The sequence below is a fragment of the Myotis nattereri genome, assembly GCF_964212035.1.
Source record: "Myotis nattereri genome assembly, chromosome: 16".
NCBI lineage: Eukaryota > Metazoa > Chordata > Mammalia > Chiroptera > Vespertilionidae > Myotis > Myotis nattereri.
The window spans coordinates 42,358,488-42,596,686 of record NC_138091.1 but is presented as its reverse complement, the minus strand read 5'-3'; the positions used below and the strand labels follow the sequence as shown (position 1 = coordinate 42,596,686).

Here is a 238,199-nt window from a genome sequence, read left to right as displayed (position 1 = left end):
ATTCTTTCTTCTGGGATGCTATTATGTATGCATTAGTTTGGTGTTTATGATCATTGGTGTTTGGCTGCATTGCCAGTCCTTTAGTTGTTTGCTAGCTCATATCTGCTCTTTTAAAGTGGTATGGCACAAGCCCGTTTAGGCCATGGCATGTTGTTCTTTGGGTTCTTTGTGTGGAGTTAAGCAGAAGCTTCCATGGTTTTTGATTAGAGCCCCAGGGCTGGCAATTTTTGGAACCCGTTAATGTCTTTTGGCTCAATGTATGTTAAGTGTACACTTGAACTAATGTTTAAACAGAAAAAAAAAGATCAGCTCATTAGGCTTATTTATTTTTTTTAGTTCATTAGGCTTTAAGTTTATTCATTTAACTCAAGTGCTAACAATCCTTTCCATCTAAAATGTTCAATATTGCAAAAGACAAATTTTAAACAATATCACATGGTATGATTGATACTTTAAAGCCACATTTGGGATTTCAGTAATAATTCCCATTCAAATGGGAAAAACACTGATATAATTCAAGGTAGTTTTCACTCACTTTTATAAAAAGTACTTTTCCTATTTTTAAAAAATCTTTATTGTTGAAAATATTCATAGGTCCCCCCTTTTCCCTCATTGACCTCTTCTAGCTTATCCCTATCCCCTACCCCAGGCCTTTACCACCCTATTGTCTGTGTCCATGGGTTATGCATCTATGCATACAAGTTCTTTGGTTGATCTCTTCCCACCCACCTACCCTTCCTCACCTTCCCTCTGAGGTTCAACAGTCTGTTCCATGCTTCTATGTCACTTTTTCTAATTTTTAAAAAATTTTGAGTATATGCCAAATTCTTTTCGATTAGAAATGATGGGAGCATCAATTTTACCAGTTTCACTACAAGTCTTGTGTGATATTAAGTTTATAAAGTTTTCATAGGTTGTAATTCAGAAATACAATACATAAGAGCCATCCATTAGCAGGTATACCATAGAAAGGGACAACCAACTAATTTGAGAATTATCTACAGGGTGACATGATTAATGAAATTTCAAAGAATTTTTATGTTTGGTTTTTGTTAATGGACTAATGTTTCATTTTGACCACTATCATGTCAAAGCTTCCCCAGAATTTTTACCCTAGTTTGCCTGGATCAGCATAAAGTGGGAGCAGAAGTTTCATCTTGAAGGAGGTAAGGTTAGATTAAAAGATAATCTGAATGATATTGGTTTGTCTACCAACATTTTTAAAAAATACATTTTATTGATTTTTTAGAGGAAGGGAGAGGGATAGAGAGTTAGAAGCATCGATGAGAGAAACATCGATCAACTGCCTCCTGCACACCCCTTACTGGGGATGTGCCTGAAACCAAGGTACATGCCCTTGACTGGAATCGAACCTGGGACCCTTGAGTCCGCAGGCCGACGCCTTATCCACTGAGCCAAACAGGTTAGGGAGTCTACCAACATTTTTACTTATGTGTTAATTGTAATGAAATTGAAAACTTAAAACCAGTTTTTATCAGTTAAATGAAATTTGGTGTTTTTTTAAAAAAAATATTTTTATTGATTTCATAGAGGAAGGGAGTGGAAAAGAGAGATAGAAACATCAATGATGAGAATCATTGATTGGCTGCCTCCTGGAGGGCCCCTACTGGGGATTGAGCACGAAACCCAGACATGTGCCCTTGACTGGAATCGAACCCGGGACCCTTCAGTCTGCAGGTGGATGCTCTATCCACTGAGCCAAACCAGCCAGGGCTGAAATTTGGTATTCTAACATGAGTGACTCTTCGTTATAAACTAATACAAATGTAAAAAATGAAACCAAATATTTTCAACAAAATAATTTATTTTCTTTTCCTGAGAGACTAAATTAGTACAATATTTGTTATAACATCCAACATGTCTTATGTCAAACTTAACCACTTTCTATGCAGTGACTGTGGTGGGGTGATCTATTTTATTTGACTACCTTCAATGTAATTAATTTGGTAGTTCTAAGGCATATCAGTGATCAAAATGTTTCTCCCCACAGTTACTCCTGAATTCTCTCAATCAGTTTCTTCCGCACATCATCTAAAGAAAATTTATGTGGTGTGATTACACTCTTTTTATACCAGGATTTCTAAAACTAGGAAAAACACCAACATTTAAAACATCAGTGTTTCTAGTCAAGGATAGTTCAATTAAATTTCATCAGTACATTATATCATAGTTTAACTCATGCTAGAAATGTTAAAACCCAAGATCTGAGTCACATAATATCAACATTTCATATTAATGAATAAATTACTTGGGTTCCATACAAAGATATTAAGTGATGAGAAACAGAAAAAGCCAAGCTTTCTAGAGCTCTTAAAAAATACAGAAGCAAACTAATGAACACAACTACACAAAATAGACACTAACCAATTGCAAACTAAACTAGTTAAAGGCTAACCTTAAAAAATACATTTTAAAACTTCGTGATACCCTCATAAAAGGCAGCAACTAAGGGTATTAAAACAATAGTCATTATTTTAGTTACTGTGCATCAAATCTAAAAGATCCAGATAAAGGAACTGTTTTGTTTCGATTCAATGTAAATACTTTAAAATTGGAAATATTTAATAATTGATAGTATAATTATATTTTAAGAATATACACAAATGATTTGAACAGATTTTATATTCAGTAACTTGCATGGTTTTTACACTGGCACTTTTATCACTAATTTAGGAGAATCAGATGCATTTCCCTCCATATACTTAGGCACTAAGATTTCAAATTATAAATATGGTAGTAGTTTAAATATTAAAAATTTACATGAATATTGGGTTGATTCTTGTTTTCCTTTGTTTCCTAGGTATTATCCAGTTTTGTAAGGAAAACACTTTTAAATCACAATCAAAACTTGTCTTGGTTACTAGACTGTAGCCATAATTGGGTTACAGTCATTTAGATTCATTATTTGGAATTATACTTACTAAGGCAGACCTAAATGAAACTTATCTTCTAGAAGAATTTCACATTTGCATTTACCTGCACTGCAGAATAGGTTTAAGCAATACTTTAGCTGTTAGGAAATATTTAATTTGCTTAAACTTATCTTCGACTACTCAGAACTCTGAGTAGTCCAACGTTCCCTTTGAGTTCACTTTAAACTATATCTGATTCATTCCAAATAGATTTTTAAATTGAAGCTAGACTTCATTAAGGTATTAAACTCTAAATCTGAAAAAATGCATTGAAATTTTCAAGTTTGACAAGTTCATTACAATTGTTGAGCATGTCTTGATACATTTACTTATCAGCTTTTTATTCTTTCTGCTGGCATTTCCTTAATGTTTGTTTGCGTCACCTCTCTGATTCATTGGATTGCTACTATTTATGCTTTCATGGACTTTATCTTCACAGTTTACTATATCTTGTAAAGCCTTTTCCACATCTGTTTGGCCAGTTGTATTGGCTGTTTTAGGCAAGGTCATCTGCAGTGCACACCACAGTGTAGTGCGTGCCTTCCGAGTAGCCACACACATCTCTTTAATTGCTGCAGCAAGGGCAAAAACATCTGTAAAAGAAACATTTAGAGTCAGTTCACATTAGCTACCATTTAAGTTTCCCTTACCTCTTAAAGCCCAGCGCTGAGCTACTAAATGATCAAACATCATCTATATATATTTAAAAGGCTAATATGCAAAGGATCCCCTAGGGAGGTCAACCATGAGTTCGATCGCTTGCTATGACTTGCACTGACCATCAGGGGTGATGGTGCAGAATGAAGGACAGCCCCAGCCAGCAGCTGGAAGGCCCCAATTGGCCCTGATCACCGGCCAGGCCTAGGGACCCTACCCATGCATGAATTTTATGCACTGGGCCTCTATTAATTTTTATAAAAGAAGGGTGGGTAGGTGTTGACTAAATTAATCAAAGTTCTTGACTTAATATGTACTTAAAAGTGTTGACATTTTATTCTGCCTTGTATGATGACTATGCTTTGGGTGGAACACAGACTTTGATGGAATTATAAGTGGATCAAGTTAACAAAACAGATCAAGGTACTTTTGGAGTAGATTATATGGGCACCTTTACCAATTTATTCTTAGATAAGTGTAAATTTTAGAATTCTGACGTTTTAACCTTAGAATCTGATTTTATTAACATTCAAACTATCTCACTGCCTTATCAAAATAATATGCATTAATATTTGTACCTCTGTCATCTTGGCATCTAGGAACTCCTTGCTTTTGACGATTTGAAGCATTAACAATTTCATCCTTTCTACGTGACTGTACAATGTGAATGGATTCCAAGTGTCTATCAAGAGCAGTAGAGATATTGGCATGAAGGGGAGAGCTTCGAAGACGTTCCATCTTGCCTAGTAAAGTTACAACCTGAGGGAAAGATTTTAAATTTTGATAAGGCATGTAATCACATTGCCTGTCATTAACTTAAGTAAAAACAAATCTTCAAAAAAGCAGAATAGACATGAGAGTAATAATATTCATTCAATAAATAATTGAATGCCTATTGTGTCCTGATACCATGTTGGGGGTAACAAAGATGGAAAGTCTGTCTTTTGTACCTACTTGTATTTGTTAATTCTAAAAGCTTTTAGGTAATCAATTGATGGGAATAAACAACAATGGAAAAGTCAAACATTCAAATGTTCCCATGTCATGAACAGTAAAGTGCAAATATAAGATCCAACACTGTTTTTGGCAAATAGTGTTATTAGGAGATACTATAATCTAAAGGGGGGAAAAATAAGCTAATAGGGAGAAATCCTAGACTGATTAATCCTCACTTCAGCAAGTCCTTTGTGGGCCTCTAGTGTTCTCCTTTTGGAAATCAGAAACATTCAGATAATGATACTGAGCTAGTGAGAGTTTTAAAGAATCCATAATCCAGAAAATGTTGACTTAAATTATATTGAAATAATAAAAAAATAAATCCTATAATTATCAGAACTGCTAAGAAAAAATAGGAAATCTCTCAATCTTCCGGTTAATTACACTTTTAAAAGGGCACTGGTATATTAGATCAGTAAGGGGAGTATGTTCCTAACTTGTTTCCCAAATTCTAACCTTGGAAGGTGTAAGGAAAGAGAACTTTTTGAGTAATTGCCCTTGGGAACTAAATGATTTAAAATTGCCCTGACCAGTGTGGCTTAGTTGGTTGGGTGTTGTCCTTTGTACCCAAAGATTACAGGTTTGTTTTCCAGTCAGGGCACAAGCCCAGGATTGCAGGTTTGATCCCGGTGGGGGGCGTGCAGGAGGCAGCTAGTCGATGTTTCTCTCCCTCTCCCTTCCTCTTTCCAAAAATCAATTTAAAAACTCTTTAAAATTCACATAAGCACTTGGTGTTCAGTGATTGGAAAGAGTAGTAAAATACCTCTCAAGAAGCTGAAGGCATCTGAATCAATGCCTCTACACTCACATTCATATCAAGTTTGAAATAGGAGTTTAGGCCCATAGAGAAAGTGTACAGGTACTAAATATTTTCCTCCCAATTGTACAACCAGCTAGATCCTTGAAGGGATGATAACAGGAAAAAAACCATTATCAAATATTCCAATGAACTTTCAATTACATATTTTTCAAACAAGACAATCATTTTGAATAAGTGATAAGTGTAAAAAAGAAATTTGCACCGGTGATTTTTAATAAACTTTTAAAAGATTTCTTTTCAGAATTTTATAAAACTAGCATACTAGAAAATAGTACATGTGAAAATATTTTCCCCTTTATATATTATTGACCTAATATTGCTAAATATAGATTAAAAAAATTATGGCAGCTATAGACATAACCTTCTAACTTATTGTGACACATAACCAAAGCTGGTAAGTCTTAGCTGGTTTGGCTTAGTGGATGGAGCATCAGCCTGGGGGAAGGGTCCTGGGTTCAATTGCGGTCAAGGGCATATGCCTGGGTTGCGGGCTCAATCCCCTGTGGGGCCGTGCAGGAGGCAGCCAATCAATGATTCTCTCTCATTATTGATGTTTCTCTCTCTCCCTCTCCCTTCCTCTCTGAAATCAATAAAAAAATTTTTTTAAAAAAACTAGTAAAAGTACATTTCCTAACATCCACAGTTTGCAATCCTTTGATTTATTGCTGAGACATGTATTCTGAGAAAAAGGAGTCTTAACTTGGAATGGTATTAAGAAAATATAATAAGAGACTGAAGTTTTCATTAATATAACATCTGGCTGTAATCCATCTCAGTATTTGACTATACACATTGATAAATTCCATTGTACAAATTTACAAATTTGATGAATCTCAACTGACCCAGGCTGAAAGCTAGGTAAAGTCAATATTTTCCACTGAAATAGTTCATATCTATATTTTTAAGACAGCATGGTACAAAGTAAGAAACTGATGTTCAATAAAACAGACTTATGTTAATTTTTCTAATTCCTAAAGTGGCTTTCACTCAATCATAAAAGCACCCTATTTCACTGCATGCTTTTTCTCAGGAATCTTCATCAGATTTTACTTAGAAAGCTATGACTTTTTAAGAGAGGAATATAAAGAAAAAATTTTACCTTACTCTATTAAAATTGATTAGAAAATCCTGAAATTACAAAAGAGATAATAGGAACAATAATTTCTTTTTTTTAAAAAAAAACACATATTTTATTGATTTTTTTTTTACAGAGAGAAAGGGAGAGGGATAGAGAGTTAGAAACATCGATGAGAGAGAAACATCAATCAGCTGCTTCCTGCACACTCCCTACTGGGTATGTGCCTGCAACCAAGGTACATGCCCTTGACCAGAATTGAACCTGCAACCCTTGAGTCTGCAGGCCGACGCTCTATCCACTGAGCCAAACCGGTTAGTTAGGGCAGGAACAATAATTTCTTAAATTACAAAAGGACTTAATATCAGTATTTTATACAACATTTTATTGTTTTGTTTTTAATTTATTGATATTTTATAGAGAGGAAGGTTGAGGGATAGAGATCTAGAAACATCGACGAGAGAGAAACATTGATCAGTTGCCTCCTGCACACCCCCCACTGAGGATGTGCCTTCAACTAACAAACATGCCCTTGACTGGAATCGAACCTGGGACCCTTCAGTCCACAGGCCGATGCTCTATCCACTGAGCCAAAGTGGTTAGGGCTACAACATTTTATTTGAAGTGACATACTACTTTCCACAAACAAGGCTGTTTTATAAAAGTATGCATACCTACATACATCAGTTTATCAGTATTTAATACACTGCTGTGCATACTTATTTGTTGAATAACAAGAATACAGGGTTAAGAAATGAAATATGGTAATTCCCTATTTACCATCCTGTATAATGCAAGCACAGCTTGCTCATCACACTAGAAAACAAATGTTTGTGACCAAGAAATGGGACTTTCCCTATAAATATTCAAAATGGTTTTGCTTTAAAAAAATTCTTTCTGTTGATTAGCTCCACTGCCAATTTGGGTTTGAAGAGGAACCATTTAAGTTATTAAACCTAGCTTTAAATAATTGGGTGGGGCTATTTCCCCTTTTCTAAATATTAATCAGTTCTAGGACCAAACATGGAAAAGAATATACTTCAAAGAGTTACACATAAGTGTGATTTAAAAATCCTTTAGAATTCTAACTTACTGAAATGTTTTAAGAATTTATCCAGCAATTTAAAAGTCCACTATTGGGAAGTTTTTATAGCTTACCCTGGCTTGTTCTCGAAGTTCATCCACAATTAAGCGATCAACTCTAGATGGGTTGGAAGTCAGCCTTGGAATTGGAGTATTGTTAGTACTGGATACTTTTTTCCCTGGGTAATTCTTGGCAAGGGCCAATTCAGTCTGTAAAAAAATTATGTCATTTTTAGATGAAGAATTTTCCAAATATGATTCAATGGTAATATTTTTCTTAGGCCTAAGCAATAGATTGAAAATTACTCCTTTAAATAACTGTTTTGGTATCAAAAGGCAGCAAATACAAACCACAGTATTTTTCTGTCATACTTAATACAAATAAAATACCTGGACACTCCGACAGTTTAATACTTTAAAAATTAAAAGAAATTAACTTTCAACCCATTAGGGAAAAAGTCTACTTCATTGGCAAAATAAACTTTACATAAGTAACAATTCTTTTTAACCCCAAACTTTTTTTAGTTTTTTATTCTTTACATATTTATTTTAAACTTTATTTTTATTGGTGACACTATTACAGATGTCTCCATTCCTTCCAACACCAGCTTTTTGACTTTAAATCACTTAATTCCTTATAGTCATGGATTTAACAAATATTGCCCATTAGAGAAGAATTCAGCTTAGAAATAAAGCAAGTACTCAAAGCACACTAAGGTAAACAAAAGATGATGTAGGGGACATATTATGTTACTCCTAACTGGATAGCTTTGTGTTACCTTTTTTCTCTCTTTTTCTAGTGCTCTCCATTGTTCATAGCATTCTTCTAGACGAATATGAAGTTCACTGGCTGGTCCACTACGGGTTTTAATTGGTCTTTGAAATCCGAAAGTTGGCACAAAACCAGAAAAGGAATTATCACCATACATCATATCATTAAAATAAGGGTATAAATGGCTTAAGTCATCATAAGAAAACAAATCATAGGAATCCAAGAGTGGAACAACTGAATGGCCAAATGGGTGGGTGGATCTTAGGGGAAACCCATTTGAACCAAGTTGTTGAAAACTCTGATTATGCCTTACATCTCCCATCATATAATTAGAAAAACAGGATGCCTGTGTGCGATTCACACGGCTATTAATATTGTTGTCTCCACTTCCCTGTCTGTGGCTATTAAAATGACTCTGTGCCTCCAACAAATCTTGATAAGTATTTTGAGATAATGCATCTAAATGCTTTGGACCTTCCTCAGAATCATAATGTCCACTCTGAGGCTTAGTTTGAAAATTATGTTTGTTTACATTTTCAATGATCCCATACTGCTGAACTGAGTAATTATCACAAAATCCATTTGGCTGCTTTATTTTTTTATCGGTAACCAATTCAAAGAGATTTTCTTCCGCAGTCTTTGTCGGTCCTTCCATGTGATTGACAGGTTGAATTCTTTCTGCACTATTATAATTGAAATCAAAACTAGAAAATGCTGAAGGGTTTTCTTGGGAATACTTCTGAAACATATTGCTATTTGGAGTTAAATTTGTGGATGATAGTTGGGGAAAATCTGAAGAATGGTTAGAACCTTTTGAAGCTGCACTTAAATGACTATTTAATTTCATCAAGTTACCTTGATTTCGATAAGGAATAGGAGCATTACTTTTTGTGTGGACATTCATCCAAGTTGGCCTATTTAAGTTGATACCTCCTGAAGATGTTGCTGAGTTTGACAATAAAGTCACTGATTTAAAATACTCAGAATTTGGGGCGTCAGCTTTAGCAAACTGTTGCTTTTCTGAGACATTAGTGAAATCATTATTAGCTGGACAAACTGTATGAGGTTTTAGTCCATATTCTGATTTTAAGCCAAAGTCAGCAGTGAATGCTGCTTCCTTTGCAAACTGTTTTTCTGTCAGGTGTGGTGTAGTTTTTGGAAATGTGAAATTCTGCTGGTCAGGTATTGTCTCTTCCATTTTTTTCTGATTTGTTGGTTTAACCTGAAATAACTTTGTGTAGCTGTCTGCTTCTACAGTTGGTGTTTCAGGTGTGCCATTGGCTAATTTTTTACTATCTTGGACACTAAAATTTGAACACTTAGTAAGTTTAGCCTTATTAGGATGAGCATATTCTGGATATCTACAATAATCTGCATTTTCATTGTATCTATTAAACTGGGAAAGAAATATCTCTGCCCTTTTCTGCTGTAATGGCGCTTCAAGACTTTTAACACACATTTTCTCTCTTCCATAAGGGTAAGTATCAAGTCCTGATTCTTTCATGACCTCAGAGAGGCCAGCTTGTGATGTAAAACAGTTTTTGACAAATGGATATTCTTGGAATGTTGTCTTAGCTGTATCATTTGTCTGAATATTATAACAATTAGAATGATCACTTCGTGAGAGGTACATCCATTGTTCTTCAAGGTCTAAACCAGTAAATCCATGATAAAGTTCATCTATTTTTTGTTGTGGTGTGAGATTACTATTATGCAGGTATTGCTTTTCCACTGCTGACACAGATTCACCAGAATAAAAAGCTTGCTGAGAGATGGCTGTATCTATTGGCCTTTTGGTTTCTGTTAACAGGTCATGGTGATCTGCAAATCTGCTTGTGTTCACTGGCCAAACTGACTTTAAATTGGAGGAGCAGGTCCTAGAACAAGTAAATATATTTAATTACAACTTAGGCTTTAAAATATTTTATGTCCTTAGTAGAAAAGGTAGGAAAGGTTTTCAATAACATTTATCTCACCCACCTCCCCGTTCTCTAATCCTTTTCAACTTTGTCTTATACGCTACCATTACATTTAAATAATTCTCTTATGTGTTCATTATACTTTTCAAAGAGGCATTAACTAAGGCCTGAGGCTGATGACTGCATAGTCTTACATAATATTTTATCTACAGTAAACAGAAAACAAAGTTAAGTTTTTCCTTAACTTTGGTAGGAAAAAAAGGAGACATATGTAATACTCTTTGTAATACTTTAAGCAACAAGACAATTTAAAAAAAGTTAAGTTTTTCCTTTAATTAGGTTATTACATAATACAAAAAGTGTTGTTGACCACAATTTTTTCAACAAAAAAAGATGTGTTTTGTTGAAACTATTATTGAAATTAAAGTATTTTATTTGGTTACATATGTGCTGCATACTTCCCTATTTATGAAATAAAGCATTTAGGTAATATGGCTTTTACACCCAAATAAAACACTGTATATTTAAAAAATTTTTACCAAATGAATAAAACCCATATGTATTTCTGCACAGGAGAAACGCTAGCTTTATTCTCTCTCTCTCTATATATATATATATATTCTCCTTGGAATTTATACTCTTTAAGCTACACTTTAGTTCATGAACTCAAGGGAAATAGCTCTGAATTATGCAAGAATTTTCCAAATGAAAGTTCTTAATAGCAAATTAAACCTTAGATTGAAACTTTTAATTGTATGCAACGATCTCAGCAAAATCAAGACTTCTAAAAACAAGTATTTGAATTAAGATGTCTACTCTCAGATGATCCTCTATTAACTAAAAATAAAAGTTAATAGGATAATCTAGTATACAGGTTTACAGTTGTTTGCATGGAAAATAATACAATAATTAATAATAGCAAGAATAAACCATGTTTCATGTACTCACAACTGTAAATCTACTTTTGCACCATCCTGTATATGAATGTAAAAGCTCACTATATAATGTATAGCTTATATGATATACTAACCCATCAGCAAAATATGGCTGTGACTTATCTTGTTCTTCCAAAATGTTAGATACAAGTCCATATAAGTCTGTTTCACTGCCATAGTCATTTCTTTCTGTTTGAATCCTGAAAAAAAATTACATGACAAATTATTTTACTCACACTGAAATACAATATATTGATTTCTATTTCTAGATTTATCTTACCATTATTTTCTATAAAATATTTGGATTGAATCTATACCGTAATTTCAAATAAAGAAGGAACAAGAACTCAAGAATAATTTCCACTTTAGCTTACTATGTTACATAAATATCTCTCCTTCATTTCAAATCCTGTCTAGTTACAATGTATGCTTACCTTTTATTTCTCCAAAACACAATTCATTTTAGGTGACCAAAATATAAATCTCTGACTTATGATGCTTGATACTATACTGTGGCTTCTCCTGAAAGCATATCCAATCCTATTATACATCCTCCCATCAACACTCAGATTCTTCATTTGTAATTTGAAAAGCATGTGAACCTGTTGCTTGATTTTTGTCTTTTTATACTAGAGGCCTGGTGCACAAAATTTGTACATGGCGCACGCGCGTGTGTGTGTGTGTGTGTGTGTGTGTGTGTGTGTGTGTGTGTCCCTCAGCCCGGCCTGCACCCTCAGGGGATGTCTGACTGCCAGTTTGCGGGTTTGCAGGTTTGCCGGAGGTGACTGGTGGGGTACCCACCAGCCAGCCCTGCCCCCCGATCACCGCCGCTGCCGCCTGTTGGTTGCCTCCCTCTTGGAGGACAGATGTTTGCCCCTTGGTGGTCAGTGTGCATCGTAGTGACCAGTCGTTCCGCTGTTTGGTCAATTTGCATATTAGGGTTTTATTATATAGGATTGGATTATAAAGTAAAATGTGATATGATCATCCTAGATACCACAGCACTATTGCAGTTGTCCCTTAAATGTAACAGACTTGTGGGCTATCTCTAAGTCCTTACCAAAGAGGTGAATGGAGTTCCATGTACCTGAAATGCTACCTGGTGACTAACATTGTCTAAATAATACAAAAATGTAAAAACTGTAAGTAGATGAAAAATTTGTGCCTTTTTACCCTCTATGGATTTTGGGTAATTTGTTCCTAGAAGTAATATGTTTTTTTTTTAAAATTGTAACTTCTTGTTTTCTCATATTTTGTTTCTAACATTTAATAGTGTTAGGGCATTTTAGAAATAAAAATACCTTATATTTGCATAACACTCAAAACATTTTATTCATCTTCATAACATAAGATGGGCAAGTACTAGTAATCATTCAGCTGTTTAATGAATGATCATTTGAGATATTAAGAAACTTGTATTGCCCTAACCGGTTTGGCTCAGTGGATAGAGCATCGGCCTGCGGACTGAAGGGTCACAGGTTCGATTCCGGCCAAGGGCATGTACCTTAGTTGTGGGCGATTCCCCGGTGGGGGGTGTGCAGGAGGCAGCTGATCGATGTTTCTCTCTCATCAATGTTTCTAACTCTCTATCCCCTCTCCCTTCCTCTCCATAAAAAATCAGTGAAATATATTTAAAAAAAGAAAAGAAAAAGAAAAGAAAAGAAACTTGTATTAGCCCTAGCTGGTTTGGCTCAGTGGATAGAGCCTCAGCCTGCGGACTGAGTTGCTATCCCCAGTAGGGGGCATGCAGGAGGTGGCCAATCAGTGATTCTCTCTCATCATTGATGTTTCTATCTCTCCCTCTCCCTTCCTCTCTGAAATAAACAAAAATATATTTAAGAAAAGAAACTTGTATTAGAGGTCACTGGTTTGATTCCCAGTCAGGGCTTAATTCCCAGTAGGGGGAGTGAAGGAGGAAGCAGATGATGTTTCTATCTCTCTATCCCTCTCCCTTCCTCTCTATCTCAAATCAATAAAAATATTTTTTAAAATATATTTTATTGATTTTTTACACAGAGGAAGGGAGAGGGATAGAGTTAGAAACATGGATGAGAGAGAAACATTGATCAGCTGCCTCCTGCACACCCCCTACTGGGGATCTGTTCGCAACCAAGGTACATACCCTTGACTGGAATCAAACCTGGGACCCTTCAGTCCGCAGGCCGACGCTCTATCCACTGAGCCAAACCAGTTAGGGCTAAAAATATATTTTTTTAAAAAGAAACAGCCCTAGCCGGTTTGGCTCAGTGGATAGAGCGTCGGCCTGTGGATCGAAGGATCCTGGGTTCAATTCTGGTCAAGGGCTCAATCCCCAGTGTGAGGTGTGCAGGAGGCAGCCGATCCAGGATTCTCTCTTATCAATAAAAATATATTTAAAAAAAAAGAAAAAAATACCTATTTTGCAAGAATTTATGACTTGCCGAACTTTTACTTGCTAAACAAATGGTCTTTTCCCCCTATATCATGTTGTTTCACAAATATTCAATATAAAGCTAATGAATTAGTATATATCTAAAAATATTCAATGTAATATACAATAAAATATTAATAGTTGTAGTTGGGAGGTGTGAAGGCAGGGTTAAGGTGGATTTCTGATTTTCTTTATATATTTTTGTAAAGTTTTAAGTTTTTAAATGAACATATCAAGTTAAAAATATTTGTTTTGATAGAATTATACATTATATAATCTTTCTAATAAAATCACTATTTTATAGAGAACTTACCACAAATTTAAAAAGTTTAATAATTGTTTAATTATTAAGATTTAAAAAGTAATTATTTTCTGCTTAAACTAAAGATGCATCATCTTCTATCAACTGCTCCCCTATATGTAATTAAAATAAAGGTAGATGTCACTCCCCCTAGGCTTCTTTTTGCATTAGGCTCCTAAAATGTCCTATGCTTTCTCTTTTTAACCTCACTACACTTGCAGTGCCTGGCAAGTTATCATTGTCATCAGTATTGTAAAATGTATAAAGGCAGGGATAAATATTTGCCATGTTAATGCTAATATCTCCACTAGGAAAGAATCAGGCACAGAGTAGGCCCTTATTTGTGGAATTGCATAGAAAAATAATTAAGCTCCGGCAAGGTGGCTCAGTGACTGGAGCATCATCTCATAAATCAAAAGGTTGAGGGTTTTATTCCTGGGTAAGGCACATACTTAGGTTTTGGGTTTAATTCCCGGTCAGGGTGCATTGATAGGAATCCCATGGATGTTTCTCTCTCTGTCTTTCCTTCCTCTCTAAAATAAATAAACATATCCTCGGGTGAGGATAAAAAAAATTTAAAAGTCTCTTATGTTGGATAAAAATCTTGTTTATTGAGTACTTGTGAAGGAAGAAATTACTGAACATTTAGAATGGATAAAAAGCATCTAAAAATTGTAATTCATGTATATATCTTTCAAAAGAGGAACTTAAGATCTAGTCACTAAAGATTGCCTCTAATCAATAAAAAACAGCAATAAGCTAAAATTATATATAAATAACTGCCCAGTTTAGGGTTTCCTAAAAGTTTTATAAACATAAAATTATGCCATAACAAAAATTAATAACATAAAATTAAATGCTGATATAGGGAACAAAGAACTAATACAATTGGGTTCCCATGTAATCAAACTTAAAAACACTTCATTTAGCCTGAAAAGTACAATTTATTAATTTACCTGTTCTTTACATTAATCTGAGAATTAGAAGGCTGCTTAATATCATCTCCATAAGTAGACCATGGTGCATAGAAAATTGAAGAATCTACAGAACTTGCATATTCAGTTGATGAAGAAAGTGGAGTATAGGTCTGCCTTAGGTCAACATTGTCTTCACTCTGAAATTTTAAAGAAATGCTTATGTATCAGACACATTAAAACTATATTACAGCCCTAACTGGTTTGGCTCAGTGGATAGAGCATCAGCCTGCGGACTCAAGGGTCTCAGGTTCGATTCCGGTCAGGGGCATGTACCTTGGTTGCGGGCACATACCCAGTAGGGAGTGTGCAGGAGGCAGCTGATCTATGTTTCTCTCTCATCGATGTTTTTAGCTCTCTATCCCTCTCCCTTCCTCTCTGTAAAAAACCAATAAAATATATTAAAAAAAATAAAACTACATTACAGAATATTAGTGGTATAATAAGAAATAGGAGGAAATAACATGTGTAAGAGTTGGGAGACAAAATCAAATCTAGACTTAGCTATTTAAGCTTACTTTATACTAAGGATTGGCAAATTTTTTTCTGTAAAGAGCCAGATAACAAATACTAGGGTTTGCTGACTGTTAAGGTCTCTTTAAGCAACCATAAATAGCTCTGGCTGGTTTGCAGGTTCAATTCCTGGTCAAGGACAGGTACCTGGATTGCAGGTTTGATCCCAGGGCTGTCTGTCTGTCTCTCGCTCTCCCCCTCCCAATCTCTCTAAAAATCAATGGGGAAAAACAATATCTGTGGATGAGAGTTACAAAAAAAGAAAAAAGGAAACAACCATAGACAGACAACATGGAAACAAATGGACACAGCTGTATTCCAATAAATGTTTTTTTTTTAAAAAAACAAAACAAAACACACACACACACACACACACACACACACACACACACACACACAATAGGCACTTGGCAGATCTAATCTGACCCCTGGGTGTACTTGTTGCTTATACCTAGTCTAAAACACCTATAATTATTACAGTTTTAATTTGTTGAACATAATGTGGACACTAGCAATGTTATATTTCACATATCATTTATAAATGTCTTAATGTTCCCAATCTGTTAAAAAAAGTTAATGTACATTTACATAGAATTTCAAACAAACTTCATATACATTCTTGTATTCAGTCAGCCCTGTGACATGGGTATTCTATTAAAATAGAAAAATGAGAAAACTAAGGCTACAAGTTACTGAGCCCAAGGTGACAAAACTAAAACCCAAACTCCAGGCCTTCTTACTCTTACTCTAGGGCACTTTCTTTATTTTATTTTATTTTTGGTTAATCTCACCCAAGCATATTTTCCCAGTGGTTTTTAGAGAGAGTGGAAGGGAGGGATAGAGACAGACAGAAAAACATAGATGTGAGAGACACACATCAATTGGTTGCCTCCTGAACACGGAATTGAACCCAGGACCCTTCAGTCCACAGACCAAAGCTCTACCCATTGAGCAACTGGCTCTAGGGCATTTTAAAACAGTATCTTTAATTTTCAGTCTCGTTTTTATTTCTAAGAGATATTATAAAAATGAGATGATATATAAAATGTTATGATCTCTTCAGAAAATTTAAAGATATTATTACAATTAGGAGAAAAAATGCCAGTTAATTTTTCTTTTTTGCATGAAGACTTCTATAATGAACTCTGAGTAAATAAGGTGAAAGTTTGAATTTTAAGATTTTAATTATTTAAAATCCTGTCTCCTTCCAAAAACGATTGAGGAGCAGTAAAAATAATTTAAAATACTTAAAATAGTATTATAGAATGAATATAATAATAAATAAAAGATTAAACATTATATATATATTAATCCTCACCTGAGGATATTTTTCCATTGATTTTTAGAGAGAGTGGAAGAGAGAGGAAAAGACAGAGAAATAACGATGTGAGAGAAACATTTTGATTGGTTGTCTCCTGCACAAGCCCAGAGGAGCCTGCAACCGAGGTACATGCCCTTGACTGGAATCAAACCCGGACCTTTTGGTCCACAGGCCGAGGCTCTACCCACTGAACCTAACTGGCTAGGGCAAAGATTAAACACTTAGATGCATTTTATTCTAGAAAATGCTTCTTTAAAGAAGTCTCAAAGTATAGGTTCACAATTTTTAACTCTCCAAATAAGGAATAAAACCTGAGTATAATGACTACAAATATCCAGGTATAACACAGTAGAAATGATTTTTTTTATACAAGCTGGGGTAAATGTAGGTTTACTGTTGTGAGTATGCGAAACAGAGTTTATTCTTGTATTATTATTATTATTATTATTTATTATTTTCCATATAAACAATTGTAAACCTTTTGTTCACTCTGTACTTATAAATAGAGAATAATATAATCCTGACTAAAATTTTTTTCTAATTGCTTTTATTCCCCTTTTTTTTTAATCCTCACCCACGGATATATTTTAGGATATTTTCCCCTTTGATTTCTAGAGAGAGTGGGAGGGAGGAGGAGGAGGAGAGAGAGAAAAAGAAACACAGATTAGATGTCTCCTCCATGTGCCCCTACTGGGGCTGGGGAACCTGCAACTGAGGTACTGCCCTTGACTGGAAATCGAACCCGTGACCCTTCAGTCCAAAGGGATGGTCTAATCACTGAGCAACTGGCAAGGGGAACCAGGGCTGCTTTTATTCTCTTAATCAAAATTTACATTGCTCTGGCCAGTGTGGCTCAGTTGGTTGAGTATGCCCCATGAGCCCAGAGGTCACCAGTAGGGCTTGTTGCAGGAGGCCAATTAATGGTTTTCTCATCATTTTTCTGTCTCTCCTTTCTCCCTTCCTCTCTCTCTCTAAAATCAATAAAAACCCATTTGAAAAAAATTTACATAAAAAGAGAAGACATAAAGTATTCCTATATTCCTAAATTTTTATTTTTTTAGACATAATTGAAAACATTTTAAACATACAATACTGAGTTTATACTTTAATAATAAAATATGAAAATACCTTCCAATTATCCATCTTCAAGAATCTCCAATATTTTACAATCATTTTGCTAAGAGTGCCACTAAAAACTATCTTTTTAGATGTTAGTAACTTTTATCTTTAGAACCTTTCATAACTTTATTCCTTTAGATCTGAAGTTTTTGTTATAGGCCCACCTTAACTCTCTTTTAGGTGTGAAGTATCCAAAGTGCCCTAAGTAACTGTCCATCTTTTAAATCCTTACCCGTGGAGGATATTTTTCCATTGATACAGAGAGTGAAAGGGAGGGGGGAGGGCAAGAGACATGATGTGAGAGAGACGCACGGATTGGTTGTCTCCAGCACAAGGGGTAGGGATCAAACCTGCAACCCAGGTACATGCCCTTGACTGGCAATCAAACCGCAGAACCCGCAAGCCCCCGAACTTATGGTGCACAAGCTGTTGCTCTAATCACTGTGCGCATGGGCCAGGGCTGTTCATTTTTAAATAGTTGCTTAAACAAAAAGAGCATTTTCATATTCAAATATCTAATGAGGTAAAGAGCACTGGAAACGAAATACATTTTGGGAATTCTTTCAAGTACATTTCACATTTTAAAATAAGTTTTGAGTATTAGAAAAATTAAATCTTTTAAAGATTGATTTAAATTTTATATTACAGGATAAAACAAGCAACTAAAGTAATGTGGTGAATTCAAACATAACTATACTTTAAATATATGGGTTCTTTCAGTTAAAACATTTACAGAAATTAAATATGCAAATACTTGGGGTTGGCATATTAATTAGATCCAGGTAACTGCAAAATTTACCACTTATATCCTTGATAGACTTAAAGTAACTAAAAATAAATTCAAGTACATTTTAGTAGCGATGTAAACATTATAGAGAGCAGTGGAATGCTGGTCTCGGCAGTGAAAAGACCTGGGTTCCACTTGGGCTTTGTCACTGTGGACACAAATTAAGCTTTCTGAGCCTCAGTTTCTCAATCTGTACAGTGGGCATAACACTTTGTAAGGCTATGTGTGGATTAAATAACTTATTTCAGGATATTGTTATAATTCAAAGTAAAACAATATCAACACTGGTGTCCTGGTTAAATAATTTCAAATGAAAATGACTTACATTAGCCTAAGACCAATGTAATATGACTAACAAAATGTAAATGTTTTAGGTGAGGTAAAAGGTAGTATATAATGTAAGAAGGTCATCGTGAAAGCCAGAGAATAAGGAAGTGACAAAAATTTCATCTTTAAATTATCAAAAGTATGCTTGTACGGATTTACAACAAATGCTTGAGGGGAAAAGTATTTTTAAGGTCTTACTAAGTAAATATGTATTTTCGTACATTTCTGACACCACTGAAGACGAACGAAAAGAACGATCAGTTAAAAATCTTATTCGTTAACTCGTTTTCAAAGCAAAGCATGTGTTCTGCAAACGCCGTCTGTGAAATGTCGTCATGGCTTTCTGGTCTTAGGCTTGGGGCAGTTTAAACACCGGAATGAATCGGCTCAGGGCATGAATCTGATTAGAATACGTCCTCTAACACCGGGCGGAGCGGAGGAATGCACCTGCGCTTTGTAGCAATCATAGAAGGAAGAGGAGCCGGACATCACGCCGCTGAACACATCCGTTAGTCGGCCGCTGGTGTCGGCACTGAGGTTCCAGCAGCGATTCGCACCTCCGCGGAACGCCACCTTGGGCTGCGCGAGCAGGGATAGGAAACCAGAGAGAGACATCACGCAAGGCGAAGCCAGGGCTGAAAGGGCTCATTACGGTTCACCTCGGCCGCTCCCCGAACAGCCTCACTTAATCCCGAATCCCCGGCGAGGACACTATAACTCGGGGCCGGGCTTGCGTCCCGGGGGTTCCCTCCCAGTCCTCCGGCCGTCGATGGAGCGGCAGTCGCCCGCCCGCCACCGCCTCAGCCCCGCCGCCGCCCGAGGTGGAGGCGGCAGCGGCAGCCCGGGCGTCGCGGCCTCCCGGCCAGTCCTGTCAGCCGCGCCGCGAACCCCACGCCCCACCCGCTCGATCTGTCGCCGCGCCCTCAGCCCGTTCCCGCGGCGCGGCCCGGGCGCCCCGTCGAGGTTCCTCAAAAGCGACCTGCCCTCTCCTGCCCTGAGGCGACCTCCTCAGAGAACAGCGTCTATGGACGCGCCCTCTCCTCAGCCTCTTCTCACCGTCGCCATCCTCCAAGTCCGGTCGCCACCCAGGCCCTGACCATCCCCACCGGTTACCTCAAGTCCCTCCCTTAGGCCTGGAGGGTGAGGGAGCTGCCAGGGATGTCCGCCTCTCACCTCCATGGGACCCCCAGCCGCTTTGGGACTCGGTACAGCTCCTGGGGCACCGGGGTGAGGGGGGGCGTCGAGGCCCGGCTCCCTCAGCCCGCACCCCGCCGCTGCCGCCGCCGCCGCCCCCGGCGCTGCCTGGAGCGGGTCCGTGGGTGGGTGGGGGGGTCGGAGCGGGGAAGGAGGGAGTGGGGGGGGGGAGAGGCCGTTATATTGCCGACCTCCGGCTCGCGACCCGGCACCGGCCCGCCCCCTTCTGTGAGACCCGCCCCCCGCTTTGCACCCCCTCATTGGCCCGCTTCCTAGCCAATAGGCAACTGCCTCTAGGACCCGTTACCTTCCACCCCCCAGAGACAAGGCTGAGAGCGGGCGGTTAGCCGACCTCGTTCTCTCGTAGCTTCTGAGCTTTTCCCGCTCAGAGTAAACGGGTTCGGGATTGGCCCGGACGGGCAAGCACCAGCCCGATGATTGGCTAATAGCGTAGTTGAGGGGCGGGGCGTGGAAGGGAAAGAACGCGAGCTTACCGGGTGAGACAAGTGAGGGAACTGGTCGAAAGGTTTGAGAAGTCGATCAGCAACTGGCTGATAATCATAAACCTATCTTGTGCCGACATTTGATTTTTTGTCCCTGAGCCCCCTCCCCCAACTCCCAGAAGCCTTTGGAGCCGCCCGGAGAATAATAGACCTGTGGCCGTTGACAGACGGTGAGAAAACTCCTATGGAATTGGGTGTTGTTGGGAAACTCCCGAGGGAGAACCGCCCTCTGTCCTAGGTCCCAGGAAGCGAGGGGTGAAGGCATTTTGGTGTTAACCTTTGAACAAAGTTCATTTCTATATGCCCCGGACAAGCCATTGGCAGGCCCATTTAGAGATGTGGTATCTCAGAGAAAAATAAGTTTTTGTTCCGAGACAATGCTGAAAAAAATGTGTGTGCGTTGAAATATTGAAGATGATAAAAGTAAACACAGTAAGCACCTTTTAGGGTGTTTATATTTAAAACGAAAAGTCGAACGCTGGCCGGATCGCTCAACTTGGTTAGAACACGGACCCCATACGCCAGGGTTGCGGGTTCAATCCCTGGTCAGGGCACACGCAAGAACCAACTAATTGCCCTGGCCGGTTTTGCTCAGTGGATAGACCGTCAGCCTGGAGACTGAAGGGTCCCAGGTTCGATTCCGGTCAAGGGCACATGCCGGGTTGCGTGCTGGATCTCCAGTAGAGGGCGTGCAGGAGGCCGCTGATCAATGATTCCCATCATTGATGTTTCTATCTCTCGCTCTCCCTTCCTCTCTGAAATCAATAAAAATAACAAAATTTAAAAAGAACCAATCAATTAATGCATAAAAGAGTGGAATAACAAATCAGTCTCTCTCTGTTTCTCTCTCTCTCTTAAAAAAATCAATAAATAAGAAATAAATTAAGAAAAAACAACCAAAAAACCAAAAAACTTGAGAAGCAGTTAAGTGGAAGATGTTCTTTTAACTCAGGCACAAAATAAATATAGAAAAGGGGGCAAGTTTCATTGGCTCATATTGACCTGATAGTTTGGATCTCTACTCAGTTTTGATTTTAGAAAGTGGACCAGGTGACCTGGCTTTTCCTACCTCACCCTTAAAATTACTAATGTGAAACTCATTTCCCCTCCTTGCATTGAGAAATTACTGTTCTCTCTGCCTCTCTCTCTCTCTCTCTCTCTCTCTCTCTCTCTCTCTCTCTCCCTCTCTCTCTCTCTCTCTCATAGTACCCACAAAAGTTTGAAAAACTATGAATCTTTTAATGTATTTTTACTGTAATAAGATATACATATGATTTACCATTGTAACCCTTTTCAAGTATACAATTCATTGGCACTTAGTACATTCACAATGTTGTGCAACTATTACCACTATTTCCATAAAAATTTAAAAATATATTTTTCTTTATTTCAGAGAGAGGAAGGAAGAGGGTGAAAGAGATAGAAACATCAATGATGAGAAAGAGTCATTGATCAGCTACCTCCTGCATGCCCCCTTACTGGGGATGGAGCAGGAAACCCTGGCATGTGTCCTGACTCAGAATCTAACTATGATCTCCTGGTTCATGGGTCAATGCTCAATCATGGAGCCATACTGACTGGGCATCCATAAATTTTTTTTATTATCCCAAGCAGGAACTATGTAGCCAATAAACAATAATTCCCCAATTCCTCTATCCCTAACCCCTGGTAACCTCTAGTCACTATGAACTTGCCTATTCTATGTACCTCATATAAGTGGAATCAAACAATATTTGTCCTTTTGTGACTGTCTTATTTCATTTGCATAATATCAAGGCTCATGCATGTGTCAGAACTTCATTCCTTTTTATGGTTGAATAATATTCCACTATCTGTGTATAACATATTTTGTTTATTCTTCATCAGTTGATGGACATTTGGATTGTTTTCACTATTGTGATTAATGATGCTATAAACATTAGTGTTCAAATATTTGTTTGATTTTCTCTTTTTTTTTCAATTATTTTGGACATATAGCTAAGAGTGGAATTGCTGGGTCATATGGTAATTCTGTTTAACATTTTGAGGAGTGCCTAATTGTTTTTTAACAGCATCTGAATAATTTTACATTACCATCAGCAATGCTCCAGTGTTCCAATTTCTCCATATCCTCACCAACACTTACTTTCATTAAAAAAAAAAAAGTCAGCCTGGCCGGTGTGGCTGTTGGTTGAGCATCATCCCATGTACCTCAGTGGGAGGTTGCCCATTTGATTCCCTGTCAGGGCACATGCCCAAGTTTTTGGCTTGCTCCTCAGTAGGGGATGTGCAGGAAGCAGCTAATTGATATAATGATGTTTCTATCTATCTCTTCCTCTCCCTTCCTCTGTCTGAAATAAATAAATAAAAACCCAACCTAACATGCTAAATAAAAAAGCCATTCAAGAGGGTGTGATGCAGTATCTCTGTGATTTTGATTTGCATTTCCCTATAGCTAATGATGTTGAGCATCTTTTTATGTGCTTATTGGCCATTTGTATATCATCTTGGAGAACTATTCAAGTCCTTGTTCATTTATACTGTCTTGTTTAGTGTTGGTATGGTTTGTTTTGGAAATGAAGATTATAGGACAATTTAACAAAATATTGAACTCATGTGACTACATTAGTAAAGGGAATATTTTTGTTATGGAGCAAGTATTTAGTATATAGTTAGCTTTTCCTTTCAGTTCTTATATATTTTTTTTTGGAAGTTCTCTATTGTTGAACATGTATTTTGAGAAGTGATTGGAATTGGTTTCACAATCTTACCCAAAGATATAGACAAATCTCAGATTAAAGTGAGAAGGCATTAGAAATACTCAAATAGCCCTGACCAGTAATGCTCAGTGATGAGAGCGTCAGCCCACACACCAAAGGGTCTCTGGTTCAATTCTTAGTCAAGGGTATGTACCTGGGTTGCAGGTCAAGGTGTGTGTGTGTGGCAACCAATCAATGTGTCTCTCTCACATAGATCTCTCTCTCTCCCTCTTCCTTCCTCCCTCCCTCCCTCCCTCTCTCCCTCCCTCCTTCCCTCCCTTTCACTTTTTCTAAAAATCTATGGAAAAAATATCCTCGGGTGAGGATTAACAACAACAAAACACACATACACACACAAAAAAAAACCCCCTCAAATAACTGTTTTATATCTTCCTTGCCGCCATCAGAATTTAAAGTTCTTTCTCCATTTCTTGAATGTCCCTATATAGGAACAATTATGAAAGATTTTTATATATAACTAGAGGCCCGATGCATGAAATTTGTTTAAGGGGCTCGTTCCTTGCAGCCCCGGCTTCGTCTGGAAGGTAGTTTGGCTGTCTGGTCTAATTAGCATATTATGCTTTTATTATTATAGATAAGGTAGATCACATTTCAGTAACCTTGACTCAACTCAGAATGATGGTGTCCTCTAGTAACAAACCCATTTTTTTCTTGCTATTTTGGGGATAATTAAATGAATCTGAATTTATGATTGGATTTTTAAAAAATATATATGTATTTAAGAACATTCTTTGATAGAACTGGGAACAATTTAAACCTATCTCATCCTGAAAACTTAGTGCAGAAGGCAGACTTTCACCTCCAAAATATATTTAAAGGTTGCCTTCTTCCCCTCCCCCTCCTCCTCCTCCTCCTCCTTTTGCAACTCTGGAAGACAATGTACAGTGTGGTACTTCTTCAGTTACATTAATGAATCCTTTTTATATTTTTACAGTTTTGAGTGATAAAATAAATATAATTTAATTATTCTCCCAAGTAAAACTTTGAATTTAAATAAAGCACTTATTTTTGAAAGGTTAAAGTATATTGTGGGCATAATCTCAGTGCCAAAGAAAGAACTGAATTAATCCTCCATAGAAAGCAATCATATCATTCCAAGGCAGTATCCAACTAAATCTCTGCAGGATTATTATACATGTTCACATCTGTATTTTAAAAAAGTTTTTTCCTGTTTCCTAAAGGACTAGTGGTCCAATGACTTAAATGGGCTGCAAACCTGCTGTGATTCAAACTTACAGTTCTTCTCAGACTTCTCTGACTCAAGGGACTAAATTCCTTTAATTATTCTTTATGACATTAACTGGGTTGCCAGACATGGTTTCTCAACCTCCAATAGTTTGTTGGGAGATTTACAAAATACTCCTTTTAGAGTTATTTGCAACTACTTCTCCCTTTTTAGATACTCAAATTAGTGTTTTTCTGGTCCTCTTGCATTATTTTTATAGTTTCTTCCTTTGTAGGAAGTAAGCTTGTTTCTACTTTTTTCCCTTCTGGTTGGATGGGGTTCCAGATTACTGTCTCAATCTGTGTTCCAGGAAACTTGTAGGTTTCTACATAGTTTGAGATGAGATCCTGAAAGATTTATGCATTTACCTTAGCTGAGTAAGTGTTTCTGCTTGGAGTGGGGGAAGATACTTAAGCTGATTAATATTTATCAGAGATAATATTATTGTGTTTTTCCTATGACAAAATCATCTCTCTTCAAAGGCCAGAATTAATGTTCTTTCTTATCTCTTTATATTTTGATATTTTTCTTTTAAAAATATATTTTTATTGATTTCAGAGAGGAAGGGGGAGGGGGGGGAGAGAGAGAGAGAGAGAGAGAGAGAGAGACATCAATGAGAGAGAATCACTGATAGGCTACCTCCTTCACACCCCCTACTGGAGATGGAGCCTACACCCATGTGCCCTGACCAGGAATCAAACTATGACCTCTTTCTTGGTTCATAGATCGATGCTCAACCATTGAGCCACGCCGGTTGGGCGATATTTTTCTAAATATAGCATTTCTTGAATTGATTTTTATGAGATTGTATTTGATATTTAAACAAAGAATTAGACCTTGAACTAGGGTTTTCTTTGTAAATTACAAGTTCTGAAATCTCTGTTTCATTGCCCTCCAAAACTGAGTTTCTAGTTCTCAGTGTTTGATTGGAACCAGATGTTAGAAAAGGTTCATAGTAGTGCCACCAGAAAAAGACACCACAGGGGGGAGGGGGAGGTTAGGGGTTAATGGGGGGGATGAGGACACATTTGTAATACCTTAACTAATAATAAAAAAAGAAAAAAGAAAGAAAAGAAAAAGACACCATAGAAAAATGTCTACAAATTTTCTTTAGGCCTTTAACTTTATCCTGAATTTGAGAGATCCCCAAACTATATTTGGGTCTTCTGATATCAGTGGACCAGAAAACAGCTTCTTTAAAAGATTTAAAAAGTTAATAAAGATATACCTGTATAGAGATTAAAGTGCTTAATAATTTTAGTCAACTACTATGAATATTTTACCAATTTAAAAATTAAAGCTGAAACCGGTTTGGCTCAGTGGATAGAGCGTCGGCCTGCGGACTGAAAGGTCCTAGGTTCGATTCCGGTCAAGGGCATGTACCTTGGTTGCGGGCACATCCCCAGTGGGGGGTATGCAGGAGGCAGCTGATCGATGTTTCTCTCTCATCGATGTTTCTAACTCTCTATCTCTCTCCTTTCCTCTCTGTAAAAACTCAATAAAATATATTTTTAAAAAAATAAAAATAAAAATAAAAATTATGATCCAGAATTTTAATTTAGGTCACAAAGTTCAAGGACTTACGAGGAGACCTATTTTTAAAGGTCCATTAAAGCTTTGCACATTGCAATATACCACAGCAAGCAAGCTTTCTACCAAAGGGTAATCAAAGGACATACATGAAAGATATGGTTTCCAAATTGGATGATTATATACTCTTACAGTGCAAAATAGATTCTGGATTTATAGAATCTCCCTGAAAATGCATATCCCACCTAATAATTGCAGTTTTTGAGCAGCCCCAATTTCTATATTATTTTAAGTCTCACATTTTTTTACACTTTTTCAACAAGTATTTATTTATTAATTTATTATATTTCTTTATTGATTTCAGAGTGGATAGGAGAGGGAGAGAGAGATAGAAACATCAATGGTGAGAGAATCATTGATGGGCTACCTCTTGCATGCTTCCTACTGGGGATCGAGCCTGCAACCTGGGCATGCGCCCTTTGCTGGAATTGAACCCGGGACCTTCAGTTCCCAAGCCAATGCTCTTGCCACTGAGCAAAACCGGCTAGGGCCCAACAAGTATTTATTATTAGTTAAACTATGATTCAGGACCCTAGTGTGGGATATACCCAGGTCCCCCTTTACCTACATGGGAGAAGGATGGAGGACAGAAAACAAGTGGAATGCAGCCAGTTCAGATCTTCCCAGGAAACATGCCTTCTGCCCAATGGTCATCCCAGGCTGACATCCAGGATATGGGGCAAAGGGACTTATTTGTACACATGCTGTTACCATTTGCACATGGAGACATCACCCCATTTAGCAGTCGTTGCCTTCTCATAGTGATGGAAGTCCAGGTAGTTCTGCCAATAGTTCCTGGTCTGGTTCTGGTTGGGGAAGAGGCTGTCAAAAGGGGCAGTCTGGTAGTTCTTGATTTTGGTCTTGATGCCTTCTGCCATATTGCTGACTCCTAAAGACACCCCTGAAGCTGCCTGTCTCACTTTCTATTTTAGCAGTCTAAGGTACTGTGACAGGACCTACTTACAGGTTCATTCTGGAAGTTGGTTTGTTTTGTAAATCACTGTGTTAAATAAGAAGAGGCTTGAGTATCTTTATTGGAGTTTGTCAGAGCTAGGAAATAGTTGTTTCATTGTAAATGCTTCTAAAAATGGCTCACATTCTGAGCTGGCCCCTAATTAGGCAGGTTTCTCCAGCCCTGTCCTTTCTCAGGACACCTACAAAATTGAAATCTGGAGAAGCTACTTCTTTGATTCCTGCTTTGGAGGCAGAGTAGGGAGGTTTCCCCAGTTGTAAGGCCCAACCTCTGTTTCAAGGTCTTTTACCACTGGAGTCCTAATGTTTTTCTGACTTAATAATCTGGTTCTCTGTTCTCTGTCTCTTTCTCTCTCTCTCTCTCTTTTTTAATATATATTTTATTGATTTTTTACAGAGAGGAAGGGAGAGAGATAGAGAGTCAGAAACATCGATGAGAGAGAATCATTGATCAGCTGCCTCCTGCACATCTCCCACTGGAGATGTGCCCGCAACCCAGGTACATGCCCTTGACCGGAATCGAACCCAGGACCCTTCAGTCCGCAGGCCGACGCTCCATCCACTGAGCCAAACTGGTTTCAGCGTGTCTCTTTCTCTTTAATAAACTATTTTTTAGAGCAGTTTTATGTTCCCAACAAAATTAAATGTAAAATGCAGGGTTCCTCTTATTCATATATGTACAGCCTACCTACCCCAATGTCAGCATCTTGCACCAGATGGTATATTTGTTACAATCAATGAACCTGCTGCATTCAGACATCATTATCACCCAAAGTCTATAGTTTACATGAGGGTTCACTCTTGGTGGTGCACATTCTATGGGTTTTGACAAATATATAATGACATGTATCAACCACTATAATATCATACAGTATAATTTCACTGCCCTAAGAAATCCCCTGTGTTCCACCAATTCATTCCTCCCTCACCTCCTAACCCCTGGTAACCACTGGTCTTTTTACTATCTGCATATTTTACCTTTTCATATTGGCATCTTTCACTTAGTAATATGCACTTAAGGTCCCTCCATGTCTTTTCATGGTTTGATAGCTCACTTATTTTTAGGATTGAATAATCTTACATGTCTGGCTGTACCACAATTTATTTATCAATTCACCTACTGAAGGACATCTTGGTTGCTCCTAACTTTTGGCAATTATGAATAAAGCTGCTATGAATGCCCATATGCAGCTTTTTGTACTCATTTGGGTAAATACCAAGGAGTGCTGAATTGTATGATAAAACTATGTTTAGTTTTATAGGAAACTGCCAACCTGTCTTCCAAAGTGCCTATATTATTTTGCATTCCCACCAGCAGTGAATGAGAATCCCTGTTGCTTCACATTCAGCATTTAGTGTCATCAGTGTTTTTAATTTTGGCTATTCTATTAGGTGTATAATGGTATCTAATTGTCCAGTATTCATTTTTTACCTCTTGTTTTTATGCATCCCTGGCTCCTAATTGCTTCTCTGCTTTTCTTTCTACCCCATCTTATAGATAAGTGGTTCTCAGAGCATGGTCCCCAGACCAACAGCATCAAAACCACCTAGGAACTTTTTAGAAATGCAAGTTTTGGGACCTTGCCCAAACCTACTAAATGAGAAATTCTGGGGGTGGGGCCCAATAATCTGTATTTTAACAGCCCTCCAAGTGATTCTGATGCAAGCTGAAGTTTGAAAATAGTGTTCTAGACCTGCACTGTCCAACATGGTAGCCTCCAGCCATATATAACTATTGAGTTCCTGGAATATGGCTGGAATGCATTGAGATATGCTATAAGTGTAAAATACACTCTAGATTTTAAAGACTGTAAAAAAAAAGAGTGTAAAATATCTCATTAGTAATTTTAATATTGATTATATATTGAAATTATAATATTTTGAATATACTGGGTTAAATAAAATATATTATTGAAATTAATTTTACCTGTTTCTTTTTAATAGTTACAAGAGGTTACTAGAAAATGGTAAGTCACATATGTGGCTCTCATTGTATTTCTAGTAGACAGCATTATTCTAGACCATGAGTCTGCAAACTACAGTCTGTAGGCCAGGTTTTTGTTTTGTTGGTTTTTTAAAAATATTTTTTATTGATTTCAGAGAGGAGGAGAGAGGGAGAGATAGAAACATCCATGATAAGAGAGAACCATGGATCAGCTGCCTCCTGCACGCCCCCACCTGGGGATTGAGCCCGCAACCTGGGCATGTGCCCTTTCCGGGAATTGAACCTGTGACATCCTGGTTCATAGGTCGATCCTCAACCACTGAGCCATGCCGGCTGGGCCCTACTGACTGTTTTTAAAAAAAATATGTTTTTCCCAGCTGGCATGGCTCAGTGGTTGAGCATCAACCTATGAACCAGGAGGTCATGGTTTGATTCCCGGTCAAGGCACATGCCCAACTTGCAGGTTCCATCCCCAGTAGAGAGGGGGGTGTACAGGAGGCAACCAATCAATGATTCTCTCTCATCATTGATATTTCTATCTCTTTCTCCCTCTCCCTTCCTCTCTGAAATCAATAAAAAATATTTTAAAAAATATACACGTTTTTATTGAGTTTTAGAGAGAGAGAAACATCAATCAATCTGTTGCCTCCCAAGAAACATTGTTCGGTTGCCTCCCATATGCATCCCAACAAGGGGCCAAATCTGAAACCTGGGCATGTGCTCTGACTAGGAATTGAGCTGGTGACCTTTTGGTGCACTGGACAATGCTCAACCAACTGAGCCACACTAGCTAGGGCTGGCCTACTAACTATTTTTATATGGTCCATGAGCTAAGAATGGTTTAATTTTTTAAATGGTTGAAAATATTTTTTTACAAAAGAATGATATTCCATTATATGTGAAAATTATATGAAATTTAAGTTTCATTGTCCATAAATAAGCTTTTATTGAAATATGAGCAAACTCATTTATTTGTGTATTGTCTATGGTTGCTTTTGCTCTATAATGGCAGAAAAGTATCTGTGACAAGGACCCCATGGTCTACAGTCTAAAATATTTACTATCTGGCCCTTTGCAAAAAAAGTTCCAGACTGCCAGCTGCCACATACTCCCTGTGAGAGGATCCTACTTTTTTTTTTTTTTAAATATATTTTATTGAACTTTTACAGAGAGGAAGGGAGAGAGATAGAGAGCTAGAAACATCGATGAGAGAGAAACATCAATCAGCTGCCTCCTGCACATCTCCTACTGGGGATGTGCCCGCAACCCAGGTACATGCCCTTGACCGGAATCGAACCCGGGACCCTTCAGTCCGCAGGCTGACGCTCTATCCACTGAGCCAAACCGGTTTCGGCTACTTTTTATATATATATATATATATATATATATATATATATTTTATTGATTTCAGAGAGGAAGGAAGAGGGAGAGAAAGTTAGAAACATCAATGAGAGAGAATCATTGATTGGCTGCCTCCTGCACGCCCCCTACTGGGAATTGAGTCCGTAAGTGCCCTGACTGGGAATCGAAACATGACCTGGTTCATAGGTTGACACTCAACCACTGAGCCACCCCGGCAGGGCAAGGACCCTACTTTTAACTTGCTCCTAACCTTTGCTTAGCTTTTAGGCACAACTGCTTGCCCAAATATTAGTAGTATTTTGGGGTTACAGAATTTGACCTAATGCATTATTTAACCTACAAAGAGGTGAGCCCAAAATGTTCTTGTTTTCCTAGAACTGCACAAGGAACTTATGGATCCAGCAAAAGGAAACAGAGATGCTCAATAGCTTCTTTCTCCAAAGGTAGGGCCTTCCTTCTCAGAGGACAAGAGAACCCAGGACTGGCATTTCCATCAGATTGAGAGGTGAGCCTATGATTTAGAGCTGGCTGTTCTATGACTTACGGCTGGCTGTTTCTTTCCAACTCAGCAACACGCCTTGAATTAAAACACTCTCTCTCTCTCTCTCTCTCTCTCTCTCTCTCTCTCTCTCTCTCTCTCTCTCTCTCTCTCCACACCTTATGCCTACTCTCAGCTAGTTTAGTTGGCTTCTGAGCAACTTGTCCTGCCACATATTATGGTTTTTCCACTCCAGTGAAGCAGACGTCTGGATTCCTTTGTGAGCCTCTTGATCCTTATTCCCTGCCACCCTCAGCCACAGCCTTGTTGGCTCAATGAATCTTTATGGTCTCATTTTATAGGATCCCAAAGAAGGGAAGTATGGCTGTGGTTTCCAGAATGTTAATTGATAACAGTTCTTGGCAATAGTGTTCTTTATGACTTTCCCTCCTTAACATGCTCCTTCTACCCATGATATCATTTCTTAATAGATTGCACCAGTCTGGAGTTCTCAATCCCCCCACCCTATCCCATCCCCACTCCCAGTCCCACTCTATGCACATCACCTTCTTCATTCCTTTCTTCCTTGCTCTACTGGTTATATTTAGGACTGTATAAGTTTCTAATATGAACTACTTTGTAAGCAAGCTCCTTGAACACTATTAAGATGTAAATATCAATGATTAAAAGGGACTCACAGAGTTATTGCTCTCCATTTCAACCACACTTCATTGTCAAAGTTAAGGAAAGGTCTTGCCTCTCTATTCATTTAAGAACTCTTTCCTTAGTTTCTATAGTTGAGTTGAATTTAGGCCCTAGCCTGGGGTTGGGAAGAGACAGGAACCACCTATCACATAGGTAAGCCCTAAACAAGCCTGGCTTTTCATATGTAGCGCATCGCAAAATATTGGGCACCAAGAGGGAAATCTGTTGGGAGGTTCCCATTGGAAAATAAGCTGAGGATCAAGTGGCCTAATGTTTTATTCCAGCTCTTGTCCAGACAATCTCCAAATTTCTGGCCTTTGTCTTCTCTGGGTTTTACTTTTCACATCTGTAAATAAAGGGTTTGATTTGTCAACCTTTAAAGTTCCAACTCTAAAGTGTTCTGATTCCACATCCCCATCTATCACCTAAAGACGATAAACTCTAGCCTCATCATTCAAAGATTGAGTAATGTTAATGAACTGCCAAAAATAAAAACTTGTTGAATTCCTCAGACGAGAGAGAGAGAGTCATTGAACTCCCTCTTAATCAGAATGATCAAGAAATAAAGTATTCCAATGTATTCCATATGTTGGTTAAATGGAAGTTGTTATATACCATATACATATTAGCAAATATTTATGTAATTAGAAAAGAATAAAATACCTAATAGTAGAATTATGATAACCATAACATAAGTGGTTTTTAAATTGATTTTTAGAGAGAGAGGAAGGCAGAGGGATAGATAGAAATAGTGATGAGAAACATTATCAATTGGCTGCCCCCTATTGGGGATCGAGCCCACAGTCCAGGGATGTACACTGACAGGGAGTCGACCTCTTGGTACATGGGACAATACTCAATCTATTGAGCCGCACTGGCCAAGATAAACCTTTTTTGATTCAGCCTCTTACAGTGCCCTCAGGATAGATTCTGAACTCTTATAATAATTGTAGGCACTGGGGCTACAGATGAGATGAGACTGGACTCAGTTAACAATATGTATTTAAAATTGCTTCCTGAAAGCTTTGTGTATCATTTTTCTTTCTCACAAAATAGAATACAGCAAAATTCAAATTACTAGAACCACAGAATTATGTAATTTTAGATCTGGAAGGGCCCTTGAGGATCATTTGACCCAATCCTCAAATGTACACATGAAGAACCTCAGAGAAGTCCAGACCACAGAGCTGGGGGTGCCAGGGCTGACTCTAGAACTTGTTGCCTCTTGGAGAAATGGACGTTTATAACATCACAGTCACTTTTTGTTGTTGTTGTTGTTTTTAAATATTTTTATTGATTTCAGAAAGGAAAGGAGAGGGATAGAGAGATAGAAACATCAATAATGAGAGAGAAACATTGATTGGATGCCTCCCGCACACCCCCCACTGGGGACCGAGCCCACAACCCAGGCATGTGCCCTTGACCAGAATCAACCAAGGACCCTTCAGTCCGCAGGCTCTATCCACTGAGCCAAACCAGCCAGGGCGTCACTTTGTTTTTAAGTCTGTAGTAAGGCATCATATTCTTTTCACAATTATCTGCTCATGTAACCACTATCATAATCATCCATCATTGAGATAATTTCCTGCTAGCCAGAATAGTACTGATGTCTTTTGAAAATGATCAGTAAAATGTGAGGCATGTGGGACTACATTAATACTGTGGGTTTTTTTTTAAAGAGATAAAATATAAGTTTTCAAAAGTAACATTTTTAAGTTTACATAGCACCAAATATTTTATTTGCAAAAATTTTCAGTTTTTGGCCCTAACTGGTTTGGCTCAGTGGATGGAGCGTCAGCCTGCGGACTGAAGGGTCCTGGGTTCGATTCCGGTCAAGGGCATGTACCTTGGTTGCGGGCACATCCCCATTGGGGGGTGTGCAGGAGGCAGCTGATTGATGTTTCTCTCTCATCGATGTTTCTAACTGTCTATCCCTCTCCCTTTCTCTCTGTAAAAAATCAATAAAATATATTTTAAAAAAAATTTTCAGTTTTTATCTAGATGGTTTTGGCATCATGTAGATCAGACTTCTTGACAAATAATTAGATATTTATCCATAAATTTAGAAACTACTGTCCTGGGTTTACATTAGTTTTTTAATAGGAAAGAGAGCATAATATATAAGAATACATTTTCTCAATGTCTTTCATTCTCTCTCTCTCTTTCTAACATATACACACACATATATATCTTCTGGTCAAATAGATTTGGGGTGTGGCCCCAGAATTTGCATGTTTAACAAGTTCAAGGATGATGTTATAATAGAGATGGGAGACACATTGTGAAATAGATAATATTTCACCAGACAATATTTTATGTAGATCTAGGTCTATCTATCTATATTTATTTGAAGTATTTTCTTATGCAAATGTTCTATAACTTAATAATAAATTCTAATATTTTATTTGATTATAAAAGTAATACATGCTTGGTTTAAAACACTATAGAAATAGACAAACTAAAATTTTTCTTCCCCTAATCTTCCCACTCCATTCTAGGAATATCTACTATTAATAGTTTGATATGAATCCTTCCAGACTTTTTTACTTATAATACAAAAAAAAAATCAACTGTAGCTTTTAATTTTTTATAAAATGAGGTAATAGTATAGTGTAATATGATTCTACAACTTACTTTTTTCAACCAACAATATATCTTGTTATATCTATCAAAGTATACACTATTTTAAATGACTACATAGTATTCCAGTAGTATGAATCAATCCTCTATTGATTAACATTTATGTCCCCCCCCCCCAATTTTCACCCATTATTTTTTGTTCACTTCTCTTATTAACTCTTAAGGATAAAGTCATTATAGTGGGATTTCTGTATTGAAGAGTAAGTCCATTTAATATGTTGATCCATGAGACAAAAATGCCTTTCAGAAAAGTTATACCATTTTATACCTTTACCAGAGGTGTAAGAGGATCTATTTTCTGGGTATCATAATTTTTTTCTTTATTAATTTAGTAATCAATAAATACTATCTCCTTGTTGGCTTTATTTGTATTTCTTTGATTACTAATGAGGTTAAACATATTCTCATATGTCTATTGACCATTCAGTTTTTCTTTTATAAATTATCCATTCTTATTTCCAAGAAGTGATTAGCTTTCTCTTATTAACTTGTGAAAGTTCTTTGTCTATTGAATAAGTTAGTTATTTATCATGAGTTGCAAGTATTTTCCCAATTTGTTAATTGTCTTTCAACCTTGGTTATAGAAATTTTTGCCATGCAGAACATACAGAAGTTGCTTTCATTTGTGTGTTTTGTATGTATGGTCAAACCTATCAGTCTTTTCCTTTTGGGTTCCAGGGATTCATGTCAAGCCTATAAAAATCTCCCATTACCCCAGGATTATAAAATGTGCTATCGTATTTTCCTTCTAGAACTCTCATGGTTCCATTCTTCTGCATTTAATTCTTTAATCCATCTGGAATTCATTTTGGTATTAACCGAGAGGTATGGGTCTAGCTTTATTTTTTTCTAAATAGTTGGCCATTTGTTCCAATAGCATTTATTGAACAATTCATCTTTTCCCCACTAATTTTAACTGTCTTATTTAGCTAATTTCCCAAATACTCTTGACTCTACTTTTGGACTCCATTCTGTTCCCTTGGTCTATTGTCTATCCCTGTCCCAGTAACACATTGTTTTAATTTCTGTAGCTTAAAATATTTTCTAATAATTGGGAAGCCTACTTCTTTAAAAAAGTTCCATGAGTTTTATTTTTTTAAATAATTCTTTATTGTCAAAAGTATTACATATGTCCCCTTTTTCCTCCCATTGGCCCCTCCAGCCCGACCCTGTCCCCGCCCCGCCCCCCCCCCCCCGCCCCCGCCTTCAGCATCCTATTGTCTGTGTCCATGGGTTATGCATATGTGCATACCATGAGTTTTAAAATTGAGTTGAGCCCAGCTGGCATGGCTCAGTGGTTGAGTGTCGACCTATGAACCAGGAGGTCATGGTTCGATTCCCTGTCAGGGCACATGCCCGGGTTGTGGGCTCACATCTCAGTGTGGGGTGTGCAGGAGGCAGCCAATCAATGATTCTCTATCATTGTTGATGTTTCTTTTTTTAAAAAAATATATTTTATTGGTTTTTTACAGAGAGAAAGGGAGAGGGATAGAGAGTTAGAAACATCAATGAGAGAGAAACATAGATCAGCTGCCTCCTGCACACTTCCTACTGGGGATGTACCCCGCAACCAAGGTACACGCCCTTGACCAGAATTGAACCTGGGACCCTTCAGTTCACAGGCCGATGCTCTATCCACTGAGCCAAACTGGTCAGGGCATCGTTGATGTTTCTATCTCTCTCCCCCTCTCCCTTCCTCTCTGAATTAAATAAAAATATTTTTTAAAAAATAAAATAAAATTGAGTTGAAATTCATGTAACATAGTTAACTATTTTTATTTATTTTATTTTATTGGTTGATTTGAGAGAGAGAGAGAGAGAGAGAGAGAGAGAGAGAAACATTAATTTGTTGTTCCACTTATTTATGCACTCATTAGTTGAATCTTTTATGTGTCCTGACCCAGGATTGAAGGCACAACCTTGTGTATCAGGATGATGCTCTAACCTGTGGGAAACTGTTTATTGCCTTCACTATCTGATAAGCATAGACAGAGAACTCCCCGAATCCCCCCCCCCCCCCAAGGCTGGGTGCCTTTGAAGCCCTAGCAAAGGTCTGAGCTAGGCGCCACCACTGTTTGTCCAGACAGTGGTAGCTGAAACTACTCCCCCATTTATGATTATGTAAATCCTTGCTGAGGGGCTAGTCTGCTTGTTACTAGGGGGTCACCTGCCTAAGGGCTATGCTATGGATGCATCCCAGATCAATAAAAGCTTGGTGAGGCCTGAGCACGGAGGAAGTCCTTCCGGACTTGCCGCCTGGTCCCCTAATATTGCAAAATTATCTCGTGTCTTTTTCTCTCATTTGTTGTGCGGCTCCTCTTTCAGATACCGAACCCTACTCCACGCAGAACGTGGAGGGAGTCTTACTCGACACTAACCAACTGAGCTACTAGGCCAGGTCCTAAAGTTAACCATTTTAAAGTGAACAATTTAGTACATTCACATTGTCATGCAACCACCTCTTCTTTCTGGTTCAAAAACATTTTTATCACGCTAAAAGTAAACCCCATACTCACTAAGCAATTTTCCCCATTCCACCCTCTCCACAAATTTTTAACACATACAGAAAAGTTGAATTTTTATTATAAAATCTCAGGCTTCAGGTCCACTGTGTATTAAGGAAACTTAACATTCAAGTTCAAAATCAGAGAAACTTTACCTGATTAAGGCCATCTTCCATCATGCCACTGTATCCCCCACGGTTGTTTCTGCATCCCCAGTAGCCCAAGGCTCAACTTGGATTCTGTTAATCTGCTGCTAAATTGCTTTGTGATTTTTCTCAAGCATCTGCTACTTGTGTTATTGCTCTTCAACAACTTTGTAAACCTGCTACTTTTTTTCTTTTCTCCAGTCCACCCTCATAGCATCTGGCACTGGCTTTACACCGTCACATTCTCATTAAATTATTTTTGATTGATTGTTACCAAAACTTCTGTATTGGACTCAGCAGGGTGTCAGGAGACTGCCTAGAGCGTGATTTAAATGGGAATAAAGAGGGAATTCAACATATGGCATATTACTTTCTGATAATATAATACTACTAGCTGCCATTTATTCAGTGCCTATTAATTGCCCTGTCATACACATTGTCTTGTTTAATTCTTTTTCTTTTAAAGCCTCACCCGAGGACATGTTCATTGATTTAGAAAGAGAGAGAGAGATGTGAGAGAGAAACATTGATCGGCTGACTCCGCACATGCCCGGGGGATAGAACCCACAATCTGGGTATGTGTCCTGACCTGCAATAGAACCCTTGACCCTTTGGTGCATGGGCCAATGCTCCAACCAATTGAGACATACTGGTAAGGGTTTTCACAGCACTTTCTACCATGCTGTGTTTCCTCCATATATTCTTGCCATCAAGGGCTACCCATTTGTTACTCCAGTTCAGGTTTCTACTTTCATTGTTACAGTCAGATTTACTTAAAGGAAACAGCTAAGCCCTCCTGCTGAGGTGTATTATTAGGATAGTTATGAAGCACCAAAGAATCATGGCTTCTCTCACACACGCCCTCATGCCATGCCCTGGGTAAGCTATCAAGTTCATTCTTTGCTTTATTATGTCCTATGTTCTGGATGGAGTCCCATGATGGCTGGCCCAGGTGTTACAACTGTCATCTTGGCTGGAGCTGGAGTTCATAAATAAAGTGGAAGCCAGGCGCAGCAAGCTCCACTGTGAAGATGGGAGACGTCATTTTCCTAAGCAGGAGAATCCCAGTGGGTACCGGAGAGCTCCACCTCCTCCTAATCGACCCACACTTGGCATCTCCCTATTTCCTGTCTTCTAGAAAATGTGTGAAACTCAGGGATGTCAGAGAGATCCAAGTCGGTTGCCATACCCAGCCCAGTTGCAGAAAGACAGGCCACCTCTGGGATGGTCTAGTCCTGGGTCTGTGTTCTCAGAGGACAGAGGCCCTGGATATGGAAGTACAAGGCATGGGTTTATGATGCAGCTATGCCGATTAGCAGCTCTTGTGACCTTTGTGAATGGAAAAGACACTTAGTCCTAATAAATTCCCCTATCTGTTAAAAAGTGTTTTTTTAAGGAAAATAATAGCATCTTTCCTACCTGCTTATAAAGTTTTTGTGATGTCATAGTTCTAGTTTGCTGTAAACGATTAAGCCATTATCATCATTTAACTGCTTAATAAAGACTTTGAAGAGGTAATAAGTGATGATAATGACCAAATTAGGTCAAATGGGCTGACACTTTATAAAATGTCTATAAGACCTTTACTTCAAGGGAATATTAAATAAGAGCTAACATCAATAACTATTTTTATTAGATGATCCTTTAACAGCCCAACCTCTTAGATGACATAGTAATTCAGTCAATAATAACAGAAACCCAGATAAGAAAGGTACTATGATTATCCCAAGTACTATGTATGAATGTTCTTTGGTGTGTGTGTGTGTGTGTGTGTGTGTGTGTGTGTGTGTGTGAGTGGGGGTGTTGTGTTACATGCTATTGAGTCAGCTATGACTCCTGGCGATCCTGTGAATGAGTGATGTCCACAATATACTATCCTCAACAGTTCTGCTTAGCTCCTGTAGACTCATGCCCGTGGCTTCTTTTGTGGAGTCAATCTCATAGTTTCTTCCTCTTTTCCTGCTGCCTTCTCTTCCCCCAGCATTATTGTCTTTTCCAAAGAACCCTGCCTTCTCATGATGTGCCCAAACTAGGCCAGCTTCAGTTTGGTCATGTTTGCCTCCAGGGATGTTCCAGGTTTAATTTGCTCCAGGACCCACTTGTTTATCTTTCTGGTGGGTCAGGGTATCATAGTACTCTCTTCAGGCACCATATTTCAAGTGAGTCAATTTTTTTCCTATCAGTCGTCTTCACTGTCCAACTTTGTATCCATAACATAGTAGTTGGGAATATGAGGGTGTAGATGATCTTAGCCTTCGTTTCTAATGACACGTCTTTGCTTTTGGTGATCTTTCCCAATTCTTAAAAATAAAGATCTTAATGCTATAAGTTTAGGCATCATTAAATCCAATTTCCTCATTTTCCAGATTTTAAAAAAATGAAGCCCAGTGAGACAAAGTAATTTTGCCTGAGGCCACACAGCTAATGACTGAGCTGGGGCTCAAACCTAGCTTTTAGTCCTTATGCCTTTCACACACTCATTACCAGTTTTTCACACTGCAAATTGTAACCCATTAGTGAGTTGTGAAATCAACTAGTGAGATATAACCAGTATTAAAAAAAGAACAGAATGGAATAGAAAAGATCAGAGTGCATGGCTGGTGGGAAGGGTTAGTATAGTCTTGAGAAACTTTTGTTTCACTTATATACTTACTAGAGGCCCGGTGCACAAAAATTTGTGCACTCGGGGGGCGGGGAGGGGGGTCCCTCAGCCCAGCCTGTGCCCTCTCGCAGTCTGGGACCCCCCGGGAGATAACGACCTGCTGGCTTAGGCCTGCTCCCGGGTGGCAGAGGGCAGGCCCAATCCCTAGGTGCAGCCCCTGGTCGGGCTCAGAGCAGGGCCGATTGGGGAGTTGGGGCGCCGCCCCCTGTCATGCACAGAGCAGGGCGGATCGGGAAGTTGCGATGCCACCCTCAGTCACGCTCAGGGTAGGGCCAATTGGGGGGTTGGGGCACTGCTCCCTGTCACACTCAAGGCAGGGTCGATGGGGAGGTTGCGGCGCCACCCCCTGTCACACACAGAGCAGGGCCCATCAGGGGGGTTGGGGCTCTGCCCCCTGTCACGCACAGAGCAGGGCCCATCAGGGGGGTTGGCGCTCCGTACCCTGTCACGCACAGAGCAGGGGCCATCAGGGGGTTGGGGAGCTCCCCCCATCACACACAGAGCAGGGCGGATCAGGGGGTTGGGGCGCCGCCCTCTATCACCCACAGAGCAGGGCCGATCAGGGGGTTGGGGCGCCGCCACTGTCACACTCAGGGCAGGGCTGACGGGGAGGTTATGGCTCTACCCCATCACACACAGAGCAGGGCCCGTGGAGGGGGGGTTGGGGCACCGCACCCTGTCATACACAGAGCAGGGCCAATCAGGGGGTTGAGGCGCCGCACCCTGTCACACACAGAGCTGCAGGGTGATCAGGGGGTTGGGGAGCTCCCCCCTATCAGTCACAGAGCAGGGCTGATCAGGGGGTTGGGGCGCCTTCCCCTGTCACTAACAGAGCAGGGCGGATAGGGAGGTTGTGGCCCCACCCCCTGTCACACACAGAGCCGCAGAGCGATCAGGGGATTTGGGCGCTGCCCCCTGTCACACTGATCCCGGTGCCAGGAGGCCTCTCAGCTCCACTGATCCCGGTGCTGGGAGGCATATTACCCTTTTACTATATAGGATAGAGGCCTGGTGCATGGGTGGGGGCCAGCTGGTTTGCCCTGAAGGGTGTCCTGGATCAGGGTGGGGGTCCCCACTGGGGTGCCTGGCCAGCCTGGGTGAGGGGATGATGGCTGTTTGCAGCTGGTCACACACCCTTCAGGGTGGGGTCCCCACTGGGGTGCCTGGCCAGTCTGGGTGAGGGGCTGAGGGCTGTTTTCAGGCTGGCGGGTGACTGACGCTCCCAACTGCTCCTTTTTTTTCTTTTTTCTTTTATTCTGGGCCAGCTTTAGCTCTGGCTCCAGCTCTGAGGCCTCTGCTGCTGAAAGCAGGTATCTGGTTTGTTTGGGTTCTATAGTCGAAACACTGTATCAACTCCAGCTCTGAGATCCTGGCCGGGCTGAAAGCAGGTTTCTGGGGTTTTGTTTAGCTTCTATATTTGTAACTATGTTTCAAACTGCAAGCTCAGAAGCCGGCAAGGCAGGCGGGGAACGTTGGTTTCCTCTGTCACTGAAGCAAGCAAGCCTTCATGTTAGCTTCAAGCTGCTGGCCACCATCTTGGCTGGCAGTTAATTTGCATATCTCGCTGATTAGCCAATGGGAAGGGTAGCGGATGTATGCTAATTACCATGTTTCTCTTTTATTAGATAGGATATAAGTACTAGAGGCCCGGTGCATGAAATTTGTGCATGGGGGTGGGGGAGTCCCCTCAGCCCAGCCTGCACCCTCTGCAATCTGGGACCCCTCGGGGGATGTCCGACTGCCGGTTTAGGCCCTGGGGATCGGGCCTAAACCGGCAGTCGGACATCCCTCTCACAATCCGGGACCACTGGCTTCTAACTGCTTACCTGCCTGCCTGCTGATCGCCCCTAACTGCTCCCCCTTCTGATCTGGTCACCCCCAACTGTCCCCCCTGCCATCCTGGTCACCCCTAACTGCCTCCCCCACTGGCCAGGTCGCCTCTTACTGCCCCCCTGCCAGCCTGGTTGCCCCCAACTGCCCCCCCCCACCAGCCTGGTCGCCCCTCACTACCCTGCCAGCCTGGTCACCCCCAATTGCCCCCCCTGCCGGCCAGGTCGCCCCACGCAGCCCGCTGCTCGGTCATTTGGTTGGCTCTGACTAACCCCCCTGCTGGCCTGGTCGCCCCACGCAGCCTGTTCGGTCCTTTGTTCAGTTGTTTCGGTTGCGATGGTCACTTAGGCTTTCATATATATAGATATGTTACCTGACTCATATTTAAAATGTATTTCTTGCTATGGGTTATGATTTTTAAAAGTCTAAAAATGGCTACTCTAAAAGGACATGTACTCTGTCCTCGGATTCTTTTTTTAAAAAATCTTTATTGTTGAGACTATTACAGATGTCCCCTTTTTCTCCCCTCATTGCCCCCCTCCACCTGGTTCCTGCCTTACCCCAGGCCTTCACCACCCTATTGTCTGTGTCCATAGGTAATGCATATATGCTTATAAGTTCTTTGGTTAATCTCTTCCCACCCCCTCTTCCCGCTTCCCTCTGAGATTTGTCAGTCTGTTCCATGTTTTCATGCCTCTGGTTCTATTTTATTCATCAGTTTATTTTGTTCATTAAATTCCTTGTTTGTTTATTTTGATTTTTAGATTCAGTTGTTGATGGATATGTATTTATTGCCATTTTATTGTTCGTATTTCTCCTCCTTCAAGAACACCTTTCAACATTTCATGTAATACTGGTTTGGTGGTGATGAACTCCTTTAGCTTTTTCTTGTCTGTGAAGATCTTTATTATTATTATTATTGATTTCAGAGAGGAAGGGAGATGAAGAGAGGGATAGAAACATCACTGATGAAAGAGAATCATTGATTGGCTGCCTCCTGCATGCCCCTTACTGGGGTTGGAGCCCACAACCGAGGCATATGCCCTTGATTCGAATTGAACCCAGACCCTTCAGTCTGCAGGCTGATGCTCTCTCCACTGAGCAAACTGGCCAGGGCTATGAAGATCTTTATATGATCTTCAATTCTAAATGATAGCTTTGCTGGGTAGAGTAATCTTGGTTGTAGGTCCTTGCTTTCATCACTTTGAATATTTCTTGCCACTCCCTTATGACCTGCAAAGTTTCTGTTGAGAAATCATCTGATAGTCTTATGGGCGCTCCCTGTAGGTAACTAACTGCTTTTCTCTTGCTGCCTGTAAGATTCTTTCTTTGTCTTTAACCTTTGGCATTTTAATTATGAGGTGTCTTGGTGTGGGCCTCTTAAGGTTCCTCTTGTTTGTATTCTGTGTACTTCCTGGACTTATATTAGTAATTCTATTTCTTTCACTAGGTAGGGAAAGTTTTTTGTCATTATTTCTTCAAATAAGTTTTCAATATCTTGCTCTCTCTCTTCTCCTTGTGGCACCCCAGGATGCAAATGTTGGTATGCCAGTTTCATTCTGGGTCAGAGCACCTACCCAGATTGCGGGTTTGATTCCTGGTTGGGCCTGTATGGGAGGGAACCGATTGATGTTTCTCTCTCACATCGATATCTCTTCTCTCTCCCCTACCTCTTCCTTTCTCTCTCTCTCTCAAAAATAAATAGAAGCTGTATCTTTAAAAAACAACAATACAACTTTGGATATGATCCTATGCTCAATGAAAAACCAATGAAGGGTTTTTAAGAAGGGAAGTGACATGATCCAACTGATGTCTGAGAAAGATTATTCTGGGATGCTGTAATGGAACAGGATTGATGTAGCAAAGAGTGGAGGTGATAGCAAATTGCAGTCATCCCAGGAGGTTGATGATGGCTTGGAAGTAAGTACAGGTTTACAGTTATGAGTACGAGAGGAAGGGAGAGAGAGAGTGAAACATTGATTTGTTGTTCCACTTATTTATTATTATTGATTTCAGAGAGGAAGAGAGATGAAGAGATTGGTTGATTTGTTGGTTGATTCTTGTATGTGTCCTGACTGGGATCAAACCCACAACCTTGTATATCAGGACAGTGCTCTAACCAAGTGAGCTACTGTTCCAGGGCTCCTTAGCCTGATATTTCTAATGTTAGTACCTTTATGCGGATTTTATGGTCAAAGTTCTGGGTTTGGGAATTTTGATTCTTCCATTTGCTAAGTGTGACCATTAGCAAGTTTATTTTACCTCTTTTATTCTCAACATTTCTTACTTTGTTTTGTTTTGAAATCTTTCACATTCATTATTGCCTAAGTTAATTTTCCGTGAGAATTCTGTCAGGGAAGTAATACTATGCCTGTTGTGAAGACAGAGGCAGAAGGTTTAGTAATCTAAGAGTACCAAGTTAGTAAATGGCAGTCTTTTTTTTTTTTAATCTTCACCCAAGGATATGTGTGTGTGTTTTTGTTGTTGTATTTTTTTTTTGTTTTTAGAGTAGTTTATTGGTTTTTAGAGAGAGAGGAAGAAAGAAGAGAGAAATATCGATGTGAAAGTGAGAGTACAACATTGATCAGCTGCCTCCTGCACGCCTCCCACCTGAAACTGGGCATGTGCCCTGACAGGGAATCGATCTGGCAAACTTTCAGTGCATGGGACTACACCCAACCAACTAAGCCACACTGGCCAGAGCCAAATAGCAGTCTTTTGACTGTTTGGCTTATGCCTGGCACATAGTAAATGCTCAATAAATACTTATTAGTGTTCTTTCCACTACATTATATTGTCTTTCTTCAGAAATATTTATACACAGTGAGGATGATAATTATCATCTTCTTCTCAGTTCTTATCTCCCCAGGACTTAGCTGAAAATCCCTCATCCTTGATTCTCTTCCCTAAAGTTCTTCCAGTGTCAATAAATAAATAAAGTTCTAGTGTCCTATACCCCTAATTCCCACTCAGTTTCCTATTAGTGCCACATCTCGTTGCTAAATTCTCATAGACCCTGACACAGCACACCCCTTCATCTACCCACAAGCCCTGTTTTCTCCATGTCTTCCTCCCGCTAAAGCTTTTCTTCCTCATGGCTCTCCTTCCTTGCTTCCCCATCTAGTCCACATTTAATTCAGATAGCAGGAATGAAGAACTACACCCCTACCTGGGAATTTCCTCTACACTAGAGTGCTTATGTCCAGGAGGTGCCTACGCTTCTTAGGGGGTGGAATTATTACTACTCATTTGTTGGGTGGCTTGGGCAGGTCACATCCCTCTCGAAGCCTCAATTTATTCACCTATAGCAGTGATGGTGAACCTATGACACGTGTCAGAGGTGACACGCAAACTCATTTTTTTGGTTGATTTTTCTTTGTTAAATGGCATTTAAATATATAAAATAAATATCAAAAATATAAGTCTTTGTTTTAATATGGTTGAAAATATAAAAAAATTTCTATATGTGACACGGCACCAGAGTTAAGTTAGGGTTTTTCAAAATGCTGACACGCCGAGCTCAAAAGGTTCGCCATCACTGACCTATGGAGTGGTAAGACGTTATCATTTATCAAGCATTTACATAGGTACATAAGCATTACATATATTATAAGAAATAAATAATGGCAGATGCTTACAAAGCACTTATTGTGTGCCAGTCACTATACCAAATGCTTTGCATGTATTTATTCACTTAATCGTCAGACCATCTTATGAAAATGTTAACGTATTTCACAGATGAAAAAAACAGAGTTCTCCAAATTAAGTAATTTACTCTAGGTCACCCCAGCCAGTAGGTGGTGGAGCTGGGCTTCAAACTCTGGTGTTCTGGCTGTGGAGTCCCTAGCTTAACCACTGCCCTATTCTACCTCTTATTACCTCATAAAATGAGGGGGGGCTAGTTAAAAATAATCCCCTAGCATTTTTATAGCACTTTTTCAACTCTAAAGCACTGTTCACATTTTGTATTCTATTTGATCTTCATAACAACCCTAAGGGTACACATTATTAGTCCAATTTATGGGGCAAGAACTGAGACTTAAGAGGGTCATGTGTCCAAGGGAATACAGCTGGCAACGGCAGAGTGGGGACTCAAATCCCGACTGCCCGTTCCCGGTGCCACAGGCCCCATCCTGTCCTTTCTAAGTCTCCTCCAGCTCTAACACCGGCTATTCTTTCTTCTCTTCAAGTGTTCAGTGAATCCCCTCCTTTGTCAGCTAGCACCCACTTTGTGCAGTACGTGCTCACAAACAGCAGGGGGTGCTGCAGACCGTCACACCAGTACCGCACTGCCCTGCCTCAGGAGCCCGCTTGGAGGAAACAGCCATAGATAGGCCTGACATTCTCTTCTTTTTAAATTTCTTTATATTAAAGTCTTAGTCAATAGTACTTGTACATGGTATAAAATTTTAAAGCTACCCAGTTTGCTAACCTAGGGGCAAACCCCAAATTTTTCTAATGTTTAATTCTAGAGATAGTCTATGTTTATATAAGCAAATATGTATTTCCCCACACACAAATGGTAGCATACAGACACGCACACATTGTTTTTATTGTTCACACAAATGGCACCATACTACATGCTATTCTTTTTTTTCTAGTTTTTTGAGGTAATTTATCTTGCTGGTCAGTCCATATCATAACTCATAATATTTTTTTAAATATATATTTTGTTGATTTTTTTACAGGGAGGAGGGGAGAGGGGCAGAGAGTTAGAAACATCGATGAGAGAGAAACATCGATCAGCTGCCTCCTGCACACTCCCCACTGGGGATGTGCCCGCAACCAAGGTACATGTCCTTGACCGGAATCGAACCCGGGACCCTTCAGTCCGCAGGCCGACGCTCTATCCACTGAGCCAAACAGGGCATAGCTCATAATATTTAATTGAATGGATAACTCATAATCAACTTACTAGTCCCCTATTCTTCTCTATAGTGTACAGTTACGAACAAATCTTCAAATTAAAACACTGTACATAGGCCACTGTGCACATGTGCGTTTCTGCAAAATAAATTTTCAGAAGGGAAATCATTTGCCTGCAAATTACACAGATTTGTAATGTCGATCAATATTGCTAAATCGCTTTGCACAGAAGCTACCCACTTATGGCTGTATCAGCAGGATATTTAAGGGTCTGTTTCCTACACCCTCACAGACACGGCATCTTATCAAGCTTATTCATCTTTGCCTATCTCATAGGTGAAAGATGCCTCCTTGTCACAGTTTTTATTGCATTTTTCTTAAAATGAGTGTCCCCTGACCTCTGAGATTCATTCATGCAATCTGTAAGTAATTAGCAGGTGCCTCCTGGGTGCCAGGCACCAGGTTGGGGTATCCTCCTCTAGCTGTTCCTGGGCTGACTTTCACTGTCTTCCTGCCTGCCCGGTACTAGCCTTATCATACCCCCCAATAAGCCATTTTCCTTGCTCGGCCATCCTCACCAGGTCAGGCGGGGTGACCTCGCTTGACCTCTTCTTTAGAGGCTTAGGAGTGAGGAGAATGTAGTTTCTTGCCTTTTCTCTGTTTCTCAAGACTAATTCCTGTAACCCAATTAGGCAAAGCTGAGGGCTAAGGGACATGTGCCTTGAGGTCAGAATTAGCCCAAGTCTTTGGGCTTCTCAGACACACCGAGTCCAATGGGTCAGTCAGTGCTTCAGTTTTCTCATCCTAACCCCTCTAGGTTGTTAGGAAGGTGGACAAAGAGCAGGAACCTGAGCACTTGTCTGTGTTCAGTGGATGTTGTTTGCTTCACGCCTGGCTGATTGAAACTTCCTCAGATGAGGTGCCAGCTAAATGAAAAATGCAGTACTATTTAGATTAAATAGGGAAGACATGAGGTTAGGATATCTTCTATGTAGGAGGCTTCTGAACTGTTTCTCAAACCCCCCTTCTTTTGCAGTCCCAGAGTCCTTGGCCCCATTGCAGAGTAAAAGCTTTTTCACCTGCCTCCTCCCAAGGCTATGAATCAGTTGGTCTACAGCTCACGTCTTTCATCCTTGTTCATCTTTGTATCTCTCCTCAGAATAAAGGGGGGACCAACACATGGAAATTTTGAATATCTTCCTGCCTAATAGTTCCCAAGACAGCATCCCTGTGAAGGCCTGCATTATTCTATAGTAGCTTATAATGGGACCTCCAGTGTATCCCGTGCACGGCTGCTGGAGTTTTCCTCCTAAAGCACACTTCTAATCCAGTCACTTGCGGAGGTTCCCTGTGGCCTACTAAATGAAGTGCAAATTCCTTAGCTTGGAATTTAAGGGCCTCTGTGGTGATATGGCTCCCGTCTACCTTTTCAGTTCTTTCTTCCACTACCTCATGCTCTGAATTACTCAACGCTTCTCAACTGTGCCCACACTCCACCCTGTGCCTTTGTCCGTGCTGGGCCTCCTGTGCCTAGAACACCTTCCTCTCTGCTCCCCTTCCATCACCCCTTTCATCACTGATTCTCTCTCTCTTCCCACCTCATCCTTTATTTAAAAACTGGGGTAATCAGCTCGGTGGATTGAGCATCATTTCATGCACAAGAGGTCGCTGGTTCAATTCCCGGTAAAGGGGTTCAGGAGACAGCTGATTGATATTTCTGTTTCTCTCTTCCTCTCCCTTTCTCTCTCTCTAAAAAAAGAAGAATTAAAATTTTAAGAAAAACATATTTACGAAAATAAAATAAAAATTAGGCTAAACAGTTTTTCAAAAAGAAGAAAGAAAATAAAATTTACATATCTTTCTGGATCCTTCTAAAATAAAATGACCCCCAAAGACTCCTGTTCAGATCCCCCAGCAGAATATAATCTTTCCTTGCTTAGCTCTCATCAGACTTTGCTTTTGCTTCTCTCTTGACACAGGTCTTCTCTATCTTGCTCTGTCATTCCCATCCCCCTCCCACACCAAGCTCTGGAAAGTAGAACTGGGGGAGACCCATTTTTGTGTCCCCTACAGTTGGTCAATGTTTATTGATGAGGCGTTCTTAAGTCAGAGGAGCCTTTGAGTATGAGAAAGAGTTTGGGACTTGTCACTGCCATGGCTGTAGCCATCCCTTCAGACCCTCCTCTAAGAGGGGTCTTCTATCAACTCAGAGCCGCCCCCCCACGCCACTAAAGTCAGGAGATAATGTCAACCTGTACTGCACCCTCTCTCCCCCTATACAAACCCTATAGAGAACAGTGGGAACCTGTGCCTCAGGCTTGGGAGAAAAGTGTCCTGTTTGCTCCTTTTCTGAGGGAAGGTAACATGGTGATGAATGTAAGGGACTGAAAGGAGGAGTGTTTGTTAGCTTTGAGCTCTTGGAAGGAGAAATGGAAAGCCACCTCTTGCTCTAACTGGTTTGGCTCAATGGATAGAGTGTCAGCCTGCGGACTGAAGGGTCTCAGGTTCGATTCCAGTCAAGGGCATGTACCTTGGTTGGGGGCACATCCCCAGTAGGGAGTGTGCAGGAGTCAGCTGATCAATGTTTCTAACTCTCTATCCTCTCCCTGCCTCTCTGTAAAAAATCAATAAAATATGTTAAAAAAAAAAAAAAAGAAAAAGAAAAGAAAGCCACCTCTTTCCTTTCCTGCGGCCCTGGTCTCCCCTGCTCCAGCAGATGGGCACAGACACTTATTTGTTAAAAGGCCTGTCTGCATTATTAGGTGGTGATATGTGCACTGACAAGACTGGAGGAAGACAGCCTGGTCCTTCTCCAGGGCTTTCTTCTGTGCCTTCTGCAGAGGCAAGATCGGTGCCTTGGAGTTCAAATACCCGAGTTTTAGTTCTTACTCTGCCATTCAAAAGCCAGATGACCTTGACCAAGTCCCTTAATCTCTCAGCCTAAAAATAGAAATAGCTTCATTGTTTCAACCTTCCACATGGGCTGTTCTGAGCACCAAAAGAAAAAATGTACATGAGAGTGTTTTACAAATTATATTTTTTAAAATGTTATTTTTATCCTGCCTGTTGTGCAATGGATTTACAGAGACTTAAAAGATACACAAGATATAAAAGATGGCATAAATTAAAAGTGAGAGTAAAAGCAGAAGAAAAAAAGAGTGAAGACAACGAGCCCAAAATGAGGTTAAATGCATACCCTGTTTGCTATGGGTGGATCTCAAGGTTGTTTACAGATAACACTGCAAAGTTTTATCTGAATTGGTGAAAGGGGTCACTTGAGTGGTGGTGTTTCAGGGTGTCCAGCGTAGAGATTGAAGGCTCATAGTAGGGCTGACAAATTCAGATCCACTTGAACTTGGAGGCAGTTAGTCCTTCTAACCATCTTATCCATCCCCCCATCCACCCTACACAGCCAGCATTATTTCCCTCTGGGGATGGACTCACCTACCTCCCACTTAGGCACTCATTAAAACACAGCAAACCAGCTTTATTATATACTAGAGGCCAGTGCATGAATTCGGGCACCAGTGGGGTCCCTCGGCCTGGCCTGCAGAATTGGGGTGAAACCGGCTCTCCAATATCCCCTGAGGGGTCCCAGATTATGAGAGGGCGCAGGCCAGGCTGAGGAACCCCACTAGTGCACGATCAGGGCTGGGGAGGGACGTGGGAGGTTGGCCAGCCAGTTAGGGACCGTGGGAGGGCTCCAGGGCATGTCCAGCCCGTCTCGCTCAGTCCCAATCGGGGGGACCCTAGCAGTAAGCTAACCTACGGGTCAGAGCATCTGCCCCCTGGTGGTCAGTGCACATCATAGCGAGCGGTTGAGGAGCCTTAGCATATCATTAGCATATTACACTTTGATTGGTTGAACAGCCGACCGGACACTTAGCATGTTAGGCTTTTATTATATAGGATAACCCATACCATAAAGTTCACTCTTTTAAAGTTTACCATTCATGGTTTTTAGTATATACTCTTAATCTTTTGTACTGAACACCATACCCATGCAGCCTTCTTTGCCACACAGACCCTCTTTGCTCTCCCCCTGCCCCAATTCTTAACTGCCTAAAAGTCTGGACTCAAATTCTGGACAAGTTGCCCCTTATTTCTGGCATTTTCCACATCTGACCCATCTCTTTGGCTAGGCGCCCCCATTGAATCAGTTACACTGGAAGTAATAACTGGGGACGGTGGGGAATGCACAGCAAAGTCACCAGCGTGATCTCCACATTTTGTAGAGGAACGCCCAGTGAGAATCCAGGCAGCGGGAGGCTGTGGGCAGGACCAGCCCAGGGAGCTGCAGTACTTGACAGATCACATTGTTAGACCGTGACTCACTCCCCTCGGCAGTCTGGAAAGCCGAACCTCTCAGTCTGGCCTTCAAAGGAGGGCCGCTTGGGCTGTGGGTGGACCCTCCGAGCAATCCTCCAAGGGCCAGGTTGGGCAAGCAGAGCTGGGACCTCTTAATTGCTGAGCTGGACTGTTTCATGCCCCTTGACCCCACAAGAGAATCCCACATGTCAAAAGGCCATGTGTTGGGAGCCTGAAGGGAGAAGAAAAGGTATCCTCTTTGTGCTTTCCAAGAGAGAAGAGGGAGGTGTCTCAGCTCCTGACCCTGCCAGAGACCAGGGCTCTGCTGACTCTTTGTGGGGACCCAGACCCCAGCTCTGGAGTCAGTGACAATCAAGCAGGCCCCCTCCAAGGGACCCTCTCATTATTTTCTTCCCCCGTTCAAGGCTGTTCCTTGGCTTTGTGACACTCACATACCTCTTTCTTCTCACTCCCCTCTCCTCCTACCCCCTCTGGTTTCTCTCCATCATTCTGTTTCCCATTCAGCACATCAGCCCATCAGATCTTTCATAATATAAGGAAGAAAGTAGGGTGGGGATGGAATCTTCCTTTTCCATCTTACTCAGTTGGCTTCAGATTCCTTCTATTTTGAGTCCTCCTTGAAGTACAGATCTCTGACAGAATTGTCTCAGTCCAAAAGCCCGAGGGGCTGTTGAATGTTACCTTGTGCAACTTCAGGCCATCACGCTGTCCGGCTCGCCTTTCGTGCTTGGGCCAGGGCCTGATTGGAGTGTTGAGAGGGTGACCCAAAACTCCTTGTCTGATGGGGGAGGCAGAGTTTGGTCTCTGGAACGCCCAGTCTTGGGGAGGAACTTAGATTAACATAATGAAAGACTATTTCACAGAGCAGTATGTTCCCAACTGCACATCCTACAAAGTGCTGAAGCACTTTGAGATTGATTGGGATGGTGGCAAGAGTCCCTCAAAAGCTCATGAAAGCCCTGGTGGGGACCATCACATGAATATGGTCACAATTTCTAACACTCCCCTAACAAAGCCAAGTGGAGAGTGCCCATTGTCTAGGGAAGTTAATGCTGGGCTGCATTAAGGTAAGCTGCCCTGGGTTAGGTGTCTTTAAAAACAAGAAAGACGGCCAAATCCAGTAGTCTTTTCACTACCCGAGCCATTTGAACTGTCTTCAGATAACATGAGGAACATGGAGAGTGGGTATGGTGGTGAGTGGGCTGTGCAGTCAAGTGGGAAAACCACAAGATGGTGAGACCTGCTCCATCTAATAAGGGAAGAGGGATGAAGGAGCAGATCCATGTTTCTCAAAATAGTCTTTTCTCTTCTGTGAGAATAGCCAGGTGCATCTGGAGGAGAGAGAAGAGGTTCCTATTTTGTGGGGAGGTCAGCCATTTACACAGCTTGGGATACCATTCCATAGCCAATAATGACACCTGTGTGGTTATTTCTCCCAGTTACATAAGTACTTGGACCAGCTCACTACTCACAACCATCCTATAAGGCGTGTCACTGTTATTACTCCCATTTTCTAAGTAAGGTTCTTTCTGAGAAGTGAAATCACTGGCAGCTGGTTTACTGCAGATTTGGGACTCAAGCCCAGGTCTTCTGATTGTAAGTCTGGGGGTTGTTCCACTATGCTGTGTTGTCACTCCAGGAGGCTGGTGTCTAGGGTCAGTATTGATTCTGAGGTCCTCAGTGTAAGCCCCTGTCCTTGACCCAAGGAACTGCCCTGTTCAGTGTATGGGGGAAAGTTGGAAAGGCACATGCTCAGGGCGCAGAGACCTCTGGCCCCTTTCCCAGGCTCAGCAAGCAGTTCTTAGGCTCAGTTTTACACCGCCTCCCACCCCCACTCACACCCTCCTAGCCCCAGCTGACTTGGAAGTGGGGAGAAGGAGGCAAGGCCAGAAGGCTTTTGTTTTCCAATGATGGAGAAATGGCTGAAATCCTGGCATCTCCCCCAGAAGACAGAGGCAGCTCTGGATTTCCTGTTGCTCCCAACACAGGCCAGATAATTGGAGACAGATTTTTGGGCTTGGGTTGGGAGGTGAAGCTTGAAGTACAGTCATCGGGCCTCCTGTGAGTCTGTGCGCGCCTGCTTTCTTTGTTAATACTGAATGTGTGTGTGTGTGAGTGTGTGTGTGTGTGTGTGTGTGTGTGTGGTACGCCATGTTCCTTGTACTTCTTTGTTAGTGTATAGGACTCTGTGCGTGTGTATGTGTGTGTGTGTGTGTGTGTGTGTGTGTGTGTGTTAAGAAAATGTGTAAGCACGTGTCCGGGCCTCCGGGAGTGGCTCCCTTGTTTTGTTTTCTGGTTTGTTCCTTTGTGAGAGTCAGTCCAGCCGGGGAGACCTCACTAACTCTTTCAGGATCTTATTACTCAAGATCCTTAGTGATTAAATGTAAAACAATAATTAAGATTCAAAATAAAAGACAGGAAGGCAGATGGCCTTCAGGGAGAGGATATGAGGGATAGAAACAGCCAGAGTACAGTCAGAGGGAAGAGCAAAGGGGAACCTTCTTATAGGGCAGAGGGTCTCTTTTAGGGGGTCCCCCACTCTCTAATGGACAAAGGCACCACGCACTTCCAGAGGGTTCAGCTCTCTCCACTCTCCTGAGGTTGGGCAGGGGAGGGAGCTGCTGTTGCCTTCCTGCCTGAATGGCTACCCTGAGAGGAGAGTCAGGCCCCTTTCTCCTAAGCTCCTCTGTGCACATTTACAAATGTAGGGTCTTTTAAAATATGTGTGTGTGTGTGTGTATGTATATATATACTGTTTATTTTAAGTAGTTAAGGAACATTATAACATTAATTCTATAAAGTATGCTCTAGAGAGCTCCCCAAGCCTGAATTAAAAAAAATTATTTGCCTCTTGTATGTGATCTGACCGGGGATCAAACCTGTAACCTTGGTGTATCTGGATGTTGCTCTAAACAACTGAGCTACCTGGCCAGGGCCTGTAGTGTCTTATTTTGCTACAAATGAGATACAGACCAATTGGGAAGAAGCCTAAATCATAACACTTAACCCAGCATTGCGTACCTGCTGCATATCTGACCCTGGGCTTGGGCACTCACTTTACATACATTTTGTATCAACATATGCACTTACGTATGTATGTATATGTGTGTGTATAAAACCACTTATGAGCTTGGTATTAGCTTTCTGCAGAGGAAACTGAGGCTTATGATAAAGTAAGGACTTTAACCCTCCACGATTCCCCCAAGTGATAATTCATTTGTTCATTCAACAAACATATACTGATACCTATCTTCATCAAGCACTATGCTAGATAAAAAGATGAACAAGACACAGTTCCTGCCCTCACAGAGGCCACCCTCTAGGGAGGGAATTTTTTTTTTTAAATATATTTTATTGATTTTTCACAGAGAGGAAGGGAGAGCGATAGAAAGTTAGAAACATCGATGAGAGAGAAACATCGATCAGCTGCCTCCTGCACATCTCCCACTGGGGATGTGCCCGCAACCCAGGTACATGCCCTTGACCGGAATGGAACCTGGGACCTTTCAGTCCGCAGGCCGACACTCTATCCACTGAGCCAACCCGGTTTTGGCGAACTTCTCACTCTTAACACTAGAGAGAGGTGGTTGTTGTGGGGCTGAGAACATTTCAGACTGGGGCAAGATTTATTCCCAGAATTAGTTCTTCATAAAGACATTTGAAATAAGGACTGGCTGGGGAGGAGAAGACATGGTAGAAGTAGAGGGCAATGAATGTGTGCTCCGCCCACCCATCTGCTTCATAGCCCAGCATTCTCTGGATGGACATGGCGTCCTTAGATGGCCGTCCCTCTGGCAGGAGAAAGAAGGGAAGCAGGGAGATGCCCACACCCTCTCCTCTCTGGCCTGGTCTCTGTGATCCCAGGGTGGCTGGTTGAGGGGTGGGGAGGATAGAGTCCCCTACTAGCTCCTGGCGGCCTGACTCAATTCCCTAGTGCAGCCGACTCAGCGCGCTGCCGCCAGCATTCTCTGGCCTAAATCGCTTCCAGTTTGTTTAGTCAAAACCCTTGGCCCCAACATCAAAGCCCTTTTGGAGTTTCTGGGGGTTGTTGTTCTTATATGGTGTTTATTTCAGAGACGGTTCTGCTGTCACCGGCTGTGCCTGTGTGGGGTGGGGCAAGAGGGGCTGCTGGGGCCCTTGTGTTTCAGAGACATGAAGTGGGCCTGGGGGGAAGGTGACGGCTGCCCCCAGGACATTATCTCCCCCAAGCCTCCCTCTACCTGGCACATAGGGGCACAAAAAAGGAGACTGCCTTCTCCTTTGCCCAGGGCCCCCAGATGAGCCTCCATTCCCCTCAAATTTATACCAGACATTTTAGTTTGGGCTTCCAGGGCCAAGCCTTTGCCACATCTCCCTTCCCCCACACCAGCCTTCATCTTAGAGCCATGGGCTCACTCTAGGTAAACAGCTTTCCACTCTCCAGCTCCCAATCTTTGGCCCTCTGCGCTTCGCCTGGATCCCAGCTCCTTCTACACCCCCATGTCCCTTTTTCAGGAGAGCCTTTCCCTGCCTTCTGAAATCTGATTCACTGAATGTGTACTCAACTATTTGTACTCACATTTGGCTCCAGTTACCTCTGGAACCTGAACTTTTCTTAGTTCTGATCCTGCAAGTTCTAGCAGGTCCACTTCTTCCTGTGACGCGTTCTCCAGTGCCTAGCATGGAGTATGTACACTGAGGATTGCTCTGTCCAGGTGAGGCAGATGGAGAAGCTGCTTTGATGGGGGCAGATAATATAGATGCAGAGTTGGAGGCCTGGGTGGAGGAAGAGCTCCTAGGAGTCTCCCCAGGGAAAAAGTCTGCATTGGGTGAAGAGAAAGCCAACTCCAGGCCTTAGCCATTTGCTAGAACATAAAACAAAGAAAGAAAAAGACACAGGGAAGGGGAGAAAGAGAGAGAAGTAGAGAGAGATAAGTAACGAAGAGAAAGAGAAAGCATAGTAGTAGAGCCAGATCTTTGGTAGTCAGTTGTTGAACGCAGCAGGCTCTAACAATGCTCTACAAAGACAGTCTTCTCTGGGCTGAAGACCTTCTTTCCCAGGGTGTTCCTAGGAACCAGAGGGATCTCCACACCTTCCTTAACCTTTCTCCTCTCCCTGGGCAACCTCATCTGATGCTGTTTTTCTCTCCTATCATCTTCCTGGGCTATGCCCTTCTGCCTTCTTAACTGTCCCTGCTCTCTCAATGTTCCCAGACAAAGGGCACCTGAAGGCACCAATGGCCATCTTGTAGCCTGAGTCATTGGATGATGCTTTACAGCTGCTTGCTGAGAGTGGGACCCCAGCTGCGAGAGATGGAGGTAAAACTAGAAGTGGACTTAGACATCATCCCTTCCATGAGACAATGGGCAAGCTCTGAATCAGAATCTCCTTCACTTTTGCACACAATTGGAGCCAAGAGCTAGGTCTTTACAGGGGCCTTCAGTCTAGAAACTTCGCCAGGCACAGGTGAGTTCCCTGCTCTGTGGACTCTCCCAAAGGGAGCTTAACTGAGGGTTCCCCCAAGATGTGCTAATTCAGAATGCCTGGACATAGGCTCCCCATCTTCAAACTAGTGTCTTCAATGTCCTAAGAAGCTAGTCTCCTAATTAAGGAGGATGTAGTTTTAAGTCACTCTTTCCCAGGGTGGCCCCTTGACTCAGTCTTATAGCAGGTGCCTCCCTCTCCACCCTAACCCCTCACCCAATGTCCACTCTGCCTTAGCAGACTGCTCATTAGTTAGTAATGTTAATGTGGCTGCATCTAGTGATTAAAACCGTTGGTTGGATGAGGGTTAGTAATCAACATCCCTGGCATAGTTGCTAATCCCTTGGAAATATGTTTTTAATAATCATAGGGGAGGAGGTCAGGGTGGGTGGTCCTGGGAGCTGGGATCCAGTGTCTCCTGTTCTCCCAGCCCTCCGTTCTCGCGGTTTCTCCTAGGCAGGCACTGTGGCATATGCTGGGGTAGGGGAACCACTAGGGAAGACTGGCCAACTCTGCAGCAGATGGAAGTGATGCTTGGTATACAGCTGCTTCTGCTAGTGGGGCAGGGACAGGGATGTGCCAAGGGTGTGGCTAGTATGGCTAAATGAAGTGCTCAGGGTCAAGAGGCTTTAGCCACGTGGAAGGATTAAATCTGAGCCCTGTATTGCTCACTCCTGTGCCAAATGCTCAGGGAGGAACCACAGGTTCCAAGGATCCCCTTACCAAAGCAGTCCAGTTCCAGGCCTCTTCAGTCTCTACCAGTCAGAAAAGCCTCGAATCAGAAGGGCTCCATTTCCTTTCCCTCAGGTTTCTTGAGCCTCCTGATCGTCCTATTCAATTGTTTAATTTATGTAATGCCTTTAAAAATACATAATTATAACTGTTATATTAACAATATAATAGCAGGCACAGAATAAATGTAAACTCTATATTAATATATTATGTGTAATAATATAATTATTATGGTTAACGTTTTATTGACTGCTTACTTTGTCAGGCCCTTTATATATATTACCTCTTATGTTCATAACACCCTGCCAAGCAGGCCTTATTATCCTGTTTTATATATGAGAAATCTGAGACTCAGAGAGGTTAGCTTGCTCAAGATCATATAACTAATAAGGGGTGGGGCCAGCATAAACCCTAGGTCTCTAGCTAATTTCAAACCCATTCTTTTCCAAGCCTAACATTGTAGGAAACTTGAAGAATAAAATAATACATCGTCAGTGCTATTAAAACATTGATAATCCAGCTCCCTGGATATGGAGGTGTGCACGTGCATGCGCGCGCGCACACATACACACACACACACACAAGTTAGATAACAGCATAAATAGTTTTTGGATGGCTGATACCAGGCAGTGTGGGTGAGGACCCAGCGAGTGGTACTGGCAGTAAATGTCACAGTTTGGAGGAAGGCGAGGCCATCAAGGGCAGCAGGGATCACTGAAGACTTTATGCAGGGAGGAGAGGGACGTAACGGTTAGGTAGGAGTTGGTGATGGGAAAAGCCAGAGCAAAGGTACGCAGTAGAGAATTCAGTGGCAGTGAGTAGATTAGACAGGTCTACTTCCTCCTGATAACTTCTGTCCTTTCATTCACCATCCCTGTGAGCAGGCCTGCCCTTCACATTTGTGGGGCTTGAGGCAAGAATACAAATAAAAGGCCACAAACAAAATTTCTAAATACTTACAAGTTACAAATCAAGTGAAAAATGTTAAATAAGATATATCCTAGCCTCTTACCTTGACAAATCTACTTTCATAATGACTTCAGAGTGTTGCCCTAGAATGAGGTGGTGCTACCCCATCCTCACACCTACCTACCTTCTCTCTCTCTCTCTCTTTTTCAGATATATTTTTATTATTGATTTAAGAGAGGGAGAGAGAGATAGAAAAATCAATGATGAGAGAGAATCATTGATCAGCTGCCTCCTGCACACCACCCACTGGGGATCAAGCCCACAACCCGGACATGTGCCCTGACCTGGAATCGAACCGTGACATCCTGGTTAATAGGTCGATGCTCAACCGCTGAGCCACGCCGGCCAGGCTACCCACCTTCTCTTGCCAACAACAGTTCCTTTCTACTCTGCTCTGGTGAGGCCAGCTCCCTAGCCCATGTGTGCAAGCTCTGCCTACCCCCAAACATGGTCTTTACAGGCGACTTGACCACCCCTGAGCACTGAGGGTATGCACACTTGCACTTGGCCTGCCCTTGGGAAGATGGATGGGGGAAGAGCTCTGCAGTCCTTGAAGCAGTGTGGGGTCACTTAGGTAGGAAATTCTGGAGATCAGTGAGGCCCTCAGCTCGGGTGTAAAGCTTAAGGCAGTGATGGCAAACCTTTTGAGCTCGGCGTGTCAGCATTTTGAAAAACCCTAACTTAACTCTGGTGCCGTATCACATATAGACATTTTTTGATATTTGCAACCATAGTAAAACAAAGATTTATACTTTTGATATTTATTTTATACATTTAAATGCCATTTAACAAAGAAAAATCAACCAAAAAATTGAGTTCGCGTGTCACCTCTGACACGCATGTCATAGGTTTGCCATTACTGGCTTAAGGGATACCAAAAAACTCAGAAATAAAGATAAATCATATTTAATGCAATATTTTAAAAATAAAAGTTAATGCAAAAGATCCATAATAAGCAAAATATCAAACTTTTTAAACAAACAAAGACAGGATTTGTATCACTGATTTCTTTTTTCCTCAGACTTCAATATGATCTATTTCACCCTGGGCCAGGAACCTAGAGCATGGTATTAGAAAGGAGAGTGGAGGGGACCATGTAGGCTCTGGGTAGGCACATCCCATGAACTCTTTGCTGTGTGGGTGGGGAGCTACTGGAGACCCCCAGAACAGGGAACCCCTTGCCTAGAGCCTAAGGGTGATACTTAGGAACTGTGGGCTCCAGGAAGGTGTCCAGCATCTAGCAGAGGATCTGGCATTTGTAGGCCCTCAGTAAATACCTCTTGAATAAGCAAATGAATAGCACTAACTTTTCCAAAATCTTCACAGTCCTATTCATTACAAGGTTGCTGGGACAGTGATTCTCAGTGCAGCCCCAGCATCCCTGTCATCATGTTGACTGTGTCAGGGCCATGAGTCAGGAACGGAGGCAGGGAACCTATCAAGACCTTTAGAAGCGCTGAAACCGGTTTGGCTCAGTGGATAGAGCGTTGGCCTGCGGACTGAAGGGTCCCAGGTTTGATTCCAGTCAAGGGCATGTACCTGGGTTGCGGGCATATCCCCAGTGGGAGATGTGCAAGAGGCAGCCGATCGATGTTTCTCTCTCATTGATGTTTTTAACTCTTTATCTCTCTCCCTTCCTCTCTGTAAAAAATCAATAAAATATATTAAAAAAAAAAAAGACCTTTAGAAGAGCCCTGGCCGGCTTGGCTCAGTGGATAGAGCATCAGCCTGTGGACTGAGGGGTCCCAGGTTCGATTCCAGCCAAGGGCACATGCCTGGGTTGCGGGCTCGATCCCGGGTGGGGGGTGTGCGGGAGGCAGCCAATCAATGATTCTCTTTCATCATTGATGTTTCTATCTCTCCTTCTCCCTTCCTCTCTGAAATCAAGAAAGAAATATATATATATATTTTTTAAAAAAAGACCTTTAGAAGAGACTGAGGGAATCTTGAACGGTTTTGGGAGAAGGAGGCAAGGACAAGGCTGAAGGAGGACCAGAGAGATGGCTGCTAGGAGTCTTATAGGCTCAAAAAGGACAGGGTTTGGAAGGGGGCGAGGGCTTATAATTGAGGGTGGGGGGAGGGAAAAGCTGGCTCTAGGAGGACTGAGGGGCAGGCTAAGGAATGAGCAGGAGTGGGAAACAGGGAAGGGAACTGTGGAGCCTGGCAGGAAGAGCACAGCGTCTGGAAGGAGTGACGGGGGCAGGGAGGGGGGGTGTTTCTGCAAAGTGAATAGGGGCCTGGAGAAGGGGAGTCAAAGCCTCTGAGTGGGGATCCCAGAAGCCAAGAACAGGTCAGTTCCTCAAGAAAGGTTCTGGGCAGCCCCCTCTCCACCGACTCAGATTACACACTGGTGTTTCCTATTTCAGGCCCTTGCCAATTGCCCAGCCTCCACCCTGTCCTCCCTCCCCCTTGCCCCACCTTCCCCAGGGAGGGACAAACACACTTGATATATGAAGTGTTTCCACCTCCACGCTTGGGAGTCCCACAAAGGCTTCAGTGTGTGGCGGTCCCTCCTCCCCTTCTACCCTGCCCCTCCCCTTCCTCCTTCTGTCTGGGAGTCTGGGAATGCCTCCTTTTTCCCGGGGGTGTCAGAGAGGAGGAGGACAAGCAGTAGGTGGGGAGTTTCCTTGTCCTCTCCAACCTCATCACCCCGATAGTGGGTGGGTTGATGTGGGTGAGTGTTGGGGGTTGGGATGATCACTGTTTCTTTGGTTTCCCATTAGGACCAAAGTGGTGGTAGTTGGAGCAGAGGGGGGGAGGAATGCCTCTTTGCTTACCCTGCCCACCTCACTCCTTGCTGCCGAAACCTCCACCCACTGGTCAGGAGAGTGCTGCATGTCCCCCTTTTCTCCATACAGGAACCCAAAGAAGAAAAAAAAAACCTGAGTTTTCAAACGCTCCCTGTGTTCCAGGCACTGTGCTAGGCCATGCTACAAAAATCATCGCAATTTCTCCCCAGAAAGCTTTTGAGGTGGGTGTTTTTACAGCAAGCGAAGTTAGGGTGGTATGGCACAGTGTTTAAGACCATGGACTTGGGCGACAGATAGACCTCGGACCCAATTCCAGCTCTTGACATCATTAGCTCTATGAATGGAGCAAGTTTCTTTACTGCGCCCCGCCCCCCCCCCAACCCCCCCAAGTCTCAATTTCCCCATCTCTAAGAGAAGGGTATAAGGCTCTTCAAAGGTTTGGTGGAGGTATTAAATAAGACAATGTGCATGAAATACCTGGCAAAAGGTATGTAGTAGAGGCTAGCATTATCATTGCACAGGCCCATTACTGGGGAGAGGGCAGGGAAGTTCGTGAACTTTCCACTGCTTGACAAGGCTGGTCTCAGAGGGCAGGAACCCTGGGCCCAGCAGAGTGGATTAGACGCCAGATAATGAGGGTAGGCAGAGGAAGTATGTGTACAGAAGAGAACTCCCTTCCAATTCCCAGGAGCCCTCTATGAAAGTACAGATGGGGGGCCCTGAGGGACACAAACATCCAATCTCCCACCCACAGGCAGGGGTGGACCCAACACAGCACAGTGGGTGGTCTCTCTGGCCAGCTCCTCCTCTGACTCAGGAGAAGCTGCAGCTGGTCCTGGGCCACACCAGCCACTTACACTGCCAGTCACACCACACATGTCCATCACTCTAACTCTTCTTGCCACCAATAGTACAGTGGAGAGTGGAAATGGGCACAGTTGAGTGTTTGAAATAATGTTTCATGTGTGAACGAGTGAGGCTATGTGCTGAGCATGCATGCACAGGTACCATGTGCTCATGTGGGGGTATGCGCCTTACATCTTATCTACATGTGAGGGGTGCCTGTATATAGACCCATTTGTGGTCACAAATCCCAGACTCACCCTGAGGCCCCAGGGTGCATGTGTGTGCCATGTGCCAGAATATGTGCTTGTGTCCACGTGTGTGACTGCGTGTCAGACAAACTCCCTGGAGCTGGGGCTCTGCAGGAAAGGTCAGACAGCAGTCTGAGACACTTTTCATGTGTCAGGAAAACCAGGCTCCCCTTTCAGGAAGCCTGCCCAAGGAAAATAAACTAGCCCAGTTCCTGGGGCAGAGGGGGCGGGAGCTGGGGATGGGGAAAGAGAAGAAGGTGGCTGAGCTGCTGGAGGAGGTCACAAGCAAGGCAGTCAAATTACACCCTTTGACCCCACCCTATGACCCCATCCTGATCTCTGGAAATTCTCTTCCTTTCACTTTGTCCTAAGGGTGCTTTGTCCTCTTTCTCCTCTTCAGATCCTTTTTTCCCCTCTCCATCTCTTCTCTCTCCCTGCTTTCTTCTATCCCTTCTCTTTCATCTGCCCTTCTCCCTCCAATTTTCTGTCTTTCTCCCCACTCCTATGACTCTTGCTGCCTGTAAGTCACTTATGCTTCTCTCTCACCTCCACTGCAGGAGCCAAAGCCATGAGAACAGGTGGTCAGGAATCCCAATAAGCAGCTGTCCATGTGTACAGGTTGTTTTTAACTGTTGTGTTTTGGTGCCAGATTGGCTGCAAGCCCGTGGATCTTTTATATGCCCTTTGGCTAATTGACTGCATCGATTATCACATGTTTATTAAACACCTGGTCTGTGCCAGGCACTGTGGTTGGCTCTAGAGCTATAAAGATGGACAATAAATGGGAAAAACAAATTGGTTCTGCCTCATAGAAATTTCAAACTGATGGGGGAATCAGAAATTGATCAATTTACACATAATGTAAAATTAAAACAACATTGAGGGTGGCAGAGAGCTTCTAGTGGGGGGATTAACATGGTCAAGAGAATAGGAAAGATTCGCTAAGGACGTGATTAGCCCAGGTTTGAGGGAAAAGTAAGAGCTAACCAGGCCAAGGAGTAGAGGGGGTGGGTGTGAAGAGAAATAGATTACTGTATTATTGTAGGCAGAGAAAACAGCATGTGCAAAGGCCCTGAGGCCAGAGATCCATTTGTGTACTTGAAATAAGGCCTCTGTGGTGAGGACAGAGAGGGAGCCTAGATGAGGCTGCTGGAGCAGTAGGTTAGACCAAGTCATCACACACTGTAAAGGATCATTCATTTGGACAAAAGTCAGATTGACAAAAATGTCAATATATTTTATAATTTTTTATGTAAAGAAAGTATAAATTTATTAAGATGTTTAAAGGATTTTATGTTTTTTCACCACAACACCATCCACACATATTTGAAGAACAATAGCATGTAAACCTGGATGACATTGGAAACTGTGTGCTCTACAGATGATGCTTGGTCACTGATGAATTCCCAGGGCCCCCACAGGTTGAAGATCACTGCATTGGGGAAGAGAGGAAATAGAGAATCACCTTGGTATGTTGCCAGGGCTTGGGTCAGACAAAAGAAGCCAGGCTTTGCCCTGACCAGTTTGGCTCAGTGGACAGAGCGTCGGCCTGCAGACTGGAGGGTCCGGGGTTCGATTCCCGTCGAGGGCATGTACCTTGGTTGCGGGCGCATCCCCCGTGGGGAGTGTGCAGGAGGCAGCTGATAGATGTTTCTCTCTCATCGATGTTTCTACCTCTCTATCCCTCTTTTTCTCCCTTCCTCTCTGTAAAAAATCAATAAAATACATTAAAAAAAAATAAAGAAGAATCCAGGCTGAGCCCAGCCCTGTCTTCCTGGAGACTCTGACCCTGGCCCTCTGTCCCCAGCCATGTGCTCAGACCTTAACAGCTGGGGTGGCTTGTGCTGTGGGTTGGGGGGACAGGCAGGGGCTTGGAGAGAATGAGACAGCTGAGCAAGAAGAGAAGAAAGAATGGGTAGGGTGCTACTCAAAGTGTAGCCTGTGGACCAGGAGCTCTGCATCATGTAGGAACTTGTTGGAAATTCAAGTTCTCAGCCCTCACCCTGGACCTACTGAATCAAAATCTCTGAAGTGAGGTGGCCTTTGTGGCAATATGTTTTAACAAGCCCACCAGGTGACTCTCAGGCACTGCTAAAGTTTCAGAACCAGTGGCATGGAGGGCAAAAGGTTAGTGGGAAGTGCTCTAGGGTGAATCAGTGAAAATAGGAATTGAGTCCTCTATTCACCCAATTATTCAGTCATCCAGCCGTCATCTATTGCTGGATGACCCAAGTGTTTTCCATGTAAGCCTTTCTGATGAAATAACACGGCTCCTTAGGCCCAACCCCCTCTCTCATCTCTTCCCAGTCTCTGTCTGGCCTCTTATTCTGGATGGGTGGAGAGTACCCCCTCCCCCCATCTCAGCCCATGTGTGTGGGGTGGAGGAGGGGAAGTGTCTCAGGAGGGGTGTCAGGCAAGGCTTCCTGGCAGACCCAGCTGTCCTTTCCAATCCACACTGTCTCCCAGCTCTCTCACAGCAAGCACACCCAGCAGCTGCAGGAACCATCCAGCCTGGCCCACCTCTAGCCCCAGTATCCCCTAGCTCAGGGGAAGTAGAGTTCAACCCGTTCTTCCCTGATGGCTCCTCCCAGACCTCCACAAGGGACCCAGACCCACCACAGCCTGAACCCAGGACATCCACTGAACCCTTCTCTCCTTCCTCACAAATCTCTCTGTCTTGAGGGTATTGGGGAAGGCTGCCACAAGCCATGTTCTCACCCCACTGCCCCTAGCCTGAGCCCAAACTCAGCTGTCAGCTCCTCAGGTCACAGCCCATCCCCACTGAACACCATCCCACACTGTGGGTGGGATCTCATCTCTACCGAGGCCAAGCAGCTGGCTGGACCACCTGCCCCAGGAGAGACCAAATGGAAGGCTGAAAGGAAGGGCAGGGGTGGGGGAGGCTCTGAGGGAGAGGAAGCAGGGGTGAGAGGGCTGGGGCCAGGAAGTCTAGGCAGTTAGAGCTGGAAGGGATCTTAGTGATCCACTAGTGCAGTCTGGACGTTTTACAAACCTTCCCCGGAGGGGGAGAGTCAGGGCATCTGTGGAAAGTGCTCTCCCCCACCGACTGTAGTCCCCTTCATAATGGGTCTTCTCCCAGGAGCTTTCTTTAATGAACTCTGCATTTCTTCTCCCCTGTCACTCATTCTACTATTGATCCTCAGTTCATTAGGTCATCTCACATTCACTCCATGCTTATACTTTGTGTGTGTCTTAGGAGTGTGTGTATGTCCATGTCCTGCCTCCACCATCAGACTGAGGTTTTCCCCAGGATAGAAGCTATGTCTCTACCATCAAACTAGGTGTTTCTAGAGGACAAATGATGTCTCCCTTCCATGTAAGAATAGAAGCTCCCTGAGGGCAAGGCCATCCCCCTTATTAGACTGGGGCTCCATAAAAGCAGAAACTGAGCCTCCAGAATTCCTGTGGGCCTCCTCCTCACCTCCACAATTCTCGTTAACAGAGACAGCCCTGGTGTTAGTCTCTGAGCCATGTAGCCTAGGACCTAAGAGCAGTGAGGCCCTTGGACAAGGAGTACCCTTTTAGAGACTTTGCCTGAAATGGCTAGTGGCACTTGGGGACATGACTTGGGAATTCTCAGACAGCTGTTCTCATTCCTTGCCCATCCCAAGATTCCAATTTTTTTTCTCTCACAGTAATTACCAGCCTTGGTGTTCTGTGGTTCCTGTCCCCCGGGGAAATTCTCAGAAGTGTTGAAAGGAGCTCACCACACCTAAGCTGGAGACCCTGTGAAGGAAGGGAGTCTTGTGGGGAATGAGGATGAGAGGAGAGGCCCTTCTTCCTTCCCTTGGCCAAGGCCTCTGGGAATGGCTGAGGCAGATGACCCCTCTCCAGGGCTCCTCAGGCCCCTGCCTCTCACTGACCTTCCCTCTCTCATTTGCCGTAGCCTCTCCTCAGAATCTCCCTGAAGAGTTGAGACTGTAGTTCGGCAAAGGCATCAAAGCTATCCCTCTCTAAGGAAATGGTCATAGTCTCCCTCCCTGTTCCTCAGAGAGGGCATTGGGATTTTTGTCACAGTTCCCAAGCTACCAAAGTCCTAGTAGAGTTCATTCAGGAACCTTTTTGATATTATTACCCTGAGCATTCAATAGCCCCAACCCCCAGCCTGAGCTAGGTCTGAGTGAATGCTTAAGAACAAGGGAGCCTCGCCCTGGCTGGTGTGGCTCAGTGGATGGAGCATTGGACTGCGGACTGGAAGGTCCCAGGTTCAATTCCAGTCAAGGGCACATGCTCGGGTTGCGGGCTCGATCCCCAATGGGTGGCGTGCAGGAGGCAGTCGGTCAGTGATTCGCTCACATCATTGATGTTTCTATCTCTCTCTCCCTTCCTCTCTGGAATCAATAAAATATATCTTAAAAAAAAAAAAAGAACAAGGGAACCTCAGCTCTGTCCCAGAGGATCCTCCCACAGCCTCATCTCACACTGTGCTGGACCTTACAGTATACAGGGCACCTTTGCAGGTGTCATCCTAAGGACACATACGTAACAGGATAGCCAGCAGGGCTTCCTCCTCCACTCTCCATGACACCGAGTGAGAGCACTTTCCACATTTATAGTGTATTTTCACATGTGGCTAACCTCACCCCTTACTATTAAGGATGACATCTAGCCCTAACTGGTTTGGCTCAGTGGATAGAGCGTTGGCCTGCGGACTGAAAGGTACCAGGTTCGATTCCGGTCAAGGGCATGTACCTTAGTTGCGGGCGCATCCCCGGTGGGGGATGTGCAGGAGGCAGCTGATCGATGTTTCTCTCTCATTGATGTTTCTAACTCTCTATCCCTCTCCCTTCCTCTCTGTAAAAAATCAATAAAATATATATATATTTAAAAAAGGATGACATCTAATGGTCAGGGTCCTTATTTGCTTTTGTGGACCCAGCAGAGTTTATGGCATATGGTAGCTATTCAAGTTTGTGGGGGGGATGGATGGATACACAAATAGACAAAGGAACGTGAATCAGTACAATGGCCCTATAAGGTACATAGGACAGACCCTATCCCAATTTGTGGCTGTTGTGGATAAAGGAAGGCTCAGAGAGGTTAAGAAATGTGTCCAAGGCCCCACAGCTAGTCAGTAGAGCTGGAACACCATGCCAGGCTTTTTTTGGATTCATTGTACCACTCTTTGTACCATATCCTATGGCAGTGCTAGCTTGGAACCAACTCAGGCTCCCAGGCTCTCTACACCCAGGGCCCTGTGTGTGGTTGAACAGGTTGTACACTGTGCTACCATAGGGGGTGCTCCTCTCATTGGAGTCTCTGTTAACGGCGTCCCTTGGTGTTGCTGCAGGATATGACCTCTGTGGTGGCCTCCACACTCACTCCTCAGCCCTCTTTGTGCACATATTCAAACACTTGAGGCAACAGGAACTCATCTCCTCCCCTTTTCCTATGAGCTAGGGTGCCAGCGGGAATGTGTGTGTGATGGTGGTGGTGGGGTGGGGTGGGGGGGAGGTGAGGATCCCTGAGGAGTACACAGTACCCCCTCCCAGATCCACTGTGTGCCTCCTGCCTCCCCAGGTAGGAGCACTTCTGTCAAATTTCACTATGTCCCCTATGTGCCCAAACCCCCAACTCCCCACACACTTTCCCACACACATGTGCACCATGCAAGCGAGGTGCAGGGCCCCAAGATCTCCAGGCTTCTGTCTGAGACTCAACCAAGCAGGGGGCTGAGGGCTGGGAGCTGGCCTCCTGTAGTGGAGTTCCGTCCCCCTCCACTCGTGTGCAGGGCCCTGGCCCCTCCCGGGGAACAAGGCTGGGATTAATAAGCGGCCCGGCTCCCTCCCCTAATGGGCTCCAGCTGCACAAACATTCCCAGAATTCAGAGCCGGCTCTGTCTGGGGCGGCCCAGGCCTCAGCCCCAGCATTCCTGGGCCCCTCCCCCCTCAGCCTGGGACAGCTGCTCCGGAACTCGGACAACTGGCTGGGGATCGAATCCCAATTCAGCTTTTCCAGAGGTGGGGGACATTAGAATGGCTGGGGGTAGCGTGGGGTGAGGAGGAAAGTAGAAGGGAAAAGGTAAGCAACTCTGGCAGGACATCTCAGTTCCTGCCCTACCTGCCCCTCCCCCTCCCGCTCTGCCACCCAGCCTCCCCCAACACTGCTCACACTCTTAGCAGTAGGTACCAGGGGCCCAGTTCAGTCTTACCTAATTTGTCTCACTAGGCAGTGCCCTTGGCTGGCAATGCCCAGGAGGGGGTGACAGGACAGAACTGGGGGGAAAGATAAACATCTCCCCTTGTGTTTTAAGAGGTCCAGCTGTGTCTCAGATGGAATCCATGGCCTGTCAGGAGCTTCATTCATACGGATTCTTATACAAGAAGGGGGAGAGGGGTGGCAATAGAGCAGGAAAAAGGTAAGTGGGGTCCTCACCTTCCCATTATCCACGCAGGGAGGGACATTTAGGGACCCGGTGGCAGAAGTCCTAAGTGGACAAAGACGTGCTGTGGTGATGACAGCTCTGAGCCTGTCTGTCTTTTCTTTCCCACCTCTGGATCAAGGGCCAGGACGGGTCATTCCGCTGTCCTTGCCCAGTTGCCACCCGTTAGGCTAGTTTGTGGGATACTGAGGGCTTCGGCCAGGTGAGGAGTCCTGTGGCTTGTGTTTGTGCAGGGTCCATCTGAGTGGGGGGACTAATGGATAGCATAGGGAGGTGTGTGTGTGACTTTCCCTGTGTGCATATGCCTCAGACCCCAAGCACAGCACGAGCAATTGTGTTAAGTGTGGAAGTGGATAAGTAGGTGTGCACACACACACATCAGCCTCTGGTATTCAGAAATGCTGAAAGTCCCACACTCACGAGGAAAGGCTGCCTGCTGATCACCCCCACCCCCAGTTGGAAGTGCCCCTACCATGGGCATGTGTTAGAGAGAAGGTGAGAAGAGAAGGAATGGTAAAAGAAAAGAGAGGGCCCTGGCCAGGTACCTCAGTTGGTTAGAGCATCGTCCTGATGCACCAAGGTTGTGGGTTTGATCCCCCATGAGGGATCAACCAGTGAATGCATAAATGAGTAGAACAAAAAAATCGATGTTTCTCTCTCTCTCTCTCTTTCTCTCTTAAATCAATTTTTAAAAAAGAAAATAATACAAAAGGGAGGTGGGTGAGGGTGAGCCCTGCAATAGGCTGTGAAGGCAGCAGAGGGCATCCACTTGGGAGCTTAGAAATGTGGGGGTCCTGGCCTCATGAACCAGCTGGAGACTTTGGACAAGTGACTTCTCTGACGTGGGCCTTGCTTTCTTTATCTTGAATATGAGAAGGCTGAACTAGTCTCCCCTGAGTCCCTTCTTAGGTTCCATTGTGACTAGAGCTGGGTTTGGGGGCACAGGGGAGAAATGGGCTCTGAGCAGGTCACAAGGAGCAGTCAGCAGGAACTGTGAGGAGGGTCCCTGGGTCTTCTGGCCCTGGAGGGGCAATTCTGAGGAAGGCGGATTGTCCCTGCCCTGGGGAACGCCAATTTGTGGGTAGGCTGAGTACACTAGACATGGAGCCATATAACAGCAGATTTTCCCAACTGACCGAGTTCTTGGTGGCATCCCTCTGTTAGAGGAAAAGAGGGCCATTGAGACAGCAAGCATGGGGTCAGTCACCCCCTTTCCTTCATGTACGCATGGCAAAGACACACCCTCCCTCCCCAGGCCTCTGCTGAGAAATACAGACAGACCTCTCTGGTCTTTGTTCCCATCAATCCCCTCTAAATCAATCTCTCTCTAAAATCAATTTTAAAAAAAGAATAGCAAAGGAAGGTGGGTGAGGGTGAGCCCTTCAATAGGCTGTGTAGGCAGCAGAGGGCCCATGTCACATCACCCACTTCCTCTTGGGCCCTGCCATTTCTCCATGGAGGTCCAGAGGGGATGGCTGACTGATGGTGTCTGAGCCCTTTAACTCATCATTACCATACATCTCTACCCGAAGCTATAGGACCAGTTCTTGAGATTCAGAGAGAAGGTGAAGTGAGGCCTTCTCCTTGCATAAGTTGAGCAACTGAAGCGTTTTGGTTAGTCACTAAACGTTAGTGGCAGGAACTCAGGAATTGGACCCAAATGAGTCTCATTAGTCATTCATTTAGCACTTAGCAAACAGCTACTTTATCTTTAAAGATAAAGGAGTTCAAAGAAATAACATTTCCCCCAAGGGTATGAGTCAGAAATTTTTTTAAAAAATTCCTTCCTAAGAGCGAAGGTGGAATTGGAACCTACCCTGGGCTAACCCAAGGAAACAGTAACTAACCTGCAATTGGATTTCAGAGCAGTTGATGTGGGCACTGGGCAAACAATAGACAAAGACACCTGAGCCTCCTAGATAGAAGAAGTTCCAATCATAAAGATGCAGGTGTTTAGCAGATACATACATACATATATATATGAAAAACAGAAAAGCAACAGACCATGGTATGGAACTCTAAGGTAGAGGTGGGCAAGAAACAACTCCTAGCCTCTCTCCCTTACCCCTCCCTATCGCTTTTGGTTAACTGTTGAGTAACAACCCACCCCAAAACTGAGTGGCCTAAAATAAGAACAATCTTTTATTTGCTCATGATTCTGCAATTTGGGCAGGGTTTGGTGTGGACAGCTTGCCTCCACTCCCTGTGGTGTTGGCTGAAGCCTGGGCAGCTCCACTGGTCCTGGAGCATCCAAGAGGCTTTACTAATGTGTCTGGCGCCTCTGCTGGCATGGTTGGAGAGCTGGGGCTGGCTGGGCCTCTCTCTTTCCCTTCAGATTCTCTCATCTTCCAAGGCTGTCTCTCTTCCTCTCTTTCTATGTAGCCTCTCCCTCTCCTGCAGGGTAGTTGGACTTCTTTACATTGTGGCTAGCTTCCAAGAGACCAAAAACTGGAAGCTGTTCCAGGCCTCTTAAGACCTAGACCTGAAGTGTCAGGGTATCAGTTTTGTTACATCCTCTTGGTTAAAGCAAGTCACAAGGACCCTAATTCAAAAAGAGAAAAAAGCAGATGAAAGTACAGGGAAGGCATTATTGGTGGCCAGTTTTGCAAACCATCTACCACATTCCTTCAACTGTGCTTCTCTTTGGTTCCCCTTGGCTCACCAAAGGGCACTGTCCTTCCTGGGTATCATCCTTAACCCATTCCTCTTTCATACCCCACATCTAATTAGTGCCCAACTTCTACTGTTTCTGCTCCCTTGATGACTCTCAAATCATCCCCACAGTTGCTACCATCTTCTCTTACCTGGAATGCTCAGTGGCTTCCTAAAAGGCTTCCAGTCTCCACGCTTGCTTCATTGCCATGTTGTTTTCCACCCTGCAGCCATAGTGCTCACTCTGTGTGCCAATTGTTTTTTGCCTCTGTGCTGCTGAAGCAAGCATCAGCATGCCCATTCCAAAGCCACACCCATGGGAAGCTGGTGGGCAGGGACAGGAGAGCCAGGGAGATGGCAATTCATTATGTGCCCTTTTGTACCATGTGTGCACCTTAGCTAAGACTAAAACACCTCTTAAAATTGGACTCAAGCCCAGCCGGAGTGGCTCAGTGGTTGAGCATCGACCTATGAACCAGGAGGTCAGGGTTCGATTCCCATTCAGGGCACATGCCTGGTTACGGGTTTGATCCCCAGTGTTGGGCGTGCAGGAGGCAGCCGGTAAATGATTCCTTTTTATTATTGATGTTTCTATCTCTCTCTCCCTCTTCCTTCCTCTCTCTGAAATCAATAAATATATACATATATATTTTAAATGAACTCATAATTAAATTTAGCCTGGCCAGCATGGCCCAGTGGTTGAGCATTGACCTATAAACCAGGAGGTCAGGGTTTGATTCCTGGTCAGGACACATGCTTGGGTAGCAGGCTTGATCTTTTTTTTTTTAAATATATTTTACAGAGAGGAAGGGAGAGGGACAGAGAGCCAGAAACATCGATGAGAGAGAAACATCAATCAGCTGCCTCCCGCACACTCCCCACTGGGGACATGCCCGCAACCAAGGCACATGCCCCCGATCAGAATCGAACCGGGACCCCTCAGTCCGCAGGCTGATGCTCCATCTACTGAGCCAAACCGGTCAGGCTGCAGGCTTGATCTTGATGTTTCTATCTCTCTCTTCCTCTTCCTTCCTCTCTGAAATAAATAAAACAACATTTTAAATCAAATTTAATAGTATATAAAATAAACCAAATTCTCATTGAGTCACTTTTCTACTAAAAACCCCTCTATGATGGCCCACGCTCCTAGGATAAAGTTTGAACACCTTAATGGAGCTTACAGAGTCCTTCACCACCTGCCCTGCCTGGCCCTGCAGGCTCATCTCTTCCCACTTTGCATTCTATGCTCCAGCGGAGCAGAACTTCTTCAAACTTCTTGCAGTTCCTTGAAAGCACCATTTTCTCTCTTGCCTTGCAGGTTTTGCACAGGTGACTGCTCACAACACTCTATTGTTCAGGTCTCAGATTAGATGTTTCCTCCAGGAAGTCTTCAATAGTCCATAAAGTTGAGGTTTGATGCTTCTTCTGTGAATTCCCATAGCACCCTGGACTCGATGAGCACTTTGCTCATCATGCTCTATTGTAATTACCTAGTGCTTCACCTTGTTCCTCCCTCTAACACACACTTCCAGTGGGGCAGGAACCAAGCCTACCTTGCTCACTGCTCTTTGCTGAGCACTTTTGCCTGGTGAAGGAAAGAAAGGGAGAGAGGAAGAGAAGAAAGGTAAGTTGGTTTAAAAGTGGCGCAGCTCAGGATGTGGTAAGGATTCAACCATGTGGATGGATCTCATAGACATTAGATACAAGAGAGAGCATATTATATTATTCTATTTCTAGAAGATTTAGAACAGACGAAATTAATAGGAATGATAGAAGTCCAAATAGTGGTTACCTGTAGGGCAGTATTTACTGGGAGATGGCAGAAAGAAAATGTCCTATTTCTTGATTTAAGTAGTGTTTACATGAATGTAGACACATGTAAAAACTCATTAATCTGTACTTAAAATGAATTTTATTCTATGGTATATCTCAATAATAGAGTAGAAAGAAGAAAAAAAGAAAGTAGAAAGGAAAGGAAGTGAGGAAGAGAGAAGAAAGAAAGGAAGGAATTATGTGTAGTCAGAAATTCAGTTAACTTGCCTAATTGGTAACAGTGGTAAATTAGTTATAATCTAGGACTGAGGTATAGAATTAGGATCTGAGCAGAAAAAGTATGTGTGTGTGTGTGTGTGTGTGTGTGTGTGTGTGTGTGTGTGTGTGGTGTGTATACATAAATGTGCATGGAATATGGTAGGAAAGTAATGAGAACAGTTTTACCCATATATTCATCACCCGTCTACCTGTCCCTCCACTGGTTTTCCATACTACAGCATAAAGCCTGGCTTCCTTGATCTGACATTAAAAACATTCCACTGCCCTGACCGGTTTGGCTCAGTGGATAGAGCGTCGGCCTGTGGACTGAAGGGTCCCAGATTCGATTCCGGTCAAGGGCATGTACCTTGGTTGCGGGTACATCCCCAGTAGGGGGTGTGCAGGAGGCAGCTGTTTGATGTTTCTCTCTCATTGATGTTTCTAACTTTTTATCCCTCTCCCTTCCTCTCTGTAAAAAATCAATAAAATATAAAAAAATAAATAAAGTGGTAAGTTACTGGAAAAACTTATTTTAAAAAAAAGAATAAAATAAATTAATAAATAAAAGCATTCCACTACCTGCCCCCTGCCCACCTGCCCTTCTAGTATGTTTGGGGACTTACAGGTCATCCCATGTGGCTGGATCTCAGAGTACTAAGTTGTAGGGGAGGCTGTCAAGTTTGACCAGGCAGTCAAGGTACTTTTGGCTTTTATCCTACATAAAGAGAAAATTAGGTAGTTTTTAAGCCAATGAGTGTGTGATGAGATTTGTGTTTTAGAAAGAGAATTCTGGAGGCAGTATGTACATGCAGCTTTTACCAACTGGAATGCCCTTCCTCCCATTGTCTATCTGGCAAACTTCTACTCATTCTTCAAAACCCAAATTAAATGTCCTCTCTATGAAGCTTTATTCATATCTCCAGGCAGAATTATTTTATCCCTCTTTTGTGTTGCCCAGGTACCTTGAACCTTCCTCTATTAGCATTTTTCACTAAAATTTTAATAATTCATTTACAAGTTTGCCTCTCCCACTAGACTAAAAGCTCCTCACTGACAGAAATGGTATCATTCATCTTTGTACCCAGAGGGGTGAAGCAGATAAAAGCACATTGAAAGAACAAGTGAACAAATGGATAGATGGATCGAGAAAAGGGTTTTCTTATATCTGTTTCGTACTTAATGTATACATTGTTTGTACCCCCAAATTCCCTCAATGTGCAGTTATTGGTTATCTATTACTATGCAAAAAATTACCCTAAACTTAGTAGTTTTAAATAGCAAACACTTATTATCTTATAGTTTCTGTGGGTCATGAGATTGGGCACAGCTTAGTACCTTTGGCCCATCATATCCCATGAGGTTGCAGTTAAGCTGCTGGCTGGGGTTGGGGTCCCATCCAAAGACTTGACTAGGATAAGATGGAGAAAAGGAGTCTGCTCCCAATCTCACTCACATGGTGTTGGCAGGCCTTAGGCCCTCACCATGCAGGAAAGAGATTACACAAGGACATGAACAGTAGGAAGCAGAGATCATTGGGCACCAACTTAGAAGGTGCTGACCACATGTAGTCATATAGTTTTCTACTATAAATGACATGAGGAAAGAATGGAAAAGAAGGACAAGAGAAATTCCTAGTGTAGGACCTTGAGCCAGGTTAATACCTTTGAAAGCAAAAATCCTGATCTCTGAGATGGTATCAACAGAAATTTTACCTAGCTCTGATGGAAATGAATGTGTGTGTGTGTATGTGTGTGTGTGTGTGTACACACCCAGAAGTCCTGAGAAGGAGCTAGTCATTTGTGTACATCTACAGTGAATGGCAGAGATTGAAAGAGATTTTTAGTACAGTGGCCTAGGAGGGGGGCAGATATGGTGGTCCAGAGGAAAGGGGTGTTGAGAGAGAAGAATGTTTCATTCTTTTTTTTTCCCTCTAGACTGAGAGTCTGCAAATTGGGGATCTGGTCCTGACTTAGCACAAAGACACTGTGGGGACCTGGGGTTATTCATTTAATCATTCTGGTTCTCCATTTCTTTATCTGTAAAATAAGATTTCAGTCCTGTGATCTTTAAGATAATTTTAATCTCTGTTTTCTACAGTGTAAGATAGGGATTTAGGGCATGGGCTCTGGTGTCAAATTGCCTGGGTTCAAGTTCAAGTGACCACATTTTTAAGTTGTTTCCTAGAAAAAATTACTTAACTGCTCTAGTTTCTGCATTGTCTTCTTTGGAATAAATGAGTTAATACACATCAAAAACTTAGAACAGTGCCAGATACATAGTATTTAATAAACTTAATTATTATTAGTTCCATTTGTTTCAGTTGCCTATTGCTAATAACAAAGTGCCCTAAAACTTAGTAGCTTAAGCCCTAGCTGGTTTGGATCAGTGGATAGAGCATCGACCTGCAGACTAAAGGGTCTCAGGTTCGATTCTGGTCAAGGGCACATGCCTGGGTTGTGGGCTCTATCCCCAGTAGGGGGCGTGATATTCTCTCTCTCTCTCTCTCTCTCTCTCTCTCTCTCTCTCTCTCTCTCCTCTCTAAAATCAATAAAAATATTTTTAAAAATAAATAAATAAAACTTAGTAGCTTAAAACAACAACCATCATATTATACTTCACAATTTTATGGATCAAGAATTTGGGTAGGGCTTACTTGTTCCACAGGTGAGATTAAGGATACCTGAGGATATTCAGCTGGTGAATGGCCTGGTCTGGAGGATTCAGGATGGTTTCACCCACCTGTCTGGTGTGTTAATAGAGATGGCTGAAAGGCTGGACTCAGCTAAGACTATTAACCAGAGTGTTTTCATGTGGTCTCTCTAGCATGGTGGTCTCAGGACAGTCTGACTTCTTACATGGCAGCTCAGGCAGCTTGAAAGGCAAGGGTTCCAATGAACAGGTTGAAGTTGCATGGGCTTTCGTGACCCAGGCATGGAAGTCACAGAGCATCACTTCCACCATATTCAATTGGACAAAGTAGCCCAGATTCTAGGTGAGGTGACATAGACCCCACCTCTCAACAGGAAGTGTCAAAGAATTTGAAGTTATGCCTACTGGTGTGGCTCAGTGGTTGAGCATTGACCTCCATAGGTCGACCAGGAGTCACTGTTCGATTCCTGGTCAAGGCACATGCCCAGGTTGCAGGTTCAATCCCCAGTGGGGGTGTACAGGAGGCAACTGATCAATGTTTCTCTTGCATCGATGTTTCTATCTCTGTATCTTACTCCCTTCTCTCTCTAAAATAAATAAAAATATATCTTAAAAAAGAATTTGAAATTATGTTTTAAATACCTTAAAAGACCTTACTTTTGACCCTCCAGGAAGTGTCTCATGTGAATCCCAAAGGTTATAAATGAGATAGTCTACCCTCTTTCTCTGACAAGTCTCAGGGATTATATTTCCTGGGACTTCAAGGCAACCAATTCACACACCTTTCTGGAGGTGTGCATGTGTACACTCACATATGCATCCATCCATACACACACACAGAGACACTGTCACATGGTCAGATCTGGCACATACATATAGCCAAGCCTGTCCTTATCTCTAGCCATGTCTCAGGTCAGGGAGACCCAAAGTCCTGCCCTAGAATTATTTCCCAGGAAGTTAAACTTCACTGACCATTCCTGTTGGTGTGAGAAGGGGAAGGGAATGTTGATAGGGATGGAATCTAGTCAGTTGTTGATTGGAGAGAGGGCATAGATCCAAAACCTACTAACATTTGGCTTTAACAAGTCCTTTGGGGTGTGTGTGTGTGTGTGTGTGTGTGTGTGTGTGTGTGTGTAAATGTCTCCTTATTCTGATTGGCTCAAGTCACCAAAGAAATGAGATCTGGTGTTGAAAGCAGGCGGGGTTGGCTCAGACATGTACTTCAGGACCAAGCCAGCGTGAGATTTAATTTTTGCTGGGGATCAGCCCAAATCCTCACTTAGATCAGCCCTGCCACTCTCCTTCACATTCGTTCTGTGTCCGCACACTCACCTTCTCACTGTTCTCTGATCATGCCATGTTCTTCCATGGCTTTGCCCATGTTGTTTCCTCTGCATAGAATGCCCTTGTCTTTTTTCCGGACAATCTCAGTGTCTGCCTCTTTTATCACATGATACTGCAATTATCTGCTTACATGTCCCCTTTCTTCAAGAGTATATAGACCATACTCTATTCATTGCTGTATCTCCAGTGCCTAGCACGGAATAGTTCTCAATACTACCGGTTGAACCAATGATTAAATGAGCAGCTATTGCTCTCAGAGTCAACACTATTTCCCCTTCACATCTCTGCACTGCCCAACTCCACCCTAATCCACCCAAACTCCCTGAGCTCCTATGAGAAGGGGCAAAGGTACCAAAGGCTAGGGTGGATGGTTTGGGCTGGATTCCTGAGGCCCTAGGGAGACTCAGAAAACAGGAAAAGACGTGGTGTTGAGCTATAAGTGGTGTGGCCAGCAGCCCCAGAGGCACTCATATTCGTAGTGGGAAAAGTCAGAGAATCCTGCAAGGTTTTATCAGTGTGGGAGAGGATGTCTTTTTTAAATATATTTTTATTGATTTCAGAGAGGAAGGGAGGATAGAAAGATAGAAACATCAATGATGAGAGAGAATCATCGATGGGCTGCTTCCTGCATGCCCCCCACTGGGGATCAAGCCCACAACCCAGGCATGTGCCCTTGGCCGGAATCGAACCTAGGACCCTTCAGTCCGCAGGCTCTATCCACTGAGCCAAACCAGCTAGGGCGAGGATGTCTTTTTAAAAAAAATAAATCTTTATTGTTCAGATTATTACAGTTCCTCTTTTTCCCCCACCTAGCTCCCCTCTACCCGGTTCCCACCCAACCCCCTGCCCTTACCCCCACCCCCACTGTCCTCTTCCATAACTGTAGGATTTTTGTCCAGTCTCTTCCCACACCCCCAACACCCCCTTTCCCCTGAGAATTGTCAGTCCACTCCCTTTCTATGCCCCTGATTGTATTCTATTCACCAGTTTATTCTGTTCATCAAATTTTTTATTCACTTGGTTTTTAGATTCACTTGTTGATAGATATGTATTTGTTGTCACTTTGTTGTTCATAATTTTTATCTTTATCTTGTTCTTCTTCTTGCTCTTCTTAAAGTATAGCCTTCAGCATTTCATATAATACTGGTTTGGCAGTGATGAACTCCTTTAGCTTTTCCTTATCTGTGAAGCTCTTTATCTGACCTTCAATTCTAAATGATAGCTTTGCTGGGTAGAGTAATCTTGGTTGTAGGTTCTTGCTATTCATCACTTTGAATATTGCTTGCCACTCCCTTCTGGCCTGCATGGTTTCTGTTGAGAAATCAGCTGACAGTCGTATGGGTAATCCCTTGTAGGTAACTAACTGTTTTTCTCTCGCTGCTTTTAAGATTCTCTCTTTGTCTTTTGCCCTTGGCATTTTGATTATGATGTGTCTTGGTGTGGTCCTCTTTGGATTCCTCCTGTTTGGGGTTCTCTGCACTTCCTGGACTTGTAAGTCTATTTCTTTCTCCAGGTAGAGGAAGTTTTCTGTCATTATTTCTTCAAATAGGTTTTCAATATCTTGCTCTCTCTCTTCTTCTGGTACCCCCATAATTTGGATGTTGGTACGCTTGAAGTTGTCCCAGAGGCTCCTTGCACTATCTTCATATTTTTGAATTATTTTTTCCTTTCACTTTTTCAGTTGGGTGTTTTTTGCTTCTTCGTATTTCAAATCTTTGACTTGATTCTTGGGATCCTCTAGTCTGCTGTTGGATCTCTGTATATTATTCTTTATTTCAGTCAGTGTATGCTTAATTTCTAATTGGTCCTTTTTCATATCCTTGAGGGTCTCACTATATTTCTCAGAGGTTTCTAGAAGATTCGTGAGTAACCTTATAACCGGTTTTGAAGTCTATATCCAGTAGTTTGCTTTACTCCATTTCTTTCATTTGTGACCTGTTTCTTTGTCTGCTTCCCTGTGTTGATAGAGTGGCTTTGTGTGCTAGGTGTCATATAGGGCCCAGTGGCTCAGCCTCCCTAATTGCCTGAGGTGGACACTCTTGGTGCACCCCTTTGTGGACTGTTGCACAATCTTGTTGTAGTTAAGCCTTGATTGCTGTTGGTATCACTGGGAGGAATTGACCACCAGGCCAATTGGCTGTGAGGACCAATTGTGTCTACAATGCGAGAACTTCTGTGCTGGAGACACCCTTATGGGGCAGGACTTGCTTCAGTGGGGCTTTGGTGCTCACTGAGTCTGCCCCCTGAGTGTGTGTCTTATGGATGTGAAGAGTTGTAATCTGGATGGTCTCACTCTGACCACTGGGTAGACTGGCTCTTGGATCTCCAAGGAGGTGCAAAGTCAGCGACTGCCTAAGGCCACCCAGCAGGAGCTACAGAGAGATCTGCAGATTCCTCCTCTTTGTTTAGGGTTTGGAAGTGCCCAGATGAGGCACAGCTGTGAAGCAATGCAGGCTGCTGACAAGCTGTAGGCCTTCTTTTGGAAGCTCTGGGGTTCTCTGACCCAGCTACAGTTTGACAGGTTTTTAGGTGGAGAAAGGCCAGGCCATTCATATGCAAAAGCCTCTGCACACAGCTTGGGTGGGGTTATAAATTGGGTGGGGCGGAGTCTCAGGGAATCACCAGTGTGGAGCAAACCGCAATGGCTGCCAGCCTGCTCTGCCTCGGAGAGGTCCCTGGGGTCTGTGTCCTGCAGCCCCGTGCAGGAATAATGAACACTGCAAGCACCTCTATGAGAAAGCCGCCCTCACGTTCTGGGCCGATGCCAGACAGTACAGTTTCTCTCCGTTTGAGTCTGGGTCCCCAAATTCTCGCCTGGAACTGGAGTTCTGAGTAGTCAGGAGCTTGTATCTCCCTCCCAATTGAAAAAGACAACAGTGTACCCCGCTGCCAGCCCCTTTCGCTCACGCCTCCGTACCTCCACACTTCCACACCTCTGCACCTCCTACCGGACTCAGTGTGCTTTTCTCTTTCCTTCTGGTGGTAGAATTTCCACTCAGCCAACCTTCCTGTGGTTCTGGATGATATTTGTTTTGTCTGTTAGTTGTAGTTTTAATGTGGTTGTTCGCGGTAACAAGTTCAGGTGTTTACCTATGCCGCCATCTTGGTTTGGTCCGGGGGAGGATGTCTTAAAGTCTTCATGCCTCAATTGAAATAGTCTGTAAACCCACCTGGTCCTGTTGGGTTAAGTGGTAGGTCCTATTGGGAATATTCAGACCTGGGCCTGAACCAGCACCTTCTTGGAAGAAGATGATTCTGGCTGCTGAGGTGGGGAAGGTGCAATTGAGATGGAAGTCCCCTGGATGCACAGTGTCTAGCACATAGCATCTTAACTTCCCTGCCCACCCTCTGACTCACACTTGAATGTATAAACAGATGCTCTGGGAATCTTGTTAAAATGCAGCTTCTGATCCAGTAGGTATGAGGTCAGACTCAAGATTCTGTTTTTTTAACAAGCACAGTGATGGGACTGTTGGGGAGTGGGAGAGGGCCAGGCAGAAAGCAGATGGAACCACACTTTGAATAGCAAAATCCTATAAAATTGGCAATAAGATCTAAACACTGAGGGCTCAGGGCTCAGTCAGGCCTTAATGGGAGAGGCTGCTATCAGGAATGTAAAAAAATACAGTCCAGGGGATGATGCAGTTGACAATATAAAATAAAGCCAGCCTGACAAATATCTAGTCTGCTTGCCAACCTTTACACTCTTTTTGATTCTGTGACCATGACAGACATCACTAGTGGATTTCAGCACTATCTCCCACTAAACCAGAATTGAATCCAACTCAGAATCCAACTGAACACAATACACCAGGAAACCACTACCAATTATTACAGTTGGCATGTGAACCAACCCCATTTGTAGTTCTGGTATTGTGGTTAAGAGTCTGATTGCCTTTGCTCTGCTCTGGCTAGCTAGCTAGATGCCTTTGGAACAGCTGCTTCCATGAACTTCAGTTACTTTAATATGCTATAATTTGAGGTAAAGATAGAACTCATTTCATAGTTCTTTTGAACATTAAATGCTATTATGAATATACAGTGCTTAGCACAGAGTCTAGCACATAGAAAGTATTCAATAAACGGTAATTATGCCCTAGCCTATTTGGCCCAGTGGTTAGAGCGTCGGCTCTCGGGCTGGATTGAAGGGTCCTGGGTTCTATTGCAGTCAAGGGCACATACCTTGATTGCAGGCTTCATGCGGGAGGCAACCAATCAATGTGTCTCTCTCACATGGATGTTTCTCTCTGTCCCCCTCCTTTCCACTTTTTCTAATAATCAATGGTGAAAGAAATATCCTCGAGTGAGGATTAAATAAATAAATAGTAATTACCACATAGCGGGTGAATGGATTGGCTGTGCAATTAGAGGGGATGTGAGTGGTGGGATGGAAAAGAGGAAGGCAAGGGAGAGAAGAGAGAGGAACAAGGGTTGGGAAGAATGGTGGACAAAGGCTGTGCCAACATGGGGAAGGCTGAAAGACATCCAGCTCTCTCTGGATGGAAAGAAGCTTCCTACTGGCACTAAAGCTCATAGGTTGGAAGGGGTGCATAGCACTTATCATCTTCAGGTATCTGAGTTTAGAACTTCTTATTAAGGAAAACTGTTAACTTAAAAATGGTAAAAAAGAAGACTGTGTCCTTACAGGTTATCCCTGAGTTTTATTATTGTACAGTTATTTTACAACCCAGACAATTGATAATGAAAATGATTTTTGTCCATAAAAATATAAATTGTGTCTGGTGGAGATGCAATTGATTATTGCCCAGTGGATATTACCTGCTTTTACATTAAGCCAATTTATTTCAGTATTCTTTTTTTGTTAATATATTTTATTGATTTTTTACAGAGAGGAAGGGAGAGGGATAGAAAGTTAGAAACATCGATGAGAGAGAAACATCGATCAGCTGCCTCCTGCACACTCCCTACTGGGGATGTGCCCGCAACCAAGGTACATGCCCTTGACCGGAATCGAACCTGGAACCCTTGAGTCTGCAGGTCGACGCTCTATCCACTGAGCCAAACCGGCTAGGGCATATTTCAGTATTCTTGATGGCCTAGCTATGTTTCTGTTCTTTGAGTTCTCCTTTGAACATCTCACTGGTTCCTTCATTAATGAATGAGTTAAATAAAAATTTTGATGTATTCAGTGTATATTTGTATGAGAATAATTATTCTGCCTTGTAGGGAAAAAAAGTCTTTAACATTCTCATTAGCAGTGAAGATTAAACAGAAGACTTCCAGAACCCTCTGTCCTGGACAATTTCCCCACATGCTCCAAACACTAGATTACATATGTCAAGTTTATAAGGGATCATCCTCAATTTCATTCCTTGTTTTACACTATCCAAATAGATACATCATGATTCCATGTTTGAGCCTGGACACACTTTCAAACACTTACATAGACAGCAAGCTTTTTTTTTTTTTTTTTTAACAAAACACATACCAAACAGCTCTGGCTGGTTAACTCAGTTGGTTAGAGTGTCGTCCTCATAGGCCAAGGTTGCAGGTTCCATCCTCAGTCAGGGCACATACAAGAATCAACCGATGAATGCATAAATAAGTGGAACAACAAATCGATGTTTCACTCTCTCTCCCTTCCTCTCCCTCTCTCTCTCTCAAAAAAAAAAAAATTAAAAATGTTAAGAATTTAAACAAACAGCCTGGCCAGCCGGTGTGGCTCAGTTGATTGAGCATTGTCCCATGCACCAAGAAGTCATTGGTTCAATTCCCAGTCAGGGCACATGTCCGGGTTGCAGGCTTGATCCCCAGTAGGGCGTGTGCAGGAAGCAGCCTATCGATGTTTCTCTCTCATCTATGTTTCTCATCGGTGTTTCTACCTCTCCCTCTTCCTTCCTCTCTCTAAAGATCAATAAAAACATTTTTTTAAAGGCTCTAACGTTCATGGGCCCTGAGCAAGGGTACAAATGAAGGCTTGCACATTAAAAACCAACAACTTAAACAAACAAACAAAAGACACATATCAAACAAACTCAGAAGCACTACACCTAATACTTATCCATTCATTCATCCCACAAACTAGATGGCAGTCTCCATGCCGGCAGGGGTTGAATTTGTGCATCTCTAGAGCTTAGCAAGTTCCTGACTTGTGGTTAGCAGTAAGTACACATCTACAAAGCCAAACAATAAATGAATAAGCTTAACTAGCATTTATTAAGCACTTACTATGTGCCAGGCACTGCTTTAAACATTTTACTTGAATTTGCTTAATCTCATACCAGTCTAAGCCAGGTAAGTATACTTTCCCTGTTTATAGACAATGCACAGAGAGGTTAATTAGCTTGCCCAAAGTCAATAGCTAGCAAGGGGCTGAAGCAGGATTTAAGCCCAGGTAGTCTGGCACCAGAGCCTGTGATCTTGGGTACCTGCTATGTGCCAGGCATATTGCTAGGCCTAGGGAAATAGAGATAAAAGAGCAAACACAGACTCCCTCAAGGAGGTCACAGTTAAGAAAGGAGACGAGCCCTAGCTGGGTTGGCTCAGTGGATAGAGCATTGGCCTACGGACAGAAGGGTCCCAGGTTCAATTCCAGTCAAGGGCACATGCCTGGGTTGTGGGCTCAGTCCCCAGTGGGGGGCGTGCGGGAGACAGCTGATCAATGAATGATTCTGTCTCATCATTGATGTTTCTGTGTCTCTCTCCCTCTTCCTCTCTGAAAGCAATAAAAATATATTTTTTAGAAAAGAAAAGAAAGGGGATGAATAACAATAAGGGGATGTGTTGTCATAAGCAAGAACACAATGTGGGGACAGGATTGACCTAGGATAATGGCTATCTACAGAGGGGCCACCTGACCTCATGTAAGTTCTGAGCACCAGTAGCTAATAGCCAGGCTAGGGAAAGGGAAGGGCATTAGGGCCACAGGAACAGTATGTGCAAAGTCATGGAGCATGGTTGGCCTGGGAACATAAGAGTTCCAGAGGCTGGCACTTACAAGTGTAGGGAAAGACATGGGACATTAGTCTAGAAAAGTAGAAGCCAGATCCAGATCTTGGAAAGCTTTTTGTTCTGAGCGAGGGAGGGGCGGAGCGAGGGAGGGAGTTGGAACACTTCTTGGAGGCCTTGTAGGATTTTAAGCAGTGTTAGAAGCTCAAACCCCACAGTCTGCCCCCTCCCCACCCACATGACACTAAACCCAATACTCAGAATTCCCTAAAAGCCACATTCATCCCCAGAGAGTTCCCTGGGAGGCCTAGACCTAGAGGGAAATTCACTTTGAGTCTGGGACACACCCAGTGCCACCTGGGAGCAGTGGCTGAGAATCCTCTCACCCTCCCACCCCCACCATTCCTGTTGTCACCTCCCACCCCCACCCCAGCATGGCCACTTCAGGCCCACTCCCTCCTCTCACATTTCTCCAGAGATGAGAATTAAGCATCTTTACTTCCCTGCCCACCCTCTGACTCCACCATCTTAATCAGCTTCAGAGCCTGGCACATCCTAGGCCCCAGTCAGCGGAAAAAGAATAGGGACACCGAAGCTTCCTGGGGGAGCTGTGGCTCTGGGCTCTCCCCTCCCCTCCACCAGGCTGAGGCTGGTGATTAGCTGGGTTAATTACATCCAAGCCATTTCCGATTGGCACAAGCCCACCCACCCACTGAGCCTGTCCAGAAGGCATGCAGCCCAGGCCAGGGTCAGGATGCCAGGGCACCAGCTACCCTGGAAGGGGTACTGACCCCTGCAGTGGTCAAATGGAGAGTGGTTTTCCTGCCCTCACCCTCACCAGGACCTCTGCCCCTCCCCTCACCCCAGGTTTTTCTCATCCCCATCCTCCTTTTTGCAAGTCCCCACACAAATCCCTTCCCCTCCCCTCTCCCCCCAGGTTTGGAATGAAATCATGGGGCTCTGAGTTCCGCACGAGGCCCCGACATAAACATTCTGATTGGGGCTAATTACAAGGGCCAGGTTGGGAGGCTGGAGCCTTCAGAAAGCTTGGCTTTCAAACAAAGAACCCAGGGCTCAGCCCCCAGCCCAGGCCGGCTCCTCTCCAGGCTTCATTAGGAATAAGGAGGGGGCCTGGGGCCATAGGCGGTCCTCTCTAAACCCAGTCAAGGGTCTCTGAGCTGGTTCCATGTCCCAAGTCCCATCTTGTCCTTTCTCCAGGCCTCAAATCTTGGCCTTTCCCATATATCCTGGAAGAGCAGCACGTCTGCATTAGAAGGCAAGGCAGCCCAGGGAGGGGCGCTCAGGCTGTGAGTCTGGGGATGGGGCAGAGGAGGGGATGGGGGTGGGGGGGCAACGGGGAAGCCAGCTGTGACAGTCCTAGCCCTAATTAGCCAGCTTCAAAGCCAGCTGGAGAGAGAGCCCGCCCACCTTCGTGCCCTGCTCACTCAGGTGGGTAAGACATTTCTGTCCTAATCAGAGGAGAGGGGGAGAAAAACACTGCCCACTACCGCCCCAAGGAGCCTCCGGACGGACTGTGAGCGGGCACCCTGAGTCAGGTAGAAAAACTGGGAGCACAGAAAGTCATTCTATTCTATTAAAACTGCCAGTAACAATAGGTTAAAAAGTCCTCAGGAAATGCACACCCTTTGATCCAGGGATTCTCCTGTATTTTTAGCAGCTTATCTTAGATTGGAAGAGTGCTACAATTTGTTGAGCTTCTACTATGTACTGGCTTCTGTAAATACACCATCTGATCTAATCCTTGCAACAACCTTGCTGGGACAGTTACTATGGCCTTTTTACAGATGAGGGCTGCGACTCAGAGCTAGGCACTTTCTCATGTCAAAGCCTGTACTCTACACATGGCTGGTCTGTGTGTTTGTCTTTCTCCTGTTTCTTTTCTCTCGACTACACATATTACACATTCATTCCACTGCTGCATCTAGATAACTTGTTCCCTGTGAGAGAAACGGGATTGATGAATAATCCAGTTTGTGGTGTTCCTGGTTTTGTAGGCCTGATGGTTTTCCCTTCTACACACCTTTCCACAGCAGAGGTGATTAGAGACTGGGGACAGGAGTCTGAGAAGATAAAAGCTGCCCCTTGGAGAACTGGAGATACCCAGTAATCAGGACTAGGAAATGTCTAAACTAGGAATGGAAAACTACCTTTGGGGCAGGGCATGGGTGTGTGTGTGTGTGTGTGTGTGTGTGTGTGTGTGTGTGTGTACAGCTAGAAGGTCCATAAACTCTCTAAAGTTAAATGCAAAATTGTGTGTTCATGGGGGGTCTGACCATTTTCCCCCAGGAGGCCCAAAGATTTTTCAGGTTCTCAGAGAGGTTAGTGGCCCCCAGTTTAAAATCCATTTAGAGGAGAGGAGGGTAGGTCTAGAAAAGGAAGGGACCCTACTACAGTGAGCAGTGAAATTATCAAAGGACAATGACTAGGAAGTGGCAGGAGCTTGGACTGGGCTCCCCTAGCCAGACATGTGCCCCATGCACCCTGGGACGGCATCTCCCCACTTCTAGAATCCATCCCAGATCTGAGGTCCCCAACACCTCTTGGAGAGGCTTTTGAAATAATCCAGAGGTCAGCAGCTCCAGATCTTACTGATCTTCATTCTTTGGGGATGTTCAGAAGAATTTTGTTTTGGAAAATTTTACTGTCCTTTTCTGGGGCTGGCTCTTAAAGGACAAAGAGTTTGTAGCTAATGGAACTATTTTTTTCAGGAGGGGAGTTTGGGGAAGGGGAAGAAAAAGCCAAAGTCTGATCAATGAGGGAGGAGTCCGGAGACGAGATGCCCTGAATCTTGAAAACGAGCAGCCTTGCTGCTTTGTGGGATGGGAGGGCAGGTAGAAAGCAGCTGTGGTCTGAGATCTGCCCCAGGCCTGGGGCCTCAGGTGAAATGTTTTCCTTCTGGGGTTGAGAAGAACAATCTTTACCAAAATTCTCTCCCTCTCACCCCTACTCAGGGAAGGAAGAGGTCAGTGTTGCTCATCTGCCATCTCCTGCCACGCTGATAGCATGGGTGTCCACTGACAAATGAACCCAAAGCACACAGAGCTGGGATGCTGAGGCCTTAGAAGTGGGAGGCGTTCCTCCCCAAATCTTCAACAGAGACCAGCGCTCCTCTTCCCACTGGGTTCCATCCAGTCACTGGAAAATCAACCCCCCCCCCCACACACACACACACTCACACCGTCCCCCCCACCCCCCATTCACAGGCTTTCACCATTCTTTCCAGGAGGGGCACTAACAATTTGTTTGTAATTTAACTCTTTCCTGCAGGCCTTGTGGGGTCCTTTAGAATCCGGCAACAAATGGAGCTACAGCCCGGTGACACCCTACCCACTTATTTCTTTGATAGCTCAGGGAATCTTATGTTGGAACTTCACATACGCCATTAGGGGAAAAGCTGGTTTTAACGTAGGATTTCGGTCACTGGCACAAACGATTTGGGAGAAGGTTATATATTTTGGGAAAGGGGCTCTGCTGAAATCCTCAGACTTCATACAATTCCAAACAAAGCCCCACATACGACTTCAATTACCACCAAACATTTCCAGACCCCCTCCCCCAACATAAACTAACACTGGGAAGTAGGGGTTCTAACTTACTTTCTCCCCTGTCCCAAACACTCCACAAAGGGTAGCAAGGCACCATTTTCCCCATCGGCATTTAGCTAAAAGAGCAAAATCCTGAGCAGGGAGCCTCTTTTCTACCCCATCCCCAACAGAGTAGTTGTGGGTAGAGGGAAGGAGGAAGTGTGGTTTGGTTAAACTAATAAAATGTTACAACCCTGTTAAATACAATTAAAGGGCTAGATCGCTAGAAGATAATTAAATGCACTTTATTATTATGATTATTAGCTTTTAATTTGCACTATTATCAAGAAACAGGAGATGGTGAAAAATTGAGTTCTGTGGCATACCTGTCCCACCCACCCCCTTGGTCCTCAAATCAATCCTTTAGAATTAAAATTCTAAAATAATCCAAATAGTTGAGGGAGAGGATGTGTATTGGAACCTGCAATGCTCATACCAGTGTCAAAGATACTTTAAGAAAGAGTCTTGACTTTTATTTGTGGGGGGTAGGGGGAAGATAAGAAACATCTGTTATAAACATTCTATCAATCTTGTGATATAGAATGTCATGTAAACACTCAACCCCACCCCCACAGTCACAAAGAGCCTGCCCAGAGCCTTCTTCCAAAGCAAAGATACCCACCTCCCTCCCCCCCTTTCTGGACAAGTTTGAAAAGAAACCAGTCTTTTGTCAAAAGAAAACTAAAAATCCCACCAGCCCATCTCAGCCCATCTGTCCCCTCCCTCCAACCCAACCCATTTTTTATTGCTTTTAGAAAAAAATAACCCTAAACAACAAAAACCCACACATAACACCCAAACCACCCCGCAAACCTGAAGCTTGAGAAGATACTCGGTTGAGAGAGTGGGGTTGAGGCACAGTCTGCTGGGGAAATTAGGGGAGAGATGCAAGGACATCACCAAACCCCAACATTTGTGAGCTAATGCTCCCCCTAAAAACGTAAGGGTTCAGGATGGGTACTCAAGGTAGTGTATGTGTGTGTGTGTGGGGGGGGGGGTTGTTTCAAAACACACTTCACAAAGCACTTTGGGCCCACTCCAAGGGCTTGGGGCATCAAGTTGAAAAGAAGAAAAGTTAAGGAGGAGACAGATCTTCCTGCCTGCAGGGGAGTGGGCCAGCGGGTGGAGGCCATTCCACACACGCTCTCCGCCCTCTCCCCACCACCCCACCCGTTGGGTTTTTTTTCCACATCTTCATCTCGGTTGGGAGGGTTCCAAAGATCTAGTGAAGGAAGCAGGACAAGTGAGGAGAGAAAGAGGGAGGGGGAGGGAAATAAAACAAGAATCCAAGTCTTGTTAAAAAAAAAAAAAAAAATCCACCATGTTCCCCAGACCCAGCTTCAGTGAGAAGGCTCACCAATTTGGCTTTAGAAGTTGAATGTAACAAACTAGCCAAACCTCTTCCAGCAGGCTCAGCCCTGCCAAATCACCAAAAACTCTGAACCAAAGTGCGGTGTAGTTTTGAAAGGCGAGAACCCCTTCAACTCCCCTTCCCTTCAGTCCTCAGCCCTGGCGCCCATTGCTGTTCCTTTTTTTTTTTCTTCTTTTTTTCTTTTAAATAGAAAATATATAATTAAATTTACAAAGACTATTTACAGTTTTAATTACAAACCTGGTGGGGGTGGTGGGCAGAGTTATCTTTAAAAAGCGACCTAAAAAATAAATGGTTTCGATTGTTCTTTATTTAAAAAAATAAAATAAGGAGTCTGTAGGAGCCCCCCGGAGAGGAGGAAAGCGCGGTGTGGCCCCGGCCCCTGGGACACCCCCTCACACGGTGGTCTCGCCGTGCCGGCTGTTGGTGAGACGTGTATAGAACTTCCTCCACGAGTGCAGCGTCTTGCCGGACCAGATCCAGAAGCCCGACGTGATGCCCACGATGAGCGTCATGAGGTATTTGATCATGTAGACGGTGAAGTCGGGCGACATGCGCGGCGTGTAGTGCGCTGGGCACGGGATGGCCAGGCTCTTGCAGTGCTGGCTCACCCAAGAGCGCTCCCAGTGCTCTCGGAAGGCCTGCTCGTAGAAGTAGCAGGCGATGACGATGGTGGCGGGCACCGTGTAGAGCACCGAGAAGACGCCGATGCGCACCATGAGCCGCTCCAGCTTCTCGGTCTTGGTGCCGTCATGCTTCATGATGGTACGGATGCGGAAGAGGGATACGAAACCGGCCAGGAGGAAGGACGTGCCTATGAACAGGTACACGAAGAGCGGCGCCAGCACGAAACCCCGCAGCGGGTCCAGGCTATTGAGGCCCACGAAGCACACGCCGCTCAGCAGGTCGCCGTCAATCTGGCCCATGGCCAGGATAGTGATTGTCTTGACCGCCGGCACGGCCCATGCGGCCAAGTGAAAATACTGCGAGTTGGCCTCGATGGCCTCGTGGCCCCACTTCATGCCCGCCGCCAGGAACCAGGTGAGCGACAGGATGACCCACCAGATGGAACTGGCCATGCTGAAGAAGTAGAGCATCATGAAGAGGATGGTGCAGCCCTCCTTCTTGGTGCCCTGCACCACCGTGCGGTAGCCGTCCTCGGAGAAGCGCTCGTTGCACACCACGCGCTCCTGGAGCACGAAACCTGCGATATAGGCCACCGATACCATAGTGTAGCAGCCGGACAGAAAGATGATGGGCCGCTCGGGGTAGCGGAAGCGCTGCATGTCCACCAGGTACGTAGTGACGGTGAAGAAAGTGGAGGCACAGCACAGCACCGACCAGGTGAGGATCCAGAGGCGCGCAAAACGCGTCTCCTCCTGCGAGAAGAACATGGAGCCATCGGGTCTCGCCGGCTCACAGGGCGCCGCGCAGTCGCGCTCGCCCAGGAACTTGTAGCTGAGATAGGACGGCACCTTGAGGACACGCGGGCAGTGAAACGGGTGTTCCAGCGTGGCGTAGCGCGGGGGCGAGCCGCCACCGCCCGGGCCGCCTGGGGTGCCCCCAGCACCCGGCTGCAGGCCCGGCGGCGGCGCAGTGGTGAGCAGCGCGGGCGAGCCGTCTTCGGAGTGGTTCTGGCCCACGCAGATCTGCTCCGCACCGTGGCGCGGGAAGTGCTCGCAACGCAGACGCTCGGGCCACTGGAAACCAAACTTGTTCATGAGCGCCTCGCAGCCCTGACGTGCGCGCTCGCAAATGGAACGGCACGGCGGTATGGCCTGCTCCAGCACGGTACACACCGGCGCGTACATGGAGCACAAGAAGAAGCGCAGTTCGGGCGAACATTGCACTTTCACCAACGGGTAGAACTGGTGCACCTCCAGGCCCGCGTCCTCCTGGTTCGTATGGCCCAGAAGGTTGGGCATGATGGTCTGGTTGTAGGCGATGTCCGTGCACAGCGGGATGGAGATGGGCTGGCAGAAGCCGTGGTCCGGGATGGAGATACCCTTCTCTCCGTGGAACTGGGCCGGCCCCGCGGCGGGCAGCAGCAGCAGCGGCAGCAGCAGGCGGGGCAGGGCGCTGCGGGGCCGCATGCTGGCCGCCGCCCCCCACCCGGCTCCGGGGCGGCCCCCCGCCCCCCGCCCCTAGCCCGGAGACCGCGCGCCTTCCCCGCCGCCGCCTCGCCCCAGCCGCCGCCTCCCGCGCCTCTTTGCAAACTTTGCTCGGGGCCTCAGAGTTGGGGAGGCCGGGCGGGGGAGGGGGCGGCGCGCCTGCCCGCTAGCTCGCCGCAGTCTAACTGAGCAGCTGGAGACACCGCGCACTGCTTGGCTCTCTCCTCTTTTTCCTCCTCCTCTCGCCTCTCCCCTCCCTTCTCCGCCCAGCGACTCCTTTGTGCCTTCCTCCGGCCCTCACCTCGGCCTCTCGGATCCCAATTAGTCGGTTTCAAGGGGTCCCCGGCCGGCGGCCCCGCCCTCTCCTCAGCCCCCCAAAAAAGGGAACCTTGAAACCGCCCCGTCGAGCTCTAAGCACCATCCCAAAATGTGCTCTTGGCCAATCAGATTTAAACCCGGGGACCAGCCCCGAGGGCTGGATTGGTCGATCACAACATAATGAGATCAGAAACCAGATGCCAACAAAACTTTCCCCCCCTCCTTTTGCTTTTTAAAGAGACATGGTATTATTATATTAAGGGCTGTTTGCCCAGCACGGGATTTATGCTGGCTCGCGGAGGCGAGATCCGTGGACACGCATTCCCCAGCACTGCCGCGGACCCAAGCCCCTCGAGCTTGGATCACTTTTCTTCCGGGGGCCAAGGCGCTCTCCAGGGTAGGGCCTCTTTAAATCCTTGCCTCCGCCCCTGCTTCTCAACCCCACCTATTCCAGTCCAATTTTACAGATCAAGTGAAAAAATCTCAAGTTAAAGATTTTTTTTAAAAGAGAGACTTTTAAAAAACTAACAGTTAATAAATACTTTACTCTCAGCCCCTTCTCATGGAGTCCAGGCAAAAGTTTCACTTCACCCAATATGTAGACCCCTAGGAGTTTTCCTCGCCCCGCCCCTACACACACCCTAAATAACCCTCTGAAAAAACGAGAGCCTGTCTCTTTAAGAGGCTCTTAAAGGGGCCTGGACTCCGGGGCGTAATTGCCCCGTAGCGAGCACAAAGAAGCCCATTATGGTTCTTTGTGTTCGGTGGCACCTCAAAGTGAGAAAACTTAGGAACTTAGAGGCCCAGAGCTGGAGGGTTGGGGCGGGGGTGGGAGGAGGTGAGGTGAAAGAGAATGGCCGGGAGCTGCGGCTTCTCCCTCCCCCTTCTTCCGAGGCAAATCTTAATTATGCAAAGTAAAGTTTAGTTGCCATAACGAGGAGGTCTTAATCGAAAGTTAATGGTGGGAGGTGGGGGGTGACGGGCAGTTTTAAGTGAAGAGATGACTTTCTTAGGCCGTTTGGGGGAGTTTTACTCCTCTCTCCCGGCTCTGCCTCCGCCCCCTAAAAGCTTCCAGATATCGTCTCCTGGGAAGAGAGTTTTACCCAAATCTTAAGTGATTCCACACCAGAAAGGGATGGTGTGAGTGGGGAGGGAGGAGGCTGGGGTTGTTGTGGATTATCACCCCCTCCTAACTCTCACCTGGTTTGGGGTGGGTGGCGGTGGCCAGCAGGGTTCCTGCTAGTTAAAGGGTTTTCTTCTTTTTTTCCCTTCTACGATTTTAAATTTAAAGGGGGAGGGGATCTGAGGAGGAGAGGAAGGATTTGCATGTAAATCTCCTGGGCCTGGTACTGGATGATGGATCAATTATTTCTATTGTCTCTCCTGAGGGAAGGGGGGTCACTTAAAAAGAAGAAAGACAATTGAGTTTAGAAAACGCCTTTGCTTCTTAGTATGGGCGAAATCCTCCCAGCCTGGTGAGCTATTGCTCCAGTCTAGAAAATGGTTGCTTTAAAAACAAAAGAACAAAACGAAACAACAACAAAAAGAAATGTAAGGAAAGAATAAGAGTGAGGAGAAGGAAAGACATTGTAGTGGATCCAGGTTTGACAGGATTTGATTTTTTTTTTCTTGATTGAATGATATACAGTACAGATTTTCCAGGTTCTTCACAATATGACAAGGATCCTTATTGTATCCTTGAGAAGTTGCCTTTTTGGTCCTTTAAGTAAAATGTTTTCCTTCAAAACCAGGATAGTCCACTTTTGTCTCCAAGCCATCTGGGAATGGGAAAGTTGTGCTCTCCTGCCCTACCTGGCCCAAACTTAGCCTGAGGAGCTGGTCCTTCAGCTCTCCCCTCCTACCCTACCTCCTCCAGGGCATGTTGAGAGCTGGTGCCAAGCCTCAGAGCTGAGCAGTGAAAACAAGAATGAATAAGATAGGCTCCTAGACTCCACCTAGGAAACTGAGAACAAATCTCCCATGGAAGTGCAGCATCTTCAATTTCCTTCCATGACAAACTTGTTTTCCTGCCCTAAGGCCAGGCTTGAGTGACAGTTATCCTTCCCCAGCCATCCCCAACACACAGGGGAAGCTGGGGAATAGAGAAATAAAAGACATTCTTTCATTCACTCAGTCTACCTTTCATTCCTTCACACTTTTATTGAGTTTCCTGACTTCGAACCATGGTGGTAGATTATGGGGAATATAGAGAAAAATGGCAGCATCCTTGCCCTTCAGGAGTTTGTAGCATCCCAGAAGAAAGTGATTCTATGAAGATCTCCCATTTACCTAGCATTTTTACATGAAATAAGAAACCATGGCATTTCATGATTACTCTTTCCTTTCCTGTGAGGGATTTGAGCGTGAACAGGACCAGAACCTGCATCTTCAGACTACAGGCCTACCCACAGCACTTTCCATTTCACCAACTTGCCTTTTGATTAAAGCAGGTCTGTAACTAAAGGAAATTAATAGACTCTCCATTTAAACGTTTCATGATGTCATTTGATAAATATGGCACTTATTTCTCATTTTTCTTTTTAAAATATGTTTTTATGGGTTTTTTGAGAGAGAGAGAAACATCAGTGTGAGAGAGAAACATTGATTGGTTGCCTCCTGCACACACCCCAACCAGGATTGAGCCCCAAAGCGAGGTTTGTGCCCTGACTGGGAATTGAACCCAACAGATTTTTTAAATATGAAACTACACAGCCAAAATAATTTCTGAATGACAAAGATAAATGTCATAATAGTGGAAAAGTACCTTTCAAAACAAGAAGTTACATGAATTACTATTCAATCAGCAAGTTTCCTTGGGTACCTAAGGTAATTGCTACCATTTATTGAATGCCTACTGAGCACTGCACATACATTATGTGTATGCCTACAAAGTAGGTGTTACATTTTGTTTATGGATGAAGAACTTGACCTTAAGTGAAATTTGGCCACTTTCTCAAGGTCATATAGTAAGTAATAGAACTAAGATTTAAACCCAGGCCTGCTTGGCTCTTAAAGCTGTGCTCTGCCCGGCCGGTGTGATTCAGAGATTGAGCATCCACACATGAACCAGGAGATTGAGGTTCATTTCCCAGTCAGAGCACATGCCCGGTTTGCAGGCTTGATCCTCATTAGGGAGCATGCAGGCAGCAGATCGATTATTTTCTCTCATCGTTGATGTTTCTATCTATCCCTTCCTCTATCTGAAATCAAATAAAACAATTTTTTTAAATAGCTGTGTTCTGTCTCCTAATGTCTATAAGAATTGTGTGCTTTTATGCACTTAACAAATGTATGCTGACTGCCAGACCCACCTCTGTTGTATGGAGCTTATATTTTAGTGGGAGAGACATTCATCATACAGTCACTTAAACGGATGTAAAATTGCCCCAGGTTTCAGTGCTTTGAAGGGAAAGTCCATGGGGCTGGAAAAGCATAATAGGAGAGGGACTCTGAGTGGGGGAGGGCAGCAGAGGCCTGTGTGGTTGGAATAAGGAGTAAAGCAGGATGAGGGAAAGAAAGGCCGGCAGGTATGAGACCCATAGGGCCTTGCAGACCTCATGTGTAAGGTGCTAGGTGCAGAAATATGAACCTCATCTCAAGGCAGGGAAAGGCATTCCAAACAGAGGGAACAGCATGTGCAAGGGCATGGTGGGTGAAATAAATGCAATGAGAAGGGAGCACAAGTATATAAGTATTTTGGCCCTGTTAGAGCCCTATGTACATCAGGAGAGTGAAGGCAGAGGAGGTTTTAAATAAGCAGGGACCTGCCCTGACCAGTTTGGCTCAGTGGCTAGAGTGTCGGCCTGTGGACTGAAGAGTCTCAGGTTCGATTCTGGTCAAGGGCATGTACCTTGATTGCGGGCACATCCCCAGTAGGGGGTGTGCTGGAGGCAGCTGATCGATGTTTCTAACTCTCTATCCTTCTCCCTTCCTCTCTGTAAAAAATCAATAACATATATATTTAAATAAGCAGGGACCTTATATACCATGTTCACAATCTGGACTCTTGGAGATAGAGATACATACACTAGAATGTTTAGGGAAGGGAATTGGTTACACTTAAGTTTTAGACAGTGCATTTGGGCAGCTGTGAGGAGACACCGGTTAGGAATAGATAGCAAGACTCCAGGTAAGAGATGGCAAAGGCATGATCTGAGCTGTGGCAGTGTACATGGAGAAGAGAGAGAGAAGGGAGGAAGCCCAACAAGGTTTCTGACCAGATGACCTGATATCATTAACCAGGCTAGGAAACACAGGGGCAGGGTGAATAGTGAACGTAGTCAAGCCAGTCCAAACCTATGGTATGTCCAAGGGCAGGTGTCCAGAACACAGGTAGATTTTCTAATCCAGTGCCCAGGAGGGAGCTCTGAGCTAGATTTAGATCTGGTACCTCTAGCCTATGGTTGGAGCTGTCAGAATGGCTAGGATCACCTAGGAACTGGGTGGAAAGACCAAAGCTTTGGGGATGCCAACATTTAAGGACCATGAGCCTGATGAGGAAGGAGAGGGGAAAGGAGTGGTAGGGCCAGAAGAGAATGTCACAAGGCTTGTTACTCCTGGTCTGGAGCCTCAAATCAGAATTCTTATTTACCTTGTTTCAGTTGTGAGCATTAAGTGATATAGTGTATAGCACTCACTTGACCTGATCGAAAGCTAAAAGTTCGGTAAATAACAACTATCATTTTTATCCAGTAAATTATTGAGCAGATAAAGTCTGCAGAGACCCAGGCTACAGCTTCTGGAAGCTTACAGTCTAGGGGGAGCAACAGTTTGATGGCAAATCTGGGCCACTATTCTTCCCCGAGAAGCATTTCTGGTGGGTCCTGGGCTCCTGCTGTGGGCTGGGAACCTAGGCGTCTCCAGTACACAGTGCCAATGCCACTTCTCCCCCAAATCCTGGGCCACTACTGTCAATCATATCTCGGCTTACAAATCTCATATCTGGGATAATTGTTGAGTGCCCACAGTAAAGATGCTACATACTCCATTCCATGGGAGACACCAGTTAGGAATAGATTGCAGGAGCAGAAATATCAACCTAACAGGAGAGCAGACCAAATGGAAACCTGATCTGGGGCTCAGAATACCCAGGCTGCCGGCTTGGCTCCACCCCATATCTGCTGAGTGGCCTTAGGCAAGTCGTTTTTCCTTCCTTAGTTTCCACTTCCTCATCTGTATAGGAAGATCATAAAATCGTTGATTTCTACCTTTGGGCCAGATGTAGGGGGCTATGGAAATAATATATACGGGCCATTGAAACTGTTCTTGCTTGATGTCACCTGAATAAGGTGAAAGGCCAGTGTGTTACAGATGAATAAAATGACAGCCTGTCAGTAATATCCAGCACACCACAGGCATGCTCAGAGACCACAGGGAACTTCTCCCAACTAAGGAAATCTGGGAGCTCTGCCCAAGGCTCTCCACTCTTATGCAAAAATCCTCTTGTCTCTGGCCTTTCACTTTGTCAAGGGGATGAGATCTGTTTAGGATGGGGAGCGGTGAGGAAGAGAACATAATTTCAGATACTTTGAGATCCTCAAATATTTATTCTTCGAGTAGCAAAATACTCTACTTTGAATGGGGTAGGACCTAGACACACTGTGGAACGTAGGTTTGAGCCTTCCCCAGCCCACAAGGCATTCCTCTCCTCTGTGAGAACCTTCCCTTTCCTGCTCTCTCCCTGATCCTGGCCACCAGGAGCTGGAATCTACCTTCAAGTGAGACTCCAAATTCCCTCTCCCCGAACGCCATCCTCCTTTTAAGCTCTCAGGGAACAGGCCCTTAGAATGGGCCACAGAATAATCAGGTCTAGGAATCCTGGAACCCCTACTTCCTGCTCACTGTAGCCCCTTCAGTGCCCCTCATCCCACCCTCTGCCAAGTTCCAAGGCTGCTCCAGGTTCTGGGGACAGAGGGAAGGGGGAGTTAGCAGAGTATAGTTTTGATCCCCTTTATCTCTTCAGCACCCTCCCCCAAGGCCTCTGGATGGCAAAATGAGTCATAAAAGGATTAAACTGATAGAACAGATTATCTCTTAATTAAGGACTTTAATTAGCCCAGGCCTAGGTCAAGCAAAAGCAAAATGTGGGCTGCTCAGAGCAGACTGGAGAAAACAAAGCTGAAAAATGAATACTGAGTTTGGTTAGTGAGGTTCTTAGGGGTGACTATGCCTTGTTGGCCCCCAAAATAAGCATCTCTGGGAATGTATGAGTCAAATATTTTGTCTCATGGAAACTTCTAGAGCCTAAGGCCAAGAGAAGAGGAATGGGAGAGCTTGAATGTTAGACTTGTAGATGTGGAGAGATCCTCAGGTGTGATGAGTGTCGGGGTGCTCACTGGGGAAGGAGGGCTGAGACAGGTTTGCTTTCCAGTTGGGGCCCCCTCCTGCTCCAGCACAGCACAGGATTTCATTCCTGGCTCTCTGCACCCCATCTCCTTCCTTCCTTCCTTCCTTCCTTCCTTCCTTCCTTCCTTCCTTCCTTCCTTCCTTCCTTTCTCTCTCTCTTCTCTCTCTCTCTCTCTCTCTCTCTCTCTCTCTCTCTCTCTCTCTCTCTCTCTTCCTAGTCCCCTTTCCTTCTCCCAGAATTTCTCTCCTTTTCCTCCAAGCTGGGCCACCTCACCCCCTCCCCTTTCTCTTTCCTGTAACTTAAGCTGTTGTTGGGAGTTGGAGGAACTGGGCTGGTTTGAAAGGAGGCCCCACTGCTTTTCAGGGAGGAATTGAAACCATGGAGCTGGGGGTGAGGGGAGGCAGAGGGGGAGGGGGGCGACTTGAGAAATCAAAGCGGCTGCAGCTCCATCTGGGAAACCAACTTTGATTTACTAGCAAGGACCTGGCTCTCTAACCACCATCCTCCCCCCCACTCCCCGCCCCCCACCCAGTCTTGCCCACTCCCCCTTCTTCCCTGGACTTTGCTTTGTGGTGTTAACTGGGGGGTTGGGGGGGCGCTGACTCCCTCCCCCAGCCTGAAAGCCTGTTTTTGTCCTGGGAGAATCAGCCGGGAGAAGCAAGGCCTGGGGGACCCTGGCTAAGCTGGGCTGCAGATGCTTCTAAAGGGGGCCCTGGGTTTCAGGAGCTGGGTGTGGGAAGGGACCCTGGGGAGGAGGAAAGCCCCTGCACTCAAGCGGCCTGGCCCCACAGCCTCAGCCCTGCTCTGACTTGAGGCGACCCACTTCCCCAGATATATGGGGCTGGGGTATCCAGAGGAAGCCAGGACTTCTTCATCTGTCTATGGCCTACCCCTCAGAACTGGAGGCTTGGGACCAGGAGTAGAGAGAGAAAAAGCCAAGAACAGAAAATTACTGATAAAAAAAATGAAATTCTATTTTAATAGATTTTTTTTTTTTTTTTTTTTTTTTTTTTTTAGAGAGAGAGAGAGAGAGGAAGGGAGAGAAAGAGAGCAGAACATCGATATGAGAGAGAAACACAGTGCGCCCCAACCAGGATTCGAACCCCCCAGGGCTTCATAGATTCTTTTGTGTTGCAATTCAGTGTGGGCTATGGACGACACTGGGTTCCAGTGGGACTAAGGCCATTTTGGATGTGCCACCTCTATCCTCCGTTCCTCTACTGTCCCGTTTCTGTTTCACCTTGCTCCTTCTCTGTCAAATCCTTAAGCTCCTCAAGGTTTAAGGTGGTCTCTAATGGGAACTCTGCAATCAAAATAGGGCCCTGAATGTCAGTGCCAGGGCTGGAATAGAGAAGAAAGGGGGCCATGACTGAAGGCAATGCTTGTGCATGTTGTTGACTAACCACCTAGTGCTCCTCAGTGGAAGGGTGATGGCTTATAAATCCCTGAACTCATGGGTTCCAGGCACAGCCTCTTCCGCCCACTTCACTGGGTATTTTTCAGGGTTCAAGCATTCAACCTTCAGGACTAGCTTTGAGGAAGGGATCAATTAGGCGTGTGCCCTCCACAAATCAAACCTTTTTAGAGCTCACAGCTCTATGTGAGCTCCTACCCTACGACAATGTTCTTGAGAGCTTAGGGTCCATGCAGTAGAATCATGGAAAAAGGGGTGCTAGGATAGGGTTTGCCTATTAGGAATTCAGATTTCTGAGTCCTCCCAATGATCTGAATTTATAATCCCCAAGTGATTCTTATACACTATGACTATCTGCTTTCCAGACCACTCATTTAATTTTCAGAGCCCTGGTTAATCCTGGCAGCTGCCCAGTCCCGCTCTGTCCCCTACTCCAAACTCATTCAACCACCCTTCAAAATCAAACCCCAATGTATCTGCCCAGCATGCGCTTCTGCACTCGCCCTACAGTAGTGGACAAGATGAACTGCATCCATCCCACTTCCTTCTAGGTAAATTCCTGTAAAGCAGAGGTTGGGAAGCCAAAAATCTCATCTCAGCCTCTCTAGCAGCTAGAGTTCTAGATGCAAAGGCATTCATTTGAGACTTGGAAGGTGGAAGGGAGATGAAGCCATGTTCTTGCTGTTCTGGCTATTTCTGCTGGGAGAGAAGGTCCTGGAATGGGGTTTTCCTGGCAGCAGCACCCAGTGTTCAGTCTCCGTGACAGCAGGAGCAGCATGGCACTGATTCCTATGGGGCTCTGGGGTTACAGCCTTGATCTTAGTTCCAGTGGCAGCCTCCTGATTCTCCCTGCCTGGAGGGAGCTCCTACTGGAGGGTCATTTCTGTGGCTTCATTATAAAGTCTATTCCTCCAGTTCACCCAACGTTTTTGCAAGCACCTAATTCCGTGTTGGCTTAGTCTACTCAGGCTGCCGCAACAAAATACCATAGGCTGAGTGGCTTACACAATAGGCATTTATCACCTCAGTTCTGGAGGCTAAAAGTCCAAGATCAAGGTGAAGGCCTTCCTGGCTTAGAGAAAGCAGCCTTCTCGCTGTGTGCTCACATGACCTTTCCTTGGTGTGTGAGTATAGCAAGAGAAATATCTTTCTCTTTTTCTTCTTATAAAGCCATCAGACTAGGATTAGGACTCCACCTTTATGGCCTCATTTAACCTTAATTACGTCCTAAGAGCCATATCTCCAAATACATTCCAATTGAGGATTAGAGCTTCAACATATGAATTGAGGGGTGCACAGTTTAGTCCTTAGCACCTGCGCTAAATAGCCTTCTGCATAAAGCACCTAGAATGGTTTCTGTTTCTTGTACCAAAACCCGACTTTACCCATGAACTAGACAGAGCAGAACACTTGGTACTTACATACTCCCTGTCCATGCCCCAGCGGGCTGTTTTTAGGATGCCCTTCTACCATTGTAAACCCTTTAAGGCTCCTTCTTTGTGGTGCTTACCTGATCCTATTCCCCACACCTCCTTTCTCTGGATTCATGCTTATGGCATTTAGCATTTGGTATTTGTTATTTATATATGTCTAACAAGCCCCACTCTCAACAAGATACTCTTGAGGGCAGAGGCTCTCTTAGTTTTTGTGCACACCCTAGTGTCTATAATAGGTGATATATAGTAGGTGCTCAGTAAACATTTGTTAAGTGAATCAATGTTCTCTACAGGTAAGGCAGGGCCTGAAGAACTCCCTACGTTGGATAGTCTAGAGCAGCGGTTCTCAACCTGTGGGTTGCGACCCCTTTGGGGGTCGAACGACCCTTTCACAGGGGTCGCCTAAGACCATCGGAAAACACATATATAATTACATATTGTTTTGTGATTAATCACTATGCTTTAATTATGTTCAATTTGTAACAATGAAATTGGGGGTCACCACCACATGAGGAACTGTATTAAAGGGTCGCGGCATTAGGAAGGTTGAGAACCACTGGTCTAGAGACTCAAACATCCTGCCTTTGACAGCCAGCCTGACTCCCTGACTGCTTTGTCCACCTCTGGAACCCACGCTTAGGAAGGGGAGAAGCTAAACTCTCAGGAGGAGAAATGAGCAATCCAGGTTTCTAGAGTTCAGGTTTCAAGCTTCTAGTTTGACAAGATTATCCAGTTCCTTAAAGCCATATTAAATTCCAATCTGAGAAGGTGTGAAGGAAAAATCAAATTTAACATCATGGGGAGATCCCATGAAGTGGACCAAGGAGATCTGAGTGCTTGGGCCCTGGCTTTGGTACTTACTGGCCCTCTGACCTTCAGTGAGTCATTTCGCTTCTCCTTCTCTGAGTATGGGCTCCCTACTTCCTTACTGCATCCCCTGGACAGGTCACTCAAGCTCTTCGAAGGTCAGACCCTTCATCTCTAAATTGCAGATGTTAATCTTCCCTCTCACAGGGTTTGGAGAATCAGATGAAGTGGTAAGTGAGCAGTCACTTTGATTAATGGACACTCAAGTCTTTGTATTTGTTTTTCCTCCTCTCCCTAGAACAGGTAGAGGCAGTGGGAGAGGAGGTTTCCCAGGGAAATTGGGGCAGATGACAGACTTCTCAGACCGGAGAGCTTCAGGAAGCTTTCCCCCGCAGGGCTTGGTCACTCTGGTTAACCCCTAAGGAATTCTGTGGCCTGAGAGCTGGCAGAATAGAGGGATAAATATGCTAATATTTTGGTTAAATTCAAAATCTACAGGTGAATTCAGTTTTGGGGACAGCAACACAAAGTCTCTTTGAAGCTGGGGCTGACCCAAGTCACTCTCCAGGCATCTCTCTTTCGACACCTTCCCCAACTCTTCCAAGCATCTCTCAGCATCCCTAAAGGAGAGAGGCTGACTCATTAGGAAGCAAAGAGATGAACACTTTAGCTGATCCTTCTGAATATCTGCTTTTGTTGGGAGGGAACTTAATGTTGAGGACAGAAGTGGGAGAAGCAGGTCCTACCTTGTGGACGGGAGTCATTGAGAGGAGAAAGCACTTCTCTCCTCTCTCCAGGAAGCTTTCCTTCCCTGCAGCTGGTGCCCCAAGGATTCCGCCCCCCCCCCCCCCCCCCCTCATCCCAAGCCCTTTCCTTAGAGAGAGCCTGCTGAGCCTGGAATGAGAAGAATCTGAACTACAAACAGACCTCCCAGAGGCACCCCCAACTCTCCTCTAACCACTCCAAGCCAGCAAAAGGCTGGCTTCCTGGAGCGGAGACTAAGAGGCAGGGCTGGGGTTTGGGCTGCGGAGAAGGGGCCTAGGTGGGGGTACTCCTTTCCTGGAGAGGGAGGGGAGGAAAGAAAGGACTGAGGCCCTAGCTGGTCTGGCTCAGTGGATGGAGCGTCGGCTTGCAGACTGAAGGGTCCCGGGTTTGATTCCGGTCAAGGGCTCATGCCCGGGTTGCAGGTTTGGTCCCCGGTGGGGGGCGTGCAGGAAGGAGGCAGCTGATCAATGATTCTCTCATCACTGATGTTTCTATCTCTCTCTCCCTTTTCCTTCCTTTCTGAAATCAATAAAAATATATTTTAAAAGGGAGTGGGGGGAGAAAAGAAAGAAAGGAACTAGGCCATATGAGGACCATATTTTCTAAGCCAAAAATCATAACCAGTAAAAGTATACTTGCAGGGACCATGGGTCTTGGGAGATGAAGTCAAGCCTGTCCTAAAATAATCTAAACTGTGTTCCCCACCCTAGGAGTGACAAGCAGTCACCCAACTATAACCCAGAAGGAGAGAAAGAACCCCATCAGTTCCCTCCGCCTCTCAGCCCCTCTTTGGCCGCTCTGCTTGGCTTCTCTCTGCCTATCTCTCAGTGGTGATGGGCCAGGGAGGGGCTCCCAGTCGCTGCAGGAGCCAGGCTCCTCTGGTCCTCAGTCTGGACTGCATAAGTGAGTCTGAGAAGGCTGTGAGTGAGCTCTGAGGAGCTGGGGGCAGGGCCTGGAATCAGGGGAAAGATGGAGAGACCAGCCAGAAGGACTGAAGGCACAGAGCCAGAGGGGGCCCCCTCCTGCCTGCCACACTTCCCCAGACCCTGGACTCATGCCCGCTGTCCCCTGCTATCCCCCCACCTGGACCCAGCCTGGGGCTTTGATCTGAGTAAGCCAGGGCTGTTCGTGCCCACGGATGGCCAGGCAGTGTAGTAGCGGGGGAAGCCCTGGGGAGGTGACCAGGGAGGAAAGGCTGCTGGAGCTGGAAGCTGCCTTAGGCAGGATGACCTCTTTGCGGGGGCTGCTCTCTCCAGCTTGTATAACACAGCTCCTGCCAAGGGTGGTATAGAAAGGCACAGAGCCCTCAGCAGGCTGGGGAAGGCCGCTGAAAAGGCAGCTTACTGGCTTCCTGCTGGGTGAGATGGATTAGGGGCCAGTGGGGAGAGAGCCAAGCAGGGAGAAAGGCACTGGCCCAAAGCCAGAGCCCCTTGGCCGAAGGCCCTCTGGGATCAGGAGCCCCTGGGTGTCTGGCGGGGAGGCAGGTGGGGTGGGGGGTAGCTCTCTCCACCTGGCCAAGGAGCCCAGCCAGGGCGACATACTGGAATGAGGAGATACTATGGAGTCCCCAAAAAAGAAGGAAGCAGGAAGGGGAGAAGACATTCCTGGATGAACCAGCAAACTGCTAGTAGGAAAAGGAGGAGGAAATGGAACGAACTGACTAACCCAGCTGTTTCACCTGGGTCTTCCTCCCCGCTGCCCCCCAGAGAGAAGGTTTCATCTCAGAGGTTCCCAGGGTGGGCAGGACTGGACAACCCTTCCTACTCTCCAGCCAGCCCTCTGCTTCTCAGGGACCCCGATGTGGAACAGAATGACGGGGAGCCAAGATAAACGGTGTAACAGAAACACTGGGTGGTGTCTGGACTGTGACAGCCAGGGCTGGTTTCACTCTGGCCTTGGGCTCCATTGTTTAATCTGAGAGATGGGGTCTCTGAGTCCACACGGTGGAGTGGGATGAGCACTGGGGGAGGGGCCATGGGGATCTGACTTCCCCTCTAAATTTTGATGTCGCCAAAAGAAAAAAATCTATTCCATGTAGCGTATTGTCAAGAGCTGACGTGCATTCTGGAAACTGTAAAGCGCTATAGGAATGTGAAGTACCAAGATGTCATTATCCCTGGAGAGAGAGAGAGAGAGAGAGAGAGAGAGAGAGAGAGAGAGAGAGAGAGAAAGAAAGAGAGAGAGAGAATATGGATGTTCCCAGAAAGTGAGAGCACACTGAGAACCAGGGACTGCTATGTGGGGTGCTTTCCATTTCTTTCAAGGACTTTGAGAGCATGGTATCATTGCCCCTCCCCCCCTCATTTTATAGATGAGAAAAGTAGGATGCAATAGATTGTGTAATTTCTTGCCCAAGTTTATAGAAACTCATAAAAGGGGCATCCAAATTAGAAGGCAAGACTCTCTGGCCCTAGCGGTTTGGCTCAGTGGATAGAGCGTCAGCCTGTGGACTCAAGGGTCTGGGTTCGATTCCAGTGAAGGGCACATGCCAGGTTGTGGGCTCGATCCCCAATAGGGGGCGTGCAGGAGGCAACCAATTAATGATTCTCTTTCATCACTGATGTTTCTATCTCTCTCTCCCTCTCCCTTCTTCTCTGAAATCACTAAAAATAAAAAGAAGGCAAAACTCTCTGGTCTTTAAAGGTTATGTAGCCCCAGGCTCTGCATTATTCCTACGTTTAGAGGATTTCTCCTGAAGTTTGATTTCTTCTCCTCCCTGGCTGGGCTCAGGCAGGAAGCTGACTTGACTTGGATCCTCAAGACCCTTCCCACTCCCCATAGTACAAAATGCTCTAAGGGTGGGCAGAGTGGATGAGGAAGACTGAAAGGGAGCCTAGCTGACCAGATAAGGTACACGTGGCCACTGCGGCCATTCTCTGGGGACAAAGGGCTCTGCGACGGGTACTGTTAGTTCTGGGCATCGCCGGATCAGAGCTGCCCTGTCTCCCAGCTCAGCTGAGCCAGCCCCCTTCTTTGTGCTCAGCTTTTTCCCACAGCCTGGCAAGGGGGGTGCTGGGATCCCAGGCCCACCCCCTCCTGCTGGGAAGCACCCCATCACGCCCCACCATAAAAAGCTTGAGAGTGGAGGAGGAGGAGGCCTCAGCACCCTTCTCCCTTGCTGGGGAACAAGAAGCTTGCTAATGGGTTGGGCCCCTTCTCCAGCCCCTGGCCCCAGCCCTGGCTCCCCCAGACAAAAAGCTGCTTTACATGAGAAGAGCAGGCTGGCCTGGCCTTACCCGGGCACTCAAAGAGGCGGTAGCCCCTGACAGCCGAGAGACTGCCCCTTCCCCCACACCGAGGCCTCATTTAGTTGCAATTAGCAATTCTTTGCAACCCACGGGGCTGAGGGGGCCAGCGCCCTCACCTCCCAAACCTGGCCTCTGGGCCTCAGTTCCCTGTCCCCCTCCTCTCCCTCCCTCCCTTCAGCCCCCTTCTCACTGCCCCACCCCCAGCTCTTGGATGAGTATGTTGGCTTCCTTGGAGTTGTCCAAGGATTGAAGCACCCAGAGGGGCCAAACCAACAGTGGGGGTGGGGTGAGGCTGAGCTGCCTAGGCTGCGGGACCCCCTCTTCAACCCACACTGTCCTTTCCCTCTGCTCTTCCCACTTGCCACCGCCTCTCAAAATCAGGCTCAGTGGAGGGGACAGATGGAAGGAAGAGACGTTTTTTAGAGATCTGAGGATAAGAGAGTGGTATAGGGCATGGGGGGTAAGGGGGAGGAGACTCTGTCTCAGATAAAGTCAGGACTCACCTCTTTTTCTTCTTCCCTGGCTGGCCTGACCCTTGATGCTGCAATTTGGGCTCCCCCTTTATTCAGGGGGTCTTAGAGTAGGGCTGGGGGCCTGGAGCCTTGATGCAACAGCAGCCAGGCAGCTTGGAAAATGAGAAAGTAGAGATAGAATCCCAGGGCCCCTTTTAGGCTCCCACAAATCCACTCCTTGGTGTCTGGTCTCCACAGAGAAGGGGTGGGGGTACAAGTGAGGGAAGGAGAGGGGAGAGGTCTCCAAGGCACTTATCCCCCTTTTTTATTGTTTAAAGTATTACACATGTCTCTTTTTTCCCCATTGAGCATCCTCCCCCCCCACCTCCCCCCCCCCACCCTCCCCAAACCAAGGCCCACCATACCCATTAGTACTTTCCAAAGTCTCTGGTGGGCTTTTTCTGTCACCACCAGGGGGAGTCCTAGGTACAGAGGGGGCTCTCAGGTCCAGTGGGGATATCCTGCCAGGTCTGCACACTTCCCTACACCCACTGGACTTCCTTTCCCCATGGAGGAGCGTGAGCATCCCTGGCTGCAAAGAGCCCATACTCGAAGGGGATTCTGTCCCAGCTTTAAACGGTATGTGGGGGTGAGATGAGATATCCAACATGTGGTTCAGCTGGTGATCGAGGGACAAGGCAAAGTTAAGGGACTACGACTCCCCTGGAATCACCTTAGCACCCCCTTCCCTGGGGGCTCTTTTGGGAAGAGTTAGGGATTCCTGGTTGGAATGGTGGTGGTGGGGGCATCTCCTAGGGGTCTCCGGGATTTATGAAAGGAATAGGACAAGGGTGACTTAGAGGCAGAGAAGAGGTTCATGGTTGAGTTGAGATGAGCTGGGCTGTTTTGGGTGGTCCTCTCCCCATTTTCAGTATTGATATTACACTACCCAGGTAAATGTGGAGGGGGGCATAGCTGAAGCTTGAAGAGTAAGAAAGAAATGTCTGGCCCCTTTACCAACCTCCAGTGGGCTCTCAAAACTCACCTCCTTAGACCCTCACCTCGGAACCAGGGAGGAAACTGAGATTAGATGGAGACCCCAGGTGGTTCTAGGGAAGGAATCACTTAGTGTTGTTTCTTGTGGAATTTGCACATAAGCCCCCCTTTTCCTTCAGAAACCCCCCAACCTCTGGGAAGAAAAAGTGCCCCCCCAATGAAGAAGGGATGTGAGTTCCCACCCAGAGCGTAAACAGGCCAAAAGGAAAGTGAGGTCCTTGCCCCGGGGGAGGGAGGCGGAGTTGGACTCCTCTCCCCTCCACAATCTGTCCAAGAGGAGTTTCACTGTCCGCCTGGACTCCAGGCCCTCAGAAGGGCCAGGGGAGGCTAGGTACCCGGACACCTGGGATCCTGTCTTCTTCAGCTGCTGAAATGCTTGGGTCTCCAGACCTACAAAGCTTGGGAGGCCCTCATGGCACCTACCTCCCCTGGGAGGAAAGAATTTAATGGGGGTCAAGTGCTGGAGCTCCGAGCAGGAAGCAGTTGTGAGCCAAAGGCAGGAAATACTCCTCAAGAGCCATCCTCCCACAGCCAGCCGCCTTTGAGTAGTTTGTTCACTGCACGCCCCTCCTGGAGCAGCGAGGAGGGAGGACCTGGGAAGGGGAAAGAAATTGGGGTGGAGAAAGAAGGAAGCAGGGCCTGCCACTCACTGCCCCACTGCCCGCCCCTCCCTGCTAGAGCCTCTTGCTGGCAATTTCCCCTGTGCCTCCAGGCCCTTCTCAATCTTGGGTGTCTGAAGTTCCATCCTGCAGTCAAAGCCCTCCCCCCCCCCCCCCCCCCCACACACACACACACACGTCAGAGGTCTACCCCCTTGGCTCCCTCTACTTACCCTGGGAGCACTAGATGCCCCATCCTCCCTGGTTGACTGGCGGGGGTGGGGGTGGGGTTCCTCCATGGTGAAACTTCCCTGGTTTCCTATGCCACTTCGTCCTCACTTCTCAGGACACAAACCACACTTTCCCTTGCTTTAGAATTATCTGAGATCCTGTCTGTCTTTCCACTGCGCTGAGGGCTCCTAGAACCCGACCCCACAGAAATAGAAGGTGAGTCACTTATGCCATTTAAAATATTCTAGTAGCCACATTTTAAAAAGTAAAAAGAAGCAGGTAAGATTAATTCTAATAACACTAAGTCTTTGGAGTTTAGCGTGTATTTTACACTTATAAGCACAACTCAGTTTGGCTTAGTCCTGTGCTCAACAGTCATGTAACTAGTAGTTACCATATGGGACAACACTGTATTGAGCTCAGGAATGGAGGCCCAGGTCTACACTAAAAGTCCAGGTAGCATCTGTTTAAAAAGCCCAGTTGTTGGAACAAGATAGTTTGAGCTTGAGTACTAGTTCAACCACTGTGTGACCTTAGATAGGTCCCTTAACCACTCTGTGCCTTAACTGCCTCATCTATAACATAGGTCTAACGAGCACCATAGAGTTGTTGTGAAGGTTATGTGCATACAACAACAGCTGGCACACAATAGGTACTTAATAAAGGTTGCGTTGTCTTCATCTGTGTATGCTGCTAACATTGGCCCCAAACAGTGAACTGGAAGACTAAATGAAACAATTAGTCCTTTGCTCTGCAGCAGATTGAGGCAAAGTCAGCTGGGTGGGGTGAGATTTGTCTGGAGAAGTTGGAACAGGACTGAGAAGGAAAAGGCTGTGGGTGGCTGGCAGAAAGCTCCTTAGAGGGCCAGGTTTACAGATGTGCTGCCATGGAATTTGGAAACAGTAACAGAGCAACATAAGGCTGGGATGATTCATTGCTGAAATGAAGCTTCTGGGGTTCAAAGTAGGGAGGTCTGGAGCCCTGGAGCCGTCACAAAAGGCCTCACAGAACAGGGTGAAGTTTGGAAAACCAGCCGGCAGCGGGTGATCGGAGTTTGCAGAGTGCGGGGAGGAAGGGACTAGTTGAGACAAACGGTTTGATTGGAGTCAGGCCCACCCCCTTGCCAGTATTCTCCCTCCCTCCCTTAGAAGAGGATTTCCTCGAGGGAAGGGTCTGAGGGCTGCATTTTGAGGCTACAGCGCCCTCTGCTGGATTTGGAGACCTGGGCAGCAGCAAAAATGAGTGGTGCTGTAGATTAGGGGAGGAGGGTGACAAAATTCTGTGCAGGGAAAATTCTGTGTCAGATACAGACCTTCCTCATCGCCAGACAGTCCTGAGAAGTTCACACAATCAAAATCCCTTAATAAAAATGTGGGAAATTTATGCAAAATGAGCAGTCCCTGAAGGTAATTACCCATCGGATCATCATTATTTGCTCAGTTGTTGAAGATAAATGTGTACTATATTAATTTTACCTCATAATCCTTTGGAGTTATAGTGCTATGAGTTTGAGGCAAATAATAATAATAATAGTAATAATAATAACAATAATAGTAGCAAATGCTTATATAGCCCTACTTTGTGCCAGGTACTATGCTTTTATTATTTTATAGATGATGAACTAAGGCACAGAGAGGTTTACATCACCTGCCTAATGTGACACAGCTGACAGATGACCAAGCCAGACTGCACACTCTGGCTCCAGAGTGTGTGCACGGAAACACCATCCCTACTACTTCTCTGAGATAATCGAGACCATTTCCTCCCTTATGTGAGAGATGGTGCGTCTGGGTCAGTGATGGCGAACCTATGACACGCGTGTCAGAGGTGACACACGAACTCATTTTTTGGTTGATTTTTCTTTGTTAAATGGCATTTAAATATATAAAATAAATGTCAAAAATATAAGTCTTTGTTTTACTATGGTTGCAAATATTTAAAAAAGTCTATATGTGACACGGCACCAGAGTTAAGTTAGGGTTTTTCAAAATGCTGACACGCCGAGCTCAAAAGGTTCGCCATCACTGGTCTAGGTGCTCCATGAATCTAGACCTTTCCAGTTCTGATTCTGATTCTCTGAACACTGCTCAGTAGTGTTTTTTTTAAATCAGGGCTAACATTTGTTGGTTTTTGTGTGCACTAAATACATGCCAGACACTGTGCTAAGCACGCTGTTGGGTGGCCCCATTGAAGCTCCGTTATGGCCCTATGAGATGATCATCTTTTACAAATGGGCAGGTGTGTTTGTTTTCTAGAGCTACATAACAAATGACCACAGATTTAAAGGCTTAAAGCAACACACATTTATTATCTCATAGTTTCTTCTTCTTTTTTTTTTTTTTCCTAATTGATTTCAAAGAGGAAGGGAGAGGGAGAGGGATGGAAACATCAATGATGAGAGAGAATCATTGATTGGCTGCCTCCTGCACACCCCCTACTGGGGATAGAGCCGGCAACCCAGGCATGTGCCCTTGACTGGAATCAAACCTGGGACCCTTCAGTCCGTAGGCTGACACTCGAGCCACTGAGCCAGACCAGCTGAGGCTATTATCTCATAGTTTCTATGGATTAGAAGTCCAGACATTCTCATCGCAAGGAGAATTCTTTTTTCATTTTTTTCTTTCTTTCCTTCATATTGCATCTGTATGAGAAGATGGATGCTAGCTGAAACTTTTGTGGTAATCATTTCACAATATATGTAAACTAAACCATCATGGTGTATGGCTTAAACTTATACATTTATGTATGTCAATTATTTCTCGATAAAACTGGGAAAGAAAAAGGAAGTCCAGGCATGGCTTATCACAGTGGTCGGCAAACTCATTAGTCAACAGAGCCAAATATCAACAGTACAACGACTGAAATTTCTTTTGAGAGCCAAATTTTTTAAACTTAAACTATATAGGTAGGTACATTGTTATTAACTTCATTAGGGTACTCCTAAGCTGGCCTTTGCTAAAATAATAATAAAGCCACCAACACAAAATAATTACAATTCTTAAATTGATGACAAAAATACCTGTAGGATTTGCAGCTGGTTGGAAAAATACAGGTAATTTTATGCTTCGAGTAGGTACTTTTGTCACCCGCACGCGATTTGCAGACGCGACTAGCACTAACCACTGCACAATGAGACTGCTGCCTGACTGGCTCACTCAACTCCTGCATGAATCGTGCGCGCCTCCCCCACACTGCCTATCCCAGGCCCGCCTGCGCCCCGTCTCCCGCAGACTCGCCCAGGCCGAAAACCGACTTCTGCGCATGGGCCACGAAGTTTCAATCGCACTGTATGTGCGCGCCCGCACGTGGTATTTTGTGGAAGAGCCACACTCAAGGGGCCAAATAGCCGCATGTGGCTCGCGAGCCACGGTTTGCCGACCACTGGCTTAGCGGGTCCTCTGCTCAAGGTCTCACAGGTGCAATCTAGGTGTTCTTATCTGGAGGTTTGACTGGAGAAGAAATGTTTCCAAATTTAATCAGATTATTGGCAGAATTTTTCCTCCAGGGCATAGGACTGAGGATCCTGGCTTCTTGCTGGCTGTCGGCTGAAGGCAGTTCCTTTCTACCTGGAGAAAAATCACCAGTAGAGTGTGTGTGTGTGTGTGTGTGTGTGTGTGTGTGTGTGTAAAGATATTTATTCCAAGGAATTGGCTTTGGGAGCTGGCAAGTATGAAGTCCACCCGCATTACCAAAAATAATCTCCTTTACAAAATATCTCCACAGCAACACCTAAGTAAGGGTATGATTAAATAATTGGGTACTATGGATTAGCCAAGTTGACACATAAACTCCTAACATAGCTGCTTGCATCACCAAGCCAGCAACTCACTCTGGAGTTGGGAGTGACATCCCACCCCCTTTGCCACTGCTGCATTAAAACCTTCTAGCCCCAGAGGACCTCCTTCCCAGAGCTGGAAGCTGTTGGGAGAGGGAGCTTCTAGTCAGGAAACCCCATTTCTGAGATATCCTGGGAGCAGGTGAGGAGTCCCCAAGGCCTTTGCATTGCCTCGGTACGACGGTAGGTGGCAGCACACACATTCTCGTTGCAGCCCTGGGAGCTGTGCGCGCACTTCCGGGTTGGGCCAGGACCTAACAAGGCACAAAGGAATGCGGTTGCCTCAAGTTGGACCTCCATTCAGTCCCCAGTGCCCGAAATAGAGTTCGGTAAACAACCTCCCCTCCAACCCTCTCCCTGTCTCTCTTCCTCTGGTCATAGTGCTAGGCAATCCCCAACGAATTCCAGTTTTAGGTCCGGTACTGCTTTCTTGCCTGCTTAATCTTTGCCCTTTCGGTACCACCTATTGAAATGCTCTCCCTTTCATTCCACTCTCCTAACCATTATCAGCTCAAATTTTTGTTGTTGTTCTTGTTTTTTGAATTGGTTACCAGGATCTTAAACTTTATATATGACAATGAGTGCCAAGAAAGTATGACAAAGAAAGTGAGCATTAACACAAGCATAGCTTTAGCCAGGTTGCCCAATGGTTAGTGCATAGGCCTGCATACTGAAGGGTTGCGGGTTCAGTTCTGGTTGGGCGTTTGAGGAAGGCAATCAGTGGATGTGTCTCTCTCACATCGATGTTTCTCTCTCTGTGTCTCTCTCCCTCCCTTCCATTCTCTCTAAAAAAAAAATCCATGGAAAAAATATCCTCTGGTGAGGATTAACAAAACAAAACAAAAAAACAAGCGTAGAATTCTGAGTTCAGAGCCCTGTTTGACAGGCCTGTGCCTCTGCCTGGAACTGTCTGCCCCAGTTTACAATACCCTGCTCTCAGCTCAAATGTCACCTCTTTTAGAGGTGTCATATGATTGTAGCTGAATTTAAAGTAGCCTCACCCAGTTCCTCTCTATTGCATCACCCTCTATCGCATCATCTTCCCAGTACCTGGCTGTATCTGAAATAATCTCAGTTATTTGTGTATTGTCTGTCGTCCCCCAGCCCCCTTGATGAAGGACCTTCCTGTCATGCTCACCTCAGTATCTCCAGCATTCAGAGCAGGGCTGTTTCAGGCTGGGCACATAATAAATATTTAATGAATAAAGGAATGAATATGCTGAAGAATGCACTCCAAGAAGCTGGTCTAGCATATTGGACACCTCCCACATGGCCAGCAAGTTTTCTTTTTTCGCCTCTGAATTATATTTTCATGCCTTTGGGCATCCTGAATACCATAGGCTCCTTTATTCTCACTGCCTTAATTCGATCCCAATTCACACACTTAAGTTCCTGTCTTTCCTCTGGGTGAGCAGGGATGGACAGGCCATGTTTGAATCTGATTATCTGTGTGACTGTAAAGAATTTATTAGACCTCTCTGAGCCTTGCTGCTTCATCTGCTCTATGAGGATAATTATGCTACCAGCTATTTGGATTATTTTCAGATTAAATAAAATGACACCCACAAACTGCATGTAAATACTAAAATGTTTAAGAAATGTCACTATTACTAGCTTAAGAGAGGCAGTGATGAATGGGAAGGCTACAGGGTCTGGTCCCAGCTCTTCACATTACTATCTGTGTGACCTTGGCCAAGTGACTCTACCAGCCTGGACTCCCTGTCCGTTCCCACAAAATGGTTGTGATAACAGTGACAGCTATTGCACAGCATTGGGATTATCAGGGAAAGTTCGAGATGAAAATATGAGGTGTTCTTACTTTTCCCTGACGGAGCATGGGGAGGGGATCATAGTAGGAGCCCAGGGACAGCCCCTCGTGTGGCATGTGGTCACTAGGGGCCTGTTCTCCTTTGCATTGTATCCCGGGCTCCCCAGGAGACAGAGCTAGTTCCACCCGGCCCAAACAGAGACAGCTCTTGGTTTCACCATCTAAACTGCCTCTCTCTCTAATGAGAAAGGAACAAAAGTCTGATTTCACAGATAAGCAAGTTACCTCCCCACCCCTGACCATGTGGTTTTGTTGTTGTTGTTGTTTTTAAAGCTACCCTTTGTGACTTCCAAGACGTGCAGGTTCCAGCTGATAGGGTTCAGAATATGTTATCTCCAAATGTGGCAGTGTGACATCTTGCATATTTCAAGCTGAAGGAATTTAAGAAATGGCATGTGCAGGACTTTCTGACCTTCCCCTGAAGCAGGTCATAAGACCTTCATGTGAGAAGTGCCTTCGCTATACCAGGAAGAAAGGAGCATCCTTATTCTGAAACTAAGGGACACTGAGAGCAATCTGAATGAACAGATCTTGCTTGCTAGCTTTCTCCCAGTTTACTATACTTACCTCATATTCTCTGTCCTGTTATATCTTTCTACAACGTTCATATCTTTCTACAATGTTTCAACCTAGCTTAAAACCACTCAGGTTTAAGCATTTCTTTAGGTTCTCATTTCCCTATGAAGGCTCCCCTATCACTTAAAACTTATATTATGTAAATATGTATGTTTTTCTTTTGTTCATCTGTCTTTTGTTACAGGGGTCCCAGTCAAGAATTTAAAAGGGTAGAGGAAAAAGATAGTTTTCATCTCTGGCCCAGCCCTCTACCCATGCTTATTGATCCTACACATTTTTAGGCTGGAGGTTCATAGAGTCAGTCCCACTCTTGCCATTTGGCTACCAAGAGTCTGACCTTGGGTGAGGGTGAGGGTGAGGGGTGGGGATGTCTGGAAGAAAAATGGCAATTCTATATTCTTTCCTTAGTTCTTCTTACCACCGATTCTTGTTATTTGGAGCCAATGACTTTCAACTTTTTCTTAGCTCTTTTTTTTCTTCCTTATTTTAATCATGCTTATTTCCAGATATTTCTTATTTCTAAATAATAGGCTCATACCAATATTTCTTGATTTTTTTTAAAATGTAGACATTATCTATTGAATTCCTATTATGGAAGATTTAGATCTCTCGAATTATTGTTCCTTTGCCACACCCCCACAATATACTTTTATCAAACATTTCTATTAGATCAATATTTAGTCCTTATATTATTGTGATTGTAAATATTATTCACAGTTAAATCATGTTGTATAGTAGGCTTACTATGATCACATTTTTTTCATATAATTTCCACTCATGAACTTAATGGCCTCTCCCATTTGTTTAGTTTTGTATATTCTTTTTTTAAAATATATTTTTATTTATTTCAGAGAGGAAGGGAGAGGGAGGGACTGTTAGAAACATCAATGATGAGAAAGAATCACTGATCCGCTGCCTCCTGCATGCCCCACACTGGGGATTGAACCCTAAATCTGGGGATGTGCCCTGACGAGGAATAGAACTGTGACCTCCTGGTTCATAGGTCCATGCTCAACCACTGGAGCCACACCAGCTGGGCAAGTTTTCTATATTTTGATTCCTCTAGAAATATTCTATTTCTATCACTGATTCCTCTCCCCCCCCCCCGCCCCCCCCACACACACACATTCTAGAGAGGTGTAAATCTCTCTTTCAAACCCACTAGATATTCCATCAGATTTCTTTTTGCCAACACCCTTCCTAGGGCCTCTGTCCTCCCGTGTCCTCCTGTTCTCATCCGGACTGGATTTTTTTTTCTTTTAGGCCTGCTCTACAGTTCTTATCCTGCAATGTCTCTACACTGTCACCCTGGGAATTCTCTTTGCCTTTCTGTCAGGTTATATCTCTGCTTTCTGGGTCTCAAGTCTCCCCTTTTCTTATCTTACTCCTTTGTTTTGCTGTAGAACTTTCTCTAGTGGCTTCCAAAGAACGAGTACGTGGGAAATACTCTTTTTGAGTGCTTGCAGGTCAAAAATATCTTTTTCCTCTTTCAAGTTGAATAGTTGACTGGATATAGATTTCTAGGTTGGAAACCTTCCCCTCTTAGAATTTTCAGGCCATTACTCCATACTCTCCTTCCCTCTGGTGTTTTAGAGACGTCCAACATCATTTCAACTCCCAGTCCTTTATTTGTGACCTATTTTTCCTGTTTGGAAACCTTCAGGAGCTTCTCTTTGACCTGAAATTTCACAACACTGTACCTAGCAGCAAGTTATTTTTAATTCATTGTGTTGGGCCTTCTCAATTTGGAAACTCAGGCCCTTAGTACTAGAAAATGTTTATATGTTATATATATATATATTAGTGACCTGGTACACAGATTCCTGCACATTGAAAGAAAATTAATTAAAAGGTGGCCAGCAGGGTGGGACTGGGCGAGATGGACCAGACACGCCCTGGAGCCAACCTCCCCTGTCCCTCCCCGACCGGCCTCACCTGGGGTGGCACAGTGGCTCAGAAGGTATCTGCAGAGTGAGTGGGGCACTTCCAGCAGGTGGGGTCCCTCGGCCTGGCCTGGATCGGGCCAAAACTGGCTCTCCTACATCCCCCAAAGGGTCCCGGAGTACAAGAATGCACTCTGAAAAGTTGCTGTTGTACAGGGTGTGGGATGCAAGTGTGCAGTAAACCAGATTCGGGCTGACAATGCCCCAGCAACAACATAACTCATGGCCAAAGGTGGAATTGTGTGGCCCTGCAAGGAATGGGGCTCCTTCCTCTCTAGTTTCGGGGTGCATCACCTGAGAACCACCACTGCCAAGTCACTGCAGTTCGACAGCTCCTGCATTGAGCGTCTGCCCCCTGATGGTCAGTGCATGTCATAGCGACCAGTTGAATGGTCAGACACTTAGCATATTAGTCTTTTATATATAGATATATTTTTTAATTGTTTAAAGTATTACATATGTCTCCTTTTCCCCGATTGACCTCCCTGCCACTCCCACCCCCCTATATGTTATATCTTTAATATTCTCTTCCTTCCATTTCCCCTGTTCGTTCTGGAAATTCTATTATTCAGATATTGAATCAACCCTCTTATCTGTTATTTCCCATTTCCCCTCTTATCCTTATTTGGTGACCACTATGTGCCGTTCATTATTCTAAGTGCTGGGGATCTAAAAGGGAACAAAACTGAGAAAAACCCCTGCTCTCATGGAGTCTAAATTACATTTTAGAAAGCAATAAGTATTATGGAGAAAAATAAAATTAGGGAAAGCCCAGCTGGTGTGGCTCAGTGATTGAATGTCAACCCATGAACCAAGAGGTCACTGGTTCGATTCCAGGCCAGGACGGCACATGCTGGGTTGCAGGCTGGATGCTCAGTAGGGAGCATGCAGGAGGCAACTGATTGATGTTTCTATCTCTCTGTTTCTTTCTCTCTCTCTCTCTCTCTCTCCTCTCTCTCTGTCTATCTTTATTTCTCTCTCTATCTCTCTAACCTTCTTCCTTTCTCTCCCTCTAAAATCAATAAGAACATATTAAAAAATAAAATTAGGGAATGATAGGCAGAAAGAACAGCATATACTAGTACCTAAGCCAGTAAGTGGAGCAGGCTGATGCAGGAACAGGCCCATGGGATGAAGGTAAAGCCTGGAGGTCAGTGTGTCCAAAGAGGTGGGAAGCAGGATGCAGAGAGGAAATGAAGTCTGAAAGGGGAGGTGGAGGTAGGTGGCCTTTACACTGTGAATGATAGGGAAAGCCACTGAGGTTTGGAGCAGGGGACTGATATGATCTGACTGACCTTTTTACAGGATCACTGTAGCTCCTTTCTGAGTGTAGGAGGTCAAGATGGAAGCAGAGCACTTAGTAGCTATTGAAATAAAGAGAAAGTAAAGGTGACGTGGTCCACCTTCTTACTGTTTTCTGGGAGATTTCCACAACTTTATTTCTATTCTTCTATTGAATTTTTTATTTCTGCTTGAGAAATTTGAACTTCCAAAACTTACTTTTTTTCCTTCTTATTGAATTTATTGGGGTGACACTGGTTAACAGAATTATACAGGTTTTAGGTGCACAATTCTACAACACATGACCTGTACACTGTATTGTGTGTTCACCACCCCAAGTCAAGTCTCCATCCGTCCATCACCATTTACCCCCCTATAACCTCCTCCACCCCCCACCCCCCATTTCTGGGCCATCAACACACTGCTGTCTGTGTCCATGAGTTTTTTTTCTCTTTTGCTCTATCCCTCCTTTTAATCCTCACCCAAGGATTTTTTTTTTTTTATTTGAGAGAGAGAGAGAGGAAGGGAGAAGGAAGGAGAGAGAAACAGCGAGGTGAGAGAGAAACATTGATCAGTTGCCTCCTGCATGCACCCTCACCAGGGATTGAATCCTCAGCCTGGGTATGTGCCCTGACCAGGAATAAAACCTGCAATCTTTTGGTGTAGTGGATGATGCTCCAACCAACTGAGCCATACCAGCCAGGGACCCAAAGTTACTTATTCTTTTTTTGCATCCCTTGTTCCCTGATGTGATCTTATAGTTTCGAGAATACTGATTATAATTCTTTTAAAAAGATCTTTCATTGTTTTTTTTGTGTGTGTTTTTTGAGAGAGAGAGAGAGAGAAACATTCATGTGAGAGCAAAACATCTATCAGTTGTCTCCTGCATGCCCACTCCTGGGGATTGAGCCCACAACCCAGGCATTGGCATGTGCCCTGGCTGGGAATGGGACTGAAGTGCACAGGAGGATATGCAACTGACTGAGCCACACTGGCCAGGGCTGATTATAATATTTTTGTGGTTTCTTTTTATGCTTCCATTATCTCTGACTCCTCTGAATTCCTTTTCCTGTTTGCTTTTGGGGTGGGGGTGTCTTTATCTTTCTTGTTACAGGTTTCCTTCAAATGTCTGATAATCCTTGGCTACCCATTCTTTTTATTTCTTATTTTTAAATATATTTTTATTGATTTCAGAGAGGAAGGGAAAGGGAGAGAGAGAGATAGAAACATCAATAATGAGAATCATAGATCAACTGCCTCCTGCACACCCCCTAGTGGGGGTCCAGCCCACAACCCTAGGCATATGACCTTGACCAGAATTGAACCTGGGACCCTTTAGTCCGCAGGCCGATGCTCTATCCATTGAGCCAAACCAGCCAGGGATTGGCTATCCATTCTTACATAACAAACAACTGAGTGGAAGCTCTGTGTAAATGGGGTACTTGAATGATGGGCTCTTCTGTGGACTATTTGGGCAGGAACATGACCTTTATGTTGAGGAGACCCTACCCCTCACTCCATTTTTTTGGTACATGTTTTTTCTCTGTAAGCCAATTTCCTTAGAGGGACTTTATGGCCTTTTGCTGGGAGAAACACCACTCTCTGACCATAATGTTGGCTGTTACCGAATCTTCCCATTTTCAGCATGGTCTCTCCTTCCTTAGCTGTGCCAGATATGTTAAAGTCTCTCTGGGTTAGCTTTTCCCAGCAAAGGAGAGCCCTCCAGTTTGCTGGGCAAGGGATTTAGATTCTAACTGCCCTCCAAACTGCCTTGTAACCAATCCTGTTTTCAGTCCCACCTACACCCTCACGGTACCTGGTGATTCCAATTCCTGAGCATTTCTAGTACTCCTCAGCATTAATCAACTTGTTTCCTGGTTTCCCCACTCCAGAACTTCCGCTTTCTCTATTCTATTAAAGCCATTTCCATTTACCTATGCTTTTCAGCTTCTAAAATGTTGACATCTCTTGTCTGCTATTGTCCCTTCTTCAGGTCTCCGTCTATGTGAATTTATGCTCTTTTCATCCTTTACTGTCATTTTAGTGGGGTTGGTAAAGGGAAATGGGTAATTGTGTCATGCCTCATCAATCTGCCACATTTACCCTCAAGTCTCTTTACAATATATAAATTGTGTGTTCTGCCTCTCCTAGGTAGAGAGCTCTTTTCACCACTTAGAACTGTATTCTGCTTGGACTGGGGTAGGATGAGGCAGAGGGTAACAAAAGAAGATACACACCCTTCCTCCAAAAAATTACATTTCATTTGATTCTCTCAGGGTGGGTAAGGGCCATTTTTCCATTGTGTGATTTCTCTCAACTACTTTTTTCAAAAGCAGGGAAGTCCTGCTACCCATCCTGTGTTTTATGTATTTTGGCTAAGAGAGCAAGAGGGCTGGGTGGGGTCCTCAGGAAGGTCATAAAATAGGAAAAATTGATTCATAACCCATACAAAATTAGTGCTGGGCATGGGCAGTAGAGATTACCAAATCCGATTTCCTTACTTTATAAAAAGGAAACTGAAGCCCAGACAGCTTTAGTTCATTTGGATCAACTTTGGTCACTCAAGAAGTAACTCTACTCAAATGATCGCTTGAAAAATGCCAAGTTCTTAACAGTCATTGGGTCTTTGGTTTCCTCTGCCCTAAGGCGTGGACCCATTGCTGTTCCTCAGGGAAAAAGGTCGTTTCAGAGGTCGTCCCGCTCCTCACTGTACCTAGTTTTACTGCATGTAGCACTCGTTAATACCTGAAATTATGTAATTATTGTATTATTTATCTGATAGTCCTCACTGGAATGTAAGCCCTATGAAAGAAGTTATCGTTCCTGTTTCGTTCACAGTTTAATCCTCAGGAGAACTGGGATTTGAAACTAAGAAGTCTGGCTCTAAAATCCGCGCTTTCAGCCACTATATTATGCTGCTAAGCAAGCAAAGGCGGCCCTAACCGGTTTGGCTCAGTGGCCAGCGCGTCAGCCTGTGGACTGAAGGGTCCCAGGTTCGATTCCGGTCAAGGGCATGTACTTTGGTTGGGGGCACATCCCCAGTGAGGAGTGTGCAGGAGGCAGCTGATCGATGTTTCTAACTCTCTATCCCTCTCCCTTCCTCTCTGTAAAAAATCAATAAGATAGATATATATTTTATTTTATTTTATTTTTTTTTTTAAAGAAAGAAAGCAAAGGCGGAGCTTCTGCAAACACAGGGAAGCAGGAGGTTAATGAAAGATACACACAGGAAAATCAGCAGGTGGAAAACATCCGGAGGCGTGCATACCGCACCCCCTATGACCTTTCTCTCCGGAAGCACTTGCCCTCCCCGGCGCGAGTGCGCACGCGTTGTACCCGCGGTCGCCCCGGGAGGTGCGCTGAGCGGACCACGAAAGGGAAAAGTTCCGCCTCTCGGGCTGAAAGGCGCATGCGTCTCGGGGGCTCCGATTAGGACCCACCTTCTCGCTTCCTCCCTCCCTATCCGGCGCGCGCAGGGTGGGCGTGGGAGGAGGCGGGGAACAGGGGAGGGGAGCGAGGGGGCGGGTGTCGCGGGAGAGAAGGAGCGAACCGGAGAGCGTCGTTCTGAGAGCAGTGAAGGCGGCAAGATGGCGGACCGCTTCTCCCGCTTCAACGAGGACCGAGACTTTCAGGTAAACACGGGCGTCGCCGAAGATCCGGGGGAGGCGCTGGCCGAGCTGAAACCTTCTTCTCCTCCGCTCCTGGCTCTCTTTCCGTCCAGGTTCCGCTCCGGCTTGCCAGGCGGCTCGCTCTTCTCCGCCTCCGATTCCTCCGGGGGCCTCCAAGCTTGAGTCGAGGCCGCATCTAACCCCGAATTCTCCTGCCTCTTAGACTCAGGTCGCCGGGTTTGCGGCTTCGGCCTATTTGGGCTTCGGAAGCCCGGCCTGACCGCTGGCGGGGTCCGTGCTTCCCCGGGTCTCCCCTGCCTGCCGAGGCACAGGGCTGGCTCCCCGGGGACAAGAGGGTTGGGTCGGAGGGTTTGGGAGAATATTACTAGACCAGAGCTTCCGAACCCCTGGGTTTTGCTTGCACGGCTTTTTTTGGGGGGGGGAGGGGGGAGGGGCGGACGGAGGGGGACCTCCCCTCTTTAATAAATAAATTACTTTCATTGTGTTTCCGATTCCTCACCCGCAAAAGGGTGCTTTAGTTGTTAGACGCCTTCTTAGTCAAAAATTGAGATTTCCCGGGCCTAACTGTTTTATTATTCTTAGGCCGTTATTTGGGCCTGAAAAACAGTAAGTTATAGGACTTGAGTTTCGCCCCAAATTTTACCTCGAAAGAAGATTCATAAGAAGCAGAATGATAATGGACTTTGCAAGCGTGTGATAACTAGTGCCCAAGCTTGATTTTTCTTTTCATTTGCAAATACCGTATAGAAAAATGCCCTTGTGCTGGCAGGCATTATTGAGAAAAAAAAATAAAGGCAGATTAGAATAACTCATCTTTCGGCTGTTTAAAATACCTTCCTGGTGAGCATTACCACAGAAATCTCGGCAGTTAAAAGGGATTTAGTAGAGATGGGCTATTTCTAGGATAAAATACATCCTCAGAGTCTCAAAGAGACCACTGCATTACTACCGCATATCCTGGCAACAGCAATTTGAGTCGGGATGAGCCTCTCAAGTTCTTTTCCTGCTGCAAATCTTCCTCCAAGTAATACAGGGAATATTCCGGATAGGTTTCAGAAGGCAGTTTGAAGGGTTTGGATTCCCTGAGGTAATTGGGTTGGTAAGTAAGCAGGTTAAACCAACACTGGACAGTTTAGTGCCTTGGACGCTTAAGAAGTTTTGCAGCAGTGAGGGACCTGGGCTGTCGGGAAGCCTGCGATCATGCGCCTGCTGTACCGCTCGCTGCAGCACACACAGCACAGGAGCTCAGCGTGTCTGAGGATGTGTAATGCGGGCCGTTTGGTCCCCGGGAAAGGCGGTTCTTTAGCAAGCACCGGGACACAGGAGTAGGCTGCAAGATGTGTGGGCTTTATTGGTAATTTTTAAAGGGACATGTCGATACCGAACACCCTCAAGTGCTTTTCAGAGGAGAAAATTTCAAGGTGACCTAATAAAATTTTAAATAGATAACATGAACAATTGAGCTTTGAGGGAAAATGGCTGTCAACCACATAATTTCAGCAGACTTAAACAAACAAAAACAGGATTTCCAGGGCCTTGAAAGATTTTGAAAACTGGATAGCCTAGTACGAATGCTGTCACCTGAAAAAAAATTGAGAAAGCCTCTACCTTTTCAAGTGAGATGACTTTCTTTTTTTCTTGATGCTGAGGATACTACATGTATTTTAAGTATATTTTCTCGTATATTGGAATAACCAATTCGTGCTGTATTGAGTCAGCCAGGAAAATGTTGGGGTTTTTTTTAATCCTCGCCCAAGGATAGTTATTCCATTGCTTTTTAGAGAGTGGAAGGGAGGGATGAAGGGGGAAGGAGTGAGAGACACATCGAATGTCACCCCCCCCACCTGTGTGTCCCCTGACCCGGGCAGGTATCTAACCTAAGTGTGTGCCCTTGACTGGTACTCAAACCTGGGACCCTTCGCTGCAGGGGCCGACTCTCTAACCACTGAGTAACACTGGGCAGGGGTTGGTTTTTTTTAAAGTCAGATATCCTAGTATTATGGGTGGGTAAATAGGGCATTGGGAATGAAACCTTTTAGACAATTACAAGATGTTAAAAATTTTGTAAGTTATTGTGCTAACATTCCAAAACATTCATTTAAAAATAAAGTAGTATTTTTTACTAAAGGGAAAAGTATAGATAGATTTTCATTAATGATGTCCTTTGATTAAAGTTATTGGAGAGAAAATGTAATAGGGCACTCCTGCATATAATATAGTATACCAAACATTTTGAAGGTCAAGTTATTCAAAATTAAATATGGCCTCCTTTTAAGATTTTAAGTGATAAATAAGGTGAAGCCACTGAATACACTTGAAAACAAATCCAAAGTAGGTTTCCAAACACAGTACACAGATCCTGTTGCTTTAAACAGATCTTATAGTAATGGAAAATTTTTCTGTGCATCTTCTCTGGTAAGTTCTAGATGGCTATCATTTTCTTTGCCAATTTACCATCAAGTGCAAATTTTGAAGACAACATCAAGTTGTCTTTTGAACTTAGTATGGAGTCCGAGGTGGGCTCACTATTAGATTTTGTGAACACCTAAAGTTTCAAAGGTGTGTCAAGTATAGTGAGGAGCATAACTGTGGTATGCCACTTGAAGTACTTATGAATATAAAGAGTAATTATTATTAGGGATATACAGTTAAAAGTTTTCTAAATTAAATTTATTGGGGTGACATTGATTTATAAGATTATAGTGGTTTTAAAAGGCTTTGATAGCTTTATAATAATAAACAGGTACTACTCCACAGACTACATGTATTATCTCAATCTTCACTATAACCCTATGAGATAGCTACTATTACATTTTCAAATGAGGCAGGTGAGGCAGAGTTTTAAATACTTTGGCCAAGTACTGGTACACAGCTGGTTTGGCAGACTGTGGATTTAGACTCTGGCTTTTTAACTCTTGAACCTGTGCTCGGGACCCTTATCTCTACTGCCAATTATATGTTTTGTTTTTTGTTTTTTTTTTAAATATATTTTATTGATTTTTTACAGAGAGGAAGGGAGAGAGACAGAGAGTTAGAAACATCGATGATGAGAGAAACATCGATCAGCTGCCTCCTGCACATCTCCCACTGGGGATATGCCAGCAACCCAAGGTACATGCCCTTGACCGGAATCAAACCTGGGACCCTTCAGTCCGCAGGCCGACGCTCTATCCACTGAGCCAAACCGGTTTCGGCAATTATATGTTTTATATAACTAATTGAGTCATCAACTGTGGAGGATAAATTTATAGGTCACAAAGAACAAATGAGCTTTTAGAGAGGTGATTCAATTAATTTTACTCTGTTCTAGTTTGTTCAGATCTGTTGATTTCCCAAGGACTTCTAGGGGGACTTCTGTTGCACTGTTATAGAGGATATATTAACTGTTGTTTTAGTTTAGACTTTCTTTTGTGTAGCCTTTTTGAGTGGTATTTTATCTTTGGAAATCTTTATGATCTATGCTGATTTTTTTTAATGCTGTAAGAGTTTTAACTACTTTAAGAATCTGTCCTGTTTCTGAATGAGACATGCCTACTGCCTACATTTATCAGATTAAGGCATATTTATTCACAGATTGAAATGTATGCAAACTAAGGGAAAATACATACTAAAACTTAGAATATAGATGTATTCAACACTTTGACTAATAGGTTCACTAAAGAAAGTTTTATTTGTACAGTGACTTACAGCAGTAACGTGTTAAACATAGCTTAGCATTTAGTGGTTGCACAGCTATTAATGGTAATGCAGCTCAGTACTAGTGAGGAACTGTTCTTCAATTTGTATACCTAGAAACATCAATAATGAGACAATCATTGATCTGCTGCCTCCTGCCCGCCCTCTACTGGGGATCCAGCCCATAACTGGGGCATGTGCCCTGACCAGGAATCCAACTGTGACCTGACCTCCTGGTTCATGGGTCGATGTTCAACCACTGCACAACACTGGCCGGGCTGCACTAGATTTCTACTGAAAAGGAGCTATGATAATAGTGAGTGGTAAAGTAATGAGAGAAATACATATTATCTTAAAGGTCATAATTAAACTATAAAAATTACCCAAGAACTTTATATACTCTGTATAAGTAATCATGGTGATAAGTAGCAATAAGTCATGTATTACTTTTATGTAAAAGTTCATAGGATTCCTCCTTGTGTTTCATATATGATATCAGGATGTGACCTTTAGATAATTATTTGAGACCATTAAATGAGGGTGTTTACAGTTTAACAATACTTAGGTCACAAAAGTGTATCAGAATATTTTCTTTGTGGTACTATAGAGTTGGCACTCTGATTAATGTAGGCATGCTAGAGATGATACATGGGCAAGTGCTTTAATCTCTGTTTTCTGGGTCTCTCTCCCATCATCTGAGAGAGAGAGATGCCACTAGCAGTGAAAATCAATGTTAGCTTTGCTTGAGATACTAAAACTGAAGCAAAATCATAACTATTCTCTTTCTTGTGCATGGTAGGTGGAAAGAATTGGAACAAAGGCCATACAGATTTCAAAATACTGATGATGAATCAGCATGATTATAAACAAATTCAGAATTATTGGTTATTATATTCTCAGGGGATCAATAGTGACCAGCATAAGGAAAGGCTCCCTGGTGATGATTTGAAGGGTAAAGGATATATACATTTAAGATAGAAGGCACTTAAAAACATGGAACATATCAAGGAATAACATCAGAGAGAAAGATATAAGTTGTACTGTTGGGAGAATGGGATTGACAAGAACTGTGCTTATGGGGCTTCATGTGATGGTGTGCTTGCTTGTTTTCAAGGTAGGCATGAGAGACCAGGAAGAAACAGATCTAGACAGATACACTTACTATTAGGCTGATTATTATAGGGGCTGTTCTAATGCCATCAACATTATAGAAAAAATAGCTGTCATGTTGTATTCTTTACTTGTATTCTATATTTGTCACACAATTCTCATTAGAGTACTGCAGTGATACTTTTTTTAAATCACATTTTCTTATCTCTTTAGAAGTTATATAACCAGAACTAAAATTTGTGACTTACATTTATAAAAACAACACATATATAATTAACTATTCTGATTTTGCTGCTTCATGGCTGAGATAAATTTCCATATAATTTCTCTCCATTTGGGTACATGATAAAATGAAACAAAAAGTTTTCTGGAGGTGGTCAAAATTACCATTTTCTGAAAAGGAATAGCAGAAGTTCATGAGATCTTGAATTATGGATTTGAAATCCATGTAGAGGTTTCATCTTTGTTCTTGTGATTTAATAAGTTTCTAATATTTTATTAATGAAAATTGATTCCAGCTTGAGGTAGACATCCAGTTCTTGAATTCTATTAAAATTCCTTCCCTGAAACAACTCGGTACTTTTGATTGTTTGTATGTCTGGCATTAATTCTCTTTTCACATTAGCATTGCCATTTAGTATTAAGTGAAAGCTGACTCATGGTAATTACCAAAGGAATTACAAATGACCACCACAAATACTGAAAGAAGTCATTGATTTGCTATTGCAGTGAATACCAGAAGATGTTGTAATGGTTTTTCCCATTTATAAAAAGTGAATTGTCCATTTAATTAAGGAAGTCTAATCAGATATGCTTAATGCATATTGCATTAGTCAATACAAAAATTTAAATATGCTCAGGCTGAAAGACAAAATACTGTATTATCTTGCTTATACAAAATAATTTCCTTGGGATTTAACAAATACATTTAGTATTTTATACCTAATTTAGGAATGTATTGAAGAAAAGGTAGTTAAAATTGCTTTGGCATTGTACATAGGTTAATAGCACATAGTGTTTTAGTAAGTGCTATAGATAGGAAGAAATTACAATTAGGGCCAAAACACAAGTTTCCTGTTAATTTGCTTTAATTCTTTCTTCTTCTTCTTCTTCTTCTTTTTTTTTTTTTTTTATTGACAATGTTGAGGTCAAATAAATCTTGCATTGTGTGTCACTCAAGCAACCAGAAACTATCTTTGTAATAGTACATTTGATGTCATCTCACAAGGTATCAATTATTTATTGTCATCCTTGCTTTTGGCAATTGCATTGCTTTAAAAGAATTTCAGTTTATCTCTGTGCTTTATAGAAGTGAAATACAAAAGTTTTAAAAGTTGAAATAGAAAAAAGTCATTGATCATGTTTGTGGCTGACATTTTAAATAATGATTGTTAGAAAAGCCAGTACTCATATCTCACGTAACATTATTTTTCCAGAGTTGATGAGGGAACAGAAGCCTCATTTTTCACCCTTTTTGTAGGCAGTACTGATCAAAAACCAAGAAATGAATTTCATACTCTAGGTCTTGACTAGAGATGAAATTGAGGCTGATGCTTGTGAATTATATGCTGTACTATCAGTAATTTCCCTTGTTGCTATGAGTAATATGAGATATCTTAATAGAAAGAATGAAAGTGGTTGGAAATTTAGATGGCTTAAAAGTATTAGGGTATCATCTGCACAAGAGATACCAAGGATATATTTACCTCGAGATTATTTTCTAGAATATAAAATAATTTTTGAAAAGATTGTTAAAACTATTTTAATAGTAGTTGTACAGAGAAGTATGTGTACGTCTGGGGGAGTTCATTAAATGGTGTTTTTCAAGGAGCTTTTGTTATAAATGGAGAGAGAACAAAAATAACAATAATACTTAGTTTATTAAGACCAACATGATTATCAGATGAATAGTGTAATGCAGAACTCTAAGGCAGGGGTCCTCAAACTTTTTAAACAGGGGGCCAGTTCACTGTCCCTCAGACCGTTGGAGGGCCGGACTATAGTTTAAAAAAAAAACTATGAACAAATTCCTATGCACACTGCACATATCTTATTTTGAAGTAAAAAAACAAAACGGGAACAAATACAATATTTGTATTTGCATGTGGCCCGCGGGCCGTAGTTTGAGGACCCCTGCTCTAAGGAATGGAGAGAACCCTTAAAGTCGGATGATTGGGCATGCCTTTATGAAGAGATTAGCATTTAAGCTGGTCTTGAAATATGATGGGAGTGTATCCTTGCAAAGGAAAAGAACGGGAGGCATTCAGTTGGAGAAAATAGCCAGGGCAAAAGTACAGAAGTGGAACAAGCAGAATTGGTGTGTTTTTTTAGGACAGTGAATAAACTATTGGACATAGGGGAAAAGTGAAAGTTAGGGCTACAAAAGTAAGTTTAATTTTAATGCTTTCAGCAGGAATGTACTAGCTATTAGGCTATTTAAATGGGGATAGACTTCAAAGCAATTTTTCTTCAGGGAATATTAATTCAGGTATAATTGTGTTAGATGTTGCTATACATACAGTTAAAGCTGTGATAACCAGTTTCCATTAGTCAGAGTAAGGGCAAGGGAAGAGGGTGTATACAAGTTAGTGATTATAATAATGAACTGTCTGATTTTAAGCTTGGCAGGGAGATAGGTGAGGATTTTGGTGTTGAGGGGTAGGGGCGGAGTGAAAAGTTGGATTAATGGATTGTAGGTTCTGATGGGGTTTAAGAATTGGAGTGGAGGTATTAGAGCAGCGGTTCTCAACCTGTGGGTTGCGACCCCTTTGGCGGTCGAACGACCCTTTCACAGGGGTCGCCTAAGACCATCCTGCATATCAGATATTTACATTATGATTCATAACAGTAGCAACATTACAGTTGTGAAGTAGCAACAAAAATAATTTTATGGTTGGGTCACAACATGAGGAACTGTATTTAAAGGGCCAGAAGATTGAGAACCACTGTATTAGAGGAGAACACAATGTTTGAAATGGAGATTATGGAAAGGTTGAGAATATTGGTAATGACATTGAGAGTGAAATGGCTACATTAGAATGGACAACAGGATTTTTCATTATAAGAAAGGAAAATAAGGAACTGAGGCACCAGGATATTGTAAAATCATCTAACCTGGATATTAGAATGGTAATGCAGAGGAACCTCGTTTCTCAAACCTAATTCGTTCTGGAAGGCTGTTCAAAACCGAATCATTTTTTCTCATTAGAAATCATGTAAATTGAATTATTCCAAACCCCCAAATGATTCCCTATTTTAACTTTTCTTACGTACAGTACACGTCTATTGTACTGTTTAATCTTTAAATGAACACTTTAAAAACAAAAAGGACATGAAATGTAAATGAAAATTTAACAAAAATGAAAATGTTACAATAATTATAAACAGCAACAAAAGCAAAAAAAAAACAAAAACCAACACAGCACAATATCCTGAGATTTTAACAGTGGTAAATTGACTCATATTTGCGCATTCTCTCTTTTGTCACCTGAGAGATGCGTGACTCATCATACAGGTAACAGCATGAAGGGTTGTCAGGTTGAGAAGTAAATTGTTCGCGATGGGAGATGTTCGAGAAACGAGGTTCCACTGTATTGTATAGCTGTATACTGTTACGGTTTACTAAGTGCCCTCATATACATTCTTGTCTAATTTTTCCAGTAACTCAGTAAGATAAATGGAATAGAAGTAACTCCAGCCCAGATAAGTTATTTTGCCTACTATAGAGCTGGGTTTTGTACTTTAATATTCTGATTTCTTTTGTAGTGTCCTTTCTGATTTGGTATATACTTCAGCCTCTTTTCAAGGAGATGAGTGCTGGTATTGTCTACAGAATATAAAGCATTGTTTCTCTTTAATACATAGCAGTATTTTCTACCAGTTAACTAATTGGTAGGACATAGTTGGTATGCTTATCATTAAATATATAGTTTTTCCAGAAACATTTCAGTGTTATAAGTTTAATTGATTGTTTAAATCAGTTAATTTTGTTCATCTGTTCCAGTACAAAGTAGCCAGAAGAGGAGAATGGTACTTCCTAGAGACTGTCAAATTAGGGTACTATAAATTTATTCTTGACCATTATTAGAATCAAAATTTTTTTTGTTGTTTTTTTGGTGTTTATTTTTAGAATCAAAAGTTTTAACTGCTGTGATATCTAGTGATGAGAACATCAGCTACTATTTGTTGAGTATATATTACATGCTAGGCTCCGTGCCATGGCATTTTGGATATATTTAACCTAAGTAACCATCTAAACCAGGTGGTGTCATTTTAGAAATGAGAAAATAGGCTTAGAGAAATGGAGGCCACACAGTTAGTAAACTCAGATTTGAACTTTGATCTCTCATAAGCTGTGACTTTTCCTGTGGTTCCTGGTTGTTTCAAGAATAAGATCCAAACTCACTAACTTGGTTTATAAGACTTTTAAGCATTCTGAATCTCTTGTAATAGGTATATCTCTTTTCCCCTCATCTTTCCATCCAACAGTTTCTGTTATCTGGATCAGCTAGGCTTTTCCGTTATTCTTGTTTTTGCGTATGTTCCTACCTGTCTGGAATTTCTACTATTCATTCTTCAAGACTCAATTTGATGTTATCACTGACATCTTTCCTAGGCAGAGTTAGTTGTTTCATTTTCTGTGCTTGCACAACACTTTGGCCATATTTCAGTAATAGCACTTTCATTAGTAAACAATACAGGGTGCTTACTCTATTAGGAACTATGTTACGTATTTTCTCATATAACCCCCTAGTAAGTTAAGTTCTATTGTTCCCGTTTTACAAATAAAAAACATATCCCCATTCACATAGCTAGTTGAAGAGATAGCTTTCAGGTAGTTTGGAACTGGTCTCAGCCTTTAACCACTGTGATGTTTTAACTTTTCTACTATATACTTTCTTATAATTTAACTCATCTCACTGAACTTGAAACTTCTTGAATGAGAAGCTTTTTTGTTGTTGTTGTTTTTCATTTTTTCCAGCATTGAGTTGGGGTCTGGCACCTGGAAGTTGCTCAGATATTTGAGTTAATGGTTAAGTAAAGGCAAGTATATATGTAGGCTTAGTAGAGGCTGAGAAGAATGTCCAGACTGGAGACTCAGCTTCCTGCTGTGCTGTGGATTATTTCTGTGATATCCTATAAAACCAATTGAGGGATATATCAGGTATGGAGGTTGTGTTATAAGTAGTTACAGTCTCACTGTATTATGTATTATATATAACTAGAGGCCCGGTGCATAAAAATTTGTGCACTCGGGGAGGAAGGGGGGGGTCCCTCAGCCCGGCCTGTGCTCTCTCGCAGTCTGGGACCCCTCAGGGGATGACTACCTTCTGGCGTAGGCCCGCTCCCCGGGGGGATTGGGCCTAAGATGGCAATCAGACATCCCTCTGGCAGCCCGGCAGCCCTCGGGGGATGTCTACTTGCCAGCGGGGAGCAAGCCTAAATTGCAATCGGACATCCTTAGCGCTGCTGAGGAGGCAGGAGAGGCTCCCACCACCACCATTGTACTGGCAGCCATCAGCCTGGCTTATGGCTGAGCAGAGCTCCTCCCATGTGAGAGCGACCTGACTACCAGACTACCTGACTACTCTCCTGCATTGAGAGTCTGCCCCCTGGTGGTCAGTGTGTGTCATAGTGACCAGTCATTCCCAGTCTTTCTGCTGTTAGGGTCAGTTTTCATATTACCCTTTTACTATATAGGATAGAGGCCTGGTGCATGGTTGGGGACCGGCTGGTTTGCCCTGAAGGGTGTCCCGGATCAAGGGGTCCTGCTTGGGTGCCTGGCCAGCCTGGATGAGGGGATGATGGCTGTTTGCAGCTGGTCACACCCCTTTCAGGGTGGGGGGTCCCGCTTGGGTGCCTGGCCAGCCTGAATGAGGGGCTGATGCCCGTTTTCAGGCTGGCGGGTGACTGAAGCTCCCAACCTCTCCTTTTTTTTCTTTTTTTTTTATTCTGGGATTTATTTACCTTCTATGGCTGTCACTGGAGCTGAGAGCCGGCTTTAGCTCTCAGGCTCAGCTCCAGCTCGACTGCTGAAAGCAGGTCTCTGGGTTTGTTTGGGTTCTATAATTGTAACACTGTTGTGGTCCTGCTCATTCCAGCTCTGAAGGCTGAAAGCAGGTTTCTGGGTTTTGTTTAACTTCTATAATTGCAACCTAGTTGCTTAGAGTGCAAGCTCAGAGGCCGGCAGCGGCAGGCGGGGAACCTTGGCTTCCTCCTTCACTGGAGCAAGCAAGCCTCCTGTTCGCTTCAGCTGCCTGGCTGCTGGCCACCATCTTGGTTGGCAGTTAATTTGCATATCTCGCTGATTAGCCAATGGGAAGGGTAGTGAAGTTACGGTTAATTACCATGTTTCTCTATTATTATATAGGACTGGAGGCCTGGTGCATGGGATTCGTGCACTGGTGGGGGGTGTGGCCTGTGGGGATTGGCCCCACTGTGGGAGCACCACTTATCCCGGTCAGCCAAGTGGCTGTGGACCCACCCTCTGAGCGGCTGCTCCCTGGTCTGGCATCTTCCGTGGAGCCGGAGCACTCACCTCTTCAGGGGATTCGGTTGGGGCCGGGCCCAGGGACAATAGCACTGAGGAGCGGTGGAGTAGGCCTCAGTCCCACAGCGGCCACGAGCCTGCTTCCCAGCTTCCAGGGTCAGCTCTGCGAGCCTGGCGGCTGCAGAGTTACACAGCCTGCAGGCATCTGGAGGAGGCAACAAGGAGCAGAGGAGGAGGAGCCTGGGGTGAGAAGGCAATAATCGAAGCCTGGGTTCCTGCCCGTCGGCCCAGGGTTTGCAGTGGGAGCAGCTGCGCATCCTGGTCAGCCGAGCGGCGCTCCCACTGTGGTAGTGCATTGACCACCAGGGGGGAGCTCCTGCGTTGAATGTCTGCCCCCCTGGTGGTCAGTAGACATCATAGCGACTAATCGGTCGTTCTGTTGTTTGGTCATTGGGCTTTTATTATATAGGACTAGAGGCCTGGTGCACAAAAATTTGTGCACTCGGGGGGGACGGGGTCCCTCAGCCCAGCCTGTGCCCTCTCGCAGTCTGGGACCCCTTGGGGGATGACCACCTGCTGGCTTAGGCCCGCTCCCCGGGGGGATTGGGCCTAAGATGGCAATCAGACATCCCTCTGGCAGCCTAGGAGCCCTCGGGGGATATCCACTTGCCAGCGGGGAGCAGGCCTAAGCTGCAGTCGGACATCCTTAGCGCTGCTGAAGAGGCGGGAGAGGCTCCCACCACCACCACTGTACTGGCAGCTGGCAGCCTGGCTTGTAGCTGAGCAGAGCTCCCCCTGTGGGAGTGCACTGACCACCAGGGGGCAGCTCCTGCATTGAGCGTCTGCCCCCTGGTGGTCAGTGTGTGTCATAGTGATCAGTCATTCCGAGTTGTTCTGCTGTTAGGGTCATTACCCTTTTATTATATAGGATAGAGGCCTGGCGCATGGGTGGGAGCCGGCTGGTTTGCCCTGAAGGGTGTCCTGGATCAGGGTGGGGGTCCCACTTGGGTGCCTGGCCAGCCTGGGTGAGGGGCTGATGGCTGTTTTCAGGCTGGCCACACCCCCTTTAAGGTGGGGAGGTCCCCACTGCGGTGTCTGGCCAGCCTGGGTGAGGGGCTGAGGGCCATTTTCAGGCTGGCCAAGCCCCCCGGCGATGGAAGCTCCCAGCCTCTCCTTTTTTTCTTTCTTTTTTTATTCTGAGATTTATTTACCTTCTATAATTGAAACTTTGTAGCCTTGAGTGGAGCTCAGAGCCGGCCAGGGCAGGCGGGAAGCTTGGCTTCCTCCATCGCCAGGGGCAACCAAGCCTCCTGCTCGCTCCAGCTCTGTGGCCACAGCCGCCTGAAAGCAGGTATCTGGGGTTTATTTATCTTCTATAATTGAAACTTTGTTGCCTTGAGTGGAACTCAGAGCCAGCCGTGGCAGGCGGGAAGCTTGGCTTCCTCCATCACTGTAGCAACCAAGCCTCCTGCTCGCTCCAGCTCCGTGGCTGCCGACCGCCATCTTGGTTGGGTTAATTTGCATGTAGTTGCTCTGACTGGCTGGTGGGCGTGGCTTAAGGCGCAGTGAAGGTACGGTCAATTTGCATGTTTGTCTTTTATTAGATTAGATAGGATTAGCACAATCATCTTTTAGTTGTGAATTTCCTTTTGTGTGTTACATTGTACATACACTTGCTTTTCTATGCAAAGTTTGTTAAACCTCTACATAGAGATCTATCATGTCAGCCAATGGTAAAAGAAATAATATGCATTGCTATGGTTCCCAGAGGAATTCTTAACTGTTGTCTCCCTACCTTTTTTAATGCTTCAAGAATTGTTCGCTCTATCTTGCATGCATTTCTGAAAAAGGTTGATTTCTCTGTGGTGTTTTTAAAAATTACTAATTTTTTAAATCTAGTGCTCTTTTGGAAACCAGTCCTTTCTTCTAGTCAAATTATCCATGTCAAGTAGATATATTTTCATACATATGTGTGATATGCTCATACCCATGATCCAATGTAATATGTTTTCATTTTCTTTTTTTTAAAACAATAGTTTATTGATTTTTAGAGAGAAACATTGATGAAATCTCCTGCACGCCCCCTACCAGAGATGGAGTCTGCAACCTGGGCATGTGCCTTGATGAATCAGCAACTTTTTGATACATGGGGTGATGCCCAACCATCTGAGCCACATTGGCAAGGGTTGGCTGGCTGGCTTATTTATTTGTTTGTTTATTTTAGAGAGGATTGGAGGGGAGAAACATCAATTTGTTATTTCACTTATTTATGCATTCATTGGTTGCTTCTTGTATATACCCTGGTGGGGCATTAGACCCGCAACCTTGGCGTTTCAGGACAGTGGTCTAACCAACTGAGTTACCAGGCCAGGGTTCCAATGTAATATGTTTTCAAGTTCTTAAGTTATTTGCTGAGATTGCTAGCCAATTATTTTTCCTACCAATTTACATACAATTAAATTTCATGACTGGATTTATTCCGGGTTATTGACTGGCCTCAACAGTGTTTTTTAAAATACATAATTCAAAACTAAAATGAAATAATTCATTACTTTGTACCTTTTTAAACCTCACAGCCTATGCAGTAAAACTATAGTGTAATTATCTGGGTTTTACAGCAGAGGAAACAGGCCTAGACCTAGAGAGAGGTTTGGTAATTTGCCCAAGGTTATACAGCTGACAGATAGTAATTATGATTTCTGGTGTCTTCAGCTTCAGAGATCTTTGGTTTTTATAATAATATACTGGAAGTTGTTGTAAATCAGACTATATCGTTATGAAAACAGTAGTGAAGAATTGGGGTTTTTGAGGAATTGACCACAGTGGTGGTCTGTCCATTTTCTAAATTGAAATAAATTTTAACTATACAAATAAAATGTCACCAATAATCCACTAGAATGTCCATTTCTTTTTAGATAGTTTTTCCTACAGAGACATTTTTCTGAATTGTTTAGGATAATAGAACAATTAGTTTATTTGGAATGAGTAAGGGAAAGGAGAACAGAGATGGAGTCTCTCATTTATTTGATGTCATGGAGGATTGGTTTTGTTCATAGATGGAAGCTATCCTCCAGTTTAGCTCTATCTGCAAAATATACCTTTTTTTTTTTTTGGTCCATGCCAGATGAGATCAGCATCATATGTTTGGAATTTAGAAAGTCCAGATTATAAGCAAGTATGTTACTTGAATTGTGAGGTAGGGCTATGACTAATAGATCCACCTTGTGCCCACCCAGGATGCTCAGTGGTTGAACATTGACCCAAGAACTAAGAGATCACCGGTTCAATTCCTGGTCAGGGCATATGCCCATGTTGTGTGCTCTATCCCTAGTGGGAAGCATGCAGGAGGCAGCCAATCGATGTTTCTGTCTTTCGATCCGTCTCGTCTCCCTTCCCCTCTCTCTAAATTCAGTAAAAACATATTTTAAAAAATAGATCCACTTAGTGACATTAGACCATGTCTAAAGGAATAACGGTAAATACAGTACAACAGGTAAATGTTGGTGGAGAGATTTGGAGTGGAGAGAGAGAGGAACATCTATAAGATGCAGTTTAATAGAGCCAGGTGTGAAAAAATAGGGTTAGAATGAGTAGTAAAATATACTGCCAACGAACCTAGTTGGTTAGAGCATTGTTCCAGTACACCAAAGTTTCAGGTTCAATCCATGTTCAGGGCACATACAAGAAGCAACAAGTGCATTAAACAAGTGGAACAGCAAATCATTGTTTCTCTCTTTCTAAAATCAGTTAAAGTGTGTGTGTGTGTGTGTGTGTGTGTGTGTGTGTGTGTGTGTACGTACACTGCCAAAGATAAAACTACTTTGAACTTTGATGATACCTAGTCTAATGGGAAAAATCAGACCGGATTTAAAACCTTAGTTTGTATAAGCCTTGTGTTAATAATTGATTTATTCATCAGAAACTTTGGATCCGCTGACGTTGACTATGAGTAATATTTTTCATTAAATTTTTAAAATAAATTGTATTAAATTTTAATAGCCATAGGAAGATGGAAGAGATTATCACCTCTTTTATGGTCTTAAATATTGTGTTTTGCTATTTGAGGTAGTGAGTGGGCTGTTGATTGTGATTTTTAAAGAATTGCGGTGATAATTTCCTCTTCTCTAGCTTTTATTTTCCTTGTTAGTTACCATGTAGTTAATCAATGGAAAAGGTCTGGCTGTGGGATTATATGGATTTCCAAATCAGCACATACATGGATAAATTTAGGGCAATCTCTGTCTCTTTATATTTAAATGATCACCACAGCTAAATTTGAAGTACAGAAGTTTCCACATTTGTCCTGTGCTTGGAAACAGAATCCTTGACCTGTAAGAAACTAGAGCTACTGTGTATTTTAATGATGTGCATGTCAGCTAGGTTCTATTCATTTGTAATTAGACCTGCTAGGAATTGAAGCTTTTTTTTTTTTTTTTTTCTTTTTAAGAGAAGAGGCAGTTGAAGGGAATTCAGCTGGCTGTATGTATAGTGTGTGCATTTTTAAATCTTTAATGCATTTTTTTAGAAAAGTGAATTTACTTCTTGTTTGATCCCTTTGAATTTAAATTTCTGATCAGCATAAATGAAAAGCTATTTCAATTCTGAAAGCAGGTAGTGTTTAGAAAGGGAAGAGTTCATTTAGACAATGGAAAAAGTGTTCCAAGGAATCATCATTAAAACTAAATTTTAGGAATGCTCTAACATAGAATCTGTGAATTTTCACTAGAATGACCATGTCCCAATTTATGCCTTTTGTCCTGATATAATTACTACTAACACTCCCTCTTACTCTCAAAGTGCCCTGGTCTTTCCGATACATTATCTATATGATCATCTTAGCTCTAAATGGAAGTTGAGAGATCTAAATGAGGTTTTGAAAGCAGGGTAACGAAAAATAAATAAATAAAAAACTTCAAATCCCTGTTGAGGCCTTTAGATCAGATGCAGTACTGACTATTTTTGGAAGGAATGATCTTATTAAGCCTTAGTTGATTAGAATGACTTGAAAAAATTTGTGAGGAAGGGAGAAAGGCAAAAAATGAAGTATTTATCACTACCACCACTGCTTCTATACTTTGTGCCCTTGGGGTTGAAATCACATTTTATATTTATTTTTTCTCTTTTAAATTTTGTTTTATGTTTTGCTTTTTTAGTACAGCATTTAAAAAGGACAGATGAATAAAAGGATTCAGAGCAAAAAGTAAACCATTTAACCTTCTCAAAAACAACCACTGTTTCTAATTACTTGTTTGTTCTTTCAGAGATATATAATACATATACAAGCATTTTTACCTTACATTTCCAAAGAGTAGCATGCAAACGTATTTTTCAGCACTTTGATTTTTCTCTGAATAATATGAGTGGGGATTATCCCATCACAAAAAGTCTTTTGTTTTTATTTTAAACTCATTTTAGATTTATAGTTGCAAAAATAGTATATAGTTTTGGTTTACCACTCACCCAACTTTCCCTGCAGCAATATCTATACAATAACCTTAGTATAATGATCAAAACAAGGAAATTAAGTTTGGTACAATAATATTAACTAAACCATACATCTTATTTTTTAATTTTACCACTTTTTCCTCTAATGCCCCTTTTGTGTTCTAAGATCCCATCTAAGAAAATCACTGCCATAGGCTAATTGATATGAACAAGAGTTAAGTTCTTATGGCATCTCATCAATGTTATAATGAAATGACTGAACAAAATGATGTTATTTGAGGATCTGATGTATTGAGTTATCTAGCAAGCTTGTTAGGATACGGTTTCTGAAAGTATTTTATAAGGCTAAAAGAAGCTGTACATGTATATGGAGTGGTAGTGACCCTTCCTGAAACTTTTTATTTTTTTAATAAACTTTTTATTTTAGGACAGTTTTAGATTTACAGAAAGATTGCTAAGATAGTACAGAGTTTCTATATATATATATATACCTCATATACTCTGTATCCAGTTTTCCCTCTTATTAACATCTTAAATTAGTATGGCACATTTGTTACCATACTAATATACCAGTATTGATACATTATTATTCTTCCACTAGAGGCCCGATGCACAAAATTAGAAATTCATGTGGGGTGGGGGAGTCCCTGAGCCCAGCCTGCGCCCTCTTGCAATCCGGGACCCCTCGCTCCTAACCGTCCACCTGCTCATTCCTTAGCACTGCTGCGGAGGCAGAAGAGGCTCCCCCCGCTGCCCTGCACTTGCCAGCCCGCCGTGAGCCTGGCATCTCGTTGATTGGTGCTCCAGCTGTAGGAGTGCACTGACCTCCAGGAGGCAGCTCCTGTGGGTCATAGTGACCAATTGTTCTGGTCGGTCCACTATAAGGGTCACTGGGCTTTTATTTTATAGATGCCTTTATTCAGATAGTCTTAGTATTCCCCTAATGTTTTTTTTCTATTCCAGGATTTCATACAGGATACTACATTAAATTTAGTTGTTATGTCTCTTTAGACCAGCCGTGGGCAAACTACGGCCCGCGGGCCGGATCCGGCCCGTTTGAAATGAATAAAACTGTTGAAAAAAAAGACCGTACCCTTTTATGTAATGATGTTTACTTTGAATTTATATTAGTTCACACAAACACTCCATCCATGCTTTTGTTCCGGCCCTCCGGTCCAGTTTAAGAACCCATTGTGTCCCTCGATTCAAAAAGTTTGCCCACCCCTGCTTTAGACTCCTCTTAGCTCTGACAGTTTCTAAAAACTACTAGAGGGCAAGAATATTTTTATTTACCATAAGTGCCTGTATATACTCTGTAGCACAGTAGAACCCTGTTTCTAGTTTTTATTGTATATTTAATCTTTTAAAGTAAACACTTTGATTTGTTTATTTGTGTTTGTTAGGTATACTTAAAATTTTTGATATAAAAGCTTTCATTAGGAGCATGGATCTAAAATTTAACATTGTTCCTATAGGAAAAAAAATTGGCTTTAAATGATCTGGTTCAAGGAAAACCAAAGATGCTTAATTCTTTTCTTTTTTTAAATATATTTTTATTTATTTCAGAGAGGAAGGGAGAGGGAGAGAGATGGAAACATCAGTGATGAGAGAATGATGGATTGGCTGCCTCCTGCACGCCCCCTACTGGGGATCGAGCCCACATCCCAGGCATGTGCCCTTGACTGGAATCGAACCCTGGACCCTTCAGTTCTCAGGCCGACACTCTATCCACTGAGCCAGACCAGCTAGGGCAAGATGCTTAATTCTTATGGTTAAAGAAAGAGACAGTGTTTTTGACCACCTTAATGACCAACAGATATAGTCTTTCTTAACTTACCTTTCTTTGAGGAAGAAGCTATCTAATCTTTATGGCAATTCCCTCCAAATTTCCATTATCTTTTACCTTCTCCATGAATTTCCCCTTTGTTTTCTGTATAATTCAGTACCTCCTACTTTTTATTTATTTATTTATTTATTTTATTTTATTTTTTTAAAATATATTTTATTGATTTTTTACAGAGAGGAAGGGAGAGGGATAGAGAGTTAGAAACATCGATGAGAGAGAAACATCAATCAGCTGCCTCCTGCACTCCCCCCACTGGGGATGTGCCCACAACCAAGGTACATGCCCTTTGACTGGAATCGAACCTGGGACCCTTGAGTCCGAAGGCTGACGCTCTATCCACTGAGCCAAACCGGTCAGGGCACCTCCTACTTTTTAAAAAAATCCTAATAAACAGTTTTTTAAAACAAATCTTAACACCACTCTACTAGTTGCACACAGTAAATGATAGATCAGAGATTAAATCCTTGTGCCTTATAAAACCAGCCTTGTACCCTTCCACCCACACTCCTCCCTGGCTAAGATCCAGCTCACATCCACTTTGAAGTCTTGCCTGACACTTCTAGTCTGCTCCCCCAGCTTTTTATCTACACCTCTGTCATGGCTCTTATATTGTAAGTAGGGGCCCAGTGCACGAATTCGTGCACCTTGAAAGGAACTGTGGGTCTCATGGCTGTGGTGGGCACAGGGGCAGGTCTTGGCCCATCCTCCGCACTACTACCCAGCCCCTCCCACCATGGCCCTTGTCCCCTGTCTGCCAGCAGCTCCACTCCCGCCACTGCCACTCCCACGCATTGATGACGCCGGCTTCCCTTGCACCTGCTGATGGTAAGGAGTGATTGGGGCTGGTGCCACCAGCGGGTGCAAGTGGTGGCTGCTGCCCTGATTGCCCCTCAGGAGCAGGGAGAGGTGGAGGAGCCCTCGGGCGATCAGGGCCAGCAGCTGCCACTCGCACCTACTGACAGCATCAAGTGATCGGGACCGGCGCCGGGTGCCGGCAGCGAGTGTGAGCAGCAGCTCTGGTGGCAGCTCCTGTGCTGGCAGTGGGTGCGAGCACTCGGCGGGACCACAAAGTGTGGGAGCAAAGAATTTTCAGTTACCACCAGAGGCTCGCCCCGATGACAGTCACCAGCGCCCCACCTTGTTCTGGCGCCCCCCGCTCACCTGCTCCACCATCCCGCCATGGCCGACGCCCGCCTGCTATCGACACCCGCCATGTTCTGCGTGCCACCCCCCCACCCCCCTGTGGTCAGCACACGTCATAGTGACCGGTTGTTCAGTTCCACCGTTCGGTCTATTTGCATATTAGCCTTTTATTATATAGGATTACCAAAAATGTACTTACACAGTATAATATCACAAAAGTTGTAGGAAATATTAAAAATATGCAAATAACAGGATTACTTCTGTTATATTTTTTATTTTTCCCCTTTGTATTTAACTTAAAATTAACATGTTTTTATATAGCTTTAAAACTTTTATGGCTCCCTAATTGTGGCATAAATAGAATAGTATTAAACTCTCCCCCATTGGACATTTGTTTCTATTTCTTTATATATTAGAGAAATGCTGTGGTGAATATCATCTGCATTCTAAATTTGTAATCTCTGTGGAAAATGTGATATTCATCTTCCAGTGTTCCTTCCCCTGGCCAGTTTTCCCCCTGGAAAAAAAGAAAGTCACAGAGTAGCATAAGAGAAAGAAAGAGCATGAAGTATGAAGTTATAGCAATTTGGATTTGAAATTTGGGCTTCTTTACTTACTATTTAAGTAACTTTGAGCAAATATCTTACATCCTCTGAATTCTACATCTGAAAATGGAAATAATGAATGATACACCTACCTTGTTTGGTCATTGTGGGCATTAATTGAGATGAAGCCTGTGAAGGACTTAGTGCCTGATGCCTATTAACAGGTACTCAAAAGATAGCTTTACAAATGTACTGTTCAGCAAGATTAAGGAATAAATTGTTAAAAGTTGAGTATCTCTCTCTCTTAGCTTCTTTTCTAAACAAATCTCTATTGTAGACTGAATTAGTGAAAATACCAGGAGGGTATTTTTACTTTTTAATTTGTAAAAAGTGTTGGTTTGCTTGAAAAGATCATTTGATTAAAATTTTTGAATCCAGATGGCTCATTGTCCTTCATTATTTTTTCCATCTGAATTGATCAGTTTTTTAAGTTGAAATTTATTACAGTTGAAGTTACAGTGTGGGTGATTGGTAGCTGCCTTTTAAAAATATATATTGCTGCCGAAACCGGTTTGGCTCAGTGGATAGAGCGTCGGCCTGCGGACTGAAGGGTCCCGGGTTCGATTCCGGTCAAGGGCATGTACCTGGGTTGCGGGCACATCCCCAGTAGGAGATGAGCAGGAGGCAGCTGATTGATGTTTCTCTCTCATCGATGTTTCTAACTCTCTATCTCTCTCCCTTCCTCTCTGTAAAAAAATCAATAAAAAATATATTAAAAAAAAATATATATATATATATTGCTAACTTTTCAGTGGCAAAAGAGTGACTCTAGTGTCAATTATTGAGAAGACTGGCAAAAAATGAGCTTAGTTTGTGGCCTGTTACGTTTGATGTATAAGATTTTGGAAAAAATTTTTAGTTCCAGAACTTTTTCTTCACTACCATACATTTTAGCACCTAATTATTCTCTAATGTTTAACCGTTATATTGAATTTTGGGGGTTGGAAGAGGTAAACCAGACTCAGTTCTTGTCCTAAAAGACTTTACAGTCTGATGAAACAAGCATATATTTATGGTACAGTGTGGCAAATTATTTTACAGCTCTATGGTTACAGTTTATTCAACTAAAAGTTTGCCTTGAAAAAGCAAAGTATCTTTTTGTTAGGTTAACATTCAAATTGTCATACCATTCCGCACTGAATTAATTTAATTTAGGCTAGACTGAAGTGTAATCTTTTAACTTTGGTCAATTCAGGACTCACAGATCCTCGTGCCCTTTACTTTGTAACAAGAAGGGAGCCAGAAAATTGATATTCTGATTTAAAGCCAAATTACTAGTTCTTCCTTTCTGCTGAGAAAGAACCTCAAGCTGTCTGAACCTATCTTCATCTTCAATTCAACTGTTTTGATTTATTCTAGTTGCAGTGATAACTTGCCTGATTATGGTCACATACGGCATTATACAGGCTTGTTTATCTCTTGGCAAATCATTTAAGGAATAGCTGCATTTGAGATACTTTGTCAAGAGATTGTGTTTTTTAATTCCTTGAATCTTGGGAGTTTAGTTTTGGTGATTGAAAATGGAATGTTTTGCCGAAACCGGTTTGGCTCAGTGGATAGAGCGTCGGCCTGCGGACTGAAGGGTCCCAGGTTCGATTCCGGTCAAGGGCATGTACCTGGGTTGCGGGCACATCCCCAGTGGGGGATGTGCAGGAGGCAGCTGATCGATGTTTCTCTCTCATCGATGTTCCTGACTCTCTATCTCTCTCCCTTCCTCTCTGTAAAAAATCAATAAAATATATTTTAAAAAAAGAAAAGAAAAAAACCAGAAAATGGAATGTTTTAACAGTTTCAGTAAAAAGCACTGTTACCAACATTGAACAGTATTATAATATCGGTTTTATTTGCATTCTATTACTATGACATATTTTCTTTAGACACGATTGTTTATGAAGAGTAAAACATAATATGGCCCTTTGTTTTTAAGATTCTGTAGTCTTCATAATATAGTCAGTCGAAGAAAGCCAGTATACCAGTGGTTGGTAGTGTTTTAGTTAATAATTTCAGTGCTTGCCATTGAAAGAAGAGTTCGTATTACTATGCTCCTAATAAATTGTTTAGATGTTTTAAAAGTCTGAATTTGTGCCACAGTTTTGATTGTCTACTACAAAAGAATGAAAAGTTAAAAATAACCCCTCCTTTGATTGCTTTTGAAAAAATAACTAGTCTTTTTTTTTTTCCAGGGTAATCACTTTGATCAGTATGAAGAAGGACATTTGGAAATTGAACAAGCATCACTTGACAAGCCTATTGAATCGGTAAGATGATCAGTGCTTAATTTTGGGTCAAAGTTAGTTAGTTAGTTAGTGTTCGTGTGACACTTGATGTGAATGAAGTTAAACTTATTAATAACTTATAGTACAGTCTAGAGTTGTTTTCTTGCATGTCTGACAATAATCAAAGAGAATTTGGGATATAATTTAATACATTGGGTTATCAGTCTGAAATCTATAAATAATTTATAATTTTGATGAAAAAATATCATTTGGCCCATACTGATATTCTGTTAAAGATAGCAAGTTAAAAGTTTAGTGTTTTGATAAATTGAATAAAGGAGTAAAATGTATTTTGATCCTTTAAAAGCTTCACCTTTCCTGGGCAACACAATCATATAATGTTCTATTAGGAATAGTTAAAGACTAACACATTTTATTTACCAGACAGACTCTTGTAAAACATTGTAAATTTGGTTTCTGTAGCTTAAGAGATGTCTGGATTTTGTCAAAAGTTGATTATTCCTATCTCTTTACACAGTTTAGTTTTGGATATTGATAACAAAGCAATACAACAAGAAGATTTCTCTTTTTTACTCTTAAATTTTTTAAAATCTTAATTTTTGAACATTGTTTCCATTTTGAGAAGCCCTTTATTTTCAAAATACATAGTCCATTGTTAAAATGTCTAAACTTGTCAGTATTTAGTATTTCTGCTTAAGTGTACATACTGAATAAGGGTTCGGTGAGTTCAGCTTGAATGAAAAATAATCAGAGAGGGAAACTTAATCTTGATAACAACAGACAAGACATCCCCTCTCTCCCTTTAAAATACACTAACTTTTTCACCTCCCGCAGGAAAATAAGGCAATTTAGAGAGCACAGATATTGTAACTTTAGCTTTTATTTTCACAACTATAACATAGTAAAGGATCAACATATATTTATGTTCCTAAATTAGGTTGGTGTTGTGTGTTTGTGTGTGTGTTTAGATGTTTACAGAAATTTACACAACTTGGGGTGTTCGACATTTTTCTTCCACAGCAGTTGGCCCATATTAGCTAAGCAGCCATGATCTGGTTTGTATTGCACGGTCTGCCTTTTTTTAATTTCTTCTCTAGGGTTTCTTTCTCCCCCACTTCCCCTTATTTCTGTTCTTCTGGTCCAGTGAACACTGCATATAGTACCTTCTGTCTTAACGTGCTGGCATGATGCTAGACTTAGGCATGGCAGTAAATGATGACGCATGTGATAATGCTGCAGAGGGAGAATTCACATCTGATGTACTGAAAGCCCAGTCTTGTGTTTTGACTTAGGATAAAATGCCAAGCCCATTTTGCTCAGTTAAAAAAAATCCTGAAGTTTTTGCCTTGTTCTGTATCAGTTTTCTATTTTAATTTAAATGTTTCTTTGGGTCAAAGTTTAAGAACAGAGAACTGTCAGAAGCAGGCTCAAGTGCCATTATTCTACATGGTTGATTAATTAATTCTGGGGTACTATGACTTAACAGTAGCAGACATTTAATTAGACTAAATTTGCAGCCTAGTATTATCACTTTACTCAACAAAGATTTTTTAAAAGCACTAAATTAAATGATATATGACATTTTTAAAGCTTTTAGGACTAATTTTAAAGGTTTTGGGACATTCATTCCTTTGGCATGTGAGACTAATGATCTTTTTCCTCTCACACTGTCCAGGATTTTTCTAGCACATGTCGTAGGGATAACACTATCAGAAGACAGTCTGACTGAATAGTCATTGTTGAGTAACGTCCGTGAGTAGCAGTGGAATTGATATATGCCTTATTTATTAGATAATAGTCTTCTCCACTTAAAATAGTAAATGATATAGCACTCAGACTGGATATTTAATTTTTTATAAATAGATGTATGATCAGAGATATATATTAATAAATTATACTTCTAATATAAATTTACTCCTAAAATACATAAATATATGCATTATTTGTGCTGTGGTAGTTTAGATAGGAGGAAGAGGAGCTTCATAGCCTACATTATGCTAGATAAAGATGGGACACATAAGATAAGGGAATTTTATTTCTGTTATCAAATCATTTGGAGATAAATTTAAAGTTCTTAAAGACACTCAAAATAATTGGCATTAAGTGTGGTGTGTCTCCCCTCACCCCCCAACAAAGAAGTGCCCTCTAACCTAAGGAATCCCCACCAAGTACATATATATTAGTTTTATGACTGGCTGAGTATATTGAGTTGTTTTATTCTTAGGGGGGAAATGGTTGCTTTTAACACACAGAAAGAATATCTATCTGCTGAATTAAAATCTTTCTCTGCAGCAATATCTATTGAGAGGTGCTGACTGTTTTGCTACAGCATGCAACTCAAAAGTGGCTGGAAATATGCAGCTTTGGGAGTCTACAGATCATTGCAGGAGCTAAAGGTCTAGTCATTTTTTTTTATTTAACAAAGGTAATCTGCAGCAGCTGGTAACCGTGGAAGTCTCTGCACAGGTTTGTGCCAAGAATATGCCTGTTTGAAGGGTTATTGTGAGTATAGGATTAAAGCTCTTTTTGTTTTGTAATAGGGTAAATTTGTTGCAAACCAGCAAGATGGGAAATGAAACACAAAGATGCAATAATGCATTATGCTTTCAGTAAACTTCTGAAGCTTAAATTTGTTAATGAAATGATACAGGTATTTTAATTTCAATCAGAAAATGTTGAAAACACTTAAAAATCTAACATTGGTAAAATATTTAATAATCTTTATTATAAAATTATATTTCAGCCAACTAAATATCTTTGAGTAAAATTTCTAGTCAAGAATAAAATACTATTCTAAGGAAATTATGAAAGAATCACTAGACAACTTGATTGTACTAGTATGAATTAGAGAGAAGGTAGAAAGTATTAAACATTTTACCCTTATTACAAAAACTTTTTAAAGCTTCAATTTTAAGTTACTGCTTAATGAAATTTTTAGGTCCCAGCCATAATAATGATGACTGTCACATACTTAAAGATAAAATATTTAGAAAACAAATAAAACTTAATCTAAAACCATAGATAGCCCAGTCTAGGATTTCACCATAGTTCCCAAGAATTGATTGGTGTGATTTAGGACATATGGTCCTTTATGACTTTTACTATAGAACGAAGATGACAGATCAGAAGGGAGAGTGATTATAAGCTATTCATAAGGCAAAATGCCTGCATCATAGACTTAAGATATGTTGTCATTGTTGCAGTTGGAACTAAACTACCCATCAACCATTAGTTGGTCTTTTTTCTACCTGACTGATTAAAATCCTATCTTTATAGTTGTCAGGTTGACCAAGCAAGTTTTTAAAATTAACGTAAGTTTTTAAACTCCAGTTGCTGATGTTCATTTTGCTCACTAGGGTTTTAGAAGTCTATGTATAATTGGTTTTGTCTGGTTAAATATCTGTTTAGATCTGTGGACTCCACTAGTTCCAAACTGTAACTCTGTAAGACTGCTGATTTGACATTTAGCAGTGTCCATATGTGGACTGCACTATAAATAATGTGCTTCTTGGAGCTGAATGGTGTAGCATTACTATATGGCTTTTCTCTCCAGTCTTCATTGTGTCATCTGTAGTGAGCTATAGATTTTTTGTTTTGGGAATTTTTACAACTTGTTTGCATGGGTTCACCTAGTAGCATTTGGTTTTTGCTTATAGAGTCTTTAATACACAATCAGCAAAACTTACAATCCACTCAAGAAACTTAACCATTTTTGTCACTGTTTATATAGACTAAATGTTATAAATTGAATGTGGCTGTCAACTAAAAGAAAATTCAATGTGGAATTAATATTCATCCAGTCATTGGCATAATTTTATAATTTCTCTTGAGACATGATTAATATTCTATTTCTTGATATAAAAATTTTGAATGAGCCCCATATAAAAAAGTAAATTTTTATGTGTTTTGGCAAACTCCTATTATACAGATTGGTGGTCACTACTGCCAAAATAATATTGTTACTTTGAATGATATACAGCTTTATGAAGCAGAGCAGTTCCTGGGAAAGTTTTCTACCTAATAGTTAATAAACAGAAATGTTGAGAAATGACTGAAACAATTAATAATGGGTGTTTTATTTGTTTATTTGTTGTGTTTTCAGTATATTGGTAGTTTATAATACATTTTTCTTTCAAAGATCTTATTTAAAAATTATATCCTCACATATATTGGAGGGGGCGAACAAAGGATAGAAATGTAGCATTTTAATTATACATTTAAGTTTGTGGGTCCCCCTCTCCCCCTTTATTAATTTGGTTTCAGAGAGGGAGAGAGAGATAGAAACATCAGTGATGAGAGAGAATTATTGATTGGCTGCCTCCTGCACGCCCCTTATCGGGGTTAGAGCCTGCAACCTGGGCATGTGCCCTGACTGGGAATCGAACCGTGACCTCCTGGTTCATAGGTCGACGTTCAACCACTGAGCCATGCAGGTTGGGCAATTATACATTTAAGTTTTGAACTAGAAAAAAAAGTTTTAAAAGCTAACTAAGGTAAAAATAGTTTGGGTTTTCAGACTATTTAGCTTCAGACTTTTAAACCAGAATTAAGAACTGTTCATGCCTTATCAAAGAAAATGCCACCCTGCCACCATTTGGAAGTCTTGTGCATAGAGAGTAACTAATAGGTTATGGAAAACTAGCTTTTTGTCTACCAACCTTGAATAAAATTCAGTTGCTTTATTAATTATTTTAAAATTAGTATTTCCCTGTAGTTCTTCCATGTGCATTGAAATTAGGCTGTCATGCCCCCTTGTTAGTTGTAAACCAGCTGTTAAAAAAAGAAAAAATTTCCATTTATTTTTGGTTCTATGAGATTATAATTAAATTCCCAATTATATATTATTTTAAAAAATAATACATATATTTTTAAGATTTTTAAGACATATTCTCGCTTTTAGAGCGAGAGAAAGGGTGAGGTAGAGAGAGAGGGAAACATGGATGTGAGAGCAAAATATCGACTGGCGGCTACCTCTGCATTCCCCCAACTGCGGATTGAGCCTCCAGTCCCGACTTGTGCCCTGACCGGGAATCAAACCAGCAAACTTCTGGTGCATAAGGTGACGACCAACCAAACTGAGCCACATCAGCCAGCGCCACATTATATATTTTACTTAAAAATAAAAAAACTGAAAGATACTTTAGTCACTGTTAGTGATTGAAATAGTAATTGTTACTATTTTAGAAGTTAAATTTATTGCTCATTGCTCTTGTTATGTCTAGATTACTTGTTTGGGCTATAAATAACATCCATGAGAATAACTGGCAAAATCACAGCCCTAAAGAGAAAAAGTAGATTAATTATTTTCACAGGCTGGTGATTGAATCCCTTGTTCTTTTACAGTGAAAGTTCCATGAACATTTTTATCATTTCAGATGTAGATAAGTCTACTTTGTTCTACTTTGTATAAGGCTTCTTGGTGTGCCTTCCTGTGTTACCCATCCTTAAACCTATTGGATTTTTGACAAGTGTTTATAAAACTTTCTTTTTCTTCTTCTTTTTTTTTTTGGTAGGAAGAGAGACCATACTGAATACTAACCCTTTCTGCAGAGTCATAGAGCTTCCTATTTTCCTCCAAAAGCAGGTAGTCTGGAATGATAGGAAAGGTCCAGATTTTCGCTATTAGTCATTCACTAAATTTCAGCAGTTGGTGGATCTAAGAAGTTCTTGGATATATGTCTGTTGTTTTTCTTGGCTTTGTTATAATCACAAGGACATAGAGTAGCATATTAATAATTTTAATATAGTTCCTGACATTTCATTCCCTAGTCATACTTGGGAAAGTAGATTTAATTAAAGAATAGTTTTCACCTAAAGTTTTAGAAGAGAATGGCCACTACCATTTTGTATCAGTAGCTTTTTTGAGAAGGTGACAGCCATCTTGAGTGGTTTTGTAAAAGTGGTGCTACTGTGTATAACCCTAAATTTTTCTTTTTTCTCCCTTTAACATTTGCTTTTCCTTTCACTGTTGTCAGTCACAACACGCTGCTCTTGAACCTCTCAGCTGGTCTTGACTCGTGAATTTACTTATGCTTTCACTCTTTAGTATATACATTAATTGCAAGCAGTGAATTGAAAACAAGACAAAAAAAAAAAAAACGACCATTAGTGAATGGACAGTTTCTTACTTTGTGTTACATTTAACTGTTCTTTTGACAGCCCAGTTTTTAAAGCCAGGTTCGTATGGAAATGCTTTCACTCCACTTGCACTGCTTTTGGAAATAGCATACTGCTTCATCTGTCTGTTTATTTTAGTGCATTCATAATATAACACAGTCAGCATAATGTCTCATCTCCACTTAGTCAAAGATTGAGTTTTTTTAAATAAAAAAAGGGGGGCAGCAATTATTGTCAGCATGGTTTAATACCCTAAATCTCTGTGCCAAGTACAATTCTAACTTTAGCCTGTTAAAAGATTAAACAGTAATTTAGTCAACTATTTAATCTTAGAGTCATTCTGCTTTCTTTGTCCTTTCTGTAGTTATTTAGTTGTAGGAGTTATGATATAAAATAAAGATTTTATGTACAGGTAAGTTTATTTTCATAATCGTATAATAAAGGTCTCTTTACCTTTTCATATTTTGCTAACACTGCTTGTACCAAGACTTTTATTTTTTTTCTTCTTTTCTTTTTTTAAAATATGTTTTTATTGACTTCAGAGGGAGAGAGAGAGAGAGAAACATCAACGATGAGAGAGAATCATTGATCGGCTGCCTCCCGAACGCCTCACACTGGGGATCAAGCCTGAAACACAGGCATGTGCCCTTGGCCGGAATCGAACCCGGGACCCCTCAGTCTGCAGGCTGACAATCTATCCACTGAGCCAAACCGGCCAGGGCTGTACTAAGACTTTTAAATGTTACTTACTTTCTTTACAATGAGGTTATTTATAAATACTTAGGCACACAGTACTGGTTAAGGGGATGCTTTTCCTGACATTTCATTTGAGAGGAGAGAAGGGAAGAAGAGGCAGCAGTGTTAGATTAAGTGTTTGTGATGTTTAATAACAGAAGTTATCACCTCGGCAGCATTTTCTAATTCTTTCAGTTCCTAGCAAAAAAATTTCTAGTGACCTTTTTTGTATCATAATGACTTAGTGTGTGTGTGTGTGTGTATTTTTTAAAGCAGTAGTATCTTTTGTTTTAGAAACAAGTTTTTCATTACCTTTTTAAAAAATAATATTTTTATTGATTTCAGAGAGGGAAATGAAGAAACATCAGTGATGAGAGAGAATCATCGATCCACTGCCTCCTGCATGCCCCATTCTGGGGATTGAGCCCACAATTTAGGCATGTACCTCAGCTGGGAATAGAACCATGACCTCCTTGTTCATAGGTCGATGCTAAACCACTGAGCCATGCCAGCCAGGCTCATTATCTTTTGCTTCATTTTTGTTTTTATAAAAGTCTCCTGATCTCTTTCTTGCTTTCTTTTTTAAATTGACTTTTTATTTTTTTTTATTTTTAATATATTTTATTGATTTTTTACAGAGAGGAAGGGAGAGAGGGATAAAGAGTTAGAAACATCGATCAGCTGCCTCTTGCACACTTCCTACTGGGGATGTGCCCGCAACCAAGGTACATGCCCTTGGCCGGAATCGAACCTGGGGCCCCTTAGTCCGCAGGCCGACACTCTATCCACTGAGCCAAACCGGTCAGGGCTAAATTGACTTTTTAGAGAGAGGGCAACATGGATGTGATAGGAAAACATCAATCAGCTGCCTCCGGCATGCTCCCTACTGGGGATTGAGCCCGGTATGTGCCCTGACTTGGAATGGAACCAGCAACTTTCAGTGCATGGGATGATGCCCAACCAACTGAGCTGCACAGGCCAGGGCTCTCCTGATCTCTTTTCCTCCATCAATGAAGTAATCAGCTGCTGAGCCCTGTTTTCCAGTTTGTATGCTGTCGTAAACTTGTAGAAGGAAATTGTCCTTTATAAAAAAACACAAAAGCCCTAGCTGGCTTGGCTTAGTGGATAGAGCGTCAGCCTGCGGACTGAAGGGTCCCAGGTTCGATTCCAGCCAAGGGCACATGCCTGGGTTGCGGGCTCGTTCCCCAGTTAGGGGGTGTGCAGGAGGCAGCCAATCAATGATTCTCTCTCATCATTGATGTTTCTCTCTCTCTCTCCTTCTCCCTTCCTCTCTGAAATCAATAAAGAAATATATTTAAAAAAACACAAAAAACATTGGGGAGCCTTAATCTTCCTCTTCTAGCTTTCTGTCAGAGAAGGTAACCATACAACAATTTTTTCTTTCCTCTATAACTCCAAAGAACATTTTATCATTGATATGGAGCTAAAGATAAAAAGCAGTTTCATATGAGATGTTTGATTTTTATATAGAGATTTATGGTTTTGTTAGCTTTATAAATTGATTTCAGGAAATAATGAGGTTATTTTCAAATGGTGATACCAGATTAGTACTTTAAATTAACTTTAGTAGATATAGAACACTTTTAAAATAATTTTTAAGTGTCTTCCTCTGGATAAGCAGCATCTTTTTATCTGACACTGTTAATGGTTATTTTAGCTTTGTCTCTATACTGGACAGTATTTGTAAAAACAAAGAATTGGACAAAGGTATGCAGAGGTTTCTAAGATCTTGACTCCTTACACAAAAGCTGACATTTAATTGTTGTTTCTGGTGTCTTTTCATGCAATTTACATTGAAATACCTTTTCCTGTGTGCTTCTAGGTAGATGAGACATTATGTATATTGGTTTTTTCCCCCCTACATGCACTAATGGTTCTTTACTGTTAACTTATTGCTAGGCCTGTTTCATTCTAACATTTTAGCATTTTTGTTAGATTACATGTTGAAATGCATCACTCAGTCTGTGCTTGAGCTCATTTTATTTTTCTGTTTAATCAATTTAATTTCTTGTTTTACTAACCTCACTGTTTTTTCGGTTTAATATTGGCTGCATGCTAGTTAAATATTTACATTTTATATATATATATATAAAAACCAATCAAGTCTAGCCTGGATTTTGCTCTGATTGTGTTTTCATTTCTAGTGGTGGGGCAGTCTTACACTTACAACTTACTTTGTACCATGAAAGCCTGACACACAAACAAAATAACTAAACACAACATAGATTTTCTTTTAAAAAAAAAATAATCTTAAAGTGGTGCTGTCTAGGTGGTGGATATGATTGTATAAGTACCTTGATTTTATGCTTTTTTAATGTTAGTTTTGAACTTCATAAATGTATTCTTCCCTCTTTACCCCTTCCCGTTTTTCTCCTTTTTAAAACGTTATGTACAAAAGTTGCCCGGCACACCATCAGAAAGGACCTTACCCCCTATATTATTTTCATATGAAATACTAGCCAGCATTTCTTTTTACATTAATGTCCCTTTATTGGGAACATTTACCCCCTGTTATTAGCACCTTTTTGCATGCATATATGTAGACTTATCTCTTGCTCATCACCTGTTTAATTGTCACTAGGAAGGGAAGAATATATTATTGGAATATTTTTGGTTTGTCTTTCTGTTCTGTCTGTCAGGATAATATTGGACATCGCTTACTCCAGAAACATGGGTGGAAGCTGGGCCAGGGATTGGGAAAATCTCTTCAGGGTAAGTTTTTTAAATGTACAAAAAAGAAAGAAAGAAAACAGTGTTTCTGATGCAGATCTTGTGCCTGAATATATTTGTTGTCCTTTTTAAAAAACTGTTTGTTTCTTCCCCCTCTTCCTCCCCCTCCCCGCCCCCCGAATAGTCTGTTTTTCTTATAACAGTATTTTAAGTCACTATTAAGCTAATAATTTGTAAGAGTAAGCTGCTGTGTTATGAATACTTTCTGGTCAAAAATATTGTGTATGGCTCCACCTGTTTTAAGTATTTTTGGTGGAATTAGTCAGTGAGTGGAATAAAAGAAATACGTAGTAGCAGGGTATGCTTTGTGTCATTTAGTGATGTTGTATTGTGGCTTCAGTATTTTAAAGAGAACCATTCAATAGCAGGTTTTAATTTTTGTGCCACCCTGCCCCTCCCTCATTCTCCCCGTAGCTGGTTATTGCCTTGGCTCTTTTTCTCTGCAGTCATAGTCTGTGTAGTAGTAGAGAGAAAATTAACCCATTTTATCTATACTAATAAAAGGATAATATGCAAATTGGTCAGGATGCCCTCACAGTAAAGACCGAACAGCAGGCTATGTGGGGCAACCAGGCCGGCAGAGGGATTAGTGAAGGATGAGAAAACGACTGAACAGCCTGCTGCATGGGGGCGATCAGGCTGGCGGGGGAGGGAGGCAGTGAGGGGTGACCAGGCTGGCAGGCAGATGTGGTTAGGGGTGATCAGGCTGTCAGGGGGTCAGTTAGGGGTGATCAGGCAGGCAGGCAGGTGAGCAGTTAGGAGCCAGCAGTCCTGGATTGTGAGAGGGATGTTCGACTAGCACTTTAGGCCTGACCCCTGGCATCAGGCCTAAACCAGCAGTCGGACATACCCCGAGGAGTCCCAGATTGGAGAGGGTGCAGGCGGGCTGAGGGAACCCCCCACCCCCGTGCACAGATTTCATGCACCGGGCCTCTAGTATGAAACATAAATGGAAATAGAGGTTTCCTATGGTTCCCTGAGCAGAGAGGCCATTTCTCAGGTTCCGATCAGACTGTAGAAAATGTATGGCTTAAAGTTTCCATTGCATTTATTTTTTATTTTAACTATGCTAATCATTTGGATAAAAACAAAATACTTAATATTTCTACTTCTGAGTTTTTGCTAGTTGGAAACCAGCCAACTTCATACACCTTTTTTTGCTCTCTGACATTCAAGAGCTATTGTTTATTCTTTGTTTTTGTTTTATTGTTTGCACATGTGAACAATACCTCAGAAATGATGGGGAATCATTGTACTTCTATATCTGAAAAGTATCTTTGGGGAGAGGTGTGCTACTGTTGACAATTTTTTTGCATTTTGGAAATGGAATTCCGTAATTTGAATGGGAAGTCTTAATGAACGTGTGTGTGTGTGTGTGTGTGTGTGTGTGTGTAAAGGACTCAGAGGAATGATGACTAGGGAAGACTTCAAGTGAAGTCTTAAGGAGGGAGGATAATAGTTATTACCAAATATAAGATGATTACATTTGGCAAAGAGTAGGTATGGCTGGCTGGATCAGAGAATGCCCATGGGACAGTGGATTTTTATACTTTTTTTTTTTAGCATAATCTCCAAAATTTGTTTAAATGTTGAACCTTAATATATAAAGGGGAGGAGGAGAAACTACAGTTGTTTTGGTTGAAGTAAAGTTCTAGGTTGCCAGGACTAGTTTGGAAACCATAACTAGAGGGCAGTAATGGGAAATTTTTTTTTTTTTTTTAAATATATTTTACTGATTTTTTACAGAGAGGAAGGGAGAGAGATAGAGAGTTAGAAACATCGACGAGAGAGAAACATCGATCAGCTGCCTCCTGCACATCCCCCACTGGGGATATGCCCGCAACCCAGGTACATGCCCCCGACCGGAATCGAACCTGGGACCCCTCAGTCCGCAGGCCGACGCTCTATCCACTGAGCCAAACCGGCTTCGGCAGTAATGGGAAATTTGTTCAAATAGGCACAAATCTTGTACTGGTCGAGTGTTTACTATGTGCTAAGCACTTAACAGATATCTCATTTAATTCTTAAAACAAGTCTGTGAGATAAATTACTGTTGTTCCCATTTTGCAGAACAAGAAACTGAGGTTTAGAGTTGCCAAAGAATAAGCAATCAGTAAATGACAATATCAGAATTCAAATTTCGGTCTTTCTGACTCCATAACTCACACTGTTAACTAGTACACTGGATGTAAAAGCCTTTAAGGCCTCTCCAATTTGGAACTTTATTTTGTAAGCCAAGGGCAATTTTTAAAAAATATATATCTTTATTGATTTCAGAGAGGAAGGGAGAGAGAGAGAAATATCAGAGATGAGAGAGAATCATTGATTGGCTGCCTCCTGCATGTCCCCTACTGGGGATTGATTGAGTCCTCAACCCAGGCATGTGCCCTGACTGGGAACTGAACCGTGACTTCTGGTTCATAGGCTGACGCTCAACCACTGAGCCACCACATCTGGGCAAGAGCAATTTTTGATCAGAGGAAAGGTATAGACTTTATAGCAAGAAATTTTAAAGATAATGTAATCAAGATTTATTTTACAGATGAAGTAATTTAGGTTTAAGGTTCCAAAATATGTTAGAGATAGTGCTGAAACCAATTCCAAATTTTCTGATATTTGAGCTGTTCTTTCAATTATACCAACCAGAACATTTGCGTTACAAGTTAAATACTAATCCGGTCAAAGTATGTCTGAAGATGATGGAAAACCATTTAGAATATTTTTTGGGTTTGAGTTCATGGTCTAAGATATAGTGATAGCAATGGAAATGGAAAGGGAGGTATAAATATAAAGGATAATAACACAAATCAACTATGAAGCACAGTGTACAGTCAATTTATATGTCTAATTAGCAAAACCTTGTTCCCTGGGTTTAGTGTAAATCTTTTTTTTTAAATCCTCACCCAAGGACATTTTTTCCATTGATTTTTTAGAGAGAGTGGAAGGGAGGGAGGGAGAGAGAGAAAGAGAAGCATCAATGTGTGAGAGAGACAGAGAGAGAGTAATCAATTGGTGGCCTCGGGAATCAAACCCTCAATCCTTCATTGCACAGGCCAACGCTCTAACCATTTATCCACACAGGTCAGGGCTAGTGTTAATCCTTTGTAATAAGGATTTATTAAATATTTACAGAGTGTTCATGGATTACCTAACTTAAAGTCTTCTTTGTGGTGGGTATCATTCCTATTTTACAGATAAGGAAACTGACAGTCTGAGCAATACTAAAGACTAGAATAGCCCTAACTGGTTTGGCTCAGTGGATAGCACATCAGCCTGCAGACTGAAGGCTCCCAGGTTCGATCCCGGTCAGGGGCATGTACCTTGGTTGCAGGCACATTCCCAGTAGGGGGTGTGCAGGAGGCAGCTGGTTGATGTTTCTCTCTCATCGATGTTTCTAACTCTCTATCCTTATTCCCTCCTCTCTGTAAAAAATCAATAAAATATATATTTTTTAAAAAAGAGTAGTATAATTGTGCCAAGCCCTATGCTATAATTAATATGCTCTAATGGATATAAATTCTTTTTCCTAAATAGATGTGATGGTGGTGAGAAATGCAGTTACTACAGAACTGAAATATACAGTAGTTAATTCTGGCCCAAAACATTGGAGATAGCTTTGAATATGATACTTTTACCTTAGGGCATTTGAAGCAGTCGTTTGTATTCTTCATGATTAATATAAATTTGTATATATTCATTAGCAACTTGAGGCTAGATTGAGCAGTAAGAACCTTGCCCTCATTTTTAGGGATGGTTGGTAATTGGTCTCTTGGGAAAAAGAAAATACTGTAATTTCCTCACTTACATTTTTCTTACACTTTAGTAGAGGCCTGGTGCACGGGGTAAGGTCCCTAGGCCTGGCCAGCCATCAGGGTCGATCTGTGGGACGACCAGCGGGGCAATTGGGGATCCCCACTTGCACCTGCCTTGGCTGGCTTGGGGCCTGCGGACTGGGGGCAGCTCCTGCGTTGAGCGTCTGCCCCTTGGTGGTCAGTGCACATCACAGTCATTCTGTCGGTTGGTCAGTTTGCATGTTAGGCTTTTATTATATAGGTTCTTTCTTTCTTGTGGCATTTTTATGCTCTACCTTGTATAATTTATGTTTATGTATCTCGTAACCTTCATTAGACTATAAACTCCTAAATGATAATTGCTATTCATTTACATCAATTATCTGTTGTTGCTTTTCATGTTTTTTATTCTGCATACATTTATTGAATCCTTAGAATGTGCCAGATCCGTACTAATTCTTAGGAGTTCAAGGATTAATATATAGCCTCTGCCCTCCAGAGGCTCATGTCTAATAGGGAGACAAATGTAACAAATAAATGGAGTGCAGTATAGTTGTGAAGTTAAAGGTACAGTGGGGGCTTCAGAGCAGATTGAACATGTGGAATTTCAATTTATTTCTTTAATGATTTAACAAGTGAAAAAATCACAGAATGTGAGAATAAGGAAGCAAGCAATTACATCACAACATTTTTAGTAAATACATGGAATCTCCTCATTCTTCCATATAGAAGCACTGATGTTTTAAAGTAGGATCAAATGTAAATATGAAAAGAACACAAAGTAAAAAGTGTATTTTATAAGAAATTTATTTTAATAATGAAAAAGGCTAAAAAATTTTTCATTAGAATGGCTACCAAAATATGACAAACAAGTTACATATTTAGAAAAGAGGACAGGGCGTGAAGCAGGACATTTCATTCTATAAAACCTTTGCTTTTTAAATTATACTTACACAAATTCTATTCAGTGGTGACATAAATGAGATGTTTAATATGTATATTTCAAATTAATATTTATTAGTAAGCATTAACCTATTTTGAGGGGGGATAGAAATAGAAATAACTTCTTGATAGAATCTGTTCCTTTGGTTTGCATAGTTGTAAGTGTTGGGTTGAATTGGAGATGATTACTCATAAGAAAGTCTGAAGACTGGATTTGATCTTTCTCTGCTATTTGAAACATCTTTTTCCCCATACAAAGATGCGTGGGAACATTGTTAATTTTACTCTCTTAGTTCAGGCACACAGGAATTAAAATTTGGAGGCATTTCTTAGGGGCTAGCTAATCTGTTTGAATCCCAGAATTTTTCATTGTAAGCACCAGAGACTTTAAAGTACAGCTAGAACCTGGAGAAAGACAAGGAGTGATAGAAAATTATTAATATTTTAAGAATACTTTAGAATTTTGGTTCTCTATAAACATTGAGTTCTTTGAAACGAAGAATTAGGTTTTATCCATCATTTACTTCCATCTCCATGGTAGCAGGTATAGAATAAACACTCAATAACTCATAAATCTATTATTCATTTAAATACAAGAGAGCTCTGGCTGGTGTGGCTTAGTTGGTTGGAGCATAGTCCTATACACAAAAAGGTCATGGGTTCAATTCCCAGTCAGGACAAGTATAGGAGGCAACCAATAGATGTTTCTCACATCAATGTGTCTGTCTCTCTCTCTCTTTCCCCATCCCTCTCTCCTCCACCGCCACCCCTCTCTCCTCTAAAATCAATAAAAATTCTATATAATAAAAGGGTAATATGCAAATAGACCGAATGGCAGAACAACTGAACAACCAATCAAAGCGTAATATGCTAATGCTATACTAAGGCTGCTCAACTGCTCGCTATGACGTGCACTGACCACCAGGGGGCAGTCGACCAGTCACTATCATGTGCACTAACCACCAGGGGGCAGATGCTCTGACCAGTAGATTAGCTTGCTGCTGGGGTTTGGCCAATTAGGACTGAGCGAGATGAGCTGGGCATGCCCTGGAACCCTCCCGTGGCCCCTCCCCGGCCTGATCGTGCACCTGTGGGATCCCTCAGCCTGGCCTGCACCCTCTCGAATGACCCCTCGGGGGATGTCAGAGAGCTTGTTTCAGCCCAATCCCGCAGGCCACTCCCTTTGGGAGGGCGCCAGATGCAGGGCTCATGGCTGGTGAGTGCAGCTGTAGGAGTGCAAGCCTCTCCTGATCGGGGCTGATTAGGCGTGAGCCCGCAGCAGGCACGGTGGGGCTGGAATGAGCGGGAACGGCAAGTAGAAGCTGCAGACAGCGGCGTTGGACTGCGGGTTTCGGCCTGATCCCTGCAGGCCACCCAGAGGGACCCCACCAGTGCACGAATTCGTGCTCCGGGCCTCTAGTAATAATTATAAAATAAAATACAAGAGATTTTCTTTTTAGTTGTGGTAAAAAGATAATGTAAAATTACCATCTTAACCATATATTTTTGTTTTTTTAAAGACTAGTTTGTTGATTTTTAGAGAGGGAGGAAGGGAGAGGGAAAGAGAGCAACATCAATTGGCTGCCTCCTGTACATCCCCCATGGGGGGGGGGGGGGGCGTGCAGTGGATCAGGGATCAAGCCCACAACCCAGGCATGTGCCCTTGACCTGGGAATGGAACTGGCAATCTCCTGGTGCATGGATGATGCCCAACTAACTGAGCCACATGGGCCAGGGCCATCTTAACCATTTTTTAAAAATATGTTTTTATTGATTTCAGAGAGGAAGGGAGAAGGGAGAGAGAGATAGAAATATCATTGATGAAAGAGAATCATTGATCGGCTGTCTCCTGCACGCCCCCTACTGGGGATTGAGCTGGCAACTCCAGGCATGTACCCTTTTTTTTTTTTTTTTAAATATATTTTTATTGATATTTTACAGAGAGGAAGGGAGAGAGATAGTCAGAAACATCGATGAGAGAGAAACATCGATCAGCTGCCTCCTGCACATCTCCCACTGGAGATGTGCCCACAACCCAGGTACATGCCCTCGACCGGAATCGAACCTGGGACCCCTCAGTCCGCAAGCCGACGCTCCATCCACCGAGCCAAACCGGCTTCGGCCAGGCATGTACCCTTGACAGCATGTGCCCTTGACCGGAATCAAACCTGGGACCCTTCAGTCCACAGGCTGACATTCTAACCACTGAGCCAAAGCAGCTAGCACCATCTTAACCATTTTTAAATTCACATTGTTGAGCAAAGCCCATCTGTTTTGAATGGCTAGTACAGTGTCTTCACCCTTCAAGATGAATGGAACCCTTATTCTGGTGCAACAATAAGGGCTGATTTTAATTGTCTTATAAATGGCTCTTTATTTTTTTTTAGTGTCATATTCTACAGTGTACAGGCATTGTGCTGGTTTCTCTTACATAACTCTTTCTGTAATAACCACATGATTTGACCTAGAATATAGCCACATTTATGGCTTATTGAGATAACTCATGACAGATTTTTTTTATTGAACCAGTCCTTTGCTATAAATAACCACTGAAGAAAATCTTGTTGTTCTAGTGAAAATGATAATGCCACCTTAGTTTTGCACAGACTAGTCAATGCATAGAATTTCTAGACTCATGACTTTTTAAGTTCTTTGTGTTTACTAGTTTACTGTTAACTTTCAGTTCTTTTTATTTGATTTTAGGGCTCTAACATCTTTAACATTTAAACCTGATATCTTCAGGATATTTTGTTAACGTTTAACATTGTTTTGACCCAGGCAAGGTTGTTGCAAAGAGTGCCAGTTCTTGGGACTACAGTGCAGATATCTTGTCACTAGATAGATTGGGGAATAGGGCATGCTGACTCAGGAATGACATTATCTGTGGCAAGATAGAAAATTGTACTTTATAAAGTGGATTTATTTTTGTACTTGAATTTCCCTTATAATTCAGCTTTTGTTCTTCCTTAGTGTTTATTAAAATATTTCAAAAGTTAAAAAAGTAAGAATGGGGTCTGATATTATTTTATATCTCATTCTGTTTATAAGGTTCAATCAATAAGACAACCAACAAATATTTATTGAGCTAATATATTTTAGCTATATCAGCTATTACTATCATAAGCCATGAATAGAGTAGATCAGACAGCATTCTTGCCCTCAGGGTTACTTTGCTTTTTATTTTTATTTCTTTAATTAATTTTAGAGAGAGAAAGGGGGAGAGACACAGACAGAAAGACAGACATCTATTTGTTGTTCCACCTATTTATGCATTCATTAGTTGATTCTTGTATATGCCCTGTCTGGAGATTAAATCCACAACCTTGGCATATAGGGACAACACGATAACTAACTGAGCTACCTGGCCAGAGCAAGTCTTGTGTTTTTTATTGTTGTTAATCCTCACCCGAGGATATTTTTTTCCATTGATATTTAGAGAGAATGGGAGGGAGAGGCAGAGAGAAAGAGAGAGAGAGACAGACAGACATCAATGTGAGAGAGAGACATCCATTGGTTGCCTCCTTCACTCACCTGACCCGGGCTTGGGATTGAACCTGCAACCCACCAGGTATATGACCTTGCCCAAGAATCAAACCCAAGACCTGCAGTGCTCGGGCCAATACTATAACCACAGAGCCACACAGGCCAGGACCAAGTCTTATTTTTTAATTACTGTACACCTTTGAGGATTTCTTAAGGCTAGAGACCATGTGTAGATCACTAATCAGTTGTGAAAGTTTATTCTTATATTATTATTTATTAATTATTGTATTATTTTCCATATGAACAACTGTAAAGCTACTTTTGCCCCACTGTGTATTTATACCTGAATGAGTTTGAGACCCATTATGAACATGTTCGCTCTCTTGAGTCAACAAATATTTTTTAATTAAATGCCCCTCTATCCTAGATACTGTGTCAGTTATTTAGGATACAAACATAAGTAAAACTGAGAGCATAAAAGTGTTTAACCAAGGACCTAACATTGTTTTTTCCTCTCCCCTAAGTCTCATGTTTTGGATTATTTACTCTGAAAGTTTATTTATTAAATTGATTTTTCCATTTAAAAAATAAATTGATCTTAGCATAATGGTTAGCATGAGACAGCCTTCAGTGAGGTGATACAATTTTTCACCAAAACAGTCCTAACTGGAGTAAAAATATATTTCCTTTAGGTGGTTTTTATTTTTTAATTGAAAGTGCTCCTGAATTCCCTTTATTACCTCTCCCAAGGTTTGACTATCTTATGTGATCCCTGGGTGAGATATCCTTTCCTGATTTAACATTATGATTCCATAATACTAAAGTCTTTTTGCCCCTTCTCTGCCCCTGTTCATTGACATAATAGATTATATGATTAAACTTGAGCTACCTTATCCTAGAAAGCAGCTCTGATACTTTGGAAAGATGAAAGGATGGAGATTCCTGCAGGTCATAGTTAAACTGTGCCCTTAGAAAACATCTATATTTGCCCAGCCGGCGTTGCTCAGTGGTTGAGCATCAACCCATGAATTGTATCTCTATCTCCCTTTCCCTTCCTCTCTCTGAAATCAATAAAAATTAAAAAAAAGAAAGAAAACATCTGTATTTGAAAATCAAATTAATCTAGTTGTTGTATAGATCACTAAATAGGCAATGGCAAGAATATAATTAGTTTTTTAGTACTGGAAAATTTGAATTCTGTTTTGAGTTGGAAGTCTCTCCCCCCCCCCCCCCCCCGCCTTTTTTTTAAGTAGGGAATAATTAATGTGCCTGGTGTTTTCAGTTAATGTTTATTGAGAGGTAGCATAATTATGTCAGTTATCTCAGTGATGCTAAAAGTAATCATTGTTTTTATGCTATGAAGACTATCAGTTTCAAGAGAAGTTTGCAAAAGTGAAGCTTTGTTTTGGACATAGATGTACCCTTTTTTACTCAGTGTTTCTCAAAATTGTATGTAATCACTATTTTAATAAATGAAATTATATTTAAATGCACTAACATATAGCTTACTATAAAGACCTATTTTGGATAGTTTTGCAAGTCAGAGAATAGTCATCCTAGTTTTGTGTTACTCTTGATTTTCACATATGTATTTAAGTGCCTTAAAGTGAGAAAAAAATAGATTTAAAGATGTTAGCTCAGTTTTATCAATTTAATGGCCTTTTAGAAGATTTACTTTATTTGGTTGCTTTTATACTTACTTTTGCTTTATTAGGATTAGATTTTAAAAACAATTTTAAACATCTTCAAAGGACATTTTCAGACATTTTTAAGCCTTCGAGTCATATATGCATTGGCTCCACAAATGTTCTGTGTCTCTCTCCCACTCCTCATGCCAGAAGTTTAAAGTGGTAATATTAAATATTTGTAATAAATATTTGTTGTTGAATGAATCTTAGTAAGTGAAAGGCAGTAGAGATAAATTACGTTCTTACATCTGTTGACTATCCAGCCAGTTTTTAATCACTTTGGAAGCTTCAGTTCTAATTTATTTCTATAGGAAGCCATGTGCCTTCAGTGTAGGTGATTACCAGATTTTGGTTGTCCTTTAATATGTTTTTCCCAGTTGTTCTATTCCTGGATTTTGTCTCTTTAAGAGTCTTTAAGAGCCGTGTTTCTTAAAAGAAAAAAAAAAAAATAGTATTTCTCTACATCCCAGGTCTTTGGGGCCAATTTTGAAGATTGGTATATCTTTAACTGTTTTAAAATCAAAACTAATTCATGAGGGATGGTTCTCAGAAACAGAGGGCAATCAAAGGATTTTTATTTTTGGCCTTACTCTCCAGTTATAAATCATAAACCTTTATATTTTAGCAAGAGATACATATATGAACATTTAGCATTTTTGTCATTGTAGAAGTAAAACTGCCTTTTAAAATATAGAAAGTACAATTCTAGTTGGTCAATAAAACATGATTTAAAGTTTTTTCTCTTCAAAAAAATTTTATTGAGATTCAACATTATATTAGTTCTAGGTGTACAATATAATTTTATATGTGTATATATATTTAAAGTTTTTATTTAAAAATATGAGTATCAGTTTTTCCCTCGTTACGTGAATTCAGTATTGGCACATTCTAGATTTGATATGCTTTCTTTTTTTCTTTCCCCTCTCTAGTTGGCCAGATCAAAGTCATAGCATCTATAGATCTTTGGCTGAGGAAGACAATTTCTTTGTAGGAAAGTATTTAGTATTTTGATTGAAGTTCCCTTCTTTGGAGTGAAATAAGCAAAATGTTCTTAATGATTTTAAGAAATATTTGCCCCCTTCAAAAGAAACCAAGAAATAGGGAACCTGGATAGAAAGTTCAATTTATTTTTAAAAGAAGTTGAATTTTCTAGAGAATATCATATTAACAAACATTCAGTTGCTACCTACCTTTTGAAATTCATCACTGAGTTGTTATTCATGTGTTCCACCCACCGTGGTGTTTTTTATGATAGGATTTATCATTGATCACAAATGAATAAATTGAGGGGATTTTTTTTTTTTAATGCTATAACTTCTTTCTGTATGTCTGGAACCTCTTAATGGAAAGAAATTACTACTTGGCCTGGGCAGTAATGTCACTTTCAGATTGTTTTTAAAGCCAACCTTTTTCTTTTCTGTGAGTCACTTCTGAGTGGACTAACTGAAATTTGATAGCCCTTTTGATGCCACTTTCTCTGGAGTTCCTGGTCTCATTCAAAGCTTGACTTTGTTGTATGCAGAAAGATGTTGGCAGGCCTGGGAAGAATTCATTAAAAGACGACAAATTCCCGGGTTTCGGCACCAAAAGAAAAAAAAAGACAACAAATTCTAAGGAAAACTAATTCAAGAGTTTTACTCATTCATAGCAGAACTCAAATGCACATAGTTTTCTAGGCACTGAAGATCTAAGGTTATCTTCCAGACCTTTTACTCATATCTATATATGTATCTATATCTATAGATATCTAGATAAAGATATAGATATAGATATATTTTTTTAGGAAGGTCTTGATGACTCCCCTCCTGCCCCTCAAATCCTCTTAGCTTTCTTTTAGTGAAGCAGATGACTTCATCACTGTCCAGCTGATCTTTGATATTACTTCTTTAAAGAAAAGTCCCGCCTTGGGCCCTGAATACTGATTTAGCAAAATGAGTAGTTAAATGAGAAATTGGAAGCTAGAGCTAGTTCTCTCACTTTGAAAGAACACCTTCTCGAAGCCCCTGCATAATTAAAGAGGAGGTTGTTTATGTTCTCAAGTAGCAGCACAAAAATCTCACACCCTGGTCCAGTATGAAAATAACTGCTGTAGCACCAAGTGCCCTTCCTCTGTCCCCAGCTGAAATTGGGGGAGGGACAAAGCCCAATTGTTACTTTACCCCATCCCATCTGCCTGCTAGAAGGCCTGTTTCCCACCCTAATTGGTTTCTGCCTAACAAATGGTGTTTCTTTTTTACAGCATTATGATCCTGGACTTGTTGTGGTGATGGTAAACTTAGCAGTGGTAATTTTTTATTTTCAGACTGAATACTCCTTTTGTCATCAGTGCACCAATATGTTAGGCTTACTTTCTCTGTTGTAGCCTTCATCCTTCTGCTTGGTCTTTTTCATTTTCCTTTCCTTTCCTTATGCAACTTGTCTGATCCTCGTTCATTAAAGGGTAATGTTAAGAAGGGATGTATCTGTTTGTGTTAGAAGTGAAAAAAAAATCAGTTAAAACATTAAATTTTAATACTGTCAAAAACTTGATTTCCCCACAATGTAATGGGCACTAGCACTTGCTACTGCAATTTATAAATAAATTAAAACAAACTTTGACTGCCTTAGAAGGCAAAAGTACTAATGCAGAGTTTATAAACAGGGGTTTACAGAGGTAATGAATTTATACCAAACTTTCTTGATTCTTGCATGACAAATTCTGACAGACAAAAAAGATACCAAAACAACAAAAAAAGTAAATTTCCTTTGTTATTTATTTTTTCAATTCTTTCATTGGACCATTTGTTTTTACCAGTAAATCCCTGGTTGAGACGTTATGAAAGTGATATTGCACCTAGGAAGTCATTTTTATAACCTGTCTTAATTTGGTCCTTTTGCTAAAGATTGCAGTCACTGCTTATTTATTATACCATTGGGCATAAGGTAATAACGCATTTTCATTTTGTTTAACTGGCAGTCTTTGATAGTATCTAAAAGAAGGCTGTATTTTAGAACTTTTTTTCGGGCATTAAAGGCTCTTTATTTACTTAAACTTTTTTTCACTATAATAATTATTCCTAATTATCTCCTTATTGTTTAAAACATAGTGGGATATTGGTGATAAGTAAACTTCTGAATTTGTTTTTATTATTATTTTTAATAAAAACTAATCCCACAGTTATAGAGCAACTAGGTGCAAGTGGTTGCTGGTCCCTTTGAAAACAGTTTCTTCTTTTTTGTCCAGGACCAAACCTAGTCATAATCATGGCATCTGTTACTATTTTTTTAATTTGATTTTGGTAATACCTCAAATTTAGCCTGACAAAACTTAACTTTTAGCCCAAAGGTATAATATACATGTGTGTATAACAAAAACAAAAAAATAAAAAAAAAACAATTGTTTACACCAGGCTGAGTGAAATGATGAGGGAAGTAAACATTGTGTTTTTTCACTAAAGGTGTACAACGGATAAGGTAAGTCCTCTTATCAGTGGGCTTACATCACAATAAACAGCGCAAGTTGTGATGTAAAACAGCTGTGGTAGTAAAGTGCTTGTCTGCCCCATTTTGCTTTGTTTGGCTGGTTATGAGTGGATTAAATATACATTTTTAAAAAATCTTCAGCATAGATCGACTAGATTAAAGTCAATTTTCTTCGCAACTAGTCCTTTTCACAGCTTACTGATTACCACAGGCAGTGTTAAATCCACTTTGGAAAATGGGACCTCAGCTCACCAGTTCAAAAGAAACACTGTTCTTTGTTTCTATTTAAATTTTTCGTAGCCCCACTGAACTGTACACCATCTTTTGAAAACAAAACAAAAAATATTAAACATACTGAGTTGCAATTACAGTTTTCCTGAATCATGTTTGAAACTGCTTTTTTGATTTAAGCATGTCAGTTGAAATATTTATTACCAGTTTTAAAAGTGTGTATGGGAGGATGTCAGTGAACAGTAAGAGTGAAGTGATTCTTGATGAAAAGTTATTTTAAACCTCCTGGGGCCATTGCTTAGAAATGCTTTGCATTACATAATTTTGTCATACTAATCTGGAATTATTCTCACTGGACGGACAATTAAGGTGGTTAATTGGGCTTAAACTGGGAGAGGTAGGTTTGGTTGTAAGCTGTGAGAATGGCTTGTGTTTGGTTCACTGTAGCTTTCTGGTCTCTGCACTCCAAGGCAAGATCTCTAACCACCCAAACCCAATGTGTAAAGTGAGCTTTTGGCTTGGCTTAGCTTTGCATCTTACCTTGATTATGTGTTCCTGTTACAGGGAGAACAGATCCCATTCCAATTGTTTTCAAGTATGATGTCATGGGCATGGGTCGCATGGAAATGGAGGTAAACTGATCTCATAAGCTCACTTGTCTTATGGAATATTTAAAATTGATATTAATTCCAAATTCAGATGCCAGTGCAAGAATACATTTATTAGATCGAATGTAGTTTTAATATTTTTCTCGGAAACTTAAAATTATATTTTACATTTTTACTTAGTGCTGCCATTGAGGTAGGTAGGTAAGTGGCAAATAAAAACTGTTATAATTGAGGCATAAAGAAATTCAGTGGTTTGCCCAGGGTTATGCCACAGACCCTGGTACTCATTTCAATAGGCAGTGTTGCTTAACTCTTAAAATATTTGCTATGGTAGATTTGTCCTTATAGAGATGTGTATAGCTGTAATCTGTGGTATCTTCATTGGCTAAAATATTTTCTCCATTTACTCCTAATTCTTTGACATAGACCACTGAATTAAAGTCTGTTATAAAAAAAAAAATGTGCCTGTTGGGAACCACCAGCATGAAAGGATTAATGAAATTTTCTGCATGCTATTTTCTCTGTAGGTGACAATAAAACAAGAGGTTACTGAGCAAAATACAGAGCTTTTTATTTTCATCCAGTACTGTAGTTTGTGCAAATGACTTTTTAAATTGCTAATTGGGGATACTTTAGGAATTAAGACTAATTATATCTTATTTTATTAAGCTCGATTATGCCGAAGATGCTACCGAACGGCGCCGTGTCCTAGAAGTGGAAAAAGAAGACACGGAAGAATTAAGACAGAAGTACAAGGTACTTAAATGAAGCTTTTCTTGCATTTGGGGTATTCACACTGAAAGATATTTTCAGTGAAAAGGATCTCTGTTAACAGCATTTGTTTGACATTTGGTGGTGATTAGTAGTCTCAAGTTTTTAAACTTTCCTATTTATTGCCTTTGTAAAAACAGAGTTAATAATACCCGCTTCATGTGTTTGTTGGGAAGATTGATTGCATCTGTGTTTGAAAACACAGTGCTTCTTAATAGCAGTAAAAATTATTAACTTAAGAGTCTTTGGAGAGGGGGGAATCCTTTGAGAGCTTGATACCTTTTTTTTTTAATATATATTTTATTGATTTTCCACAGCGAGGAAGGGAGAGGGATAGAGAGTTAGAAACATTGACCAGAGAGAAGCATCGATCAGCTGCCTCCTGCACACCCCCTACTGGGGATGTGCCTGCAACCAAGGTACATGCCCTTGACTGGAATCGAACCTGGGACCCTTCAGTCCCCAGGCCGACGCTCTACCCAGTGAGCCAAACCGGCCAGGGCAGAGCTTGATACCTTTTGATAAACCTTTTCTTTTCCTTTTTTTGAGCCTTTTCTTTTTTAATGGGTGAGATGTTTTAAGAGTAGCAAACAGATTGAGAACTTCATTCAGTATTTTTCTTTTTAAGGGACTAACTTATAAGAAAACTGCATCTTAGAACATGTTATAATTTAGTCTTCAAAAAGACTGACCAGGAAACATGTTTTTCAAGATGTTCTAGTATGCCCAATCTCTACCATAAAATAGGTAAATTTGTAAATAAGAAGCAGGTTTAGCTAAGGTTCTCATAAAAACTGGTTTGGTGCCCGGCTAGATTGAGGATTGACCTGTGAACCAGGAGACCATGGTTTGATTCCCAGTCAGGGCACTTGCCTGGGTTTGGGGCTAGGTCCCCAGTAGGGGGCATGCAGAAGGCAGCCAATCAGTGATTCTCTCTCTTCATCCATGTTTGTCTCTTTGTCTCTCCCCCCCTCCCTTCCACTCTTTCTTTAAAAACATACACACACACACACACACACACACACACACACACAACGGAGCCCTAGCTGGTTTGGCTCAGTGGATAGAAGGTCAGCCTGCAGACTTAAGGGTCCCAGGTTCGATTCCAGTCAGGGGCACATGCCTGGGTTGCGGGCTGCATGCAGAAGGCAGACGACCAATGGTTCTCTCTCATCATTGATGTTTCTATCTCTCTCTCCCTTCCTCTCCGAAATCAATAAAGGTATATTAAAAAAAAAAAAACTGCCCTAACTGGTTTGGCTCAGTGGATAGAGCATCAGCCTGCGGACTCAAGGGTCCCAGGTTCGATTCCGGTCAAGGGCATGTACCTTGGTTGCGGGCACATCCCCAGTGGGGAGTGTGCAGGAGGCAGCTGATCGATGTTTCTCTCTCATCGATGTTTCTAACTCTCTATCCCTCTCCCTTCCTCTCTGTAAAAAATCAATAAAAAATATACTTTAAAAAAAAAACACAACAATGGAAAAATATCCTCGTGTGAGGTGTGTGTGTGTGTGTGTGTGTGTGTGTGTGTGTGTGTGTATATATAAAGTAAATCCTCACCCAAGGATATGTTTTTATTGATTTTAGGGAGAGAGGAAGTGAGCGGGAGGGAGAAAGAGACAGTTGCCTCCCATACACACCCCAACCTGGGATCGAACCCAAAACCTGGGTATGTGCCCCAACCAGGAATTGAACCCATGACCTTTTGGTGTACAAACTGACGCTGCAACCAACTGAGCTAAACTGGCCAGGGCTCTCAGAGTAGTTTTGATTCTCTCTGCCAAGACTCAGATCTTGGGACCTCTCCAGCCCTCTTGTAGGTTCTTTTGCTTATTACATGAGACTTCTCATGTTTAGCTCCCCCACCTGACTAAGACCTTAGTGCCACTGTCAGCCATTGTCCTAAGGAGAGCCTTTGGCTATCACAGCTCTGATTTCAGCTTAAGGTCATAGTTGATTTTTTTGTTTTGTTTTGTTGTTTTTCTTCTTCCATTGCCCTTCTCGGGGATTTACTTTTCTATGTTTTCTTCAATGCAATAAAAATGGTTTGTTATATCTGATTGGTTGATTTTTAGTTTTTGAAATATATTTTTATTGATTTCAGAGAGGAAGGGAGAGGGAGAGAGAGATAGAAACATCAGTGATGCAAGAGAATCGTTGATTGGCTGCCTCCTACTGGGGATCGAGCCCACAACCCAGGCATGTGACCTTGATCAGAATCGAACCTGGGACCCTTCTGTCCTCAGGCTGACGCTCTATCCACTGAGCCAAACTGGCTAGAGCGATTGGTTGGTTTTTTTAATAAACACAGAATTTATTATTTTTAAATACATATATATGTTATTGATTTCAGAAAGGAAGGGATTGGTTGGCTAAGAATCGGGGATGCCACAGTAAACTCATTTGAACGTTTATTTGAAGACAACTGTTAGTACAACCACACACAAATTACCCCACTAAATTTATGAAAAACCCTTTTTTTCTCTTCAGGTAAGACTACTACTTTACAACATTCACTTTAAAATTCTACCAAGTTCAATTTTTGTTTATATTTTGTGGTTCTTACAGGATTATGTTGACAAAGAGAAGGCAATTGCTAAAGCGTTGGAAGACCTCAGAGCCAACTTTTACTGTGAACTCTGTGATAAGCAATATCAGAAACATCAGGAGTTTGACAACCATATCAATTCCTATGATCATGCACACAAGCAGGTAAGGAATAGTTATTTGCTAACAAAAGAAAAAGATACTTTATTGTTAAAACAATTGAATTTTGAGTGGACCCAAAAAACTTGGAGACTGTGGTTTCTTGTATCTGCCAGTTTTTATATGAAGTCATCTGACTTTTTTTTCCATGACAGAAGTCCTGACATAGACCTCCCCCTTCCAACTTATGTAGAATGAAGAATTGTGAACTTCATAAATCTTGCATAAAATTTTTGGTTTGAGTGATTTCTAAATTTGTATTTGATTTGGTAATTCAACTAAGGATTGCTGGGAGCTTTTCTTTCCCCCCCCACTTTATGAATTTGTGAAACTTTGAACAGTTATCCCAGGCTGGTTATTTCATCTTCTGTATAGAAGAGTTCTTGCTTTATTAGGTACTCTTTCCTATCAGTAAGTCATTTTGTTATACTCTTGGAAGGTAGATAAATCTTGAGAAGGAAAATAATATTAGAGGCTATCTTTAACAAAAAACTGATGCTGCTCCTAGGCGGTTTGGCTCAGTGGATAGAGCGTCGGCCCTCGGACTGAAAGATCATAGGTTTGATTCTGTTCAAGGGCCACACGTACCTCGGTTGTGGGCTCAGTCCCCAGCCCTGGTCTGGGCCTCTGCAGAAGGCAACCAATTGATGTGTTTTCTCTCTCTCTGTCTCTCCCACTTCTTTCCAAACTCTAAAAATCAATGGAAAAATAACCTCGGGTGAGGATTAACCAAAAAACAAACGAAACAAAAAAACTGATGCTACATGTTGAAAAGCTTGCTGAAAAATGAATTACACTTTCTTTGCAATCTTTTTTAAAAAATTTATTTGGGGGTGGGGGCGGGGGGGGAACAGTACCTAATGAATTACTGGCATAAAGAAGGCAGCAATACTCCCAGGGGATTTTAGAAGGAGGAAATTAATCTTTATATCTACAGCACAGTTCTGGCTTATTAAAGAATTGTGAGCCATTTGATCTTGGGTGACTTTAGCATAACTTTTTCAGTTTTGGGGGGTACATAGTTGTATTTGTTAAGTTTGTAAGATTTATGGGCTTTACTGGAATGCTCTTGTAAGCTGAACCTGTTAAACCAACATTTTTTTAACCTTTGCTTTATTTTTCAACCAACCAAAGATTTCAGAGCACAGGTAAAAGGCAGGCTTTGACTAAGTTTTACTTTTACTACCACAGGGATACTTTTCAAGCTGGTTGAAGTATTATACTTTATGCAACAATCTCATCCACATTTAACCACATCTAACCAATTTAAGATTCTTTTACTGATAGACTTTTATTTAAGACAGATTTTCAACATTTTATACACGTTTGGACATTATTTTAATATATTGTTAGCTCTGCCTGATGTGAAGAAGAGAAATTGAAAGAGCATAGACAGGATGGGGTAAAAGTGGGTTTATAATTGTGAGTGTGCAAAACACAGAATTTATTATTTTTAAATACATATATATATGTTATTGATTTCAGAAAGGAAGGGAGAGAGAGATAGAAACATCAATGATGAGAATCATTAATTGGCTGCCACCTGCACACCCCCCACTGTGGATCAAGCGCACAACCTAGGCATGTGCCATTGGCCAGAATCAAACCTGGGATACTTCAGTCTGCAGGCCGACGCTCCATCCATTGAGCCAAACCAGCTAGAATTTATTCTTGTGTTATTATTTATTAACTAGAGGCCCGGTGCACAAAAATTTGTGCACCTGGTGAGTGTGGGGGGTCCCTCAGCCCGGCCTGTGCCCTCTCGCAGTCTGGGACCCCTCAGGGGATGTCCACCTGCTGGCTTAAGCCTGCTCCCCCGGGGGGAGGGGGGGGCGCGGCGCAGATCAGGCCTAAGCTGGCAGTCAGACATCCCTCTGGCAACCTGGGAGCCCTCGGGGGATGCCCACTTGCCAGCGGGGAGCAGGCCTAAGCTGCATTCGGACATCCTTAGTGCTGCTGAGGAGGCGGGAGAGGCTCCTGCCACCACCACTGTGCTGGCAGCCATCAGCCTGGCTTGTGACTGAACAGAGCTCCCCCTGTGGGAGCACACTGACCACCAGGGGGCAGCTCCTGCATTGAGCATCTGCCCCCTGGTGGTCAGTGTGTATCATAGTGACCAGTCATTCCCAGTCGTTTTGCTGTTAGGGTCAGTTTGCATATTACCCTTTTATTATATAGGAGTGCCTGGCCAGCCTGGTGAGGGGCTGATGGCTGTTTGCAGGCTGGCCACAGCCCCTCAGTGTGGGGGTCCCCTTTGGGGTGCCTGGCCAGCCTCAGTGAGGGGCTGATGGACATTTTCAGGCTGGCCACACCCCCCGCGACCCAAGCTGCCAGCCTCTCCTTTTTTCTTTTTTCTTTTTTTCTGGGATTTATTTATCTTTTATAATTGAAACTTTGTAGCCTTGAGCGGAGCTCAGTGCCTGCCAGGGCAGGCGGAAAACTTGGCTTCCTCCATCGCTGGGAGCAACCCATGCCTGCTGCTTGCTCCAGCTCCGTGCCCGCCGCCATCTTTATGACTGAGTGACAGAGTGATGGTTAATTTGCATATTACTCTTTTATTAGATGGGATTATTATTTCCCATTTGAGCAACTGTAAACCTGCTTTTACTCCACCCTGTATATAGACAAGATATATTGGCAGTTGCCTTACTCCTTTAAAGAATGATCTGCCAAGAAAGAAGAATGCAACAGTGAATAATACTGAGTAACTTTTGCAGCTTTTCAGTGTATATATAATTCAAACTTTGGGGTTATTTTTTATGGATTTAAGAAAGACATTTTATGCCTAATTATATATTTACCTTTTTGGGCTCTTGAGAATTTCTTCAATTAAGTAGTCTCTGTGATTAGTCAAAAACATTCCAGAAGAAACGTTAGGGACCAAGTGGACATTTAGAAAAGTTACATTTTAATTGATGAGAAGTCTCTTGAGTAAAGTTTTAATTATAAAAGAATAAACCAGGAAAAATGTAATTCAAATTTGAATAATGCGTACACTTGCCTTTTAAGGGGGAAATCCATCAAAGCAAAAGCTAAACAAATGGATTTACTATTAAATGTAGAACTAATAAAATTCACATTGACAACATTAATATGATGGATGATAATGTTTTAGTGGTATTTCTTTCAACTTGAGAGAAGTAGAGATTGCTACAGTTCTGGTTCATTTGAATTTGACCTGTTTATTCTCCTGTGCACTTTGGTTTGACTTAGTTCTCTCACCACTTTTCCTATTGCAGTGGGAGATTTTGTCCCCCAGGGGATACTTGGCAGTGTCTGGAGACATTCTTTATTATCACAACTAGGGGAACAGGGTTACTGTCATCTAGTGGTGGAGGCCAAGGGTGCTGTTAAACATCCTACAATGCACAAAAAAGTTTCTTGCAACCAAGAATTACCTGGCCCAAAATGTCAATCAGCAGTGTTGAGGTTGAGAAACCTATTCTATTAGGGAGACTAAAAACTTTCAAATATATATGGTTTTGTGATATCATTTGGCCTTTGCTTGGTACAAACAAATCTCTATCATTTTAACTCCCCAGTTGTCAATATTTATAAAGTGCTCATTTAGATTATCTCAAATATTCATTTATTACTCTTTTCTATATCATCAAAATGAAAATACAAAATTAAGGATTTCTTATAGAGAATTTATGGACTACCTTATCCATTAATATAGAGTACTAGAAGCTCAGTGCACGAAATTCCTGCACAGGTAGGGTACCTAGTGGCTGCCAGCTGCCAGCCAGGACCTTCCTTTGTTCCACACCTCCGCCTGGTGGTCAGCACACATCATAGCATGCGATCAAACTCCTGGTCGGTAGAACTCCTGAGGGGACACTTTGCATATTAGGCTTTTATATATATAGACTAGAGGCCCAGTGCACAAAAATTTGTGCACTCGGGGGGAGTCCCTCAGCCTGGCCTGTGCCCTCTTGCAGTCTTGGACCCCTTGGGGGATGACCACCTGCTGGCTTAGGCCCACTCGCATGGGGATTGGGCTTAAGCTGGCAGTCAGACATCCCTCTGGCAGCCTGGGAGCCCTCGGGGGATGTCCACTTGCCAGCGGGGAGCAGGCCTAAGCTGCAGTCGGATATCCTTAGTGCTGCTGAGGAGGCAGGAGAGGCTCCTGCCACCACCGCTGTACTGGCAGCTGTTAGCCTGGCTTGTGACTGAACAGAGCTCCCCCTGTGGGAGCACACTGACCACCAGGGGGCAGCTCCTGCATTGAGCATCTGCCCCCTGGTGGTCAGTGTGTGTCATAGTGACCAGTCATTCCCAGTCGTTCTGCTGTTAGGGTCAATTTGCATATTACCCTTTTATTATATAGGAGTGCCTGGCCAGCCTGGTGAGGGGCTGATGGCTGTTTGCAGGCTGGCCACAGCCCCTCAGTGTGGGGGTCCCCTTTGGGGTGCCTGGCCAGCCTCGGTGAGGGGCTGATGGACATTTTCAGGCTGGCCAAGCCCCCCAGCGGGGACCCTCACCCCATGAGGGTGTGACCATCCTGGGTGAGGGCTGATGGCTGTTTGCAGGCTGGCCACAACCACCCAAGCTCCCAGTGGAGGCTGGCTGGAAGTAGGTATCTGGGATTTATTTGTCTTCTATAATTGAAACTTTGTTGCCATGAGCAGAGGCCACAGTCGGCTCAGAGCAGGGGGAAAGCTTGGCTTCCTCCATCGCCTGGGCAACCAAACCTCCTGCTTGCTTCAGCTCTGTGGCTGCCGGCCGCCATCTTGGCTGGGTTAATTTGCATATAGTCACTCTGATTGGCTGGTGGGCGTGGCTTAGGGCATAGCAAAAGTATGGTCAGTTAGCATCTTTGTCTTTTATTAGTGTAGATAAGTATCTATGATCTCTGGTCTGGGGGTGAAAATTTTTAGCTGGTGTAATTAATGTTGTACGCATGTTAGCTTATTCTTCCACCTTGATCAAAAGCATATGTAAGGTGTAAAAAAAAAGAGCCCTGGCTAGCTTGGCTCAGTAGAGTGTCGGCCTGTAGCCTGAGGGGTCCCGGGTTCCATTCTGATCAGGGGCACATGCCTGGGTCACAAGCTTGATCCCCACTAGGGGCGTGCAGGAGGCAGCTGATCCATGATTCTCTCTCATCGATGATGTTTGTTTCTCTCCCTCTCCTTTCCTCTCTGATATTAATGAAATCAATAAAAATACATATTTTTTAAAAAGAAATTTTTTAAAAAGATGTATGATTTTGTTAATTTTGTTTATTTTTGGTGGCATATTCTTTATTTGGTTGAAATATAGGCTTTTTCATCTTTCTTTATACTACTGTCTTATTGGAAGTGGTAGAATCTTGAAACAGAATACTATAAATATAGAAACAGAAAAACAGACGGCACTAAACTTTTGTATTGTTACACTCTTCCCTCCACTTAAAATTTCTAAAGAGCCCTAGCTGGTTTGGCTCCATGCATAGAGCGTCAGCCTGTGGACTGAAGGGTCCCGAGTTCGATTTAGTTCAAGAACACATGCCCGGGTTGTGGGCTCAACCCCCAGGAGGGGGTGTGCAGGAGGCAGCCAATCAGTGATTCTCTCTCTTTAAACATTGATGTTTCTATCTCTCCTCTCTCTCTCCCTTCCTCTCAGAAATCAATAAAGTATGTAATATAAAATTTCTAAGGAGCCTCTAATTGACTGTGATACAACACAGTTAAATAACCCCTACGAGAGGTAGGTCCTATTTATTATTCCTCTTTGATGGACATGAACTTACCATACAAGTGGACCTACCATTTTCCAAATTTATGCTTTAAAATCATAAAGACACCCTGTCTTGTCTTCCAGGAAGGCACACAGGATTATTATGAATCTGAGATAACAGGTAAGTACATTCAACCCTGTGCTAGTAATCCCTAGTTTGCATCTTCCATCAAATTTTCACCATTAAAAATTTTTAGGATGGGCAGGATTCTGAACATGCCCATATCTTCATTAAGTACAAATAATCTCTCAAAAGGGGGCTACGGAGTCACCCTCATTTGTGGGGTTTTTGTTTTGTCTTGCCTCTCACTATTCACTAGTTTTTCGTTAAATTTTCTAAGGCATTTTGTGAAGGAAGTCATTAATACACAAATATCAAGACCCAGCTTGATCTTCAAAGATGAAAAAGCTAATTGGATATTTTGGCTTTTTTCAGCAGTTTAACCCTTATTTTAAAGTAATCATTTCAATACATGTTGAGGTCTTAAAGGATATGCCTTTCCATTCTTCAAGAGATAACCCAGTGATTCCTTTTTTATATTGTAAGTTGATTCTGATATGCCTGAGTGCTCAGTAAGTATTAGAAGATATCTTCTACCTTTGTTAACTTAAGTTAAAGTTGACTTTGGAACTAAACATTTTTCCATCTCTACCTCCCTGCCTCTTTAATTATTTTGCATATCTTTTTTTAAAAAACACATCTGGCCCTAGCCGATTTGGCTCAGTGGATAGAGCATCCGCCTGCGGACTGGAGGGTCCCAGGTTCGATTCCGGTCAAGGGACATGCCTGGGTTGCAGGCTCGATCCCCAGTAGGGGGCATGCAGGAGGCAGCCAATGAATGATTCTCATCATTGATGTTTCTCTCTCTCTCCCTCTACCTTCTTCTCTGAAATCAATAAAAATATATACTTTAAAAAAAAAAAGACTTAAAAAAAATAAATAAAAACACGTATGCTAATTGATATGACAGTAGAAACCATTTTCTTTAGTTTTCAAATGGTTTAAATTTCAAACTCCAAAGAACATTTTCCCCCCCCAGAGGTAAATTTACAGCAGCAAAGCAACAGTCAGTGCCTTATTTTTGTTGTTGTTTTGCTTTTCTTTCTTGGTGCCTTGTTACCTACTCAGGATTTTTTCGATCTTACTCTCTTATTTGTGCCACTAAGGGTCTCCTCACTAGCCTCTAGTACAGTGGTTCTCAACCTTCTGGCCCTTTAAATACAGTTTCTCATGTTGTGACCCAACCATAAAATTATTTTCGTGCCCTAACCGGTTTGGCTCAGTGGATAGAGAATCGGCCTGCGGACTCAAGGATCCCAGGTTTGATTCCGGCCAAGGGTATGTACCTTGGTTGTGGGCACATACCCAGTAGGGAGTGTGCAGGAGGCAGCTGATCGATGTTTCTCTCTCTCATCAATGTTTCTAACTCTCTATCCCTCTCCCTTCCTCTCTGTAAAAAGTCAATAAAATATATTTTTTTAAAAAAATTATTTTCATTGCCTGATCGGTTTGCCTCAGTGGATAGAGTGTCGGCCTGTGGACTGAAGGGTCCCGGGTTCGATTCCTGTCAAGGGCATGTACCTTGGTTGTGGGCACATCCCCAGTGGGGGGTGTGCAGGAGGCAGCTGATCGATGTTTTCTCTCTCATCGATGTTTCTGACTCTATCTCTCTCCCTTCTTCTCTGTGGTAAATCAATAAAATATATTTTTAAAAAGAAATTCTTTTCGTTGCTACTTCATAACTGTAATGTTGCTACTGTTATGAATCGTAATGTAAATATCTGATATGCAGGGTGGTCTTAGGCGACTCCTGTGAAAGGATCGTTCAACCGCCAAAGGGGTCGTGACCCACAGGTTGAGAACCACTGCTCTACTAGATAAACCAGAGACCATAAATTATCCCACAGATGTCTTTTGTGTGGCCCTTGTGATGGTAGTTTTTTCCGCTTTAATTTCACTTGGTTCCCAATTTTTAAAAATGAGACTATAACCCGGCCAGTGTGGCTCAGTGGTTGCTCGTTAACCTGTGATCCAGGATGTCACAGATCGATTCCCAGTCAGGGCACATGCCTGGGTTGTGGTCTCAATTCCTAGAGGGGTTCGTGCAGTAGGCAGCCGATCAATGATTCTCTCTCATCATTGATGTTTCTAACACTCTCTTCCTTTCCCTTCCTCTCTGAAATCAATACAAATATCTTTTAGAAGTAAAAATAAATAATAATGAGACTTATATAATTCAGGCTTTGGCTTATTTTGAAAAATTAAGATATCTGAGAACATTAGTTATACATTTCAACGTAACAGCTGGCTAAAACTAGTAGTTGCTATCTCATCAAAAAGGCATGCATATGCACTAACTCTCCAATTAACTCTGGTTTCCACTTCATCTTTCCTCTTATGTCAACTTGTGTGACTCATTATCTCACTTGCCAAACTCCTCTAAACATTTGAGTTTGTGACCTAATCTTTCCCTCCTGTCAACACAGAAGCTCCCACAGGTTCTAATTGATACTGGGAAAGTAGCACACTGAAAAGCTACCTTAGCGTTGGGTCTAACTTTCTTGCAATTTCATAACCATCAGTGGTAGTCTCATCCAGTTATCAAAATCTGGTATTATAAAGCAGCTTTAAGAAAATTCCTTTAACTTGTAGAATCAATATCTCGGTCAGAGGAAAGAGTGCTTTCAGCTGAATAACTTCATTGTGAAAACCCTGATAAGTTTTTACATTTTTTGAAAAGACTGAAATCTTATTTAATACGAAGGTCTGTTTTAGCTATAAAAGCAGTGGTTTCCTGAGCTTTAAATAGCTGAACTAAAAGAAATTAAGCCTATAGCAATCATCAGTAACTTCTTGATTCTAAATTGTAATAGAACATATTACTATATGATTTAGTTAACTTGGTCCAAACTGTTACAATAACTTTTTGATAGCATTGCATACTTTTAGTTGACTACTTCAGTACCCAGTAATGTGTATTATTAAGGACCAGAAATTTAGAGTTTTTCTCATTACAGAATGAAATAAGTTATGACTTTAAATATTTTCTGAGAAATGTCATGGTGATCATGAAAGGAATGATGACTTACAGATTTCATTCAACTTTGGAGGGGGTCACTTTCCACTTGAAGTCTCATTGTTTCCTGGTTGGATTTTTGCCTTGCAAGATATTTTACTGCATTCAGTCCTCTGTGTACTTGGCACATATGACATCAGGAACAAAAGCACATCAAAAGCACAACTGTACCTCTGGCAAGCCACTGCAGCTCTAAATAAATATGGACTGGGTTCCTCTTTCAGTGGTACTTTGATATTCAATTGGGGGTGGAAGGGAACAACACAAAAAACCAAGGCAAGAGAAGGTGATTTTAAAGCTAAAATAGAAAGTAGCAAAACCACTAAGATCATATACCAATGAAGATATTCCATAGGTGCTCTATATTTTGGGTCTTTATAGAATGTTTATCCTTAGAAAACCATAAATTATTGTAAAGATGTGAAATAGGTTAAGAAAATTTTATAGTATTTATGAATCCCAAAGCTTCATAAATGTTGACTTAATCAGCACAATTTACCTCTGAAGAGATTTTACTTTGAAAAGCAAAGCAATTGTGAAGAGAAGTATACATCTTAAAACTTGACGATGTCATAAGTTGTGGGGGGGGGGGTTGTAATTATTTAATTATTTATTTATTTATTTATTTATTGCAGAGTGGAAGGGAGAGGGAGAGATAGAAACATCAGTAATGAGAGAGAATCACTGATCGGCTGCCTCCTGCATACCCCACACTGGGGGTCGAGCCTGCAACCCAGGCATGTGCCCTGTCTGAGAATCAAACTGTTACCTCCTGGTTAATAGATTGGTGCTCAACTGCTGAGCCACGCAGGCCGGGTAAGCATGTTTTAGTTTAATAACCTATAGCAGAGAGATTAAAGTTTTAGGTTCGGTGATACTTTGTACCACTCTGGATGCCATTTTCTTTGGGAATTTTTTGCTTAATAAAAGAATTTTCGTCCTTTGGCCAGTCTTCTAAAAATTGAGCATGAGTAGGCTTTTCACCTGTTCGGTCTTACTTACCACTTCTACTTTTGCTGGGAATACACGTCTTACACCCAGCTATCACAGCCTTGGAAAACTCTGCATCTGTTTAGGGAAGCTGTCTGCCTTGTGAGCAGAAATAACCCTAAAACAGACCTTCTTGAGAGCTAAGGTTGCTGGTAAAATCCTGTATTCTCTCACTATGTATTTCTCACTCTGTTCTTCATCTTGGCACACAATCCATATTTGAGTAAAAATGATTTTACCTTATTTAGGTTCTTGGAAATTGAGACCTTAAGCAAAACAACATAAAACAAAACCAATTTTAGCATAGACTATAATATAAACAAGCTAAGTTCCTAGAGTACGTTTCTTGTCACAAAATACCACCAAACTTAAACATTGAAATAAATGTGAGAGCTATACATACAGTTAAGAAAGATTAATAAAAACAAAGAAGATAATTGTTTTTCAATCTGGTTTGAAGGTAATGAGAGCCTCTCCCAATAGCTCAGGGAGCAAGGCCAGCGTACACCCTAGACAGGATATCCTTCCATTGCACTGTGCACCCATACACACCCTCACACTCACTCAGATAGGGACAGTGTGTAGACACACCAATTCATCTTATAGTGTGGGAGGAAACGAGTATCCAGAAAGAAAAAACAAAACAAACACGTAGACATGGGGAGAATGTGCAAACTACAGACAGTAACCCATGCTGGGAATTAATTTTTCTTTTTTCCCTCTCATTAACTTTATAATGAAACTACATTATTCAAGGACCTGCTTATATTTTTATCACACTGTTGCACTGGTGGAAATTCTAGGCTAAGGCTGTATGTTGTATTATAGTCAGAAAAGTTAAAGTATCTTAAGGAAGAATGAGTTTATGAATGACAATGCTGAAAAGAGCTCTGAACTGGGATGCTGCTATTCCATTTGCTTTGAGCTCAAGCAGCTCTTATGAATTATAATCCTTCAAATTTTACATAGAGGGCAAATCTTTGCCTCCAGATAGGACCTAGAGGGCTATGTAGATATACTTAAAACTCATTATCCACAGCCCTGGCTTGTTTGGCTCAGTGGATAGAGAGTCAGCCTGTGGAGTGAAGGGTCCCGGGTTTGATTCCAGCAAGGGCACATGCCCAGGTTGTGGGCTTGATCCCCAGTAGAGGGCGTGCAGGAGGTGGCTGATCAATGATTCTCTCTCATTGATATTTCTATCTCTCTTTGAAATCAATAAATATATATATTTTTTTAAAAACCTCATTATCTACAAAAACACAATAGCATACCATTTCACAGGTACTAGGATGTCTAAAATTAAAAAGACACATTAACAAGTGTTGGAGAGGATATAGGGAAATTGGAACTCTCCTACATTGTTAATAGTGTTGGAAAACAGTTTGGCAATTTCTCAAAATGTTAAATATAAAGTTACCATATGGCCAGTATATACCCAATAGAAATGAAAACGTACGTCCACACAAAAACTTGTAACAAGATTGTCCATAGCTGTGTTATTCATAATAGCCAAAAGGTAGAAACAATCTAAATATCCATCAACTGATGAATGGGTAAACAAGTGATATATCCCTGCAATGGAATATTATTCAGCAGTTAAAAGGAATGACTTACTGAGAAATCCACTATGCACAAACCTTGCAAATATTATGCTAAGTAGCCAAAGCCGGATTGGCTCAGTGGATGGAGCATCGGCCTGTGGACTGGGGGGGGTCCCGGGTTCGATTCCGGTCAAGGGCATGTGCCTGGGTTGCGGGCACATCCCCGGTGGGAGATGTGCAGGAGGCAGCTGATCGATGTTTCTAGCTCTCTATCTCTTTCCCTTCCTCTCTGTAAAAAATCAATAAAATATTAAAAAAAAAATTATGCTAAGTAAAAGGAGCCAGTCATAAAGATGCCCATATTGTATGATTTAATCTGTATGAAACATCTAGAATAATCAAATCTATATGGAATGTAGGTTAGGTTTCCAGGGTCTGGGTGGAAAGAGACAACGGGGAATGACTGCTAATGAGCATGGGGTTTCTTTTGAGGTAATGGAAATGTTCTAAAATTAGATAGTGGTGGTGATTGCACAACTTGGGACGTACTATTCCCACCTTATTTTATACTTTAAATGGGTAACTTTTATGGTATGTGGATTATATTCCAATAAAATTATTTTTAAGACCTCATTTTTCCAGCTTAAGAGTGTGTGTGTGTGTAAAATAAAGCAGGCACACCTGGTATTAAAGAATATACCGTATGTTTAAGGCCTTTTGCTGAATTCCTGAACATAACAAAGCAAGCATTACACAGTGATTTTGTGGCATTAATTTGATATTCACCAAATAATATTAAGAGTCATAGTGTTACAAAATAACTGGGCATAAAATGTAAGTATTGCCCTAAATGACTAATTAATACTACTCTTAAAAGAATGTATACTTTTCTTTTTCCCTCTGATTTTTTCAGTATCTATAATCAGCATTAGTGTTTAGTTTTTTTCTGTTACCAAACATTCGGTTTTCTGTGTTACTGAATAAAATTCATTTTCATCACTTAACTGATATGCATGTGCTAAAAGAAAGAATTTACATCTACTATCTAGCAATTTGGACTTCCTTAATCATTTAAGTATAATCTTCCTTCTCTACGTACTGTAAAGCTGAGACTTTGTGTTCTCTCCTGGTGTTTTCCCTCTCTCACCACATAGGGATGTAGTCTGGATGGTCTCATCCAGAGGCATCAAACACAGACTTGAATCAGAATAACCTGGCCAAGTAACAACTATAGTATGATTACTCCAGTTTGGGAGAGAAAATACACATTAATGTTATGTTATGAGAGTGAAGCAGGAAACAGTGGGGAGAGGAGGCCATGGATTTGGGGTATGCAGGATTGTTAACGTAGAGGAAAGGGAGTGGTTGAGGGTCAGAAAAGGCCAGATTATGCTTAGCCAGAAAGAGATTGAGGTGCATACAACCACCCCTTCTTTACTCACTGTTTCCCATCTCTGTTCATAACCAAAAAATAATACAAAAAAGTATATGTATATGTTTCCTCTCCCAACAACTCATTTTAAAACTGGACATTTGATAAACGTTTATTGAGCATTTCTTGTGCCATAGACAATGGTGTGTGTATTGCAGGGTTAGTAAAAAAGGAAGTCCCTGTTCTGGGGAGAAGGGGTGGCTATCTAGTAAGAGAAAGATAATCCTTTGACCCTAAAGAGACAAAATCAGGTTTTCTCTTTAAAGTTGAGTAAATATTAGAACATAGGAATTTAAGTGGCAATAGGAAATACTCTCTGCCTATTTTTTGATGCCTGAAATTTTTTTCACATGGAACTATCGTTTTTATTTTTTAAATTGAGATAACAGGTGTAAAATACGTGTAAGATTTATTCCTAGTAAAGTATACTCAATAAACTTATAGCATCAAATTTTGTTTTGATAGAGGAAAGAAGAGTAGCATCAAAAGATAACAAAAAATATTTTATTAGACTCAGACCTTGATATTTTGTTAGGAAAAACTGTATAGAAATATCTTTATCTCATTCATTCCCCACTTAAATACAGTGCCATGCCTTGCTGTTGACATTCCACATTATTGATGATGAGGGCAAATTTATCACCCACATTAAAAACCTGGTAAGATTTACCAGATTCGAATTTCCCTGGTTTAATTTGTTTATAGTTGGATAGTGGAGCAGGAGTTTATTTCTGAAATAGACTTTTTTTTTTCTGCCAACACAGTGCTATTTAGCTGTGTTTCAAAAGCAGGAATGTTATTTACATTTGAAGTGATCTTTAGCCCAAATAACCATAGTTATTATGTAGATGGGTAATTCCAAGCACTGGGTTGTTTGTTAAGGTCTTCCCTCTACTGGTTTTTTGAGAATTTTAGTGGAAACCCCAGCTACCATGTGATTCAGACTCCATGCGAAATGTTTCTTCCCTTTGTGCTCTATGCCACAAATGTATACTGGGAAACATGCTATTGGTTTTTTGCAGGAAAACAGGATCTTCAAAACTTTTCATTTGAATGGGGTCCATCTCCTTTTCTTGAATCAAATATTTTCCAGCTAAAAATGTGTTACTTGGCTTAACTTTTTATTAATAATCATTAATAGTTCAAGAAATAAGCAAATTTATCAGCAACTCTTCAGAAAGTATACTTTATAATTTTAGAGCTAAGGGCATATATTATATATTGGCTTTGTAATAAGCTTAAATGATTAATTATACCGTTCAGATTAGACTGTGTCCCAGTTTAGAGTCTAACTTGAACTTTTGTTTATGATATAGAATTTGCTCAGCCTTTGAAAAGAGTTTTGGGTTGATGGCACATCTATAATTTTGTTCTCCTTCCATGAGCTCTTTCTCTTCTCTTATAGATGTGTTGCTTTTCTAGTCTCACCTTGAAGAAGTTATCTGAAGTTGTAATTCTCTTTAAAACTTAAGAGGAAAGTAAAAGTATAATCACAGAGAGAATTTCATATGGATATTCAGTGGCAAGTGAGCCAGGCTTGGTAGCCTTTTGGAATAAAATAGGCATCTTTGGAAAACCTGACTCTAAATTAGGGTCTCATATCTTTTTTTTTCCTTTGCTTTTTCTTTTTCTTTTTTTCTTTTTGTCAGTAGTGGAACGATTCACCCTTTTTACTTGCAAAAGGGGAACAGAAAGTGTCTATATTTCTTTAGGGCATTTACAGTTTTCTTCACCTTAAGAAGAAACTGAATAAAATGGGGTTTGTATCTTTTTATAAGAATTACTTTTTATTTAGAAAATTGAGAAGTTTCTGGTCAGGAACTTTTTTGGCATTTGGCCTAGTTCTGTCCAGAAGAAAAAGGGCTTAAAATTTTAGACTTTTTGATTCTCTAAAGAATGAAACTCCTTATGATAGAGTAATAACTAGGAAAACCTTATTATATAACCTGAATCATGTCCCTACTAGAGATATGAAAACATTTCATGATCAAAATTTTCTACATATGGTAAAAAATTATATGGGGAAAAGTCAAGGATCCAATGTTTAAGCCAAATTATTCGCCAACTACTTAAACCTTTTGTAGACTTAGTATTGCTCTGTGTACTTCAAGGTTGATTATAAAGATAAGCCTAGTCCTTGCCCAAATAAAGATGAGGGGGAGAGTCAGTACTGTGCAGTTTTGACATTCTGCGTGCTTTACACTTATTTTGACAATCTCGTAAATCTGCTAGATAGCCCTCTTTTTCTGATGAGGGAACTGGAGTTCAAAAAAGGTAAAACCACTTGGCTAGTAATTAATGGATTAGAACCCAACTTTTCAACTCTGAAACTTTATACATAAACCTTTCTGAAAGGTAGGAATAAGTGTAGTCAAAGCAAAGTATGTTGGTTGCTAGATGAGTGTTACTACAAAGTGCTAATAAGACAGTTCAGAAAGAAGAAAAATCCTGTCTTATGAGCGATCAGTAGAGACTTTGGGAGGGATCATTTAGTTTGACCTTGAGTAGAAAGGAGAGACTGAGTTAGGAATTCATTTTTATTATCAGAATGCCCTTATCTGAAAGAGACCTCCAATATATTTTGGGTTTGAGGCAGTTGCTAAACCCTGTCTCTAAGGTTTGGGTTAGAATCCTAGGGTTCCCAATTCTACTTTTGAGACCCCAGACTTGACTATAAAGTTAGTAAAGGTGATAGGAGTATTTGCTGCACACTATATAGTACCAGGATAGCTTTGCATAGAAGGTGATGCAACTTGGATTTGTTTTTATTGACAGCATCTCATTTTCTTCCCTTCCTACTCCAATTGTGTTGTGGTAGGAATTTGAGATAGAGTATCTTCAGGATGATGTGGACATAGTCCTATCCCCATCAACTTCAAGGTCACACAAAGTGGCTTACTGAATAATTGGCTCTATGCACTGTCTGACTTATCCTGGAGACTCCAGACTTTGATAAAATGCTCATCCTTTTATTTATTTTTACTTTAGAGAGAAACATCGATTTGTTTTCCCACTTACTTATGCATTTATTGGTTGATTCTTGTATGTGCCCTGACCAGGGATCGAACCCTCAATCTTGGCATATCGGGACAATGCTCTAACCAACTGAGCTACCTGGCCAGGGCAAAATGCTCATTCTTTTAGACAGTGTTCTATAGTTTGAAATAACTCCTAAAAGTGATGAAATATTTGTAAGAGGGAAGGAAATGAATAGACACCCGTAGATTTTCCAGGCATTTTGGGTGGCTGAGAGAAAATAGCAGATGTGAAAAAAGCATATATTCATTCTGTTAAGTGTTTGGGGAGGGGGAAAAACCAACTAGATCTGACAGGCTCAAGTAATCATATAATAGTTCTGACAGGCTCTTCCTCTCTGCTTCATTTTCTTCAGAAAGAGGAAATTGGAATCCATGTTTATTTAAAATAGTTGATCATCCATCTTAAAGTGGTTTTTATAAAAATCGTAATTCTGGTCAACTAGCCTCAGTAAAACAATTTTGCCAGCTGTTGGTTACTTGAGCGTCCTCAAAATAAAGGTAAATGAAAATAAGACTAACTGCTTTTAGACAGCAGTGGTCTTTCCTTGAGTTCTATAACCATTTTTTTCCTTAAAAAAAAAAAAAAAGGCAGTACTTCCATTTATATAGGAGGGATTGTTACTATGTCAAGTCTGTGTAAACGTACACATGTATGTGTTGTACAGGAGCTTCCTTTCTTCCCACCCCTTTTAGAGTTGATGGCTTTGTCCCTGATTGTTCAGTATAATAGTTTGCAGATTCACTAAGAGAGCTTGTGTAGTAATGCTTGCTTTATTTTTTTTTTCTCTTCCACTCTTGTTTTATTTTACTTTTTTTCTTTGTGATGTGACATTTTCAGCTGATGTATTGAAAGCAAATCCTTCTAATTTGGGAGCCCAGATCACAAGAGTGAGTTTTTCTACTAGTGTCTTTAGCTGTACATCTTTCTTTGTGTGTGTCTTTCCACCCTTTGCCCTTCCCAATTCAAAAATACTCAAAACACATTTCATAAATACTAGCTAAGAAAATTCCTCTGTCTGTTGAACATCATGACTTTCCACAAAGCAATGTCCACTTTATATTGGGTCAAATTCTTTTTCCCAATGCTGTGGTAAAAACATAGGCTAATGTATGTGTTTTGGTTTCTTTTGGTTTTAATGTTAGTGTGTTAAAAATAATTTTAGTTCTGTCTTCATTGCAGATAGATATGTCTGGACTCTGTTACCAGTTTGTCATAGCACTGTTCTTTTTTGATTCTTGTTCTTTTGTTTTAAGGAAAAATATATAATAGCTTCTGAGAATAAAAGACCCATTCTTTTATTAGGATTTTAAGTAATAAATTCTTTGACTTATCTCTATTCTCCCTTCTCATCCCCTGGATGTTCCTCTCAGGGCTATGAAGCAATGAAAAGCTACACATATTACTGTCTAATTTCACCAGAATGACCGGATGAAACATGGTCGAACTGGTGAGCTCCGAACATGCTAGTAGCATTGGAAAACGGTTTGTTTGATAGTCACAGGAAAACTGTTCATGCTAAAAAGAAATAATAGCACCTTTTTATGGTGAAATAAAAGTATGCTTTCTATGTGTTAGTTCTGATTCAAATAACCTCCCCATGTAAGCTGTACATTGCTTTTTAAGATCTTACACCTGGGTAACTTTCTGTACTAGTTTAACCCCTTTCTGTTTTCTTTGGCTTGTGTTACTACAATTTATCTCATGTTCTATTTGTCTGGTTTTGCATCCTGGAAGAGCAGGTGATTAAATAGTCCCTTTTCTTTCTTCCTAGTGTTCTAAAATTTGCTCATTGCTTCTGACATCATTTAAGTTTTCCCAATAAAGCAAATGGTATGCTGTCTTAATTAGAAATGCAGATACTACAAGTGTGTTACCCAGAGTAATCAGCCATTGTGTTTTCTATTACCAGAAGAGAGTATAACAATGTATTCTACACTAGCACTATAACCATTGATTGAGGGTAAATTTTAAAGGCCTTGTTGTCAGGATCCCCAAGTTACTCTAAATCACCCACCCTCTGTTCCCTTCTTTTGTTACCCCAGAGATTGAAAGATCTCAAGCAGAGAGAGTTTGCTCGAAATGTTTCTTCAAGATCCCGCAAGGATGAGAAGAAACAGGAAAAAGCCCTTCGGCGTCTCCATGAGTTGGCAGAGCAAAGAAAACAAGCTGAATGGTGAGGACATTTTCTCTCAGAGAGTCTATGGATAATTATAATCCTTAAGATTTAAGAATTATAATGCTTACGTTTTTAATAGATTCCCTCTTTCAACCTAAAAGCATATCGATACTTAGAGTATGAAATGCTGATGAAGAAGATGCTCCTGAGGCCGTTTCTGCGGTCTGTGTGGCCTTGAATTATCTAACCTCTGTGCCTCCGTTTTCTTCCCTGGAAGACGGAGATGGTATAACAGTCTAATCTCTGTAGTTGTGAAGAGTGATTAAGTTATTACATTAAAAGTGCTTAGTACATATAAATTATGCTCAATAAATTATACACGATTATTGTTCCTATCTCCGACATTCATTCTTATGTAGAAAAGCACATTTGTTACATTATTATTTTATAACCAAAAAGTACCGCAGCACAGATTCAAGTGTAGTAAATGCCTTTTAAGTACTATAAGTTAGTACTAAACACTATGAAACCTAGGGAATGCTCTGAGGTTCCTGCTTAACAGTTTGGAGCTGGTATTTTGCCTTCGGTGAAATTTTTTCCACTTAAGGCTGAATTTCTAAGCAATTAGACTTTGGGGACCCAGTCTTTAAGCATCGGAAGATTTGTGAATATATGCTCAATTAGAAGGACTAGACCCCCTCCCCCCCCCCCCCCCCCCCGTTTGTTTGTTTGGTTTGGGTTGAGTTGATTTTTTTTCTCCCTTTATTTTGTTATTTTTTTCCATCATCATTTATCCCCCATATAACCTCCTCTACCCCCCCCCCCACCCGTGCTTGTTTGGTTTTTATTTTTTTTATTTTTAATTGATATCAAAGAGAGGAAGGGAGAGGGAGAGAGAGATAGAAACATAAAACTGCCCTCCTGGTTCATGGATCAATGCTCAACCACTGAGCCACACTGGCTGGGCCCCATGTTTGTTTGTTTTTTTAAATACGTTTTTATTGATTTCAGAGTGGAAGGGAGAGAAAGATAGAAACATCAATGATGGGAGAGAATCACTGAATCATTGATTGGCTGCCTCCTGCCCTCCCCCACTAGGGATTAAGCCCACAACCTGGGCCTGTGCCCTTGACCAGAATTGAACCCAGGGCCCTTCAGTGCGCAAACCGACACTCTGCCCACTGAGCCAAACCAGCTAGGGCCCCATATTTATTTTTAATGGTTGACCAGGACCAAAGGAAGGAACTGGTTACGGTTAAAAGATAAACTGATTGCTCCTATTAAAAGTTTACAGCCTCATTCCTGGACTTACTAGGTTTATTTTTGTCTCTGGACTCTGTTTTACTTATTTACTTCTCTTATGTTTTGGAGACAGAGGAAGGGAGAAAACACATATTAGTGTAAGTTTTGAAACAGAATTGACCTGAGCCCTAGTGTTGAGTTAAACTGTCTATAGATTTCTTCTTTGGCAGCTCTTTATGTAGTAAAACAATTCCTCTTGTACATGTTGCAAGGGTACCTCCTTAAAAAATATATAACAGAACCACTTTCTAGTTCAGGACATTTTTTAATACATGTTTTTCTTCAGAGGTGACTTTCCTCAGTTTTACAAACAGCTAAACAATGACTGAGTAATCTCTTGGGAGAATAAAAGAAAGTTTTGAACCCTCATCAGATATTTAATTGTCCTAGGAGTAATGCATGACCCCATAGTAAGTAAATATTACTGAAGTAACATGGCAAAGACTAAGCAAATATCAAAATAAGTCCCTTTTTATTGAGTTTGAGGTTTTCTTTGCTGTGTGGTAGGTTTTGTGACACAGTGTAAGTATCTATTGCTATCCACATCTGTTGGGTTCCTATCTTCCGATAGTAAGGGATACCACATTATCCAAATATATTTGATTCCTGAATTTAAGACAGCTAGTAGGTAGAGTTCAGATAACGAGGACTTAAAATAGATATCTAATGCTCTTAGTTCTTCAATTTAGCTTGAGAGATGCCTTTATAGTTCACATACTATAAAAATTTCCAGCGTACAGGGTTTTAAAATGTTGGCTTTGAGGCTCCTCAATGTTCCTGTTTTCAAACCTGAGAAAGTCCTTAGTAGTATCGTGATCGTTGTATGTAATGCCCAGAAAGAATCAAAGCCAAAGCAGCTGGCCGGTGTGGCTCCATGGTTGAGCATTGATCCATGAACTAGGAGGGCAGTTTAATGTTCAGTTCCCCGTCAAGGCACATGCCCAGGTTGTGGGGTCAGTCCCCAATGGGAGGCGTGCAGTAGGCAGCTAATCAATGATTCTCCCTTATCATTGATGTTTCTATCTCTCCTGCTCCCTTCCTCTCTGAAATCAAATTTAAGGGAAAAAAAAAATTTTTTTTATAAGTAAATGCTTAGATGTGGGGCCCAGGAAATAGGCACAGACCCTTCATTTCTAAAACAGACATACTAGCCACAGACCACCATAGAGTAGTAGCACTTTGGAGGTTCTGATAATATTTAACTCAGAGAACATGCACATTTAAAAAAAATGAAATTTGAAAGCAGAGAAAATTAGGGTGTTGTTTTTTTAGCTGAATAGAACCTTGTGAATAGATGTTCAGCCATACATTGATAACATACTGATGGGTAGGATGATACAGTAAGAAATGAGCATGGATACAGGATGGGTAGACTTTACCAGATGATAATGATAAAATATTTTAATTTTAGATACCTTAGGAAGAAATAGTAGTAACTGTCTAGTTTTAGAAATGTAGCTTGATAGATTAACAGTATGAGATTTTGCCTCACCTCAGTGAGAGAGTTCCCTTCATTAACAGAGGCTAGGGAATGACCACCACTCAGTGTCTTTTAGACCTACCTGTAAAGAATGATAGAACATGAGGTATTTTAGAGGAAGCATGAAATGTACTCCTAAACCTGTGTTTTTTTTGTTGTTGTTTGTTTGTTTTTTATTTTTCTAAACCAATGTGTAGTGCACCTGGAAGTGGTCCTATGTTCAGACCAACCACAGTGGCTGTAGATGAAGAAGGTGGAGATGATGATAAAGATGAATCAGCTACAAACAGTGGCATAAGTGTCCCTGCCACTTGTGGACTAGGATCTGAATTCTCCACAGATAAAGGAGGCCCTTTCACTGCAGTACAAATCACTAATACCACTGGACTGTCACAGGCTCCTGGGTTAGTCTCCCAAGGTGTCAGCTTTGGCATTAAGAATAATCTGGGTACCCCATTGCAAAAATTGGGAGTGTCATTTTCTTTTGCCAAGAAGGCTCCTGTCAAACTCGAATCAATAGCATCAGTTTTCAAGGACCACGCAGAGGAAGGAACTTCTGAAGATGGAACAAAAGCTGATGAGAAGGGGTCTGACCAAGGACTGCAGAAGGTGGGAGACTCTGATGCTAGTAGTAATCTCGATGGCAAAAAAGAGGACGAAGACCCTCAGGATGGAGGGTCCCTTGCCTCAACATTATCTAAGTTAAAAAGAATGAAGCGAGAAGAAGGAGCTGGGGCAACAGAGCCAGAGTATTACCACTACATCCCCCCAGCACACTGCAAAGTAAAACCTAATTTTCCCTTCCTCCTCTTTATGAGAGCTAGCGAACAAATGGAAGGTGGTGATAATACACACCCAAAGAATGCCCTAGAGAGCAAAAAAAGCAATTCTCCCAAGCCTAAACGCTTGAGCAAGGTGGCAGCAAGCCAAGGAGCAGAAAAGACTGTTAGTGAGGTCTCGGAGCAGCAGGCGGAAACCAGTGTGGCTGAGCCCTCAGAACCTGGAAGCAGAGCTGAAACCAAGAAGGCTTCAGGAGGGGACATAAGTGAGCAGAGTTTAGAGAGTCAGAAGTCTTCAGGTATTCAGATGTGTGAGCCTAACCCTTCTAAAGAAACCTCTCAGACCACCCCACCAGGAAAAGAAAGCCGTGAGGGACCCAAACATCCTACTGGCCCCTTCTTTCCAGTTTTGAGCAAAGATGAAAGCACTGCCCTCCAGTGGCCATCAGAACTATTAATTTTCACCAAGGCAGAACCCTCCATTTCATACAGTTGTAACCCTTTATACTTTGACTTTAAACTTTCAAGGAACAAAGATGCCAGAGCTAAAGGGACAGAAAAACCAAAGGACATAGGAGGCTCCTCAAAGGACCATCTCCACGGCCTTGATCCTGGTGAGCCAAATAAAAGCAAGGAAGGAGGAGAGAAAGTAGAACATTCCTCAGGAGATAGAATAGATGCACCTGCTTCAGGATCTTCCTGTCGCGGCCCGAATAAGCAGGAGCCTGGTGGCAGCCATGGATCAGAAACAGAAGACACAGGGAGAAGCCTTCCTAGCAAGAAGGAACGATCTGGGAAGTCCCACCGACACAAAAAGAAAAAGAAGCACAAAAAATCCAGCAAACACAAACGGAAACACAAGGCTGACCCAGAAGACAAAAGCTCTAAGGTTGAGTCTGGGGAGAAGTCTAAGAAGCGCAAGAAACGAAAACGGAAGAAGAATAAGTCAGCCCCGGCAGATTCCGAACGGGGACCCAAACCAGAACCCCCTGGGAGTGGTAGCCCTGCTCCACCAAGAAGACGGCGGCGAGCCCAAGATGATTCCCAGCGGAGATCCCTCCCAGGTGAAGAAGGGAGCAGTGGCAAAAAGGATGAAAGTGGAGGTGGTGGCAGCTCTCAAGATCATGGTGGGAGGAAACATAAAGGTGAACCTCCAACTTCATCCTGCCAGCGAAGAGCTAGCACCAAACGGAGCAGCCGGTCCAGCCATCGGAGTCGACCCAGCAGTGGAGATGAGGATAGTGATGATGTTTCATCACGCCGGCTGCACCAGAAGTCTCCATCCCAATACAGTGAAGAGGAGGAGGAGGAGGAAGAGGAAGACTCGGGCAGTGAGCATTCCCATAGCCGTTCAAGGTCTGGCCGGCGCCATTCCTCACACCGCTCCTCCCAGCGTTCTTACTCAAGTAGCTCAGAGGCTTCTTCAGACCAGAGCTGCTATAGTAGGCAGCACAGTTATTCTGATGACAGCTATAGTGACTATAGTGACCGATCACGAAGGCACTCAAAGCGCTCCCATGACTCTGATGACTCAGACTACACCAGCTCCAAGCACCGGTCCAAACGGCACAAATATTCATCTTCCGATGACTATAGCCTCAGTTGCAGCCAGTCCCGAAGCCGGTCTCGGAGTCATACCAGAGACCGCTCAAGATCCCGGGGCCGCAGCCGCAGCAGTAGTTGCAGCCGCAGCCGGAGCAAACGGAGAAGCCGTAGTACCACAGCCCACAGCTGGCAGCGAAGCCGCAGCTATAGCCGGGACCGCAGCCGCAGCACCAGAAGCCCTTCCCAAAGATCAGGCTCTAGGAAAGGATCATGGGGTCATGAGAGCCCTGAGGAGAGGCGTTCTGGTCGTCGAGACTTCATTCGCTCCAAAATCTACCGCTCCCAGTCTCCTCATTATTTCCGATCAGGTCGGGGAGAAGGCCATGAGAAAAAGGAAGATGGCAGAGGAGATGATAGTAAAGGGACAGGCCTACCCTCCCAGAACAACAGTGTTAGCACAGGAAGGGGATCAGAGAGTGACTGCAGCCCTGAAGATAAGAACTCTCTCACTGCCAAACTTCTCCTGGAGAAGATCCAGTCAAGGAAAGTGGAGAGGAAACTCAGTGTAAGTGAGGAGGTGCTGGCCACCCCAAATAAAGCTGGGCTCAAGCTCAAGGACCCCCCACAAGGTTACTTTGGGCCCAAGCTCCCCCCCTCTCTTGGCAATAAGCCTGTCCTTCCGCTGATAGGGAAACTCCCAGCTACCCGAAAGCCCAACACCAAGAAATGTGAAGAGTCTGGCTTAGAAAGAGGGGAAGAGCAAGAACAGTCAGAGACAGAAGAAGGGCCTCCAGGGAATAGTGATGCCCCATTTGGACATCAGTACCCCTCAGAGGAAACCACTGGCCCCTTATCAGACCCACCTCCAGAAGAGCCAAAATCTGAAGAAGCTACTACTGCTAATCACCCTGTGGCTCCACTAGGCACCCCAGTGCACTCTGATTGCTTTCCTGGGGACCCAACCATCTCCCATAACTACCTCCCTGACCCGAGCGATGGGGACACCCTAGAATCCTTGGATAGTGGCAGTCAACCAGGCCCTGTGGAATCTAGCCTGCTGCCAATAGTGCCAGAACTTGAGCACTTCTCCAGTTATGCACCTCCCAGTGGGGAGCCTAGTATCGAGTCAGCTGATGGGACAGAGGATGCTTCCCTGGCCCCCCTGGAAAGCCAGCCCATCACCTTCACCCCCGAGGAGATGGAGAAGTACAGCAAACTCCAGCAGGCTGCACAGCAGCACATCCAGCAGCAGCTTCTAGCCAAGCAAGTAAAAGCCTTTCCAGCCTCTGCTGCCCTGGCCCCAGCCACTCCAGCCCTGCAGCCCATCCACATTCAGCAGCCGGCCACAGCCTCTGCCACCTCCATCACAACTGTTCAGCATGCCATCCTACAGCATCATGCTGCAGCAGCTGCTGCTGCCATTGGCATTCACCCCCACCCTCATCCCCAGCCACTTGCCCAAGTACATCATATTCCCCAGCCCCACCTGACCCCCATTTCCTTATCCCACCTCACTCACTCAATCATCCCTGGCCACCCTGCCACCTTTCTCGCTAGCCATCCCATTCACATCATTCCTGCCTCAGCCATCCATCCTGGACCCTTCACCTTCCACCCTGTCCCACATGCTGCCCTCTATCCTACCCTCCTTGCCCCACGGCCTGCTGCAGCAGCTGCCACTGCCCTCCACCTTCACCCACTTCTTCACCCCATCTTCTCAGGTCAGGACCTGCAGCACCCCCCTGGCCATGGCACATGAGTTGGGGGATGAGAGCCCAGGTAGGACCAGGGAAGGTGACCCATAAGTCTTCCCTTGGGAGTGTTGAGCCATTAATACCAGCAAGTAGAAGCTGGGATGGGCAGTGTCTGATAGCCAAAGAATTGGGTTTTGGCTTGCAGGGGTGGTTTTAGATTTGAGGTTTGCTTTGGATTCACTATCAGGGATTTCTCTCCCCCCCCCCCCTTCCTTGTATCTCTCCCCCTCCTGTGTTTCTAGACTAGGAAACACTAGTAAGTGCTACCCACCCCTCTGCAGCAACATTTCCAGATGGTCAAGTTTATATGCTCCCCTTCTCCCTCTACTGTTTAACCTCTGCTCTTCCCTTCTGTAAATTTTAAAACATTTTTCTCCTCTCTGGCTGGCGGGTTGTCCCATCTGATCCTGCCTTCCCAATGTCTGACCATCCCTTGGTGACCTTGTGTTCCCTGGGTGAGGTGGAAAGGGAGTCAGACCTGGAATCAGATGCTACTCTGTTTTTGGATCCACTTCCCACATAAAGAGCCACACGTTTGGCACTGATGTCCTCGTGTCCCTCATCCCAGAAGAGACATCGGACTATCCCAGAAAAGAAGATCCTATCATGATTACAAGCTATGCGGAACACAGTTTCTCATGTGCTTTCCCAGGGAGGAGCTTGTATGTCTGAAGGGTGTATTTTCTTCTGTCATGTTGATGTTTCCTTCTTAATTTATAGGATTTTTTTAACGTAAAAAAATTGCACTGAACTCTATAAACGCAAATGCTGCTTTTTGTAGCTCATAAAAAAGGTTCCATATTTGTAGTATACTGCAATAATATTTTTTACATCTAGCTCTTTAAGTGATCCTTGTTCTGGTGGCTTTGTGTAAATATGTTTGCCTAGTTGAATTAAGAAACTAAAGGTTATAAGATGAAAGCAAAAAATAAAGTATTTGTTTTCTGCTAGATGCAAAAATGACTAAGCATGTATATTTTATCAAACTCATGTATTTTTTGAAGTTATGAACTATAAAAATGTCAGAGCAAAAAAGGAACATTGTTTAACATTTTTGCTGGGACAAAATATTCAGTAATTTGCATTAAGTGGTGCCCCCAGCACTGGGATGTTTGAACTAATGGGCATCAGTCAGCTGGGGGTTCAGAGGAATACTCAGTTATGGTGGTCTTCTTCATCTGCTTTGTTTTTGTTTTTTACAGAAAAACAGGTGGGCCCCACAGAGGAGGAAAACATTCAAGAGCTTTATTTGAAAGCAGTGAGATTCAGAGTGATTGGGGGTTTCTGATGCCTTGTTCTAGGCAGTCCATTTGCCTTCCTAGTACTTAGCCTCCTCTGATAATTTTTTGTTTTTTAATGTGCCTTTTTGGTTGGCTAGAAACAAGTAGAAGTAGACTGGGGGATGGTAGAGTTCCGTTTTCTTCCTCCTCTTGTTGGGACATGAGCACATTTATAGATACTGCAAATTCTTTTGCTTCATAGTTTCCATGCCTTCAGCCCAGTTTAGCTTAAGCAGTAAAGATTCCTTTTCTCTTCTGTGACACCATGGCACCTACCAGAGGAAATACCACCTCAGTTCCTCTTCCTCTTCTTGCTTTTCACCCAGGTTTTCAGACCTAATTAACACACTGACCCTAAAGTGTTTATATTGCACTTCTCACCATCTTTAGTGTAATTAGCGGATCCCTGTTTGGCATTTCCCTGCCTATTCCTGTGGCTAGAATTGGTTGGGTGGTCACCTGACAGGAAAAACAAACCCTACTTACCTGGGCCAAGGCTCTGTGTTCTGCCTTTCTTCTCGAATTCCCAAATGGAAAAGGTTTTGAGTTTATGAGAAGCAAGTGCTGGACAAACAAGGCTCTTGACTGAGCCTCCTACCTGTTTAGTGCTCCTCATGTGGTTCAGAAGCATCACTTTTTTGATAACTAGCACTGGAAAAATGAAATGTCTTTGACGTGAAGGGACTCATTTTTCTTTGCTTTCATGAAGCCCATGTAAATAATTTAAATAATACAGTATTAACATTTTTGTGCTATTTCCCTTCCCATTAGCTTGTAGATTGAGCCATACTCTGGCTGCCTCTGTCTTCCTGGGGGCAGTTTTCTTTAACTTTCAGAATAGTGATTTTAAAACTTTAAAAAAAGTAAAGAAAAACAAAATAGCCTATCCTTCCTTACAAGCATAACAGATTGTATTTAACTTTATCGCATATGATAGAGATATATATGCTGTAAAATTAGGGAAAGGAACTTTCTAATAAACCAATGATTTGTGGAAACTTAGCAGAGTCTGTTGTGATTGTTGCCCCATCCATTCAAGTTGGGAAAGGGTGGAGTTGAGGGTTACAAATAACATCTTGTTTGAAGTGATCAAGGGATAGACTCTTGAGAACCAGTTTTTTATGATGTTTGGAATTGTGCTTCTCAGAGCTCAGGCTGCCCAAGTAGAGAGAAAAGATGATGATGTGGGAGGACGTATAGTAAAGTTTCTCAGTCTTTGGTAGGTGCTTTGGAATGTGCACCTCTTTCTCACACGAATTTTCTATTTCTGCCTTACCTCTTAGGTATGTAATCTCTGTGTAATAGGGTATGTGGCATGTAGGTGCTCACTAATAAGTAAGTGGGTTGGAATTTCTGAGTTTGATTTTTAAGATTTTGGATAAACTTCAGGGCAATGGAATTGCAAGAGTCATCTGCCTGGCTTTTGCCCTCCAGAAGTAGTTCTGTATATCAGAACCAGTCTTCAATTATTCTCCTCAACCCTTTAATACCAGTACAGTACTTGAGAGCTACCTGGTGAAAGGAATAGGCCTTGTTACTGAGCTGATAAAAGCCTCTACTGTATCAAAAAATCACAAAAAGGAAAGGTCAGCATCAAAGCTAGCCACATAGATATGCAGGGATAAATTAGTTTCCTCTCTCTTCCTCAGTCTTTCAGGAAGGAGGAGTACAATGTCTATTTCTTTCCTACTCATAACAGCTGTGTTCTCCCCTTGACTGAAGAGAAGCTATTCAACATGAACCTTGGGTTGGATGCTCAAATCTGCCTATTTTCCTAAAATAGCAAAATTCCTGCCCAGAAAGAAAGGATGTTAAAAAAATGAAAAGTAATGTTCTGAGCAGGCAAGGTGCCAGTGAAAGCAGCAGACTGGCCTGTAGAGAGTGCTCTGTGCAGCTGCCTGCCTCAGCCACCTGGGCTTGCAACATGGACATGCCTCTTCTGTGCCCTCAGTGACTAATCCAGGCCTTGTCAACCATTTCCATTCTTATTTACCAGAGACACCTTCACTTCCCCATTATCAATTCGTATCTGAATGTCTGCAGCATTTCCTGGCCGACCTCCCTGACTCTTAGGATATAATTCTCTGTCCCATATAAGCTTACTGGCTTTTCAGAATCTTGAGTGCAGTTCATTTTGTGTTCACTGCTCCCCAATGAAGTTAGAAGTTCTGGGAGGACAGGGATTGATTCTTTTTTTTCTTTCTTTCTTTCTTAATTCCTTAGAGGGTTTTACAGAGTTGAACACAAACATTTTGATTATATGTCCAAGAAAGATTTGAGCAAAGTAAAATACTACTAACTGGGGATTTTTATGCATCAGAGTTTAGAAAGGAAACCAAAGGTGATAAAATGTTTTTCTTTATACCCACTTCACCTAGCTCAGTGCCAGGCACATAGTAGAAGTTAATAATTGTGGACTCAATGAAGTCTTAGCAGAACTTTGAATTCATTGAGGGATCCTAGCACTGTTGGCTGATGGGATGGAGAAGTGGGAGCAGTGTGTCAGCAGCACTCCTGCCTACTATCTCAGAAAGGAGACTAACCCAGCTCTGACCCCAGAGGAACTCCCAGAAGAACAGAATTCTTGAATACCACACTCCTCTCCCTTCCCAAATCCGATGCTCCACCTGTTCCCAATTTTAGTTACTGGTACCACTGTCCTACCAGCCAACAAGGCACCAAAGCTTCAAGTTACTTGACACTTGCCCACCACATCCAGTTACTGATTGTGTAATCTCTGCTATCTCCCTTGTTCCTGCCATCTGTACCCGGGTTTAAGCCTCATCCATCACCTTTAAACCAAGAGGATTGCAGTTGCTCTCCATCTGATCTTCCCAGTAAGTTCTGCCTTTTCCAGTCCCTTCTATCCACAGTGTAATCGTCCAAATCGGAGCACAATTAGTATATCTCTTATTGTCTGACTTGAAAAATCTTCATGATTCTCCATCTTCAGATTAAAGTTCACATTCCTTGATAAGGCATTCAAGGACTTGGAGTTATTTGACCCCAGCCTTTCATTCCACCTTAATGCCCACTCTGTCCTCATGCTCCAGTCCACCCTATCCTAAGTCAACTACTTGCCCTTCCCTATAATTGACCTTTATGTCCTGCCACTCTTAAAGAGATTCTCTGACAAGAGTGTAATGGATAAGAACATTGATTTTAGCCCTAGCCGGTTTGGCTCAGTGGATAAAGCATCGGCGTGAGGACTGAGGGTCTCGGGTTTGATTCCGGTCAAGGGCACATGCCTGTGTTGCAGGCTAGATCCTCAAAAGGGTGCGTGCAGTAGGCAGCTGATCAATGATTCTCATAGATGTTTCTCCCTCTCCCTCTTTGAAATCAATAATTTTAATATATTTTTAAAAAACATGATTTTAGCCCTGGCCTATTTGGTTCAGTGGATAGAGTGTCAGCCTACAGACTGAAGGGTCCTGGGTTCAATTCCAGTCAAGGGCACATACCTCGATTGCAGGCTCGATCCCCGGATCACTTTCGGGAGGCAACCAATCGATGTGTCTCACATCAATATTTCTCTCTCGCTCCCTCCCACTCTCTGAAAATCAATGGGAAAAACATTCTTGGATGAGGATTAACCAAGAAATAAATAAAATCCTTTGGAAACAAACATGAATTTAAGCACAAACATATTTGAATCCACACATTGGCCGTGTAAACTTGGGCAATTTGCCTAAAACTCTGTGCCACAGTTTTGGCATTTATGAAATGGGCATAATAGTACCTACTTCATAGGAGTTGTTATGAGGAGTATATGATATAAATGATTTCAGCTAGACATAATCACCCTTTCAAGGCATGCTTTACTCTTCCTCTGCTGCAGTTGTGTGTTCATGTCTTAACTCCCTCTTTAAAGATCCTTGGTCAGGGACCTTCGTATCCCTTACTACTCAGTGCCTTGAACAGAATAAATACTGATTTAAAAACTTTAGTGAAATGTGACTTCATTTGGGGCTACACAGTATACACCAATAATTACAATACCGCTCAGCTGAGGTCAGTGGGAACGTGGTAGGTAAGTATAAAACTGAGTTAAGTATTCATTCTAATAGATGCGTTACATGCCTACTGTAGTCCTGGGACTAAGAAATCAGTGAAGAAGGCCTGGACTAAAATGTAAGGAGCTTCTAACCTAGCAAAGGGCAGGATTTTGAGCTTTGTGCTGAGATGGTGAATTAGGAGAAGGGAGGAGCCAAAGGGTTTCCAAGATAAGATGGTTGCAATTGATCAGAAAATATAGAGCAAAAGGAGGATGTGGCCATGTTCCTGTTCCCCTGGCAGATCTTGAATTTCCTTCCTGAGAACCTATTTTTTGGGGGGAGACATGTAGTGTCAATAAGACTTGGCACTCCTCTTGCTCACATCCACAGAAAATGACCTTGCCTTTCTTCTCAAAACTATTCCTTCTCTTTCCACATGTTTGCATCTTCCATGCTCAGTGCACGCTCCATTCAGTCTGTCTTTCAGTAACACCTATTACAAGTTGGGCTCTCGGCTAGGCCCCAGACTACAGTAAAGAACCTTGCTCTCCAGGGATTCATGGACACGATCCAGTGAACAGGCCATGATAAACTGTGTTAATTCCAGGGTGCCAGCCTGAAGAGTTGGAGGCGGCTTCCTGTTGCCAGTGACCCCACAGAATCGGTTCTTGATGATTGGACAAGAGCTCTGTCACCAGAAAGAGTGAGGGGGCCTGCTCTCTACTGAACAGCTGGTGAATAATCACAAAGCCTATGAGCCAGAATACCCTGATCCGACTCCACTTTATCCCCATCTCCCTTCTCCCTTCAACCAAGACCCATTCACCAGCCCTTCCCCAGCCCTGGCTGCACTGCTTGACCACATTAAGACTTGGCCTGAGATGGAGGAAGAGTGAGGAAGCTGCTGCACCAATGTGACTGACTGAAGCTGCCCAAAGCCCTAAAAGGAAGTGGATAGGTGCCTTATCCAAGAGGGTACAGCAGCCCAGGTCTTATCAGGAGGCAGCAGCTTCCTTACTCCTTCCCCCACTGTTAACCAAGTCATTATGTGCCACAGCAGTGCAGGCAGCTGTGTGGGAGGAAGAGGGGCCACAGAACTGGGGGCTAGAGTGGAGGTGTACAGACCAGCTAGTTCATGGTTTTTCTATCCCAACCAGAAAGCCATGATGGTTAGACTTGCATGGTGGTAGTAGAAATGGCGTGAAGATTCAAGAGACATAGTTGAGAGGCAGAACCAACAAGACTTGGTGATAAACTACTCTCAGGAAAAGGGAGGAGTCATGGCTTTCAGCCATTAGCATCCACCCTCAGGGTGGCCTCACCTCCTTCCCTTCCTGGCAATCCTAGAAACCAAATGGGTCCAGGGCCAACAGCCCTGTTTTCTGCCTACTGTTCATTAAGTGGCTTCAGGTTTGATAAGAAAAGACTTCCTGTGGTGGAACTGAAAGGAAGAGGAAGGAGTTAGTCCATTCCTTCCAAGGAGGTTGTGGGAGAAGGAAGATGGCCAGAGCTTTGTGTCCACTTCATGCCCTCTGGCTTCTGGAGTGGGTGCAGATGCTCTTGGGACCCGGTGCTGCCCCTCCAGCCTGGGCCTTGAACCTGGACCCAGTGCGGCTCACCTTCTACACAGGCCCCAATGGCAGCCACTTTGGGTTTTCATTGGACTTCTACAAGGACAGCCATGGGAGGTAAGCCCTGGGGGAAGTTTGGGTGTTGGGAGAGAGAAAGATTCTCCCACCATTACTGCTTCTGTGGACCTCAAGTTCCCCATTTGTGATAGAGGTTGGGCAAAGTGACTTCTAGGGTCTATTTGGCTGAGTGCTTGTTAGGAATACTGGGGAGGAACCTGCTCAGGCGAGGGTATCAGGAGGGGACACCAAAGAGGAGTTAGGCACTGAAACTACAGCAAAAACAAAGGCAAAACAAAAGTTGATACCTTATTTTTTTCTCCAAGGGTCACTTGTATGACCCACTCCACTGCCATCCCCTCAAAATACAGAGAGAAGTGCGAATGTCTTAAATTGACTTGCAAAACTGTAAAATGATCTACTCACCTTGCTTTTCCACTCCATTTCCTTGATCCCCATAAAAATTATAGATATTTGAGAAGAAGCAATAGAACATTAGTGATTAGGATTAATCAGGCTGTGAGATCAGATTGCCAAGATTACAGTCCTGGTTCCTCCTCTTTATAATAACTCCCCAGCCGAAACCGGTTTGGCTCAGTGGATAGAGCGTTGGCCTGCAGACTGAGGGGTCCTGGGTTCGATTCCGGTCAGGGGCATGTACCTTGGTTGCGGGCACATCCCCAGTGGGGAGTATGCAGGAGGTGGCTGGTTGATGTTTCTCTCTCATTGATGTTTCTGGCTCTCTATCTCTCTCCTTTCCTCTCTGTAAAAAAAAACAAAAAACAAAAATAAAAACCTCTATAATAACTCCCCTGAGCTAGTTCCTTCTGGTGGTGGACACTGTGCTACCCAGCTTTGGGGAGTGGCAATGGAAGACCGCATTCAAGCATCAGGCCCCGGGTGAATTTCCTCCGCTGAAGAGAGCCACCTCCCCCAAAGTCAATCCCCTTCCCAATGTGACCTACAACTAATGACTGATCAATGAGGAATATGGAGGGAGGTGAGAGGTGTGAGGGTCCAACCAGAACTCCCAGGGTGTCTGTGTGGCCCATGGCTGTCATTGGGCTTGAATCTAACCTAACCCCTTCCCCACTTTTGCTTTTCCCCTTCTAGCCACCATAGTGGTCTCATGGGCACTACTTAATGTGACCCAGTGTCCCCCAAGGCACACCCCCCTTCAGGGTAGTGCTCCCTGCGCGGGCACGGGGGTACCCCGGAATCTGCTCCGTGCTCACGCATTTTTTCTATACAGCGTGGCCATCGTGGTGGGCGCCCCGCGGATCCGAGGCCGCAGTCAAGAGGAGACTGGCGGCGTGTTCCTGTGCCCCTGGAGGGCCGAGGGCGGCCAGTGCTCGCCTCTGTCCTTCGACCTTAGTGAGTCCCAGGCACGGAGGGGAAGGGAGGAGCTGCGGGGAGCGCGCACAGCTGGACTTCATGGCCCCATCCCTCCTTGTGCCCTCCAGATGATGAGACCCGAACAGTAGGCTCCCAGACCTTCCAAACCTTCAAGGCCGGGCAAGGACTAGGGGCGTCGGTTGTCAGCTGGAGCGACAACATTGTGGTGGGCAACGCGGGACGGGACACCCCGAGAGGTCGGGGGCAGGGACACGTTAGGCGGGGGGAGGCCTGAGTCCGCCTCCTGCCCACTCTCCTGTGGCCCTGCCCAGGCCTGCGCCCCCTGGCAGCACTGGAACGTCGTAGATAAGACGGAGGAGGCCGAGAAGACGCCCGTGGGGGGCTGCTTCCTGGCCCAGCTGCAGAACGCGGGCCGCGCGGAGTTCTCGCCCTGCCGCGGCAACACCATGAGCCGCGTGCACAAGCAGCAGGAATTCTGTGAGCTCCGCCCAACGCCCGGCCACCGAGCCCAGCCCTGATTCCCGAGCCTTCTCCCATTCTCCCAGCACCGCGGGCCTTGCTCCCAGCAACGCCTCCCCCCTCACCAGCTACCCGCAGACTCAGGGCCACGCCCCTATGTCACCCCGTGGCCCGCCCTGCCCCAGGTTCGGTGCCCGCTTTTACTTCTTGTTTTCTTATTGATTTTAAAGAAAGGGAGACAGTCTTGGCGTGCTGTTCCACTTGTGTACGCATTCGCTGGCTGATTCTTGTATGTGCCCTGACGGGGATCCCGCCGGAACCCTTGGCGAAGGGGGAGGATGTGCTAACCACCTGGGCTCCCCGCTAGGGCCAGTGCAGCTTCGCCATCCGCCCGGCTGACCCCCTCCTTGCCCCCTGCTGACCCTCCTCCTTGCCCCCTGCTGACCCCCCTCCTTGCCCCCTGCTGATCCCCCTCCTTGCCCCCGGCTGACCCCCCTCCTTGCCGCCGGCTGACCCTCCTCCTTGCCCCCTGCTGACCCCCCTCCTTGCCCCCGGCTGACCCCCCTCCTTGCCCCCTGCTGACCCCCCTTCTTGCCCCCTGTTGACCCCCCTCCTTGCCCCCTGCTGACCCCCCATTCTTGCCCCCGGCTGACCCCCTCCTTGCCCCTCCAGGGGAAGACAAGCGCTACTGCGAAGCGGGCTTCAGCGCCGCTGTCACTCAGGCGAGTAGCGGGCCTGCCCTGAGGGTCGCGAGGGCGGCTCCCAAACAGGCCCCTCTCACCTCCGCCGCTTCCTTTTCAGGCTGGAGAGCTGGTGCTCGGGGCCCCTGGCGGCTTCTTTTTCTTAGGTACGTGCCCACCCGTGTCTCTCTCTCTCTCTCTCTCTCTCTCTCTCTCTCTCTCTCTCTCTCTCGGCCTGGGAAGACCCCAGAAGTTCGCATCCCCTGCCCCTCGCACCCCAGGGCTCCTGGCGCGGGCTCCGATCGCAGACATCTTCAGGAGCTACCACCCGGGCACCCTCTTGTGGCACGTGGGCACCCAGCGCCTCACCTTCGACTCCAACAAACCAGAGTACTTCGACGGCTACCGGGGTAACCCTGGCCCCTCCTGGGCTGCCGGGGTCTCACCGCCGCCCCGCCCCCGGGAGCGCGCCCCAGGCCCACTCCCGCCCGAGGCGTCTCCATCCTCGGCTCCCGCAGCCCCCCCACCCCCCGACCGCCCAACTCCCACCCTCCGCCGGCCTTCCCGCAGGCCTCGGCCCCGTGGCCTCCGTGTGGCGGGTCCGTAAAGCAGCTCTGAACTGGCCATGTGCGAGTCCCCTCCGTCCGCGCCCTCCGCCCGCCCGCTGCGCCCCCGCAGAAAACTAATGCGCGTTGTGTCTCCAGGGTACTCGGTGGCCGTCGGCGAGTTCGACGGGAACCCCAACACAACAGGCAAGAAGTCCATTAAGGGCAGGGGCTGGGGAGCCAGCCCTGGGAGGGGCACCCCCGGCCCCGCACCGAACCCCCCCCCCCCTCCCCGGGTGCGGAAGGATGGGCGGGAGGCAGGGCGGGGCCGGAACTCACTGGCTGGGCCCGGCTCTCCCCAGAATATGTCTTCGGTGCCCCCACCTGGAGCTGGACCCTGGGAGCCGTGAGTGCCACCTGCCCCGCCATTCGGCACCCCGAAGCCCCTGACCCTACTCCTAAAGCTGACCCCTCCCCCCCAAACCCTCTGCCCGGAGGGGAGGCTGCGGTGGTGGTGGTGGGGGGGAATGGCGCCCTCACGTGGTGGTCTGCGCAGGTGGAAATCATGCTCTCCAACTACCGGACGCTGCACCGGGTGCACGGAGAGCAGGTGGGGGCCGCTTCCTGGTGGGGGTGCCCGAGGCAGGGGCGGTGGGGCCCCAGAATGTTCCGCGGGGAGCGGGGGGCGATGACGAAGGGAGGCGGGGGGGTGTGGGGCGGGAGTTAGGGTGCGCCTGGCTTTCCTGCAGGTGGCTTCGTATTTCGGGCACTCGGTGGCCGTCACCGACGTCAATGGGGACGGGTGAGGAGGGGGGCGCCCAGCCCTACCCAGTTGAGCCCCCAGTTGCCAGAGTCGTGAGCTGCCCTCACTCCCGGCGACCCCCGAGGGGGGCGGGAGGGCGCGGGTGGAGAGAGGGGCCTCTGGCCCGCGGCAGCCCCGAGCCACCCACCCCCACGTAACCGCGCGCCTGGCCCGCAGGAGGCACGACCTGCTGGTGGGCGCGCCCCTGTACATGGACAGCCGCGCTGACCGCAAGCTGGCCGAGGTGGGGCGCGTGTACTTGTTCCTGCAGCCTCGGGGCTCCCACGCGCTGGGCACCCCCAGCCTCCTCCTGACTGGCACCCAGCTCTATGGGCGATTTGGCTCAGCCATCGCGCCTCTGGGCGACCTCAACCGGGACAACTACAACGGTAAGAGGAGCGGGCCCCACCGCTGCCCGGGGGTGGCAGCCACAGTAAAGACCAGGGATTTGGCCTGAAGGCCGCAGGAGCCAGGAAGAGCTTTAAGCAGAGAGTTAACGCAGCCCAAGTCGGATTTGTTCGCATTATTCCAGGCAAAGGAGTTGGGGGGACGGGGAATCCTTCGCTGCGCTGCCTGGAACTCGGGCTGGGCAGCAGATCTGGGAGGTGATGTGGGAGGATGTCAGCAGCTGGTCTCTGGACCTGTTTGATCCTGAAGGACTTGCCCACATTAGGCAGACAAATCCAGAGAACAGTGAGTGTAGCTCCCCACTTCCGCCAGAGAGGTCTGAGTGGAACACACGGGCCGGGGATGGGGGGGAGGGTCCTGGGCGCCTGTGAAGTGCGGAGAGGCCCAGGACAGAGCCCTGGGGAGCAAGAGCACTTAGGGGACCCCAGAGGAAGTGAGTCTGGAAAGGAGACCGAGCACTGTCCAGAGGGGTCGGAGAGAAGATGAGATCTGATGGCCCAGAACGCGAAGGAAGAGAGTCCTCCGCGCAGAAGGAAGGAGGTCAGAGGCTGACTCAGGGCTGGGTAGGGACAGAAAGCAAAACGCCATGAGGCAACCTATGAATGGAAGTGAATTGGAGGCAGCCAGTGCGAGCAGCTCCTCCAACCAGTTTGTGAAAGAGGAAAAAGATGATTACTGAGAGGAGCGTCGAGCAAAGGCTATTTTAATTTCAAAGCATATGGAGTAAGTTGAATGTAAAGGAAAACGATCTGTGGGGAAGTGGAGGGAAGGAAGAGCGAGCTGGAGGAGGGTCCCTTTGATGCCCGGGGAATGCGGGTGGGATGCTAAGCCCAGCAGCAGGGTCAAGGAGGGACAACCAATCCAAGGTCAGATGGGAAAGGGGGGAGTGCGTGTGGAATTGTAGCACAGCCCTTGGGCTGCTTCACTTTATGAAGGAAGTAGGGGGCTGGGAGCTTGACAGAACAGAGAATGTTTGAAATAGGTGCTGAGCAAACCGGGAGAGAACGCTGCGCAGACCCCCACCCCCACCTTGCCTGACTGCTGGGCAGTCCCTAGTGGAGACTGTAGATCAGGAACTCGTTTCCTTGTGCCCTGCTCTGGTGGGGGTCTGGCCAGGCTTGCCCCAAACTGGCAATGGGGCAAGATGGCTGAGGAAATGGTCAGGAAATAAGTGAAGAGATGAGGAAGCCAAAGGTCAGGAGAGCGTGGAGGCCCAGGGCCTGGGGACTCAACTGTGGTCAGAGTGGTTGATTTAGGTAAAGTCTGGGTAACTTGATCAGAAAAATCAATAAAGGTTTTTAAAAGGGAAAAAAAATACTGCATAGAAGACAAAGCAAAGACAGTTACAACATATGGATCAAAGATCCTGAGTCCTGTCGCATGCAAAAAACACAAATTAATAAGATTATGATGAATAACAAATAAATTTTCAAGAGTGGTCTTAAAAGTTATTAGTGATGCCCCGGTCAGTGGGCTCAGTTGGTTGGAGCATCAGCTGGTGCACCCGAAGGTTGTGGGTTCAATTCCGATCAGAGCACACACCTAGGTTTTGAGTTTGACCCCCAGTCAGTTTGAATATGGGAGGCAACCCATGGATGTTTCTCTTTCACATCAATGTTTCGAGTGCCCTCTCCCCCACCCCCACCCCCCCCCCACTTCCTCCCTCTCTAAAATCAATAAGAAAAGATTTTTTAAAATATGTTTTACTGATTTTTGAGAGAGAGAGAGAGAGTGAGAGAGAGAGAGAAACATTGATGTAAAAAAGAAACAGTAAATGGTTGCTTTCCATGCGCAGCCTGACGGGGGATGGAACCTGAAACCTGGGTATGTGCCCTGATCAGAAATAGAGCCAGCAACCTTCTGGTGCACAGAATGACATTCAACCAACTGAGCCACACTGGACAAGGCAAAAGAAAAAAAAAGTTTAAGTTATTAGTGATGACCAGCCCACGGTGTGACTCCGGGCATGCATGGTATAAGGGCATAAGTGGCATGGGGTGAAGGTCCCTAAGGAAAAAAGGAGGGGAATTTAATAGGTTTTGGTTACTGAATCTTCTGGGACTCGGTTTTCTCACCTAAAATAGGAATAACGATGCCTCATTTTCAGTATCAAATGAAATCACGTCAATATGTTTTTCTGAATAGATAGGGCTGTTACTGTTTTTATAATAATCCTATTTGATGGGTCTCTCTCTGACCCAATTGTAAACTCCTGGAAGGCAGGGCAGCTGCCTTCTTGACCCAGATCTGTGTATCGCTCTCCTGGTCCCCTGGGGTCTGCCCCTGGAGAGACTGGAAAACAAACAGCCACTCTCTTGCTGTTGTTCCTTCCAGATGTTGCAGTGGCCGCCCCCTACGGGGGCCCCAGTGGTCGGGGCCAAGTGCAGGTGTTCCTGGGCCAGAGTGAGGGGCTCAGCTCCCGCCCCTCCCAGGTCCTGGACAGCCCCTTCTCCACGGGCTCTGGCTTCGGCTTCTCCCTGCGAGGTGCCACAGACATCGATGACAATGGATACCCAGGTGCCCTGGACTGCCCCCAGCTGAACAAAAAGGGCCCTTGAGCATTAGCTGGAGATGCTGGGAGACACAGCCAGGGGCCTGTGCCTGACCCGGCGCCCCACGGAGAGCTCTGGCCTGTCTGTGGGGCTGAGATGCCAGGGAGGGCCCGGTCAAACCTCCAATGGGGGAAGTGGTTTGGGCACCTCTGGGAAGATGGGGACGTCATGCCCTCTCTCATGACCAGCTCTGACCCCCTTCCAATATCTACAGACCTATTGGTGGGAGCATACGGGGCTGACAAGGTGGCTGTGTACAGGTGAGACTGACTCCCGGGATGGGCTGGGGAGGAGGCCAGGAAGGGCCACAACAGCAAGCCTGCCCCCTCCCACCAGAGCTCAGCCGGTGGTGACGGCCACTGTCCAGCTGCTGGTACAAGGTTCGCTGAATCCTGCTGTGAAGGAATGTGACCTGCCCAAGACGGAGACGCACGTGAGCTGGTGAGCGGACGGAGGGCGTGGGCCAGGCAGGATCTGGGATCTCAGGGGCCCTAACCCCTGAGCCCCACTCACATCTTTGCAGCTTTAACATCCAGGTGTGTGTAGGAGCCACCGGACACAATGTCCCTCAGAAGCTGGGTGAGTGGCAGGGTGGGCACAGGAGGGAGCTGGCCTGGACTCCCCTGGAGGCTGGCCAGGGAGACCTTGACCCTCCCTGCTCGCCCTGTCAGGCCTAAATGCCGAGCTGCAGCTGGACCGGCAGAAGCCCCGCCAGGGCCGGAGGGTCCTCCTGCTGAACTCGCAGCAGGCGAGCACCACCCTGCACCTGGACCTGGGGGGGAGGCACAGCCCCATCTGCCTCACCACCACGGCCTTCCTCCGGGTACGCCGGGCTGGGGATGGGCAGGGCTGGGTGGTGAGCTTGTTCATCCAGCCCTGGGGTACGGGCCGGGCGCCACGGGTCCGGGGGTGGTCAGTGGTAGGGAACACGGTAGCCAGAGGGCCTGATTCTTGTCCCCTCCCTAGGACGAGGCTGACTTCCGGGACAAGCTGAGCCCCATTGTGCTCAGCGTCAATGTGTCCCTGCAGCCCGAGAAGGATGGACTGGCTCCCGCTCTTGTGCTGCAGGGAGACACCCACGTCCAGGAGCAGGTGAGGGTGGGCAGGGACAGGCCGGACAGTCAGGCTTAGGGTTAGTGTCTGAGTTCTAATATGAACCCCAAACCTCGATGTCACCTCTAATCTCTAATGTCGCTCTAAACCCTATTGAAAACCCCAAAACTTCAGTGTCCCCAAGGGTTGATGTCACCTCAAACCTCTGATGGCACCACCTAAACCAGTGGTTCTCAACCTTCCTGATGCCGCGACCCTTTAATACAGTTCCTCATGTTGTGGTGACCCCCAATTTCATTGTGACAAATTGAACATAATTAAAGCATCGTGATTAATCACAAAAACAATATGTAATTATATATGTGTTTTCCGATGGTCTTAGGCGACCCCTGTGAAAGGGTCGTTTGACCCCCAAAGGGGTCTCGACCCACAGGTTGAGAACCGCTGACCTAAACCATGACATTGTCCCAAACCCCAAAGCCCTGATGTCATCTCAGCAATCCTTCATTCTCAGATCTTCTAATCCCCTAACTTCACCTGCCTCCAACTTACCCACATACCCCAATGTGCCTGCCCCCTGTAGACCCGCATCATCCTGGACTGCGGGGAAGATGACCTGTGTGTGCCCCAGCTTCAGCTCACCGCCAACGTGTGAGGAGACCTCCCACTCTCCCCTCCCCTGGCCCACTCACCGATGACACCTCCTCCCCACCTGGGGTGTCATACACCAACACGCTGTCCTCACCCCCCTCCTCCTCCCAGACCCTGGGCCTGGACACAGCCTCTTACTCCTTTCTCCCCACAGGACGACGGGTGCCCCGCTCCTAATTGGAGCCGATAATGTGTTGGAGCTAAAGATAGATGCAGCCAATGACGGGGAGGGGGCCTATGAGGCTGAGCTGGCCGTGCACCTGCCCCAAGGTGCCCACTACATGCGGGCCGTCAGCAACGTCCAGGTGAGGCCCCCACCCCAGGGGATTCCTCGGACCTGAGAGGTGTAGGCCTTCTCCCACCCTGAGAGCCCCACTTCTCATGCTTTGTGTAAGAGCTGTGATCTTTTAATTTTATTTTTTTACTTGGAAGAGGAGTACTTGCTAATGGTCCAAAATTCAAGAACTTGATTGTAAAACCCAAGTCAAAATGGTGCAGGAAGCCCTGTACAGTGTGGCTCAGTTGGTTGGAGCATCGCCCTGTACACCAAAAGGTTGTGGGCTCCATATCCCATCAGGGCACATACCTAGGTTGCATGTACAGAAGGCAACCAATCGATGTCTCTCTCTCTCTCTCTCTCTCTCTCTCTCTCTCTCTCTCTCTCTCTCTCTCTCTCCTCTCTCCCTCTCTCTCCCCCTGTCTTTAAAATACATTATGTATGTCCTCCAGTGAGGATTCAGAAACAAAAAAAGGCTCAAGAACTAAATATTAACAGGAACCTCTGTTAACATTTGGTCGATCTTCTTCTAGTCTTTTTTCTCAACATCGACAGACATACATTTATTTGTTTGTTTGTTTTAGAGAGGGAGAGAGAAACATCAACTTGTTCCACTTTTTTATGCATTCATTGGTAGATTCTTTAAAAAAAGGAAATATCTTTTTTATTATTTTTTTATTATTATTGGTTTCAGAGAGGAAGAGGGAGAGATGGAAACATCAATGATGAGAATCGATTGGCTGCCTCCTGCACACCCCTTTACTGGGGATCAAGCCTACAACCCGGGCATGTGCCCTTGACCTGAAGTAAACCCAGGACCCTTTAGTCTGCAGGCTGACACTCCATCTGCTGAGCAAAACCAGCTAGGGCCATTGGTTGATTCTTGTATGTGCCCTGGCCAAGGATCAAACCTGAAACCTTGGTGTATCATAAGGACACTCTAACCAACTGAGCTACTTGTCCAGAGCCACATATGTCTTTTATTTTGTCGGGTAGTTTATAACGATGGGATCATAGTCTATGTAATGTTTTACATTATGATAAAGTGCTAGAGTGATACATAAAGTAGAATGTCAGTCCCTTGTGTTCCCACCCCTGGAAGCCCTCCTCCCACCCTGGCACAGAAGTCTTTCCCAGGCTTTCCAAGGAGTTTCCATATGTATGGGCTGCTCTGTAAGCATCCTCTTTCTTGAAACTACCTCCTGAAAGGGCTTTGAGAGGCTGGTCTGTAACCAGAAGAAGGAGAACGAGACCAAGGTGGTGCTGTGTGAGCTGGGCAACCCCATGAAGAGGAATGTCCGGGTGAGGCCGCTGAGTCTTGGGTGCTGGGTCTCCTCCACCGGGGCCTCAAAGGCAGCTGGGTTTTAGTGGCTGGGTTTGGAGTCAGCCCGGGGCCGGAATCCTGGTCCTCCCACTCCCTAGCTGTGCGATCTTGGATGAGTGGGCTTCTGAGTAAGACGGAGTTAATAATGGTGACCGTGGAGATGAGGCCTGGAGGCCACGTGCCGTGTTCAGAGTGGGCATCTGTGCAGTGACTTCGGCCTGTCCCGTCTCTCAGGCAGGAATCACCATGTTGGTGAGTGTGGAGAACCTGGAAGAGGCTGGGGAGCAAGTGTCCTTCCGGCTGCAGATCAGGAGGTACTGGACGGGGGAGCACCTGATGCGGGGACACGCAGGTGACCTCCTTGCAGAAGGGTCTCCTGGGATGCTGGCTCTTCAGGCTTCCCTGTCCCCTTTCCTCCTCAGAGACTTGTTTCTGAGTCTTGGAGCCCAAAGAGAAGTTCTTTCCCAGGTTAACCTTGGTGTGGGTGGCAAAAAAAAAGAAAGAAAGAAAGAAAGAAAGAAAGAAAGAAAGAAAGGAAGGAAGGAAGGAAGGAAGGAAGGAAGGAAGGAAGGAAGAAAGAAAGAAAGAAAGAAAGAAAGAAAGAAGAAAGAAAGAAAGAAAGAGGGAGAGAGAGAGGGAGAGAGAGAGAGAGAGAGAGAGAGAGAGAGAGAGAGAGAGAGAAGAAAGAAAGAAAGAGAAAGGAAAGAAAGAAAGAAAGGAAGAAAGAAAGAAAGAAAGAAAGAAAGAAAGAAAGAAAGAAAAAGGGAAGGAAGTGAAGGAAAGGAAGGGAAGGAAGGAAGGAAGAAGGAAAGAAGGGAGGAAGGAAGGGAGAAAAAGAGTCAGGTCTTCCTGAGCCTCTGAAATCCGGGCCCCGCCCCCAGAGAGCTCTGATGTCCACTGGGCTGCTGTCCCTGACCTGCTCCTCCTCATCCCCTCCCCTCCAGCAAGAACAGCCAGAATCCAAACAGTGAGGAGGTGGTGCTGGATGTGCCAGTCCGTGCGGAGGCCCATGTGGAGCTTCGAGGGTGAGAGGCTGGGGAAGGATAAGGGAGACGGCAGGCCAAGTCCTAAGGCTTGAGGGGTCCTGGGGGGACTCCCACAGCAAGTTGGGGTCAAGCTTACGTTGGGAGCTTGGGCCCCTGCAGGAGCTCCTTTCCAGCCTTCCTGGTGGTGGCGGCGGAAGAAGGCAACAGGGAGAACGTCTCAGACACCTGGGGCCCCAAAGTGGAGCACACCTATGAGGTAGGGAGGAGCCCTGGGCCCAGGCTGGGGTGGGAGGGTCCCAGGAACTACAGTCCAGGCGCTGAGCCGCCTAATACGCTGCCACCCTCACCAGCTCCACAACAACGGCCCTAGCACTGTCAGCGGCCTCCACCTCAGCATCCACCTCCCTGGCCAGTCCCAGTCCTCTGACCTGCTCTACATCCTGGATATACAGCTTCAGGGGGGGCTTCAGTGCTCCCCACAGCCCTCCCCCAACCCCCTCAAGGTGAGAGCCTGGGTGGAAGAAGGAGCTGCAGGGGAGTCCCAGCCCATCAGCCAGGGCTCCTCCGGGAGCGCAGGGCGACGGGCAGAGTGTGGGGTCTGACAGCTGCCTTGCCTCCCCAGCTGGACTTGGGGGTGCCCACCCCAAGTCCTTCCCCCGCTTCCCGGGGCCACCACAAGCGGGATCGCAGGCAGGCGTTCCTGTCAGGGTCCAAGCAGCCATCGAGGCTTCAGGATCCAGTTCTTGTGGTGAGCAGGCTCTGTGGTCTCCAAATGGGGTCTCTTCTCCCTGGAGCCCAGGGGCAGGGGGGTGGGAGGCAGAGGGGCCGAGAGTGGCGTGGGCCTCAGGGTGGCCGCCTCAGTCCGTTTGTGCTGGTCTGTCTAGGGCAGGGCGGGGGCGGGGGGCACTTGCATTTTTTTAAGATTCCCAGGACATTGAAACGAATGAATACAGGCCAGAGCAGGGTGCCAGCATTCTGGGTATTGAATACTGTCTGAAGGCCTGCTTTCCCCGCCTGCTCCCTGGATCCCCGGGACTGTGTGAACAACTCCATCTAGAGCAGTGGTTCTCAACCTTCCTAACGCCGCGACCCTTTAATACGGTTCCTCATGTTGTGGTGACCCAAACCATAAAATTATTTTCGTTGCTACTTCATAACTGTAATTTTGCTACTGTTATGAGTCATGTAAATATCTGATATGCAGGATGTATTTTCATTGTTACAAATCGAACATAATTAAAGCATAGTGATTAATCACAAAAACAATATGTAATTGTAGATGTGTTTTCCGATGGTCTTAGGCGGCCCCTGTGAAAGGGGTCGCGACCCACAGGTTGAGAACCGCTGATCTAGAGAGAAGGTCTGAAAGTTGGACCTGAGGCCCTTCCTGAGGCCCAGGCTCCCTGACTGCCCCTCCCACACACGCACCGCCCCCCTCCCTCCGTGCTGGGCCCCTGGGGTGAGGGGGTGCGGTCAGGAGGGCTGGGACTCATTGCACACCCCCTCAGAGCTGCGACTCGGCGCCCTGTACTGTGGTGCAGTGCGAGCTGCAGGAGATGGAGCGCGGGCAGCGGGCCATGGTCACGGTGCACGCCTTGCTGTGGCTGCCCAGCCTCCGCCAGGTGGGCATGACGTCAGCGGCGGGCCTTCGGGGGCGGGGCAGAGTGAGCTTTGGGGAGAGGCGGGGCTTTGGGGAGCGGGCAGAGAGTGAAGACCAGGTTTACTTTTTCTTTTTTTAAAATTAATTATTTGGGGGGGGGGGCTACTTTGAAGGGGTTGAGATTAGGCAGGGCCAGGCTCCCCCAGGAGGGAGGCGGTCAGGCGCTGGGACTCCTGCAACCAATAGGCCTGTGTGAACGGCTCCCCCACCCCCCCAGAGGCCCCTGGATCAATTTGTGCTGCAGTCGCAGGCTTGGTTCAATGTCTCCTCCCTCCCCTACACCGTGCCCGCCCTCAGCCTGCCCAGTGGAGAAGCTCTGGTGCGTATGGGCGAATGTTGTCAAGGAGATGGGCCTGCAGTACCCACTGGGCAGCCCCTGTGTCCTGTGGGGCAGGATGAGGGCGGGGCCTCCCTGGGCCTGAAGGGTGGGACTGGCAGATGGCTGGGCTAGGTGTCGCCACCCCACGGGTCTGAGGTTTGGAAAAGCCAGGTGCCGAGGTGACTGAGGACAGGCCCCGGTGTGTCCCAGGTCCAGACGCAGCTGCTTCGGGCCTTGGAGGAGCGGGACGTCCCCATCTGGTGGGTGCTGGTGGGCGTGCTGAGTGGCCTGCTGTTGCTCACACTCCTGGTGCTGGCCATGTGGAAGGTGAGGCGTGAAGGGAGGGGAGGGTCCCTAGTGGGCACAGACTTGGCCCTGCCCACCCTCACAGGGAGGCAGAGAGAGGCAGTGGTCCAAGTGGGTGACCCAGCGCCCACCTGATGTACATCTCCATGATTATTTTTTAAATGTATTTTTATTGATTTCAGAGAGGAAGGGAGAGGGGAGAGAGAGATAGAAACATCAATGATGAGCCCTAACCGGTTTGGCTCAGTGGATAGAGCCTTGGCCTGCGGACTGAAGGGTCCCAGGTTCTATTCCAGTCAAGGGCATGTACCTTGGTTGCAGGCACATCCCCAGTAGAAGGTGTGCAAGAGACAGCTGATCAATGTTTCTAACTCCCTCTCCCTCTCCCTTCCTTTCTGTAAAAAATCAATAAAATATATATATTTTTAAAAAGAAACATCAATGATGAGAGAGAATCATTGATCAGCTGCCTCCTGCACGCCCCCTACTGGGAATTGAACCCACAATACGGGCTTGTGTCCTTGACTGGAATCAAATCCAGGACCCTTCAGTCTGCAGGCCAACGCTCTACCCACTGAGCAAAACCGGCCAGGACTACATCTCCGTTATCAGACTGTCATTCTCCAGGGGACCTCTTCCCGGGACAGACTCCTGGAGGAGGTGGCTCCTGGGATGCTAAGTCCTTTAGACCCGTTCACTCCTGAGAGGAAGTCACGGGGAGTGAGTCCTGCCTCCAGGAAATCTCCAGCTGCTGTGGAGGATGGGTTCACCTCCTCCCTGCCCCTTGTCAGGTCTGGTCCAGACCCTGTGGCCCGCTCCGTATGAGGCCCTGGTGGGCCCCTCCCTCCTCTGTGCCTGGAGAACAAGTGGGCTGGTCTCAAGCTCACTCAGGTGCCAAGCCCTGGGAAACGTGGTGCTTTGGGGGAAAACCACACTTTAGACTTACAATAAATTAAATATATCATCATCATGCACCTGAGTCATATAGAGACACAGTCATCAGTATTTAAGAAAAATTCAGGGAAGAAAAAGCAAAACATATTTTGAAATTGTTACATGTATTATCCCTAAATGGGGAAAGGCCTTCATTTGTGCAAACAGTGGGGTCCATATTTTGTGCTGGTCCAGGAGAGGACCTCATGGCTGGCTGGTTTCTAGCGTAATTGCTTCTTCCAGTGCTGCTCTGGGGCCTAAGGATCATCTTTATAACCTGGCCCTGTGCACCCCCAGGTTGGCTTCTTCAAGCGGAATCGGCCTCCCCTGGAGGAAGATGATGAAGAGGAGGAGTGAAGGTGCAGCCCAGGCTCTGTCCTACAGGAAGGCTGGGCGTGATCCCCGCTCTGCCCCTTCTTCTCCGAGTGCCCCCCAACTCTGCTCACCCCCAGGTTGGAGCTGTTCCATGGAGGCCTCCTGATGTCTTCCCCCTCCCATCAGAGCTGGGCCACCCCCTTTCTTGCTGCCAGATAAAGAGGCTGAGCCCCAACTCAGTGTGCTGCTTCCTCTTGGGGTTAGGGGAGGAGAGGGAGGTGATATTTGGAGTGGGGATCTGGGGCTGCTAGAAATGTGAGCAGACAGCATCTGTCAAGGCAGAGGTTGCAAATTACTGTCTTTGAGGAGTGTCAGGGAGTAGAAGGTGGGGGTGGAACAAGGGAAAAAGGGTGGCAGAGCCTCCGGGTGAGGCTGGAGGGGGGTGGAGGTGTGTGAGGATGGCTGGGAGGATGGCAAAGTCGGCAGGCAGGGTCCCTGATGGGCAGCTTTAAATATTTTTTTTTTATGATTTTGAAGAGCTAAACACCAAGAAAAGAACGTGTTCTCCCCCCTCCCATTTTTTAAAAAGGCCTTTAAAGCTGTGTTCAGAGTGAGAAGGGGCAGAGAGGGAGGCTGACTGAGCCCTCATCCTGAGGAAGGCAGTGTGAGGGAGGTGTACTATTCCTTCTTCCCCACCAAGGAGAAGGGTCTTAAGTTAGGAAATAGGCACCAGGCAGGAAGGCCCCAGGAGGGCGACACTGAGGTCGGAGTCGGGAAGTAGTGGTGGGGGATCCACCGGGAGTCCCGAGGGATTTGTGGATTCATGTTCAATAAACATTTATTGAGCACCTACTATGTGCCTGGCTCCATTCCAGTGCTGGGATGGAACAGGGAACAACAAAAAAAGTCCCTGCCTTCATGGAACTTCCATCCAATCAGGGGCAAAGGGAAATAAATACTATATAATAAAAACCTAATATGCAAATTGTCCCCACGACTGGGAGTTCAACCAGGGGGCAGGGCCGGCTGGCCAACTGCCCACAGCTCCTCTCCCCGGCCAGCAGCTGGCAGCCCCTAGGGACCCTCCCTGTGCACGAATTTCATGCACTGGGCCTCTAGTAAATTAAATAAATAAATAAATAAATAATAGTCATTGGTGGTTAGTTGCCGGGAGCTGGTCCCCATGCTTGCTGTTTCAAGGGACCTGGCATATATGGCATACTGTTCTTAATATGTTTGCTCACCTTCTTGGCACTATGTGTTTTAACCAAGGTCTCTGAGAAAGGTTGTTTCCCCAGGTAGGGATTTTCCCCTGAAGTTAGGGAGGGAATAAAACCTCTTAACTAAGTGCCAGGTGGGTAATTAATCACTTTAACTACAAACAATCATGCTTAAGCTACATAATCTTTACTCCCTGGAATGGAGATAAGAAACGCCCTAACCTTTGAAATAGAGATTGATAGGATTGGAATCAACTGGTATAAATACAGATGTAAGGAGACAGAGAGGGAGACAGAACCTAGGCACAGAACCTACACAGAGCGTTCTCTAGAGACAGAAGAGCTTCGCTGGAGAGAACATGGCAAAAGATCCTGGACTGAACCTGACTACAGAAATTGGCAAGAGAACCTGACTAGAACCTGGTGACTGAACCTGGCTGGAGAACCTGGACAGAACCTGGCTGGAGAACCTAGCGAGGGAACATGGCTACAGAACCTGCCTGGAGAACCTGGAGAACCTGTCTGGAGAACCTAGCAAGAGACCATGGACACAGAACCTGGCTGGAGATCCTAAAGAGAACTTCACTGGAGATCCAGACCAGAACTTGGCTGGAGATCCTGGCTAGGCTGCTGATCAACTGAACGCTGTCTTCGTGTCATTCCTTCTTCGCCGACTCCGTCCACACCTTTGGGGACCCCTGGACCCGCTGGGGTTGGACCCCGGCAGTTAGTGATAGGAATAAAAATAAAGATTGGGAGCTAGTGGTAGAATTAAGTGGGTGTTGGGAGCAGGCTGACTTTACAGGCAGAGTGGTCGGGAAAGGCCCCTCTCATGAGGTGAGCAGAGCAATGAATGAATGAGCCGAGCGGCTGCAGGGAAATAAAGTGCTCTGGACAGAAAGAGCAGCCAGAGAAAAGGCCCTCAAGTGGGAGCAGGCCTGACGTGTTCAAGGAAAAGCAAGGAGGCCCCTGGGCTGGAGGCAGGTGAGGGATCCAGGAGGTGAGGTCAGTGGTGGGGGCAGGCGGGAAGCACCTGTGACAAGGAGAGAACTTTGGACTTGATGCTCAGTGTTGGGGGAAGCCATTAACGGACAGACTTACCTCACAAGAGCTGCTCCCAAAGGGGAAAAGGTAGATTCTGAACAGACCAGAACAATTTGACATCCATGCATGGCAAGTTCCAGAACAGGTTTCTAGTTGGGTGGCTGAATATTTAGGAAAAGATTAAGCCGAGGCCCTTGAACACCAGCCAAGTTCCCAGTCCCTCTGCCATTGCAACTGGATGGCCCCAGACGATCTATCTTGATCCAGCAACGCATCTGGCATTTGTCTTTACGTGCACAAGACAGACATGTGAGCTGGACGATGGACACTTGGATTGAAAACGGAACAATGTTGATAAAGCTGAAGCATGTCTCTGTGGGGTGTCCCAGAGCTCCATCCCAGCCCTGGGCTGCTCGGTACTGTCAGGAGGCCCTTCACCCTGCAGATGGCGGCTGGCTGAGCGGGAGCTCCACACACTGGGTGACTGGCGCACATTCAGGCAGCCCTGACAGATTGTGAAGTTGGGTTGTAACCAACAAGATGAAAGTCACTAGGGATGAGTGCTAGATCCTGTGCTGAGGTTCCAACAATTTGGTTACATAAGAATGGGAACTGGGAAATCTGGTTAGATGGAAATTTACCAGAGGGGGGAAGGGAAAGGAAAAAAGGGAAGGGAAGAAGGAAGGAAGGAAGGAAGGAAGGAAGGAAGGAAGGAAGGAAGGAAGGAAAAAGAAAATATGGTGGTTTTGTCCACAGTCTCAAAACAAGGTCCCCTAATTTCAGAATTCCCAACCAGGAGAGAAGCCCATGTTCCCGAGGTCCTTGCTCTAGGCCTCCAGCCCCCTGCAGGGCAGCACATTTTGCGAAAGGAAAGGTAACAAGCCAGAGAGAACCGGAGAGAGATGCCAGATCAGATGAGGATTTGGCCACCCAGAAACTGAGTGATGATGACCCTCAGAAACTGGAAGGAAAGAGAGTGTGGCTGGGGCTAGAGGGCCGGCCAAGTTGGGGTTCAATGGCTGAGGAAGAAGGAAGAGACTCAGGTTGTCATCCATGATGCAGAACCAGTGAGACCAGCCGGAGATTCTCAGTGCACAGGCAGGCTGTGCCACCTCCAGAACGTCCTAACGGTTATGATAGCTCATCAATGGATCGCGTTATCTGGGCCAACAGCAGCACCTGGTCAGACATGTGCTAGACCCTGTGCATCATCTCATGTCATCTTTACAGCAACCCCACGAGGCAGAGACTACAATTCTCACGTCAAAGGAAGGCTGAGTAACTCGCTAACGGCTTAATAAGAGGCAAGAGCTAGACAAGACCCGGACTGATTCCCAGGGGCTGCGCCCTATCTCCCCTGCACTGAGGGGATGTTTGTGCGAGAGAGGGGAGCAGTGAAACAGGGCAGTTCTTACACTTTGTGGAGACGCTCATGACCATGGCTCTAGGCACCCAGCCCCCGTCTAGGCCCAGGGTGGCAGCCGAAGCCTGAGCCCCCACCCAGCCGGGGTCTGGAGCGAGGAACCCACAGGGGGCTGCGGAGCGGCCATCACCTATTTGAGTACCCACCTATTTGAGTGTTGCAAGCAACAGCCATCACACACACACCAAAAAAATATGCACCAAATTTCGGGAACCCTGGAACTCCAAGCACCCAGGCGATTGGACCCCATTCGGTACACTCCCTGGCAGCTCTGGGTCTGGAGTACAGGATGGTGGCTGCGGGGTGGGCTGAGCTCAGGCAGGAGGCGGGCGGGGCGGGGCGGCGAGGGGGCGGTGCCGGGAGGACCAGCGGGTGGGGCGCCGCCGGCAGGGGGCGCTGGCGGCGGCTCCGGGCGGAGACAATCGCGCTGAGCGGCCGCCGCAGCCTGAGCGGGAGCCGGAGCCGCGCAGAGCTGGGGCTGAGCGGGGCCGGCCGAGGGGGGCCGGGCGGGAGCCATGGGCCGCTAGGGCCGGGCCGAGCCCCGCGATGCCGCCGCCGAGTGGCCCCAGCGTCCTCACGCGGCTCCTACCGCTGCTGGGGCTGCTGCTCGGCGGCGCCTCCCGCGCTCCCGGCAAGTCGCCGCCGGAGCCCCCCAGCCCGCAGGGTGAGTCTCGCCGGGAAGGGCAGCGATCGCCAGCCTGCGCCCCCACCCCCCGGGGCCCCGCCCGCCAGCCCCCTCTCGGCGGCGCTCGAGAATGGGGGGCTATTCCGTGCCCTGGATTGGGGTGGGGTAGATGGGCGACCTGGGTTTGGAGCTGGCGGGGGCGAGGGGGACCTCCGGGGAGGGGGTCTCGGGGAGACACAATGGGGAGGGCGGGGGTCCCCGGGCTCTGCGCCGCCGCCCACCTCCTGCCTTGTTTTTCTCCCTCCCGGTCCGCGAGGCGCTGCAGCCTGAGCCATTGTCTGCCGAGGACACCCGCCCAGGGGCGGGCTGGGGCGGGCGCCCGCTCGCAGCCCCCTGCGGGTTCTCGCTCCAGACCCCGGCGGGGTGGGGGCTCAGGCTTCGGCTGCCACCCTGGGCCTAGACGGGGGCTGGGCGCCTAGAGCCAGGTTTGACGGGGGTGTAGGGAGGGGGAAAAGGGGTGAGGCTAAGGGTGGATTGACTGTTCGAATGGGGTTCTTCGCCTAGAGCCTGACAGCCCCCCAGGTTTAGATTTGGGGGTGCACCAAAGAAACGCTGCTTAGCCCATGAAAGAGAAGGGGCTGAAGTTGGGGGGCTCCGAAAAAAAGGGGTACATGGTGATTCCTAGCTCCAAGCGCATGGCAGGGCTGTGGTGGCCGAGCCTGCTGAGCTGGCTAGCTGACTGTGGGCAGTGCCGGCTGGGAGGGCAGGTGCCTGGGTCCCGGCCATTCCTGTCCCCAGTCCGAGCCCCGATCACCCCCTCCTCATCTCACCTCTCCATCCCTCTCCGGGCCCAGGTGGGTGTGTGAGGTGGGGGTGGGGTCGGCTTCTGCAGCGGAGAGGGTGGGAGAGCTAGAGGATTACTTCCTCCCCTGCTTGGGCTCTCCGGGTACTCCACCCACTCCAGCCCTGCACCCCCACCTAGCCTCCTGCCCCACCACCCCGCCACTGCCCTCCCCTCTCCTGCCTCTGGGCCCCATCCCTGTCTGAACCTGAACTGGTGCTCTCCACTCCTCACTTCCCCACCAAGGAGCTGGCAGGAAAAGCAGGGTGGGGGAGTCTCCATGAGGGAAGTGGGGTCCGGATGAAGGGAGGGGGTCGGATTTCCTCCTGGAATGAGGCAGGGCCGAGCCAGGAGAAACGGATACCGTATGGAACGTCAGGCGTTGAGGAATGGGGAAGGTTCTCCTCTGGCTTCAGTCTTCCTGGGAGACAAGAAGAGCTTTGATGGCTGGGAATGGGCCCCATTTTCTCAGAAAGCTTTTCTCCAGCCCTGTACCCCAGGGGAGGGGCCCAGGGAATGGTCTGGAATAGAGCCAGGAACAGGGCTCTCCCAGAATGCTGTCTGGAAGCCCAGCTGATGGGGAAGGGGAAGGAAATCCACCAGGCACCCCCTCACCCCCCAGTTTGGCGCTGGTGCCTTCTTCAGGCCTTACCTACCCACCCGTTTTGTTCCCTGGGCTTTCTCCCCTTTTCTTGAACCCAAGGCATTCCGTCCATGACCATAGTCCCTAATCCTGGGTTCCCTCTTCCCAGCTGCTCTGTCCAGCTGCTCCTAGCCTGGGGTGGGGGTAGGGAGTAGCCAGGCCCTCTAGCTTCTCAGAATTCCGACTCGGAGGTGGAGGGGGGCTGCCAGTTCCCAGGGGAACCAGAAAGGAAAGGGTCGGGTGTGTGCACCCACCCTGCAGAAGTGGGCTTTGGCCCGGGAGAGGACAGGGTGGTGGGTTCAGAGCAGCTGGATGGGATGCCAGGGGCAGGCGCGGCACTGGCCCTGGGGTTGGAAGCCTGAGATAAGACACCTGTCACTGTTGAGCATTAAGCTCCACCCATGAGGCCCCTGGACCTTCCCATGCCCTGTGGCCCTCAGCCTCCCTTTGTACCTGGACTCCCCTAGTTTTGTGTCCAGCACCCAACCCACTCCCACCTGCCTCCTGGGGCTCGTACTTGGGTCTCTGTACCTTTCCAAGCATGACACCTTCTCCCATTGTGAGCAGCAAGGTAGGGGTGAGGCATGCTCTTGAGGAAGGGGCTGCACTGAGTGAGAAGGGGTCGATGGTGCGCTGGATCAGAGAGGCTGCCTGGAAAACCCGTGAGAGCAAGTCTAGGCCTGGTTCCTCCCCCCATCACCCCATCTGAGAGCAGGAGGCCTGCAGGCCCATGGCAGCGAGACCGTCCACGGGCGAGGGGCAGAGTTGGCTGGAAAGCGAAGGACTTGGGTTTCCCTTCCCAGCCCCCTCCATACCGGCTTCCCTTGGGCCTGGGTCTCTTCTCCCCTCCCCCCAGGCTCTTTCCCTGGCCAGGGCCCCAGCTCCCTGCCCATCTTCTGGGAGGAATGAAGGAGTTACCGTGGTGACTGCCTGTAGCTGACCAGCTGGGAGGGGGCCAGCAGTACACTGAGGAGGAGGGGTCAGGAGGTGCTTGTCTGGGTTTCGGTTGGAGTGAGTCCCTAAATCTGAAGAGAAACAGGTTTGTGCAAAGCGTCCTAGGCGGTGGATGAATGATGGGAATGACCAGTTCCCTGGAGTCCGCTTCTCCGTTTCTTCCTAAGAACCCGAACTCTGACCCAACACCCCATCCCCTCTTCCAAATGGCTGAATCCTGACCTCTCTCCTCTCCACTTGTCGCCTCTGGTTCTCCACTTATTCTTTCTCAGCCCTCCCTTCCCTCTCCTCTCCCTGACACCAGCCCCATAGGGTCCGGCGGTTAAGAATTTAGGTCTAGAAGTCAATACCCAGGTTTGGACCTCCCACTTAACTGTAGTACAAATATATAAACTCTTTGAGCCTCAGTTTATTTATCTGCAAAATGGGCTAAGAGCATGTCTTACCGAGTCTAATGCATCATTGACTGGAAGATGCACCATTATTTCATGTACCAGTAAGAAAGGGAAAAAATGCTGCCAATTATAATTATGACAACATCAACCATAGGCATAGTCTGAATTCAGAAATGTTAAAATGTGGACAAGTGCGTCTGTTAGACTCGATGAAATAGTGCCAACTACCTCACAGGCTGATGTGACGTTTGAGGGCTCTGTAAATGCTAGCTTTTATAATGTCTTATCTAGCCTTGCTCCCAACCCACAGCCCCCTCCTCTGATCTTGAGGCGCCCCCCCTTTCTCTCTTCCTCCCTTCCTCCTCCTCCTCCTCACTCTCCTCACCTCATCTTGTCCACAGAGGTCCTGATCAAGGTCCAGGTGTATGTGAGCGGGGAGCTGGCGCCTTTGGCCCAGGCCTCAGTGGATGTGTTTGGGAATCGCATGCTGCTGGCTGCTGGCACCACGGACTCGGAGGGCGTGGCCACACTGCCCCTCAGTTACCGCTTGGGCACCTGGGTGCTGGTCACTGCTGCCCGCCCTGGCTTCCTCACCAACTCCGTGCCCTGGCGCGTTGACAAGCTGCCCTGTGAGTGCAGGGGCAGGTGGAGGGGGGACAGCAGCTGACCCCATCAACCCCGTCCCAAAATAGTCCTTGGGGGCGGAGGGGGTAGGCTTTCCAGCAGCTGCTGCCTGGCCTGGGGTATGCAGAGGGGGCTGAGGGAGGATGAAGTCACTAGGATTCGGATGGAGGGAGTCCCCTGCCTGGGTGTGGGCAGGGGCTTTCTCTGGAGCTAACAGGCCACCCCTCCTGCAGTGTATGCGTCAGTCAGCCTCTACCTGCTCCCCGAGCGGCCGGCCACCCTCATCCTCTATGAGGACCTGGTGCACATCCTCTTGGGTTCTCCTGGTAAGCCTCCCTCCTACCCACCCCCAAGCTCCTCTTCCGGCCCCCTGACCTGAGAATAGAGAGCCCTGCTCTTCCATACTAGCTGGGTGCCCTGGGCAAGTCACTTAACCTCTGAACGTCAGTGGTGTCACCCATAAGATGTGGGTATTGATAGCATCTGCATCATCAAATTGAGGCGAGGACTGAACATTATCAAGGATGCAAAAAACAGCACAGAAGGTGGCCAATAAATGTTCGCTGTTACTGGGGCTTCTCGTGGTTTCTGTTCTCCCTCTACTACCAACAGCATTCCCACTCCCTGCCACCTGTGTCTTCAGCGGGTCACCGAGTCCTTGCTGTGCACCTACTGGGTGCGTGGCCATGTCAGAAGACCATGAGAGGGTCGTTCCAGGGTACTGAACACCGGTGGAGTGCAAGGCCTGGAGCAGTCCTGCAGTGGCCCTGGTGCCATTCAGCTAAGACTGACGGCGGCACCTGGGCTGGGCCAGGCCCTGTGTCTGGTGCCGGGGAGCCGTGGGAAGGAAGAACAAACCCATTCCCTGCCTCGTGGAGTTCACAGACAAGTAGGAAAACACACAGACAGGTTGTCCCCAGAATAATTACAGAGCAGGCAGGACAGTGGAGGAGAGGGCGGCTGCATTCAATATGGAGAACACCCTAACCTGTGAGTGTGCCAGGAGGAGCATGTAGTGAAGGGAGCTGTGGGGCTGAATGGACTTGGGAGTGGAAGAGGGAGCAAAGCATCTTCACTGGAGAGGAAGGCCTGGGGGGAGCTTCCAGATGCAGGGGCAGAAGGGAGAGGGATCGTGGTTGAGCATCGACCTAGGAACCGGGAGGTCATGGTTGGATTCCCGGTCAGGGCACATGCCCAGGTTGCTGGCTGGATCCCTGGTGAGGAGCATGCAGGAGGCAGCCGTCAATGATTCTCTCTCATCATTGATGTTTCTCTCTCTCTCTTGCTTCCTCTCTGAAACCAATAAAAATATATTTTTTAAAAAAAGAAGGGGGTGCTCTGGTCTGGCTATGCAGAAGGGGCACCTAGAGCAGACTGGTTGATGAAGCCTGGCAGAGGGGAGGCTCCATCTAGCTAGCACTAGGGAGCCACACTGGGTTGTGGAGTGAGAGAAGCCCCTCCTCAGTTTATATCCTTATCCCCCAAATTACTCATTTGTTCATCATCATTTCTCTGATCCTGAACCAGAGGCTTCTAAAATTTCTTTGGAGGTTTCTTTTTAAAAATGTCTTTCTTTTATTGACTTCAGAGAGGAAGGAAGAGGGGAAAGAGAGAGAGAAACATCAATGATGAGAGAGATTCTTTGATCGGCTACCTCCTACACGTCCCACACTGGGGATCAAGCCTGCAACCCGGGCATATGCCTTGACCGGGAATCAAACCATGACCTCCTGGTCCATAGGGTCAACATTCAACCACTGAGCCACCCCGGCCGGGCTGGAAGTTTCTAAAATGCCAAAGGAGCCCAGCCGGTGTGGCTCAGTGGTTAAGTGTCCACCCAGGAACCAAGTGGTCATGGTTCGATTCCTGGTCAGGGCACAAGCCCTCGTTCTGGGGGCTCAATCCCCAGTAGGGGGCATGCAGGAGACAGCCGATCAATGTTGATTATTTCTCACGGATGTTTCTCTCTCATCGATGTTTCTATCCCTCTCCCTTCCCCTCTCTCTAAAAATCAATAAAAACGTTTAAAAAAATCAAAATAAAATGCCAAAGGAACCCTTTATTGCTTCCTAGCTTAAAGCCTCCCTCAGCTCCCACTGCTTCGGTATAAAGCCTAGACTCTTCCACTTCCTGACCACGCCCACTGGAACCTGACCTGCCACTGCCTCACCCCCACCCCCATCCCCCTCCAGTCACCTGGAGGCCCCTGGTCAACAGGCTGCTTAGTGCCAGGGGCCTTGCTCCCGGCAGTCCTGCAGGTTCCTTTCCCCTTTCATTCCTGGCTGTCCTATCCTGCCAGGTGCCACAGGGCCTTCGGAGCTGGCACCTGCCCCCGGTATTGTAATAGCGAGGGGGATAGGACCGCGGTGACCCATGTGTCCTGGGCTTCAGTCAGGCTCCAGGATTGTGACCTGGCCAAGTTACTGACCTTCTCCCGCCTCCATTTCCATCCAATAAAATAGGGTCCATGATAAAGGTACCTAGTCAGGGGCTGCTGTGCTAACTACAGGGGTTTTAACATAGATAACCGGCTTAGAACAGTGGCCAGCATATCAAAGCTTAACAAAAGTTACTATTACCTTATTGTATCAGAATTCCGTTTCACATCCTCTCCACCCCAAGGCAGGCAGACAACACGCAGAGCCTAAGCTGTCTAATGCAGTAGCTACTAGCCACGCGTAGCTATTTAAATTTAAATGAATTAAGAATCGATTACATTTTTCAAAATGAAAAATAAACCCAGTTCCTGAGTCACACTGCACTGGCCACAGTTCAGGTGCTTGGTAGCCACGTGTGTCTGTGGGCGCTGTAATGGGCACCACAGACGTAGAACGTTTCCGTCTACCACAGCAGAAATGGGCGCCCTCACACCGCACCACACTGGACTGTGAACTTGAAGGCTGGGAACTGTGCATTGTATCTTATTCATTTTTGTATCCCCGGCACTTAACACAGTGCCTGCCGCACTGGAGACAGTAATTGTTTGAGGACCTCAACCTCATCACTTTACAGGTTAACTAGAGGCCCGATGTTTGGAAGGTCGTCCGGAAGGACACCCGGAAGGTCATTCGGCTGTCCGGTCTAATTAGCATATCACGCTTTTATTATTACAGATAAGGAAACTGCTTCAGAGAGCAACTTGCTCCAGGTCACACAGCCAGGACTAGGGTTCTGGTCCACATTCCTTCCAAATTAACATTCTACGACTGCCCAGTTTTCTCCCAAGTCACCACCCTCCCTGGCCTCCCCAGTGGCCTGACCCGCTGGCTCCCCCTCTCCTTAGATACTTGCTTTCCACTCTGGTCTCTGGGCAGCCTTGCCCCTGGCCAGGCCGCTGCAGCCCCTCCTCTCTCCATCAGGTGCCCGCTCCCAGCCCTGGGTGCAGTTCCAACGGCAGGCTGCCCGCCTGCCTGTCAGCTCCACCTACAGCCAGCTCTGGGCCTCGCTCACACCTGCCAGCACCCAGCAGGAAATGCGGGCTTTCCCTGCCTTCCTGGGCACCGAGGCCTCCAGCTCAGGTAGGCTGGGTGCCAGGCACGGAAGGGATGCCCCCCACCTCGAGGGCTTACCCCTCAGCTCGGGGTCCCCTTCCCCTAGGCAATGGCTCCTGGCTGGAGCTGATGCCCCTGGCTGCCGTGAGCGTGCACCTGCTGACAGGCAATGGAACAGAAGTACCACTCTCGGGCCCCATTCACCTGTCTCTGCCTGTGCCCTCGGAGCCTCGCGCCCTGGCTGTGGGCACCAGCATTCCAGCCTGGAGGTTTGACCCCAAGAGTGGTGAGTGCCTCGGGGAGTTGCCGGGGCTGGAGTGTGGGGACAGAGACTTAGGTGGGAGGACTTGACTCTGATGCAACCCCTGCTTCTCCCAGGGCTGTGGGTGCGCAACGGCACCGGTGTGATCCGGAAGGAAGGCCGGCAGCTCTACTGGACCTTTGTCTCCCCCCAGCTGGGGTACTGGGCGGCTGCCATGGCCTCCCCCACGACTGGTGAGAGTGTGGTAGGGGGGACAGGGGGCAGTAGGGGAAGGGGAGGCTGGCAGAGTGGATCCCTTCTGAAAGGCAGGAAGGGCATCCACACCTGGAACGCTAAGCCCTTGCCTGGCACAGGGCTGGTCACCATCACAACAGGCATCCAGGACATCGGCACCTACCATACCATCTTCCTGCTCACCATCCTGGCAGCCCTGGCACTGCTGGTGCTCATCCTGCTGTGTCTGCTCATCTACTATTGCCGGTGAGTGATACCCAGACCCCACCTTCTCTCATCCCATGCAGACGGAGGCCCACCCTATGCCTGGCCTTGTGTTGGGTGCTCAGGCCTCCAAAATGCATAAAAGCACAGGGCATATGCACATGCAAAGACTGAAAGGCTGGTGGCTTGAGACAAGCGGGAGGGAGGAGGCAGGACCGGCCCCCCCAGAGACAACCAGCCCAGCTCTCACCTCCATGGGGCCTCGGGCTCGCACATCCTCCCAGGTTCTCACCGCGTCCCTTACTGCGCAGGCGTGCAATTTACCCGAAAGGGACCCAAATGGGCACAGCTGCTAGCTGGACCTCCCACAGACATACAAGCTCTTTCCACAAACTTCTCCCAGGTTGGCTGGATGCCTTAGTCCCAGGCATTGTCCCGATCCTTCCAACTGTTTCCACCCCTCATCTTGCAGCTGTGGGTTAGGGAGCTGCTCCGACATGGCCCTTTCCTAAGGACCCGCCTGCCTTCTCCTCTCCAGGAGGCGCTGCCTGAAGCCCAGGCAACAGCACCGCAAGCTGCAGCTCTCCGGGCCCTCCGAGGGCAACAAACGAGACCAGGCCACCTCGATGTCCCAGCTCCATCTCATCTGTGGGGGGCCCCTGGAGCCCACCCCGTCGGGGGACCCCGAGGCGCCTCCTCCCGGCCCCCTCCACTCCGCCTTTTCCAGCTCCCGCGACTTGGCCGCCTCCCGGGATGACTTCTTCCGCGCCAAGCCGCGCTCCGTCTGCCGCCCGGCCGCCGAGCCTGCAGCTGCCCGCGGGGGCGAGGGCGCCGGGCAGAAGGGCGCCCGCTCCGTCGAGGGCCCGGGCGGGCTGGAGCCAGGCCTGGAGGAGTACCGGCGGGGGCCCTCCCGGGCCACGGCCTTCCTGCCGGAGCCGCCCTCGCCGCCGCCGCCCTTCGAGCACTACCTGGGCCACAAGGGGGCGGCCGAGAGCAAGACCCCCGACTTCCTGCTGTCGCAGTCGGTGGACCAGCTGGCGCGGCCGCCGTCGCTCAGCCAGGCGGGGCAGCTCATCTTCTGCGGCTCCATCGACCACCTCAAGGACAGCGTCTACCGCAACGTCATGCCCACCCTGGTGATCCCCGCGCACTACGTGCGCCTGGGCGGCGAGGCGGGAGCCGCGGGGGCGGGCGACGAGCCCCTCCCACCCGAGGGCACGGCCCCCGGGCCCGCACGCCCTTTCCCCCAGCCCGACTCGCAGCGCCCGCTGATGCCCGGTCACTCGGGCGCGGGCGGCGAGGGCGGCGGCGGCGGCGGCGAGGGCTGGGGCGGCGGGCGCTCGGCGCCGGTCAGCGGCTCGGTCACCATCCCCGTGCTGTTCAACGAGTCCACCATGGCGCAGCTCAACGGGGAGCTGCAGGCGCTGACCGAGAAGAAGCTGCTCGAACTGGGCGTGAAGCCGCACCCGCGCGCCTGGTTCGTGTCGCTGGACGGGCGCTCCAACTCGCAGGTGCGTCACTCCTACATCGACCTGCAGGCGGGCGGCGGCCGGAGCACGGACGCCAGCCTGGACTCGGGCGTCGACGTGCACGAGGCGCGGCCCGCGCGCCGGCGGCCCCTGCGCGAGGAGCGGGAGCGGGAGCGCGCTCCGCCCGCCGCCCCGCCGCCGCCGCCGCCCGCGCCCCCGCGCCTGGCGCTCAGCGAGGACACGGAGCCCAGCAGCAGCGAGAGCCGCACGGGCCTCTGCTCTCCCGAGGACAACTCGCTGACGCCGCTGCTGGACGAGGTGGCGGCGCCCGAGGGCCGAGCGGCCACGGTGCCCCGGGGTCGCGGCCGCAGCCGCGGGGACAGCTCCCGCAGCAGCGCCAGCGAGCTCCGGCGCGACTCGCTCACCAGCCCCGAGGACGAGCTGGGGGCGGAGGCGGGCGACGACGCGGGCGACAAGAAGAGCCCTTGGCAGCGGCGGGAGGAGCGGCCGCTGATGGTGTTCAACGTCAAATAGCGCCGCCTCCGGGCCCGGCCCCGCCCGCGGGTCTGGCTCCGCCCCGCCCGGGCCTGTCCCCGGGGTGCGCACCCCACGGGAGTTGCGGGGGCACTCGCTGTGAAAGGTGCCCAGAGGCCTGCAGAGCTGTTCAGTGGTATGTGCTGGGTAATGGCTTGGGAGGGACCCCATGGCTGCCTCCAAGAAGGCGGTGGGAGGGGTCCAGACCCCCCATTGGGAGGTGCTGGGGAGGCGGGCGGGGTGGGGGGCAAGCAGTGCCTGTGTAAACGGTGTACATAGAAAGTTCTATTGTGAGAAGGCAGGAGGGGAGCCAGGCCTTAGCTGCTGGTATGAGGGCCGGGAAGGGAGGGGGAGTTCTCTGTGGACCCCTGGGAAGGGAGGGGTGCTGCTTGCTGACTAGCCCACCTCTGGGCTACCAAGTCACGGGGCTAGTGGCTGGGGGGCTCTGGGCAACGGGATAATGTGATAGGACCGCTGTGGGCAGCAGCAAATATAAAACTGGTGAGATGAGCTCGGTGTGTGTCTGTGGGGCTGAGGGAACTGGGTGCTGGATGGGGACCCTTGCTCAGGGATCTCCTGGGGAAGGCAGGCAGGGCAGCCAAATCAGACACTATTAAGAAAGTGTACAAACTTTATTGGAGCACACACACACACACACACACACACACACAGAAACACACCTGTGCAGAGGGAAGAGCACCTGGCCACAGGGTCCACAGACATGGAGAGAGAGAGAATGGCAGCTTGTAGCGTGGCTCTTGCCACAGCTCCCCGTGTGACAGGGAAGGCCTCAGACGGAGACCCCACCTCAGTGATGGGGGACGCAGAATGGAGAGTCAGGAGGCCTGAGCAGCGGGTGCCCTCCGAACAGGGCCCCGAGGGCTGTAGAGTGTCTGTGGCCCCCGGTCTCTCCTCACAGCAGCTGCCTTGGGGCCGGAGCCCTCAGAGGGGCGTCCCAGCGCAGCGTCTCCTTACGCAAACACTTGGTGCCCTTGGCCCCACAGCGGAAGCCGGCGGGACAGCAGTGACGCTGATCGGCACAACAGATGCCCTGGATGGTCAGAGGAGGGTACGAGGGTTAGGGCAGGACCTGGCCAGGCCTGGACCAGACCCAGGGTAGGGATGGCACTGACCTGGCGGTAGGGACAGCAGGCCCAGCTCCCGCGGCTGTCTCGGCAGCAGGTCTGGTTATCGTGGCAGAAGTGCCCCTCTCCACACTCCACGTCCCCCGCACCCACATGAGGGCCGAGGGGCAGGTGGGCGGAATCCACCTCCTTCTCACAGGTTCGGGCCTTCACATTGCAGGTGTACCCATTGGGGCAGCAATGCTGACGATCCTCACAGCACACAGCCTGGGGTGGGGGTGGGGGGGCAGAGTGGCATTATGCTCTTGTCCCCTCCACCCCCAGGACTCAGCTCCCCACTCCAGGGGCAGGCAGGTGGACACTCACGTGGGGCAGCTGGCAGCAGGCCCAGCTCTTACTCAGGCTTGGGCAGCAGGTCTGCCCCACTGGGCAGCTGGTGTGCTGGTCACAGTCCGTGTCCTTGGGTTTGGACAAGGAAGCCCGGTAGGCAGGCACCTTCTCCAGTCCAGCCACGATCTGGGTCCCCCGCTGACACTGCCCCCCAGCCAAGCACGTGTAGCCCTGAGGGCAACAGTGCTGGTGGTCCGAGCAGCAGACAGCCTGGCGAGGGGAGAAAGGGCAGAGAATGATCTAGGAAGCTATACTGTGTGGGACGAAACACTGAGCCCCTATCCCATTCTTCTGCTCAGTCCTTCCAGCTGGGAATGAAATCTGAGAGCTGGTGTGCCCCTCTGGGCCAGGCAGAGAGCAGAAGAGCAAGGTAACAGGAGTCTGGCCACCTGCCCAGGTCAAGACAATGCCCCCCGCCTCCCCCCCCGCCATGCTACCCCAGTATCCATGCACCTCTGGGGCAGGACAGCAGCCCCACTCTCCAGACGCAAGTCGGCAACAGGTGGTGGAGAAGGGGCAGCTGGTGACATTATCACAGGGGACATCACTCTCCATGGCTTGGGGGACTGGCAGGCTGAGGCGGGCTGGGGCCTGCTCCATCCAGGGCAGCTGGCGGCCTTCCTGCATACAGGTACCCTTCTCTATGTCACATGTAAACCCGGCTGGGCAGCAGTGCACGTGGTCTTCACAGCACACAGCCTAGGGTGGGTAGAGAAGGGGCAGTAGGCACAGGGGCCTAGCTTGCTGCCCCCCTCAGCCCAGCCCACCCACCACTCCTGGGTACCTGGACATACGGGCAGCAGCCCCAGGCTCCCGTCGGTAGGCGGCAGCAGGTGTAGTCCTCTGGGCAGCTCACCTCCGTGTCACACTTCACCTCCTGCACTGTGGGTTGGGCAAGGAGGACAAGTCAAGCAGTAGCACCGGGGACCGTCTGGAGGTCCTACCCTTGGTGGGCTCCACAGCTGGAACCAGATGTTGAGGATGGAAGGCCACCCCTGGCAGGGATCCTAAAGCGAAGCCCAATGAGGAGAAGAGGGGGCTGTACCTGCCCTGGCCCCTCCAAGCAGCCACCAGTGCCCGCCCCCATATCTGCTCCTGGAAGAGCCTGGTGGGAAGCTCCTCCTCCTGGGGCAGGTGGGAGTCTGGGGCCTGCTTCTGGTACCTGTGTGCGCTGGCAGCTTGGTGAGGAGGTCCGTACTGTTCTCCTGGACGAGGCACTTCCCCTGGGCCAGGTCACACACGGTGTCCTGGGGGCAGCAGTGCTGGTGGTCGGAGCAGCAGATGGCCTGGGTGAAGGCAAGGGTGGGTCTTTGTGGCTTCCAGTCTTACTTGAGCACAAGGAAGTCAGGCTGACAGCTGGCACTGCCCCAATCCCCCACTAGGGGGTAGCATACGTCCTGTCAGCCAGCCTCAGGCCCCTGCAATCCCTGCAAGGTAGGTGTCCAGGCTAGGTGGCTGTGGGCACATAGCCCAACTGGCATAGCCCCTCACTCACATTAGGAATTGGGCAGCAGCCATATTTCCCATTAGGCAGCTCACAGCAGGTAGAATCGTCAGGGCACTGGGACTGTCCATCTGGGCACATGATCCCTGGAAGGGGAGAAGGTGTGAGGGGCAGCCAGGGTGGAGGGGAACTTTTCCTCGGCTAGAAGCCAGGCAAGGCCTCTCCTTACTCCCAACCCCCAACCTGAAGTTCACCCATCTCTTCACCTGCTCTTTTAGCCCTTTGTGCTGGGATCTTCTTTGCCAGGGGGAGGGTGCCCGTGGCGGTGAGGCAGCGGGTATGAGCCAGGTCACAGGTGGTACCACGGGGGCAGCAGTGCACCTTGTCTTCGCAGCAAATAGCCTGAGAAGAGAAGGTCCTGACTGTCTTTGCCCCTCCAGCCCCTCACTCTGCTCCTGCTGCCCCCTCCCACCCTTATCTTCCCAAACCTGTACCTGGGGTATGGGGCAGCATCCCCAGGAGCCGTCAAGCGTAATGCAGCACGTGGAGGAGTTGGGGCACTCGAACTGGCTGCCGGGGCACTGGACAGCACCCAGGGGGTTGGTATCTGTGGACAGGATGACCCAGATTCCACCAACCCAGTCAGTGGAGGTCATTGCCTCCATCACTCAAGGAGCTGCTGGCACCAGGGCCTACACTCCCAGCTACAGGGGGTTGGGGGGCTAGCACTAGGGCTCAGGCACTTTTTTTTTTTTAAATCCTCACCCAAGGATATGTTTTTACTGATTTTAGAGAGAAGGGTGAGAGAGAAAAACATCAATGTGAGAGAGAAGCATCAATCAGTTGCCTCCCGTACACGCCCTGACTGGGGATCGAACCAACAACTTAGGTATGCGCCCTGACCGGGAATCAAACCTGCAATCTGGGTGTACTACGGGCTGATGTTCCAACCAACTGAGCCACCCGGCCAGGATCCCAGGCACTCAAACCACTCTCCCACAAGCCAGGTCTTGCTTCAGACACATGGCACGGGACAGGGGCATCCACTGACCGGGTTGGCATTAAGCCAGCCCCGTTTGGCCTCTCCCCACCCCTGCAATGCCTGGCTCTGGGCCTGAGGTCCCGAGTGCTCTCCTTCCCCTCCCCGCCCCAGTGCTGCCCCTCTATCCAGAGCAGGGCGGGTGCTTAGTAGAGATGCCACACGAATGAGGACATGAGAGCAGAAATCAGGGTCACCCAGCCAGCTGGGCTCCTGGGTGCTCCAGCTCTACATGCCACCCATCTGCCTGCCCTCCATCCCCACCCCTACTGCACCTGATCTTCGGAAGCAGGACTGCCCATCAGCACTGCAGTGGAAGCCCCTTGGGCAGCAGTGGCGGCCATCCCCGCATGACACGGCCTGTGGGACACAGACAGCTGCACTGACTAGGCCCTCTTGCCTGGGAAGAGTGTAGGAAACATGTGAACACAGAACTGAGCCCTCCATTGAGCTAATGGTGCCCTCACCTCTGGGAAGGGGCAGCAGCTGGAGGTCCCCAAGACAGTGAGGAGGCAGGAGTGGCCAGGAGAGCAATGGGCATCAATCCGGCAGGGTCTGCCCAGACGCCTGCTCAGCGCTGTGGGCCATTTGTCCTGGGAAGAGAGGAGCGGATAAACCAAAGGACAGAATCCGGCCCCTTCCTCGGGCCCACCCAACATGACCTTTTGGAAAACCCCAGCTGCCAGCTCGTGCCTGGGCTGAGGGCACTCACCAGGGGATTGCAGCAGCTGTAGCTGGCTCCTCCCGGGTCCAAGCAGCAGGCCACAGGGCAGAGTTGACCATCTGGGCACTGCGTTCCAGCCACCAGCCCTGTCACTAAGGCCGCCAAGCTCACCAGGGTCCACATGATCCACCTGCAAAGTACCAAGAGGCATTTGGCAACTAGCTTAAGTCCACGCCACCCTTGCTTCTGGGGCCAGTCTCCCCCCAGGCCCAGGCCTGGGACTACCCGAGCCTCCCCCACAACTCCTTATCCAGGGAGGAAGCAAGATGTGGGGCCTGAGATTCGCTTCCTACATGTGTCCTGTGTGTGTGTGTCACACATGCCAGAGTGCGTGTATACCCATGAACGTGAATGCTGACATGAGTATGTGTGAATCTGTGTCTCCAACATGTGGCCTATCATGGGTGAATGTGTAGAAATGTGGTCATGAAAGAGTCAGGAAGATTTGTGGGTTTTGTGGGTCTGACCTGTGGGACTGGGCTGCCTCTGGGGTGTGGGGGAGGCATCAGTAGTCATGGGAAGACACACTGGTGCAAGGACCGAGTCCCCTCGGAAAAAAAGCCAGGGTTTCACTTCCCCAGCTCGCCCCTCTGAATGTCTCCTTGCCTGATACTGTGTTCACACCTGTACCCCGCTAAGGCCTGTTGGTGGGGGAGGGGATGTCACAAGACAACATGGGAAACCACGGGGTTGAGAAAAGGGAAGTGGAATCTGGGCTACCCTCCCCAGAGGCCAGTCACGACCTGCTCACTGGCCATCCCCCTCCTCACCAAGGCAAAGGGACACACAGGCTGGGTCGGCCTTTGAGACACTGTGTCCAAAGGGCCCTCAACACCACCAGGACCTTTCAGACTCTCCAAACATACCTTCCCTGCCCTTGCCAGTATCCTGGAGCCAAAACTCAGCTGCACATGAAGAGAGACCACAAGAGCCCACTCCGGAGTCAGAAGAAGGAACCAGCTTCGGTCTAGGGATGGGGCGCAGCCTCTCACTTCCTAAACAACTTTCCCCCAAGCTCAGCCAGCCCCACTAGTTCAAGGGTGGGCCCAGCTGTTACCCTGCCTCGAGGGGCAAAAACAGTGTTTGTTGAGCCTCTTGGGAGCCAGGCTAAGCAATCTACATTTTCTTTCTTCTTTGTAACCACCACCCAGAGTAGTAATTATCACCTTTACTTCCAAAGGCGGAAACTGAGGCTCAGAGATGCTAAGGAGCATGCCCACATCATATATCAAGTCCTAGAGGTGACAGGACTTGATGGCTCCAGAGCATATGGGACCGGGTTCATTTCTCGCGGCACCATGCACAGTGCCTGGGAATGAATCACAAGCCCCAGGAGGGGTAGAGGCCTGGGGTCCAAGCAGAGGGAGGGGACAGAAGCATCTCCTGAGCAGGTGGACCAGGCAGGGCAGAAACAGGGAGGGCAGAAGCTGCCAGGATACAGCACGGGTCCTAGTCCTAGAATTGCCACCACTGATGATTATATGAGAGCCTCCAAAGTTGCCCCCTCCACAGCTCCTGGCCAGGTAAGGATGAAGACGACTGGTCCTAGACCTCAGCCCCTGCACTCTCTCCTCGACACCCACAGCCCCCAGGCAAGGGATCTACAGCTCGCCCCAACCACTTCTTGGCTTAGGCGTGCCTGTACAGCTGTCAAAGTATTCAGGTCCCTAATGATTTCTTTTCCTTCCTGGGTATCCTGAGGTTAGGAATGACAGTGTATGTGTCTACTGAATACACATGCAAGCACACACCCTCAGGACCAGAGATGGGGCACGTGGGAGCCCAATTCCTGGCAGGTGGGTTTTGAGAGGCGGCTTCTCACCCCACCCCACCCACAGGGCCAAAACAGAGGGCGAACCGGAGCCTCTCCAAGCCCCCACCTCTGTCATCTTCCACTAGGTGGCGCCCCCCCAACTCTGAGTGTCAGAAGCAAGAGATTCCCAACATTTGAACCAACCCAACCTCGAGGCGCGTGAGCAAGGAAAAAAGTGGCTGAGAGGCGGAAGTTAGCTTGTCCTACCCCACAAGAAAGGAAGTAAGACAGAGCCAGACGTAACCACTCCCAAGCCCTTGGAGGAAGCCAAGCTCTCCAGACTCACTTCCAATCCTCTGTGCTCCGGGACTAGGAAGGGCGACCCTCCCGTTCCCAGGCGCCGTGGAGACGACCGACCTACCTACCTACCTACCTACCACCACCGCAACCAGACGGGGGAGGCGGAGCCGGCTCAAAAACAGAGCGGTCCCTGCTTTGCGGGAAGGGGCTGCAGCCCGCGGGAATGCGAGAAGGTAGAGAAAGAGCGTCCCTTCTAATGGGGGTCACTGCCATTCTGCTTAGATTGCCACCCTTCAAAACACTCCCTCCAGTGCATCGCAAACCCCCAAAGACGACACTCTGAGCGTCTTCTCTTGCCTCCCGAATTGAACTCCGGAGGAACCTCAAGCCCCCACGTCCCCGTGGCCGGGGCCTTGGGAAAGAGCGGGCGAGAGGTCTGCACTGCCGACCGCCTTACCTGCGTCCTGCTCCGCGCTCGCTGGGCAGCAGCAACCCCGCTGCTCACTGACCCGGGCCTGGCAGCGCGATGCCCCGCCCACCTCAGTTTCCATTGGCCAGGCGTCCGGGCTGTCGAGCTCCCGTTGGCTACTCGTCGATGTAGAGGCGGGGCCATCCTGGAAGGCCGTGCTTCTTTTCTACTCAATTCACTCCCTCCCCCTTTTCTAGGGATCATGTGATTGGAGAATCATGTGATGGGCGCCCTGGCTTGCTCTTTGCCTGGTGGTTTGCCCGAGGTGAGCCAGCGCCCGTCTGCAGACATTGGCAGCCCAAGGAGCTGCCCCTTCGAGTGTGCGTTTAAGGGCGTTTGCGGGGTGTTCGCTTCTGGATTTGGGACGCTTGTCCATCCTGTTTCTAGTCTATT

The 238,199-nt window shown here is 44.9% G+C and overlaps 6 protein-coding genes and 1 pseudogene across 25 annotated transcripts; 3 read left to right on the top strand and 4 right to left on the bottom strand.

The window, feature by feature from the left end:
* Window positions 1–3,296: 3,296 nt before the first annotated feature.
* MEIOC (meiosis specific with coiled-coil domain) lies at window positions 3,297–20,121 on the bottom strand (the record flags this gene model as incomplete). The annotated part of the gene is made up of 8 exons (XM_081110726.1): window positions 3,297–3,526; window positions 4,169–4,349; window positions 7,640–7,774; window positions 8,344–10,213; window positions 11,286–11,390; window positions 14,858–15,015; window positions 19,390–19,521; window positions 20,056–20,121. 8 exons carry the CDS (start codon window positions 20,119–20,121, stop codon window positions 3,297–3,299), a joined length of 2,877 nt encoding a protein of 958 aa, XP_080966852.1.
* Window positions 20,122–26,826: 6,705 nt separating this feature from the next.
* On the bottom strand, window positions 26,827–27,091 carry LOC308532854 (cytochrome c oxidase subunit 6B1-like; annotated as a pseudogene). The gene has a single exon. The product of its transcript is annotated as a cytochrome c oxidase subunit 6B1-like (transcript).
* A 61,834-nt stretch (window positions 27,092–88,925) lies between these two features.
* FZD2 (frizzled class receptor 2) lies at window positions 88,926–90,719 on the bottom strand (the record flags this gene model as incomplete). Its single annotated transcript, XM_081110699.1, has 1 exon — window positions 88,926–90,719. The coding sequence occupies one exon, from the start codon at window positions 90,717–90,719 to the stop codon at window positions 89,022–89,024; it is 1,698 nt and encodes a 565-aa protein (XP_080966825.1). The 3' UTR covers window positions 88,926–89,021.
* Window positions 90,720–120,242: 29,523 nt separating this feature from the next.
* Window positions 120,243–197,385, top strand: GPATCH8 (G-patch domain containing 8). Of its 18 annotated transcripts, none has more exons than XM_081110843.1 (11): window positions 120,368–120,504; window positions 142,999–143,073; window positions 144,073–144,121; window positions 152,565–152,637; window positions 163,489–163,554; window positions 164,799–164,843; window positions 166,817–166,884; window positions 167,530–167,616; window positions 170,200–170,343; window positions 188,177–188,307; window positions 191,230–197,385. In XM_081110843.1, exons 7-11 carry the CDS (start codon window positions 166,858–166,860, stop codon window positions 195,113–195,115), a joined length of 4,275 nt encoding a protein of 1,424 aa, XP_080966969.1. In that variant the 5' UTR covers window positions 120,368–120,504; window positions 142,999–143,073; window positions 144,073–144,121; window positions 152,565–152,637; window positions 163,489–163,554; window positions 164,799–164,843; window positions 166,817–166,857; the 3' UTR covers window positions 195,116–197,385. The 18 variants fall into 18 exon arrangements, with proteins under 18 accessions (XP_080966968.1, XP_080966958.1, XP_080966955.1 ...); XM_081110841.1 differs by having other exon boundaries at window positions 120,390–120,504; window positions 144,073–144,107; XM_081110832.1 differs by lacking the exon at window positions 144,073–144,121 and having other exon boundaries at window positions 120,268–120,504; window positions 163,489–163,546.
* Window positions 197,386–201,870: 4,485 nt separating this feature from the next.
* Window positions 201,871–217,490, top strand: ITGA2B (integrin subunit alpha 2b). Its single transcript, XM_081110828.1, has 30 exons — window positions 201,871–202,073; window positions 203,266–203,387; window positions 203,477–203,574; window positions 203,681–203,846; window positions 204,501–204,550; window positions 204,630–204,675; window positions 204,790–204,918; window positions 205,213–205,260; window positions 205,416–205,459; window positions 205,610–205,663; window positions 205,803–205,855; window positions 206,033–206,244; window positions 208,598–208,780; window positions 209,030–209,075; window positions 209,152–209,256; window positions 209,339–209,394; window positions 209,487–209,638; window positions 209,782–209,907; window positions 210,452–210,519; window positions 210,674–210,824; window positions 212,006–212,098; window positions 212,355–212,434; window positions 213,065–213,145; window positions 213,266–213,362; window positions 213,457–213,609; window positions 213,729–213,854; window positions 214,615–214,728; window positions 214,984–215,085; window positions 215,296–215,412; window positions 216,622–217,490. Exons 1-30 carry the CDS (start codon window positions 201,886–201,888, stop codon window positions 216,679–216,681), a joined length of 3,120 nt encoding a protein of 1,039 aa, XP_080966954.1. The 5' UTR covers window positions 201,871–201,885; the 3' UTR covers window positions 216,682–217,490.
* Window positions 217,491–220,769: 3,279 nt separating this feature from the next.
* On the top strand, window positions 220,770–231,095 carry FAM171A2 (family with sequence similarity 171 member A2). 2 transcript variants are annotated; one of them, XM_081110579.1, is made up of 8 exons: window positions 220,770–220,990; window positions 224,186–224,413; window positions 224,642–224,734; window positions 227,768–227,926; window positions 228,006–228,185; window positions 228,278–228,394; window positions 228,536–228,641; window positions 229,138–231,095. In XM_081110579.1, the coding sequence occupies exons 1-8, from the start codon at window positions 220,873–220,875 to the stop codon at window positions 230,600–230,602; spliced, it is 2,466 nt and encodes an 821-aa protein (XP_080966705.1). In that variant the 5' UTR covers window positions 220,770–220,872; the 3' UTR covers window positions 230,603–231,095. The 2 variants fall into 2 exon arrangements, with proteins under 2 accessions (XP_080966705.1, XP_080966704.1); XM_081110578.1 differs by having other exon boundaries at window positions 228,515–228,641.
* A 115-nt stretch (window positions 231,096–231,210) lies between these two features.
* Window positions 231,211–237,857, bottom strand: GRN (granulin precursor). Its single transcript, XM_081110495.1, has 13 exons — window positions 237,795–237,857; window positions 235,273–235,414; window positions 235,028–235,153; window positions 234,836–234,920; window positions 234,016–234,128; window positions 233,788–233,923; window positions 233,573–233,667; window positions 233,240–233,363; window positions 232,862–232,959; window positions 232,531–232,776; window positions 232,054–232,287; window positions 231,736–231,954; window positions 231,211–231,653 (listed from the first exon to the last, which is right to left on the bottom strand). Exons 2-13 carry the CDS (start codon window positions 235,405–235,407, stop codon window positions 231,516–231,518), a joined length of 1,749 nt encoding a protein of 582 aa, XP_080966621.1. The 5' UTR covers window positions 235,408–235,414; window positions 237,795–237,857; the 3' UTR covers window positions 231,211–231,515.
* Between the last annotated feature and the right edge of the window lie 342 nt (window positions 237,858–238,199).

What these genes read in the sequence shown, in the direction of transcription:
- GPATCH8 (XM_081110829.1), top strand. Translation starts at nt 120,460, where the DNA reads ATGGCGGACCGCTTCTCCCGCTTCAACGAGGACCGAGACTTTCAG. An exon ending in ATTGGGAAAATCTCTTCAGG is followed by an intron (nt 152,638 to 166,816) that starts GTAAGTTTTTTA and finishes TTCCTGTTACAG; the next exon opens with GGAGAACAGATCCCATTCCA. An exon ending in ATGATCATGCACACAAGCAG is followed by an intron (nt 170,344 to 188,176) that starts GTAAGGAATAGT and finishes TTGTTACCCCAG; the next exon opens with AGATTGAAAGATCTCAAGCA.
- ITGA2B (XM_081110828.1), top strand. Translation starts at nt 201,886, where the DNA reads ATGGCCAGAGCTTTGTGTCCACTTCATGCCCTCTGGCTTCTGGAGTGG. An exon ending in CAATGTCCCTCAGAAGCTGG is followed by an intron (nt 209,395 to 209,486) that starts GTGAGTGGCAGG and finishes TCGCCCTGTCAG; the next exon opens with GCCTAAATGCCGAGCTGCAG. An exon ending in ACACCCACGTCCAGGAGCAG is followed by an intron (nt 209,908 to 210,451) that starts GTGAGGGTGGGC and finishes TGCCCCCTGTAG; the next exon opens with ACCCGCATCATCCTGGACTG.
- FAM171A2 (XM_081110578.1), top strand. Translation starts at nt 220,873, where the DNA reads ATGCCGCCGCCGAGTGGCCCCAGCGTCCTCACGCGGCTCCTACCGCTG. An exon ending in CATCCTCTTGGGTTCTCCTG is followed by an intron (nt 224,735 to 227,767) that starts GTAAGCCTCCCT and finishes TCTCTCCATCAG; the next exon opens with GTGCCCGCTCCCAGCCCTGG. An exon ending in CATGGCCTCCCCCACGACTG is followed by an intron (nt 228,395 to 228,514) that starts GTGAGAGTGTGG and finishes TGCCTGGCACAG; the next exon opens with GGCTGGTCACCATCACAACA.
- GRN (XM_081110495.1), bottom strand. Translation starts at nt 235,407, where the DNA reads ATGTGGACCCTGGTGAGCTTGGCGGCCTTAGTGACAGGGCTGGTGGCT. An exon ending in GCTGCTGCCCCTTCCCAGAG is followed by an intron (nt 234,921 to 235,027) that starts GTGAGGGCACCA and finishes TGTGTCCCACAG; the next exon opens with GCCGTGTCATGCGGGGATGG. An exon ending in GCTGCTGTCCTGCCCCAGAG is followed by an intron (nt 232,288 to 232,530) that starts GTGCATGGATAC and finishes TCCCCTCGCCAG; the next exon opens with GCTGTCTGCTGCTCGGACCA.